Source organism: Homo sapiens, chromosome 11 (assembly GCF_000001405.40).
Source record: "Homo sapiens chromosome 11, GRCh38.p14 Primary Assembly".
NCBI classification, from domain to species: Eukaryota; Metazoa; Chordata; class Mammalia; order Primates; family Hominidae; genus Homo; species Homo sapiens.
In genome coordinates, this window is record NC_000011.10 from 110,523,060 (window position 1) to 110,811,417 (window position 288,358).

At 38.1% G+C, this 288,358-nt stretch overlaps 1 protein-coding gene, 2 long non-coding RNA genes and 1 pseudogene across 9 annotated transcripts, besides 5 other annotated features; 2 read left to right on the forward strand and 2 right to left on the reverse strand.

Annotated features, from left to right (window-relative positions):
- Window positions 41,531-42,382: an enhancer, noted in NCBI's record as "OCT4-NANOG-H3K4me1 hESC enhancer chr11:110435314-110436165 (GRCh37/hg19 assembly coordinates)". NCBI's record gives its function as "activates a minimal SCP1, AML or CMV promoter by ChIP-STARR-seq in naive H9 embryonic stem cells {active_cell/tissue: H9 hESC(naive)}" and the evidence as "EXISTENCE:reporter gene assay evidence [ECO:0000049][PMID:30033119]".
- Window positions 53,984-190,130, reverse strand: ARHGAP20 (Rho GTPase activating protein 20). 7 transcript variants are annotated; one of them, NM_001258416.2, is made up of 16 exons: window positions 189,920-190,130; window positions 167,913-167,980; window positions 167,488-167,570; window positions 107,569-107,733; window positions 101,103-101,252; window positions 92,494-92,535; window positions 91,502-91,586; window positions 88,250-88,327; window positions 85,925-85,991; window positions 83,502-83,690; window positions 68,918-69,096; window positions 67,589-67,750; window positions 63,157-63,266; window positions 60,489-60,678; window positions 59,262-59,376; window positions 53,984-58,166 (listed from the first exon to the last, which is right to left on the reverse strand). In NM_001258416.2, the coding sequence occupies exons 2-16, from the start codon at window positions 167,937-167,939 to the stop codon at window positions 56,311-56,313; spliced, it is 3,498 nt and encodes a 1,165-aa protein (NP_001245345.1). In that variant the 5' UTR covers window positions 167,940-167,980; window positions 189,920-190,130; the 3' UTR covers window positions 53,984-56,310. The 7 variants fall into 7 exon arrangements, with proteins under 7 accessions (NP_001245345.1, NP_065860.2, NP_001245347.1 ...); NM_020809.4 differs by lacking the exons at window positions 167,913-167,980; window positions 189,920-190,130 and adding exons at window positions 189,068-189,364; window positions 189,577-189,669; NM_001258418.2 differs by lacking the exon at window positions 167,913-167,980.
- On the forward strand, window positions 60,674-65,443 carry LOC124902753 (uncharacterized). The gene is made up of 2 exons (XR_007062888.1): window positions 60,674-61,486; window positions 65,079-65,443. It is a non-coding gene; the product is annotated as an uncharacterized LOC124902753 (long non-coding RNA).
- Window positions 137,170-138,922, forward strand: LOC124902754 (uncharacterized). The gene is made up of 3 exons (XR_007062889.1): window positions 137,170-137,273; window positions 137,482-137,646; window positions 138,864-138,922. It is a non-coding gene; the product is annotated as an uncharacterized LOC124902754 (long non-coding RNA).
- Window positions 187,597-188,242: an enhancer, noted in NCBI's record as "H3K4me1 hESC enhancer chr11:110581379-110582024 (GRCh37/hg19 assembly coordinates)". NCBI's record gives its function as "activates a minimal SCP1, AML or CMV promoter by ChIP-STARR-seq in naive H9 embryonic stem cells {active_cell/tissue: H9 hESC(naive)}" and the evidence as "EXISTENCE:reporter gene assay evidence [ECO:0000049][PMID:30033119]".
- Window positions 189,225-189,726: an enhancer, noted in NCBI's record as "H3K4me1 hESC enhancer chr11:110583007-110583508 (GRCh37/hg19 assembly coordinates)". NCBI's record gives its function as "activates a minimal SCP1, AML or CMV promoter by ChIP-STARR-seq in primed H9 embryonic stem cells {active_cell/tissue: H9 hESC(primed)}" and the evidence as "EXISTENCE:reporter gene assay evidence [ECO:0000049][PMID:30033119]".
- Window positions 189,250-189,309: a silencer, noted in NCBI's record as "silent region_3892". NCBI's record gives its function as "represses an Ori minimal core promoter by ATAC-STARR-seq in GM12878 lymphoblastoid cells {active_cell/tissue: GM12878}" and the evidence as "EXISTENCE:reporter gene assay evidence [ECO:0000049][PMID:35858748]".
- Window positions 189,330-189,489: a silencer, noted in NCBI's record as "silent region_3893". NCBI's record gives its function as "represses an Ori minimal core promoter by ATAC-STARR-seq in GM12878 lymphoblastoid cells {active_cell/tissue: GM12878}" and the evidence as "EXISTENCE:reporter gene assay evidence [ECO:0000049][PMID:35858748]".
- On the reverse strand, window positions 264,641-265,999 carry HNRNPA1P60 (heterogeneous nuclear ribonucleoprotein A1 pseudogene 60; annotated as a pseudogene).

Below are 288,358 nucleotides of genomic sequence, written 5' to 3' on the forward strand. Positions count from 1 at the left end.
GGCCAGGCTGGTCTTGAACTGCTGACCTCAGGTGATCCACCCACCTTGGCCTCCCAAAGTTCTGGGATTACAGGCGTGAGCCACCTGGCCTGGCTGACACTTTTCTTGGCGTTAACATGACTCCACATTTTTATTTTTCATACAGGACTCTGTTAGTTATTTAGTAAAGGAGACTCCGGACACCAGAAATAGCACCTCCCTCTGGAAGCTTTCCTTGATTTCCTCTCCTTTCTGTTCTCATAGACTCCATATCTGTCTCCATGTTGCACTGATCAGAGATAAGCACAAGGGCTTGATGATGGCTGAGTAATAGGTTAGTGGAGCCCTATAGCAAAGGGTCTCTTGGCCCCAGGAGTGATAGCATGAGACTACAGCATGACTATAGGTGCCTGAAAGGAGCTGTGGAAAGGGGTGGGTGATGGAGAAGCAGAGGATAATGGACGGGGTGAGAGCAGAGAGGGAGGAGCCACAGCCCACGATGGGGCCAGCCTGGGAAGAGAACTGGCTCTGGACATGCATGCTGGGAGGACCTGGAGCAGAGACACCTTGTAGAGAAGAGCAGATGACAGAGGGTACCTGGCAGATGGATGTCTTTGGTCCTGTAGGCTCGTGACTTTCAAATTTCTTTGAACCATAAATCATAATAAGGAAAACATTGTACTTCACAATCCAGCAAATAAATACACATCTACATGCTGTCTGAAAACAAGTTTCATAAAAAGTACTTAATTTTATTACATGTGAAGCACTGATACGTTCTATTCAATTCTAGTCTCTTTTATTGAAAAAATGCAGGTCAGACCATCTAAATTGATCTTACAACCCCTTAACAGATCAAGTTTGTGCATGTGTGTGTGTTTACCAACATTTTTTTGAAAAAATTAAATTCACAGAAAGATTAAAGAACAGTGAACATCCATATGCCCTTTATCTAGATTCATCACTTGCCACATTTGTACTATGTACATGAATATAATACACACATATATGGACATGTACATATGTGTGTACATGTGTACACACACACAACTGATTCCCATTATTCACGTATAGTTATACTCTAGAGAGTCATAGTGAACACTGAATTAGAGAATATGGAACCATTGTTCCTAAGGGAGATACAGGGCTAGATTGCTAAGAACCTCTGCTGGCATTTTCATTAAGCTTGTTTTGTGTGTGTTTCTGTTTGAAGACACTTTATGTATTATATATTGTTGATTCAGTAACACTGAGCATATGGCCGTTAGTGCTATGACTCATGTCTGAACGAAGCTTCTCTAACACGTGTTTTCTCCATGAGGTTCATCACAGCCCTCTTGCTCATGGGAACACTAGACAGCACTTCAGCCTTGTGCGTGGGGCAATCTTAAGTAGTGAAATCACCAACAAAAATAAAAATGCAAAAAATGTGCCACTAAATAGACCACAGAAAGGACACTTGTTTACAGTGTGAAACAAGAAGACAGAGTGTTGATCAACCTTCCTTGACCTCATCTGAGAATGTTTGTATCGGATGACTCAAAGTTTTCATCACTCTGTATGTCTGCAAGTAACCGTCAAAGCCCTATGAATATTGATTCAGGGGGCTATAATTCTGAAATACATTTTAGCAAGCAGGCAAATCTGCAAATATAGAATGTCAGTGATGAGTATCAGCTGTTTGTATGTGTGAACGTTGCAGACACTATGTCTCTTCCCCCTGAATGCATCTTTTAAGAATAAGGATATTCTCCAACATAACTACATGACCGTTACCCTGCCCAGGATAACTAACCTTCATTCAATAATATCATCTGTTATGCAGTTTATATTCAAACTTCTCCAATGTTCCCCAAGAATTCGAAGAGCTGTTTTTTGGGGGGGGCCTAAATTCAATCAAGGCTCACCCACACATTGCATGTAATTGTCTCTTTAGTCTCCTTTAATCTATACATCTCCTGCCTTTTAAGAAATTAACATTGATATGTTTGAAGAGTCCAAGCCAATGGTCTCTTAGAATGTCCCACATCCTAGATTTATCTGGTTGCTTCCTCATGATTAAATGTTGATGAAACCCTTTGGGCAGGATTACCCCAAAGCGGGTATTGGGTACTGCTTTTGCAGGCCAGGAGAAGGCTCCTATCACTTTGTCCCTCTATTGGTGAGGCTGTTTCATTCCTTCATTAAATTACTGCTGTAGATTGGGTGTGATGGCTCACTCACGCTTGTAATCCCAGCACTTTGGGAGGCCAAGGCAGGAGGATCCCTTGAGCCCAGGAATTCGAGACCAGCCTGGGCAACATAGGGAGACCCCATCTCCATACAAAATTTAAAACATTAGCCAGGCATGATGGCACATACTTGTAGTGCCAGCTAATCAGGAGGCTGAGGCAGGAGGGCTGCTTGAATCCAGGAATTTGAGGCTGCAGTGAGTCATGATTGTGCCCCTGCACTCCAACCTGGGTGACAGAGTGAGACTCTGTCTCAGGAACAAATAAATAAAAATGAAGTGCTGCTCTAGGTGAAGTAGGGTCAGCGCTGTAGAGGTGAGGGCCTGAAGAGTGGAGGAAGAACCAGGGATCATTGTTGTGAATGGGGAAGGAAGTCTTAGGGGCTGAATCCCGGCAGCGGCCTCTCTCCCAGGAGCAGAGGGCCTGCATCTGTCCTGGAGCCCTTCCCTTGTCAAGAGCATGAAGAAACACAGCGTCAATGTCTGGGGGCCTACTTTCAATTTCCAGTGAAATTAGGACAAAGTTCCTTTAGGCTTGATATCATTTCTTTTAAGCCTGAGGCTTGAAGTTGGAGCATTCTAAATGCGTAGGAAACTGTTATGAATAGCAACGAAAGGCAGAGTAACTAACACCTGACATAGCTATTTTCCTTGCCATTGCCTCTGCATGATTTAATATTTAATATGCTTGTGGTCAAACCAAGTCTGAACAGAGCAAGCCTGAAGCACTTCTAGCAACACAGCCAGGTGGCCAGGAGCCCAAAGTGATATAACTGCGGTTTACTCACAGGCTTTCAGAGTAACCTTTAGGGCTGGTTGAACTCTCAGACACCACTTAGCATTTCCTAACAATGATCTGTAATGCATTTGGGAAGCCTGTCTGAATCACCCAATTAGATCATGCTTTCTAATGGGCCTCAATGCAGAGATGCTGCCAACAGCTTTGGCAGAGGCACACAGAGCCCCCTTCTTTACAAGGCATCTTCCACTCTCTGTTTTTGATTTCACTCTCACAACATCACTGTGTTGTATCCCAGGTGGATGCTACTATTCCCACTTGCAGATGAGGAATCTGAGGCTCGCTGAAGTTAAGTGACTTGTGCAACGTCACAAAACCATTGAATGGTTGCTGTGAGCTTTCAACTCAGGAAAGGGCTTGACTTTCCCCTCAGGTGCCCTTTCCACTGTGGTGTTGGGAGTTAAGTAGAGGCAGACAGGTCATTACTGGATGGGAAATGCCCTGTGAGCCATTGCCAGCTATGTTTCTGTGTTGGCCTCCAGCAGTGCTTGTCTGATCAGAGACAGGGGTTATGTGGTTAGAACTGGGAAGAAGGCACCCACTAAAATTCTCTAGTGACTTGTTTTCACTTTTGTTTTAGGTTTAGGGGTATAAGTACAGGTTTATTATATAGGTAAATTGCATGTCACAGGGGTTTGGTATACAGATTATTTCATCACCCAGGTAATAAGCAGAGTACCGGATAGACAGTTGTTGAATCCTCACCCTCCTCCCACCTTGTACCTTCAAGTAGGCCCCGGTATCTATTGTTCCCTTCTTTGTGTTTACGTGTACTCAGTGTTTAGCTCCCACTTACAAGTGAGAACGTGGAGTATTTGGTTTTCTGTTTCTTTGTTAGTTTGCTGAGGATAATGGCCTCCAGCTCCATCCATGTTGCTACAAAGGATATGAGCTCATTTTTTAAAAATGGCTGTGTAGTATTCCGTGGTGTATATGTACCACATTTTCTTTATCCAGTCTACCATTGATGGGCATATAGGTTGACTCCATGTCTTTGCTCACTGTGAATAGTGCTGCGGTGAACATACATGTGCATGTGTCTTTATGGTAGAATGATTTATATTCCTTTGGGTATATACCCAATAATAGGATTGCTGAGTTGAATGGTAATTCTGTTTTGAGTTCTTTGAGAAATCTCCAAACTGCTTTCCATAATGGCTGAACTAATTTACATTTCCACCAGCAGTGTATGAGCATTCCCTTTTCTCTGCAACCTCGCTAGCATCTGTTATTTTCTGACTTTTTAGTAATGGCCACTCTGACTGGTGTGAAATGGTATCTCATTGTGGTTTTGATTTGCATTTCTCTGATGATTAGTAATGTGGGCATTTTTTCATATGCTTTTTGGCTGCATATTTGTCTTCTTTTGAAAACTCTGTTTATGTTCTTTGCCCACTCTTTAATGGGGTTGTTTTTTGCTTGTAAATTTAAGCTTATAGATTCTTGATATGAGACCTTTTTCAGATGCATACTTTGCAAATATTTTCTCCCATTCTGTAGGTTGTCTGTTTACTCTGTTGGTAGTTTCTTTTACTGTGCAGAAGATCTTTAGTTTAATTAGGTCCCATTTATCCATTTTTGTTTTTGTTGCGATTGCTTTTGGAGTCTTGGTCACAAAATCTTTTCTGTAGCCTATACCCAGAATGCTATTTCCTAGGGTATTTTCCACAGTTTTTATATTTATGTTTTACATTTAAGTCTTTGGTTCATCTTGAGTTGATTTTTGTATATGGTGTAAGGAAGGAATCCAGTTTCAATCTTCTGCATATAGCTAGCCAGTTATTCCAGCACCATTTATTGTATAGGGAGTCCTTTCTCCATTATTTGTTTTTGTTGATTTTGTCGAAGTTCAGATGGTTGTAGAGGTGTGGCTTTATTTTTGGGCTTTCTACTTTGTTCCATTGGTCTATGTGTTGGTTTTAGTACCAGTACCTTATTGTTTTGATTACTGCAGCCTTGTAGTATAGTTTGAAGTCTAGGTATAGAATCATATTGTCTACAAACAGAGATAGTTTGACTTTGTCTCTTTCTATTTGGATGGCTTTTATTTCTTTATCTTGCCTGATTGCTATGGCCACGACTTCCAGTACTATGTTGAATAGGAGTGGTGACAATGGGCATTCTTGTTTTGTTCTGGTTCTCAAGGGGAGTGCTTCCAGCTTTTGCCCATTCAGTGTGATGTTGGCTATGGGTTTGTCATAGATGGCTCTTATTATTTTGAGTTATGTTTCCTAAATGCCTAGTTTGTTGAGGGTTTTTAACATGAAGGGATATTAAATTTATTGAAAGCCTTTTCTGCTTCTGTTGAGATGATCATGTGGTTTCTGTTTTTATTTCTGTTTATGTGATAAATCACATTTGTTTATTCGTATATGTTGAACCAACTTGTGTCCCAGGAATTAAAGCCTACTTGATCATGGTAGATTAGCCTTTCTATGTGCTGCTGGATTCAGTTTGCTAGTATTATGTTGAGTATTTTTGCATGTATGTTCATCAGGGATATTAGCCTGAAGTTTTCTTTTTTCACTGTGTCTCTGCCAGGTTTTGGAACCAGAATGATGCTGGCCTCATAGAATGAGTTAGGAAGGAGTACCTCCTCCTCAGTTTGTTGGAATGGTTTCTGTAGGAATGGTAGCAGCTCTTCTTTATAAATCTGGTGGAATTGGGCTGTGAATCTGTCTGGTCCTGGGCTATTTCTGGTTGGTAGGCTTTTTATTACTGCTTCAGTTTTGGAACTCATTATTGGTCTGCTCATGGATGTGTTTGTAGTAGTCCCCAAGGGTTTTTTGTATTTCTGTTGGGTCAGTGGTAATGTCCCTTTTGTAATTTCTGATTGTGTTTATTCGGATCATCTCTTTCTCTTTTTTTCTTTGTTAGTCTAGCTAGTGGCCTATCAATCATATTTATTCTTTCAAATAATGAACTTTTGATTTTGTTGATCTTTTGTATATTTTTGCATCTCAATTTCATTCAGTTCATCTCTGATTTTGGTTATTTCTTTTCTTCTGCTAGCTTTGGGGTTGGTTTGCTCTTGTTTTTCTAGTTCTTCTAGGTGTGATGTTAGGTTGTTAATTTGAAATCTTTCTAACTTTTTGATGTGGGCATTTAGTGCTAGAATCTTCCCTCTTAATGTCTGGTGACTTCCCAGAAGGTCAGGAGGGCTCCCTCTACTGGAAGCATCAAAAGTGGCCCACAGCTTGGTGGTCAAGACCATAGAGTTAGAATTAGATTGAGATTGGAATCTCAGCTCTGCCTCTTACTGATGTGTGGCCTTGAGCAGGTTGTTTAACCTTGCTCATTGTAAGTCTTCTTACCTATAAAGTGTGGTTTTATAGTTTTTTATGAAGATTGAATTATTGTATGTAAGGTACTTAGATCAGTAGTAGACACTCTATAATTAATAACTGTTATTGTATAATGCACTTAGTAAACACTAAATAAAAAGCCATTGTCATGGCATTGAGATATTTTCATGAACAGTGGTTGCTACTTGCAGACGATGTCATTGAGAACTGAACATATTCTGTGACAGTGTCTCCCAGAGGCTAAAGAAACTTCCTAAGTACAGAAGCCTGTGATTTGCACCTATATAATGTGCTCCATGAGACAGTTTTCCATCATGTAATCAGTAGTGCATTGAATAAGTGCTGGACAAATGGAGGTAAGAGTTGTGTTTCTTGCCCTCAGGGAACTTATGATCTGGCTGGGGTTGGCCAGTGGGGGAAGGTGCAAAAACCCATGCATAGAAGATAAACACCAAATATGGTAACATCATCCATATGGAGAGGATTGGGTCCCTTTGGAGTACAGAGAATTAGGGGAGGCAAGAGCCAGGGTGGCCAGGCAAGTCCTGGCATAGGAAATGGACTTGAAAAGTAACATTAAGTCATTCCTACTCCCTCCTTGCTGAGCAGGAATGAGAAGGCTAACTCCCAATGACAGGTACCGACTTGGTATCAGTTCAGAGGACCTCCCAGGCCTCTCTGCCCTTTGGTGGGGGTGTTACCTTGTGTTCAATTGTAATTCTCTCAGAGGGTCCAGGCAGCTGGTATGGGTATTAGTCAGGGTCAGGCCATACATGGGTCTGGGAAGCTCTGTTCATCTACCTGTTTGTCCACTCAATTATCTATATTTGTCTATATGTCTGTCTGTCCACATCTGCTCATTTGCCTGTCCATCTTTTCATCTGTTGACCTGTGTATGTCTGTCCTTCCACTCATCTATCCATCTGTTAGTTCAATCATCCATCTATCTGCTGTCTATCTGTGTGTCCACCTGTCCTTTCCATGTTTCTATTGCTCATCTTATTCCACAAAAGATTTGCAGTGGATTACAGAAAACACAAGGAAACAAAACAAGCAGACACACACGCATGCACGTATGCACACATACACAGGATTAGAAAGGTCTATGAAGCTAAGAAGTTGCAAATGGGAACGGGGCTAAAACTCAGACTATGTAGAAATGACATAATTGGTTGCTGCTATAGTTGAGCCACAAATTTGTCTGCTATTTATTTTTACAGTTATCTTCCCTGAAGTAGACACAATCTACTATTTGTTTACAAGAAAAAATATTTTTTCTTGTTTTTAGCTCAAAAATAACTTTATCTCATGAGGCTTCCTTCAGTTTCTGGGGAGAGGCAGTTGTTGGTAGTTTTATATGGTGGCTTCTAAATCAGACCAGCCTGAGTTCATATACTGCATCCGTCATTCAACAACTGAGTAACCTTGGGCTCACTGAGTCTTTCTGTGTCATACTTTCCTAATCTATAAAAAAATGTGATAAGACAAGTATCATCTCAAAGGGCTACAGTGAGGATTAACTGTGATTGTATATACCCAGAACTTAGTAAGGTGTGGGACATGTAATTAATCTTTAATATATGACAGCACTTGTTATTATTGAACCTAATCATGTTTCGAAAGCAATCTCTTGAGTGTGGTTGAGCATTAGCATTCACTCAGCTTCTGCATGCAGAAATCATGCAGAAAGTCAAGGACAGAGCAGCTCTGCCCAGGATAGTGCCTGCTAGCCTTGGATGGGCAGGGTAGACACTCTCATTCTCCAATCTGTCCTGTCGATTAGCAATCTGCTTTTTCCCTGTCCCTCAAGGTCCAGTCATGGGGGAGTACTTAGCCAGACTGCCCTGACCTTGTGGCCCCAGCTGGGAAGCAGAGACTAGGCAAGCTGCTGCGACTCACCTAATCTTCCCAGCAGCCATCCCTTTGTGCTTAAAGATGATTAATTGCATGGGAGAGTAAGTGTGTATCCCTCTCCTTGGCTGCAGTTGCCTCTCTCCCTCAAGCTCTGCGTAGCCAGCAGCATTTCACTCTTAACCTTGCAGTCTTCCTGGGCCTGATTTGCATCCACAAAGTTTCTATGTCCTATTTAGGAGTTGAACCATCTCTCCTTAGAGATCAAGGGGTGTGGTGCAGGGGACAAGCAGGAGGTGGTGTGGCTTATTCTGTCTGAGAGCAAGAGCCAACAACTCAGTTGTGACTGTGTATATTTGTGTGCGAGGGAAGATAGGGTGAGAATGGAATAATTCCACTTTGTTTTTACTTTTAAGTATTGCACAAATGGTCTCTGGAGTCCGCTGTCAGCTGGTAGACTTTGATTTAAAAGCAATGAATTGTATCCTCCAGTTGTGAGTAAAATTACAAATATCTTCAAGATGCGCAGTGCTCTGAGAAAGGGAGCTCACTCATCCAGGCTCTGCGGATGCCTCCTGTCCAGAGAAGGACACAGCACCTCTCTCTCCAGAGGGGAAGTGGGAAATGCGGAGAAGACTGTGGGGAGCATGTCCCACAACACAGGGACTAGAGAAGAGTATGATTTAGGGACATAGCCTGGATCAGATATGGGGTAGGCAGGAATGGGAAGGCCAAGTGAAGCAACATGGGCCCCTTTCAGGCTCTGCAGGTAAAATCCTCTCAAATTCGTGTCTGGAGAGCAGCTGTGTAGTAGAATACCTGGTATCATCAGGTAGAATGGATGCTACTTGATGAAGGCTTCTTCACCTCAGCAGCAAATATATATATTTGATACAAAGCCTCACTCTGTTGCCCAGGCTGGAGTGCAGTGGTATGATTTTGGCTCACTGCAGCCTGGACCTTCCAGGCTCAAGCGATCCTCCCATCTCAGACTCCCAAGTAGCTGGGACTACAGGCACACCACCACACCTGGCTAATTTTTGTATTTTTTGTAGAGACAGGGTTTCACCATGTTGCCCAGGCTTGAGCTCCTGGGTTCAAGCCATCCACCCACCTTGGCCTCTCAAAGCACTAGGATTACAGACATAAGCCACTGCATCCAGCCAGCAAATATTTACCAAGTGCCCGCAATACAGAAATAGAAAGTCAAAGCTGGGTGTTATGGTTTGGATCTGTGTCCCCACAGAATCTCATGTCGAATCGTAATCCCCGTATTGGAGGCGGGGCCTGGTAGGAGGTGATTGTATCATTGGGGTGACCCTTCATAAAGAGTTTAGCACCATCCCGTTGGTGCTGTCCTCATGATAGTGAGTGAGTGATCATGAGATCCGGTTGTTTAAACGTGTGTGGCACCTCCCACTCTCGTTCTCTTTTCCTTGTTGCTCTGGCCATGTAAACTGCCTCACTCCCCCTTTGCCTTCTGCCATGATTGGAAACTTCCGTTATGCTTCCTGTACAGCCTACAGAATCATGAACCAATTAAACCTCTTTATAATTTGCCCAGTCTCAAGTATTTCTTCATAGCAGTGCAAGAACAGACTAATATGCGGGACATAGTGTCTCCCACCTGTAATCCCAGCACCTTGGGAGGCCAAGACAGGAAAATGGATTGAGGTCAGGAGTTTGAGACCAGGCTGGGCAAGATAGCAAGACTTCGTCTCTACAAAAAATAAAAAAAATGAGCCAGGTGTGGTGGCATGTGTCCGTAGTCCCAGCTGCTCCCAGCTGCTTGAAAGGCTGAGGCAGAAGGATTGCTTGAGCCCAGGAGTCTGAGGCTGCGGTGAGCTGTGATTGCACTACCGCACCCCAGCCTGGGCGACAAAACGAGACCCTGTCTCAAAAGAAATTAATAAAGTATGGTGCTCTTGGGATATGAAACCCGTGGATAGGGAGGACCAACTTTTTGTATATATGCAGGTTCCACAGGGCCAACTTCAAGACTTGAGTATGTGTGGATTTTGGTATCCAAGGGGATCCTGAAATGAATTCCCCAACTCTACTGAGGGACTGCTATATATTCAATAATTGTTTTTCAAAGAGGTCACATCTTCTTGGTATAGTTAAGCATATTGCAGAAGGAGTTTAAGCAAGATGTATACTTGGGGAAGGCAACCAAAGGGAAAGGTTGCTGAAAGGGAGATTTGGCCCCTTCTCAGCTAACCCTTTGGCCAGGGGCTCAGCTCCAAGACCCCCCGTCTGAACACCTGGGAATGAGAACACTGGGGCATGCCATTTTGAAAAGAAAAAACTACTAATTACCTGCATAGAATAGATATTAAGAAGAGATTTCTCTAGGGATTTCAAAAAAAATAATCCATTGATTTAATAACTAACCAATTTCCTTATGGAAACAACGACATTTCATCAAGCACATGTTTAATTTTGGACATTCAACAATTTTCTGGATAAAAGAGAAAGAAACGCACGTGGGAGCACACACACACACTCACTCGCTCTTAAATGGTCTGGACCATTGACCCTGCCAATCTCAGTGCTTACAGACCTGGTGAACATGAATGGGAAATTAGAATATAGGCTTTCTTCAATAGGTCTCAGTTTTTATGAACCGTACACAGAATGAGTATTTCGTTGCTTTGGTGTTGAACATTTTTTTTTTGGTTTTTGTTTTAAAATGACCAATCTACTTCATTTCATACTCACTGGAGAGATGAATCTGTTGTAATCGTGGAGGAAACCTTGGCTTTGTTGGACTTACTGAGAGATACTGTCTTCAACATGGTGCTCTCCTAAGGAAATTTCAAGAGTACTTTTAATCATTTGTGAGCATATAAGTTTAGTTTTAGATGCGTATAATATAAAACTCAAATTAGTGACTTAAGATGGATTTTGATATCTTTCCAACAAAAATGTCCAGAGAAAAAAATGGTCCGGGTTGGTGACTCTGTGGCTGTGAAAGATCCAGGTTCTGCCTGTCTTCTGCTTCTTCTATTTGCCAAGACCAGCTTGGTCAGGGAGACCCTAATCCAGCAGCGCTAGAGGAATTAAACACACACACAGAGAAATATAGAGTGTGGAGTAGGAAATCAGGGGTCTCACAGCCTTCAGAGCTGAGAGCCTCGAACAGAGATTTACCCATGCATTTCCTGACAGCAAGCCAGTGATAAGCATTGTTTCTATAGATTATAGATTAACTAAAACGATTCCTTATGGGAAATAAAGGGATGGGCCGAAATAAAGGGATGGGTTTGGCTAGTTATCTGCAGCAGGAACATATCGTTAAGGCACAGATCACTCATGCTGTTGTTTGTGGTTTAAGAATGTCTTTAAGCGGTTTTCCACCCTGGGTGAGCCAGGTGTTCCTTGCCTTCATTCAGGTAAACCCACAACCTTCCAGCGTGGGCGTCATGGCCATCATGAACATGTCACAGTGCTGCAGAGATTTTGTTTATGGCCAGTTTTGGGGCCAGTTTATGGCCAGATTCTGGGGGGCCTGTTCCCAACACTATTATTGGCACATGTTTTCCAACTCAAGGCCACCCATGACCCAAGATAATTACAGTAACATCTTAGAGTCACATTCTAGGCAGGAAGAAGGAGAAAGGGAGGAAAGAGCACAAAGGTGACCCTCCCAGTCAAGTAAACCCCTTTGAGATGCTTTCCCAGCAGCTCCAACGATGACTTCAGCCTATATAGCATTGGCCACACCTAGCTTCAAGGGAGACTGGGCATACTGTTACCCAGAAGAGTCCTGGGGTTCTATTAGCGTGTGAGTAGGGGAGAATGAGTGTTGGGGAGGAAATAGTCTCTGCTATGAGTTTTTTGCTTATGAACTGACTTTAAAATCCAATCTCCATGTAAGGTAGATCTCCAATGTAACTCAGAGCCCTCCAGGTCTTCTGGGGCTCTTTGTGACTTGCTCATTCCTAGAAGGCAGGAATGCTGACATGGGCTAACCCAGAGGGCACTAGGGCACCAACTGACATGGTGTGAGTTTGCTCTGCAATTTGGATGGAGAGTAGAAGGGCAGAAAGTAGGTTCTTCATCCTTACTTTATAGAGGAAGAAAGCAAGTATAGCAGTGACAGTTTCTCAGGGACAAGAAGGGCTAGAAACATGGTAGTACAGGATGCAGGAAGGAAGAGGCAGAGCTTTATTGGTGGTGGGGAGGCGGGGGTGGGGATGGAGGGTGGGGCCTTTAGCACTTTGTATCACCAATGCTGAGTCCTGGGAGCCTTCTGTAGAGGGTGTGTCAGAAAATGTTCGGGAGTGTATTAGGCCATTCTTGCCTGGCTATAATGAAATACCTGAGACTGGGTAATTTATAAAGAAGAGAGGTTTAGTTGGCCCATGGTTCCACTGGCTTTACAGAAAGCATGGTGCTGGCATCTGCTCAGCTTCTTGGGAGGCCTCAGGAAGCTAATAATCATGGTGGAGGATGAAGGTGGAGCAGGCATGTCACAGGCCAGAGCAGGAGCAAGAAGGGTGGGGAAGATGCACACGATTGTCAATGACCAGATGTCCCAGATCTTGTGTGAACTCAGAGCAAGAGCTCATTTATCACCAAGGGGATGGCCCAAGCCATTCATGAGAGATCTGCCCCCATGATCCAAGCACCTCCCACTAGGTTCCCCCTCCAACATTGAAGATTACATTTCAACATGAGATTTGGGTAGAGACAAATATCCAAACTATATCAAGGAGTGTACAAGCACCCACTTTTGGAGTAGGCACTCTGCCAGGGAGGGAAATGTTTTTCTGCCCATACACAAATATACTCCTTGTTATATTGACTGCTGGATTTGGCCAATTTTCTTTTATTCAGCATACCACTCTAGTCTGCCTTTGGTCTGATGTTCTCTTAGAGTTATTCTGAGAAAATACAGCCTGAGAAGATAAGCAGACAAGTAGACAAAGACAAATGTACAGGGATGTTCAATGCAGCATTGTTCAAAGATTAGATAAACCTTTAAGATTGGATTAACTTTTATTGTAGCCAATAAAAAATTGGATACGACCTAAATGTTCTAAATGTTCATCAATAGCATATCAGTTAAATTACGAAACAGTCATCTAAAGAATGCTGTGGGGTCTGTAAAACCGAAGCCAAGATTTATCAATTCACTGGTATAGAATGAGCTCCATGACATATCGCAGAGTGATAAAAGGGTCACAAATCATTCATTTATAGTAGTATCCCATTTATATAAAATGTTAAAAAATATAATCTATGCACATTTATGCACAGAACAATATCACAAAGGACGTGTTCCAAGATGTTTGACATGATGACATTTTATTTTTATTTTTTTGAGATGGAGTCTCACTCTGTTGCCCAGGCTAGAGTGCAGTGGCGCAATCTCAGATCACTGCAACCTCCACATCCTAGGTTCAAGAGATTCTCCTGCCTCAGCCTCCCAAGTAGCTGGGATTACAGGCATGTGCCACCACACCTGGCTAATTTTTTGTATTTTTAGTAGAGATGGGGTTTCACCACGTTGACCAGCCTGGTCTTGAACTCCTGACCTCAAGGGATCTGCCCACCTCGGCCTCCCAAAGTGTTGGGATTATAGGCGTGAGCCACCGCGCACAGCCAGACATGGTGACTTTTTAATCTCTTATTCTTTTTTATACTTCCCTGTGTTGATTGAGCATTCCAAGGATGTGCTATCTTTATAATCCAGAAGAAATTAGGAATTTAGAATTTAGGAAAAAATATACGTATGTAAAAAACTGGAAGAAAACCCTCAAATGGCCATACCTTTTGGTTGGAATTATAGATACATTTTTTTCTCCTTTCTTCTCTTTTTTACCCCCAGACTTTCTAGTGTGATTATGATGTTTATAATAGAAAAATGAATTAAAAATAGTACTAAGAGATAATACTAATTGTTTTCAAGGATGGTTATAGATGCTTTTGCATTCATAGTTGCATATCTACATAACAATTCAACCTCTCTTCCATCAGGGTGCCTAGTCAAGAAGGCAGGCACATAAACAACGGACCTTAAACTAAGGTGACAAGTGAGACATCAACAATAAGAACAAGGCCCCATGGGGCCACCAAGGAGGCACCAGGATCTCTGATCAAGCCAGTAGTGGGGTGGCAAATGACAATAAAACAATATTCATTTGTAGGAAAGGATTCACAAATCAAGGAGTTGAGACAGACCCCATAGGTCATCCAATTTCTTTCCTGTGAATGTAGCCATCTCCTCCCTTATATCCCATCAGAGGGAATTCGGTCTTTTCTTGAACAATTGCAGTGACCAGCAAGCTCAAAACCATGGACGTCTGCTATATCCATTGCTGAATGCTCCATTTGTTAGAAAGTCCCTGGTCATAGTGATCTCAACTCAGTCTCTTCGAAACTTGTACTCATTGTCCCTCTTTCTATTTTGTGGGTTAACAAGAGGCAGGTCTCTTAGAACATGACTGAATGCCCTTGGCAGTGGCTTTCAAACTGTCCTGTGAAAGCCAGGTTTCCTGGAGATGCCTCTTCTAAATGCTCTGTTTTGAACTGTGTATGTTCCTTTACAGAGCGAGGTGGGCACTGAGAACTTCAGCTCAGGTCGGGGCTGGCCAGCTCTGAACCTCACAGGAACAATAGTTCTCTTGCCTTGGACCTGCCTGTCTGTGTACAGTGGGGGCCCAGGCCCTGTCATTCTTGCTACCCCATCTCTCATTGTGGCTTCTGTTTCCTAGGTCCTCGAGGATTTTTCTCATTTCCCAGTCTGACTTTGTAGCCTTTTCCTACCTTTCTCTGCAGCGATAGTTTTGTATTTTCTGCTTAAGTTAGTCAAAATCAACTTCTGTTGTTTGCAACCAAAGAACCCTGTCTGGTACAGATGGCATTCACTTCTTTATCATAAATAGATATTACATTAATCACTCATGTTAAGATTCTGGTTAACCAAATCCATCCTTACCCCACTCCACCCCTGATTACTTTATACTGAGGCTGTCACTAAGCCAGATCTGTCTATCCTGTGCATGTGGAAGTGATCTTTTATTTTTACCCTTTAATCTGTCTCCATTACATTAAATGTTGTTAATTTGGTCAATTTCTGTTGGGGTTACTTTTAATCTGGATGCCTGGCTTTCATCTATCACACTCAACTAGGTTTTGTCTTATCAGCAGATGCCACAAAATAACATAATGCATCCATGGACCACTGTCTAGATTCTGACATATTTTCTTCTGAATTTGATAATGCCAAGTGATGGTGAGAATGTGGGATGCTGGTGGGGGTATAAACTCATACTACCACTTTGAAGACAGACTGCAGGAAATTAAAATAAAATTAAAAATGGAGATACCTTGTCGGGCGTGGTGGCTCATGCGTGTAATCATAGCACTTGGGAGGCTGAGGCGGGTGGATCACGAGGTCAAGAGATCAAGACCATCCTGGTCAACATGGTGAAACCCATCTCTACTAAAAATACAAAAATTAGCCAGGTGTGTTGGCATGCACCTATAGTCCCAGCTACTCAGGAGGCTGAGGCAGGATAATTGTTTGAACTCAGGAGGCGGAAGTTGCAGTGCGCTGAGATCACACCACTACACTCCAGCATGGGCGACAAAGCAAGACTCTGTCTCAAAAAAAAAAAAAAAAGAAAAAAAACCCACAACAACAAAAACCTATACCCTATAACAGAGAAATCTTATTTCTAGGTAAAATGGAAAATGTTCCCTTGTCCCCCTTGCAGGGTGTGCAATGGGGGTGTGGCTCGCTTCTTTGGTGCCCCACTGCTCAAACCTCCATGGGGAGCATGCAGACGGTCAGGCTGTGGTGCTCTGACCCCATAGCAGTGTCTAGGGGTGAATGTTTACCTGAAGCCCCAGTGGGCGTATGTTACAGGGTGCTCTTTCAGTTTAGCAGTCCGTAGGTAGCTTGTGTTACTCAGCTGAATTAGACCCCTGCCTTATCGCAAGGACGGAGGGCTTTCCGTGTCCTGGGGTTTTTGCCTTGGTGTACCGGAAGAATCAGATCACTCATGTGCTTGGAGAATGAATGCAAGGTTTTATTGAGTGGAAGTAGCTCTCAGAAGATGGGGGGGCCAGAAGGGAGATGGTTTTCCCCTGGAGTCAGGATGCCCAGCAGCCAGGATCTCCTCCGTCTGCCCCAGCCAAACTCTGCATTGTTCCAGGAGTCGATGGCCTGCCAGTGTGTTCTTCTGCCAGCATGCTCCTCTGGACATCCTCTTGACATCCAGCCGCTTGTGCGTGCTTGTTGTTCTTCCGCTGGTGTGTTCCTCTTGATGTCCAGCCACTTGTGTCTCTTCTCGCTAGGGTCTTAGGGTTTTTATAGGCACAGGATGGGGGTGTGGCAGGCCAGGGTGGTCTTGGGAAATGCAACATTTGGGTGTGAAAACAGGAGGGCCTGTCCTTACCTAGGTCCATGGGCACAGGCCCGAGGGTGGAGCCCTTGCCAGGAACTATGCTCTTCTCCTCCCAGCACTTCCCTGCCCCCCTCCCATATCATAGGTATACATGCTAAATAAGGTCTTCCACATGGCACATAGAGCTAAGTATTAGAATGCAGATTGTAATAACAAAGTATTGGAAATGATGTACTATATTCATAAAATGAAATATTGTTTTAAAAATAGATTAGATCAAATTTATTACCGGGGATAAATCTCAAATATATAATGTCAAATGAAAAAAAGGAAATAGCAAAAGAATATACCTGGTATAAAACCATTTGTGAATTAAAAAAAAGAAAAAAATACATATGTGATTTTGGATACCTCTATGCATGGTAAAAGTTTAATAACATATGGAAGGGATACATATCAACTTCAGACTAATGGTTATCTCATGGAGAAGAAGGGACAAGAAAGAGATGGTGTGAGAAGGACTGATTCTATAATGACTCTATAATGATTTATGTGGAAATCTTTTTAAACTAACCTTTCTATAGATTTTTATGGTTATTAAAGCACTCGGTGCTGCAGATGACAATCTGGGGTCATACTGATCTGGGTCCAATTCCGGCTTCAGCTGTACAACCACAGGTAAATTGTGTAAGCTCCATCAGCATCAGTTTTCTCCTCTGTTAAATGGGAACAATAATTAAGCCTATTTTACAGACTTGCCATGAGAGTGGAATTATATTAGACATCTGAACTGTTGAGCATGGTGCTTGGTTTGTAATAGCGCTAAATAAATGTGAAATATTGGTTTCTTTCCTCTTGCTGAGGCTAGTGAAGCATAAATGGAAGAGGGTAGGAGTGGGAAGTGGTAGGATGGGGAGGGCAGGGAGGAGGATGAATAAGAGTTGTATTCACAGCCGATGTGGGGAACAACACCATGGGAGAGAGGAACTCCATGAGTGAGAGACCGCACTTAAGGAGAAGGCAACGAGTGAAACAGCTGGAAGCATTAGGGAAAAACAACCCAATGCAGCAAGTAACCCAATCCAGTGGAATGAGCTGGGAATCATGGCAGACCAGAGACCAGGAGAAGAAAATATATTTACACTCGTGGAAGGAAATGCAAATGGAAAGACAAATCCCCAGACTGGAGCAAGCAGGCTGGCCCTGCATCCCTGCCTCTCCCTGGGGGCTTCGCAGTCCCCGAGTCTGCCTTTTGCAGGTTACTTCTTTCTTAACCCTTTTCAACTTTACTCAGATTCTGTCAGGAATCCAGATGGAATAGGCTGGGCTACACTTCTCTTGAAACAATCTTCGACCACCTTACCCTGTGCTTTCAGGAATGCTATGGTTTGAATGATGGTGTTGCCTCCAAAATTCAGGTGTAGAGGCTTAATGGCTAGTGTGATAGTATTAAGAGGCGGGTCCTTTAAGAGGCAATTAGGTCCTGAGGCTCCTCCCTCATGAGTGGGATTAGGGAGCTTATAAAAGGACTTGAGGGAGAGGATTTGCTGGCCTTTTCTTTGTGTCTTGCCCTTCCACGTGTGAGAATGAAGCAAGAAATGCTCACCAGATGCCAGCACCTTGATCTTGGACTTCTCAGCTTCCAGAATTTGTGAGGAAATACATTTCTGTTCTCTGTAAGTGGCTCAGTCTCAGGTATTTTGTCATAGTAGCACAAATGGCTTAAGACACAGGAAATGAATGAAGTGTGGTGACCTTATAAAATTTTGTGCTCTTAAAACCCTGAAAAGCTGGTGTGAGTGAGGACTTTCAGAGATAACTCATTGCTTCAGCTACAGAAGGGCAAAGGCTGGCCAAGTGACTCTCATTACCTTTTACCTTGAATCCTGCACCCCATTCTCCACTTTTCCACCTCCTCTCTTTCCCAGTCCAGTTTTATTTTTCTGAGATAGAGTTCAAGTTTATCATTCTTGTGCTCAAGAACATTCAATAGCTTCCCCATCGTCCTCAAAATTAAGGACTGGTTCTTCGGTTTAACCTTCAGGAACCTGCCATAATTTTACCCTAACCCATTTTTCTAACTTTTCCAACTTATTTTTCCTCTAGACTGATTCTTACATCACTACATTCCAGCACCCCCCCAACATTTACTGCTTTTCCATCTTTGCTCTTTTCATCATGTGTTCCCTCCATCCTCCCATTTCCATGTATCCAAATTTTTCTCATCCTTCATAGACTACTTCAAATGCCATTTGCTTTGTAAAGCATTTTTGGATCCACTTTCCTTCCTCCCCTAGCTGGACGTAAGTATTCAGTTCAATTTTACTTAAGAAACTATTGAGATTGGAGTCCAGATTGCCAACTAGATGCAACCAGGAAAAGCTTCTTCCACTGAGAGACAAGACCATCAAGCAGAGCAGCACACTCCAAGATCTTCAGGAGGAAGGCACTGAGAGCAGCAGATGGGGGACAGACAGAGGGAGGATGCAGGCCCTGGGCTGAAGTGGGGAGGTCAGTGGGGACTCTGCATGGGGTTGCTGAGCACCAGGACTCATTCCTGGCCACAGGAAGTTCCTGGAGAAGGAGTGAGTTAAATAGGTGTGGAGCGGCCCACTCTCACCATGGACCTCTGGAATCCTAGCTGCATGAGACCCCATGACCCCATGGGCATTTGAGCTGGTAGCGAGAGCTGCTTGGGGAGTTGGTGGGGACAGGTCTCTAGCCATGCAGAGCCCAGAGGGTTTGGTGCAGGAATGGCTGCAGTGGAGTATATTCAGGAACCCCCATCCTCCAAGGCTCACCATGCTCCTCTAGGTGCCTGTGACCTTTGTTGACTGTCAGACCTAAACAGAGCAGGGCTATGTTGCCTGTGGGATGGGCAACCCCCATGTCTGAGCACCCCCATGTCTGCTTGCCTCTCCTTGGGTTCCTGCTTGGCTGCGCCCACTTGCAGTACAGGCTTAGATGCCCAACTAGGGCATTTACCAGGAGCCACCACCATTTCTCCTTCATGAGCACACCCTGTGTAACCACTGGTGAGCTTCTGCAGATGGGCCAGCATTGGCATGCACTCACTTGCGGCCTCCTCCTGTTGGTTTGCAGGTGTGCATGGGTGGACCTTGCCACCCTGCTGCCACTGGTGCATATGCACAGACCTCACTGCCATGCCATCACTGGACAAGTGGACACATGTGGTCTCCACCACCCCACTGCCACCAGTACCCAAGTGTGCATGCTAACTCTGCTGTGCCACTGCACTGCCACCCCCATATACATGCAGGTAGATTCCATTACACTGCAATTACTGGTGCATGTGCATACATGGACACTGCTGCTCTGCTGCCACCCGTGCATGCAAACACTGCCATGCCACCACCCTGCTGTTGCTAGCACATGTGCATGAGCATGGACCCTGTTGCCACCACTCTGATGAGGCATTTTTTGCCAGCACCCCCAAGGAGAGTGTTGTGGCCAGTGGACTGGGAACACCTCAGCCCCTCCAGTGCAGCAGGTGCTTAACCTTGAGGGGCCAGAGAACAAAGAAGCTGTGGGCCTGGTCCCAGCCCTTCAGGGTTAGAGAACACAGGCCAGGAATGCTAAGCTGAGCCTTGGCTCCCTGAAATCATCCAGAAATGAAGCCAGTAGATTGAACCCAACTTATACCACAATCAAACCCTCAAGGGCATCAAGGATATAAAAGCAAAAGGCCCCATCCAAAAGACAGCAATTTCAAACATCAAAGGAACATCAGTTCACAGAGATGAGAAAGAACCTGTGCAAAAACTCTGGCAACTCAAAAGCTAGAGTGTCTTCTTACCTCCAAAAGACCACACTAGTTCCCCAGCAATAGCTCTTAACTAGGCTGCAATGGTTGAAATGACAGACATCGAATTCAGAATTTGGATGGCAACAAAGATCATCGAGATTCAGAAGAAAGTTGAAACCCAATCCAAAGAATCCAGCAAAATTTTACAAGAGCTGAAAGACAAAATAGCCATTTGAATTAAAAACCAAACTGATCCGGTATAGCTGAAAAACTCACTACAAGAATTTCATAATACAATCATAAGTATTAACAGCAGAATAGACAAAGCTGAGGAAAGAATCTCAGAGCTCGAAGAATGGTTCTTTAAGCCAACTCAGCAGACAAAAATAAAGAGAAAAGAGTGAAGGAAACCACTGAGAAATATGGGATTATGGAAAGAGAGACCAAACCTATGACTCATCGGCATCCCTGAAAAAGGAGGAGAGTGAGCGAGCAACTTGGAAAACATATTTGAGGATATTGTCCACAAAAATTTCCCCAGCCTTTCTAGAGAGATTGATGTTCAAATTTAGGAAATTTAGAGAACCCCTGCAAAATATACAAGATGACCATCCTCAAGACACACGGTAATTCAGATTCTCCAAAGTCAATGTGAAAGAAAAAAATATTACAGGCAGTTAGAAAGAAAGGGCAGGTCACCTACAATGGGAGCCCCATCAGGCTAACAGGGGAGCTTTCAGCAGAAACCCCATAAGCTAGAAAAGATTGGGGGGCCTATATTTAGCATTCTTAAAGAAATTTTGACCATGAATTTTATATCCAGCCAAACTAAGCTTCATAAGTGAAAGAGAAGTAAGATCCTTTTTAGACAAGCAAATGCTAAGGGAATTAGCATTATAACCAGCCTTATAAGAGGTCTTTAAGGGAGTCCTAAACATGGAAATGAGTGACTGTTACGGGCCACCACAAAAACACACACACTTAAGTAATAGACCATTGACACTATAAAGCAACTACACAATCAAGCCTAGATAACAACCATCTAACAATATGATGACAGGATCAAATCAGCATACATCAATATTAACCTTGAATGTAAATGGGCTAAATGCCCCACTTAAAAAGTGCTGAGTAGCAAGTCAGATAAAGAAGCAAGGCCTAACTCTATGCTGTCTTCAAGAGACCCATCTCACATGCAATGACACCCATAAGGCCAAAGTAAAGGGATGGAGAAAAATCTATCAAGCAAATGGAAAACAAACCAAAAAAAAAGATTTTATATTAAAATATAGCAGGGGTTGCTATTCTTATTTTCAACAAAACTGTCTTTAAACCAACAATGATCAAAAAGGACAAAGAAGGGCATTACATAATGATAAAGCATTCAATTTGACAAAAGGACTTAACTATCCTAAATATATATTCCCAACACTGGAACACCCAGATTTGTAAGACAAGTTCTTATAGACCTGCAAAGAGACTTAGATAACCACAAAATCATAGTGGGAGACTTCAACACCCCACTGACAGTATTAGGCAGATCAATGAGGCAGAAAACTAACAAAGATATTCAGGACCTAAACTCAAACTTGACCAAATGGACCTAACAGACATCTACATAACACTCCACCCAAAAGCACATGGCATACACTCTAAAATCAACTGCATGCTCAGCTATAAAGCAATTCTCAACAAATAAAAAAAAAAAAACAAACCTGAAATAATACCAACAATACTCCTGGACTACAGTACAATAAAAAAATCAGTACCAAGGAGATCTCTCAAAACTATACAATTATACGGAAATTAACCTGCTCCTGAAGGCCTTTTGGGTAAACAAAGAAATTAAGGCAGAAATCAAGAAATTCTTTGAAACTAATGAAAACAGAGATATAACATAGTAGAATCTCTGGGATGCAGCTAGAACAGTGTTAATAAGAAAGTTTACAGTGCTAACTGCCCACATCAAAAAGTTAGATCTCAACTTAAAAACCTAACATCACACCTAGAGGAACCAGAAAAACAAGAGAAAACCAACCCCAAAGCTCACAGAAGAAAAGAAATAACCAAAATCAGAGCTGAACTGAATGAAATTGAAGCACAAAAAATACTATACAACAGATTAACAAAACCAAAAGTTTGTTTTCTGAAACAATAAAATTGATACACTACAAGCTAGGGTAATAAAGAAAAACAGAGAAAAGATCCAAATATACACAATCAGAAATGACAATGGGGACATTATCATTGATCCAAAAGAAATATAAAAAACCCTCAGTGACTACTATGAACACCTCTATGCATAAAAACTAGAAAACCTAGAAGAAGTGGATAAAGTCCTGGAAACATATAACCTTCCAAGATTGGACCAGGAAGAAATTGAGACCCTTAACAGACCACAATAATGAATTCCAAAGTTGAAGCAGTAATAAAAAGCCTACCAACCAGAAAAAGCCTGAACCAGATGGATTCATGGCTGAATTCTACCAGATATATAAGGAAGAACTGGACCAATTTTACTGAAACTATTGCAACAAGTTGAGGAGGAGGGACTCCTCCCTAACTCATTCTGTGAGGCCAGCATCATTCAGGCAGAGACACAATGAAAAAAGAAAACTTCAGGCTAATAACCTTGATTAATATACATGCAAAAATACTCAACAAAATACTAACCAACTGAATCCAGAAGCACATCAAAAAGCTAATCCACCATAATCAAGTAGGCTTTAATCATTGGGATGCAAGTTTTGTTCAAGATATACAAATCAATAAATGTGATTCATCACATAAACAGGATTAAAAACAAAACCACATGATCTCAATAGAAGCAGGAAAGGCTTTCAGTAAAATTCAACATCCTCTCATTAAAAACCTCAACAAGCTATGCATTAAAGGAACATACGTAAAAATAATAATAGCTATCTGTGACAGACCCACAACCAGCATCATACTGCATGGGCAAAAGCTGGAATCATTCCCCTTCAGAACTGGAACAAGACAAGGATGCCCACTCTCACCACTCCTATATAACATAGTACTGGAAGTCCTTGCCATAGTAATCGGGCAAGAGAAAGGAATAAAAGCCATCCAAATAGGAAGAGCGGAAGTAAAACTATCTCTGATTGCCAATGATATGATTCCATACCTAGAAATTCCCATAGTCTCTGCCTAAAGGCTCCTAGATCTGATAAACAACTTCAGCAAAGTTTCGGGATAGAAAATCAATGTACAAAATTGGTAGCATTTCTATATACCAATATTGTCCAAGCTGAGAAACAAATCAAGAATGTAATCTCATTTACAATAGCCACAAAAAGAATAAAATACCTAGGAATACAGCTATCCAGGGAGGTGAAAGATCTCTACAGTGATAATTCTAAAACACTGCTGAAATAAATCAGAGATAACACAAACAAATGAAAAAGCGTCCCATTTGTTTACGACAAGAATTACAAAACACTGCTGAAAAAAACTGGAGATAATACAAACAAATGAAAAAACATCCCATGCTCATGGATAGGAAGAATCAATATTGTTAAAATGACCATACTGCCCAAAGCAATGTACAGTTTCAATGCTATTCCTATCAAGCTACCAATGATGTTTTTCACAGAATTAGAAAAAACTATTCTAAAATTTATACGGAATCAAAAAAGCCCAAATTGCAAAAGCAATCCTAATAAAAAAGAACAAAGCTGGAGGCATCACACTACCTGATTTTATTTTACAAAACTAACCAAAACATGATGGTACTGGTACAAAAAGTTACACAGGTCAATGGAAAAGAATAGAGCACCCAGATATAAAGCCACATGCTTACAAACATCTGATCTTTGTCAAAGTTGACAAAAACAAGCAACGGGGAAAGGACCTCCGATTCAATATATGGTGCTGGGATAACTGGCTAGCTATATGCAGAAGAATGAAACTGACCCCTTCCTTTCACCATATACAAATGAAAGGACCCCTTCCTTTCACCATATACAAAAATCAACTCAGGATGAATTAAAAATTTTAAAATAAAACCTCAACCTATAAAAACCCAAGAGGAAAACCTAGGAAATAGCATTTTGGACATAGGCCTTGGCAAAGATTTTATGATGAAGACTCCAAAGCAGTTGCAGCAATAACAAAAACTGACAAGTGGGACCTAATTAAAGAGTTTCCACACAGCAAAAAGCAAACAAACAAACAAGAAAAACCTATCAACACAGTAAACAGAAAACCTACAGAGTTGAAAATATTTGCAAATTATGTGTCCGACAAAGGTCTGGATGTTAGCATCCAGAATCTATAAGGAACTTAAATTTACAAGCAAAAAACAAACAACCTCATTAAAAAATGGGCAAAGGACCTGAATAGACACTTCTCAAAAGAGGACATACACATGGCTAACAAGCATAGGAAAAAAATGTCCATATCACTAATTATCCGAGAAATTCAAATCAAAACCACAATGAGATACCATCTCACACCAGTCAGAATGGCTATTATTAAAAAATCAGAAAATAACAGATGCTGGTGAGGTTGTGTAGAAAAGGTAATATTTATATACTGCTGGTAGGAATGCAAATTAGCTCATCCATTGTGGAGAGCAGTTTGGAGGTTCCTCAAATAACTTAAAATAGAGCTAGCATCCCACCTAGCAATCCCATTCCTGGGTATATACCCAAAGGAATAGAAATCATTCTACCACATAGACACATACTTGCATATGTTCATCACAGCACTATTCACAATAGCAAAGACATGGAATTAACCCAGATGCCCAACAACAATAGACTGGATAAAGAAAATGTGATACATATACACCATGGAATACTATGCAGTTATAAAAAAGAACAAAATCGTGTCCTTTGTAGCAACAAAGATGCTGCTGGAGGCCATTATCATCTGTGAATTTACATAGGAACAGAAATCCAAAAACCACATGTTCTCACTTAGAAGTAGGAACTAAAAATTGAGGACACATGGACAAGTAGAAGGAATAAGAGACGCCAGGGCCTACTTGAGGGTGAAGGGTAGGAGGAGGGTGAGGATAATAAGAACTGTCTATTGGGTACTGTGCTTATTACCTGGGTGATGAAATAATCTGTACACCAAAGCTGCGTGACATGCAATTTACTCATGTCACAAACTTGCACATGTATTCCCTGAACCTAAAATGAAGGTTGGAAAAAAAAAAAAAAGACACTACTATGTTTGCTGGGCATGAGAGGCAAAAAAGAATAACACATCGTCCGTCTCCTCTATCAGGAACACCTAGTCAGGAAGGCAGGCATATAAACAACGAACCCTAAGCCAAGGTGACAATAAGATATCATCAATGAGAACAAGGCCCTAGGGAGCCACCATGGAGTCACCAGCATCTCTTGCCCCCTAACTTTTCTCTGATTCTTCTCTTGCCCGTTTCCCCCACCATACAATTTCTTTTGTTATTATTATTATTATAATACTTTAAGTTCTAGGGTACATCTGCACAATGTGCAGGCTTGTTACATAGTATACATGTGCCATGCTGGCCTGCTGCACACATCAACCCATCATTTACATTAGGTATTTCTCCCAATGCTATCCCTCCCCCAACCCCCCACCCCACAACAGGCCCCTGTGTGTGATGTTCCTCACCCTGTGTCCAAGTGTTCTCATTGTTCAGTTCCCACCTATGAGCAAGAACATGCGGTGTTTGGTTTTCTGTCCTTGTGATAGGTTGCTCAGAATGATGGTTTCCAGCTTCATCCATGTCCCTGCAAAGGACATGAACTCATCCTTTTTTATGGCTGCATAGTATTCCGTGGTGTATATGTGCCACATTTTCTTAATCCAGCCTATCACTGATGGACATTTGGGTTAGTTCCAAGACTTTGCTATTGTGAATAGTGCCGCAATAAACATACATGTGCATGTGTCTTTATAGTAGCATGATTTATAATCCTTTGGGTATATACCCAGTAATGGGATCACTGGGTCAAATGGTATTTCTAGCTCTAGATCCTTGAGGAATCACCACACTGTCTTCCACAATGGTTCAACTAGTTTACACTCCCACCAACAGTGTAATAGCATTCCTGTTTCTCCACATCCTCTCCAGCACCTGTTGTTTCCTGACTTTTTAATGATCGCCATTCTAACTGGTGTGAGATGGTATCTTATTGTGGTTTTGATTTGCATTTCTTTTATGACCAGTGATGATGAGCATTATTTCATGTGTCTGTTGGCTGCATAAATGTCTTCTTTTGAGAAGTCTCTGTTCATATGCTTTGCCCACTTTTTGATGGGGTTGTTTGTTTTTTTCTTGTAAATTTGTTTAAGTTCTTTGTAGACTCTGGATATTAGCCCTTTGTCAGATGGGTACATTTGCAAAAATTTTCTCCCATTCTGTAGGTTGCCTGTTCACTCTGATGGTAGTTTCTTTTGCTGTGCAGAAGCTCTTTAGTTTAATTAGATCCCATTTGTCTATTTTGACTTCTGTTGCCATTGCTTTTTTTAAAAATTTTATTATTATTATACTTTAAGTTTTAGGGTACATGTGCACAATGTGCAGGTTTGTTACATATGTATACATGTGCCATGTTGGTGTGCTGCACCCATTAACTCGTCATTTACATTAGGCATATCTCCTAATGCTATCCCTCTCCCCTCCCCCCACCCCACAACAGTCCCCGGAGTGTGATGTTCCCCTTCCTGTGTCCATGTGTTCTGATTGTTCAATTCCCACCTATGAGTGAGAACATGCAGTGTTTGGTTTTTTGTCCTTGCAATAGTTTGCTGAGAATGATGGTTTCCAGTTTCATCCATGTCCCTACAAAGGACATGAACTCATCCTTTTTTATGGCTGCATAGTATTCCATGGTCTATATGTGCCACATTTTCTTAATCCAGTCTATCGTTGTTGGACATTTGGGTTGGTTCCAAGTCTTTGCTATTGTGAATAGTGCCACAATAAACATACATGTGCATGTGTCTTTATAGCAGCATGATTTATAATCCTTTCAGTATATATCCAGTAATGGGATGGCTGGGTCAAATGGTATTTCTAGTTCTAGATCCCTGAGGAATCACCACACTGACTTCCACAATGGTTGAACTAGTTTACAGTCCCACCAACAGTGTAAAAGTGTTCCTATTTCTCCACATCCTATCCAGCACCTGTTGTTTCCTGACTTTTTAATGATCGCCATTCTAACTGGTGTGAGATGGTATCTGATTGTGGTTTTGATTTGCATTTCTCTGATGGCCAGTGATGATGAGCATTTTTTCATGTGTTTTTTGGCTGCATAAATGTCTTCTTTTGAGAAGTGTCTGTTCATATCCTTCGCCCACTTTTTGATGGGGTTGTTTGTTTTTTTCTTGTAAATTTGTTTGAGTTCATTGTAGATTCTGGATATTAGCCCTTTGTCAGATGAGTAGGTTGTGAAAATTGTCTCCCATTTTGTAGGTTGCCTGTTCACTCTGATGGTAGTTTCTTTTGCTGTGCAGAAGCTCTTTAGTTTACTTAGATCCCATTTGTCAATTTTGTCTTTTGTTGCCATTGCTTTTGGTGTTTTAGACATGAAGTCCTTGCCCATGCCTATGTCCTGAATGGTAATGCCTAGGTTTTCTTCTAGGGTTTTTATGGTTTTAGGTCTAACATGTAAGTCTTTAATCCATCTTGAATTAATTTTTGTATAAGGTGTGAGGAAGGCATCCAGTTTCAGCTTTCTACATATGGCTAGACAGTTTTCCCAGCACCATTTATTAAATAGGGAATCCTTTCCCCATTGCTTGTTTTTGTCAGGTTTGTCAAAGGTCAGATGGTTGTAGATAGCGGCATTATTTCTGAGGGCTCTGTTCTGTTCCATTGATCTATATCTCTGTTTTGGTACCAGTACCATGCTATTTTGGTTATGGTAGCCTTGTAGTATAGTTTAAAGTCAGGTAGCGTGATGCCTCCAGCTTTGTTCTTTTGGCTTAGGATTGACTTGGTGATGTGGGCTCTCTTTTCGGTTCCATATGAACTTTAAAGTAGTCTTTTCCAATTCTGTGAAGAAAGTCATTGGTAGCTTGATGGGGATGGCATTGAATCTATAAATTACCTTGGGCAGTATGGCCATTTTCACAATATTGATTCTTCCTTCCCATGAGCATGGAATGTTCTTCCATTTGTTTGTATCCTCTTTTACTTCATTGAGCAGTGGTTTGTAGTTCTCCTTGAAGAGGTCCTTCACATCCCTTGTAAGTTGGATTCCTAGGTATTTTATTCTCTTTGAAGCAATTGTGAATGGTAGTTCACTCATGATTTGGCTCTCCGTTTGTCTGTTATTGGTGTATAAGAATGCTTGTGATTTTTGTACATTGATTTTGTATCCTGAGACTTTGCTGAAGTTGCTTATCAGCTTAAGTAGATTTTGGGCTGAGATGATGGGGTTTTCTAAATATACAATCATGTCATCTGCAAACGGACAATTTGACTTCCTCTTTTCCTAATTGAATTTCCTTTATTTCTTTCTCTTGACTGATTGCCGTAGCCAGAACTTCCAACACTATGTTGAATAGGAGTGGTAAGAGAGGGCATCCCTGTCTTGTGCCAGTTTTCAAAGGGAATGCTTCCAGTTTTTGCCCATTCAGTATGATATTGGCTGTGGGTTTGTCACAAATAGCTCTTATTATTTTGAGATATGTCCCATCAATACCTAATTTATTGAGAGTTTTTAGCATGAAGCGTTGTTGAATTTTGTCAAAGGCCTTTTCTGCATCTATTGAGATAATCATGTGGTTTTTGTCTTTGGTTCTGTTTATATGCTGGATTACATTTATTGATTTGCATATGTTGAACCAGCCTTGCATCCCAGGGATGAAGCCCACTTGATCATGGTGGATAAGCTTTTTGATGTGCTGCTGGATCGTTTTGCCAGTATTTTATTGAGGATTTTTGCATCAAGGTTCAACAAGGATATTGGTCTAAAATGCTCTTTTTTTGTTGTGTCTCTGCCAGGCTTTGGTATCAGGATGATGCTGGCCTCATAAAATGAGTTAGGGAGGATTCCCTCTTTTTCTATTGATTGGAATAGTTTCAGAAGGAATGGTACCAGTTCCTCCTTGTACCTCTGGTAGAATTCAGCTGTGAATCCATCTGGTCCTGGACTTTTTTTGGTTGGTAAGCTACTGATTATTGCCACAGTTTCAGATCCTGTTATTGGTCTATTCAGAGATCCAACTTCTTCCTGGTTTAGTCTTGGGAAGGTGTATGTGTCGAGGAATTTATCCATTTCTTCTAGATTTTCTAGTTTATTTGCGTAGAGGTGTTTGTAGTATTCTCTGATGGTAGTTTGTATTTCTGTGGGATCGGTGGTGATATCCCCTTTATCATTTTTTATTGCATCTGTTTGAGTCTTCTCTCTTTTCTTCTTTATTAGTCTTGCTAACAGTCTATCAATTTTGTTGATCTTTTCAAAAAACCAGCTCCTGGATTCACTAATTTTTTTGAAGGGTTTTTTGTGTCTCTATTTCCTTCAGTTCTGCTCTGATTTTAGTTATTTCTTGCCTTCTGCTAGCTTTTGAATGTGTTTGCTCTTCCTTTTCTAGTTCTTTTAATTGTGATGTTAGTGTGTCCATTTTGGATCTTTCCTGCTTTCTCTTGTGTGCTATAAATTTCCCTCTATACACTGCTTTGAATGTATCCCAGAGTTTCTGGTATGTTGTATCTTTTTTCTCATTGGTTTCAAAGAACATCTTTATTTCTGCCTTCATTTCGTTATGTACCCAGTAGTCATTCAGGAGCAGGTTGTTCAGTTTCCATGTAGTTGAGTGGTTTTGAGTGAGTTTCTTAATCCTGAGTTCTAGTTTGATTGCACTGTGGTCTGAGAGACAGTTTGTTATAATTTCTGTTCTTTTACATTTGCTGAGGAGTGCTTTACTTCTAACTGTGTGGTCAATTTTGGAACAGGTGTGGTGTGGTGCTGAAAAAAATGTATATTCTGTTGATTTGGGTTGGAGAGTTCTATAGATGTCTATTAGGTCCACTTGGTGCAGAGCTGAGTTCAATTCCTGGGTATCCTTGTTAACTTTCTGTCTCATTGATCTGTCTAATGTTGACAGTGGGGTGTTAAAGTCTCCCATTATTATTGTGTGGGAGTCTAAGTCTCTTTGTAGGTCACTCAGGACTTGCTTTATGAATCTGGGTGCTCCTTTATTGGGTGCATATATATTTAGGATAGTTAGCTCTTCTTGTTGAATTGATCCCTTTACTATTATGTAATGGCCTTCTTTGTCTCTTTTGATCTTTGTTGGTTTAAAGTCTGTTTTATCAGAGACTAGTATTGCAACCCCTGCCTTTTTTTGTTTTCCATTTGCTTGGTAGATCTTCCTCCATCCCTTTATTTTGAGCCTATGTGTGTCTCTGCATGTGAGATGGGTTTCCTGAATACAGCACACTGATGAGTCTTGACCCTTTATCCAATTTACCAGTCTGTGTCTTTTAATTGGAGCATTTAGCCCATTTACATTTAAAGTTAATATTGTTATGTGTGAATTTGGCCCTGTCATTATGTTGTTAGCTGGTTATTTTGCTCATTAGTTGATGTAGTTTCTTCCTGGCATCCATGGTCTTTACAGTTTGGCATGTTTTTGCAGTGGCTGGTACCGGTCAGTGGGTGCAGGACAGTGGGTGCAGCGCACCGGGCATGAGCTGAAGCAAGGTGAGGCATTGCCTCACTTGGGAAGCGCAAGGGGTCAGGGAGTTCCCTTTCCTAGTCAAAGAAAGGGGTGACAGAAGGCACCCGGAAAATCGGGTCACTCCCACCCTAATACTGCGCTTTTCCAATGGGCTTAAAAAATGGCACACCAGGAGATTATATCCTGCACCTGGCTCAGAGGGTCCTACGCCCACAGAGTCTCACTGACTTATAGCACAGCAGTCTGAGATCAAACTGCAAGGCAGCAGCGAGGCTGGGGGAGAGGTGCCTGCCATTGCCCAGGCTTGATTAGGTAAACAAAGCAGCCGGGAAGCTCGAACTGGGTGGAGCCCACCACAGCTCAAGGAGGCCTGCCTGCCTCTGTAGGCTCCACCTCTGGGGGCAGGGCACAGACAAACAAAAAGACAGCAGTAACCTCTGCAGACTTAAATGTCCCTGTCTGACAGCTTTGAAGAGAGTAGCGGTTCTTCCAGCATGCAGCTGGAGAACTGAGAATGGGCAGACTGCCTCCTCAAGTGGGTCCCTGACCCCCGAGCAGCCTAACTGGGCGGCACCCCCCAGTAGGGGCAGACTGACACCTCACAGGGCCGGGTACTCCTCTGAGACAAAACTTCCAGAGGAACGATCAGGCAGCAGCATTTGCGGATCACCAATATGCACTGTTCTACAGCCACCGCTGTTCTGCAGCCACTGCTGCTGATACCTAGGCAAACAGGGTCTGGAGTGGACCTCTACCAAACTCCAACAGACCTGCAGCTGAGGGTCCTGTCTGTTAGAAGGAAAACTAACAAACAGAAAGGACATCCACACCAAAAACCCATCTGTATGTCAACATCATCAAAGACCAAAAGTAGATAAAACCACAAAGATGGGGAAAAAACAGAGCAGAAAAACTGGAAACTCTAAAAAGAAGAGCACCTCTCCTCCTCCAAAGGAACGCAGCTTCTCACCGGCAATGGAACAAAGCTGGATGGAGAATGACTTTGACGAATTGAGAGAAGAAGGCTTCAGACGATCAAACGACTGCGAGCTACATGAGGAAATTCAAACCAATGGCAAAGAAGTTAAAAACTTTGAAAAAAAATTAGACAAATGGATACCTAGAATAACCTACGCAGAGAAGTCCTTAAAGGAGCTGATGGAGCTGAAAGCCAAGGCTCAAGAACTACGTGAAGAATGCAGAAGCCTCAGGAGCCGATGCGATCAACTGGAAGAAAGGGTATCAGTGATGGAAGATGAAATGAATGAAATGAAGTTAGAAGGGAAGTTTAGAGAAAAAAGAATAAAAAGAAACGAACAAAGCCTCCAAGAAATACGGGACTATGTGAAAAGACGAAATCTACGTCTGATTGGTGTACCTGAAAGTGACGGGGAGAATGGAACCAAGTTGGAAAACACTCTGCAGGATATTATCCAGGAGAACTTCCCCAATCTAGCAAGGCAGGCCAACATTCAGATTCAGGAAATATAGAGAATGCCACAAAGATACTCCTCGAGAAGAGCAACTCCAAGACACATAATTGTCAGATTCACCAAAGTTGAAATGAAGGAAAACATGTTAAGGGCAGCCAGAGAGAAAGGTCGGGTTACCCACAAAGGGAAGCCCATCAGACTAACAGTGGATCTCTTGGCAGAAACTCTACAAGCCAGAAGAGAGTGGGGGCCAACATTCAACATTCTTAAAGAAAAGAATTTTCAACCCAGAATTTCATATCCAGTCAAACTAAGCTTCATAAGTGAAGGAGAAATAAAATCCTTTACAGATAAGCAAATGCTGAGAGATTTTGTCGCCGCCAGGCCTGCCCTAAAAGAGCTCCTGAAGGAAGCACTAAACATGGAAAGGAATAGCCATTGCTTTTGATGTTTTAGTCATGAAGTCCTTGCCCATGCCTATGTACTGAATGGTATTGCCTAGGTTTTCTTCTAGGGTTTTTATGATTTTTAGGTCTAATATTTAAGTCTTTAATCCATCTTGAATTAATTTTTGTATAAGGTGTAAGGAAGGGATCCAGTTTCAGCTTTCTACGTATGACTTGCCAACTTTCCCAGCATCATTTATTAAATAGGGAATCCTTTCCCCATTGCTTGTTTTTGTCAGGTTTGTCAAAGACCAGATGGTTGTAGATGTGTGGTGTTATTTCTGAGGCCTCTGTTCTGTTCCATTGGTCTATATCTCTGTTTTGGTACCAGTACCATGCTGTTTTGTTTACTGTAGCCTTGTAGTATAGTTTGAAGTCAGGTAGCATGATGCCTCCAGGTTTGTTCTTTTGGCTTAGGATTAACTTGGCAATGTGGGCTCTTTTTTGGTTCCATATGAACTTTAAAGTAGTTTTTTTCCAATTCTGTGAAGAAAGTCATTGGTAGCTTGATGGGGATGGCATTGAATCTGTAAATTACCTTGGACAGTATGGCCATTTTTGCAATATTGATTCTTCCTATCCATGAGCATGGAATGTTCTTCTATTTGTTTGTGTCCTCTTTTATTTCGTTGAGCAGTGGTTTGTAGTTCTCCTTCAAGAGGTCCTTCACATCCCTTGTAAGTTGGATTCCTAGGTATTTTATTCTGTTTGTAGCAATTGTGAATGGGAGTTCACTCATGATTTGGCTCTCTATTTGTCTGTTATTGGTGTATAGGAATGCTTGTGATTTTCGCACATTGATTTGGTATCCTGAGACTTTGCTGAAGTTGCTTATCAGCCTAAGGAGATTTGGGGCTGAGATGATGGGGTTTTCTAAATATACAATCATGTCATCTGCAAACAGGGACAATTTGACTTCCTCTTTTCCTAATTGAATTTCCTTTATTTCTTTCTCTTGACTGATTGCCGTAGCCAGAACTTCCAACACTGTGTTGAATAGGAGTGGTGAGAGGGCATCCCTGTCTTGTGCCAGTTTTCAAAGGGAATGCTTCCAGTTTTTGCCCATTCAGTATGATATTGGCTGTGGGTTTGTCACAAATAGCTCTTATTATTTTGAGATATGTCCCATCAATACCTAATTTATTGAGAGTTTTTATCATGAAGTGTCATTGAATTTTGTCAAAGGCCTTTTTTGGATCTATCGAGATAATCATGTGGTTTTTGTCGATGGTTCTCTTTATGTGATGGATTGTGTTTATTGATTTGCATATGTTGAACCAGCATTACATCCCAGGGATGAAGCCCACTTGATCATGGTGGATAAGCTTTTTGATGTGCTGCTGGATTCGGTTTGCCAGTATTTTATTGAGGATTTTTGCATCGATGTTCATCAGGAATATTGGTCTAAAATGCTCTTTTTTTGTTGTGTCTCTGCCAGGCTTTGGTATCAGAATGATGCTGGCCTCATAAAATGAGTTAAGGAGGATTCCCTCTTTTTCTATTGATTGGAATAGTTTCAGAGGGAATGGTACCAGCTCCTCCTTGTACCTTTGGTAGAATTCGGCTGTGAATCCGTCTGGTCCTGGACTTTTTTTGGTTGGTAGGCTATTAATTGTTGCCTCAATTTCAGAGCCTGTTATTGGTCTATTCAGAGATTCAATTTCTTCCTTATTTACTCTTGGAAGGGTGTATGTGTCCAGGAATTTATCAATTTCTTCTAGATTTTCTAGTTTATTTGCATAGAGGTGTTTATAGTATTCTCTGATGGTAGTTTGTATTTCTGTGGGATCAGTGGGGATATCTCCTATAGCATTTTTTATTGCATCTATTTGATTCTTCTCTCTTTTCTTCTTTATTAGTCTTGCTAGCAGTCTATCAATTTTGTTGATATTTTCAAAAAACCAGCTCCTGGATTCATTGATTTTTTGAAGGGTTTTTTTGTGTCTCTATCTCCTTCAGTTCTGCTCTGATCTATTTCTTGCTTTCTGCTAGCTTTTGAATTTGTTTGCTCTTGCTTCTCTAGTTCTTTTAATTGTGATGTTAGGGTGTCGATTTTAGATCTTTCCTGCTTTCTCTTGTCCCCCTTCTTACAATTTCTTCTCTCTACACCTCTCAGAAGGTTGACTCTGACTGATAGTTTCCTCCCCTGCTTCAACCCCTCCAGAGTCTTTTTATTGTACATGGAATAAAATCTAAACCCACCATCCTGACTTACAAATGCCCCTTGAAACGGGCCTTGTCCACCTTTCTGACTTTCTGGACTCCATTATCTGCCTCTACCTCCCACATTGCTTCAGCACACTAACCTTTCTGATCCTTAAACAGCCCAAATGTTTCCCTTTTAAGACTTTGAACCAGTTTTCCCCTTTATCTATAATGCTCTTCCCTCCTTGCTCTTGCCATTTCATTATCTGTTTAAATATCTCTTGCTTGGTGAGCACTTCCCTGACCCATCCAGTCATAACCAGCTGTCCAACCGCACTCTTACAGCTCTTCGCTGGCATTTGTCCTATTTGGCTGTTGATCATCTGTCTCTCCCCCTAACATAAGATCCTTGAAGGCAGAGGTCTTGCTATGTGGTTCATAGTTGCAGCCCCACTGCTCTAAAGAAACAAGGCTTGGCACAGAATAGGAACTCAGTAAATGTTTGATGAATGATTGAATAATAGAAAGATCTCATAGAAGAGTTGAGAGAGGAGGTTTATTATTGCAGGGAACAGCATTTTGGGCAAAGGGAACAGCATAAATGAAAAGGAATGAGGAGAGTATTAATAATTAGATAGCTGCATGTACTTCCCAAATGTAACATTTGGCTCATTTCATTAAAATTGCTTGCTAAATTGGCTTTCACTAAAGACTGTCCGTTTCTGAGGGCAGGAGCCTCATCTATCTTGCTTACCACTGTATTTTCAATATCACGCTGAAGACCCATTGTGGGTTCGCAACCGTTATAATGAATAAATGAAGGGAATGAAAGGAAGAGCAGTGGGACACAAGGCTGGAAAGATACTGTGAAGCCTCATTGCTCAGGGTTGAATGTTGCACAAAGGAGGTTTTATTTTTGTCCTGTAAAAAATGGGGAGCCAGTGAAGGTTTTCTTCGTGTGTGTTTTGTTTTGGTTTGTTTTTGAGTTGGAGTCTTGCTTGGTCACCCAGGCTGGAGTACAGTGGCGCAGTCTCAGCTCACTCTGCTTCCCAAGTTCAAGCGATTCTCCTGCCTCAGCCCCCTGAGTAGCTGGGACTACAGGCACGTGCCACCACACCTGGCTAATTTTTCTACTTTTAGTAGAGATGGGGTTTCTACTAAATGCTGGCCAGGCTGGCCTTGAACTCCTGACCTCAGGTGATCTGTCCGCCTCGGCCTCCCAAAGTGCTGGGATTACAGACGTAAGCCACCACGCCCGGCTGTGTGTTTTAATTTAATAATTATGTATTTATTGTATAACTTTAAGTTTTTTTTGAGACAGTTTTTTGCTCTTGTTGCACAGGCTGGAGTGCAATGGTGTGATTTTGGCTCACCACAACCTCTGCCTCCTGGATTCAAGCGATTCTCCTGCCTCAGCCTCCCGAGTAGCTGGGATTACAGGCACGCACCACCATGTCCAGCTAATTTTGTATTTTTAGTAGAGATGGGGTTTCTCCATGTTGGTCAGGCTGCAGGAGGCTGAGAAGAAAGGTGTAATGAAGTCCCATACACCATTTACCCAGCCCCTTCCAATACAACCATAGCACAATATCAAAACCAAGAACTTGATGTTGGTACAATCCATAGAACTTATTTAGATTTCACCAGTTTTATGCATGAATCTGTGCGTGTGTCGCTTCATGCCATTTTATCACCAGCGTAGTCTTAAGTAACCACCATCACAATCAAGATATTAAACTTGACTGTTGAGTATCTTGGGAATGGTATTTGTTGAGTACCATTGCCACAAAGTTACCTTGTGTCACCCATTTGTAGTCACACTATGCCCCCATCCCTAATGCTTGGTAATTGGTAATATATCCTTCATCTAATTAAGTTATTTCATAATTGTTACATAAATAGAATTATGCAACATGTATCCTTTTAAGATTGGCTTTTTTCAGTCAGCTTAATTTCCTTGAGGTTCACCCAAATTGCAGTGTACATCAAGAGTCCACTCCTTTTCATTGTGCAGTGGTATTCCATGGTATGGATGTACCAGTTTGTTTAAGCATTCATCATTTAAAGGACATTTGGGTAGTTCCCAGAAGATCTTTGCTTAAGGGAATAATAGCATGCTGACTTTTTTCCTCTAAGGAGAGAATTCTAGAGACAGGGGAAGAAAGAATTTGATTAGAATAGTACTTAGTATAAAGAAGAGAAACAGAGACAAGTAGGAGGTCATTTCAATAGGACAAGAGGGAGATGAGGAGTGGAACTAAGGAAGTGGCAATGAGGATGGGGAAGAGCTCAGAGATTCAAGAGAGGTTTCTGAGGTAGAATTGACAGAAAGGAGTTGGCAGGAATTTGATGTAGAAGATAAGATAAAATAAATCAACAATCCCTTAAATTGTTCTGGCTTGGTTAACTGCAAGAGTGGTGATTCTATACACTATGATATGCTATTCAGGAAGACAGGGCATCGAAGGAGGAGAAAAATGAATCCAATTTTGAGCACCCAGAGTTTGAGATGCTTAGCAAGAGATCCAAGTGGTAGTGCCCAGAGGTTCAGGAGAACTACCCGGGCAGGAGAGGCAATGGAGGAGCTTCCAGAATACAAGTTATATTTGGATCTGTGGAATGGATGAGATTGTCTGAGGAGTGACAGAAAGTTGAGTAGAGAGAAAGCTGAGGACATAAGCTTGGGAAATCAACATGGAAGGCTATGAAGGCATCAAACACAATGACAGGGAAAACTGTTGTACTGGCCATCAGGTGATCATTGGGTGATCTTTGCACAACCAGTCTCAGTAGGCAGCATGATGGGGCAGGTGAGGTGATGAAGGAGAGATGAAGCAGTGGAGGCAAGTAGTGAGAGCTCTGAAGAATTTGGGAGCTGGGAGCTACCTGCAGGATCTCATCAAGATCCCCACATACCTGGTGCCCCCTGTGGCCATGGGGGCATACACCAATCCACCAGATGTAGCTTTTCTGCAAGTCCATATGTGATCCTGGGACCGGTCTAAGTTTAGCTCTTGACTAACACCTACTTGCCTTCTTGGGGATAGACTAGGAATGTTGCTTTGGGTCTGAGAAATGAACAGGTCTGTGAACTGAGGTCTTGATACTAAGTGAAGAGAGAAGAGATAAGCAGGGGCTGGCACAGCTGATAGAGTGAGGTCCCTGAGGAGTGGGAAGAGACTAGTGGAGAGATCTGTGTTGGGGGAAGAATCTTTGCTCAGAATCCGAAAGTAATTCCATCAGGATGGGAGAGATGATGACAGTTGTGATGTGCAGGAGAGAGGGGCTTTAGGCTACAACATTCTCAGTGAGGTAGGAGGTCATCGCAGTTGAAAGCAAGAAAGTAGGGGTTGTTCCATAGGTCAAAGAGAGTGATAGTAGCACCTGTCACCACCTGACATAATACTGGTGTGGCATTTGGCTGTTTTTTTCTCAGTAGGATATATCTCAGCACTTAGAATCATGCCTGACACGAAGTAGGGCTTGATAAATATTGAGTGGATGAAAAAATGAACACGGAGGAGCAAAATGACTGGTGAGCATCACAGAGGGCCCAGCTGCAGTGGAAATAATTCCTTCCTCTCCTGCTCTGGCCCTCACGTCTGTACTTGTCCCCTGCTGCCTTGTAGCTGAGTTATTTCTAGTCATGTCTTGTCCCCTGTCCTGCACTGAACACTCTTTGGGGCTAAGTCTGCAGCTGATCCATCCTGCTGTGTGCACAGGTGGTAGGTGTTCAGAAATTATTTGCTAAATGAATTGATATGTGACCCAAATGTTAAGCAGCTTCAGTTGTTGCAAATGCCCTTGTTTTGTTGCATTAAAATCTAGCTTCTTGTGACTTCTATATGTTAGTTGACATTTTGCCATTTGGAATAAATGAAGCCTGTTTCTTCTACCCTTAGCCAGCTTTTCAAGTGTTTGAATCATTGTGGCGTCTCCCACACTTTCCCAGGTAAAGGTGTGTGATTCTTGTGACTGCCCCTCCTATGACTGGTTTCCAAGCCCCCTGGCATTCTGGTCTCTCTGGGATAGGAACTCCCATAGACACCATCGGACTATGCCTCTGCAGGGACCCAGGCACTCTGGTCCAGCACATATAGAAATGGCTGGAGGCCCTGTTTTTTAATCATCCCTTTCCAGAGTTTTACAGTCAACCTATAAAACTGTGAGGTCCAGTGAATTCTAAAATTAGAAGCCAGTCTGTCATTGGAGCTGACTTCTATGCCAGCAATGAGGTACATCTCTGCCCAGCAGGACCTGTGACCCTGAGCCTGTTAAGCTGGTAGCACTTTGCAGAGAGTTGTACTTTATTCCTTTTTGGGAGGTGAAAGGCAAGTGCCTCTGCCATTCCCCCTCTGTATTTTAAAAGATGAACATAATAAATAAGGGGCCCCTACATCCCTGGGGTGGGGGGCAGACAGAAGCCTCCTTTTCAGCACTGCTGGGCAGAAACAGCTTTTGGTTGGAGTTGTTTTGCTGAAACTCTTCATTGTCTTTACCCCTTAGTACCAGGCTATGTGGGGAGTTCATTAGCTCATATTTCAGGTTTCAGTCAGAGGGGAAGAAACTGGCCTCCAAGGAGCAAGGCTATGACCCTTATAGATAACCCAGCAGGGTCTATTTTTAAATTTATTGAGAGATAATTAGCATCCAATAAAATACATAGCTCTTAAGGGCTCAGTGCGAAGAGTTTTGACAGTTGTAGACACCTGCTTAAACATTGCCTAAAGTAAGACACAGAACATTTCCATTACCCCCAAAGCTCTCTGGTGCCCCTTCCCAATCTAGTCCACCACCTTCCTAACTACTTTCTGCCTTCTATTATGATAGACTAGTAATTTCTGTCCTTGGGCTTCATGGAAATGGAATCGTACAGCATTCACTCTTTTGTGTCTTCTTTTGATCAACACAATGTTTTAGATTCTATCATGTTGTTGTATGTATCAGCAGTTTACTCCTTTTCAGTACCAAATAGTATTTCATTTCATGAACATACAATTTATTTATCTGTTTTCCTGTTAACAAATGTTTGGATTGTCTAAAGTTTTTGGCCATTGTGAATAGAAGCTATAATGAATCTCTGTGTGCAAGTCTTTGTGTGGACATATGGTTTTCACTCCCGTTAGGTAAGTATCTAGAGTAAATGCATGAACCTTAGAAGAAATTTTCAAACAGTTTTTCAAAGTGGCTATGCCATTTTACACTCTTCTGCCCCAGCCCACACCTGTCCCCAATAATGTATGTTCCAGTTGCCCTACATCTTTGGATGATGTCTTCTAAGTTTTATCCACTCTAGTGGGTATGGAGTGCTATCTTATTGTGGTTTTCATTTGCATATTCTTATAACTAATGATGTTAAGCATTTCTCAAGTATTTTATGGGTCATTTGTAAATCTCCTTTGGTGAAGTGTCTTTTCAGATCTTTGTCCAATTTATAACTTGGATTTTTTTTTTGTCTTTTCTTGATTTGTAAGATTTTTTTATGTATTCTGGATTTGTTAGATATGTGCTGTGTGTGTATGTAGCAGTGTGTGGCCTGTGGCCTATTTCATCTTCTTAATGGTATAATTTGATAAGGAGACGTGTTTAATTTTGTTTATATCAATTTATCAGTTTTTGTCTTTTATGGTTAGTGCTGGCTGATCTAATTTTCGTATGAGAGACTCTTCTTAGCTGTGAGAGACAGGAGTTCTGAGATACCAGAAAATTACCTGGAATAGTTGGGAGTGGAAGGGGCTGGTAGAACCTTCACCTTTTGAGGTCACAGCAGCCTTGCAGCTTGGTACTTGGAGAAGGCACAAGGTTAGTGAGTAATCAGGAGACCTAAACTCAAGGCCTGGCTCAGCCATTTACTACTTGAGTGACCAGTTTATTCATCTGTAAGATGGGGAGTTGTCGTTGAGCTTACCCAGCCCATATCACAATGGGCTTTGAAAAAACTGAAAGCCAAAAGGTGCTCAACAAGTGATCATGAGTATTATAATACTATAACCCCCATTATATTATAACCACCATTACATTATAACTACCATTATATTATAACCACCATTATATTGTAATATAATAACCACCACTCTTATTATCATCCACCCTACAGTGGTCCATTGTCTTGTTTGTGGTATCTAATTCCTGCTTCCCTGTTTCTTACTCCAGAACATTTCATGTTCAAAAGCATTTTTCTTGGGGAACAGGTGGGAAGGAAAGACTGCAAAACTTGAATCCATTTTTTGTCACTTGTTTGTATTTCCAGAAAAAACAACCTTGAGGTGTTTTAGTCCTATGGTGCGTGTGCTGGGCGCTGAGCTGTGCAGTGGGAGCCTCACATGAGAATCTGAGAGGTTCACAATGGATGGGGACACAGAATGAGCCCCCGAGCAGGCTGCCACGGGTGTCTAGCCTTGTGACCTCTCATGGCTGCTTTTGTGATTTTTGTTCCCCCTCTACATCCCCAATTTTTAACATACCTTTCACCAAAAAACTCATGTGATTGTAGGTAGTTTATTTTGTCAGGAGTCAGACCTTACTTTCCCACATGTTAACATGGATTCATGAATTACATACAACCAAAAGTAACTGCCATTAACCTGTGCAGTTTTATAATTGGCTTTTTAAAAATGTCGAAAATGTTATGGGTATCCTGCTCCTACCTCTGAGAAACCCGAGCAGTCTGAGACCTTGGAAGGACGGTCCCTGCTCACTGCAGTCCACGTCTTTGAGAAGAGCTACAAGAGGGCAATCTTTTTCTTTTTCCTTGCTTTAAAGTACAGTCCCTCTTAAGAGCAGAGGGGGCAGGCAGGGAGTCTCTTTATGATGCAGATTGCCGATTTGTGATGGGAATGATCTAAAGTTTTTGATAGGTGGAAAACATCCGCTCCCATGGTACCCAGCTGAGTTTAGGCCTAGAAGTGTTAAGCTGGACCATACAGGCTGCCCCTCCTCCAGCCAGACATGGGGGTTCAGCCTGATAGCCCAGGGCTCCTTGTTATTGCCCTACAGAGGAGTGTTCAAAACATAAAAGTGGTCTGAGAAAGGCAGCAATCTTGTTTTCTCATGTCTCCTTAGTTTATGGAGAAGCCAAAAAACTCCATAACAAATATTCAAATCCAGACCCTGTCTCCACCCTGAGATGGGTCCCCAGAGCCTGAGTGAGATGCGATATAATCTGGAGAGGGAGGAGATGAGGGCAGGATGAAGTGGCGTGGGAGGCGGGGTGGAAAGTGTAAGGTCCTTGCCTGGCTGTGGTATCAGCAGTGAGTCCAGCAAGCAAAGGGTGTTAAGGGAATGAACTTGATCCTTGAGGCCTCAAAGCAGGAGTGGTCTCTGTTCTCTGTGTATATCTGAGAGAGGAGTTGGGAGGTGAGGAGGCAGCAAAGATAAGAGGCCAGTGGCTGGGTGTCGTATTACAAAGCTGAGAGGAAGAAGCGAAGAAACGAAGAGCTCTCTCAAGAAAGATCAGAGAAAGCTGTGATTATGCAATATGCCCACTGCAGACAGACAGGCGGCACTGGCCCTTCATCTTTCTTAACCTCAGATTCCGAGAGAGCCTTTGTAGCCTGGTCAGTCACACACAGGCATGGGCTGGGCTGGGCTGGGGTGAACGTCAAAGCCCTGGCAGGTCTCACTCTGGATAAGAGGGTAAACCTGGGGAAAACCGAAGACATTTCCAGGTTAGGGAACTGATGCTCAGCCACAAGCCTGGTTATCAGTTTCCCACATTTAGCCCCCTTCAAGTTGCCCCCACCCTCCCAACCAAGTACCCCAGGCCTCTAAAGCTCCAGCACTGCAGATGGTAGCGTGTGCAGTGCCCCAACCTGCCACACACTTGGCAGGCCCCACCCAGACACGTGCCAACTTGAGCTTGGTAAAGAGTGAAACCGCAATCCATCCGGCAGTTGTTTTGTCTGCATGACACCAAACCAACCAGTTATTTACACTGGTGCCACACGGTAAGGAGAGCTATTTTGACTCAAACCAGCTCCTTGGACATTGTGGAGCCTGCGCTTGGTACCACATGGAAGGAAGGTAAAGACGTGTCAGAGACTTCCTCAGATTCAGGCTGAGTCAAACATCACTGCCCTGACTGAAACTGGGCACTGTTTTGGGTTGCCCCAATCTTAAGGCTCAAGCATTTTTGTTCACTGCCACAGCTCTGAGTATATGTATGGCCTCTGTGGGTGTCCCTGGGTGCCAGGAGTTACACAGAGCAGAAGGAACACCGCGCTGTGCTTGCAACTGAGAGGATTAGAAACCAAAGCAGCACAGACACAGATCCTCACCTAAGACAGCACTTGGCATTGGAGAAGGGTTGCAGGGAAGTGGGTCTCTGGGTCATAACCTGGACGTGGCTTATCCCCAGGGTGGGTTCTCAGTAAATGTCAAATCACCAGCTTCTTGCGTGGGCAAATGCCAGGAATAAATGTGGACCATGGAGAAGGCACGAGAAACATCCTGCCACTTCCTAACTGTGGAACCTTTGCTAGATGTGGCCTCTCCTGTGGTCATCTGAGGTTGGTCTGCTGATTTCTGAGGTCATGTCAAATGGCTCAGATTCTAGATAATAGACTTAATCTTTTGACAAAACCTGGAGGCAATGGAAGGGAAAGAGCTCCACAAAATACCTAAGATGTCTGATTAATTTTCCCTCACCCATGCACACCCATAGAGGGCTTTAGACTTTTGGACAGTTTTCCCATTCATCACGTTGCCTTTGAATGCTCTTGCCCTAGATATCCACAGAGCCAGCTGCCTGTCTCAGCGAGGCTTCTCTGGATACCTGCCCCCACATTTTACCAGCTCCATCTGCTCCTGCCACTTCCATCTCCCTTCCTGGTTTTATTTCTCTACTTAGCACTTACTATAATTTGATATACAAAATATTTTCTCATTTGTCACATTCATTGTCTGCTTTCCCCACTAGAGTGCAAACTCCATGAAGGTGGGGAGGTTTCCTTGTGCACTGCTTGTTCACTGCTGTACCCGGTGAGGACAGCACCTGGCACATAGCGAGTTATTAATACATACTTATCAAATGACTAAATCATTGTTTTATGTTCTTTGAGTAGATATGTTACAGATGAGGAAATTGAGGCAGAATGTATCTACGCTTATTTCCAATGACTAGGTTTGGGATAGGCTGAGAGCTGTGCTTTCTGCTGGGAAAGTGCTCTTTTCTCTTCTGAGCAACCATGTCCCTGAGAGGTGGGTCCAGTCATGGTGTCACCAGACACATACTTTGCCCTCAGATGTCAGCCTGGCTGGAGCACCATCTGGTGACCAGTGAGGAGAGCTGGGGGTCGTCAGTGGGCTGCTGAGGTGAGCGATTATGGGGAAGAACAGTTTCTAAGTGAACACAAAGGGTTGGACCAATAGTCTGGGCAAGTACCAGGGGAGCACTCAGCTTGCCAGGTCTGTGCCCAAAAGTGGAAGAGAGGCACTGAGCCAAAAGAGATGGTTAGCCTTCAGGATTGGGACTAAGAGTGGGGAGGGCTGTGGGTGGAAGCAGAAGGGCCACAGGAGGAAGGGGAATCCTCACACACTTTTTAGGCTTGGAAAGACACAACCACTTCAAGTCAGATGGGTCAGGCCTCACCTCTAGGAACCCTGATCTATTCAAGCTCTTAGTTCAGCCTCCTGAGTAGCTGGGACTATAGGTGCTTGCCACCATGCCTGGCTAATTTTTGTATTTTTTGTAGAGATGAGGTTTCGCCATGTTTGTTGCCCAGGAAGTCTCGAACTCCTAGCCTCAGGCAACCCACCTGCCTCAGCCTCCCAAAGTACTGGGATTACAGGCATCAGCCACTGCACCTGGCCGATGGTGATTACTTTCTTTCAACACTTGAAATATTTCACTCTCTTTTGCTTGCATGATTTCTGATGAGAAGTCTATTGTAATTCTTACCTTTGCTCCTCTAGGTATTTTTTTTCTTCTTTCAATATTTTCTTTTTGACTTTGATTTTCTGTGGTTTAAATATGATATGCCTAGGTGTAGATTTTTTGGTGTTTATCCTGAGCTTCCTTGCTCTGTGGTTTGGTGTGTGTCATTAATCATGAGACGTTTTCAATAATTTTTGTTTCAAATGCTTTTTTTGTTTTTCTTCTCCTTCTGGCATTTGCCTTATATATATGTTATACCTTTTGTAATTTTCCCACAGTTTTTGGATATTCTATTTTATATTTTTCACTGCTTTTTCTCTTTGCCTTTCAGTTTTGGAAGTTTGTACTGACATTTCTTCAAGCTCACGGTTCTTTCCTCAATCGTATCGAATCTATTGATGAGCTCATCAAAGGCATTCTTCATTTTTGTTACATCGTTACATTGATTTCTAGAATTTTTTTATTCTTAGAGTTTCCATACCTCTGCTTATGGTATTCATCTGTTCTTGCATGTTGTCTAATCTTTTGATTAGTACCAATAGTATATTAATTATAGCTGTTTAAATTCCTGGTGTAATAATTCCAACATCTTTGCCGTATCAAAGTCTATGGATGTGTTTCACATATGTTCCACTGACATGTTTTTCTCTCTCTCCATCAATACTGTAATCTCCTGATTGCTCTAATTATATAGTAAGCCTTAATTTTGAGAAATGTGGTCTTTTCACCTTATTCTTCTTTGCCAAGGTGATGTTAGCTATTCTAAGGCCTGTGCCTTTCCAATAAATTTTAGAAGAAACTTATCTACAGCTACAAAAATCCTTTCTGGGAGTTTTGGTTGGAATTGAATTAAACCTATATATCAATTTGGGAAGAGTTGACATATTTACTGCGTTGAGTCTTCCAATCCATGATTATTGCATATCTCCCCATTTATTTAGGTCCTCTGATTATTTTCACCAGCATTTCATCAATATTTTGTAATTTTCAGCATTCATATCTTATATATGTTTTCTTAGATTTATGCCTAAGTATTTCATTTTCTTTAATTATAAGTGGTATTGTCTTTAATTTTACTTTCAGCATGTTATTAGCATATGTAAGTATAAAATGATTTTTGTGTGTTGACCTTGTATTCTGTGACCCTGCTGAATTAAATTATTAGTCCTAGGAGGTACTTTTAAAAAAATTCCTTGGGATTTTCTATGACAGTCATGTCAATCATGACACTTGCAGATAGCTTTATTTCTTCTTTTCCAATCTGTATGCCTTTGTTTTCCTGCCTTAGTTCAGTGGCTATACCTTCCAGTAGTATGTTCAGCAAGAGTGGTGATAGCAGACATCCTTGGTTTGTTCCTAATCTTAGGAGAAAGCATTTAGTCTTTCACCATTTCAGTATGAGATTAGCTGTAGACTTTTTGTAGATTTTAAAAAAAATCAAACAGGCTGGGTGTGGTGGCTCATGCCTGTAATCCCAGCACTTTGGGAGGCTGAGATGGGTGGATTACCTGAGGTCAGGGGTTCAAGACCAGCCTGGCCAACATGGTGAAACCCCGTCTCTACTAAAAATACAAAAAATTAGCTGGGCATGGGTGGCAGGTGCCTGTAACCCCAGGTACTTGGGAGGCTGAGGCAGGAGAATCGCTTGAACCCAGGAGTCGGAGGTTGCAGTAAGCCGAGATCATGCCATTGGACTCCAGCCTGAGTGACAAGAACGAAACTCCATCTCAGAAAAACAAACAAACAAACAAACAAAACCAAAACACAAACAGGAAACAGGTATTTTCCTTCTAACTTGCTGAGTTGTTATTTTTTTAAATCATTAATGGGTATTGGATTTTCAAATGTCTTTCTGTGTCAATTTATATGATACTATGATTTTCCATCTTTAGCCTGTTGATATATGGTTGGTATACTGATTTTCAAATATTGAACCACTTGCATATCTGAAAAAAAAATCCTACTTGGTCATTGTAAATAATTCCTTTTATTCATTGCTAGATTGTTTGCTAATTAAAAATCGGCATCTAAATTCATGAGAGACATTGGTAATTCCTTCTTTTCTTCCTTTTCTTTTCTTCCTTTCCTCTTTTTATTTATTTTCATACGGTCTTTTTTGGAATTTGTATCAGGATAATACTTGACTTCATAAAATGAGTTGGAAGTGTTTCCTACTTTTCTATTTTCTGAAAGAGACTGTATAAAATTGGTTACAATTTTTCTTTAAAGGTTAGAATTCTCCAGTGAAACCATCTGGGCCTGGGAGATTTTTTTCTTTGGGAGCTTTACGTTGTGAATTTATTTAATGATTATGTGACTATTCAGATTATGTTTCATCTTGGTGGTGTATTGGTAAGTTGTGGTTTGTCAAGTTTATAAGTGTGAAAATTATTTGTAGTATTCTCTTATTCTTTTAATGGCTGCAGAATCCGTAATGATATCTCATGTTTTATTCCTGATATTGGTGATTTGTTTTCTCTTTCATTAGTCTTCCTAGAGATTTAGCACTTTTATTGATTTTTAAAAATAAGCCATCTTTTTAATTTTCTCTATTTTTCTATATTCAATTTTATTGATTTCTGCTTTGATCTTTATTATTTTCTCCCTTCTGCTTGTTTTGGATTAATTTTGCTCTTCTTTATCTAGTTTTTTAAGGTGGGGTCTTAGCTTATTGATTGGAGATCTTTCCTCTGTTTTAATGTAAGCATTTAGTGTTATAAATTTTCCTTTAGGCACTGCTTTACCAGTATCCCATATGTAGTAAATCCTCATTTAATGTCATCAATATGTTCTTGGAAACTGTGACTTTAAGCAAAAGGACAACAAAATGAAACCAATTTTACCTAAGGTTAATTGATATAAACAAGAGTTAAGATTCTTTGGTGTTTCTGGTCACAAACCCTGTCAAACTTCTAAATAAAGACCCAAATTATTCTAATATTGAATCTTGGAATAAATGCTAACTCTATATATTTAAAATAGATTAACAAACACAAGTAAGATACTTACTCAGTTGTTCCAATTCAAGGTCTCGGGTGGCAGGTGCCTGTCCTGGCAACTCAGCGTGCAAGGCAGGAACCATCCCTGACAGGATGCCATCCCAACGCAGGGCACACTCACACACCCACACTCATCCTGGGACAATGTAGACATGCCAGTGGACCTAACGGGCACATCTTTGGGATGTGGGAGGAAATCAGAGTACCAGAAAAAACCCAGGAACACGTAAGGACAATGTGCAAACTCCACACAGACAGTGGCCCTAGCTGGAAATCTATTTATTTATTTTTCTTCAGTGTTACAATGAAACAACATTGAATGAAATGACGTTATTCAAGGACTTGCTGTATTTTGAAATGTTGTATTTCCACTTAGTTTTGTGATTAAGAAAGTTTTCTTTTGAAACTTCCTCTTTGACTCACGGATATTTAGAAGTGTGCTGGTTTTCAAGTGTTTGGAGATTCTCCTGTTATCTTTCTGTTATTTACTTCTAGTTTAATTCCACTGTGGTCTCAAAACATAGTCCGTATGATTTCAATTATTTTAAAATGTTGATGTTTGTTTTATAGCCCAGAGTACAGCCTCTTGGTATCTGTTCCTTGAGCAATTGAAAAGAATGTCTACTCTGCTGTTGCATGGATTATTCTTTAAAGGCTGATTAGATATGATTGATGGTGTTGATGAAAATTCTTCTATATCCTTGCTGGTTTTCTGTCTAGTTGTTTTATTGAATTGTTGAGAGAGGAGTGTGGAAGTCTCCAACTATAATTGTGGATTTGTCTATTTCTCCTTTCAGTTACGTCAGTTTTTGCTCTAATGTTTTGAAGCTCTGCTGTTTGTGCATACACGTTTAGGATTGCTATGTCTTCATGGTGGATTGTCATGAAATGTTCCTTTCTGTCTCTGGTAATTTTCTTTGTTTTATAGGTCTATCTTTCCAGTTTTAATATAGCCACTCCTGCTTTCTTTTGATGAATATTTGCATGATACATCTTTTTCACCATTTTACTTTGAACCTACCTATGTTGTTGAATTTGAAGTTAATTTTTGTACATAAGAAATATTAGGTCATTAAAAAAAACTGTTCCTCCTCCACCCCATACACACTTAAACACTCTGTCAATCTCTGTCTTTTGATCAGTATATGTAGATCATTTACATTTAAGGCAATTCTTGATACCTTAGAGCTTAAGTATGCCATTTTATTATTTTCTATTTGCTTCCTCTGGCTTTATTATTCTGCTTTTTTTTGCCTTCCTGTGGGTTTTAAAGAATTTTTTTGGAATTTCATCTTGATTTATTTATTGCTTTAGAGATATACGCACTCCAAATATATAGTTTTTGTAGTAGTTGCTCTGGATATTACAATATACACCTGTAGCATATCACATTCTTCTGGTACCAACATTTTACCACTTTGAATGAAGTATGGGAACTTCATTTCCATTTAGGTCCTTTTATCTTTTCCACTTTTCAATATCATTGTTTTGAGTATCAAATGGTGTTATAATTTTTGTTTCAAGTATCAAATATGACTTATAAAACTCATGAGGATTGTCATACATACTCTTTTTTCCTGATGCTCCGAATTTTCCATCATTTACTTTGTTTAAAAAACTTTCTTTAGCAAATCTTTACAGGTATATCTGCTAGTGACACATTCCTGACATGTTCTTTCATCTGAGTATGTCCTTATTCTTTCTTCATTCATTGAGGTTAGTTTCACTGGATATGGGATTCTGGGTTGACAGTTCTTTTTCTTTCTGCACTTGTAAAATGTTGTGCCACTTCCTTCTGGCCTCCATGGTTTCAAATGATAAATCCTGTCATTTGAATTGTGTTTTCCTATAGGTAAGTTGTTGGTTCTGTTTTCAAGATTTTGTCTTTAGTTTCCAGACATTCAATTATGATGCCTTTGCATTTATCCTGCTTGGGTTTGAGTTTCTTAAATGTGTAGGTTTATGTCTTTTACCACATTTGTTCAGTTTTCAGCCATTATTTCCCTGAATACCGCTTCAGCCTTACGCTCTCTCCTTCTGGAACTCTGATACAAATGTTGGCTCTTTTGTTAGTGTTCCACGGGTCCCTGATACTCTATTATTATTTTTTCCAGTCTGTTCTGTTGTTCAGATTGTGATCAAATTCTATCAATCTGTCCTCAAGTTTACTGATTCTATCCTCTGTCATCTCCACTCTGCTATTGAGCCCATACACTGAGATTTCTGCTATTGTATTTTTCAGTTTAACAATTTCCATTTGGTTCTTTTGTATAATTTCTATTTATTTGCTCAGATTATATATATTTTTTCATTTAAGATAATTTGGTTTCTGACACATTTTAGAGTGGCTGTTTTAAAAATCATCTTAATGTTGACATTGTCTTTTCTCATTGAAATTGTGATTTTCCTGGTTCTTGGTGAGACAGGTGATTTTTAATTGTATCCTGGACATTTTGTCTATTATATAAGAGACTCTGGGTCCTACATAAATCTTTTTATTTTAGCAGTCACCTGTTTAGTTTCAGCATCCAGATCTGGCCTGTGTTTGGGATGGGGGCGCCCAATGACAACTTAATTTTCAGAGCTTTTGTGGTGTGTTATTTTGATGTTTCCAGTCAAGGAGGCCTCTTTGTTCCTCATGCGTGAGACAGCCCTGGCTGGGTATTTTTTGTGGTGGAATCCTTCCCATACCGTCTGGCTGTTTCAGTGTCTTTGGACAGGGGAAGGGAATCTTACAGCAGCTGTGGCGAATTAGCTTCCCAGGATGAGCTGCCTGTTGTGGCTGGGTCCCTCTTGCTGTTGTTGCCTGACCAACTATCTTTCAGGGGTGAGGGGAGTCTCAGGCCTAGCAGGAAAGGTCATTTATTACTAGTGGAGCTCTTATCAGTCCATCTTGCCGATGGTTCCTGCTTCACCCAGTGGTGTCAGAGGGCTTCTCATTGATCAGGGAAAGGGGCATTTCTGAGCTGCCCTGTGTTGCTAGTTGGGAAAGGTCAGGCCTTGGGTCACCTTCTTCTACTGGTGAGGAGATGTAAGATGCTCTGCCACTGTGTTGTTCCCCCACTCCTAGAGTTCTAAGCCAATTTCACTGCCTCTTATCCCCTTTCAAGATTCTCTTTTGGCTGTCTGTGGTATATTTACAGGATTTATAGTTGTACTTAGCAGAGAGGAGCATGGAGACACAAGTCTGCCATTTTGTGTAAAACAAATTCTCAGTCCAATTATTTTTATATTTATCATAGCTTTCTGATTTCTGATATGATTTTCATAAATTTGAGATACCCAGCCTAGACACAAGAATTTAGGAAAGTCTGGATGGTCCTCACATACATAATTTGTGCCTGCTTTATTATGAAAGAAGTATTGTCTTACCTATTTTAAGAGGAAAAGGTTAAAAAAAAAAAAAGAATCTGTGCTCAGAATGAGGTGCCAGCTGAATGTACCCAGGACACAAGATCTATTGTGAGCATTAAATGAAATACTACATGTAATACATTCGTCACCAGTGCATGCATGCAGCTAAGTACCCAATAAATGTTACTGTTCCCACTCTTCTACACAGCCCAATTTTTCCCTTCTCTGTTTAAAGTCCTTGAGGACAGAAATAATTTGTCTTTTTCACCTTGTATCACTAGGGTCTGGAACAGTATCTGGCAATAACAGTTTAGCTGCCTGAATAACATTTTATCACTTTTAACATTTTCATTTCCCCAAGCCATGCTCTTTCCTTCTTTTCAGTTTTTTTTTTTTTCTTAAACTCCCTGTGATTCAGTTTCTTGTACGAATTATAATGCTTACTTAAGGCTTTCCCCTCACTTGCTGTGCCATCAAGCAGGAAGCGTCTTGTGTTCATGTATTTTGATGATTCTCTGCTACTTAATCATCCCCTTCTTGGGAAAAGATACATATTTCCTTTCCTCCTGAAAATTTTAGGCAGTAACAATCACAGCCCCTGTGATCTGGCAGAGGAGGCGCATTTCTTTGTAGCACTCATTTTATTTGCTTAGAGTAATGGAACTACCTCACAAGTTTTTAGCTGATTTATTCACTTCATGGCAGATAAAGCGGCTGCAAGGAGAAGTCCTAAATTTAATTCCAAGTTACTGTAATCTAATATCAAGTCTAGACTACAACAACTAGCATTTAAATCTTAATGTCTCCAAAGCCTATATATTACCATGTAAAATTCAACTCCAGAAAACATATATTTTGCTTTAACAAATGTTAAAATATATTTTGATCTAAAAATGTGTATGTGTTCTGGTGCTGCACTATGTGAACACACATTAAAGAACAATGCTTGGCCGGGCGCGGTGGCTCACGCCTGTAATCCCAGCACTTTGGGAGGCCATGGCGGGTGGATCACCTGAGGTCGGGTGTTCAAGACCAGCCTGACCAACATGGAGAAACCTCGTCTCTACTAAAAATACAAAATTGGCTGGGCGTGGTGGCGCATGCCTGTAATCCTAGCTACTCAGGAAGCTGAGGCAGAAGAATCACTTGAACCCGAGAGGCGGAGGTTGCCATGAGCCAATATTGTGCCATTGCACTCCAGCCTGGACAACGAGGGTGAGACTCTGTCTCAATAAAAAAAGGAGCAATGGTCATCTAATAAATACCATCATCTGTGTGTACTTCATTGGGATTTCAAAACAAAACTTTCCAAATTACAACCCAGAGCCCTCTGTCAATTAATTCTACCATAACATCTGACACTATGGAGTGCAGAGCTAGAGTTCATGGTATTTAAAAACAAACCTGAATGCAACATGAAGGTGGCTCAGGAACGGGGTAAAATGCTAGCTCAGGGTAAGTCAGCACAGAATTCAAGAATACTTAGAAACTTACCTTATGAGAAATCCTCGCAGCCAGAATAGATGTTGAAGAAAGTAAACATTTTATCCAACTTTATTATTCAGGGAATAAAAATTATTTACTAACTTTTTTTGTAATGAATTTTTCTTTGCATTGGAATAGGCAGTTTGTAAAGATGTTCTCTGTGTCGTTAAAACATGAGCTGGCACTTTAGGAGGCCGAGGCGGTATCTCCTGAGCTCAGGAGTTCGAGACCACCGAGGGCAACGTGGTGAAACCCTGCCTCTACTAAAAACAAACAAAAAAATTAACCAGGTATGGTGGCATGCACCTGTAGTCTCAGCTACTTGGGAGGCTGACGCAGGAGAATTGCTTAAGCCCCAGAGGCGAAGGTTGCAGTGAGCCGAGATTACGCCACTGCACTCCAGCTTGGGCTACAGAGTGAGACTCCGTCTCAAAACAAAAACAAAAATGAAAACAAAACAAACAAAACATGACCTGGAAGGAAAATACAAATTAAACACTTGCCACCAAAATTTGGATGAAGATACATAATATTCTTAGAATTATTTTTTCAGCAGAAACAATATGGCATTGGTTCAAAGATATACATTAGATTCCTTCGAAGCAATGTCATGTCATGAAAAGTAGAAAAGCACAAAGGAGATAATCTCTTAAATTCAGTGCTTTTAGATGAAGACTCTTTTTAAAAAGTGAAATTATCATTGTGTTTCTGTAATATTTAGAGAGAAATCCTGTCTGGACTAAAGTAGAATATGTTTTTGAATCCCTTTGAAATAGTGATTAACTTTACACAGAGGGAACCTCAGCCAACTTTCAGATGGCAAAGCTGTAGTAGTCATGACAATCTCGTCATATTAAATACATTTATATGACCTGAAAAGCACTGATGTCTTGGTATGTGTCTGGGGTCATCTGGGTATTCTGGTTAGAATGGTCCAAACTTAGATAAGAAAATCTCACACAATCGAAGTGATCTTATGGTTCTTTGACATAAGAATACTGACTATATCTCATTCCAGGAGCACAGTGAAAACACAATGCTAAGAAAATGAAGACTTTGTATCTAAAACATGACTTGTTTGTTTGGTAAATAACATTAGAAAAAAAGTATTTTAAAAAACCACTTTTCCTAAAAAGACAGACTGACCACAGGTTCTGACTAAAAGCTCAAGGTTCAAATTCAACATTAATTATACTCTATGAAATTTCCAATGTTAGATTATACTCTATGAAATTTCCAATGTTAGGCAGAGATTGGGATCATTAACTAGAACAATTCTACAAAGGGCAATATTGCTCTGGTGGGATGGTTAATTCTGCAGAATGGCATTTTATTTAACAGACAGCATGGACTTCATACATATCCATTATCAGTGCCTTGAAAACCAAACAACTTTAAAAGTTAGCAGCAGTTTCTGCAAGTACAAAAATACACATTTATTACATAACATATGGTAGTAAAATTTGTCAAGATATATTATACAAACTCAAAGCATTTTAGATAAAGCATCAGTCTAATATATTATAGATTGATGGAGTATAATAAAATGACATATAGTCTGTCTTCAAATCATACAATATAATACTTTACAGCAATATTAACAAACTATTCACATTAAGAATTACAGGAGTATCTAAGGGAACACAGATAGTAGGAATGGTTATTAAAAAACCTCAGCAACTATTTTCTTCTATGCTTCAAATTGGGTGAATGATTTTTTACCTGCTAACATGAAAAAAAAAAAAAAGGCAATTTCTTCCAGAAAGACACTCCAAGCCGTTAAGAGCTTCATTCACATCTTGCAGTTCTGACTGACAGTAGTATGCCCTAAGGGAAAGGGGAGTCCCTGCTGACTTTATATATTATACCAAAAAAGATGCATATGGACACTTAGAAGTCTTAATATGTAGGACTGGTTAGTTATAAAGTGAAATCGACTTCACATCTGTGACTCAGATGGCCAGTGTCACGAAGTAGCTCTTTGGATACAGAGTTCTAAAAGATCATTGTAATGGTTAGCGCAAACAGGGCCATGTCCCCAAGAGGTAGGTAGCACCTATAGCTAATACTGAAATAACTTCTTCTATCTTAGAGAAAATATTTTTTCCCCTATAACTGAAAATGCAACCTTTAGAACAAAAAAGAAAGAACATTTGATATGACCATTTTCTGGTGATTAATAAGACAAATAATTTGGAATAAGCTAGCTTGTGAGAGAAAGGTCCATCTGATGGTGAACTAAAGAGTTTAAATAAATGGGCTCAGAGCAACTTCTTATAGGTTAGTAGTTAATGTGAAAGAAGATGCACATCCATTTTTAGTGCCATCCCTGCATACTAGTTGGCAAGGCCTGATAATCTATTCCTAGGTGACGAGATGTACTGCTGCAACCTTTAAGTCAAGAAAGCAGAGAAAGAAAGGTCCATGGATATAAAATAAACCAATGGGGTATAAGCCATGAAACATTTGGGGCAAAAATATGGAACAACGTCTGGAAGCAAAACCCAAAGCAAATGGCTGTCTGAGAAGGCCTGGCAGCCACTTTGTTGGGTATTCTATTGTGGGACTCCTTATAACCGGCCAACCTCAATATTGCTCTCTCAATTGCCAAACTACAAAAATCAGAAAAGGGATGATTTATAAGTATGTTTTTCTGGCTGACTGTAATCTAAGAGGCAGGACTGTGCAGAAACATTTCAGCAAAGTGATGCCATGGTTTGATCACATTTTAACAGCATTTGTGTAATTGAGAAAGGACAGTTGTTGTGGTCTTTTCCTCCATATTGAGAGTGAACGCTGTCAGGAGGTCACCTTCTAAATAGAAGAAGTTGCATTTCTGAAGAATGTTCCTAGGCAGAGATACCTTTGAAAGGGTACTGAAATGGGCAGCCATTTTCTTCTTTCTCCTCACAACTCTGTTTCCTGAAGCCTTGCAAAGCACTTCAACATGAATGAAAAAACAAACCGACAAATACAACCAACAAAACTGATATCATGGTACCCATGGCTTTTGAGTCACTCTGTTTTTCTCCACTCTAGCTGTAGCAATGGGCTGGTTCTTGGAATGATTCTGTAAGGACACGTGATTAGTAAGATCCCACAAAAATGGCCACTGGCTTAGATTTAGGGAAAGATTTTATATGATGTTCTTCATTACTGGACACACTTAATGCTTTGATTAGTGGCATTTTTCTTGCCTACTTATTAAAAACATTCCATGGAATGTAGATGGTTTCTCTGTACCCTTCCCCTCTCTCCTCAGGCCCCTATTCCTCATTCCTGATATCTTGGTCTTCTCAGGACATCAATCTCACAGACTGTTCCCATAAGTGCTTCCTCTGCAGAAGATGCTTTCTCTAGCCCTCTGTTAGTATCTCTAAAACCACATGACAGGACCAATCCCAACCTTTAATAAGAAAAAGCCTCCCAAACACTTAGGTGACAAAATTTTTAGCATAAAGTATTTGTCAAGTAGTCTCAATAAAGAGAATTATTTCGTTGTCCTAAGTATTAGCAATGATAATCCTTATGCTACCTCTCCCAGGTATCTTATACAAAGGGGTCATAATAATTATTGTCTATTATTATTAACCCAGTTCCTGTTCTTGTGGACATCAGATTCTTACTATGCTTAAATGTCTTTGGTTAAATACCTGTCCTCAATGTCGCAGACCACTGTAGGCCCTGAGTCTGGGCTGGTCGCATCCTCTAGAGTCCAAGAGCTGGCTGAGGCTCTTTCCCAAGGCAGAGAACCAGAAGAGCTCTGACTACCAGGCTCTATTTCCTCATGTGACTTCATGCACAGCTTAAGTCTGCTCTCCACCAGGCTGAATGGAGAGCTACAGTGTCTCTCTGAGTCCTGGAAGGGAGAAGAACTACACCTTTGGGCTGACTGCACAGGGGACAGTCCTTCAGCTGCCCTTAAGGGCAAGTCTTTTTGTTCCTCTTGCAGTGAGTTGGCTTCTGGAACACCAGAAGCATGTGGGGGTGGCTCTAAGGGTCCTTTTGGAGAAGCTATTTTCTCTTCCTCTGGTCTGGCTGCCTTTGCTTTCTTTTTGAGGGACCAGTTTTTCAAACTGGCCACACCATTTCTCAACCATGTGCTGGGATGAAGAGTTACAGAATGCATTTGTGAATGCCACTCCATGGTGTCCTTCTTTGTATAGGCTGGGCGGCTGCAAGCCTGCCCTGATGAGGGACCGGGCATTCCGGAAACATGGCTGGCATTGCTAAAGTCAGGAGAAAGGTCTTCCCGTTTTCTCTGAGCCTGAAAAGTGCAATCTATTGGAGAGGAAGTCTCAGTGGGTGTAAACACAGAGTGTTCAGAAATCTGAGAAAAAGCACTGTCTTGGGAGCTTACTGATGAGCCGGATGGGGAAGTGCCTGGGGAGGATAAGCTGGAATAGCTGGTCCTTGGGCAAAGGTTTAATCTTGGGGGTAAAACCTTCTCAGTGTTTTGGTTTGTGGCACTACTCTTGCCCACCTCAATCCCCATGACTAAACTCTGATTAATGAGCTTCTGCCCCTCCATTTGCAAAGACTTATGCCGTTTGAGATAATCCTCCTCTCCATGCAAGAGACCAGCTTCACAGCTGGTTTTATGTTGTTTCTTTGAATAAATTCCCCTGAGATAGGTCAGCTTGCGGTTCTGGTCTTCTATGTTGGGCTCTGAGCAGCGCCGATGTGTCCTTGGACCCTTGAGGGCATCTGCTGTGTGTGGTGGGGAGTATCCAGATGTATTCACATCAAAGGGCTGGTTCTTGGAATGATCCTGTGAGGACATAGGACTATAAGATGCCACAGAAATGGCCACTGGCTTAGACTTAGGGAAAAGTTTCACGTGATTTCCTTCACTACCAGACAAGCTTTTCTTCTTAGTGTTTTGAGTAGTGGCATTTTTCTTGCTGACATCAGTGCCTGTGACTAAACTCTGTTTAAAACATGTCTTTCCTTCCTCCTGGAGGGGTTGATTCTGCTTCAGATAGTCTTCATCTTTTTGAGAAAGAATTGCATCACAGCTGGACTTGCGTAGCTTTTTCTGATAAAACTCCCTGAGGTAGGAAAGCTTTGAATCCAGATAGTCGATGCTGGGCTCTGAGCAACGCCGGTGTCGCCTCAGGCTTTTTGCAGCATTTGCTGCAGCTGTGGACAGGTAGCTGGGTGTGCACATGGCAGATGGGGCCCTGGCATGATCCCGCAGTGGGATCTTTGTGTACACTAAAATGTTCACCGGCTTGGATTCAAGAGGCCGTTTCATTTGAACATCTTCATCTTTAGAATGGGCCAAGTCAAAGTCGCTTAGGGTTAAAAGGCCTTCCACCTCGGGCTGGTCAAGATCATAGTCACTGAGGGTTAAGACAGAGTCCATGCTTCTGCTCCCCTGGCCAAGTTTCTTTACCAAGTCACTGCATGGTGCATCAACATCCTCATTTAGCTCATTTTCCAAGCTGTCATAGGAGGAGTCATTCAGTTGAAAGCAAGAAATATCTGTCAAAAAAATTAAACCATGATTAACATATTTACTTACCACAAATATACTCATGCTTCCTTAAGAACAAATTCTCTTTTCATGTGAAGTGTTCAAATTCCTACTCTCAAGAAAGAGAGAATCTTTCACAATCTCAATTGTTAGTGAAGAATAAAAATAAAATTGCTGGGGTATAGGAGATTTATCTCAGTTCCTGACGAATGGGCTTTCCTTAAGTAAGATTTTCTTAAAGCAATGAACATGTCATATGACCAAGAAATGGTAAAAAATATGAAGGAATTATTGCCTTCATGGTATAAGTATATCCAGATTCTGAGTAAGACTCTGCCTTCTAACAGATTGCTAGTGGTTATACATACTTAACACTAGTCTTGGGGAAACCATTTACTAACTCTAACAATGTCTCTTTTACAAAGTTCCTTAATATCCATTACCTTATTTAATCTTTACAACAACCATAAAAGTTAGACATTATTTTCATCCACATTTTAGAGATAAAGACAATGATGTTCAGTGGCATAGAATAATTGGCCAAAGATAACATATCTAGTAATTGATGGCACAAGGATTCATATTCTGAAGGCAGCTGTATGTCTTCGAATTCAGTGTTCCCCCACCTCAAATGATGCTAGTTGTTTCAAACTGTTTCATAGCACACTAGAATTCTGACGTGTCTGAGGGACCAGTACAAGGAAGGAGAGGACAAAAAAAAAAAAAAAAAACATTCATGCCTCTACTACCTCTGGGCTTTCTACACCAGTTTCAACCATAGCAGTTCTATTATATATATTAGGGTTATTCATAAAGTTAAAAAGCCCATCAAAAAACATCATACCACAGCATGCTGCCACTAACTTATTGAAGGCTGGAACCTAATCTCTATATAGTTCTTAATCCCACTACACTGTTAACATATGCTGACCTATTGGCAGGCCATCTAAGGAAGGATCAAAAAGCCCTGGGCCCCATTGACCTGGATCAGAGGCTCCTTTCACTTCAGCTGCTGTGGGCTCCAGGAAAACCCCTATCCCAGCACGTTTACAAACAACCATGTGTCTGTTTCTCACAAAAACCAATCCAATTATTCACAATACCTGAGGCATTCTCTCTAGTGTCACATCTCACTGAAACCTCTCTGAAGAGGGAAGTGATTTCTTCTCCAAATATCCTAAGGCAATTCTCAATCAGAAATTGTATAAGCAGGGAAACCTGTAAGAAAAAGGACAAACGAAGTATTACTTTTCATATTACATGTTTATAAATCACATTTCATATATAAATCCTGATTTTTAACAAAAACCACATCTACCCAGAGAAAAATTCATATCGGCTTTAAAAGTACATTAAACAGTTTCCCTAAAAAACTATGATACTTTTAAAAGTAGTTTGGGCATAGAAATGTAATCAGTGGACTAAAGTTATTATTTGTAGCCTTGGCTTAATGTTTTATACCAATGGCTCTGTCTGTAAAATTGGGTAAAGAAATATATTTTGTTATTAAAATTTATAAAGCATCATTAGACAAAGACTTATAAAAACTATTTCTTGTGTAAAGGGCAGGCTGTCATAAGCTTGGGAAGAGGGCTCATCTGCGAGTGCACTGTGAAGGAGAAAGACAGCTAGAAAGAAAACTTGTGTTCCTGACTAGTCTCTACCCAGTCATTTGGCTGACAGGTCTATCCATGTACTGCCACCTTCTGATAGGCTCCCTAACAAGAGGTGCTTGCAGGGAAAGGTAAGAGTTTACTAGGGAGCTTTGTGACTCCATTGAGAGGTACTGGAACCTTTCTGAAGTTCCCTTGCCCCAGTAGCTGAGGCCAAGGGGCAGGAGAAATGTTAAGAGCAAAGGGAACTGATATCCCCACACCCCTTATTAACTGTCAGGGACTACAGGAGTGTGATTTCAAGTAACTACTGTATTATCACCGACTCCATTTTATTTTTAGATGAGGACACTGTGGGTCAATGTAATTTTGCCCAAGACTGTACATCTGGCAAGGGGTGGAGCTGAGAATGGAAGCTTAGCTGTCCTAGTTCCAAAGTCCTTTTTTTCTTTTCATTTAAAAAATCTTATCAGCTGCTTTATCACTTTATGGTTTTAATCATGGTGTTTAGCCTCCTTAAAGGGAAAAGAGAAGTAACCCATCTGCTATCATTTTCTACTTAACAATTCACTTTCCTATAGTCTACCAGTAAAGTCAAATTTATAAGGATACGGTATATTTAAGTTATTTAAGAAATCATCTTTTAGAATACCCCAAATTTCAGTTTCAAAACGGGGACTCAGTCTCCCAGGGCATAAAAATGAAAAACTTCATTACCTTTTTTGTAAATTCGTTTTCTAGTTCTGGGCTGGAGGAAGCAGGAGGCCAAAGAATACTTGGAGCGACACACACAGCTAAATTAAATGCAGTCATCTGATTGGATGAGGAATGTTGCTCAATGTTGTGTAACACCCCAAAAAGATACCTTAGGAGAACAACATTGGCTCTCGGAAGCTGGTCTAATAGCCTAAAGACAGAAAAATTACTCTTTAAGCAAGACATTTCATTCAAAAACTTGTAAAGACAAGCAACTCTCACTTTGAATGGGGAAGAGGGAAATCAAGAACACAGTTCAGATATGCAAGAGTTTCAGTTAACATGGTACCATACAAAGTGAGGACTGCCTGTACAGAAAGAAAAAATAGGCATTGGGAATTTATTTTTTGTTTTTGTATATTGTCTTCACATCTCAAAGAAAATGTAAAAGAATGCAGAAAAATATTTCATTAAAAAAAATGCTGCCTGAAATATTTCCCTGAAACTAGCATAATGCAAACTTAGGCCAATCCTGTAACATTTCAGAATATTTTCAACCAAAAACAACAAAAAGCTTTCTGATAAAATTAAACAGCAATTTATAAAATGCTCATTTAAGTAGCAACACAGAAATGCTGTCTCTTGGTAAGAACCCAAACCTTAGCTATCAAGACGTCCAGGTCCATTTTGAGAGCTTATGTTCTGCTCCACCAACTTCCAAGGTCAATTTTGTCCTAAATCTGTTTCATTGTATCACTTTCACATATCAGTTGCTTATAGTAGATTTTCTGCTGTTCTCATGTTGTAATTGATAAGGGATTTGTAAATGATCAGTCAGCAAAAATGACTACTATTATCCCAAAAAGTACAAATATACTGATATTCATGACTGTTTTTTTTTTTTTCAATAGAAACCTGCAACCTAGGGAAAAGATGATAGTCTGACTGCTGCTTGCACAAATAGCAGGGAGGCCTTTCTTTAGTACAATGGACTGACAATGAGCATAGTTTTTGTAAGGGTAAGTTATGAAGGACTTTGAAATAGAACAAAAGATTACTGGGTGTATTCAATGGAAAATAAGGCATCTAGCATAAGCTTTTGGGTTTTCTGCTTCTATGGGGCCCTAAGATTTTTCACAATAAGAGCTATTTTACAACTCTGTGTAAGTTATAACTAACTGATAGCAGTGCATCTAATACTTGTCTAAAGATGTGAAAATTCTGGTGGAGAGAACTGATTGATCTGCATCCCTGCCCTGATAGAAGAGGTCAGTTTTGTTTGTATTTATTTGCAAATTCACTTTAGCATTTCTGATTCATATATATATATGTGAATATATAAATGAATATATATGTGAATGTAAAAATGAATATATGTGAATATATATATGAATATATATGTGAATATATGTGTATATGAATATATGAATATATGTGAATATATGAATATATATGTGAAAATATATATGAATATATGAATATGTATGTGAACATATATGTGAATATATGTGAATATATATGAATATATGAATATATGTGAACATATATGAATACATGAATATATGTGAATATATGAATATATGTGAATATATATGAATATATGTGAATGTATATATGAATATATACATATGATTTCAACTTTGAAATTTCCTTTGAACTGGTTGTAACATCTTACTAATCTTACTAGTTCCCTCATAAACGATTTAAACAAAATATTTCACGTGTTTATATTTGCATGAGAGTCATAATTTTACCTTTTTCCAAAAAAATCCTTTAACAGCTTATAGGATATATAGCAACACAGTTTAGAATTTGATGCTCACTATCTGAATGGTTTACGCCAAACTATAATGGAAGTGGAGGTGGTATTTTGTTAAACGGCCTTGGTTTCTGGTGTCTTCAGCAGCTGTACTATGTTCTACTGGTGAAAGTTGTAGATAATTCATATATGAAAGTTGCTTAAGAAAAAACAACTGTACTAAACAAGCAAATGCAAGTAAATAATATTGAGATTCTTGAGTATTCACAGAACTAGAAATACTGCTTTTTGTTAAGGGACATTTCTTTCTTACTCTCTTATAATGCAGGAAAAGTCCAGGAATGGGGTAGTGAGTTCTACCAGCAATTTCCCTTTGCATGAGTAGAGACAGTACATCCTTTGTGATCAGACGTCCTTTGCAACTCTGCTTTTCCTTTCCACTTTTCAAGGACTTAACTGTGTCTTTGCTGTGCTTCCACAACACTCTCCAAATCTCTCTTCTAGCACTGATTGTACTGCATTGTAATTCTTGATTTTTCTATCTACCTTACCAGACTGAGTTCCATGAGAAGACAGAATAAGTCATTTTCTCTGTATGACTTCAGTTGGTGAATGCAATATATGATGAGTTGTCTGGTTAAATATTTACAAAAATTAAGATCATAAACTGAAGATTGGGTGTATAGTATTAGCTAGTGGACTAATGGATTTCAGCTCCTATCAGATTCAGGTATATGGAAGGTGTACAATCTTCAAGTATTACAATGTTCAACTATAAGATTAAGAAGGAAAACAATGACAAACTAGCATACATCTATTTTTAAACTGGTCCACATGGATATGACTTTGATAGCTGTCATTATTTTAATAAATAATCTTATAAAATATTTTTAAAGTATTTTTGAGACATGACCAAATTAGAATAATTACCTTTGAACAGTATTTATTTTCTCTTCATCATTTCCTTGATCCATTACAGAGACCCAGTGATCATAGAGATCTGATGAAAAAATACTTCCTGGAATATTTCGCAGAAAATCCTTAAATAGATGGAAAAACAAATATTTCAAATAATTATCCTCATGCCAAATATGTATTAGAGAAAGTAGAAGACATTTTGTTGAAAAGTTCCCTTACGTACTCTCTTCTGTGAACTACACAGAGCTCTGCGCCAACTCTCCATTGACTTGGGGACACAGAAACATGTACTTTGATTTTCTTATAGCAAAGATCATTGGGATAACTGGAGTCTTCATTACGGTGGGAAAATAAAGGACAACTCATTTGGCTGAAACTTACTGTTTGCATATATTTTAGTGAACTAGTATGACATGACAAGGTCTGGCAGTAAACCATCCTAAATTCCTTTTCCCCTGTCCCTTAGACAGCTAGTTCAAGGAAATGTACCAAGGTATCTATGAGGTTCATTGTCTGGTAGTCATTCATTGAATCATTCTACATGCATTTATTCATATGTGCCAAGCACTATTTAAGTTGCTAGGGATAGAGAAGTGACTAAAACAAAGTCTCTGTTATCTTGGAACTTTATATTCCAGTGTTATTAGTGCAAAATTGCATCAAGAGGTACTTAAGGTTTCTCCCTGTATTCCCTGTAGAAAGGCTCTCATATATTTGGAGAGAGAGAGCATTTCAGGTGATGGCTGGGTTCTAGAAATTTAGGCAGCACACTCATGCCTGATGTATGCTAAATAACATGTCCACAGGATATTATCCTTTTCTAGGAGACCCTATTCTACTGAGACCACTGGCAGGGCTGAGTGTGGTAAGGCTGAACTATGACACAAACAGGATATGACCAAGTATGTTTGTTGTTTAGCTTTTGTTGTTTGGCTTTTGTTTACAAAAAGCTTAAAAATAACAAAATTTGGTTCTTGTCCTGGTCCTACAGAGTTGATTCTAGGCCAACTGTCTCTCTTGCTTTTGGTATGGCATTACCAAGGTCAAGCTTGCAGTCTGATCTCCACCTTAGTAAACTTTAGGCAGAGTAAACTCAATATCGTGTTTAAGTACCATACACATGGTTGGCTACCCTCTTGCAATTTCATGCTTGCAACATGAGGACAGGTGAAAGTCTGCAATTGGGCAATTTTACCTCTTGCTAAACCAAATAAATAATTTTATCTATGTGCCTTATTGAAGGCAACACACAACTTGCTACTTAGATATCATGTTTATAACAGTAATATAGAAGCTGTGATAACTTATTGTTACAATCAGCTGATTATGTGGGCATCTTCCCCACTTGCTTATGAGCTCCTCCAGGGTAGGGACAGACCCTTCTTTGTACATGTCAATGCCAAGCACAGTCCTAGCCATAGTAGAGGACATTAGTGAACTGCTGCTAAATTGCATATGGCCAAATATTAATGGGAGCCAAGAGAAGGCCAATCAACTGTAACTGAGATTTTAAGATAATTTGAAAAGCCTCTTTGTAGTCATGTCACTTTATTACTATCCTTTTTTTTTTAGAATGTTTAACAAGAAGGAAGAATGACTAATTCAAAGTCTTCTTCTGTTCTATTATATCTTCTAGCAGAAATGTACCTGCATGCTTGTGATTCAGGTATATCATTACAAAAGTTACCTCTTTTTGGGTAAAGTGATTGAATTTTCATAATTCCAAACTAATTTTAGCTGCTGTACCCACTTTAGAAGTTAGATTTAGAAGAAGCAAAATCTGTTATTTCAAAATGTGGTAGGGACAATAGCTCTCTTTTTAAATCTCAGTGGAAAACATACTTATGATCTGTCTTGAAGAAAAACATCATTAACATCTTAAACCTACACTTGAAAGATAATAACTCGTAACATCTCAATGAACTCTCCCACAGCTGGAATAACAAGTTACGAAATACCACCATCATCACAGCTGAGAAGGATGTGAGAGCCGATTCTGCACTGCAATCACCAGCTCACAGCACTTAGTTGAATGTCTCCTCTCCTCCAAAACCAGAGCCAAGGCCATCAGCAGAACCCTCAAAGTCATCTGAGATGAGATACTGCAGGATTAAATATGAACTTTTCCTCAACGGTTTGATGGATCAAAGTTATAGTGTCTTCAGCAATTTTTATCCAATTATAGTTTGAAGAGTTAAGCTATAACTTAAACTTATATTTAAGCAAAACCAGCATAAGTGAAAAAAAGTACCACTTCAAAACAGATTCAAAAACAAGAAATAAAACAAAAGCTTAAGAACTTTTGCTAAAAATTATCTCCCTTTCTGCAACCACTTGGAAGAAAAGGGGGTAAAACATACGATAAAATGTTAATTACTTGGAACACATTTAACCAGACTTTTCAATCATTTGGATCATTTTTTGCCTTTTGGTTATTTTTGGACAAATATTTCTGCAATTTGAAACATAATTTAACTCTTCTAGAACCATGCTTCTTTGCAATAGCATCAATAGTTTAGCACAAAATTTTAAGAAGTGTAATGCTATGAAGAATAGCATAGTAAGAAATTTTTTTTTCTGCAAACATTCTTGGTTGTTAAAGAAAATTGTTTTAAAACACAAGCTTGGGAGGCCGAGGCGGGCGGATCACGAGGTCAGGAGATCGAGACCATCCTGGCTAACACAGTGAAACCCCGTCTCTACTAAAAATACAAAAAAATTTGCCAGGCGTGGTGTCGGGCAACTGTAGTCCCAGCTACTCAGGAGGCTGAGGCAGGAGAATGGCGTGAACCCAGGAGGTGGAGCTTGCAGTGAGCCGAGATCGTGCCACTGCACTCCAGCCTGGGCAACAGAGTGAGACCCCGACTGAAAAAAACAAAAAACAAAAAAACACAAGCTTTACCTTTGTAAACTAAGAGATATATATAAAAAAGGAAAATTTATCATGCATAAAAAACCTTGGCATATATATCTGGCTACATATTTTTACATATGCATATTTGTATTTTACATATACATATTTTTATTGTGTTCCAGGATTGAAGAGTAATCATAAACCCTGTGCAAAACAGATGAGGTGACCTTAGCTTCAACCCTCCAGTTCTCTTGCATGATATCTAATTGCAAAAATTTATAGCAGGGTTTAAGAGCAGATATGGCTTATTTATCCAGAAACATCTGATTGTATATAAAGTCATGAAGTAACATTCTGTAAGCACCTGGGCACTCAGCTGGAGTAGGGGTATGCAAGAATCTTCTTCACCATATTTTCCTTAACTTGGTTTTCACGTTTCAGCCTGAGATACAGGCTGGGGCCTTGTCTCGACCCCTAGCTCTGGTGCATTCCAATCCTTTGGGAGGTGAGAGCCTGACACAGGTCTGCAGAAGATACTGCTAAGGTCAAAAGCTCTGCTTAAAGCTCATTTTGACTGTAGGTGTTTCCAAAAATGTAGAGCATTTCCAAGAATGTGGGGGCAGAAAACATTTTAGAACTCTCTATCTCTGTAACCATGGATGTGACTTAAGTAACAATGGGTAAAGTGTAAGAACCACAAAGAATGCCAAGTGTGGTAAAAGTAAAGGAAAACTTAGATGCTGAAGTCATTCTTACTCCACTTTTAAAGTAAAAGGCATTAGGCTGGGTGCGGTGGCTCACGCCTATTATCCCAGCTCTCTGGGAGGCTGACGCAGGTGGATCACCTGAGGTCAGGAATTAGAGACCAGCTGGGCCAACATGGTGAAACCCCATCTCTACTAAAAATACAAAAATTAGCTGGACCTGGTAGTGCAGGCTTGTAATCCCAGCTACTCAGGAGGCTGAGGCAGGAGAATCACTTGAACCCAGGAGGTGGAGGTTGCAGTGAGCCGCAATCATGCCATTGCACTCCAGCCTGGCCGACAGAGTGAGACCCCGCCTCAAAAAAAAAAAAAAAAAAGGGAAGGCATGATGATTATGAAAATAAATGGAATTTTCAGTGATCTCAGCAATTTTTTATTTCAATTGTGAGCCAAATGTTTATTATGGCAAACTTCTTTAACTGTTTTCAAATGTCTAATGTTTATATTTGAAAACTGCCTTCATTAAGAAGGTAGTAAGAGAGTGAGGAAATCATAAGCAGGATGTCTGTTTTGGTATACGTGTGTTTTTTGATTTTTTAAACTTACAATTTTTATTTTTTACATGGAGTGGCAGAAGTAAAGATGAGATTAGTGTAGGATAAAAATTTAAAAAGCATATCTGATATGTCATATCATCAGTGGTAGCTTTTAAAGTCCAATGTTGACTTTGTGAAATGTTTTTATAACACTTTTTAGTGTTAAAAATTATGTTAATAAATCTATTATGGGTCTTTGCAAATAGAAATAATGTTCATAATGAAAAAGTAAAACACCCTCTTTCTCTAGAGCTACACCATGGGGTGGATAAAGGGATGACTCTTCTTACCTTTAAGACAGATGCTATCACAAAAATAGATTCACAGTCTAGGTGTACTTCGACTCCAGAATTCAATTTCTCTTTTAGTTCTCTGCAGGATTTCACATTGGCTGATTGCCTGAAGATACCTTTGGTGAGAGGTCCTTTTTGATTAAGAAAGAAAAGCATATCCTATGGGGAAGCAAAGGAAAATAAACAAAATGACACTTCCACACACACAAGGGAATGTACACTTGCCCTCTTTGGATGCCAGAGGCTAGGGTGCGCTAGGGTAAAAGCACTGAAGGATTGGAGCTAAATAAATGGCCGGAAAAATTAAAGTCACCTTTTTGGAGAGTGGAAGGGTGGTTACCAGGGGCTGGGGGTGGTGGTGAGCAGGTTGGGGAGATGTTGGTCAAAGGATACAAAATTTCAGTTAGGAGGAATAAGGTCACATGATCTATTATATAACATTATGATTATAGTTAATAATGCATTATATTCCTAAAAATTGCTCAGAGAGTGAATTTTAAGTGTTCTCTAATTTTCCTTTCTATCACTACGTCCTGCTTACAGTGTAAGAAGAGAATGGGTTTTGAAGACAAGCAATCCATGGGATCCAAAACCTAGTTATGCCACTTGGTTACTGTGTAACATTGAGTGCAGTACTGAGGCTTTAAAACAATTTGTAAACGGATGAGATGATGACATGATAACAACTATCCCCTAAATTTGTTGTGAAGAATAAATAAAGTGGCTAGACAAGTGTCTTGCATTTATAGATGCATAATATAGTATAAAATGCCATATATGTAGTATAGTGCTTGAAGGATACTAGAGACTCAATACTGCTTAGCAGTGATTATTTAAAATATCAACTGGAGATAATATAAACCCAGTGGCTTTCATCTGACCCACTCTATATACAAAAGATAAATAAATGCCAGGGAATGTATCTTTATGCGTGAGCACTTGAAATATAAATAAAACGGATTTAAAAACCTAAGTGTAGGATCGAGTAGTTTCTGTTGCTACAATGATCAAAGAAGACTTTGAGAACAATGTGACGTTCAAGAAAGGATTTGTGAGGAATAATGTGAATTCTGTCTGCAGGGCAAATTCTGCTTTATCTGAGAAAGCTTACGTGGCTCTTTCCTAGGTTATTTCTTCCCATTATGTCTTCCTTCTGATTTCACAGTAGCTAAATCAGATTTTGTTATTTGGAGGAATAATAGTGAAGATTCTTAGCCAAAGACAGTGGTGTCTATAATTTTTCCATTTGGGGACAGATTTACCTCGCAGAGCTCTCCTTTCCCAAACACCCTTTCCCATCAGTTTACAGACCAAAATGAGCCTTACCAAGACAGGTTTGGGCAGATTGTCATTCTCACAAATATTTGGCAGAGAAATTCCAAAGAGCTGTCCTGGCATAGGTGATGTTGGCGATGAGGGCAAGTTGTCCAGGTGAGTGCTAGAACCTCGCCAGAAGGCCCAGTTTATGATAGATCTTCTCCTTTTAAATGTCTTATGACCTGAATCTAAGGAAGAAGTGAGCTTATTAGAAAAATGAGTTTCATTCACTTAATCTTATTTCTATAACTTCCATTTTATGGTATGTTTGTTGCTATGGCTCAAAGAGAAAAAGATGCTAATAGATGGCTTTTGTCATTGACAATTCAACCTATAAAATTTCATTTCGTCTTTCATCTTATAAATGAAAGATGAATCAATGAAGGAAGAATCAAATGTTTGGGTTCTTCTCCCATCCAGTTTTTGGACATCACTGGTCTGTTTACTTGAATTTTGGCACTACATTTTCAAAGGTGAAAGACTCCCTTATTGAACTGTAACACCTAAAAGCAAAAAGCGTTTCATACAAACCCATTTATTTTCCCATTTTAAAGATGAGACTAAGCATACAAAAAGTTTAAATAAGACTATAGTTAAATACTGAGAAAAAAGAAAGTGTGAAGAGGGAAAGATAAAGGTGGAAGGGGAAGTAGGAGTAAGAGAAGGACAAGATGAAAGCGAAAAGGAGGAAGAAAAAGGAAGAAGGAAGAGAAGGGAAGAGGGGAGGAGAAGAAAGAGGAGAGGAGTTTTCTCTGTTAAGATGTTCGTTAGAAATAAAGAATCCTTTAGTATCTGACATACTACTCTCCTCTTGAGAACACAGACAGGAAGCTAATGTCCTAAAGTTTTTTCCTTTCTTTGCAACTGTAGACTTTTATGTTTCTTTTCAGTTCTTGACTTTAAAGTATGTTTAAGGAAGCATGGATGGACACAAACATGAAGTTTATAATCTACTAGGGATGAAGAACTGGTCAGGGTGAGGAGAAAAGCAAGTATGTTAATAAATATAATGTCATGAGGTAGGAACAAAGTACTAAAAGCATTCAGAGGAAAGTAAATCACATCTGGTCAATAAGATGGAGGGGGTGATCTTGGGGGTGTTTGCATTTGACTTGGATTTTGAATGAACAAGATTTTAACAGATAGAGCATCTGGCATAGTGCCTTCCATCTAGTGAGTACTCACTAAATTGTTATTAAACAATAATTGAAATTGAGGAGGGATTTAAGTAGAAAAAGACAACATGAAAAAGAACAGGCAGAAGAAAGGTCAACAGTAAGGTATGGTTTTATACCATAGTGCCGAAATGTTTTTGGTGTCATTTGTGTCTAATTTTAACATGAAGTTTAACAGGTTTGCTTATGATTTAATACATAAAAATCTCTTTAAGGTTACACTTTTAAAAGTGGCTGACCTCTCTGTCCCCTCTTCCCAACAGATACACACAAGTAACAACTATAAACTCTGGAAAACCAACCAAAATAAACCTAGCTGAAGGCACTAAAGAGTGAGCAAAAGAAGGTAGATATAGAGGTCAAAGTGTGACACTTGGATGAAGGGAATGGCATAGCACTGGGTGAGTTTTCTAATCTTACAGCTTTTAGGCTGAGGGCAGGCCCCCGGGTAATGGGGGTGACTAAAAGTTGAGAAGAAACCTACTCTTACTGGCTTGAAGAACTAGAGAAGGGAGACAGAGGTACCCACAGCTGGAAAGTGAGGGGGGATCCCAGAAAGAAGAAAGCCTGATAGTGGGAGCCCTAAATACTATGTATAAATTCTGCCCACATCTCTGGCTAACCCCTGAAGCTTGCATTCACAGGGGCAGATTCAAAAGAGCTTGCAATTAAGGTTGACAGAACTGAGATTTGAGGAGCCATAATGCCTAGGCAGTACCCACTCATGGCTTGACTCCATTTTCTCCAGTGAGAGTGCACGATAATTGGTAATTAGACTGGCTGTGTGGCATTGTTCCTTATGACACCAAACTAAAACAGAGATGTTCCCAACATTCCCTGATAATGAAATACTGAAGGATTGATCTTTTAAAGGACACAGTCAGCAGTCTTGTCATTTCAGTGGAATTAGACATGTTAATTCCAAAGAAGTCTTCTATATTGTTGGCTACCTTAGCATTTTATTTCCTTAGAATAAACTACTTAACTAAATATTTAAAAAGCCAAGTTGTGGGAGGATAAATAAGTAAGCAACGTTTTACCAAATGGCCTTAAGATCATCATCTACACATCACTTCCTTGAAATACAGCAAATGCATCATCAATGTACACACACAGGTATGTAAAGCTCTTTGGCTCTAGAGTCAGGAGCCTCTCTGCACTCCCAGTTCAGAAACTTATTTGGACCAAGTTACTTAACCTCTTTTCTTTCCTCAACCTTAAAATGTAAAGGATATGAATTAGCCCTCAAAGGCTTATTGAAAGGATTGTATAGGATAATCTATAAAAGTAGTACTTTGTCACAGTGATCTTGATGAATGCTGTCAAGATACCAATCTCCTCCCCACAAAGAGGACAACCTCTCTGCACCTACTCTCCATGTGGTTTCACAGCCTTCAGCAGGTATCCATATATGAAGGAATACCAATACTCCACTTAAGTAAAGCAGTTTCTTCCTGCTCTGACATTCTCAAACTCCATTATTTAAAAAAACAAAACAAAAACGGAAAAGGACCAACCAAAAAAAGTTCAGGACCAGATGGATTCACAGCCGAATTCTACCAGAGGTACAAGGAGGAACTGGTACCATTCCTTCTGAAACTATTCCAATCAATAGAAAAAGAGGGAATCCTCCCTAACTCATTTTATGAGGCCAGCATCATCCTGATACCAAAGCCTGGCAGAGACACAACAAAAAAAAAAAGAGCATTTTAGACCAACATCCTTGATAAACATTGATGCAAAAATCCTCAATAAAATACTGGCAAACCGAATCCAGCAGCACATCAAAAAGCTTATCCACCATGATCCAGTGGGCTTCATCCCTGGGATGCAAGGCTGGTTCAACATACGCAAATCAATAAATGTAATCCAGCATATAAACAGAACCAAAGACAAAAACCACATGATTATCTCAATAGATGCAGAAAAGGCCTTTGACAAAATTCAACAACCCTTCATGCTAAAAACTCTCAATAAATTAGGTATTGATGGGACGTATCTCAAAATAATAAGAGCTATCTATGACAAACCCACAGCCAATATCATACTGAATGGGCAAAAACTGGAAGCATTCACTTTGAAAACTGGCACAAGACAGGGATGCCCTCTCTCACCACTCCTATTCAACATAGTTTGGAAGTTCTGGCCAGGGCAATCAGGCAGGAGAAGGAAATAAAGGGCATTCAATTAGGAAAAGAGGAAGTCAAATTGTCCCTGTTTGCAGATGACACGATTGTATATCTAGAAAACCCCATGGTCTCAGCCCCAAATCTCCTTAAGCTGATAAGCAACTTCAGCAAAGTCTCAGGATACAAAATCAATGTACAAAAATAACAAGCATTCTTATACACCAATAACAGACAAACGGAGAGCCAAATCATGAGTGAACTCCCATTCACAATTGCTTCAAAGAGAATAAAATACCTAGGAATCCAACTTACAAGGGATGTGAAGGACCTCTTCCAGGAGAACTACAAACCACTGCCCAATGAAATAAAAGAGGATACAAACAAATGGAAGAACATTCCATGCTCATGGGTAAGAAGAATCAATATCGTGAAAATGGCCATACTGCCCAAGGTAATTTATAGATTCAATGCCATTCCCATCAAGCTACCAATGACTTTCTTCACAGAATTGGAAAAAACTACTTTAAAGTTCATATGGAACCAAAAAAGAGCCCACATTGCCAAGTCAATCCTAAGCCAAAAGAACAAAGCTGGAGGCATCACGCTACCTGACTTCAAACTATACTACAAGGCTACAGTAACCAAAACAGCATGGTACTGGTACCAAAACAGAGATATAGATCAATGGAACAGAACAGAGCACTTAGAAATAATGCCACATGTCTACAACTATCTGATCTTTGACAAACCTGACAAAAACAAGCAATGGGGAAAGGATTCCCTATTTAATAAATGGTGCTGGGAAAACTGGCTAGCCATATGTAGAAAGCTGAAACTGGATGCCTTCCTCACACCTTATACAAAAATTAATTCAAGATGGATTAAAGACTTACATGTTAGACCTAAAACCATAAAAACCCTAGAAGAAAACCTAGGCAATACCATTCAGGACATAGGCATGGGCAAGGACTTCATGTCTAAAACACCAAAAGCAATGGCAACAAGGGCCAAAATTGACAAATGGGATCTAATTAAACTAAAGAGCTTCTGCACAGCAAAAGAAACTACCATCAGAGTGAACAGGCAACCTACAAAATGGGAGAACATTTTTGCAACCTACTCATCTGACAAAGGGCTAATATCCAGAATCTACAGTGAACTCAAACGAATTTACAAGAAATAAACAACCCCATCAAAAAGTGGGCAAAGGATATGAACAGACACTTCTCAAAAGAAGACATTTATGCAGCCAAAAAACACATGAAAAAATGCTCATCATCACTGCCCATCAGAGAAATGCAAATCAAAACCACAATGAGATACCATCTCACACCAGTTAGAATGGTGATCATTGAAAAGTCAGGAAACAACAGGTGCTGGATAGGATGTGGAGAAACAGGAACACTTTTACACTGTTGGTGGGACTGTAAACTAGTTCAACCATTGTGGAAGTCAGTATGGCGATTCCTCAGGGATCTAGAACTAGAAATACCATTTGACTCAGTAATCCCGTTACTGGGTATATACCCAAAGGATTATAAATCATGCTGCTATAAAGACACATGCACATGTATGTTTATTGCGGCACTATTCACAATAGCAAAGACTTGGAACCAACCCAAATGTCCAACAGTGATAGACTGGATTAAGAAAATGTGGCACATATAGACCATGGAATACTATGCAGCCATAAAAAAGGATGAGTTCATGTCCTTTGTAGGGACATGGATGAAACTGGAAACCATCATTCTCAGCAAACTATCGCCAGGACAAAAATCAAACACCGCATGTTCTCACTCATAGGTGGGAATTGAACAATGAGAACACATGGACACAGGAAGGGGAACGTCACACACCGGGGACCGTTGTGGGGTGGGGGGAGGGGGAGGGAAAGCACTGGGAAATATACCTAATGCTAAATGACGAGTTGATGGGTGCAGCACACCAACATGGCACGTGTATACATATGTAACAAGCCTGCACGTTGTGCACATGTACCCTAAAGTATAATAATAATAAAATTAAAAAAAAAAAAACTGAAAAGGAAACTAAACCTTTTCTGAAGTCCAGGAAGGGGTTCCTGTACGTCTAGCAAGGTCAATCTATGCAAATATGTGTTTAATATATATGTGAATATGTATTTAATATATATGTGAATATGTATGTTGAGTACTTGTGCTCAGTCTTGGTTTGCTCACATTTACTTGATTTTTATTTATTATTATTATTTTTTTAGAGATGAGGTCTCACTATGTTTGCCCAGGCTAGTCCCTGCCTCGGCCTCCCAAAGTGCTGGGATTACAGGCGTGAGCCACTGTACACAGCCCTGATTTTATTATTTCTAAAACAATCAAAATAAAAACTTATTTGATTTTTTAGCTTTCACACATTTAAGAACAATGCTCTGTCAAAAGTTATATACTCAGCTACCCTATGAGTGTTGACAGAGGATAAAGTAGAAATTGAGTCCTTTACTTTATCATAAATACTCTCAGCTGTAGCCATGCCTTTTATTATATATACACACGGCATTCAACCTGAGCATTCAGGATTCCTCTGGGACTGAGATAAAAAAATTTCATTAAAGTTTACTTTCTTACAGAGCTTTTAATGCACACATCTTACTTTCTAAATGTCACAAAGGCTAATGAAAAAACATGCTATTGCTATAAGAAATGAGGGATGTAAATGTAAAGCAAACTAAATTCAAGTAAATCTAGTTTTCCTAAATGTCCCTGGCAAGATTCAAGTTAGTGTGTTTATGTGCTTAAATTAGATAATTGAATGTTAAAAATTACAGTTCTTAAAACGTTGTGTTTATATAATAATAACCATAACAACAAAAAATGTTAGAAATTCTACTCCGGCCATGTAACTCCCCAAATTAAGAATATCCCCACCTTTTTTTTTTTTTCCCCTAGAGTAAAAAACACAGAGGTGAATACAGGGTAAACAGAAAAAAAGATGTATCCCATATTTTACCAGCCACCATAAAATTTCAATTCCAGTTCAGTCCTAGGTCTGAAGCAGGTGTGGAAAGTGAACCTACTTTGGGCATAGAGCTGGGAGTTCAGGACAGACTGGAACTCCAAGAACTACTTCAGACTACACTCAGAAAGATTCCATTTAATTCCAGAACTCTTCCATTCCACTCAAGTTTTTCCATACTAGGGTTGAGTAAGCCATTCAATCTTTCATTTAATTTCTACTCTGTTCTATACACTAGACTAAGCCCTGGGATGAGTTCCTAGGTCTTAAGAAGGTCATTGTCTAAAGAGACAAGTAGATTATATAAACAGATAATCATAATGTGATTTTTTAATGTGTTACACTAGAGATGTGTATGAAGTGCTAACTGCCTGAAGGAACAAAGATTTCCTAGAAGTAGTGATGGCAGCAGCAGGCTGTCTGGAGTGGCTGCTGCCATCACACTGGCTGTAGTGGGGAGGCATGGCCAGGGCTGCAGGATTCATGAAGCTGGCAGGGGCTGGGGACAAGCAGGAGCCCTGCCCCTTCTGAGTTGGGGTGGGAGGTCCCTTGGGTGCCACTGCAGACACCCAAGCCATGGCTGTGGACCCTGGAATCCCTGGGCTCTCAGGACCTGGGAGCAGGTGGGAGCCCTGCCCTCCCGGGTGGAGGTGCAGCCATCTGAGTTGTGGTTGCAGGCCTGAGCTTCCTGCTCCACAGAGCAGGTAGGAGCCTTGCCCTCCCAGGAGCTGCACCTGTCCAAGTCATGGCTATAGACCAGACCTCCCTGTGCTCTTGTGTGGGGACAGGTAGGAGCCCTGCCCTCCCAGGTGTAGCTCCAGTCACCCAAGTCATGGCTGCAGACCCAGGCCTCTTGCTCCATGGAACATGCAGAGCCCCATTCCCCAACACAGCTGTAGCCAACCAAACTGCAACTGTAGACATAGACATTTCTGTACTCTTGGGGGTCCTTAAGGCCACCCCTGCCCTCACAGGCTCAGAAGTGCCTGCTACCATTGCCTGGCTTCTCCCTGCTGTCGGCACCTGCTCTGATCATGGTGCAAAGTTGGGTGAGTCCAAGTGCTGTTGCAGCCCAACCAGGTTGTGCAAACACTTGGGGCAGTGCTGACATGCCAGCCCCCTGGTGCCTTGGACTGCTCTGGACTTTGGGTGCCAACAAGCATAGGAGGGAAGCCGATCGGGGGCTGAGGCAGCTCGGTGCTGGCCTGCAGGTGCCCCTTTGCACCTATAGCCTGGGCGCCATGAACAGCAGCAGGAGGCAGAAAGGTTCCTGGGCAGAAGGGGGTGAGTCCCTGGTGAGGCCTACTTTTAGGCCAGGGAGGGCCTGAAAGCTGGGGGCCAGGCTGCCAGTCCTGTGGACTGGAGTGGGAACTTGTGGTGCTTTTTCTGGGTCTGCCCATGGCTGCCCATGGACAAATAAGCCAGCTCTTCCTCCCCTCTGAAGTCCATAAAACCCCTAGGCTCAGCCAGAGCTGAGCAGATGTCCTGACAACCAGCTGCAGAGAGGACTACCCACTACAGGGCCTCCTTTCTGCTGACAGCTGCAGATGTGAGGATGACCAGCCTGCAGAGAGGAGCTACCCACTCCAGGGCCTCCTCTCTCAGAGCTGCACAGATGATGAAACAACCAACTACAGGGAGGAGCTATCCTCTCTGCTAGGAGTTGGACATCTGATGGGATGACCTGCCTGCAGAGAGGAGCTACCCTCTTTGCTAGGAGCTGAACACTTGATGGGGCACCCTGGCTGCAGAAAGGAGCTGCCCCCTGTGGGTCTCCTCTGAGCTGTTATATTGCTCAATAAAGCTCCTCTTCATCTTGCTAACCCTTCACTTGTCTGTGTACCTCATTCTTCCTGGTCACAGGATGAGAACTTCAGATCCGCTGAATGGTGAGGCTGAAAGAGTGGTAACACAAACAGGGCTGAAACATGCCCCTTGTTCACCACACTGTGGGTGAAGAGAAGGAGATAAGAGCTGCAGCCCTTTGGGAAGCCCAGAGCTGGGAGCTCCCTGAGCAGGGCTGTGACTCCCACTTTGGATCCCTGCAGTTCCTGGCATCTCCAAGCTTCTGGGCACCACTGTGTTCCCTAGTGCCAGCCATAGAAGCTGCTGGTGGTGTGCCTGGTCTGGCTGCAGCCTCACAGACAGCCAGCACCCATGCAGGCACGTGCAGCTGTCCGCTACGCTGCAGCAGCTGGTATGTCTGACTGTGTGCAGTGTCCAGGCCCCATGCTCACTCACACACCCCTCGCCACTCCACACCTGACTTGCCTCTGGCAGGCATGGGATCCAGGCCAGTAGTAAGAGCCAAGTGCAGCCTGCAAGGCCTAGTGGGTGGAATGAACCCAGTGGCCTGAGCAAATCTTGGGCAAATACATCACTGTCCACAGAGATTTCTGGCCAGAAAAGTGACAACCCCAAGGTGTTGTAACAGTAACATATAACAGTAACAGTAACCTGTAACAGTAACATGTGAGTTGGGCCTTGAGGTCAGAACTTTGAATGTCTATATCTTGAACCTCCACAATTAACACTAGAGCTTTCCCACTGGGGATCAACCATTCCAAAGATGAGTTACAGATCTAAGTCTCAGAGGGGGCCTTCTGAAAGATGTATTGCTGTTATGTTTTCAGTGTAAGGCTATTTACTAGGAGGCCTTCTCTACACTGAGGCAAAAATTTGGAAAAAAGATTGGCAATGACTATCTCACCAATGGTTATGCTGGTTAACAGGGATATTTTCTGAAAGCTAATTAGAGAAAGCTTTATATTTAGTTTAAAAATAAAATATTGTTCTCAGACAATATTCTAACAGAAATCATTAGATTTTAACCCTTTGTTTCCAGGGGAGAAAACAAGACATGATTTTCCACATAAGAGACCATGCAAAATACCCATTTCCTAGGACTAAGCAATTTAAGAATTTATGAATTCTGTGCATTTTAAATATACAGGCCACAAACAAGTGTGAAAGATTCTGACTATAACAACTAGCACTTGGTAAATAAGGCAAAATTCTATGTTTATACTATGTGCCAAAAAAGAAGTATTAGCTCATTTTTCCCCATTAAAAGTCAGGTTAATAGCTGGTACATATGTGAACAAGGGAGCATGAAGATACTCTTGCTTAAATTAGAACATGACAAAGATGTAACAGGCAAAGGAATGAAGACAAGTCAAATAAGATGGCTCTGTTACTTGTGTGAGCTCTGTTATAAAGTCTGGTAGAATATAGAGTCTTTAGCTGGCATGTTTTTAATTATGCATATTTTAATCATTCAATCAGAGGGCACAAACTATGCTCCCTGGACTAAATCTGGCTTGCCACCTCCCTTTGGATAACTTGTGAGCTAAGAATGGCTTTTATATTTTTAAAAAGTTGAAAAAAATTCAAAAGAATAATATGTAATAACACATAAAAATTATATGGCATTTAAACTTTAGGCCAGGCATGGTGGTTCATGCCTGTAATCCCAGCACTTTGGGAGGCCGAGGCGGGTGGATCGCCTGAGGTCAGGAGTTCAAGACCAGTCTGGCCAACATGGTGAAACCCCATCTCTACTAAAAATACAAAAAATACTAATTTTTGTATTTGGTGGCAGGCGCCTGTAATCCCAGCTATTCGGGAGGCTGATATAGGAGAATCGCTTGAACCTGGGTTGCAGTGAGCAGAGATCGTGCCATTGTACTCCAGCCTGGGCGATAAGAATGAGACTTTTTCTCAAAAAAAAAAAAAAAAATTTTACTGTCTAGAATAGTTTTACTGGAACATGACCATACTCATTCACGTAATGTCTATGGCTGCTTTCACTTCACACTCAATAGCAGAGTTAAGTAGCTGTGACAGAGATGGTATGTGGTGCGCTCATTACTTTGCACTGCTGCTCAGGGCACTACAAATTGCAGTGACCCTGTTACATCTTGACTGTTTCAAGTGCCACATCTATCAGGATACCACAACATCTTTTTTTTTTATTACTTATTATGTAAAAACAATAAACGAAAAGTGGACTTCTTCTAATGTTAAATTTTTAAGGCAAAGTGAAATGCAGATAACTTTGTTATGGAACTAATGGCAAAGTATTATGTTTACTGTGCAATGAAGTAACAGCTGTGGTTACAGAATATAATATGCGTCAATGGTTAACAGACCAATGGTTAATCACAATGCTCCCAACTCATAAGAAAGCAATGGATCAGAAAAATAATATTTAAAATGAAATATATCATTACTGCAGAATTCCCTCACAAAAATAAAAATGAGGCTACAATAAAAGTTAAGTTTCTGAGTGGCTCATTTGTTAGCCAACCAAGGAAAGCCATTTAACCATTTACCAATGGTGAACTGATTAAATCTGTGTGCTTGCAGTAGATTAAGAAAGGGGTCCAGAGAAACTAGATTTAAAATTATCAGCCTTTTAGTGAGAATAGATAATTGAATAGTTGAGGGCATTAGGAGTAATATCAATAGTAAACTAAAAAACAAGGCAAGTGACTTTCCTTGGTTCTTGATGAGGTGAAAAATGTTACCAATACCACTAAGTTGTTTAGTCAAGAAGTCAATGCTGAGTTTGAAGTGACTGAAGAATTAACCTTGAATAGTCTGCATAGAATAACTATGGGTAAGAATATTTTCAAAGCATTTGAGAAAACAATAATTCAGTACAACCTGAAGTGGAATCTGCTGTGTTATATTTCATGGTAGTGAAAATGTGTGGAGCAGAAAAAGGTGTAATTTGAGAAATTTAGAAAGCTTGTGAAAATTTGAAGTGTTTAATACCTAAGATTATTCATTGTATTGTTTTGATCAGTGGTACTACCTGAAAAATATGGAAATCTATCAAGTGTTACTGGATCAGTACTGTCAACAGTGAACTTCATTTACTCTCATGGACTTAACTATTGTCAGTTCTGTGAATTTTTGTTAAAAATAGAGGCTAAAGGTTAGCCTGCATTATGCTATCACACAGCATTTCAATGGCTCAGCACTGCTAGAGTTTCACAGTGATACTTTGAACTCAGGGCCCAGATTGAACTTGTTATGAATGAAAAGAACAGCCTTTAACCTCTATTAATGGACACTAAATGGCTTTGAAAGTTAGTTTTTGCTGTAGATATGATGATGTTTCATAATAAATCCAACCTAAAATTACGAGGCAAAACAGTGCTTACATACAAAGTTTATACTGTAGTAATTTTCAAAACAATGAATGTTTAATTACAAGTAATATCAAGCTGCTTTATATACTTCTTGTGCCGTTAAAAGTTAAAACAAGAAGCAAGATCTTGATTCACATACAAATGTACAGCAGATATGTTTTTTGAGTTCAAACTACAGTTCGAGTAGTGTTTTACCAACCTCGATGCAAGAGCAAAGGCGATTTCCATATCTCAAAATCCATTTCACTATGCAACTGAAGAGCTTCCACCTAACCTTCAATTGAAAGTGATTATCTGCAATGAAATGATATGCTAAAAGGCAAATATCAAGAGAAGAATCTAACAAAATTCTACAAATGCCATATCAAAGAGACATATGCTCAACTGAAATTAGATGCTTGTAGGATGATATCAGTATTTGGCAGTACATATGTGAGAAAATATGTTTTCAAAGATGAAATTAAAAATTTTATTATAGATCAGAATGTTTGTACTCAAATTTTGATGGCTAGATCACTAACTTTAAATTCCAACTAAGTGAAATGTTATCCCTCCAAGAGAATTCACTTCTCACTCATTAGATTTGTATTACATAAAATTGTACTCAATTGTTGTTATATTTTGAATTCTATCAATAAAATTGGGTGGAAATTTGTTTTTTCTCCTGTTATGTAACACTTACATAATATCCTTGATTTGCAATACTGATCTGCAAAATTTTACTATCTGGCCCCTTACAGGAAAAGTTTGCTGACCCCTGATCTAAATCACTGGTTTCTAAAGCAGTTGTTCATCAAATTCTTTTGTATTTAAAAAGAAACAACATTAGTGGTTCACCTGTAATTTTTTACACAGGCATTCTGATGCTCTCAGCTGGCCCTTGGCATCACTGGTCTATAGTTATTCCATCCCTAATCCCACTTACCATGAATCATTTACAGCTGGAATCATCTAGCCTCACTTCCAACAGAGAGAAACTAAGCAGAGGATGCCTACAATTTAGTTGAGCAAGTCATTAGCAAAACTGGTTAAAACCCTTAGGATTCCTGATTTCTGATTATTATAAAATAAAATTGACAAGGGACCCAGAAAAATAGTTTTGAAAAACACAGGTGCAAAGGTAGAAGAGTAGAAGATTATTATTCTCCTCAGCCTAGTTATAAAGATACCCTTTATAAAAATCCCTGCCTTCATGGAGCTCACATTTTAGTGGATGGAAAGACCATGATATCTCAGTGTTCCCCTTTCAAAATTACCCAAGGGGAACGAAAAATTTTAGAGTCCAAAACCTCAATTTACTATCATAGAGAGATGTCTGTTAACAAATTCAAGGTAAATTTGTGTATCTGATGTTGGTAAGATGAGGGAGTCCCTGATGACTGATCTACTGATTTACCAATGACTTTGGTAAAGTATAAAGTTTGAGGCTAGGTCATCAACAGAAAGTGACAGGCTGGCTGTGCATGTGGGTGGAAATTTATATAAGACAGTTGACTCAAGTAGTTGAAGAATGCTGCACAGAAACAAAGTTAAGACTACTCTCACCCAGTATGAAGTGCCCATTAAGGTTGGTCATTAATGATACCAAGTAGTCTTGATGCTATATGATTTCTTCCAACAGTGCACAGAGTTAATCTAGAGATGAGATTTTAGGAGATGTATAGGAATGTAGAAAAGAAGGTCAAAGAAACAGAAGTTTTCTGCTAGACAGGGATGATCACGATAACCATGGAATTCAAGTTGCATAAGGAGGAAAGTAAAGATGGACACGGGGACTAACAGATGGAGAAAGTGGTAGAGTTTAGTAGGTTTGAAAGAAGCAGAAGGAATCTGGGCTTCCAGAGATGAAAAATAGAATGAACAAAGGCTGGCTGAAGAAAACAGATGGTGGTTACAACTCTTTTTGTCCAATAAAATGTCAAAATCTTGAATCAAAGGGGCGAACAGGAAAATAAGTTTCACAATGCTGTTACAATTTCTTGATGCAGTTGTTTCAGAAACTATATGTTTTAGTATGAAATATAAATTAGAAATTAACTTTAAATGCATTAGAGAAGGTTCTGTTTAAAACAATCTTGGAGTGTATTAACACTTAAGGCAAAAAAAACTCTTTACAATGAATGCTGATTTAATTCGTTTTCTCTAAGTTTAGATAGCTACATACAAATGTTTCTTAAAGTACAGTTGTTCTGCAATGAAGATAAAAACAGTATGAGCTAATTTTTCATTAATGCTATGTCAGTTGAATCACACACAGATGAAGAATTTCAGACTTTCCCCTGGCACTCAGATGATGCCAATAATCTGTCAAGTGGCAGGAAGGTAGCCTCAGTGATCTCTCAAGGTCTACGCCATCCCTTTAAACTTATTACACCTGGGGTCCTAATTTGGTTCTTTGCAAAACGCAAATCCATGGGTCTCCCAGTTGGTTCACATTGACAAAGGTAGCTATAGAAATTCACAATCAATTTTCTACTATCTCACTCATACTTTTTGATATCAATTTTCTTCTGTTGCTTATACAATCTTCCTTTCAGACAGAGCTTAAAGCTCAAACTTGGGTTAGGGCAAATTACAGTTCTCTTATATTGAAGATCACTTTTATCATTCCAGAGTCTTTATTGTGGGGTGGGTAAGAGACTGCTATGTTCACAGGGAATTCATATTAGATTAGTAGACTAAGGAGAGACTTCTGTAGAAATCATCTTAGTCTTCACATACTTATCAGAACTAGAATCCAGGTAGGGCATCACAATCTTCTGACACCCATCATTGACAGCCTCCTTTTTATAATGCAACCATTTAGGGAGAACACACAGTTGGAGTGTATTACAGTACAAAGAAGGCATTGAAGCACCTGCAGCACTGCTTAGTGCCTTTGACTCTGCAGTAGGAATAAGGTTAAAGGGGAAAGAATGGTGAAGAAAGAAGGAACAGACTGTATTGCTACTAGCTGCTGATTCCTAGTCAATCATGCCTATTGCTGATTTATAAAACCATCTTCTTCTAAAAGTCCATCTTTCCTTTTCAAAATACTTAGCAAATTCCAAGAAAAAATACCTCATCTGGCGGGAGGTTTGAGTCTTTGCCTTTGTACTAAATTTATGTTCAAGAACGAAAACTTTTGCTAGAAGCAACTCACCACTCAGTTGCTGGGCTGCAGCCAGGCGGCTGGGCTTCAGGATGAACTGGCACTGCATCTCTCGGGGGAGCTGTTCCATAAGGAAGGGCTCCTGGAGGTTGAAAGGGGTGGTAGAGTCCTTTGATCCCGGTGTCAGGAGTGCAGAGTCTCGAAGATGGCTCATTTTAATTCCATATGGATATTCATGCCCTACACAGAGACAAATCTAAATGTAGACTTCAGGCTGACTGGTACTGTTAGCATGTGTACTGCAAAATAGGAATGTACTGCAATTTACTCCTGGGACTTTTGGCATAAAGAATCCCTTTGTTTGACAGAATGATCATTTACACTCTTACAGTTGGAGACCAGTATGCAGGTGGTCCTACCAAAGTAGTTTTAAGGAGAGGAGGGAGAAAAAGAAGAAAAAAATCTTTAAAGATTATCTTGTTTGGAATGAATGCACAGATCAGTTTGCGAGTTCCATAATGCTGACTTTTCCAACACGTGCATCTAAGGATAACTAAAGGTATTCTATTGTCTCCTTTGACATTAACTAGATATATAAATTTTCAGCAAATACATGTCCTTGCTCAGTCTCAAATCTATGATTTAAAATATTTTTTCTACCTACCACAGAAGTATAAGGATCTATATATGTCAAGTATCACTATTATTAATATTATTTAACACAAGATGTTTGCCTAAAAACATTTCATTAATTTTTATTAGTTACACAGTTAGTTACTCAACTGGTTTGATTTATGCTTCCCTCTCACTGCTGCCCTCTGAGATTGATGTTCAGAGGCAATAATCAGAAGGAAGACTGCAGGGGATCAGAAACACAGAAACAGATGCAAAAACGAATATACAGACTATAAAAACTAAACCCTGGACATCTGACTACAACATGATTTTAACTCTTTAGTATTCTAAGTAATTACGTCCTTTTAGTGTAATCCTCAAATACCACTGATGTAGATTTTTTTTAAGTACAGAGAGCAAGTTCCCTTCTATTCCTGACTTATCACTAAATGTAACTCAGTGAACTCTTACTCTTCCTTTTCAGCTGGTCTAGGCATACAATGTCAATGTTTCATTAATATCAAGTACTACAGCAGCTTCCAGAGATTAAGACAGAAAAAGGCTTCTATGACAATAATAAAACAAAATCAATTTATCAAAACAGCCGGCAGCTAATCTACAATTGAGGTTTGCAGAACACATTAAAATAATGATTAAGCATTGCTGCTAAATCATGGGACAATAATGTCCTATGTCTCATTGTTTTTCAGTAAGAGCTAGTCAGGAAGCTTGGGGCTGTCATAAGCCTAAAAGTTACCATCTACATAGTTTTCATTAATATATTTTATTAAAACAATTATTTCAAGTGTTTGATTTTTAATAACTTTATTGCTCATTGACTATTACAAAAATGACAACATTAAAAACCTGAAACACAGTCAATTTTGTCTTTAGCTCTGTGCATGATCACTTTCTGTATTCTAAATCTGAGCATATACATTTGTAGAAAAGTTTGGTTTTAGATTACTAAGGTCACTTGAAACACTGAATTACACAGTTGTGACCTCATAGACAAATGAAAGAATTACATGAAATAATGCATACAATATGCTCTGCACGATGTCTGGCAGGTAGTAAGCATTTAAAATTGTTAACAGAAATTGTCATCATCATAATTATCATCGTCATCATCTCAAGATCTGGTAAAGATACTGTCCTTTATTTTAATTGTTCTATTTCTGTTAACCACACTGAATGAAATTACTAATCAAGAAATATTTTTTAGCTAATGACTTAAATAAGGTAAAATGGAACATATTTATCAATAATTCCTCATGACAAATGCTGGAAAATCTGACTAGAGAAATAGCAAAATAATTTAATTACTGAAGTAGCAGATAATAAAGACTTTTAGGAGTCTAAATGGGTTAATCTGATTTTCTTCATGATTCTTAGGAAGGTTCTGGGTACATAGCAGGTATTACATACTCACTGATGAATTAAGATGCATGGTTGTATTTTAGGTGGTCTTCCATAGAGGCACATAGTAGGTAAGGGAACAGGAAATTAAAAAACTGAATATGAAAAATAAATGTATGGAGAAAAATAAATACCAACACATATTTCTTTCTTAGAAAAAAATTTAAAAAGGTTTGGCAGGATAACTCTTGTTTGTCAAATGAAAAAGCAGAGCGAAAAGTTTATATTTCTCTTCCCAACTATACCATTAGCTGCTTGAATGAGGAGATATTATTTGTCTAGCACATAGTAAATCTTTGATAGATCTTTATTAAATGAACACCATGAAATTTCATATTTAATAGTATTTAAGCTTAGGACCATATGACCAATTCTCGGAGACACTTAGAATTATAATTAAAACACAATCAATGCTATCTTAGACTTTTGCAAAAACTTACCAATGAGTGGGTATGGAGCCTCTTCTTTGCCAGAATTGACCCACAACTGGTAATCTCTCTCAGAGCCCTTAGAGATAAAAGAGTTAAATGTCACAATAAATCTTTCACATTTGATACTTGAATGAGGACACATTTTTTTTTTTTGGTTATGTGTCCTCCCTCCTGCCCCCTACCCAGTGATAGTTAGAGATCCATGAACTGCAGTGGAATCAGGCCTTCACTATATAGGTAGCCTACAGAGTGTAAAATCATAGCTGGGCCCCTTTATAAAGGAAAAACAATCTTCCTGGCTCTTAAAGGCTAATCTCTTCTTTAGAGTCCTGACTTCTGCTATGTCCCTCCACTTCTCAGAGAATATTGGGCTTAACCTCCAACATGCCCCTGCAAAGACAACCTTATTATCCAGAAAACCACAAACACTGCTATGTCTATGATTAAAAAGTAATATCTCAAAGGCTGATTATTAGCTTAGCTGCTTCTGAGCAGGAGAATGACCAAGAAGCTTTGAGGAGATAAGTAATTGGCACAACCTCTACTGGCTTTAGTTTAGGCAAGTTCAGTCCTGGGGAAAGAAAGGACAAGAATTCTGTTCTAGAGAATAGGCCCAGTCATAGAAAACAATAAAATTGTTCACTAGCAGAATTATAATCCAGCAACATTATAAATCCCACTTGAAAGAAATACTAAATTATACAGATTTTGCTGAATCCTCTAGGAGGGATGATAAAACAGAAATGTTTTAAATGAAGCTAGAACAGGTAAGCCTGTTGGCAATATTTCATATCCTTGCCTTTAACTTCTAATAAAAAATCATGGCCCTGCCCTTACAATACCATAAAAACCATTCCACCCCCCATACTCAGTTTATCTGTTACTTCCTCCCTGCCCCATCCCTCCTAGTCAAAAAATGTGTTGTAAATAGGAAGGCCAATCTAATAAAAATCCTTTCTTTTTATATAGTGTCTGAAAACACTGTAATAATAATCCCTTAAAACTGGTATAACCAAATAGTCTCAATTCCTAGTTAAATTAACAGTTTTTTTTGGTCTGAGGAGATTAATAATTTTATCCAAAGGAAAAGCATAGATAAAAGAATGAATCATGTCAGTAATTCCTCTACATACCTCTAAAACTCTCTACTTTCTTCCAAAATATACTCATATAGCTTAGAAATTAATGGAGGTGACTACTTTACCCAGTGCATATATTTTAAATGTAATCAAATTTATATTACAAAATTTAACGAATTATTAGATTATCCCAAATTCTGGTTGTCGTGAGTTCTAAAGGGCTTACTATAGTACTGTGTATAAGCAAATCTAAACACAATAATACTATGGCATGTCTTAAATATGTGTCATGAATTGCTCTGGAAACAGTGCTCCTTGAATGATGTAACGTGACACATATTTAAGACATGCCATAGTATTCTACAATATTATTAATTGTATTTAGCTTTGCTTATATACAGTGTACTTTCATATTTACAGAGAATCTCACTCAAGGAATAGTGTTTTTAAGTGCTTCCTTTAGTTATCATCCTTTTGAAAGTCATTCCCTTTAATGAAAGTACTCATTGTGTGGTGTTTATACAACTGGTAGCAAGGTGATGAGGACAGTCTTCCAGTTCTCTTTCCTCTACCTCATCCTCAAATGTTCTAATCTTCTCCACTCCTAAAATTCTCAAAAATTCACCTCTATCGCAGAAAACAGAAAGGTACAAAGCTAAAAGTAAAACATGGAAGAATGTGGTGTGCACACTAAAGCTCTCGAAATCCATGATCTAATTCAAAGCTTGTCTTTTTATTTACCAATTTATCAGAGGTATTAGCCATATCATCCTTAGGACTTGTAGCCAGCTAATATGGTTTTATGAAAAATTCTATTACAGAGCAAATTCTTCAGAATTCATCATCCTAAGACTGATTGAGTCTTGGGATAATAACAGGATAATTATATAGGGGAAAAGTCAAATTGTGACCAGTAGCAAGGGGAGAAGGAGGATGAAACTTTATTAAGAAATTTATACCAAAAAAATTTTTGTATATATATACAGCATATATAATAAAATACATATTGTCACTTTAAAATTATAGTCCAATCTTATAATTTTCAGTTCACACAGATTTTAAAATAGGAGAACAGCAGCACCCATATATTAATCATATTAAAGCTTTACTGTTCTCATTTTCTATATTTTGGGGAATAAAATATGACTTTGGTATCTCTAATAATCAGCTGTCTTATGATGGAAGGAAAATACTTACATAAATTTAAATAATCAAAGTTTATTTTTAATTAAGAATGTCTAGCAGAATAACTTACAGTTATCCCTAGCATTGGTAATGACATGTTGATAACTTCATTCGCTGTATCTGAATTCATTACTGTTATAGTTTTAGACTGTAGAAAAAAAATAAGAAATATAGCTATAAAATAATGAATTTTAAAACAGGTTAACAAATAATCATTGTCAAATGATTATCGAAAGGCAAATATTGATTTCAAATGTGGACAAAGTCAAGCATAAGATTTAGGTAGAACACAAACCTTTGATTATAATTTGCTTTCATTCCCTTATAAATTATGCCCTCTAATAAAACATTTCTCTTAAAGGATGCATGGCTTAAAGAATATAAAAGCTTAAGCAAATAAGAAAGACTAAATATATTTCAGAGAGAGTACATGGACCCAGCTTCCAATTAAAAAAATAGATCAGTGAGGTTGGTCCTCTGTCTTATTTCCATAATTGTATTTCCATAAGGCAATGGGTAATAAAAAAAGGCAAGAGCTGAATCTCTTTCTATTTCTTCCTTAGTAGTGTTTTCACAATACGTTTTATTTCTTTGCGTGGTATAAAGTCAGGTTAGGTAAAATCAGGATAATAACTGGTTACAAAAGACATTTAAAGCTTAGAATTTTAAAAAGTCACTATTGGGAACTTTCCATGTGTCACACACTGTGGCCACTAAGATTTTAATTGTTGAAATCTTTGGAGGACATAAAACCAATGAGTCTAGAAAAAAGAAATGAAAATTTTAGAAAGCTCAATTCTATTATCAACTCTGCCAATGAATACAATATCTGTAATAGCTCTGTGCTAAACTATATTGAATACTTTTACTTAAAAATAGACAATTTGCAGCAAACAGTAAAAGAGTTAACAAGCTCATGCCTGTAATCCTAGCACTTTGGGAGGCCGAGGTGGGCGGGTCATGAGGTCAGGAGATCGAGACCATCCTGGCTGACATGGTGAAACCCCGTCTCTACTAAAAAAAAAAAATACAAAAAAAATTTAGCTGGGCGTAGTGGTGGGGGCCTGTAGTCCCAGCTACTCGGGAGGCTGAGGCAGGAGAATGGCTTGAACCCGGGAGGCGGAGCTTGCAGTGAGCCGAGATCGCGCCACTGCACTCCAGCCTGGGCGACAGAGCGAGACTCCATCTCAAAAAAAAAACAAAAAACAAACAAACAAACAAAAAGAGTTAACAAGATTCTGAGATATCTATAGAGATCGCTGAATTCCAAAATACATTATTTAAATATAAAACAATGCTACATTGTAAAAAAAACTTGCTACATACATAGGTTTTACACATGAGAATTATAAGATTAAATCAGCAATTAGGGCTGTGTCCCTGACAGAGAAGGATTAAATAGCACAAAAAAGTAGCATAAATACAAAAATGATATAAAAATAAAGGCAAATGAAATCTGATAATTCATTATTTATCCTTCCATTAACAGAATTTCTTCTCTATGAGTGAATTATTTGATATGACAAATTGCCTCTAAAAATTGTTTAATTGAATTTTAATTTAAAAAAGCATTTAAAATGCACAATTTCAAACTGTGTTCCTGGTAGCCCCAAGGATTGTGCAAAATTGTCTCAGAGTGAAACAGGGAGTCTTTGGAGCACTCAACCCAGTGTCTGTCTTCTACCAGAGTGTCATAGGTATGAGACATACTGGGCTTTAAATTGAGAGATAATTTTTAAAAAGGCTTCTGATTTTAAAAAAGTCTAAAATTTTTTCCATTTAATTTAAAGAAACTCTCCCATGAAGTCTTATAACGTGAAGAATCTATCCTCCCAATAACCTGGTTTCTAAGATAATAGTTTTTCTTAATACTAGGCACATATGTTCAAAACATAATTATAGAAAGTATATTTTTTCCTACATGCCTTTCCAGTATACAAAACAAATGAATTTCAGCAGATAGAACTCTTTGGCTAGTAAACAAATAACAGACAAAACTGAAAATGTGGCAATTTTGTTCCATATTAGCATAATTTACTGACAAGGTGTGTATAACTAGACGGCAAAGACAAAGAATGCTTCCCACACATGCACTCCTATTTGGGGGAATCACTCTGGAGGCAGGGCTCCCTGAATGAGAGTCTTGTTATGAAAGCTACTTTAGACAGCAAAGGACAGAGTACGTCACATCATCCTTGACTTAACCAGGGTACTAGTGATAGAAACAGAGCACCCAACCTGACCATATATCTTATCTTCTCTTCCAAAATGACAGTGGGACATCAGTCCTTTCTCAAGTACACACTTTCCATATACCGAAAAGAAAGTGTCAAAAAAAATTTAAGGGATTTTCCAGGAAATCCTGAATGTAACCAACTGCCACAACTGAATCAAAGCAGACAGAAAAAAACAGTGTTTTTGTTTTGTTTTGTTTTACATTGCTACAGGAGATCTCTGTAGTCTCATACTATAAAAATTTGAGTATTTCCCTCAAGCAGTGACATCTGGCATTCAGGAGTTGGTCAGAACATTTGCATAACTTTTGCTTTTGCCCAAAACATAACTATTTTGCACTACATATTTTTCCACACACAAATAAAACTATTCTGTGTGATCTAGAGCTGCTGTGAAGTATGACAGTTAATAGTATAAAATATTCATAAGTTTTCATATTTTTCATAATTGATAACATTTATCTCTTGTACTATGATTTCAGCCATCAAATTATACATAATAGCTGGGGTTAAAGACTTAATATTTATTTGACCAATATGATAAACACTGTGAAGTAGTAAAATGCTGATCCCTTAAAAATGTCACCTCTCCTAGATCATCCTCCTATTAACCTAAGGGATTCAATCCCTAAAAACTTAAAGAATGAAGAACTTTTCAAAACCACTTTCTGCTTAAGAGTGACAAGTTGGGAAAAAAATTGCTTAATAATAATAGGAAATACTCCTTGTGGAAACAGCTTTACTACAAGCCTCTGCAGCTGCTATTGAAAGGATTCAGAGAAATATTCATGCCAGAGGGAGGACAGAGACATGTCACAAGCAATGTTCTTTCCAAGCGTAAAAGTTTAATACCGTAGTTCATATGAATTTCTCTTGCTTCACTTTCTCTAGGGTTTATTTTTCATATATATGAAGACATACATATAACCAGGAAAATGCATTTTCCCCCTGTGGTATTTCTAAATGCCTACCTTCCATAGCACATACACAGTTAGCCTGCCTGCCTGCCTGCTCTCTCTCTTCTTATCCGTAGTGTTCTGTCTTATGCAGGGACTTGGAATTTAATTTTCTGGCTTAGAAACACTTACGTAGGCACAATTCCCAATGTCCTTGGCGAAGATTTTGAGGGGAATGCTCTTCGGGTAGTCCTTTTCTTTCTCTAGATTGATGTATCTAATCAAATGCAACAGCAACCCAAAACAACACTGAGTCAGATGGAATTCGCTAATGGCTTATTTTAAAAATCAATTTATTTTGCTAATATTTCCAATATACTTATATGCTATTTTTAAAAAAGATAGATGAGAAGACTCAGCAAAGTCAGATTACATTATGGGTTGGAAGAGAATAAACAAAATTTCAGGACATTAGGCATGGGCACAAAAAAATAGGACAGGCATGTCAAGTGAGGTTTGAGAAGCACAATCAGGTTAGGGCACCTCTGGGTAATGTCTGTCTTCTTTGGACAGGTCCAACACCTTACTGATAAGTATAGGAACATATATAATAAATATTTTACAAGGCCAAACCAAAGCAATGACCTTGTACTTCTCATTTAACTCCCCAGTAGGGTGTAAATCTTGGTTATCCTATAGCGTGGAGAGGGAGAGAGGACAGGAGGGAGGGAAGGACTGTAAGTCTAACAGATGAGCCTAAGTCAATCATTTTAGTCTGCATGCTCAATGGTAGGGATAATAACTACCATTATTTTTGAGGTGCTTAGCAGAAAACCCTGCATTTATGGAAACTTAATACATACTTTGAGGAAACTGTTAGCTCCAATTGGTAGGCTGGAGACAATGGAAAGAGAGAGGAGATTATTGACTAACTTCTGTCTAAAATGATTTAACTAGACCTCAATGTTCTCCTTCCTAGAAAGTTAAGAAATACATATAATGAGAGAACATTATTTGTAGCAAGTAAGTAGCTAGTGTACGATATAAACGGCAGCTTATTTAGAGGTCAAATGAACAATTTCTACTAAGGAGAAGGGGAATAATTTGGGGCACATCTCTGCAGAAAAGGTCTTAATTCATTTATTAAAGGTTAAAGATTAAAAATATGAATACTGAAAAAATACCTCTGAAGGAGAGAGAGCCATTTGTCCTTTTGTTCTGGAGAACTGCAATCAAAGAAAATGGGAGAGAAAAATTAAACCACATAAAATACAAATGCTAACAGATTTAGGATTGTCAATCCAGATGAAAATATCAACAACCTGTTGTTACTAATACAGTTGCACACATAAGCTGCAACCTTGGCATAATTGTGTTCTGGAGAACTCTGCAGTGGAAATATCCCTTTGGAAAAACTACAGTCAAATGTAGTTTTATTAAATCCTTTTGGATGGATCTAAGACAAACCCTCTTTTCTACTTTACTGCTTTTTTACAAGTGGTATTATATCAGTGTGAGAGAGTTCCTATAGTGGAAAGAGTACTTGATTTGGAATCTAACACTTGATTTCAAAATTATATGCAAGCTAGACAATCATGGGCAAGTCATTTAACCTCTAAGCCTCAGTTTCTACATCTATGAAACTGGGTTAGTATTTTCGTAGCTCACACGGCCATACAAATAGAAAGTATGCTTAATATTGAGAACACAGAGATTAAGAGAAATTTGGCATGTGAATGGAAATCTCTTTGCCCAGAAACCAGTTTGTTGTTAGGAAAAGAAACATTAAAAAAAAAATACATACAGCAAGATTATGATTTAGTAAATTAGTTCATTGAAAACTTATTCTTAAAAACTATAACCTTCTAAGATCAATCCATTTGCAACTAAATTAGTATTAATTTTTATGCTGATTTCACTATTACGTTTAATTCTTCAGATTAAAAATAATTTAAAGTTTATTCCTATGTGGTCTTGTCACTAACAAGCTTTTAAAATCATATTTCTCTCTCATATTTTTAAAGACAGGGGTCTTGCTCTGTTGCCTGGGCTGGAGTATAGAGGCATGATCATGGCTCACTGTAGGCTTGAACTCCTGGGGCCCAAGTGATCACGCTGGCTCAGCCTTTTGAGTAGTTAGGGCTACAGATGCGTGCCACAAGGCCTGGCTAATTTTCTAATCTTTTTAGAGATGTTGGAAATCCTAGTTATTTTATTATTTCCAAAAATACATTTATTCACTAACTTTATTGTTTAGCAATTTTCTCCATAAGCAATCTCCCAGGATTTGTCATCAGAAAGTGTACCACATTTTTTTCTTTTTTTTTTTTTTTACCATTGAGCATACATTTTCCATCTTTCACAATTCCTTACTATCTTTTGATGTATTCTCTTTTCTAAAATAGATTTTCTAGGTTCACTTATGTCAAATCTTGGATTTATTTAGCAAAAATCTGTTGAGAAACAGATAAGAGCTTTGCTTCAGACCTGCTAACTTTTTTCAAAGGAGTTAAAGAAAATTGCCCCTTTAAGACTCTTAGTATTTTTTTAACTTTTAACTGAAATAAAAGACATATAGAGAAAACTGCACAAAGCTTACATGTACAGCTTGAATAATTTTAACAAACTGAACACAGTCACATAAACCAGCACCCAGATCAGGAAATAGAAAATCACCTTGGAAGGTCCCTTATGTTCTTTTCCAGGCAGTAGTTTCCACTATCCTGACTTCCAACAGCACAGAATAGTTTTGCATGTTTGAGTACTTTATATAAATGTAACCATAAAGTATATACTATTTTGTGTCTGGCTTCTTTCAACATTATGTTTAAAAGATTTAATTATATTACTACATGTAGTTTTAGATAATTCATTCTCTTTTATTTTCTTTTTCTTTCTTTTTTTTTTTGAGATGGAGTTTCACTTTTTTTTTTGCCCAGGATGAAGTGCAATGGCGCAATCTTGGCTCACCGCAACCTCCGCCTCCTGGGTTCAAGCAATTCTCCTGCCTCAGCCTCCCAAGTAGCTGGGATTACAGGCATGTGCCACCACGCCTGGCTAATTTTGTAGTTTTTAGTAGAGACAGGATTTCTCCATGTTGGCCAGGCTGGTCTCAAACTCCCAACCTCAGGTGATCCACCCGCCTCCGCCTCCCAAAGTGCTGGGATTACAAGTGTGAGCCACTGTGCCTGGCCAATTCATTCTCATTGCTGTGTTCCCTTGTTTGAATAAACAGCATATATTACTTCAAAATATAAATTATGAAGTGTGTCAGGTTAATGTATGGAGATTGATTTGTGTAATCTTCTTGTATATTTCCCTTTCCCCCCTGCTCTATACCTGAATCCAGGACTCCCTTTCTTTAGTAATTCTTAATCTCAGGCATTTTTACAGGACTAAAAATAGAAGTACTTCAAAGTCAATGACTATCTCTGCGTTTTATAAATACTTAAACCCATTAAAAAGACAGTAAGATCCAGGACAGGAGAAAGCAGTGTATCTTGGAAAATAAAATAAAAAGGGCATGGCAGATTAGAAGATTCTCTCAAATTATGGAGGAGATAGAGGCCTGTCATCACTGAGAGTGAGCCGGGAACCATATGTCACTCAGTTAAGGTGCCCTAAGGAAACAGAAAGAACCCAGAGGAAATGGTTTTAAGGAGTCATTAGGGAGGCTGGGTCCTAGGCACCAAAGTTTTTATATCGGCAAAGATACCTTCCACCCACCCCCTGCCCCCCTTTATGGCAAAGCAGCAGAACATCTCTGGATATACAGGGACAACTCTGGGCATAGAAAAAAATGTCAACAGTGACCACAATAGACTAAAGTCAGAAGCCCTTTATCTGTTTTGGAGGCATCTTAGAAGTCTCCTGTATTCTAGTTCTACCTTACAAAAACAGCAGTTCCAGTAAAGAAGAAAATCTGATTTCCTACCAGCTTGGCAAAATGGGGGTTTAAGATGAGTTTTAATTTGATCTATAAATAAACACGCATACCTGAGTTTGTAGTCTAAGATTCACAGTAGGTACTTAAGTTAAAATATTATTTTCTGATTCTTATAGACCATTGTCAGATTCAAGGACTTCCTGTGTCTTTTGACTGATTTTCCCATTCTTTCATACCGTTATTTGTGAAATCAAGGTGCAGCACCTATTTTTCTGGTGAATCAGAGTATATGTAGTGATAGAGTATATGTAGTGATAGTGTATATGTAGTGATAGAGTATATGCAGTGATAGAGTATATGCAGTGATAGAGTATATGCAGTGATAGCGTATATGCAGTGATAGCATATATGCAGTGATAGAGTATATGCAGTGATAGAGTATATGCAGTGATAGAGTATATGCAGTGAGAGTGTATGCAGTGATAGAGTATATGCAGTGATAGCATATATGTAGTGATAGAGTGTATGCAGTGATAGAGTGTATGCAGTGATAGAGTGTATGCAGTGATAGAGTATATGCAGTGATAGCATATATGTAGAGTGTATGCAGTGATAGAGTATATGCAGTGATAGAGTATATGCAGTGGTAGAGTATATGCAGTGATAGAGTATATGCAGTGATAGAGTATATGCAGTGAGAGTGTATGCAGTGATAGAGTATATGCAGTGATAGCATATATGTAGTGATAGAGTGTATGCAGTGATAGAGTGTATGCAGTGATAGAGTGTATGCAGTGATAGAGTATATGCAGTGATAGCATATATGTAGAGTGTATGCAGTGATAGAGTATATGCAGTGATAGAGTATATGCAGTGGTAGAGTATATGCAGTGATAGAGTATATGCAGTGATAGAGTATATGCAGTGAGAGTGTATGCAGTGATAGAGTATATGCAGTGATAGCATATATGTAGTGATAGAGTGTATGCAGTGATAGAGTGTATGCAGTGATAGAGTGTATGCAGTGATAGAGTATATGCAGTGATAGCATATATGTAGAGTGTATGCAGTGATAGGGTATATGCAGTGATAGAGTATATGTAGTGATAGCATATATGTAGAGTATATGCAGTGATAGAGTATATGCAGTGATAGAGTATATGCAGTGGTAGAGTATATGCAGTGATAGAGTATATGTAGTGATAGTGTATATGTAGTGATAGAGTATATGCAGTGATAGAGTATATGTAGTGATAGGGTATATGCAGTGATAGGGTATATGCAGTGATAGAGTATATGCAGTGATAGAGTATATGTAGTGATAGCGTATATGTAGTGATAGAGTGTATGCAGTGATAGAGTGTATGCAGTGATAGAGTATATGCAGTGATAGAGTATATGTAGTGATAGAGTATATGCAGTGATAGAGTATATGTAGTGATAGAGTATATACAGTGATAGAGTATATGTAGTGATAGAGTATATGTAGTGATAGAGTATATGTAGTGATAGTGTATATGTAGTGATAGTGCATATGTAGTGATAGAGTATATGCAGTGATAGAGTATATGCAGTGATAGAGTATATGTAGTGATAGAGATGAAACTCCTTTTGGGCTTTTTTGAGATGTGACTACCCTGTTTTCCAAAGTAAAGCATGAAAAGCTCACATGGATTGCCTGCTCTTCCCTCAATTTGACTCAATTGGGAGGTTTTCAAAGATTCTGGCAATTGTCAGTCTTAGATTTCAATGCTATTAGTTTTTACTTTTTATTTTTATTTTTTTGAGACCGAGTCTTGCTCAGGCTAGAGCTATTGCCCAGGTTGGAGTGTAGTAGTGCAATCACAGCTCACTGCAGTCTTGAATTCCTGGATTCAAGCAATGCTCCTGCCACATCCTCCCAAGTAGCTAAGACTACAGATGGGTACCACCATGCTCAGCTAATTTAAACATTTTTTTAGAGATGGGGTCTATGTTGCCCAGGTCTATGGCCTCAAGCAATCCTCCACCTCAGCCTCCCAAGTAGCTGGGACTACAGGTGTATGCCACCATGCCTGCATAATATTTTGACTTTTTTGTAGAGATAGAATCTTGCTATATTGACCAGTTTGGCCTCAAACTCCCCCCCTCAAGTGATCCTCTCACCTCAGCCTTTCAAGCAGCTGGGATTACAGGCACCAGTCACTGTGTCTGGCTACATTTACAAAAAATAGTTATTATAGTAACTGGATAGTAGAGACTGCTTCTTTAACCTGCTACCTGATGGAATTTTAAATGGATGATGACCTAGATTTCCCTAACATTTCCAATGATTTCCACTCCTTCCTAAAGATCTGAGCTTCCCTCTTGTCTTTCACTTCAGTGTGAAAAACTTGTGTTAACATTTTTTTCGGTAGGACAGTTCTGCTAGTAATAAATTATTATAGTTTTTTAAAAAAATCTTCATTCTACCTTCATTTTAAAATAATATTTTTGCTGAATACTGTATTCTAGGTTAAACGGTTTTCAACACTTTAAAAAATGTATTCCATTGTCAGCTGGGCGCGGTGGCTCATGTCCGTAATCCCAGCACTTTGGGAGGCTGAGGCAGGCAGATCACCTGAGGTCAGGAGTTTGAGACCAGTCTGGCCAACATGGGGAAACCCAGTTTCTACTAAAAATACAAAAAAATTAGCTGGGCGCGGTGGTGTGCACCTGTAATCCCAGCTACTCAGGAGGCTGAGGCAGGAGAATCACTTGAAGCCGGGAGGCAGAGGTTGCAGTGAGCCGAGATCATGCTATTGCACTACGGCTTGGGCAACAAGAGTAAAACTCCATCTCAAAAAAAAAAAAAAAAAAAAAAAGCTCCACTGTCTTCTAACCTCCATAGTTTCTAATGAAAGGGCCATAATAATTCAAATTGTCATTTTCCTATTTGTACTACATTGTTTTTATCTGACTGCTTTCAAGATCTTTCTCTTATTTTTGATTTATGGTTGTTTATAACATGACTAGGTATAGTTTTCTTAATAGTCACACTGTCTAGGGTTCAGTGAGCTGTATATTTATGCCTTTTACCAAATTTAGGTAGTTTTTAACCACTATTTTTTCAGCCCCATTTCCTCGCTCCTCTTTCTGTAATTCCAGTGACATGTATATTATACTTTTTGATATATTCCCACAAGTCCGTGATACATTTTTCCTTTAAAAAATCTTTGCTTTTTTTTTCCTGTTCCTCAGATTACACAATTTGTATTGATAAATCTTCAAGTTCACCAAATCCTCTTTCATTTCCATTCTGCAAAGAAGGCCACTCAGAAAATATTTTATTTAAAATATTTTAGTTTTCAGTTCTAGAATTTTCATTTGGCCCTTTTTAGTATTTTTTATTTCTCTGCTGATATTTCCTATCTTTTTATTAATTTAAATTGAATTTTCCTTTTACCTGCCATGCTTACTTATGAAAGCTGTTTTAAAGTTCTTTTCTGGTAATTCAACATATGAATCATCTCAAGATTGGTCTCTATTGATTATCTTTTTCCTTGTTCTTCACATGTCAAGATATTTTAGATTGTATTCTGGACATTACAAATGTTTTGTTTTGGAGACTGTATTCTGTTATATTTGTGGAACAGTGTTGATATTTTTGTTTTAGCATAAAACTAACTTGATTAGATGAAGCTACAAACTCTATTTCATCTGTGATGAGTTGCGGCTCAGTTCGATTCTTTCAGTCTTAGCTTCAAGATGCTTTGAGTCTGTCTCATGCATGTGGGGTTTGGTGATCAGCCAGAGATTTGGGCAGTGTTTATACATAGAATTTGGAGCTTCTCTTCTCTGCTACTTTCCTTTTTGAGATTCTCCCCCTCATCCCACAATAGCTGTGGATGACATAGCTTCTGTCCTCTGGTTCTTCAGCTCAGAAAGATTGTTTTTGCCAGTTTTAGTTGTCCTACACCATGATGTAACTGTACCCTGCTCTCAGGCTAAGGCCTTAAAAACAGGAAACTCACCCAGTACTTGTGCCTACTTCCAAGTTTAAATTCCTCTCCAAAAGACCTCACTCTGCCATATCAGAGGCAGAATTCCTCAACACTTCACTTTTTTAAAAAAATAAATTCAGAAATTTTAGATTTCCGTAAAAGTTACAAAGATAATATAGAGATTCCCTACATAGTTCTCATGCTGTTTAAGTTCAGAGGACTCTAAATGTTATTCTTTTACATTATCATGGTCCATTTGTCAAAACTAAGAAACCAATATTAGTACATTACTATCAAACTCTTGACTTATTTCAGATTTCACCATTTTTTCCATTAATGTCCTTTTTCTGTTCTAGAAGCTAATCTAGAATACCACATTATAATTATTATATCTCTTTAGTAACTGATCTATGACCATTTCTCAGTCTTTCTCTGATTTTGTTTTTCTGACCTGGAAGATTTTAAGGGGTGCTGGTCAGGTATCCTGCATAATATAGCTCACTGTGTGTTTGTTGAATGATTTCCTCATGATTAGACTGGAGTTAAAGGTTTTTGGGAGGAAGATCACAAGGTTAATTGTTCTTCTTATCACAATACATCAAGGAGTACATGTTATCTACATGACATCACTGGTGATATTAACCTTGATCATTTGGTTAAAGAACCATAGTTTAAATAATATAATATAGGTAAAACTTCTTTCCACATTTTCCCCTCTTCTTAAAAAAAGAAGTTTCATGAAAATTCCTTGATTAAAAATGTCATGTAGTCATACCCTCACTTAAAATTACTTCCTTTCACCTGTAACTCCAAGGAGATAAAGCAATAGGAAATGAAAATATCTAGAGAAATCTGTCATGGAAAAGAAGATATGCTGAGAATGAAACAAACACATTTTTTTTTTCCAAATCAGTTCTTAAAATCTTGTGGTAGGCCAAATAGTGCATAATAGCATTTAATGACATGCCTATCTTTTAATAAAAGATTAACATCATGGAAAATTTAAGTTGTCTGGCTTTATGATGATGTCCTAGGAGTTTTGTGGTGGCAAGAAGAGAAGCAGAATAAAAAGCATCATGTGCATGTGATGGACACTAACTTTAAGTGTAAAACAAATACTGGAGAGGTTGGAACACAGTTATTCAAAATCACAGGTGTGATTGTGATTGTTCACTCTGAACTGGACAGTGCCAATAAAGCATAATCATTAGAAGAGGACAAATATTCTGTATTCATACATTCTCCAACCCCATCCTAGCATAGGAGCATGTCTTGGGAAACTCTGACTCCTTAAAATCATACATTTGCTTTTTATTGTCACATCTCTATAGACACCAACTCAAAACCTGCTATACAATTTGGGCAACCAGTATTTCATGAAATTAGTTTTATTTGTATAATAAAACACTATTTATTTAAAAATTCAGGAGTATAAACCATTAATTGAAACTTAATTGGACTATACAATTTGCTTCAATGAAAGTCTTTTTCAGTGGTTTGAAAAGACTGATAAGACTTGAAAGCTCAATACGTAAAACAAATACCTACATATTAAGGAAGGGGATGTTGAAGAGGGGGTCCTAAAGATGGGACTACTCTATTCCCCTTCCATATTCCTGGAAGTTCCTGTTGTTGCTGTTGTTGTTGTTGTTTTCACAAAAATAACTTGTCAAACCAAGGTACATAATCCCAAGAGTTCCCAATATTTACCATTAATTTTCACATATTTTAATCAAAAGCCCATTGGGAGAAATACATGGCATACAAGTATTTTGGTTGGGTGTATGTGTCAACAGATGAGTTATTGATTTAATATGGAATCAGAATAAAATATTTCCCTCTTAAAAATTAGAGGAACAACATTTGATTAATTTTTAAAATTTCAATCCTAGAAATTATCATAGTAGCTAACCCAGGTAAATAGAGGACAAGCTGTGGTTCTTACCTGAAAGTGGCCACAAAGTTCACTGTGGGCCAGCCCAAAACAAAGGATTTCATGGCATTGGTGTTGCCTTCTCCCACTTCATCCACACAGCTTGCTGTCCACATATCAGTTAATTTAATTTTATTTTTTATCTTAAAGTTATTGTTATATCTAGAAAGATAAAAACCAAACAGAACCTTTTGTTATTTTGTTTCTTAAATTTTATGGGAGCTTCTCTGGAAGGCATCATCCTCAGCAAACTAACACAGGTACAGAAAACCAAATACTGCATGTTCTCACTCATAAGAGTGAGAGCTGAACATTGAGAACACATGGACACAGAGAGGGGAATAACACATACCAGGGCCTAATGAGGGGTGGGGGATAAGGGGAGGGAACTTAGAGGACGGGTCAATAGGAACAGCAAACCACCATGGCACACGTAACCCTATGCAACAAACCTGCACATTCTGCACATGTATCCTGTTTTTTTTTTTAGAAGAAAAATAATTTATGGGAGTTTCTGTACTTGTGATAAAAGGACCATTTTCACTAATCATGGGCAAAGTGTCTTATTCATTGTTTTTATCTTCAGTGCCTAGAAGAGTAAACTAAAAAAGGGTTGGCTACCTTAGCCCAAGAAGATCTTTGAAACATTGGTGAAACAGTTAGTCCTCATGCCTGCATTTATGGCAAGAAATAGGCATAAACTGGCCACCTTATTTTTCTATATGTCGAGCATTGCATTTAGATCAAAAACCTAACTTCAAATGTACTGCTGTTACAAAATATTAATTCATTTATTATTTATAACTTGCCAATTTCCAAAACAATTTGAGTGGCTGAAAACAGAAAATACACAGGATTTATTTTTTTTTTATTTTTATTTTTATTTTTTTTTTTTTTTTGAGACGGAGTCTCGCTCTGTCGCCCAGGCCGGACTGCGGACTGCAGTGGCGCAATCTCGGCTCACTGCAAGCTCCGCTTCCCGGGTTCACGCCATTCTCCTGCCTCAGCCTCCCGAGTAGCTGGGACTACAGGCGCCCGCCACCGCGCCCGGCTAATTTTTTGTATTTTTAGTAGAGACGGGGTTTCACCTTGTTAGCCAGGATGGTCTCGATCTCTTGACCTCATGATCCACCCGCCTCGGCCTCCCAAAGTGCTGGGATTACAGGCGTGAGCCACCGTGCCCAGCCAGGATTTATTAAAATGTTTATAAAATTTTCATTTTAAGAGAGATGCACTAAAAAAACCCTGTAGTTAATTAGAAGAATTTATAATATATTTTCAATGAAGTGGCTACAAGATTTTCTAGCCTTTAGAAGCATAGGTTATTTTAAATTTCATTTCTTAGATTTTGTTCAACCATTTCCCCTTATATTCTGGTTAAAAGTAAAAATGTGCAGTCCCCCAAAAAGAACCTAAACCAAACTTAAAAAAAAAAGTAGGGTTGACACAATTAACATTCATCTCTGGGGACCTTGAAGGTGGTCTATTTTAATTCAAGTGAAATTGCTTTTAGACAATTTCTACCTAATCCCTGTAGACTCCTGATATGGAAACCACCATATCTCTTGACCTAATTGTCAGGTTTAACACTAGCAGGGACCTGAGACTTAAACAGAAGGCACAGAGAAGGATAAAGAGAATGCTCAGGAAAACATGGGTACTTCTTGGCATTCAGACCCATTTGTGTAAATACTAAAAGTTAAAATGAAATTAAAGGTACCTTATATGGAAGTATCCCTAAAAATTCCTCTGATTCATGGAATATTTAAAGCTAAAATTTTTCAGTGGAATTCATAAGATGAAAAAGGATTTTGCAGGAACTGAAGGAGAATCTAGATTCAAAGCCTCATTTATGATTCCCACAGAATTTAAGTGTAATAGAAAGTGCCTTGTGGCATAATGGCTTCTTTCTATATTTCAATATTTTCCACCCTATTGTTATGAATCTTTAGATTTTTAAAATAAAACAGACCCAATTACAGACCAAATTTTATTTATTGATGCCAACTGTTAAAACTACACATTTTTGGAAAAAATAGGTATCCTCCCATATTTGTTTTCACATATTTTGTATTTTCTGATGCAAGTCTCTATCTCAGTAGATGCTGCAGATATCATGTGGGAACATCCACATCCGTTGACCTGGAAAAAAAGTCATCCCAAAGATCCTTTCCCTAGATCAATAAGGTGCTACATTATCCACCCCGATTTCCAAAACAAGCAACTGTCTAAAAGTATAAACAATGACTTCCATTCTCCTATAATAAAAATAATGGCCAATATTTATTGAGAACTTACCATATACCATTGTTGTAAATACTTTACACACATTATTTAGTTTGATCCTCAGGAATTTTACAGGTAAGGAAATGGAGTCGTAGAGAGGTTAACCTGCTAAAAGTCACACAGCTTAAGTAGCAGAGCTAGAATTTAAACTTGGACAGTGTTGACTCCTGAGCTTATTTATGCTCTTAACCACTAGGCATCTATAAAAAGTCTTGGATATCACTATTCCTATAAAGCACCTGAAACCCGGGTGAAGTTATATTTTCCATGAAGTTCTCTTCAGCTTTTCAATCTTTGGCTTTTTTTTTTTAATCTCTCCAGAGCTACAAGGCTTTCTGATGTGGCTATTATGGAGGCTGAGGAAGAAATCTCATGAACACTTATGAACATAAAGCTAGATGGACTAGTTTGAAAATATTTAAAAGAAGTATTCCAATAAAGCTTTATATTAAAATGGGCATTCTTGGGGTCATAGAATGCTTCTTCAGATTTTTCCACTTTCAATTTCCATAGTATTAGACTATAGAAATTTAAAAATGCTAATTTAATGTGAACCGGCTCCAATAGCATGACGACTATCTCCAATAGTATTATGACAACAGGAATTAAAAAGTGTGAATCCAATATAAACAGACTGAACAAAACCCCCTAAAAATATATATATTTTTTTGAGACAGAGTTTCGCTCTTGTCACCCAGGCTGGAGTGCATTGGCATGATCTTGGCTCACTGCAACCACCACCCCTCAGGTTCAAGTGATTCTCGTGCCTCAGCCTCCTGAGTAGCTGGGATTATAGGTGCCTGCCACTACGCCCGGCTAATTTTTTTGTATTTTTTAGTAGAGATGGGGGTTTTGCCATGTTGGCCAGGCTGGTCTCGAACTCCTGACCTCAGGTGATCTGTCTGCCTCGGCCTCCCAAAGTGCTGGGATTACAGGTGTGAGCCACTGCGCCTGGCCAAATTCTTTATTTTGACAACGTAGTCCCTTATTACAAATTTATTAAGCTGACAGATGTACTTTGATTTCCTATCCTCCTATCTTCATACTGGAAAAAATTCCAGTGAATTGATGAAATACACAGGATTCCAGGGAGATTTCTCCCCATTCTAAGATAGGGATGTCTTATTAAACATGTTTTGGGGTAGAGTTCATTATATATTCCACAAATATCTGATGGTAATTCTATTAATAAATTTATTTCATCTTCTTCACCTAAACAGAACTCATTACTATTTACTATTTGCTTATTCTCATAAAATATGATAATAGTGATGGCTTACGAGGGTGTGAGGTAAATACAGTCATTTCTCCTTTCTGTAAATTCCATATGGGTGCTCAATGGCTATTATCAGAGAGAATATTAACTTCTTTCTAAATAATGTTTGTAAAACAGATCCTGGTTTTTAAAAAAGAAAACTCATGATTTTATTGGAAAAGTAACTTATTTATCTTGCAAATGCATATCAAAAGTGGTCCCCAAGTACCCATCTGGCTTTAATACTTTACTAATTTAGTATGGAAAAGAATTACCATAAACTCAAAACAATTTTCAGCAAACATTGTCGGCATCCAGTACAAAACAGATCAAATATAATAATTTAGTCAAAAGAAGGAAGTATTTAATACCCGTTTTACTGTTGTACTTACTAAAATTCACTAAACAAATATGTAGCAGTTGATTGATTATTTATCCCTCTCAAGTTTATTTCTCTAGGCCCAACCTAAGGACTGAAAGCAGTATCTAAAAGAAGCCTGAAGATGAGCTGATGTAATATGGAACCTAAGGTCCCCTCCTTGTCTCCTATGGCTCAGTAAGAGACTTAAGTGCTAATTTCAGATTATTTCAACAAATTAATTGATCCAGGGTAACACTCAATCCTTCATCCAAGGGTAAGAAATGACTCAGAAGACATAGGTTTGGAATTACAGGGACTATTTGCTTTTGATTGTTATTTCATAAAAATTAAGTTCTTTCATATTAAGAAGGATCTGTGAATATAACTAACTAACTGCTATGAGAATGATCATGTAATCAATTTCCTAAAAAATGGTGGTCAAAATTTTTGCAAAGTGGCAGGATTTAATAATAATAATAATCATCATCATCATCTCAAATATCTATGTTCTATCTCAGGGGTTTTGGATTTATGTCAAAAAATAACTTAGATCATTCGCACTTTTAAATATTCCCAATGGGTATAAGAAGTACTTAAAATAATCTTTCATAATTTGAACCTCTTAAATAACAGCATTTAAATCAATTGATAGAATTTTTTTCACTTCACGAAAACATTAAAGTGGACATTAAAGTTATCTCAAAAGCAGTGTATGGGAAAAAGTGGTATAACCTTATGTGAGAAAGGGACAATCAAAATAAAAAGTCAGCTACAGAAGCAGACAATGGGTACACATTTTGCCAATATATCTAAAAACAGCAATATTCTAGTGGAAAAGAAACTGTCTTTATATAAAATATTTTTAGCAAAACATAGATTCCATAAAAACAACTTACATGCTAACAGTATACAGCACAGTAAATAACCTCAGGTAAAAAAACAAAGGTCCTCTATTCTAGTTATCATTGTAACTGCTAAGGGGAAAAATATCCAAAAAAGGTGAAGGAAAATACATTCTTCCCTAAGAGCTGAATGCATGCTACAAGTAAATAGTCTTTAAGATCTTAAAGTTTAGAAAATTGGTTATTATAAAAAATTTTTGTTGTCTATTTATCTACCTCCAGGCTGAGGTATACATCTAATGAGTACTGTGTGCTAAAAAATATAGAAAGAAGCAGCCGTTGGAAGTAAGGCCTAGATTCAAACCCCAGCCCTGCCATTTCTTAGTATATAACAAACCTTCCTGAGCCTCAGTGTTCAATATCTGAAACAACTCTTATCTTGGGGGATTGTTAGGATAATTAAACGAAATCTTTGTGATTCTCCTATTATAATATCTAGCATAAAGAACTCATCCAATAATTTTTAATTAAGGGAATAACTGTTTTTTGAAAATAATGACTTTTTCCTCTATTAATAGTTTCCCAACTTAGAGCTTCAAGTGGACCTAGTGCAAAGATGTGGCTGGAGAAACTTATTCGTTCTCTTTATTCCTATAATACCATATCCTCTCCAAAACTATATCTGTAGGCATTCCTTCATTCTGAAACGGTTCTTATCTTTATGCTTGTCTTTAATTTAAAAAAATGTATAAAAACAGTTCACTAAGCATTCTACACCGTTTCTTATAAATGTGTATTTAGTTGGAGCCTTTTACTCATACACGTGGAGAGGAACTCAAGCCTCTGGCCACAAGCCACTGAGTAACTAAGGCTAACAGCATCCACTTGAGTGAGCTTGGAAGTAGATTCTCCAGCTCCAGGTGAGCTTTGAGATAACTTTAACCCAAGCCAGCAAGCTTGAGGGCTCTCGTGAAGGCTTGTAAGCCAGAAGCATCCAGTGAAACACTCTCAGACTCCTGACTCAGAGAAACTGCATGAGATATTTATAATTTTAAACTGTAATGTTTTTGGGTAATTTGTTAAATGGCAATAGATAATCAATATAGCCTACACAGGTCCTTATAACCTAACCCTTGTCTACTTCTCTAATCTTAATTCATCTTACTCTCCTTGGCTTGTTATGCTCCAGTTACACAGGCCTTCTTTTAATTCCTCCAAGTGCTAAGCTTTCCCCAACTACCTTTGCACCTGCTGTTCCCTCTCCCTGGAATGCTCATCCTCCAATATCTGAATGGCTGATTGCTTTTCATCCTTCACTGAATTTTTCCCCTGACTACACCTACCTAACATATATGCCATCTTTTACTTCACCCAGCACCCTATTTTCTTCATAGTACTAATCACAATTTGTCATTCTCCCTCACCCCATGCATAAGACTGTAAGCTCCCACATTAGAATATAAGCTCCCAAAGAGCAGGGACCGTACCCATCACATTCTTCATTGAATTTCCTACATTTATTCAGGACATGGCACAGAACAGGACCTAAATAAACACTTGTTGAAAAAATGAACAATCGATTTTTTTTTGCAATGAAGGGCATAAAATCACTTTAGATATTACCTATAGTAACAAAGGCAAGACATTCTTACAGTAAGCATTGAGTAGAAAGGGTATCTTTGTTAGTAAAAGTGCAATTTTATAATGATAATCAGGAGTATATAGTATACATACTTGATTTTGGCCACAACAAACAGATCATTGAATAGGAAAAGATGCCGCTCCTGCCTCTGGAGGCCTCTTTTGAGTTCTGCCCGGCCATCAATCAGCAGAGTCCTATTGGAGCACACTAATGATGACAGAAATGTGCATGTGTCAACACTAGCAGAAGGACTGTCCCTGTAACAGATCAAATGCCACAGATCAGTCAAACGATCATCTTATAGTTGGTCAAGAACTACAAAATTCTGTAATTTTTTTTAATACAATGGTATAGCATCCTAACTGGTCATGAGTCTATTCACCACACAGTAGTCTTTAATATTTCATTATGAAAATTTTGAAACAAAGAAAAGTTGAAATAGTTTTATAATAAACACATGTATATGTATCTCAATATAGATTCTACCATTAGTATTTTACTATACTTGCTTTACCAAATACCTATCCAACCATCCATTGAATAATTCATTTTATTTTTGGCATTTCAGGGTAAACTACATACAGGCAGTACACATCCCCCTGAATGCTTCAGCATACATATCATTAACTAGAGTTCAATTATTTATTTTGAATTTTTCTCTTGATATCAAATTTACATACAACAAAATGTAGAAATCTTAGGTGTATATCCACTGACTTTTGACAAATGTACTTATCTGTGTAATCTAAGCCTCTAACAAGATTTAGAAAGTGATCATCACTCCAAATAATTCCCTCTTGCCCCTTCTCAGCTATTATATAAATTAACCAAATATAGTCTCTATGGATTGGCTCCTGAGTTGTTTATTTCTCCACTGCAGGCTGAGACCTGTCAGTTCAAAACCTCACTAGTATCAAACTTAAATTTTTATATATCGAAGTATTTTAAAAATAGCCCAATCAGATTTTTAGCCAGTAACAGCCTGCCTGCTTTGCATACTCCATCAAACTACACCCAGCACCTGCTGGCCACTGAAAAGAGAGTGTCTGTGGTTATGAGACCCCCAAGTTGCTCATGCCCTTTAGAGCTCTCTGACCTAGCCATTCCTCACTACTGAGGAATGGACATCTACTCTCCAGAAATATCTGCTCTGATTCTTTTCTCCCCTGCCCTCCTTCCCTTCTGGATGGTGGCTCCTTGCCATAAGCCTCTGGACAGTCTCATACTGTGAGGGATTTACTCTCTCATGCAATCCTGTACAGTATGTTAAATCTTTGATCAGATCCCAAATACCTCAAACTCCTTATACCAGTCAATCCTGACTTGATCACCCCAGAGGTAACCACTATTCTGATTTTTCTTTTTCCCAAGAAAGACTGCCTGTTCTAGAATTTTATACAAATTGAACCACAGTATCTGTTCTTTTGTGTAAGATATTACTTCCTCATCATATTTTTGGAATTCATTCATGTTATTACATTTATCAGTAATTCATTCCTTTATCTTACTTAGGTATTCAATGTATAAATATGCCAGAGTTTATTCTTCTATTGTTGTATACTTGGGCTGTTTCCAGTTTTTAGCTATCATGAATAAAATGGCTATTAAACATTGGTACTAGTCTTTTTGTATCTATGTTTTCATTTCTCTTGGGTAAATACCTCAGAGTGGAATTGTTAGGTCACAGAGTAGGTATAAGTTTAATTTTAGAAAAACTACCAGTTAGTTTTCCATAACGATGGTACCATTTTACATTCCCAGCAACACTGTAAAAGAGTTCCAGTTGCTCCACGACCTTGCTAACATTTGGTGTTATCAATCTTTTGAATTTTGGCCAGTTTAGTGGATGTACAGTAGCCTTTAATTAGGATTTTTTTTTCTTATTTTGAGAAGGAGTCTTGCTCTGTCACCCAGGCCGAAGTGCAGTGGCATGATCTTGGGTCACTGAAACCTCTGCCTCCTGGGTTCAAGCAATTCTCCTGCCTCAGCCTCCTGAGTAGCTGGGATTACAGGCATGCACCACCACGCCCAACTAATTTTTGTATTTTTAGTAGAGATGGGGTTTTGCCATGTTGGCCATGCTGGTCTCGAACTCATGACCTCAGATGATCTGCCTGCCTTGGCCTCCCAAAGTGCAAGGATTACAGGTTGAGCCACCATGCCCAGCCTTTAATTAGGATTTTAATTTGCATTTCTCTGCTAATTTCTTTCACGTTCTTACTGGCCATTTGCATTATCTTCATTGGTGAACTGTCTTCAAATCTTTTGCTCATTTAAAACAGTTTGGGTTATGTGTTATTATACGCATATTGAGTTGTAGGAACTTTTTCATGTATCCTAGATTCCAGTCCTTTGGCAGGTTATGTGTTTTGGAAAATATTTTCTCCTAGTCTGTTGCTTGCCTGTAAACTTTCTTAACCATGTTTCTGACAAAAAGTTTTAAATTTTGACGAAGTTTATCAAATTTTTTCATATGGTGTTTACTTTCTGTGACCTTTCTAGGAAACTTCCACCTATCCCCTACTCATCAAGATATTCTCCAATGCATTCTATTAAAATATGTATGATTTTTAGTTTTTACATTTAAGTCTATGATCCATCCCAAATTAATTTTGCTTAATAAGGTAGAGGGCCAGGTTCATTTTTTTTCTATATGAATACTTCATTATCCTAGCACCATTTACACCAAAGACTTGGTGCTTACTTATATGTAAAGTAAGTTAGTTGGACTAGGACTATAAGATCTTTAAATTCCCTTCCTCAATGGATTGCTTTGGTACCTTCTTAAAATCACGACTATAAAGCATAGGTCTATTTCCAGGCTCTCTATTCTGTTGCACGGATTTATTGATTCTTATGCTATAACCACACTGTCTTACTGTTCTATGTTTATAGTAAATCATAAAGTTACGTAGTGTTAAGTCCATCAACTTTTTCTTTCTTGAGACTGTTTTAGATAATCTAGGTCTTTTGCATTTCTATGTGTTTTTTGACTCACCATTTTTTCACTTTATGATGGTGTGAAACTGATAGGCATTCAGTAGAAACTGTACTTCAGATTTTGAATTTTACTCTTTTCCTGTGCTAGCTTAGGTGTATTAAATGCATTTTCTACTCATGATATTCTCAACATATGATAGATTTATTCTGACATAACCCGTTGTAAGTCGAGGAGCATCTGCACATTTTAGAGATTAACAAAGTTGAAGAACAAAGGAGGGAAAGCCTATTGTGGCTGGGGAAGAAGAGATGACCTCAGTTTCAAATGTACTGAGTCTGAAATTATCAGTGGGCTAGGTGGTATGGCAAGATCAGGTAGGCATGCAGCACTTGGAAGAGATGTCAGAAGCAGAGATGTCATTCAAAGACAGGTGCATAAATAACTCTTTGTAATGGCTAGAACTGCCAAGGGAAGGAGCACAAAATAAGAAAAAAGGCAGAAACATATCCCTGAGAAAAGATGTAAGTTGAAGAGATGAAGGGAAGAGAACCTATGAACAAAGATGGAGACTGGTGAATGAAGTAGCAGAAAAAGAAAAAGTAGTGGTGGTCAGGAGTGCTGAAACTGACAGAAGGGATAACAAGCTGAGGTCTCAAAAGGTGTCTTGGGGTAAAAAGTCATCAGTTGGTCATTAAGACCTTTGAGAAAACAGTTCCAGGAGAATGGCGTAGGCAGAACTCAAATGTCTGGAATTTGAGGAGTAAAAGGATGAGAAGTGAGGAACTAAAGGCAAAACTCTTGTTGTTTTTTTAGCAGCTGAACACTAGAAGGTGACTTTAAGGATTCTAAAGTGGGTACAGCTGGTGAGGAAGGACAGGTAAGCGAGAAACAATCAGCCCTGAAGGTAGGTATTACTATCCCTCATTTTACAGATTTGAAGCTATTTAGGGTAGCCAAAATATACTGCTACTAAGGTGATTTACAAGTATGGTTTCATGTACTTTAAAAAATTCTATGTAGTCTTTCAAATGGACAAACACTGCATTGACTCAGCTTCCTCCTCCAGCCATGGTGATTGAGTTCAGTGGTTTAGGATTTAATGACTTGGGTGGAGTGCTAATCCAAGCCTTTTTGCTAAGTAATGTGATATGGCAAGTTATCTGGTTGGCTTAGTTTCCTATATGTAAAGTAAGTTAGTTGGACTAGGACTAGAAGATCTTTAAATATCATTTATAATTTATATATGGGACTAACTAAACATGTATCCAAAAGGTGGAATTAAGATTACTGATGAGAGGGAAATGGATAATGGATATGATTGGCTATGTCTGTGAGAACACTCCAATCCTAAAATATAGTTTATAAATGTGTAGTTAAGCATATTTGAGAGTCACTTCAGGGAAACAATCCAGAGCTGAACTAAATTAAAAGCCATGCAAAAGTCATAATAATGACAATGAGAACAGTTTTTTTTTTAAATTAGTCTAATTAAATGAGGAGCTCAAAGAACAAGTATTTCTCGGGGTCTCCATCAACGCATATGGTGTAAGAGGCCATGACTTGTCACCTCAATTATCAGGTCCACCTGGCAGCTATAAAAAATCAGAATTATGGCTTATCTATGTTTCTTGGGTTTGAATAGCATGGGTCACAGTGTCTGATCTCCCCTGGGTATACTAAAAGTATGAGGACCATACCCTATCCTAATAGCTCTGAATTAATCCCCAGTGGTCAGCCATCCCTTTCTCTATTACATTCTCATTGTGTGGACTCCTGATCAGCATCATCATCATCAACAGGGAACATGTTTTAAAAATGCAAATTCTCGGGCCTTCCTCAGGTTTATTGAATCAGAAACTCTGGAGGGTTGGCTCAGCATCCTGCAGTTTAACAAGCCAGTCAGGTGATTCTAATGCACATTGAAGTTTGATTCTAACGCACATTAGATCAACTCTCTTCATTAGTCTACAACGCATTCTAGCTCTAACATTGTAAAATTCTACAATAGTGTATTCCAAGTAAGTATAAGTAGTTTATAGTTCTACTTCAGCTAAGTTGAACTTTTGAGAGTTATTCCATCATTTCCTGTGATTTCTCAGCTATAGCTACCCCTTTCAAGAAGCGAAGTCTATTATGCTCACTAATTGCTAATTAACCACATACTATGTATAACTTAAATACATATAGGTGAATGATAAGGCAAGTATATAAATCAAAGTCCTGTGAAAGAAAAGGGAAAAGGAGTTTCTATGCTTGATATTATAGGTTGGAATTAAGCAGAGAACAAAGAAAAGGCCTACATTCACCATCACAGAAAAAAAAAAATCCTTTCTCAAGTTCTTCTGGGGGAGTTGAAGAAGGTATAATAGAATCTTTTAGTATGTAGTGATTTTCAAATGTATAGAAAACAAAAATAAAGCTTTCACTTGTTGAAACCGAGCAAGGACAAGGCTACTAAGCAATGAATGGGGGAAAGAATGGCTAAAATAATATTTTGCTGAGCTTTAATTTTTTAATTACATAACAGGAAAACTTTGCAAGAGGAAAAATCATCTTTTGCATTTTGGTTTAGGTATCCAACAAATAACTGCTTCTTGATTATAAGAAGAAGCCATCAGATTGCAGTATGGCTTAATCTAGGGACCTTCAAACTATTACTCAAAGGGTCTGATGATAGTTTAAGTTTTGTGGGCCATGCCATTTCTGTCAAAACTATTCAACTCTGCCCTTGTATTGCAAAGTCAATCATATACATAAATGAACAGGTGTGGCTGTGTTCTAAGAAAACTTTACAAAAATGGGCAACCTGTCTGGGTCATGGTTTGAGGATCCCTGGTTTAAACAATACTTCCAAAACATTTAAATGTTTATAAATAAAGGCTAATCTGAAGTAACTGGAAAATTATTATTATTATTTTGCTTGGGGTTGGCCTAGGCCAAAGATTAATTAGGCTATTTTTAAAAATAGTTTACATTTTAAAGCAATTCCAAAGGATTTTCACACACAATAACTCATTTTCCTCCTCGTGATATTACTTTCAAATAAGTGGACTGGTGCTGGTGTCCGGGAGAATTCACAATAAAATTAAATGATTTTCTTTTTCTGTGTGCATCTATCAGGCTGTCATTTTAAAAACCTATATGTAAGTGTGGTGAGAGATGCCTGAAGACTTTAGTAAAAAATTCATTCCATACACTAAAATAAAAGTAAACATCTCAGCACTCACATAATTTAAACGGAAAAAATTTTCATGGAAGGAAACAAAAACACAACTTTTGTGTTTTTTAATACAATATTAAAGTCTCCCATTTAAAAATGTGTTTCTCAATTTTATGACTCTGAAGTGTTTATTTTTATTCTGAGTGAAGTGTAGATGTGTTTATTTTACTCTTTTAGAGTATGGAAATGGGGAAAGGGTAAGACTATAACCTTCTATTTAGCCTTTTAATATAGCCTGATTAGGACTTACAAGTTATAATTAACAGAACTCTAAAATAATCTAACAAATCCAAGCAGAGTCTAGGAATTCACCTGTTGCTTGCTTTTTATGTATTAACATTCCATTTTCAAATGGGTTTGTGAAACCATTTCTGAAAAGCAAAAACAAGTTTTAGAAACGTAAAAACTAGAAAACAGCTTTCACAAAACCTGGCCACAGTAATATATCAGTATTTACAACTAAAGTTCATTCTAAAAATGAGTCCACTTTCAGGTACAGTTTTAGAGACAGTGTTGCTTAATCATAAATTACAAAGAAAATAAAATTCAGAATACTTGGAATTGTCTATGTTTATTAGTAATCAATTAGAGATTACGATAACAAGTACTAGATAGGATCTGGATAACCTTAAAGCCTGGTAAAATAATTAGCACATGGTCACTGACCGATAACTGTTAAATAACTACATAAAATTTACCTTCCAAAAATTTACCCATTTCTCAAAGCCCATTCCAAATATTAGTTCTACCATGAAAACTTTTTATCAACTGGATCTCTGCTTGGCATCTCTTATATGACATCTAGCACCTATGTTCTGCTTTATATATCGTAAATATTCTCATTCAACATTTATTGTGCATACAATTACCATATAATAAATTATTTGTAATAGTGATAAGGGCTGTCTTTGCTGGGTACCAGCCATGTGCCAGGCATAGGAACTAGATTGGGTCCTTGGCCTCCAAGAGTTATCAATCTGATAGGCAAGTCAGACAAGTAACATGATGATAAACAAGTGATGTAAGTACAATAAAAGAAATACAGAGTGCAGGAGCACAAAAAAGCAAAAACAGGAGACCCTATCTGAGACTGCATTGGCTAGGAAAATTCCTTGGAGGAACCAAAGTCTAAAGGATGAACAGAGAGACCAATGAAGGCTGAAGGGCACTTTAAGAAGGAACAGCATGTCAAATATGCACCTTGTGCTTCAGTAACTGGAAAATTCAGAAAGGCAGGAGTTATAAAGGCTTGAGAAAGATTAGCAGCAGATGAGAAAGGGGTACAGTCATTGGTGTTTCTCCTATCACGTAAGGGGCTTAGATTTTATTTGGAAGCACTACAGAATTTTGAGCAGGACATTGCATTTTGTAATACAGGTTGAGCATCCCTAATCTGAAAATCCAAAATACAAAATGCTCCAGAATCCTAAAATTTTTGAGCACCACTATGACACCATAAGTACAAATTCCATACTTGGCCTCAAGTATACAAATTTTGTTTCATGAACAAAATTATAAAAATTGCATTCAGGCTATGTATATAAAGTGTATATGAAATATAAATAAATTGTGTATTTATGCTTCGGTCCCATCACCAAGATATCTCATTATCTATAAGCAAATATTCAAAAATTAAAAAAACTGAAATTCAAAAATAAAAAAATGAAATTCAAAATACTTCTGGTCCCTAGCATTTTGTAACAGGGATACTCAACCTGTACACTGAAGAATACACAGGAAGGCAACTCAGAGTGAGTGAGACCATTAGGAAGTTACGGCAGTAGTCTTAGGTAAGAGATGTTGCACACCCAAGTTGGCAGTGAGAAAGGGATAGGAAAGACAACAGAAAACATAAAAGAGATTGTTAAAATTAATACATTGATTTACTGGGGGTGGGGTGGGGTGAGCTGGAGATGAAATTGACCAAGAAAAAGAAAATGTGGCACATATACACCATGGAATACTATGCAGCCATAAAAAATGATGAGTTCATGTCCTTTGTAGGGACATGGAGGAAGCTGGAAACCATCATTCTCATCAGACTATCGCAAGGACAAAAAACCAAACACCGCATGTTCTCACTCATAGGTGGGAACTGAACAATGAGAACACATGGATGCAGGAAGGGGAACATCACACACTGGGGACTGTTGCGGGGTGGGAGGAGTGGGGAGGGATAGCATTAGGAGATATACCTAATGTTAAATGACAAGTTAATGGGTGCAGCACACCAACATGGCACATGAATACATATGTAACTAACCTGCACGTTGTGCACATGTACCCTAAAACTTAGGGTATAATAATAATAAAAAAAGAAAAAGAATATAACCTTACTGTCCAGGTTTTATTTCCTTATTTTTAATTTTTCATCCAACAAATAACTGAGCATCTATATGTACTGTCTAGACACTGTGCTATATTAACATATGGAGTAAATAAGTCTGATTTTTTCTCTACTCTTGTGGAACTAGTTTAGCTGCTTGGCTCAGTTTCTAGTAGAGGTTGGAAACCGCAGCACACACTCATATTTTATTCGATACCCCCCCCCCACAAGAGTTTTAAAAAACATTTGATTTTGAATGTCCAGTTAGCCACATTCCCTCTCTGTTACTTCTTTACTCTGTCTACTGAACCTCCGAGTTCTCTGAAAGCATTAAGTCTATGGTTCTTGAGCTAGTGTGCTTTTTTTTTTTTAAACAAAAACAAAGAACTAGTATAAAAAACACATGTAAAATATCCCATTGTTACCATTTAAAAATGCATAATTCAGTGGCATTTAGTACACTGACAGTGTTGTAAAACCATTATCACTACTTAGTTCCTGAATATTTTCATTACCCCTAAAGAAAAACCATATAGGTTTTTCTATAAGCAGTCTATAAGCTTTTCTATAAGCAGTCATTCCCCATTCCCCCTAGTCCCTGGCAACTACTACCATCTTTCTGTCTCTATGGAGTTGCCTATTTCGGGTATTTCACATCATGTAATATCTATCCTTTCATGTATGGTTTCTTTCCATTAGCATAAGGTATTCAAGATCTGTTCATGTTGTAGCATGTATTAGCACTTCATTCCCTTTTGCTGCTGAATAATATTCTGGTGAACGGCTATAGCACATTTGTTTATCCATTCATTAACTGATGGACATTTGGGTTGTTTCCACCTTTTAGCTATTGTGAATAGTGCTAAGAATTCATGTACATACTGTTTTTGAATATCTGTTTCCAATTCTTTTGAGTACATACCCAGGAGTGGAATTGCTAGATCATATGGTAATTCTATGTTTAACTTATTGAGGAACTGCCAAACTGTTTCCCACCATGGTTACACCAGTTTACATTCCCACCAGCAATGCATAAGGATCCTAGTGTTACTTTAGACTTCTCCCCTTTTGCTTCCCACATAAAGTCATTTCTTATGTTTTGAGAATATTCTAATTAAAAATAAAATTTTTTAACTCTGGATCCTCATAACCTATAGTTTATAATGAACTCCTAACTGGATTCTCTAATTTTTACCTCTCTCTTTTCTCCAATCTATACTACTCACCTCTCTCAAATTAATCTTCCGGATGCATAGTACCAATGATCATAGCATAGACACTGTCTAAAGGGTAAGCCCAGATCATTAGCTTATCAAGTTCTAGCATCTGTTTTACCCTACCTGGTTCTGACATGTAGGTTAGAACTTTCTATATTGCCTGTGTAACTCTGCAGAGTGTTAGGGAATAAATCAGTCCAGATATCATTTGGAACAAAAAGACTACTGAAATGAAGCTACAAAAACCACTCTCAACATCAAAACTCTATCTTATTCAGCAATGCAATCCTATTATTTATTTATGACTATATTGAACATCTAGAATTAAAAGTATATTATATGGGAATCTAATCTATGGCAATTATCTGTCTTAATGAGATCAAACATGAGAAAGTACTATTACATTCTATCACCTTGATAAAATCACATTGAAATTACCAAAGAAAATAACATGTAGTGATTATAACAATGTGATTGTATGTAATATGTACTGTAACTTCAATGATTAAATAATAAATCAGGGGGAGGGGGGAGGGACAGCATTAAGAGATATACCTAATGTATATGACGAGTTAATGGGTGCAGCGCACCAACATGGCACATGTATACATATGTAACAAACCTGCACGTTGTGCACATGTACCCTAGAACTTAAAGTATAATGAAAAAAATAAATAATAAATCATGTAGCTCATAGTCTGAATTATGACTTGTATTATGAGAACACAGCCTAGTGATAATAGTAATACCAGCATCAAAATGAATGAAGACAGGATAAGGGCTTGGTAAGATAGGTGGACAAATCGTTAGATAAACAGAGTGAGCAAGGGCTTAAAAGCAAGAAATATATAAAGGAGCACTTTTAAATTATCAAGATGCTGATGGGAGCATATGCGATACAATGAGATCAATACATCAACAATGATACTAATATTTAAAGACCAAGGAAAACATAAACGTTAAGTAAGTAAAGACAGAATAGAAAGATGAGAGACAGAATAGAAGGAGAGAGTGAAGGTCAGAGAAGGACACTAATACACAGAGTCACACTAATAGAGTGAGATCCATACACAAAGTTATTATTTCCAAAGAAGAGAGTAACTACATAATTTCCTCATAACCTTGACACAGAAGTTGTTTAACAACATCTATTAGGAATTCACTTAGTACAAGGCACTTGATAAAACATTATCAAGAAGGAAAGGAACAAGATTTTATGAGCATTGTCTCTAAAGACTTTAAAAGGAAACAATATATGAATTATATATAGTGATGCAAGACAACTAATCAGGAAAAATGAGAGTATTTGAACTTCAAAGAGCCTCGTGAAAATGGCATCCCTTTAAGAATAGTTCTGCTTCATTTTGTTTTCTTCCCCCCCAACCCTCAGAGGCTGTAGTGAGCTATTACCATGCCACCACACTTCAATCTGGGCAATGGAGCAAGACCCTATCTCAAAACAAAAAGCAAAACAAAATGAAACAAAAACAACACAAAACCTTCATTATGAAAGAATGAGAAGAATCAATAGAAACAGATCCCAACTAAGGGAGAAACCTCCAAACCAATTTAGTCATCTTTGTGTGTGGCCTGCTGACTTAAAACTACTACCTCTCTTCATTATCCACTAAGTAAAATTCGTTTGGCTACTCATTTTGAATTCAAGTTACTCAGAGAAATTTATATGTGTAATGATTACACTGTATGTGGTTCTGTTAGTTTGTTTATGGATTCAACAATGAACAAGGTCATCAATATGCTTACTGGGAACTCCAACAGTTTGAGTTTTCTTGAGATAATAATTACATAATGGTACACTTAAAGGAACGAAATAATTAAACCTGATTAAAAATAATTCTATGTATAATTTCTGGATCTTCTAAAGTTAAAAAACTAACTGATTTTGCATCCTGAAACTTTACTGAAATTGACCAGTTCTAAGAGCCTTTTGGCGAGTCTTTAGGGTTTTCTAGGTAGAGAATCATATCGTCGGTGAAGAGAGATAGTTTGACGTCTTTTTATATTTGGATGCCTTTTATTTCTTTCTCTTGCCTGATTGCTCTGGCTAGCACATCCAGTACTATGTGGAATAAAAGTGGTGAGAGTGGGCATTCTTGTCTTGTTCCGGTTCTCAAAGAGAATGGATCCAGCTTTTGTGCATTCAGTATGATGTTGGCTGTGGGTTTGTCATAGACAGCTCTTATTATTTGAGATATATTCCTTTGATACCGAGCTTGTTGAGGATTCTTATCAGGAAGGGATGTTGGGTTTTGTTGAAAGCTTTTCCTGTGTTTATTGAGATAGTCACATGGTTTCTGTTTTTAATTGTTTATGTGGTGAATCATGTTTATTGATTTGTGTATGCTGAACCAACCTTGCATCCCAGGAATAAAGTCTACTTGGTTGTGGTGAATTAACTTTTTGATTTGCTGTTGGATTTGGTTTGGTAGTATTTTGTCGAGGATTTTTGTGTCTATGTTCCTCAAGGATATTGGCCTGTAGTTTTCTTTATTCATTGTTGCTTTGCCAAATTTTGATATCAAGATAATGCTGGCTTTGTAGAATGACTTAGGGAGTCCCTCCTCCTCGACTTTTTAGAATAGTTTCAGTAGAACTGGTACAAACTCTTCTTTGTATGTCTGGTAGAATTCGGCTGTGAATCCATCTGGTCCAGGGCTTTTTTTGGTTGGTAGGTTTTTTATTACTGCTTCAATTTCAGAACTCATTGGTCTGCTCAGCGTTTCAGTTTCTTCCTGGTTCAATCTTGAGAGGCTGTGCATTTCCAGGAATTTGTCCATCTCTTCTAGATTTTTTAATTTGTGTGGATAGAGCTGTTCATAATAGTCTCAGGATCTTTTGGATTTCTGTGAGATTGGTTGTAACATCACCTTTGTCATTTCTGACTGTACTTATTTAGATCTTCTTTTTCTTTGTTATTATACCTAGCAGTCTCTCAATCTTGTTTATTCTTTCAAAAAATCAACTTCTGGTTTTACTGGTCTTTTGTATAGATTTTTATGTCTCGATTTCATCCATTTCTGCTCTGACTTTATTTATTTTCTTCTGTTAGCTTTGGGATTGCTTTGTTCTTGTTATTCTAGTTCCTCTAGATGTGACGTTAGATTGTTAATTTGAGCTCTTCCTTCTTGATGTGGGTGTTTAGTACGACAATCTTTCCTCTTAACACTGCTTCAGCTGCATCCCAAAGACTCTGGTATGCTGTGCCTCTGTTTTCATTAATTTCAAATACTTTTTTTTGATTTCTGCCTTAATTTCGTTGTTTAACCAAAAGTCCTTCAGGAGCAACTTGTTTAATTTCAATGTAATTATGTGGTTTTGAGAAATCTTCTTGATACTGATTTCTATTTTTATTGCATTGTGGTCTAAGAGTATGCTTTGTATGATTTTTTTTTAGTTGATTGAGATTTGCTTTATGGTGAACATGTGGTCAATCTTAGATAATGTTCCATGTGCAGATGAGAAGAATCTTCTGTGGTTGTTGGGTAGAGTATTCTGTGGGTGTCTATTAGGTCTAATGGGTCAAGTGTCAAGTTTAAATTCGGAATTTGTTAGTTTTGTGCCTCAATGATCTAACACTGTCAGTGGGGCCCTGAAGTCTCCCATTATTATTGTATGGCTGTCTAAGTCTTTTCATAGGTCTAAAATAACTTGTTTTATGAATCTGGGTGCTCTAATTTTGGGTGTGTGTAGACTTAAAATAGTTAAGTTTTCATAGTGAATTGAACCCTTTATCATTATAGCATTTCTATACAACAATGAGCAAGCTGAGAGATAAGTCAAGAATGCCATTCATTTACAACAGCCACAAACAGAACACAATACCTAAGAATACAGTTAACCAAGGAGGTGAGAGAACTCTACAAGGAGAACTACACTTTTGAAAGACATCTAAGATGACGTAAATAAATGGAAAAACATTCCATGCTCATGAATTGGAAGAGTTAATATCATTAAAATGGCCATGCTGCCCAAAGCAATCTGCAGATTCAATGCAATTCCTATCAAACTGCCAATGTCATTTTTCACAAAATTAGAAAGAAACTATTCCAAAATTCAAACAAAACAAAAAAAGACACGAAATAGTCAAAGCAATCCTAAGTAATAAGAACAAAGCTGGAGGCATCACATTACCTGACTTCAAACCATACTACAAGATCGCAATAACCAAAACAGCATGGTACTGGTACTAAAACAGACACAGAGACCAATGGAACAGAATAGAGAGCTCAGAAATAAAGCTGCATACCTACAACCATCTGATCTTTGACACAGGCAATAAAAAAACAGGGGAAAGACTCCCTATTCAATAAATGGTGCTGGGACAGCTGGCTATCCATATGTAGAATAAAACTGGATCCGTATCTATCTCCCTATAAAAAAATTAACTCAGGATGGATGAAATACTCAAATGTAGGACTATAAAAATCCTAGAAGAAAACCTAGGAAATACCATTCTCAATATTGGCCTTGACAAGAAATTTATGTTTAAGACCTCAAAAGTAATTACAACAAAAACAAAAACTGTCAAGTGGGACCTAATTAACTAAAGAGCTTCTGCATGGCAAGAGAAACAATCAAAGGAGTAAACAGACAATCTACAGGGTGAAGGGAAATATTCACAAACTATGCATCTGACAAAGGTTTACTATCCAGAATCTATAAGAAACAAACAAATCAACAAACAAAATCAAATAACCCCATTAAAAATTTTGTGAGCAAAGGACATGAACAGACACTTCTCTCTCTCTCTCTCTCTTTTATTTTTTTGAGACACAGTCTCACTCTATCACCCAGACTGGAGTGCAGTGGTGCAATCATGGCTCACTGCAACCTCTGCCTCCTGGGTTCAAGTGATTCTCATGCCTTAGCCTCCCGGGTAGCTGGGATTACAGGCATGAGCCACCACACCCCGCTAATTTTTGTATTTTTAGTAGAGACGGGGTTTCACCATGTTGGCCAGGCTGATCTTCAACTCCTGCATCAAGTCATCTGCCCGCCTCAGCCTCCCAACAGTGCTGGGATTACAGACATAAACCACTGCGCCCAGCCAAACAGACACTTCTCAAAAGAAGACATACAAGTGGCCCACAGACATATTTTTTAAAATGCTCATCATCACTACTTGTCAGAGACATGCAAATCAAAACCACAGTGAGATACTATCTGACAGCACCAGGCAGAATGGCTTTTGTTAAAAAGTCAAAAAGCAACAGATACTGGTGAGGCTACAGAGAAAAGGGAACACTTATACACTGTTGGTGGAAATGTCAACTAATTCAGCTACTGTGGAGAGCAGTTTAGAGATTTCTCAAGAACTAAGAGTTGAACTATCATTCAACTCAGCAATCACATTACTGGGCATATACCCAAAGGAAAAGAAATCATTCTACTGAAAAGACACATATGTACCTGTATGTTCATTGCAGCACTACTCACAATAGCAAAGACAAAATCAGCCCAGGTGCTCATCAATGGTGGATTGGATAAAGAAAATGTGGTACATATTCACTATGGAATACTATGCAGCCATAAAAAATGAAATTATGTCCTTTGCAGCAATATGGATGCAGCCGGAGGCCATTATCCTAAGTGAACTAACACAGAAACTGAAAACCAAATACTCCACATTCTTACTTACAAGTGGGAGCTAAACACTGTGTACACATGGACATAATTATGGTAACAATGGACACTGGGGACTATTAGAAGGGGGAGAGAGGTAGGGGGCCAAGGGCTGAGAAACTACCTATTGGGTACTATGCTCACTACCTGGGTGATGGATTCATTCATACTCCAAACCTTGGCATCATGCCATATACCTTTTTAACAAATCTGCACATGTACCTCCTGATTTAAAATAAAAGTTGAAAAAAATCACCTAATAACTCCTATTTAGGAAATTTATAAATATTGTATTATACATACAAATTACAAAGTCCTCAAGGCAGTATACTCTAGGCAGTGACTTATCTACTACCTTCTGCTCACTTATGCCAAAATGTCAATATTCAGGTTGATACACAAATGAGCTGATTCAATTAATTGATTCATAACTAAAAGAAAACAGCTGGCTTTGAAAGGAAACTTTTAACTACTATCCTGCCAAATATTAATACCTACATAATATATTTCAGGATAAGGAGGAACCACATAATGAATAATTGCTTTAAGACATCTTCTTAAAGCAAACCATAGCAACGATTTGACTGAAGTATCTTAAAGAAAAAACTCATTAGAGGCTTTGAAATAAATTTTGAGCACATTCCTGTTTTGAAAAATTTATTTCAAACCTTCTCAGAAATAAAAAAAACATTTTTTAGTGAATGCTAAATAAAAAGTTGAATATAAAGGAATATTTTAATCCAGTGTATGGTTTTTCTATATTAAGATGGTTATCTATTTGACAAAGGGTGAACTTTTATTTTTTAAATCCCAAATTATATTCCATATTTACAAATAATTTATTCAGTCACTTACATATTAATGATTGCCTACAGTACATGAAGCACTATCTCCAGTACACTGGCTGGGGATATGGCAGCCAGTGAAGTAGCCAGGGCCATGCAAAAAATTTCACCTTCTGAGTGAGATAGGAAGAGGGTATGGTTTAAACAGGGAAGAAACATAATTTATATGGTGAATAGACTGGAAGAAGGCAAGAGTGGAAGCACATAACAGATACTTGTTCAAGAAAATTTTCAAAAAAAATAATAGTAATAAGTTGGCTAAAATTTCTTAAATAAAAATTTACTGGAGGCTTTTTGCAATGCAGTAACTTGAGAGAGAGAGAATGGAGCTTTGTAAAAGAATGGTAGCTGTGGGGGTTTTAGTAAGAAGCAGTTTTATTCTGGAAATATTTCATAGGTGGTACTTAACAGGATTTAATTATAGATTGATTTTGTGTGTGTGTGTGTGTGCATGCGCGCACATGCATGCAACTGGGTTAAGGATGGAGATAAGAAATTTGGTTTGAAACACCTCTTAGATATCGAAATGGGGATTTAAAATCTATGAAAGAGATCAGGTCAAGTAAGGAGTTAGTATAGGTGGAGAACAGGTTCAAGTACTGAGCCCTGGGGACACCAACCTTTTGAATTTGGTAAAAGGAGAAACTAGCTGAGGGAAAGAGCTGTCAGTAAACAGAACTAAGAAACCAAGGGAAGATAGGACAGACAAGGGTTTCCAACACTTCAGAAAGGTCTAGAAAGAGGATTTGATCATTGAACTGAGCATTATGAAGGTCTCCAGTGACCAAGAGAAGAACAATTCTGGTAGGCATCCATGAAGAAATGATTCCAATGTGGTTTTATGTTAACAACATATTTTCATAACTTTTTTTATGCAAAGGCACTAACTTGTTTCAAAGCCTACTCAATTTTTGGAAAAAAATTTGTTAAAAAGATAAAAAATAGAAATGGAAACACACAAAAGTAGTTTTGAAATCAAAGGAAGGAATGGTTTTTGGCCTTTAATTTGATAGAGCTATTTGCAAAGCTCTTAACAGTATTCTCTCACTATAACAGATAAATAAAGTTAATAGAACATAAAATCTATTCATAACTAGAATAGGCATTCTCTCATATGTTACAGAAAATTCTCCCCTACAGTGCCAGGAAAGGATCTCCCGTCTGAGAATGCAAAGCATGCTTTTTAAAACACTAGCAGTTTTCTGTAAATTGGTGTTGAAGTTAAGAATCCATTGATATGTTATAAAGAAAGGAAGTCAGAACACTTTGATAGTCTATTTCAGTTTTCAAAAAGAATGTTTTAAAACTACCTTATGTATTAAAGCATTGAATAACTACCAAAAAGCCTAGGACATTTTTTGTTTCAACCTTTGGGACCGCACGATCTTCCTTTTTACCAAACCCAAACTCGGTCAGTGATATATATAATATATATATATATGTAAATATATATATATATATGTAAATATATATATATATGTAAATATATATATGTATATATATATATATGTAAATATATATATGTAAATATATATATGTAAATATATATATGCATATAGACAAAGTCCTCAAAGACATATGTGTATATGTCTATATGCATATGTGTATATGTGTGTGTGTGTATACATATATATATGTGGATATATATGTGTGAATCTGAATCCTTGATAACTGAGGATTAAACAGTTGTTAGAGACACCAGTAATTATGATTAGGGACAGAAGAATAGACTCATAAGTTCCACACCATAACATGAATTTTTTTTTTTTTTTTTTGAGACAGAGTCTCACTCTGTTGCCCAGGCTGAAGTGCAGTGGCTCAATCTTGGCCCACTGCAACCTCCACCTCCTGAGTTCAAGTGATTCTCCTGCCTCAGCCTCCCGAGTAACTGGGATTACAGGTGTGCACCACCATGCCCAGCTATTTTGTATTTTTAGTAGAGACGAGGTTTCACCATATTGACCAGGTTGGTCTTGAACTCCTGACCTCGAGAGATCCACCTGCCTAGGCCTCCCAAAGTGCTGGGATTATAGGCATGAGCCACCGCACCCAGCCCATGAAATGTTTTTAAGTCAGTAAGTCCCTTATGTTAGCCTGAAATAAAATATTCTCATGTCTTTTTTGATAAAAGTACCCCAAAATTCAGGTAACTGAGGTTTCCAAGTAACTTGATTATTTACTTTACTGTATTAAAATTTATTCTAGGTAGAATAAAAGGAATAACATATTAAGAAGACACTAAAGTTTTAGATAGGGCTGCCTTAACATCAAGTGTTTCATGCAAGCCTGTGCTGGGGAATCTAATTTTGACATGTATGTTTTGAAGCATTAAAATCTAACATTTTAATTTAAATACTTTCTCTTTGCAAACAAAAATAAAGACAAGTCTTAAAATAAAAGCTTTAGATGACTTTTAAACAGTAAAGAGAAACAATTTTTATACTTACTATTGTTTGTTTTCCAATTATTAAACCTTTTTTTTTTTTTTTTTTTTTTTGGAGGGGGTCTTGCTATGTTTCCCAGGCTGGTCTCAAACTCCTGGCCTTAAGTGATCTTCCTGTCTCAGGCTCCCAAAGTGCCAGGATTACAGATGTAAGCCACCACACCCAACCAACATCTTTCATTTCATTTCACTATCCCCAAAACAAGAAACAAAACAAAAAACAGAAATCCTCTAAATCGATCAGGCACAAGTTGACTGCCATCAATATGTATTGAAAACAAAGTATTTAGATGTAAAAATGAGACAAGCTTAAAGTTGGTATCATAGAAAAGAAGTATATTAATAGAGTTCAAATATTAAGAGTTTAGGAGTCAGAATGTGTCCTTCCAACGAGGCGGTGAGCTGGGAAGAAGTGGGGTGGGCAGGAAGGAAGACATCAGAAAAAACTTTACAGAGGAATCAGTGTTTCATTTGAATCTTTCAGAGAGTTACATTTTAGACAAAAGAAAAAAACTGTAGAATAAAAAGATGTGTGATATGCTAAAAGTTCACAAAGCTACTTATTGCAAAGCCAGACCTGGAAAAACGGTTTCCTGAAGCTCAAAACAAGTAGATTTTGGATTAGGCATAAAATTTTGGACAGAAGCAGCAGTTTTGACAGTACTTTTTAAAATCTAGTTTTACTAGATCTCTATTTTTCCAGTTCTCTCATTGAATGAAATAGGTCATAATGAAAAAAATGTGCTAAAAGGTCACTGAGGACAATAAAAACTCCATAGCTTATGTTTAAATTACCTACATTTCTTGATCTTTCTCCTCTCTGAGCACATAAACTACATGAAATCTTTAAAAAAATCTCTGTGTCCCTGGTATATGAGCAGTATCTGACTCATAATGGGTGTTATAATTATTTGTCGACTAATAATAGCCTACAATGTGCTACTTAGCACTTAATTATACATCTTTTGTGTTTTCTACTTATTTTATATCTATATGCCATGTTTCCCCAGCTGGATGGTAAGCTCCTAGGGGGCACTTTAATTATAGTATGTATCGAGGTAGGATGCAAATCTTATTTCTGAACCCCTGTTCCTAGAACTGTGCCTAGTACAGAGGATTCAAATGTTGCAGAATTAATAGCTAAACAAAACAGCATCCTTAGTTTCTTCTATAACTACAAAAGTAGAGAAATCCTAAAGCCACTTTGATCTGCATCTGTGGTGCTACAAATAATTTTTAATTAGAGTAGAGTGGGGATGGGAAAGGGAGGTTTTTCTTTCTTTTGGCTGGTAATCACCACAGTTCCAGTAACCCAATGGAATACAGGATAAAGAAAGTAACTAACTCTCTTGAGTGGAGGCAGACTTATCTGCTTATCTGCTCCCATTCTCTACCTTTATGTCTGTAGTCTCACCTCTACATCCACACCACTCTATTGCTGGAATTATTTTCCACTAGTGCTTCTAAATAAAAATTAAAAAAGGAAGAGGGGAGAATTCAGGAAAGATGAGTACTTCATGCAATTTAGTTCATAGCAGCAGGGATTTTTTTCAAGTGATCAAAGCATTCTAAAAAGTGAGAAAAAGTTAAAAGCTGTTAGAAATAACTTTAGCCAACTGTCTCTCTTGCCCATGCTAACAGACTCTAATTCAGACTTACCCCTCTCAAAGACCTGGGTTGTGTACACATGTGCTAAGATGCCCAATGTAGTTCTGGAATTCTAAGCCCTGATGCGAGGACAAATCTTTCAATTTTGCTACTTACAAACTACAAAGCTTGGCCACATGGCACTTATTCTAAAATTGATCACATAATTGGAAGTAAAACGCTCCTCAGCAAATGCAAAAGAACTGAAATCATAACAGTCTCTCAGACCACAGCACAATCAAATTAGAACTCAAGATTAAGAAACTCACTCAAAACCACACAACTACATGGAAATTGAACAACCTGCTCCTGAATGACTCCTGGGTAAATAATGAAATTGAGGCAGAATCAAGAAGTTATTTGAAACTAATGAGAACAAAGAGACAATGTATCAGAATTTCTGGGATGCAGCTAAAGCAGTGATAAAAGGGAAATTTATAGCACTAAATGCCCACATCAAAAAGCTAGACAGATATCCTAACATCACAACTAAAAGAACTAGAGAACCAAGAGCAAATAAACCCCAAAGCTAGCAAAAACAAGAAATAACTAAGATCAGAGTGGAACTGAAGAAGGTAGAGACATGAAAAACCCTTCAGAACAACAACAAATCCAGGAGCTGTTTTTTTTTAAATTTAATGAAATATTAATAGACTGCTAGCTAGACTAACATGGAAGAAGAGACAGAAGAATTGAATAGATGCAATAAAAAATGATAAATGGGATATCACCACTGACCCCACAGAAATATAAACAACTATCAAAGAATATGATAAACACCTCTAAGCAAATAAACTAGAAAATCTAGAAGAAATGAGTAAGTTCCTGGACACATACACCCACCCAAGACTGAACTAGGAAGAAGTTGAATCCCTGAATAGACCAATAATGAGTTCTGTAATTGAGGCAGTAATAAACAGCCTACCAACCAAAAAAAAAAAAAATAAAACCCCAGGACTAGACAGATTTATAGCTGAATTCTACCAGAGGTACAAAGAGAAGCTGCTACCATTTCTTCTCGACCTATTCCAAACAACTGAGAAGGAGGGACTCCTCGCTAACTCATTTTATGAGACTGGCATCATCCTGATACCAAAACCTGGCAGAGATACAACAAAAAAAGAAAACTTCAGGTCAATATACCTGATGAACATCGATGCAAGAATCTTCAATAAAATGCTGGCAAATTGAATCCAGCAGCACATCAAAAAGCTTATCCACCACAATCATGTTGGCTTCATCCCTGGGATGCAAGGCTGATTCAACATATGCAAATTGATAAATGTAATTCATCACATAAACAGAACTAGAGACAAAAACGACATGATTATCTCAATATATGTAGAAAAGGGCCTCACTAAAAATACCTAGTTTATTGTTAAAAACTCTCAAAAAATTAGGTATTGAAGAAACATACCTCAAAATAGTAAGAGCCATTCATGACAAACCCACAGCCAGTATCATACTGAATGGGCAAAAGCTGGAAGCATTCCTTTGGAAAACCAGCACATGACAATGATATGCTCTCTCTCCAGTCCTATTCAACATAGTATCGGAAGTTCTGGCCAGGGTGATCAGGCAAGATAAAGAAATAAAGGGTATTCAGATAGGAAGAAAGGAAGTAAAATTGTCTGTTTACAGACAACTTGATCCTGTATCTGAAAACCTCCTTCGTCTCAGCCCTAAAGCTTCTTAGGCTGATAAGCAACTTCAGCAAAGTCTTCAGGATATAAAATAAATATGCAAAAATCACAAGCATTCCTATAAACCAACAACAGACAAGCAGAGAGCCAAATCATGAATGAACTTCCATTCACAATCGCTACAAAGAGAATAAAATACCTAAGAATTCAGCTAACAAGGGAAATGAAGTACCTCTTCAAGAAGAACTACAATCCACTGCTCAAGGAAATCAGAGAGAACACAAACAAATGGAAAAACATTCCATGCTCATGGATAGGAAGAATCAACATCATGAAAATGGCCATATTGCTTCAAACTATACTAAAAGACTATAGTAACCAAAACAGTATGGTACTGGCACAAAAACAGATACATAGATCAATGCGACAGAACAGAAAATTCAGAAATAAGACTACACATCTATAATCATCTGATCTTTGACAAACCTGACAAAAACAACAATGGGAAAAGGATTACCTGTTTGATAAATGGTGCTGGGAGAACTGGCTAGCCATATACGCAGAGAATTGAAACTGGACCCTTTCCTTACATCTTATACAAAAATTAACTCAAGATAGATTAAAGACTTAAAATGTAAAACCCCAAACTATAAAAATCCTAGAAGAAAATCTAGGCAATACCACTCAAGACATAGGCATGGGCAAAGATTTCATGACGAAAATGTCAAAAGCAATTGCAACAAAAGCGAAAATTGATAAGTGGGGTCTAATTAAACTAAAGAGCTTCTGCACAGCCAAAGAAACCATAATCAGAGTGAACAGACAATCTACAGAACGGGAGAAAATTTTTGCAACCTATCCATCTGACAAAGGTCTAATATCCAGAATCTACAAGGAACTTAAAACAAATTTACAAGAAAATAAAACAACCCCATTAAAAAGTGGGCAAAGGACATAAACAGACACTTCTCAAAAGAAGACATTTATGTGGCTAACAAACTTATGAAAAAAAGCTCAAAATCCCTGATCATTAGAAAAATGCAAATCAAAACCACAATGAGATACCATCTCATGCCAGTCAGAACAGTGATTATTAAAAAGTCAAGAAACAATACATGCTGGTGAGGTTGCAGAGAAATCGGAATGCTTTTACACTGTTGGTGGGAATGTAAATTAGTTCAACCATTGCGGAAGACAGTGTGGCAATTCCTCAAACACCTAGAACCAGAAATACCATCTGATCCAGCAATCCCATTACTGGGTATATACCCAAAGGAATATAAATCATTCTATTATAAAGATACATGCACACATACTTTTATTGCAGCACAATAACAAAGACATGGAATCAACTCAAATGCCTATCCATGATAGACTGGGTAAAGAAAATGTGGTACATATACACCATGGAATACCAGGCAGCCATAAGAAGGAACAAGATAATGTCCTTTGCATGGACATGGATGGAGCTGGGTGCAAACTAACACAGGAACAGAAAACCAAACACTCCATGTTCTCACTTATAAGTGAGAGCTGAACAATAAGAACACATGGACACAGGGAAGGGAACAACATACACTGGGGCCTGTCAGGGTGGTGGAGAGGGGGAGCATCAGGAAAAATAGCTGATGCATGCTGGGCTTAATACCCAGGTGTTGGGTTGATAGGTGCAGCAAATCACCATGGCACACATTTACCTATGTAACAAACCTGTACATCCTGCACATGTACTCTGGAACTTAAAATAAAAAAATACAAACCCTGGCATATACTCAAAAATATTTGCTGAACTGAAGTCCAAACTGAACTGAAGGAAATCAAGAAACATTAAAGTAGTCACCCATTGAACACCAGTTATGGGGAGCCATCATATTAAAATCATCATATTAAAAGTCGTCATTCTCAAAAACATTTTCCTTATGTTCAAATTATCAAGAGATTAATCACAATGATCACAAATTAGTGCTAAATAACAAATGTCTTAATTTCTATTTTACTTAAAGTCTTTAAAATTTTAGTAATAATGAAATACTTATAAGTAACTGCTGATGCACATTAAAGTGTGAAAACCACGTATTAAAAGCCAGACAAAATAAAATTGATAGCTTAACTAAAACCAAACCACATTTTAAGTCATTTTTCACATAGCTAAAATGACAACATTCCCTTAACAAACCAGAAAGCATGTATTGCATCTGTGTTGGTAGAACGAGCAAACACACATGTGGTCTGATTTATTTCCAGACTGTGAGAAGTTTATTGCAATGCTATAAGGTCCTTCCTCTGAACATTCAGCGTAAGTGCTAAAGCAAAATTCTCCAGCATAAAGGCCTACCTGGAAAGAGAGGTTACAGGGAAAGTGCTCAACCAATTCTATCATTCCCAATACAATTATATTGTAAATAAATTCCACGTGTTTCTTAATCTAGGGGTTGGGAGAAGATTTGACAATAAATCTTTAAGCAGAATACAATTAGATTCCAGTAGGAGTTTCATTCTCATTCTTTACAAAAAGCTTCTCCACTGACCCCAACTCTGGATGTCTACATGGTGAGTTAGTATTCCATAAAAACAGATTCAAATTAACTACATTTGAGCTACTCTAGACTATATTCTTCTTTATTTAGCACCAGGAAGCTAAGTAGTCAGCTTTCTGAAAGAGAAGAAAACATAAAGGGGATTGGGAGAAAGCCTTCTCCTGGAACCACAACTTAATGTGCCCAAAACATCAGCAGAACAAATCAGAGTCCCTTCTTTCATGAAGCTAACAATCTAATGAGACACATGAAATAATCAGGGAACAGAAAATTTTAAACTATGTGGTACCAACTCTAAGTATAGTAGGAAGAGTCACTGTCTTAGAAAGAATTCTCAAGTTTAGTGAGAATGAGATTTAAATCTACCTTATCAATTAATTACTAGCAGTAAAATCTGGAGAGAGGAAGCATGAGAGACCTATATGTGAATTACAGCTAGGATTAATGTGTTTTGCGTTGGAACATTAACGTAAGCTCCGCAATGCCAAGGGTTTTTGTCTGTCTTGTTTACTGCTGTGTCCCCTGAAGTGCTTGGCCACAGGAAATACTCAGTAAGTATTTACTAAATAAATTATGATTATGAATATCTATCTTGTTATGGTCTTGTAAAGCGCCTTGTAGACAGTCATGGGTTTCCTCTGAAGGTGGCAGATACTGTCAGGGTTAGTGATCAAGGAAGAGGCAGGTCTTTGAAGTGGGTGAGAGTATCTATCTCTGATCTCTCACTCTTTAATCTGGGAGCTCCTTGGGGTTGGCACAGAGATGACCAAAAAAGAGGGAAAAGAACAAGTCCTATTTTATAAATGATATTTCCTAAGGCTATGTGATTGTCTCTATTTCCCTTAGGGCCAGGCATTTCTCTGAGTATCTTCCATGGGATGTTAATAGGTGTCTAAGATCAGGGAGGCCTTTCCTGACTAACCTAGTCACTCTCTAATTGTCCTAGTTTATTTTCTCATACGAGACATGAGAACAACTTTACCTTCTACTACCTTAATTTGTTTGTGTGTTTTGCTATCCACGTCCCTCCACTAGAACGTAAATTCTATAAAAGCAGGGGCCTTAGTGTGTTGTCTGGGATGCTAGAGAGTTTTTCTCACTGTTGATGCTCTCTCTACTTTCAACTTTCAGCAGTCCCTAAACACTAGGACTATGTGGAGGGGGTGGGAGGAGTCTCTTGTAGCTACTGCTCCTCCTCAAGCAGTACACTCCTACTGCTTGTTACTCAGCATTAGGCTTTTGGTGGGAGCACGTGGGATTCTTAGTCCTTCTTAGGCTAAGCCTGTGTACCTGAGCCTCTGAGGTAGGGTCTTCTCATTTTCCTGCCCCTCCTCAATCCTGTGGCTACCAAATTCTACTTTGAATTGGTGGAAGCTCTTGGGCAAAAGAGTTTCCAGCTTCTCCTTTAGTGGTAGCAGACCTCCGCTTTGTATTGGTGCAGAATCGAGAGACCAAGAGGCTTTTCTGCCTCTCCCATATATGGCCTTTATTTCTACTTCTTCCCCAGTGGGTATTTGCCTGAGTCCTCTTAGTAAGGGAGAGAGTTCCCTCTCCAAGAGGCAGATGGGTTTTGCTTCTACCTCTCCCCAGGAAGTAACAGAAGTTCACCTAGGCCCTGGGGATGAGAGGGTTTGCTGCTCCTCCATTGTGAGTATTAAAAAAGTTCTGAGAAAAAGCCAGTGCTTCAGGTGTCTTGCCAAGTCAACAAATCAACTTTTGCATGCTCAGCCACTGAGGTGGGCTCTCTTCCATCTCCTGAACTACCTCCAAACTTTTTTTGGGAGAAAATCAGTGGAGGCCCATGGAAAAGAACCCGCACGTGAATGTCAACTCTGTGTTCTGGGGATCCCAGTTACTAAACTGATACTTTAGCCCATACTTGGTGCCTTTAAGAAATGCATTCAACTTTTAATTGATTTCTTTTTACCCATTTTGTTGACAGCTACCTCTTCCTCCCATGCTCTTCCAAAGGTAAAACAGTTTATGTATCTTATCTCTTTTTAGAGGGGCTTGCTACTCTGAAATTCAGTTCAATTGGTTGTTTTACAAACTCAGTTCACTAATGGATTCAAGAGAGGTTATAATTTTTAAGATTATATAGCCTTTATTCATTGCTAAAATAGAAATGATGGTCTCTTGAGGATTTATTTTATTAAGGAAAGCAGCAGTTTTTAGCCATTTAATATTTTTTTCTCAATCCTTGGTCCTTTAAAATATGAGTTAAGTTTTTGTTGTTAAGTCCATTCCAGTTCTAAATTTCTGATTCTGAGACCACAGAAAGGAAATATAAAGCTGGAGTTATCAGGACAAGAGAATAAGAAACTAAACCTGGCTATGAGGTAGTCACTGGCCACTGAGAGGCAGAAACCTAAAGAAATGATTATGTTAAAATGTGTGGTGAAGGAGATATAGTTTACATTAAAAAAAACATAATGGGAATTTAGTGTGGGGAGTGGGAGAAGCTTGAAGAGGAAAAATAGGATGATCTGGCCAAGAAAAGTATCACAAGGCATAAGCTGAACTGACCCTTGAAGTAATTATCTAAGTAGACAAACAGAAGGGGAGTATATTCAAGGTAAAGGGAGGCAAACAGACCTTAGAAATGTCTAGGGCTGGCTGTGCACAGTGGCTTATGCCTGTAAATCCTAGCACTTTGGGAGGATGAGGTGGGCAGATCACCTTAGGCCAGGAGTTCGAGACCAGCCTGGCCAACATGGCAAAACCCCATCTCTACGAAAAATACAAAAATTAGCCCGGTGTGGTGGCACATGCTTGTACTCCCAGCTACACGGGAGGCTAAGGCAGGAGAATTGCTTGAACCCAGGAAGCGGAGGTTGCAGTGAGCCAAGATCGTGCCACTGCACTCCAGCCTGGGTGACAGAGTGAGACTCCGACAAAAAAAAAAAGAAAGAAAAAGAGAGAGAGGAAGGAAGGAAGGAAGGAAGGAAGGAAGGAAGGAAGGAAGGAAGGAAGAAAATGTCTAGGGCTGAAGTATGGGGAGGAAGTTCCAGAAGATGAGAATTAAGAGCAAAAATTTAAGAGTCAGACAGACCTGAGTTTGAAACTTGACCTACCACTTAAAGACTATGTGACTTTGGATAGTTGAGTAAGCCTTTTAAACTGCATTTTATCAGTCTGTCAAATAGAAGTATTCATGCCTACTCCTCAGGGTTGTTGTGAGGATTAAATGAGATAATCTAAGTAAGGCACTTAGCTAAACACATCTGGAACACATCTGTGCTGAATACATAATGGCTGTTACTACTGATAGTAATGGTTCTCCATCACAGAGTAGTAGTAGCACTACACATCCTCTGCAGCCCTATTCATTTGGGACTTTTCTAGAAACCTGAAGGAGCCAGAGGGTCACATGCTTTAGGAAAACATTTGTCTCCCTGTGGCTCGAGAATAATTCTCTTCTTCCTTAAGGTACTACAGTTCCTATCTCCTCATTGGCACAAAAACTAGAATATATATTTAAAAGTAGCTACGAAGAAAGACCTTCCTACTAGAAAACAGTAAGTAATAATTTATGCCTGACAAGTAGGAAAAACTACTAATTTCATCTGTTTCTCTGCCTCTATGTGAGAAGGAAAGCAGACAAAAAAGGGATAGGCTAAAACATCATTCTTATTTACAAGGTAGAGTTTAGCCCAGGTTTACATAATGCAAATACAGTGAAACACAGACAATATATTGTTAGGCAAGGACTTCATTTCTGCACCGAGAACTGAGGTTTAATCCATTCCTCCAGCATCCAAGTACTCAGGTTGTTGTTATTTATTGTTTTGTTTTCATGTCTTCGGTTACCAGAGCCTGCAGTAGCTCTCCAGACACTTAGGAATCCTAAAAAGGCTTGGAAATTGCCCTTCAAGTGTTGCTAAGGAGTTAACTATATCGCCTGAAACTCATTCCCTGGGCTATCCCCTCCTCACTCTGCTTAATCACTTCTAAGTAATTTAACCTAGAAAATACCCTAGGTTCCAAGTCTTTGCTATTGTGAATAATGCCGCAATAAACATACGTGTGCATGTGTCTTTATAGCAGCATGATTTATAGTCCTTTGGGTATATACCCAGTAATGGGATGGCTGGGTCAAATGGTATTTCCAGTTCTAGATCCCTGAGGAATCACCACACTGACTTCCACAATGGTTGAACTAGTTTACAGTCCCACCAACAGTGTAAAAGTGTTCCTATTTCTCCACATCCTCTCCAGCACCTGTTGTTTCCTGACTTTTTAATGATTGCCATTCTAACTGGTGTGAGATGGTATCTCATTGTGGTTTTGATTTGCATTTCTCTGATGGCCAGTGATGATGAGCATTTTTTCATGTGTTTTTTGGCTGCATAAATGTCTTCTTTTGAGAAGTGTCTGTTCATATCCTTCGCCCACTTTTTGATGGGGTTGTTTGTTTTTTTCTTGTAAATTTGTTTGAGTTCATTGTAGATTCTGGATATTAGCCCTTTGTCAGATGAGTAGGTTGCAAAAATGTTCTCCCATTCTGTAGGTTGCCTGTTCACTCTGATGGTAGTTTCTTTTGCTGTGCAGAAGCTCTTTAGTTTAATTAGATCCCATTTGTCAATTTTGGCTTTTGTTGCCATTGCTTTTGGTGTTTTAGACATGAAGTCCTTGCCCATGCCTATGTCCTGAATGGTAATGTCCAACAATGATAGACTGGATTAAGAAAATGTGGCACATATACACCATGGAATACTACGCAGCCATAAAAAATGATGAGTTCATGTCCTTTGTAGGGACATGGATGAAATTGGAAATCATCATTCTCAGTAAACTATCGCAAGAACAAAAAACCAAACACCGCATATTCTCACTCATCGGTGGGAACTGAACAATGAGATCACATGGACACAGGAAGGGGAATATCACACTCTGAGGACTGTTGTGGGGTGGGGGGAGTGGGGAGGGATAGCACTGGGAGATATACCTAATGCTAGATGACGAGTTAGTGGGTGCAGCGCACCAGCATGGCACGTGTATACATATGTAACTAACCTGCACAATGTGCACATGTACCCTAAAACTTAAAGTATAATAAAAAACAAAAAAAAAAAAAAAAAGAAAATACCCTAGGTCAGTGGTTGTCAAATTTTTAAGCCTATATCAGAACTACATATAGGGCTTGTTAAAACATAGAATGCAAGGTTCTACTCTTGGAATTTTTGACTCATTATGGGGCAGGGCCCTAAAATCGGCGTTTCTAACTTGTTCCAGGTGATGCTGATGCTACTGGGGCTAGGACCACACTTTGAGGATCACTACCCTAGGAAGCTTTTGTTTTCACAGAGTGGTGTACCTTCCAGGTACCTAAAGGGTGAGTCAAGAGACCAGTCACTGGCCTACAGAAAGAACTGTGTGAACCAGATACAAGTACATAAATAATAACATGGTAAGCCATGTGCTGAAAAAAGATGATTTGTTCTTCCAACAGTTTTCAAAAGGGGTTGAATCTGCAGGTTTAACTTGGGGGTAGGTGGAAAGTGCTGGCAGGTCAACCTTTTTATTCATATTATTTTCTCTAGATCCTGGGAGCACAGAGCCAATTTTTCCAAGCCCATCGACAGATCTACCCTGCCTCCTATACCAAGACAGGGTATTCCCAGAAGTACAATCCCTAAGGACAAATATCCTGACCTCTCCGCAAAGTCATTCCTCTCAGAACTAAAAGAGGTTACTCACATTCTCAGGTGAATATTTTCAATGCCTTAGGAAACAAGCATGTGCTGTTGCTATTCTTTTGAATGTCCTGTGTATGATTATGTTGGTCTTTTTTTTTCATCCACTCTCTTATTTTTAAGGCCAAATACGAGAAAAAAATTGGGGCTAGAATAAGGACAATGAAAAACTTGGGCCCTGTCTCTAGTTCCAACACTACTTGCTCTGTAACCTTAGGCATCCAATCTCTCTCACTTTTACACTCGTCATTCATAAAATAAAATGCCCAGTGAAAACTGACTGCAGAGTTCTATGCCACAGATTCTGATGCTCAGTTCAGAAGTTTACATAATTCCAAAACAAATACATCAGAAGACCATTGTCAAACCAGTAGTTTCACTTAAAAGTTATTCCATCTGTTCAGTGTTTGCTGGGGGTTAAAAAATAAAAAGCTATTACTGATTCCATCTTCTTTTCCTGTCTTTATCCTATTTTCATTTTAATAAAAAGCAGATAATTATTAAGTCCAAGAGGAATTAGTCTATTTCAGTATCCAGGTGCACAAACATAACCATCAACTCATTTTTATATAATAAATGAAGAACTTATGTGTTTATCTGAAACATAGAGGGGAAAAAACACAGTGGGGGAAAAACAGCAGGAGGACAAGAAATTCATTCTCATAATTTAGTTGAAAAGGGCCTTTAAAACCAATGAATTAAGTTTGCAAGTTCAGTGATAGTTTACTTCTTACTGTAATTCTGACATAAAAATATTATCTGGGTACAAATGCCCAGTTTAAGAAAAATTCAGTAACCCTCTCATCATTAACACAACCAAATTATACTTAAAAAACTGATATAGTAAAAAAATTCAACATTTGTTTTTATATAAAGAACATTTTTTTCTCTATACTGCACTGATGAATTCTTATTTTTATATCATGAATTTCCTGTTTTCATAGCAAAATAAACATAATTCACATTTATTTAGCATAACATATACTTTAAAATGTTTTACTTCACACGAATAGATATTTAAATTAAAAGTACTCTGATATAACATATTAAGACACTGTTAGTGAGGCTGTGGTAAAAACAGATATTCTTCTACGTCACTAGCAAGAATGGGAATGGTACAACCCTTATGAGGGAAAAGTGGTAATATTTAACAAGATAGTATATAGCAATCCACTTCTGCAATGTAGAAAAAATACAAAAGATATAAGCACAAAGTTTTTTCACTGCAGGATCATTTATAACCAGAGATTGGAAACAACATAATAATTCATCAGTAAGGAACTGGCCGAATAAACCATGGCATACGTAAGCAATGAATTTACAGGAAACTGTAGAAAGGGAAGAAAAGTATCTCTATGTACTGGTAAGGAGTAATCCTACAGCTATATCATTATGTGAAAAAATAGGGTGGAAAAGTATATACTATATTTTTGTTTACGTAAGAAATATATATATATAAAATTCATAGTTGCTTATATCAAAAAGGTTAAAATTTTAAAGTTACCAATGAAAGGAGAAAAAACAGTATTGAGGAGACAGAAATAGAAGCTGAAATTTATCTGAATACATCTTGTTTTAATAGATTCAACTTGAACTATGTAAATGTCTACATAATTATAAAATCAAATAAAAACTTTGTAAAACTATAAAAAATAAAATTAAAACAAATTAACCAAAATTTGTGTCCAGTTGGTAGCATAATCACACATAGAAAAACTATTCCACGTGACTTTAAAAAACACTAATATGGCTATACATTATTATTAGGATATACCGTAAAGATAGTTGCCAAAACAAATCTTAAACAATTTCCAGGAATCATATTGGTAGTGGTAGTGTTGATACTGTTTTTCTGAAACTATTAATAGTCTGTATACATTATAAGATAATGTGAGTAATTATGTGATATTTTAATTCCTACATTCCCAGTGTCATTGAGAGTGGTATTTTCAGCATAAAAGAAACGAAACATGAATGTTAACATTAGACTAGGTTTAATTTAAACAAACATCTGTAGTCCTGAATCTGAATTGGAAATCAATATAAACTCAGTCATGACATACTTTTTCTCTAAAGATAATTTGCCTTATGATGTGCACTGAAAAGACTTGGAAATGATGAACAACCTAGTAGAAATGAATGACCCTCATCCCCAAATGTAGTCTTGGAGAAATACCTGATTTCAGGTCTGAAGTAGGAAATATACAAGATGAACCAAGAACATCTTGTCATATTAAAAATACTCTTTTAAGCAATCCTGTATACCAAAGAAGAAATCAAAAAGAAAATTAGAAAAGTGTTGTAAACTTAATGAAAAGAAAAACATACTACATCTCAGAATTTGTGGAATACCAATAAAGTAGTACTTAGGGAGAAATTTATGGTATTCAATGCCTAAATTAGAAAAGACCTTAAAACAATTACCTCAGTTCACACCTTAAGAAACTTAAAAACAAAAGCAAATTAAGTGCAAAATATGAAAAGTAATAATATCAGAGTGGAAATCAATGAAATAGAAAACAGAAAAGTAATAAAGAAAATAAATGAACTATAAGCTGGTTCTTTAAGAGTACTCATAAAATTGTAAAAACTTTGCTAGACTGTTCAGGAATATGAGAAAATACACTAATATTACACTATATATTATATAATACTAATATATACAATATACTATATAAGACATTAATACTATAATTACTAATATCAGGAATTCCAAAGGTAACATTGCTACAGATGCTACACAGGTTAAAAGGATAAGGGAATATTATGAAAAACTATATGGCTATAAATTAGATAACTTAACTGAAATGGAAAAAATATCCTTGAACTACATAATCAACACAGCTTACTCAAAAAGAAACAACCTGAATAGTATTATTAAGGAAATTGAATATTTAGTTAAAGCCTTCCCACAAAACAAACAAAGGAACAAAAACTCCACGCCCAAACAGCTTAACAGTTGAATTCTACCAAATACTAATGAAAGAAATAAAACTAATTCTATACAAACTCTTCCAGAAAATTTAAGGGGAGAGAATAGCTCCCAATCCAATCAAAAGGCCAGCATTATTACCCTGTTATCAGAGCCAAAGACATTATACCAAAAGAAAAGTGCAGAACCAACACCTCTCATGAATACAGAGGTAAAAATTCTAAAAATACCCATCAGCAAACTGAATACAACAATATATGAAAAGGATATTACATCATGACCAAGTGAAGTTTATCCCAAGAATGCAGTCATTTTAACATTAAAAATTAATCAATATAATTCACATAGTACAAATTTAAAAAGAAAAATCATATGATCATCTCAATAGGTAGTGATGGTGAAAAGCATTTGACAAAATGTAATACTCATTCATGATAAAAAGTCAGTAATCCAGATATAGAAGTGAACTTCCTCTTTCCTCCTAATATTAGGAATAAAACAAAGAGGTCCACTAGAACCACTTCTCTTCAACATTTAACTGCAGATTTTGGCCAGATAAATCAGGCAAGGAAAGGAAATAAAGGGCATCTAGATTGTAAGGAAGAAGTAAAACTGTGCTTGTTCACAGATGACATGGTAGTCTATGTGGAAAGTTCAATGGAACCTACAAAAACAATCCATTGAAGCTAACAAGTGAGTTTAGGAAGGTTGCAGGATATAAGACATATATATATATACACATACACAAACACACACATATATATCAATATCAATTGTATTTCTACATATAGACAACACACATTCAAAAAAATGAAAGAAGGGGCCAGGCGCAATGGCTCACGCCTCTAATCCCAGCACTTTGGGAGGCTAAGGCAGGCGGATCATGAGGTCAGGAGATGGAGACCATCCTGGCTAACACGGTGAAACCCCATCTCTACCAAAAATACAAAAAATTAGCCAGGCGTTGTGGCGGGTGCCTGTAGTCCCAGCTACTTGGGAGGCTGAGGCAGGAGAATGGCGTGAACCCGGGAGGCGGAGCTTCCAGTGAGCGGAGACTGTGCCACTGCACTCCAGCCTGGGCGACAGAGTGAGACTCCGTCTCAAAAAAAAAAAAAAAAAAGAAAAAAGAAAGAAAGATATTGTTTACACTAGCAATAAAATATGAAATACTTAGGGTAAATATGAAAAAAGATATAAAGCACCAGTACACCGCAAACTACAAAACACTGTTGAGAGTTATTAAAGAAGACCTAAATAATGGAGAAATATATCTTGTTCCTATGTTGAGTCAATATTGTTAAGATATCAATTCTGCCTCAACGATCTATAGATTCAGTGCAATTCCAATCAAAATCCCAGTAGGTAGTCTGCAGAAATCAAACAGAGTATGTTTTCCAATTAAAATAGAAGTAAATTAAGAACTAATAACAGAAAGACACTAGGGAAGTGCCCATAAAACAATAACCCATAGGTATAAAAAAGAAATCATGGGGATATTAAAAAACATTTTGAATGGGATGTAAACAAAAACACATATGTAAAAATGAATTCACATATCCAATTTTATGAAATGCAGCTAAAACAGTGTTTTAAAAAGTTGAGACTTTTTAGACATATTAGAAAACACAAAAGGTCTAAAATCAATAATCTGAGTTTTCATTGTAAGAAACTAGAAAAAGGAGAATAAAATCCAAAATACATGCAAAGAAGGAAATAATGAAGAATGAAGGTCATTAAAATAGAGATTCCTGTTCCTGATTATGCTAGAATAATTTAATCTAACAACAAAATAAGAAAAAATATATAAAACAAAAATTTTCAGACATTGGACAACAGAAACACAGAACAATGATTCCTAAGAAAAGAGAAAAAAATGAGGTGAGGTCTAAGATTGTCCCAGATAGCAGCCTAGACAGAGATTCTATTGCACAGGGCAGGGAATAAGAAGCTAAACAGAGCCCAGCTTGAGGAGACAGAGTTGAGAAATCAAGGAGGCCAACTTAGATAGAATTCACAAAACAGAGTGCCTTGAGAAAAGAGCTGTCCAGAGAAAGAGCTCAGAGATCTGCAAAGTATTCCTCACAAGTTTTATCTGAGAACTGATCAGTGCATGTATGCGAGGAAATTACCTGAGGCTGGGAAAATAGCCACTAGGAAAAAGCAGGTAGGACAATACTCTAAAACTCATAGGGCTGGGAAGAATTCATGTACCCAAAAGCCAAAGTAGAGAAACCTAATGAATATAAGGCAAAGATGACGTGATTGTTGCTAAGGCAGAAAATTCTAATGAATCTCGAGAAATGCTACCAGATAAGTGAATTTAATATGGTCACTGGATACAAGATACATATACACACACACACACACACGTATATATGCGTGTCCGTAGACACACATATATACACACACATATATATACATATACACACACTATGATTCATTCCACATACTACCATTGAACAACTGGAATTTGAAATCTAAGAACTGTGCCATTTACAACAGCATCAAACAATATAAAACACCTAAGAATTTGACAAAAATGTGCAAGACATTGAGAACGATACAATACTGAGAGAAATAAAAACTCATTGAAATAAATGAAGAGATACCATGTTCATGGATAGAAAGACTCAATATTGCTAAAATGTTGATTTTACCCACACTGATATAAATGAAATGCAATCACTATTGAAATCAGCAGCATTATTATTGTAGAAATTGTCAAGCTGATTCACAAAATATATGAAAGCTTATAGGACCTAAAATAGCCAAATTTGAAAAATGAAAACAAAGCTAAAGGACTTGCAGAACATGTTTTAAAACATATTTTAAAGTTACTATAATCAGAAAAGGGTCATATTGGCATGAAGAACAGCACAGAATCCAAAGTAGACTAACACTTACATACCCAATTGATTGTAAACATACCTTGTTTTATTGTGCTTTACTTTATTGTACTTTGCAGATATTACATTTTTTACAAATTGAAACTTTGTGGCAATCCTGCATCAAGCAAGTCTATCAGCACCATTTTTTTCCAACAGCATATGATCACTTCACATTCCCATCACATTTTAATAATCTCACATATTTCAAACATTTTCATTATTATTACTATTTTATCTGTTGTGATCTGTGATCAGTAATCTTTGATGTTACTATTGTAATTGTTTTGGGGCACTGTGAATTAACACATGAGTGATAAGAACGTGATATAGCCTTATTGCTGATACGGGGAAAGTTTTAGGGATCAGGACAGATCAAACCAGCCACAACATTCCCTTAAGCCAAAGCCTAATCCAGAGCAAGGCTCTAAATCTCTTCAATTCTATGAAGGCTGAGATCAGTGAGTAACCTGCAGAAGAAAAGTCTGAAGCTAGCAGAGGTTGGTTCATGAGATTTAAGGAAAGAAGCTAACTCCATAACATAAAAGTACAAGGTGAAGCACTACATGCTGATGTGGAAGCTGTAGCAAGTTATCTAGAAAATCTAGCTAAGATAATTGATGAAAATGGCTACACTAAACAACCAAATTTTAATGTAGATGAAACAGCCTTATATTGGAAGAGAATGCCATTTAGGACTTGCATAGCTAGGGAGAAGTCAATGTCTAGCTTCAAAAGACAAGCTGACTCCTTTGTTAGGGGCTAATGCAGCTGGTGACTTTAAGTTGAAGCCAATGCTTATTTACCATTCTGAAATTACTTTCTGCTAAATCTACTCTGCTTGTGCTCTATCATTGGAGCAACAAAGTGTGGGTGACAGCATATCTGTTTACAACATGTTTTATTAAATATTTTAAGTCCATTGTTAAGACATATTGCTCAGAAAAATAGATTCCTTTCAAAACATTACTGCTCACCGATAATGCACCTAGTCACCCAAGAACTCTGATGGAAATGTACAAGGAGATGAAGGTTGTTTTCATGCTGGCTAACAAAATATCCACTCTGGCAGTGCATGGATCAAGAAATAATTTTGACTTTCAAGTCTTATAGCTGCCATAGACAGTGATTCCTCTGATGGATCTGGGCAAAGTAAACTGAAAGCTTTCTGAAAAGGATTCACCATTCTAGATAGCATTAAGAACATTTGTGATTCATTTGAGGAGGTCAAAATATCAATATTAATAGGAGTTTGGAAGAAGTTGATTCCAACCCTCATGGATGACTTTGAGGAGTTCAAGACTCCAGTGGGGGAAGTCACTGCAAATGTGGTAGAAACAGCAAGATAATTAGAAGTGGAGCCAGAAGATGTGACTGAATTGCTACAATCTCACAATAAAGTTGCTTCTTAAGGATGGGTAGAGAAAGTGGTTTCTTGACGTGGAATCTACTCCTTGTAAAGATGCTGAAATGACAACAAAGGACTTAGACTTAATTGATAAAGCAGTAGCAGAATTCCATAAACTTAACTGATAAATCAGTAGCAGAATTTGAGAGGACTGACTTCAATTTTGAAAGAAGTTCTGTGGGAAAAATGCTATCAAACAGTATTGCATGCTACAGAAAAATCTTCCGTGAAAGAAAGTCAATGTCTCAAATTTCATTGTTGTCTTATTTCAAGAAATTGCCACAGCCAACCAACCTTCGGCAACCACCATCCTTATTAGTCAGCAGCCAACAACACTGAGACAAGACCCTCCACAAACAAAAAGTTTGTATGATTGGTTGCATTTTTAAAAAGCAATAACATATTTTAAAATAAAGGTATACAAATTGTTTTTTAAAGTTATAATGCTGGACTGGGTGTGGTGGCTCACACCTGTAATCCCAGCACTTTGGGGGCTGAGCTGGGCAGGTTCCTTGAGCCAAGGAGGTTGCAACTAGGCTGGGCAACATGGCAAAACTGTTACTACAAAAAATAAGAAAAAATTAGCTTGGCATGGTGGCACACACTTGGAGTCCCAGCTACTCAGGAGGCTGAGGTGGGAGGATCACTTGAGTCCTAGAGGTGGAGGATGCAGTGAACCAAGATCGCACCACTGCACTCCAGCCTGGGCAACAGACCAAGACCCTGTCTCCAAAAAAATAAAAAGAAAAAAGAAAAGAAAGAAAATATATAATGCCATTGGCACACTTAATAGACTACAATATAATTTATACATAACTTTTATATGCACTGGGAAACCAACAAATTCATGCAACTCACTTTAATATTTGCCTTTTTTGGCAGTCTGTAATTGAACTTGCAATATCTCTGAGGTATGCCTGAATTTGACAAAGGTACAAAGGCAATTAAAAGGGAAAGGATAATTTGCTCAAAAATGATGCTGGAACAACTGAATAGCCATGCACAATAAAAATGAACACTGACCCTTATTTCATAAAATATATAAAAATTAACTCAAAATGGATCATAGTTTTAAATGTAAAATCTGAAACTATAAAACTTCTAAAAGAAAACATAGAAGGAAATTTTGACTTTGGATATAGAAAAAAATTAAATAGAACACAGAATGAACAAACTCAAAGAAAAAATGATAAATTGGACTTCATTAAAATTTAAAACTTGGCTCTTTGAAAAACATTGTTATGAGAGAAAGGCAAGTTATATACTAGGGTAAAATATTCACATGCCATATGCCCAGCAAGGCATTTATATATAGAACTGTGCTGCCAGTAGAATTTTCTGAAATTATGGAAATATTTTATATCTGCACTAATAGAAAGCCACTACTCATATTTGGCTAAATGAGCTCTTGAAATGTGTTTAGAGTGACTTGGGAACTGAATTTATATATTCAATTTTAGTTAACTTGAATTTAAATTGCCAGTGGTTAGTGCCTACCATACTGGATAGCACAGATTTGGAACATATGAAAAACACTTAAAACTCAACAGTAAGAAAAAAAAAACCCAACACAAAATGAGGAGATGTGAACTGGCTCTTTTTTTAAAGATTATCTAGGGATATCAACTAAGCTCATGAAAAGATGCTCAACATCATTAGTTATCAGGGGAACACAAATTAAAACCACAAAGAAATATAAGAATGCACACATAGAATACTTAAAATTAGAAGTTCTGACCAGAGCAAGTGTTGACGAAGATGTGGAGCAACTGTAACATTCACACACTGCTAGTGGAATATAAAATGATACAACCACATTAGAAAATAATTTGGCAGTTCGTAATATATACAACTACCTTACAACCCAGCCATTCCACTTCTTGGTACTTATTGAGAGGTTTGAAAGCATATGAAGTAAGAGTACACACAAATACTTGTACATGACTGTACAAAGCAACTTTATTTTTAATCATAAAATTTAAAAAACCCTACTGTCTACTAACACATAAAAGAAATAAAGAGGTTTTGGTATACCTACACAGTGCAATAGTACCCAGTAATAAAAAGTAGCATGGTATTTATATAAAATTCTCAGAAATGCAAACTAACCTATCAAGTAGCTCACTGATTGCCTGAGGATAGGTTGGCAGTATCAAGGAAGGATGGATTGCAAAGGCGCACAAGGAAACCTTTGGAGGTTATGAAAATGTTCATTATCTTGATCATAATGTTGGTATATAACATATAAAAATTCATCAAAATCACACACTTTATGTGTGCTTTATTGTACATAATTATACTTCAATAAATCTCTCAAAAATAAATCAATGAAATATAAAGTCAACACAATATAGAAAAGCTACAAAACTAGAAGCTGGTTCTTTGAAGAGATAAAATTCATATGCCTTTAACTAGACAGATCTAGGGGGAAAAAAGAGAATTTGGAAATTACCAACATCAAGAATGAAAGAAGGAACATTATAGCTCCTACACACATTAAAAACATAATTAAAATATTATGCATAACTCTGCATCAATTCACAACTAGGATGAAACAGACACATTCCTTGAAAGACACAAATTACCCGAACTGACTCAAGAAGAAACTGAATACTCACTAGTTCCATATCTATTAAATAAACATCATAATTAAAAATCTTCCCACAAACAAAACTCAACCCTAGATAACTTCAATGATAAATTCTACCCAACATTTTAGGAAGAAATAATGACATTCCTTCATACAATCTTTCAGAAAAAGGAAGTGACAGTTCCCAACCCATTTTATACCAAAACCAGACAAGATAATACAGGAAAACTACAGATCTCTATCTCTCATGAACATAGACTGAAAAATACTCCATAAGCCCACAACCCCTTTCTAACCACAAGAAAATATCAGACAAATCCCAATTGGAGAACATTCCAATTAACTGACCGGTCTTACCCCAAATTGTCAAGGAACAAGGAAGGTCTAAGAAAAACTCACAGTTTAGAAAAACTAAGAAAACATGATGACTAAATCTAACGTGGTATTCTAGATAGGATCCTGGTATAGAAAAAGTACTCTAGGTAAAAGCTAAGGAAATCTGAATATAGTATGACCTCTAGTCGATAATGTAATATTGGTTTATTAGTTATAACAAGTATACTGTAACATTGTAAGATGCTAAAAATATAGTACACTGGTTGAGAAATCTGCAAAAACTCTGTAATATTCTTGCAACTTTTCTGTAAATCTGAAATTATTCCAAAATAGAAATTTATTAAAAAAAATCAGTGGAATCAACCACATTAAGACTAAAACAAAGAAAAAAAAACCCAACAACATGATCATCTCAAAGTTGCAGAAAAAAGCATCTGATGAAATTTAACACACATTCGTGATTTAAAAAAAACACCTCACATACTGGAATTAAAGGATACTTCCTCCACTTTATAAAGAACACCTACCAAAAAATCCTAAAGCAAACATCATACTTAATGGTGAAAGACTGAATATTTCCCTACTTAAGATCAGCAATAAAGACAATACGTCTGCTCTTACCACTTTCGACAATACAGTAGAAGTTTTAGTACACTGAGGCAAGCGAAGGAAATAAAAATCAAACAAATTAGAGTGGAAGAAGTAAAACCATTTTTATTCACAAAGGGAATGAATGTGTATGTAGAATATCCTGAAAAATCTACATTAAAGCTAATAGAACTTTTTTAGATTAAAGAATAGGTCAATAACAAAAAAATCAACTGTATTTCTATATATTAGCAATGGACAAATGAATATGAAATAAAAAAGTCATAATATCGACAAAAACATGAAGATTTATTAGAAAGCTAAGTAATCAAGATATTATAATATCAGTAAGGAGAGACATGTAGACTGATGGAAAAGAATTGCATCTAGAAGTAGATGTATACATATATAGCCAATTGATTTTCTACAAAGGTTCCAGAGTGAAAACGTATGTACTTTTTGGGAAAGTACATTGGGAAAAGAAATTGTATTTCAATCAATTTCTTTGATTGCAAAGAAATTGCAGTTGATACTGCAACAACTGGATATCCATAGGAAAAATAATAATCCTCTACCCTTATTTTATACCATAGACAAAATTAATCAAACTTGATCCCAGACTTAGTAGAAAAGAACACAGGATAACATCTTTGAGACTTTCAAGTATTCAAATGTTTCTAAGATAGGACACAAAATCAATAAGCTTTACAGCTTTATAGAAAAAAATTAATTAGACTTTATCATAATTAAAAACTTCTGCATCTCTAAAAGTACTGTTAAGAAAATGAAAAGACAGATTTAGGGGAAACATCTGATTATATATATTTGACAAAGGACCTATATCCAAAATACATAAAAACTCTTTCAACTCTACAAGTTTACACATTAAAAAATGGGCAAAAGGTTGAAACAGATCACTTCACAAAGAAAAACATACAAATGGGCAGTAATTTTATAAAATGATGCACAATATTATTTGTCTTCAAGAAAATGCAAATTAAAACCACAAAGGGATGGCACCATACACCCACCAGATGGCTAATTTTTTTTTTCTTTTCTTTCGAGATGGAGTCTTGTTCTTGGCTCACTGCAACCTCCGCCCCTCATGTTCAAACGATTCTCCCACCTCAGCCTCCCGAGTAGCTGGGACTACAAGCATGCACCACCACACTTGGCTAATTTTTTCATATTTTTAGTAGAGACAAGGTTTCACCATGTTAGCCAGACTTGGCTGAAATGTTTTAAGGTGTCAAGCCAAAATGTTGGTCTTGGCTAAAATGTCTTAAGCTATTATTACTAAGTTTTGGTGAGGATGTGAAACAACTGGAATTCTCATACATCGTTGATAGGTATGTTAAATGGTACGACTACTTTAGAAAATAGTTCTGGTGATTTCTTTTAAAGTTAAACAAACATTACATGACCTAGTAATTCAACTCTTAAGATATTTACCCAACAGAGTGAAGACATACATCCACATAAAGATCTCACAAATGTTGATAGCAGCTTTCTTCATAGCAGCCCCAAATATCTCAAATATCTCTCAACAGAATAAACTAATTGTTGCATATCCATAAAATGGAATACTAGTTGGCAATATCAAAACAGAACAAACTTCTGATACATACAACATAGATGAATCTCAAAAAAATCCTGCTGAGCCAAAAGGGACTAACACAAAAGAAATATATAAGACAAAAAGAGGGATATTTCCATTTGATAAAAGGTATAACACACCAAAAGATCCTAAACTTTATGGACCTAACAATATATGTTCAAAACACAGAAAGCAAGAAACTAATAAGAAGAAATTTACAAGTCCACAACATAAGTGGGAAACATTTCACAGCCCTTTTAGCAAATGACAGAGCAAGAGGACAAAATATTAGGAAGGATATTGATGATTTACATAATCAATAACATACTTTTAAAACATATAATAGAGTACTCATAAAAACTTAGCTACATTGTCAAGTCATAAAAAAATTTTAAAATCAGATACGATACAACCATATTCTCTGATACAAGCCATAAACTTAGGTATCTACATTAAAAATTATGGCCATAAAAGAAAACAAAACCAAATAAAACAACATTTTAACTGACTGCTTTATACTAGGAAATATCTAAAGATAAGTAAATAAAAGAATTACACTAAGCAGTGTAATTTATAGAAAGAATTGTTGGCCTCCAGAGTTAGAGATAAAAGTCAGTGATTGGTAAGTGGCAGAATCATTTCTGAACCATTGTGTCACTTTCATTTAAAGTGATGATCTCTGATCTGTCCACATGGAGCCAGAACAGACAGAACCTTATGGCCACCATGATATTATAATAGTAACAGTTAAGTTTCTTAAACCTAGTCCTTGGTACAGTCTTTATCTTATCAGATAGAAAACTCTCAAAACAGGCAGTCTAATATGATGGCTAAGGTAACAAATTTTAGAGTCAGAGAGAAGTAAATTTAAATTTCAACTCCATTACTTAATAGTTGTGAGAACGAAGGCTATTTTTTTTTTTTTTTGAGACAGCATTTCGCTCTGTTGCCCAGGCTTGAGTGCAGTGGCATGATCTCAGCTCACTGCAACTTCTGCCTCCCAGGTTCAAGCAATTCTCTTGCCTCAGCCTTCCGAGCAGCTGAGATTACAGGTGTGTGTCACCACACCCAGCTAACTTGTATTTTAGCAGTGATGGGGTTTCACCATGTTGGCCAGGATGTTCTCGATCTCTTGACCTCATGATCCACCTGCCTCAGCCTCCCAAAGTGCTGGGATTACAGGCGTGAGCCACCACACCCAGCCAGCTATTTTAAATCTCTAAGATTAAATATCTTTATTTGTAAAATGAAAAAGCCATTCAACAATGTATACACAATGTACTTAGTTTAGAACCTGGCACCTGGTAAGCACTCCGTTTAAATTAAAGCAATTATTAATACAGGTTGAGCATCCCTGATCTGAAAATCCACAATCTGAAATGCTCCAAAATTGGAAACAATTTGAGCGCCTACACGATGGCATAAGTGGAAAATCCCATACTTGATCTCATGTGACAAGTCACAGCCAAAATGCAGTCAAAACTTTTCTTTATGTGCAAAATTATTTAAAATATTATATAAAATTACCCTCAGGCTACATTTATAAGGCATATATAAAACATAAATGAATTTTGTACTTAGAAATCCCCAAGATTTCTCATTATATATATATATGCAAATATTCCAAAATCCAAAATAAAAATCTGACATCTGAAACACTTCTGGTCCCAAGCATTTTGGACAAGGGATACTCAACCCTTATTATCAATACTAATATGTTGTTCTACACCTCAAAACTCACCATGTTCAAAACTTGTTCACCTTCTTGATTAGCCAATCAGTTAATGATTGATGTCATCACCATCTACCCAGTCTTCAAAAACTAGAAACTTCATTCTTAGCTCCTCTCACTTCCTTTTCTTAACTGTGATAATGAATTACATATATCATCTCATCTTATTTTATTATACTTTAAGTTCTGGGGTACATGTACAGAACGTGCAGTTTTGTTACACAGGTATACACGTGCTATGGTGGTTTGCTGCACCCATCAACCCATCACCTTTACATTCAAATCTTACTCTCACTTCTAAGTATCTCTATTTTTCCTCTTCACTGCTTCAGTTCAGATTTTTATTATCATTTGCTTCAGTGATGTTCAACTGTCTTCTAAATGGTCTACCTGCCTTGTCTGTCTTCCAATCAGTTATTTGATAGAGCCAGTTTTCAAAAACACAAATTGTATCACTAACTTTGATTTTCTCAGAACATTTCCCTACTATATAGAAATCTAAGGCCCTCAGACTGACAGAGACCACTTCTAATCTGGTCCTTATTTACTGTATTGGCCTCATTTCCTTTCTCAAAGTTTGCCATGCCTTTCTACACACTTTGAGCTCTAACTTAAATTCTCATTGCTAGAACATTATATCATCCGTTGTCTCTGCTAGAGCAGTGGTTCCCAACCTTTTTGGCACCGAGGACCAGTTTTGTGGGAGACATTTTTTCCATGGATGGTGGGGAGTTGTGGAGGAGGAGGAAGGATGGCTTCAGGATGAAACTATTCCACCTCAGATTATCAGGCACAGGCTTTAGATTCCCATAAGGTGCACACAACCTAGCTCCTCCACATGCACAGTTCACAGTAGGGATTGTGCTCCTAGGAGAATCTAGGTGGTAGGTAATACTTGCTTGCCTGCCACTCACCTCCTGCTGTGCTGCCAGGTTCCTAACAGGCCACGGACCAATACCAGTCTGTGGCCCGGGGACTGGGGATCCCTGTGCTAGAGGACTCCTACTTATCCCTCAAAACCCAGCATAGATAGCAGTACCTCTATGAAGCTTTCCCTCATGCCCTAAGGCAGCTGCTTTGTTCTCCTGTTTCTACCTTAATTATAACACTTATAGTCTATTCAAGAAATTTACTTCTGACAAATTTTTTTTCCTCCACCAGGTTATGAGCTCCTTGAAGGCAAGCACAGAAAAGCAGATCTAATTTGACAGAGTGCCTGCCTCATGGTGAGCAGTCTTTGAATGAATCACAACATTTTTGTAAGGAAAAGCTGAGACGTTGAAAATAAAAATATATGGTATTACAACTCCCGCACATTTATTTCACAACTCTCTACTTCATGTTAGAAGTTTAAACAAATCCATATAATTGTATACACTTTCAGCATTTTTCCATATGAGAAACACATAAATACAGCAAGTGGAGAATATTTCAACCATATACAGCATCACATTGATCATGTTTGTCATCAGTTTTAAAATACATAAACTTTGAAGCTGAATGACAGAAAAAGGTATTGTTTTAGTCTGTTCTCATGTTGCTAATAAAGACATACCTGAGACTAGGTAATTTATAAAGGAAAGAGGTTTAATTGCCTCACAGTTCCTCAGGGCTAGGGAGGCCTCAGGAAACTTACAGTCATGGCAGAAGGGGAAGCAAACATGTCCTTCTTTACATGGCAGCAGCAAGGAGAAGTACTGAGCAAAAAAGGGAAAAGTCCCTTATGAAACCATCAGATCTCATGAGAACTCATTCACTATCATGATGGTAACCACCCCCATGATTAAATTACCTCTCACCAGTTCCCTCCCATGACATGTGGGGATTATGGGAACTACAATTTAAGATGAGATGTGGGTGGGGAAACAGCCAAACCACATCAGGTATAAAGGTTGATATCTCTGAATATAAACCAAAATTTTTTTTGTACCTCCTTGCATTTTCCAAATTTTCCAAAATGTACATACATTAATTTTATGATAAAAATGTATGCAAAAATGAAAAGTAGGTATTCTATAAAACCAAAATTATAGAGACTTAAATCTCCTCAAATAAGTTTTTTTTTTAAAAAATTGACAAAACATACAGATTTATGGTGTATAACATGATATTTTGATATATGTATACAATGTGGAATGGTTAAATCAAGCTAATTAACATTATTTTATAGACTCTACATCATGGGAACCTGACAAAGGATCACAGTTGGATTCAATGTATAGAAATTATTCTTTTCCAAAAACAAAGTTAGACTTGATGAAAAAACATACCAACCCAAAGGCATATAAATACAAAATACAGAATGAAGTGGACAATTGAGTTTGGTTGGTCTTCATTATCATGATGTTTCAGGTTCAAGTGCTTTGGGGCCTTACAAACTTCAAATTAAATGCTTTAATCCTATACTTTGCTTTGCATGTACATATATAATACTAAGAACAGAATTTGACAATAAAGAACTCCTAAAACTTGTTAATAAAAACTCAAACAACCCAATTAAAAATGCCTTAAGTTTTAAATAGAAATTCCTCCCAAAAGACATACAAATGACAAGCACATGAAAGAATGAGCAACATCATTAGAGAAACACAAATCAAAACCATGATAAGGCCACAGACATTGTGACCCATTCCTGTAATCTCACCACTGTGAGAGGCCAAGGTGGGCAAATGGCTTCAGCCCAGGAGTTTGAGACCAGCCTTGGCAAGACAGCGAAACCCAGTCTCTACAAAAATTAGCCAGGTGTGGTGGTATGCACCTGTGGTCCTAGCTACTCAGGAGGGTGAGGTGGGAAGATTGCTTGAGCCCAGGATTTTGAGGCTGAAGTAAGCCATGATCATACCTCTGCACTCCAGCCTGAGTGACAGAGCAAGACTCTGTCTCAGGAAAAACAAACAAATAAACAAACCCCACAATAAGCTACTTCTTCATACCCACTAAGATGGCTATAATAAAAAAGATAGAAAATAACAAGCACTGGTAAGGATGTGGAGAAATTAGAATGCTCATATATTGCTGGTGGGAATTTAGAATGGTGCCACTGCCTTGGAGAATAGTTTGATGGTTCCTCAAAAGATTAGTGTTACCGTAAGACCCAACAATTCCACTCCTAGTATATACCCAAGAGGAATGAAACATATGTGCAAACAAAAACTTATACATGAATGTTCACGGCATTATTCATAAATAGCCAAAATGTGGAAACAACCTAAATGTCCATCAATTAATGAATGAATAAACAAAATGTGGTATACCTATCTATAAAACAGAAAGTAATAAAGTACTGATACATGCTACAACATGGATGAACCTTGAAAACATCATGCTAACTGAAAGAAGCTAGCCACCAAGACCAAACAGCACACGATTTCAGTTATTTGAAATGTCCAGAAGAGTCAAAGTTATAAACATAGACAACAGTTGAGTGGTTGCTTAGAGCTGGGGATGTGGAAGTGCAGCAGGAGAGAATAGGAGTGACAGCTAATGGCTATGCATTTCTTTTTTGGGGATGAAAATGAAGATTTTGGTGATGGCTTCACATCCCTGTGGATATAGTAAAAACCACTGAAGTGTACACTTTTAACTGGTGAATTATACCATAAGAACTGTATCTCCATAAAGATGTTGTTTTGTTTTGTTTTAAAAAAGATGTTGTCTGGCCCCTTTTTCAACAAATTACATGATCTGGGGAATTGGCCTTTTCATTTATAAACTGGAATAGCATCTGTTTCCATCTTTCCACCTCTAGCTGTAAGAATACATAAAACATATTAATACATGAGAGAAACATTCTAGAAAGCTAGTTTCATAACTTGAAGATTACTCTATTGATTTATTGCTGCAATAACAAATTACCCCCAAACATAGCATCTTAAAACAACAAACATTTATTTATTTATTCATTTATTTATCTTTTCTGAGACAGGGTCTCATTCTGTTGTCCAGGCTGGAGTGCAGTGGCACAATCACGGCTCACTGCGCCTCAACCTCCTGAGCTCAAGCAATCCTCCCACCTCAGCCTCCTGAGTAGCTGGGACTACAAGGTCCACACCACCATGCCCAGATAATTTTCACATTTTTTTTTGTAGAAACAGGGTTTTACCACGTTGCCCAGGCTGGTCTTGAACTCCTGAGCTCATGCAATTCCACCCGCCTTGGCCTCCCAAAGTGGCTAGATTACAGGCATGAGCCACTGTACCCGGCCAAACAAATATTTATTACCCTACACAATTTATAAGGATCAGAAACCTGGAAGTGTCTTAGTTGGGTGGGTCTTAGGTCTCTTGAGGTTGCAGTAAGATTTCAACCAGGGCTGGCTGCAATCTCTGAAGTCTTGACTGGAGTGGGAGGGTCTGCTTCCAAGAGCCTTCATGTGGCTATTAGAGCCTTCAGTTTCTCATCTTGTGGGTTCCTCCATAGGGCTGCTCATGACATGGCTTCCTCCAGATCAAGTGGTCAGAGAAAGAAAGTATGACAGCAATCAAGAAGGAAACTCCACCTTTTGTAACCTAATCTCGGAAGTGGCACATCACTACTTTTACCAAATCCTACTGGTTACACAGAGCAACTCTGATACAGTGTAGCAGGGATTAGACAAGGGTATGAATACTAGGAGGCGGGAATCACTGGATGCCATTGTGGAGGCTAGTTACCAAAACGACATGATAACAAGTAGACCAGATTCTACATAAGCAAATGTTTGACCTTTGCACTGAAAGAGGATACTACTTACTCCTCAACAGTGTGACAGACACACTCAGAGATGTTTTATGAGTTGCAATAAAAGGGTGTTCAAGAACATTCATACTGATTTTCATTCTTCCTGTAACTGAAGTATGCTTAGAATAATGAAACACAAAACTGTAGAGCTGGGGTGAAAAAAGTATGAGAAGAATTTAGTCAACTTTATTCTCCCCTCCCCTATCACCAACAGATGAGGGGAAAAAGTCCCAGTCATGGAAAGAATGGGTGACTCCACCAGGGTCACATAGTGCTAGAGCAGGAGACTAGAATCCATTCTCTGTGTTTTCTCATCATACTCAGAACTATGTATCAGAAAACCAAAGGCAGTGACTCATAATCCAGATGACATGGTGTACATGTAAGCATTAATTCAATATACATTAAACAGCTGGTCACTCCAGAATGGACATTTCTTTCTGTGGCTTTTCAACACTGGATGTGTACACTTTCTCAGGTAGCAGTAGACTCTTACCCTCTTTCCATCCAACTAAGAGTTGACCCATAGTCAAGTTGAGGCAAGACCTAAACCTGGAACACTCGGCAAATTAGACATTATGTGACAGGAGACCCTAAAGATTTATATATTTTTAATAATTTTATTTAATGAAACATTATATAACAGTTACAATATGCCAAATACATTATAAAATTAACTCATTTAATCCCCTATGAAGTCATCCCCATTTTACAGATGGATAAAGTGAGGCCTGAAGAGGTTAAGTAACTTGCCAAAGTTCTCACATCTGGTAAGAAGAAGGGCCAGGGTTCAAACCCAAAAAAGAATGGCTACAGAGTCCATACTTTCTTAACCACAATAATATGAAGCTTCTCAATAATAGTAATAATTGTTCTTCTGCTTCCCTAATATGTCTTTTTTTCAAGGTTCTGAAGGAAGGTCAATCATGTAATGCCAAAACTCTGAGAAATCCTAGCTTTCAAGTTGTATAGGGGAAGAGAGTATCTAGTTCAATATAGTAAGGATGTCGTAGGACAGACTGCTATCCCTATGAACAGGGGTGAGGAAGGGCAAATAAACATGCACTAATGAGGTAGTGCTTTCCTGGTGCCAAAATGAAAGATACAATTGAATCATAACTGCAATTAGCAAATTAACCTAAAGTTGGAATTAAGAAATTAAATGGATGTGCTGTTCTGTAGCTACAAAAATAAATTAATTTGACCCCATCAAAGCCCACTAGAATGTGGAGAGACTAAATTTAATCTCCTAAAGATTTCCTCCCAGAATCATACCACAAGAAAATTAGCACACTGCACCACAAACAGATGTATTTGATCATTTTTTAAATAGTATGAAAAGTAGTTTGAAAAGAATAAAGCAATATATGGGCCTGGAAACCTTTTGTCTAACAAAGTAATGAGTTTCATTTTGGTAAAAAATTTGCCAACTTTGCCACCTTATAAAGCAATTGCTGTCTCTTTTCCTTATATCTGAATTTTACAACTTTGAAAAATGTTCCTTGCAAGGAAAAAAAAGTGGGGTTTTGCAGGCTACTGGCAATCTTCAAGTATTAAATTTCTACTTTGGTGTTCGCATCATATACCTTGGATCATTCACAGATCTCTCAAATAAAAACCTCACAACGTATTGTCCAAAACTGTAGGAATGGACCTTATGTAGAGCCAATTGGCATGTTATGCAAGACAGCACATGGAACAGTGTTTGACATAGAATTTTTCTAAAATAACATGTCAGTATAGTTTATTGTAATTTTGAAAAGGTCTTAAAGATTTTTAAAAATTCCTCTAAAGTTCAAAATTTTATTTAAGTCTTATACCAAGAAACCATACCTAGGTATAGAAAGTTTATAAAATTCCAAAAAGTCTGGTAACTTCTCTTTTAAATTAATTTTTCCTTTAAGTGATATCAATTGTTATTACAACTACCTTAGAGTCTCAGCATGAGAGTGGCCTTTATGAGGTCGTTGAGTTCATTCCCATTACTATATCTGAAAGGTCCACACTAAACTGTCACAGGTAAAGGCAGTTTTTCATTCTGTTATGAAAGAAGATTTTACTACAATCCTCAGTAAACCACTGCAGAGTATAAATGTACTTCCTTCATTCGAAAGTATGATAAGCTATTATCCACTTTAGGCTAATACTGAAGTTATGATGCTAACATGACAGAGGAAAAAGGAAGTGGAATAATGAGGAATTCGTAGAACACAATGGGGGATAGTCAGAGTAGGACAATGTGAGCATGGTGGTGTGTGGTCATGCACAACAGGAGTGAATGAACCCAAAGTGGAAGCCAGTTAGCAAATGGCTGCTTTCCTAATTACAAACGCCTTCTGACTGGGCTCCCTCACTCTATTATCTGTACCCTAAACCAGCCAATTCTATATGTACCTAATCTTGACTCACAGCTTTGGCACATATAAAACTCCTAGAGCCTCTTCATCTTAAGTGACTGAGCAAAGCAGGTCAATCCTCCATGGTTCAAACCGTCATTTCCCAGAGTCATTCTAGGCATACTGAGAACCTCTACATAGGGAGAACTCAAAAGTTGTCAGGGTCTACCAAGAATAAATCCAAAATATCCTGAGTTAATCCTGCTTTAGGTCAGACCTAGAAATATAATTGTCTTGCTAAAATAAATTTAACATTAGACTCTAGCAGGCTTCCAAATTCTCCATCTTTCATCTTTTTAATTTCCCATCTGCTATGGTCTTCAAAGAGTCTCTCTATGAGAATGTGTACTTCCTTCTGCTGTTACTACTGCTACTACTACTAACAATAATAAATAGCTTACATACATATGTAGCACTGATTATGTACTAGAGACTACTTTAAGAACTTTAGATATATAAGACTCATTTAGTTCTCCTTAAAATCCTATGAGGTAGGTATTATTATTATCATCTCTGGTTGAAAAACTTACCCAAGATCACACATAGCTAGTAAGGGGAAGTACCAGGATTTAGACCTGGCAATTTGGTTTCAGAGTCTATGCACTAAGGTACTGTATCATATTCCTTTAAGACCAGACACCTGGGTTCTGGTCCTGTCTCTGACATTAATCAACTATGTGACCTAGAGGAAGTTTTTGACTCAATTTCTGCTACTTAATGAGCCAGGATCAATGATCCACTTTTAGTTATACAATGCTGTGATGATAAAGCAGGTGCTTTTTATTAACAAGCTTGACATTAATAGATGAGCCAGAAGGCTTGAGTCTTAAAAATTATATATCTATACATTATATAATGGAAGGGAAGAAGGGAAATAATAATAACTAAGTTAATATTCTAAGCATTTTTACTTATTTCCTCATTTTGTGTTCTATGATGTAAGCATTATGACCCATATTTTACAGAGGAAAACATTGAGACTCAGAGATAAAGTAATTTATCCAAGGTCACACAGATAATCAGGATGGAGTGCCAACATTTAAATGCAACCAAAGACCAAGTACTTTCTCTTATACCACAATTCTTCCCTGGTGTTGTCTGTCCCTCCTCTCAGCAGAGATTTAAAAGTACCTAGCACAAAGTCTTGCAAACAGCCCAAACGCAATAAATTAACTTGGAGGTGGAGATGGAGATAGACAAATGAATATCAACTTAAAAGTGGTAACAGGTTGTTACCCAAAACAAAAGTGGATACATTTTTGTGCAATTTCCACAAGGTAGGCTGTTCACCATATCAAAATAATACATTTTTGAAGGGAAAGTTTGTATGACTTGAATTCATTCCTAAATAAACAATGAAGAAATACCATAACAATGCCAATATATATGAGATTTCTAAACCATATACATGAGCACTTGTGGCATTTTGCTGCATGAAATTACTTCCTAACAATAACAAAGAAACATTTTGTTAAAAAAAATCTCCATTTTCCCTATCAAGACTTTCACAAATGCCAATGAAAAAGCAAAGTGTCTTATACATTAAGGGAAGTCAGGAAAGTCAGAAACTACTGTGCTAACTTATTAAATTCCTCTTTTGGTTTGCAAATGGAGACATTAATTTATTCACTAATTCATCCAACAAATAATAACTGAACAGCAAGTATGTACAAGGTATTATTTTATTAATAAATGTGTGCTAGGACATTAGAGGAAACATGCATATAAGGAGATTCCAATGAAGTGTGATTGAGTGCTATGATTAAAAGATATATAGGGTGGTTATCACACTATGCCCCATAAATATGTACAATTATTATGTGCCAATTTTTTTAAAAAGGTACTATTATGACTCCTATTTCACAGATGAGGAAACTGAGGCTTGGAGTAACCAGTTGTTATAGTCTGAATGAGAGCGATCATCTTTATAGATTTTTAACTATACAATTCTCACCCAAGTTCAAATGCTGCAACTTAATTACCAGTGTGATAATATTAAGAGGTGAGGCTTTTGGAGGTGATTTAGTCATGAGGGCAGAGCCCTTATGAAGAGAATTAGCTCCCTTATAAAAGAAGTACAAGGGAGCTGTTTGCCCCTTCCGTCATGTGAGGACACAGTAAGAGATGCCATGTTAGAAGTGGAAAGCAGCCTTCACCACGCATGAAACCTGCCAGTGCCTTAATCTTGGACTTGCCAACCTTCAGAACTATGAACAATAAATGTCTAATACTTATATATAAAAAGATATATAGTGTGTTATAGGAACATGGATGTTATTTATGAAGAGTTAGAGGAGTTTTTGAAGGAAGTGACATTTGAGAGAAGGCTAGAGAGTATGATGTGTTTAGAAAACAGCAAACATTAGAATTCAGAGTATATATACAGAAGTCTTGTTTTTGCTAACAGATTGATTTTATTAAATTAGTGAACCTTTAAAGTAACAGTATTCAGAAACTATTCAAAATTCTTTCTTAAAAAAGGGAAAATAACAGCTGGGTATATTAAAACAATGTTCATATTGATTATCTAGACATATTATTGGTACATACTAACATACTTTAATTTCTTAGCATCTGAGTAGTATTTTTCTGAAAAATGTAAATTTGTTCAACTCCTATGAAAAATAGTATGGCAAATTTTCAAAGAACTTAAAATAGAAATACAATTCAACCCAGCAATCCCATTACTGGATATCTAAACAAAGGAAAAAAACTAGTTTTATCAAAAAGACTGCACTCTTATGTTTACTGAAGCACTATTTACAATAGCAAAATCATGGAATCAACCTAAGTGTCTATCAACAGTGGATTAGATAAAGAAAATGTGCTACATATATACCATGGAATACTACGCAGACATAAGAAAGGATGAAGGATAAAATCATGTCCTTTGTAGCAACATGTATGCAGCTGGAGGCCATTATTCTAAGTAAATTAACACAGAAAAAGAAAACCCAATACTGTATGTTCTCACATATAAGTGGGAGGAAACAATGGGACAGAAACATGAAAACAAAAGACACTAGGGACTCCAAAAGAAGAGAGGGAAGTGGGGGGCAAGTCTTGAAAAACTACTACTGGGTACCACATTCACTGTTTGTGTGATGGGTTCAATAGAAGCTCAAACCCTAGCACCATGCAATGTAACACATACGCACATGTACCCCCCTGAATCTAAAATTTAAAAAATGAAGTTGAGGCTTTTATCACCGAAAAATTATATGAAACAATAAAATTAAGATCATATTGGAAAATACACAGTCTTCTGGGAAATCTTTTTGATTTGTTGTATTCAACAAATAATTATATGACCATAAAATTAGAAGTTTAACAAATAACATATTTCAACACTTTCATTTTATTTTTAAGAAAACTAAACCCTTTAACATATGTGCTCAGAGTCTTAACACAAGGATGATTACCACACAATGTTAGATCATCTTTAAACACAGAAGTGAACACTACTGTGTCAAAGAGAAAAAGTAGTTGACTGCAGCTATGTAACCACTCACCTTAGAAAACCTGTAACCTTCTCAGCATGAAAGATGTCTGTCACATTTCCTAATATAATAATTACTTAGAGAAACCACCTCCAGCAGCTCTGAATGGTGCCACATTAAAAAAAATGTTAAAATCTATGAACTGCCTCTCCTTATGTACTCTAAGCATTCACCAAAGAACACTGGAGATAAAACTACCTTTAACACATAAATACAGTTAACTCATCAGTTAATTTAAATATTTCTTCCTCTTTAAATCCAGCTCTTGTTCATTAAATTATTTTTAAAAAGGATTCTTTGAAATCTCCTGCAGATTTAGATACAAGCTTTGTCATCTACAAGTCATTAATTACTAAGTAACAACTATGGGACAATAGTAAAAGTAGTAAGGTTCTACAGCAATGCCAAAATCAAATATAGATGTAATTCAAAAAATATAAAATGTCAATAAATAAAACACTATTTCTTTGCTGTCTGCCCAAACACTGCCCACAAATCTTTTGCAGTCTAGTTCTCATGTTACATTTCAAGAGATAGAAACGATTTTGGGGGAAGGCTACGAGAATTTTGCTGTATAAAGTACCACTTGAACTAGCTGTGTTATCATCTTGGACTTCAGAAATTTCTCATATTTCTGGAGTATAATGGATAGAAAAGCAAAATTCTATTTGCAAAAATTTGCATTATTTGTAACAACTTTGGAAAAAGTTAGAAGTACATCACTGAATATTACTATTTAGTTTTATACTATAAAATTTATTTAAGTTTTAACTATAGGATTTATTTAAAACAGCAAGCTCATTAATAATTCAAAAAATCTGATTTATGTAACTTTTCAGGAACATACATTATAAAAAAGTGGACAAAATTCAAAGACTTTCTTGAATGTTTATTATAATAAGATTTGATCTCCAAGTTTTAAAAAAAACTGCAAGAGACTTGAAAAGAACTAATACATCTATATTTAAATGAGAATTTAAACATGAGGGAAAACAAAAATCTGAATCACTTCTGAACAGGCAAGAATTTAAAAGGAAATACAAATGATTAATAGTAGTTACCCCTGGGGATGGAGTAGAGAATTTACTTTTTGTTTTATACATGTCCATATTGTTTTCTTTTATAACAAATATGTATTACTTTTGTCAATTGTAAATACTTCCTTAAAACTCTTATCTTGTATTCCTTTTTTATAAGCAAATCAACATAAAAGCATTCTTTTATATCATGCAACAGTGGTCCTCCACCAAGCATTCATTAGAATCCTATAGATAACAGTATTATATTCTATACTTAAAAATCTATAAAGATGATAGCTCTCATGTTAAGTGTTCCTACAATTTTAAAAAAGAGTGCACAGAATTAACTATGGATTTGAAAAATATGCTGATATCTGTATCCCACTCCAGAATACCGAATTAGAAAGGCTTAGGAATCACTAAACTAGAGGACCCTTTCAGGTTCTTTCCAATCCTGAAATTGTATTGCTTACAAATATTTTGCATACCTTCAGAGTACAAGCACCAAGAGCTACACAAAGTAAAAGCATAATCTCATCTTTATAAGATTATGAGAGAGGTGAAGGTCCTGTTCCCTAGCATTATGCACCCTAATTACTGATCTAGAGAAACTTGCAGGAAATTAACTGAAGATTAAAACATATATATATATATATATATAGACACACACACACACACACACATATATATAGACACACACACACACACACATATATTTTAAGACAGGGTCTGAGTGCAGTGGCACAATCATAGCTCACTGCAGCTTCCAACTCCTGGGCTTAAGTGATCCTCCCACCTCAGCCTTCCAAATAGCTGGGACACACATCATCATGCCCGGCTAATTTTTTTTTTATAGAGACAGGGTCTTGCTATGTTGCTCAGGCTCAAGTGCTCCTCCCACCCTGGCATACCAAAGGGTTTGGATTACAAGGATGTGCCACTATGTCCAGCCAAACAAACTTTTTTCCTTACAGTTATTTTGAAACAAAACTCATCATATTTTGCTACTACTAAGAATCTGGGAGAACTGGCTCTAATGTAAGCACCAATTCTTGAAGAAGTGATAGGGAGGCAGTGTGGGGAAGGGCATTGTTGTATATTATTATATTGGTTCTCAACTTAAAACAATGAGAAGTGGCATTTTTCAGTGAGTCAGGTAAGTGTTAGCATTTTCCCTAGCATGGCACTTCATCTGTATCAGTAGTTCTTGATTCTATTAAACCCAATGACCCTTTGTTATATAAAAGTCTATATATATGTTTAAATTCCTCTTTTTATATCCTGAAATGAAATTCACAGGTATTTTTAAAAAGTTGAAAATAATAAAACACTCTAACGGTAACATAAAGAAAAAAATGAAAATAGTTCTTAATAAAGTATGTATTTCAATAAGTACATGCTCAGACATGATTATACTAAAGACAATTAAGTAGTCAGATGCTTACAACTAGTTACAATTAATATATTCAAATTTAAGAGAAGTCAGATAAGAAATTTCATGTAACAAGCACAGAAAAATGAAGCCCAGTAATTTTTAGAAATGGTTCCAAACAATACAAAGTACAATTATCTCTTGACGTACAAGGTAGCTACATTTCTGAAAAATTTAGTATTCATTGAAATGTATAAAAATACTTTGTGCTTATATATAAAATAGGTTACAGGCATAGATAATTATATAAAGATATTTTCCCCCTTCGTGCATATGTTATATAGGGGACTTTCAAAAGCTATGCAGGAACCCACCATTCTTCTCTACGCAGGATATTCTGTGCTTTCCATGATGCCTAGTATCCCTGGCTGCTGCCACTAAATCACTGACCAAACATAAATGTTCCCCAAAATTCCAAAGTGTTCCCTAGAGGTTAGTAACACCCCCTCCTCCCCCCGCCCCCAATGTGAACCACTGGTCTGCATGAACTTTCAGTACCTGCATGTATACTTATTGCAGATTCTCACCCTGGAGTAGATTGGGGGAAGATGACTGCTGGTTCCTGATCTAAGGCTAAAGCTTCTATAAGGACTACTTTTAAGTGAAAAACCTTAGTACACTTCATACTCACAAGCTTCCAGTAAAAAATTTTACCCAAAACTGTGTATTTGTTAAAAACTTAGTTAAAAAATAAACAATAAATTTATTTTTACATCTATAGTAGAGAATTAAAGACATCTATACTGATTAATTCTGTTTCCTCTATCCACCTCCCCTAAAAAAAAATACTGTCCCTTGAGGTTTCTAGATAACCAGTGTTAAACTGTGAAGATACAACCATTCTCTTTTATTCACACTAAAGGATACACTGATGCAAACAATGCAAAAGTCATTTACGTATGACACTGAAATATATTACCGTATTTTTATTTGGCAGAACGGCTTCCTAATTAAATTTTGATTAGGCATCTATTAAAAGGAGTTTACATTTCTTGATCAACCCAATGACTAAAGTGTATGTCTTCTGGGGGTAGGTGAGAAAAACTACTGAGTCTGAGAACTTGCTATGTGCTCGGAAGAAAGTGACGTGAGTGTTTTTGTACATGTCACTTGTTGGGATTTGGATATATAACTTATTTTTAATACTGAAAAACTTCCATACTTTCATATAGTTTTTTTTTTTTTTTTGGAGATGGAGTCTCGCTCTGTGGCCCAGGCTGGAGTGCAGTGGCACGATCTCGGCTCACTGCAAGCTCCGCCTCCCCGGTTCACGCCATTCTCCTGCCTCAGCCTCTAGAGTAGCTGGGACTACAGGCCCTCGCCACCACGCCCGGTTAATATTTTGGATTTTTTTAAGTAGAGATGGGGTTTCAACATGTTAGCCAGGATGGTCTCGATCTCCTAACCTCGTGACCCGCCCGCCTTGGACTCCCAATCATATAGATTTTATGTTAAATTAGCACAATTTGAAGATATGTCATAGATATATCCTTGCTTTAAATAAAGTTGGTGAAGCCTTCACTTTACCTAAAAGGATTCACAACTTAAAGAAAAATCATTGTAACATTCCTTTGAACATAAAAACTCTTACGAGTTAAAATGCCATTTAAAAATTAATGAATTAATGAATATTTGAATTTGAAAAAATTAGTGAATAAATTAATGAATATTTGAATTTCAAAAAAATTAACGAATAAATTAATGAATAAAATAATAATGACTATTCAATTTCAACACATTATGAAAGACTCTTAAAATGTCTATTGAAATGTTACAGTAGGTAGCTAGTCAGGTGTGAGCAGGGCAGGAAAAGGCTCCCCGCAACACACACCAGGAGTATTGGGTGACCATCAGTTGATGGTCGGTGGTTGTTAACCATTTCGCTAAAGTATTAATTGGTCACAGCTGGCACCGGGGAAAGGCGGTCTCATAATAGACAGAAAACACCTGAATCTGATCAGCAGCTTCCCAGTGAGATCCCAGAAGTATGCCAACATACAAAATCCCCCACATCAAGAGGTCAAGCTGCGTACTTGTCTTCTCAAGTCGCCTGCTTGGCCCTCTTTCAAGTTGTACTTTCCTTCCTTTCCTTCCTGTTCTAAATCTTTTTAATAAGCTTTCGCTCCTGCTCTGCAAAAAAAAAAAAAATGTCTATTTCAATGTCCATTGAAATAGCAATTAGCCTCCATTGGTGAAATGACTCTGTTAACAGGTATTTAGCTGATTTTTCCACTTTGAATTTCACTAATTTAACTAATAATGCCTAAAATCAATCAATATTCCATTTTAAAAAATAATCATAATATGGTTATCTTCCTTCACATCTAAAGTTGGTAAGAAAAACTGCCTTATCCATGCACAGCCATCACTTTGTGTTGATTTAAAAATATGCAAAGTTTTGTGCAAAACAAAACATTCATTTTTCAGTATTTTGATTTCTATTTTATAAGTAAACTTTGTTAAAATGTGGAACTTGCAAGTTTATATACTTTTGAGGGTGAAATTCACTTTTGAATCAGTTTTAAAGCAACTGAGCATATATACCAGCTAGGCACTATTAACCTCAGAACAAAAGTTGTATTTTCTACTCTTAAACAGAATTCTGGTGCTGATAACAAACAACCTCTACACATTAAAGAATATGTGATCTGAAAAACTCTTCATCTAATATAAACTTCCAAGCACATACTGAATGTGTAATACAAAGCTTTGCACTTACCTGGTAGTAGGCCGTTTTTGTAGGGCTTTATCCAGGATAAGAGATGGAGCGCTCCTCCTCCTTTCTGCTAGTGTTTTCATTTTCTGTTGATGAAACAAACCAAAATGAAGACCACATGGCTTGTAAGGCAAGACAATGTTGATTTTTTTTTAAATCCAATTTAACAAGTTTTGCATTGCCTATCTTTGTCTGTCAAGGAGCCTACAGTTTCATTATGGAGATAAAACTGTAACATCTAAAATAGGATAGTTAAAAAAAAAACAGGACAGTAAGTGTCAAAAAGTGGTAAAAGCAATAAGTATTTTTTGTGGTCAGAGAATAAAGAGGTTAAATGTTTACCAGAATATTTGGGAGAAACACCATCATAACCATTATTACTGGTTATCATGTGTCTGGCTCTATGCTAAAGGCTGGACATGGATTACCTTATTTATTATAATCCAAAATGTCATCCGGGTAGATACTACTATCTTTATTTCACAGGCAAATTTGGCTTCAAGAAAAGACAAGTAAAGGAGAGGAAAAAACAGTTAAAGCAAAAGCACAGAGACTAGATTTTTGCATAAATATTAACACACTTGGGAATCCCTTCTTCCAAATAGACTTTTTTAAAACTGTAACTTCAAACAATAAAAAAATCTTTTTTTCTAGGTGGTATATAAATATAAGACGGTGGTAATCTGTTCCAGTGACCTAAAGTTGCAGTAAATGAAGTTTATTCGACTTGAATTATTCAGATAATTACTCTCTAAATTTAGTCTTATATATTTAACACATCTAGATACAGCCACTAGAAGCAGATGAGTAAAATTAACCATATATAGTCACAAACAGCCATGAGCGAAGTTCAGGCTGTATTATCAAAGCCGTTCTTCTCACCCTATATCTCTATACCCTTTCATCCCATATCCCTCTCACCCTGTATCCTCGCCAAAGGTGTTACCCACTACCTCTAGGCCAGTCATGCTTGGGAACTGGATGTTGCTCCAATGGGAACCATATAAAACTAGGCAGCTCAGTGTCGGTATCCTATTATGTGATTCATAAAGGAATTGCTTGTAGTTTTTAAAGTAAAACAATGATCTTAGCATAGGAATAAAGAAAGAATCATCCAGTGAGAAGAGGATGCTAGACTTCTTTGGCACAATTCTTATCCCACAAATTCTCCATGCTCCTAGGGATCTCTCCCAAATTATTGTCACCACTGCTCTGGCCTCGGTGTTGCTATTCCACTTGTTAATCTTTTGGCTCACATGTGGAAGCTATAGGCACAAATCTCCTTAGCACAGCTGAGACAACAGCTGGAATAATTATGTAAAACATTAATAAATGACAGGAAACACATGGGTTAAAAATAGATAACATCAAACATCTCAATTGGGAGTTATTAACCACAAATCAATTTCAGGCCAGGTTACTTATATAAAAATTTTTTGCATGATGTATATGTGATGTCTTCCTTCTAGAGAAACAGCCCGGAGTTATCATCGGATTCCCAGAAAAGTCGAATCCTTTCCAACACTGGTGATTTCAATAACCTAGTTTATATATTATAGCGTGCAAGCCCCATCTCACTGTTTCCATTACTCACACCTCTTAGGAACATAATCCTCAGGAATCTAATATCCTTAGGCTAGTGTGACTGCAGAGGTTACAAGGAGAAAGGAAAACTGGGAGATAAGCATTTGTATTGCAAGGTACAGCAGCACTTCCTCATGTGAAGAGTCTCAATACTGAAAGATTGGATTGATTTTACTAAGAAAAGTGGCAGTTTGTTCATATCCATCAAGCTATGTTCCAGATTTTTTGCAGGGTTCTGTTTCACCTTCAGGCCTGGAATTAATTCCTACTCTCTATCCTGATTCTCTTTACAGGACCAATTTACTACTTTGAAGTGTGAAATGTACCCACTCTTGTAAGCTTTACCTTTGTCCCTCACACCCTCTGTCTGCTTTGACCTTGAGGATCTGCCATTCAGCAGCTTTACATCTGCTTTCTCTAACCTTCTGAAATCACTGTCAGCAGATCCAAGATTCTAAACTAGATCTTCATTAGTACATAGTTTCTAATTCTGAGCTCCTTGGCTTTCAGGTTTACGAAGAATTTGGAAAAGATTCAAAAGACAGTGTAAAATGACTTAAAATGTGAAGAAAAAGAGCCTATGAAACAGGATAAAATGATCTGAGATTCTTCATTTAGAAACAGTAATAATCTCAAAATTAATGCAGAACTATAATGTGGAGGAAAGTTAGCATCTTCCAAGGAAGATGAGGCAAAAAGAAATGAGGAGAAACATGGAATGAAAATCCAGGTTGACCTTGGGTAGTGGTTTGTTGAGAAATCTATAAAAGTTGTGAACTAAATTTTGCATGCAACTTCAGGGGTTCAGAACCCCCATGAAATGGATTCCTTAGGGATTTATGAACCGCAAGTTAAGAAACTTTCTGATGTAAGAAAATCCTCCCAAGAATGATAGCTGTTAAACATGAGAATGGATAATCAAAGAAGGGTGACAAATTTTGTTCTGAAAAGGTGCTTTTGAAATGGGTGTTTTTCATGGAAATCTACTGTAGAAGATCATTTGTATAATAGTGAATAGAATGTATTTTCTGAGTTTTAAAATTGTCAGATGTATAATGGGTCAAATGCTGAGTGTAGCCACTTCATCCAGCTTGATTTATATTGAAGAGAATGCAATCAAACTACCAGCAGGTAGTTTGTTTTTATTTCAGGTTCCATTGTTCGTACTCAGACTTACTCTATCATTAATGAGATGTGCAACCCAAGGCAATTCAGCCACTTCTCTGGGCCTCCATTTCCTTACTCACAAAATGAGACAGTTTGGACTACATAGTCACTTAGGTCCCTTTATTTCTGATAGTCCCACATTAAGTGTCCACCAAAGATTCACCGTGGATATGCAAGAAAATAAACATTACATGAACCATACATTTAGGATTCACAGGATTCATTCTAAATAAGTAACAAAAGGTCTTACAAGCAGCCAATATAACCAGGGGCTTAATAGATTTAGATATTAATTCATTCAAAATACACTTATCTCTTTCTTTTGCTTAAAAGTGTAACCAAACAAAGGGCCACTAATAACTTCAAAACAAATTCACTGATCTCTTAAAGAATCTGTTCTCAGGCAATGAAAACTTAGATTTTCTTGTTTACAACTATGTGAAATACATCAAAATAGAATGAAACTATTGATTCTTTTACAGGTGTATAATAGTACAAACTTATCAGGACAGGCTTACGTTATGCTTATCTTAGCACAAACAAATTTCACAGTTGTTCTGTGACAGGGATAACTATAATTATTTGCTTCACAGAAAACAAGGTAAACTTCAAACAGTATATAGTATATATTTTCTGTTGTACTTGATGTTTATAACTAGATGACTTCATAAATAGTGGATACCACTCTGAAATAGAATATTTTTAAAAGGTAATGTTTTAAAGAAACGATAAACTATACATTTAGGCAAAAATACTCAATTAATTAATTGCATTAATCTTTTGGGAATGAGTTTGATATCGTATCACTTACCTAGTGTTAAGTAGCCCCAAAAACTAAATAAGAATTTTATGTGAGCTAAGAAACAAACAAATATGAAGTAGTACCTATCTATCTCTCTGTCCCCCAAATGGGAAAAAATGAGGAGGAGAATGGAAGAAGTTCTAACATGGAATAAAGAGTGATTAAATGTCAAAAACTGTTGTCTATTTACAAATGGCCTTTTATTAGGAAAGTATAACATGAATACTAGAGAGAAATTATTAGGTTGGTGTACAAGTAATTGCTGTTTTTGCCATTACTTCCAATGGATCTTTGACCCTCTGCTGTCTCCTCTGCAGTTATATTCAGTATTGTAGGTCAAAAAACCTATTAAGCCTAACCATAAATGAATAAAGGTCATAACTGAATATGAGAACCAAATGCCAGTAATTTGTTTTTTATCTTTTACATTTAAATAATAACACAAAACTGCAGCAACACTACCAACTAATCTGCAAGGTGCTTTCTACCTTCAAGTCATTTTAAATACATGGATTAATTACATATTCAACTCTGTGTGTTCCTTCATATATGATGCCTCAGTAGTAGCATTTCACATTATACTTATGTTTCTGACCCCTTCTAGAGAGCAGGGGCTATATCTTCTTCCCAAATTTTCTCCCTTCCTTCAACAATTTTTTACTGAACTCTCCTCTGTAGCAAGCATATTTTTGCATTCCCAAATCCCGGTATAATGCCTGGCACAAACTATACACTCTATAAATGAGGGTTTTATGTGAATTAAAAAACCCACTAATTCACCACATAAATACCACCATCCCCAAATGCACACATATGAAAACAAACAAACCTTTAAGGGGCTCTGCTGGAATGGTATCATTAAGAAAAATGTAAGCATTTGCTATGGAACTAGACATAGACAGCAAGAGTATACCTGTGCACTGCAAACTACACCTTTTGAACATAGTGTTGACACTTATCACTTTGAGCTACATAGTAAACATCTGCCTGACAATAAAGTTAATCATTTGTCAACAAATAAATGGTGCTGAGATAATGGGATATCCACATACAAAAGAATAAAGTTGGACCCTTACCTCAGACCATATATAAAAATTAACTTAAAGACCTAAAAGTACCAGCTAAAAATTATAAAAATCTTAGAAGGAAACACAGGCATAATTTTGTCATCTTGGATGAGGCAGTGGCTTCTTATTAATAGATATGACACCAAAAGTACAAGCAACAGAAGAAAAAATCTAGACACTGTCAAGATTTAACATTTCCATGCTTCAAAAGACACCATTAAGAAAGTGAAAAGACAACACACAGAATGGGAAAGCTTTTATTGCAAATCATATATCTGACAAGTGACTTGTATCTATTATAAAGAAATATTAAAACTCAATAATAAAGGCAAATTGCCAAATTAAAAGTGGGCAAAGGATATGAATACAGTCTTCCAAAGAAGATATACGAATTGCCAATAAGGATATGAGAAAATGCTCAACATAATTAGCCATCAGGGAAATGCAAATCAAAATTACCACAAGATACCACATCACACACATTAGGACGACTATAATAAAAAAAGATAATTACAAGTGTTGGTGAGGATTGGAGACTGGACTCTTACACACTGCTGGTGGGAATGAAAACTGGTAAGATGGAAAACAGTTTGGCAGTTCTTCAAATGATTAAACATAGAGTTACCATACGATCCTGCAATTCTACTCCTAGGTACATATCCAAGAGAAATAAAAACATATGTCCTCAAAAAGACTTGCATATGACTGCTTATAACAGCATTATTCATAACAGTAAAAACGTGGCAACATCACCAATGCCAATCAACTGATGAATGGGTAAACAAAATGTGGTATATCTATACAACAAAATATTGCTTGGCAACAAAAAGAAATGAAGTATTGATACATGCTACAACATGAGTGAACCTTGAAAACATTAAACTAATTGAAAGAAACCATTACAAAAACCATATATTATATGATTTCATTTATATAAAGTGCCCAGAACAAGCAAATCTATAGAGACTTAAAGGTTTGTGCTTGCCTAGAGTTTGGGGAGACAGCAGAATTGGGAGATGATAGCTAAGGGGGTTCAGTGTTTCTTTCTGAGGTAATGAAAATATTCTAAAATTGACTGTGGTGATGAATGTACAATTCTATGACTACACTAAAAGCCGCTGAACATAACTTTAGGTGGGTGAATTGTATGGTATGCAAATTGATTTGGTTAATACCAAAGAAACCTAACTACCAAATTACTAAACCACTGGGCTCCAGCCCAGCAAACTGGTCCTTAGCCATAAGTTATAATTTTCTTCTTATCACAATCATCTGAAATATGTGAAAAAGGAAAATTTTTTTATCCCATTTTTTTTGGTACAAAAAGTTTCAGTGGCTGTCCATTTGAGTTCTTCAGAGATCTGAGGAATTTGCCCACCTGCTTACTGTTTTAATTAACATTTTTAAAAAATTCTAGATTCATGTGCATGTGCATGTGCATGTGCATGTTTGCTACATCGGTATATTGTGTACTGGTGAGGATTGGGCTTCTAGCATATTCATTACCCAAATAGTGAACATTGTATCTGATAGGTAGTTTTTCAACTCTTGCCACCTTACCACCCACCTCCCTTTTGGAGTCTCCAGTGTTTATTATTTCCATCTTTATGTCCATTTGTATCCATTGTTAGATCCCACTTATTAGTGAGAATATGTGGTATTTAATTTTCTGTTCTGAGTTAGTTCATTTAGGATAATGGCCTCTAGGCTCCACCCATGTTGCTGCAAAGAAAATTATTTCATTCTTTTTTATGGCTGCATAGTATTCCATGGTGTATTTATACCACATTTTATTTATTCAGTTAACTGTTGATGGACACTTGGATTGGCTCCATGACTTTGCTATTGTGAGTAGTGCTATGATGAACATAGAAATGCAGGTGTCTTTTTCTGTTTAGATGTCTTTATAACATAATGATTTCTTTTCCTTTGTGTAGATACCCAGTAGTGGGATTGCAGGATTGAATGGTATTTATATTTTTAGTTGTTTGATAAATCTCCATATTGTTTACCATAGATATTGAACTAATTTACATTCCCATCAATATTGTATGTTTCCTTTTCTCCACATCCATGCCAACAACTTTTTTTTTGACTTTTTATTAATAGCCATTCTGATGGGTGTAAGACAATATCTCATTGTAGTTTTAATTAGCATTTCTCTGATTAGTGATTTTTGAGCATTTTTTCATGTGCTTTTTGCCACTTGCTTTTCTTTTTAGAAATATCTGTTCATGTCCTTTGCCCATTTTTTAATGGAGCTGTTTTTTTCTTGTCGAGTTCTTTCAGTTCCTTGTAAGTTCTGGATACTAGTCCTTTGTCAGAGGCACAATTTGTGAATATTTTCTCCCATTCTGTAGGTTGTCTGTTTACTCTTATTATTTCTTTTGCTTTGCAGACGCTGTTTAGTTTAATTAAATCCCATTTGTCTATTTTTATGTTGCATTTGCATTTGTCTAGTTTCATTCTTCTGCATGTGGCTAGCCAATTTTCCCAGCACAATTTATTGAATAGGATGTCCTTTCCCCATTGTTTATTTTTGTTGGCTTTGTTGAAGATCAGTTGGTTGTAGGTATATGGCTTATTTCTGGGTTCTCTATTCTGCTCCATTGATCTGTATGTCTATTTTTATACCAGGACCATGCTGTTTTAGTTGCCACAGCCTTGTAGTATAATTTGAAGTCAGGCAATATGATGACTCTGGATATGTTCTGTTTGCTTAGGATGGCTTTGGCTATTTGGGCTCTTTTTTTGGTTCCATATGAACTTTAGGATTTTTTTCCTAATTGTGTGAAAAATGAAATTGGTAATTTGATAGAGACTGCACTGACTCTGTAGATTGCCTTGAATAGTATGGGCATTTTAATGATACTGATTTTTCCAGTCTATGAGCATGGGATGTTTTTCCATTTGTGTCATCTACGATTTCTTTCATCAGCCTATTTTGTTAAGGGTTTTTATCACGAAGGATGTTGGATTTTACTGAATGCCTTTTCTGCATCTATTAAGATGACTGTATGGTTTTTGTTTTTAGTTCTGTGTATGTGGTAAAACACACTTATTGATTTGTGGATGTTGAACCATCATTGCATCCCTGGGATAAAACACACTTGATCATGATAAACTATCTTCTTCATGTGCTATTGGATTCGGTTTGCTAGTATTTTGTGGAGGATTTCTGCATCTACGTTCATCAGAGATATTAGCCTATAGTTTTTGTTTTCCATTGTGTCCTTCTCTGATTTTGGTATCAGGGAGATACTGGTTTCATAGAACGAGTTAGGAAATAATCCCTCCTCATTGGTTTTTTAGAAGTTTCGGTAAGATTGAATACCAGTTCTTTGTATGTTTGATAAAATTCAACTGTGAATCTGTCTGGTCCTGGGCTTTTGTTGTTCTTGGAAGATTTTTACTACTGATTCAATTTCATTACTCATTATTGGTCTGTTCAGGACTTCTATTTCTTGCTGGCTCAATCATGCAGGGTTTTATATTTCCAGGAATTTATCCATCTCCTCTAGATTTTCTAGTTTATACGCATAGAGGTGTTCACAGTAGTCTGTGATGATCTTTTGTATCTCTATGTTATCAATTGTAATATCACCTTTATCATTTCCGGTTGTACTTATTTGAATTTTCTCTTTCTTGTTGGTTAATTTAGCCAGCAGTCTGTCATTTTTGTGTAACCTTTCAAATAACCAACTTTTTGTTTCACTGATCCTTTATATCTTTTTTTGTCTCAATTTCATTTACTTCTGCTTTAATCCTTGTTATTTCTTTTTTTGTGCTAGCTTTGGGTTCCAATTGGTCTTATTTTTCTAGTTCCTTGAGGTGTGACATCAGGTTGTAAATTTAAGATCTTTCTATCTTTTTGGTGTAGACATTTAAAGTTATAAACTTTCCTCTTAGTTCTACTTTTGCTGTATCCCTGAGGTTTTGATATGTTGCCTATTTTCATTTGTTTTGAAAATTTTTTTGATTTCTTAATTTCACTGTTTACCCAAAGGTCACTCAGGAGCAAGGTGTTTAGTTTCCATGTAGTGTGTGTTTATGAGAGTTCCTCTTGGTCTTGATTTCTAATTTTACTCCACTGTGGTCCGAGAAGATACTTGATATGATTTTGATTTTTTGGAATTTATTGGGACTTCTTTAATGGCCAAGCATATGGTCGATAATGGAGAATGCTCCATGCAGAGTGACAAGAATGTATATTCTGTGGTCGGCTAGAATGTTCTGTAAATGTTTGTTAGGTCCATTTGGTCTACAGTTCAGTTTAAGTCCAGAGTTTCTTTGTTGATTTTCTGCCTTGATGATCTGTCCAGTGATATCAGTGGGGTGTCGAAGTCCCCCACTATTACTGTATTACTATCAATGTTTTCTTAGGTGTAGTAGTATTTGTTTTATGAATCTGGGTGTTCTGGTGTTAGGTGCATATATATTTAAGATAGTTATATCTTCTTGTATTGAACATTTAATTATTATATAATGCTCATTTGTCTTTTCTATTGTTGGTTTAAAGCCTGTTTTATCTGATATGAGGATGGCTACTCCTGCTCACTTTTGTTTTCCATTTACATGACATATCTTTTCTTACCCACTTACTTCCTGTCTATTGTGATTTGCCACCATTCCTCCCCTATTCCTCCAGTGTCCTCCTTAGGGTTTTCACATAGTAAATTCTCAATAGTTGTGTATTAAGTGAATGAATTAACATATCCAATATCTGAGATTTTAAGGTAGTAATACAAGTGTGCCTATGTAGAAAAATGAAGTTGTAAATAGGTAACTGAAGAAAAAAACTTTTGTTGTTTTATTTTCAATAACAATGCAGAAAACACTTTTTAAATAAAAACCTGTATGTAGGCTCTCACTGGAATTTTAACTTCATGACAGCCAAGAGATATAGTACTATTTTTGGAACCTCTAAATCACTCTGAATCTGCTCATTATTAGTTCTCACAGAGATTAAAGAAAAACAAAGCATATCAAAAGGAAGGAACTGGATGAAAGATTAAAGTTGGAGGTGAACTGCAATTTTTCATGCTTTGTTTTGTTCCAGTCACTTTATGAGGAAAAAAAATCAAGCATTTCAGTTGAATTATGGATGCTGAAGTCACTTTCAAGCATTTAAAATAAGCATAGTATTAAAATAAGGGCACTGGGAAAGCTTTTATAGAACTCTAAATTTTCAAGGCTAGAAAAAATAAGTAATCAAATTAACAAATTAGCTTATTCAAACTTGACTATTAATTCTTTTGTGGCTAGTCTGTGCAATTTCGTGAGCATTAAAGTATTTCTTGTCTTCCCTACATGCCTGTAGCATTTACTTGTGGAGACGTATCCAAGCCACTGAACAATTATACTTCAAAGACACTGGCTCTGTAAGGGAAAAAGATAATTACTTTTTTTTTTCTTTCTTTTTTATTTTATTTATTATTATTATACTTTAAGTTTTAGGGTACATGTGCACAATGTGCAGGTTAGTTACATATGTATACATGTGCCATGCTGGTATGCTGCACCCACTAACTTGTCATCTAGCATTAGGTATATCTTCCAGTGCTATCCCTCCCCCCTCCCCCCACCCCACAACAGTCCCCAGAGTGTGATGTTCCCCTTCCTGTGTCCATGTGTTCTCATTGTTCAATTCCCACCTAAGAGTGAGAATATGCGGTGTTTGGTTTTTTGTTCTTGCAACAGTTTACTGAGAATGATGATTTCCAATTTCATCCATGTCCCTACAAAGGACATGAACTCATCATTTTTTATGGCTGCATAGTATTCCATGGTGTATATGTGCCACATTTTCTTAATCCAGTCTATCATTGTTGGACATTTGGGTTGGTTCCAAGTCTTTGCTATTGTGAATAATGCCACAATAAACATATGTGTGCATGTGTCTTTATAGCAGCATGATTTATAGTCCTTTGGGTACATACCCAGTAATGGGATGGCTGGGTCAAATGGTATTTCTAGTTCTAGATCCCTGAGGAATCGCCACACTGACTTCCACAATGGTTGAACTAGTTTACAGTCCAACAGTGTAAAAGTGTTCCTATTTCTCCACATCCTATCCAGCACCTGTTGTTTCCTGACTTTTTAATGATTGCCATTCTAACTGGTGTGAGATGGTATCTCATTGTGGTTTTGATTTGCATTTCTCTGATGGCCAGTGATGGTGAGCATTTTTTCATGTGTTTTTTGGCTGCATAAATGTCTTCTTTTGAGAAGTGTCTGTTCATGTCCTTTGCCCACTTTCTGATGGGGTTGTTTTTTTCTTGTAAATTTGTTTGAGTTCATTGTAGATTCTGGATATTAGCCCTTTGTCAGATGAGTAGGTTGCGAAAATTTTCTCCCATTTTGTAGGTTGCCTGTTCACTCTGATGGTAGTTTCTTTTGCTGTGCAGAAGCTCTTTAGTTTAATTAAATCCCATTTGTCAATTTTGGCTTTTGTTGCCATTGCTTTTGGTGTTTTAGACATGAAGTCCTTGCCCATGCCTATGTCCTGAATGGTAATGCCCAGGTTTTCTTCTAGGGTTTTTATGGTTTTAGGTCTAACGTTTAAGTCTTTAATCCATCTTGAATTGATTTTTGTATAAGGTGTAAGGAAGAGATCCAGTTTCAGCTTTCTACATATGGCTAGCCAGTTTTCCCAGCACCATTTATTAAATAGGGAATCCTTTCCCCATTGCTTGTTTTTCTCAGGTTTGTCAAAGATCAGATAGTTGTAGATATGCGGCGTTATTTCTGAGTGCTCTGTTCTGTTCCATTGATCTATATCTCTGTTTGGGTACCAGTACCATGCTGTTTTGGTAACTGTAGCCTTGTAGTATAGTTTGAAGTCAGGTAATGTGATGCCTCCAGCTTTGTTCTTTTGGCTTAGGATTGACTTGGCGATGCGGGCTCTTTTTTGGTTCCATATGAACTTTAAAAGACCAATATCCTTGATGAACACTGATGCAAAAATCCTCAATAAAATACTGGCAAACCGAATCCAGCAGCACATCAAAAAGCTTATCCACCATGATCAAGTGGGCTTCATCCCTGGGATGCAAGGCTGGTTCAATATACGCAAATCAATAAATTTAATCCAGCATATAAACAGAACCAAAGACAAAAACCACATGATTATCTCAATAGATGTAGAAAAGGCCTTTGACAAAATTCAACAACCCTTCATGCTAAAAACTCTCAATAAATTAGGAATTGATGGGATGTATCTCAAAATAATAAGAGCTATCTATGACAAACCCACAGCCAATATCATACTGAATGGGCAAAAATTGGAAGCATTCACTTTGAAAACTGGCACAAGACAGGGATGCCCTCTCTCACCATTCCTATTCAACATAGTGTTGGAAGTTCTGGCCAGGGCAATTAGGCAGGAGAAGGAAATAAAGGGTATTCAATTAGGAAAAGAGGAAGTCAAATTGTCCCTGTTTGCAGATGACATGATTGTATATCTAGAAAACTCCATTGTCTCAGCCCAAAATCTCCTTAAGCTGATAAGCAACTTCAGCAGTCTCAGGATACAAAATCAATGTGTGAAAATCACAAGCATTCCTATATACCAATAACAGACAAATAGAGAGCCAAATCATGAGTGAACTCCCATTCACAATTGCTTCAAAGAGAATAAAATACCTAGGAATCCAACTTATGAGGAATGTGAAGGACCTCTTCAAGGAGAACTATAAACCACTGCTCAACGAAATAAAAGAGGACACAAACAAATGGAAGAACATTCCATGCTCATGGGTAGGAAGAATCAATATCATGAAAATGGCCATACTGCCCAAGGTAATTATAGATTCAATGCCATCCCCATCAAGCTACCAATGACTTTCTTCACAGAATAGGAGAATTACTTTTAACCTTGCACCTTGCTTCTGGGTCATGCTATCACAGCAAGGTTTTGACTACTAGGTAAGCTGAAGCTTCCTGCTATTGTCAGTTTGGTCTGTGATAAATATGATCTTCTATTTACCCATAAATCATCCCAACCAGGACCACTTTAAACATTTAGCTAAAATAAATGTAATTACAGTACAGACTACTGTAAATGAATATATGTTCCTTTCTGAAGAAAGAATTGATTTTACTTTCCAGCTCTTTCCTCTTTCCGAAGGACTACTACCATGTTGAAATACAACAATAAACATAATAATCTATGTAATGCAGAAGAATGGGCACTAGGCTAGGAGACATTGGACCTTAATTCTGGACCCTAGTTCTACCACTTAATTTCTCAGATTTTCTCTAAAATGGACACAATACCTGCCCTACTCACTATATATATATATTCATTCATATATATGGATTCATTCATATATATTCATTCATATATATGGATTCATTCATATATATTCATTCATATATATGGATGAAAGTCCTCTGAAATGAAAAGCACTGTGATAATGTAACAGACAGTAAACTTTAAAGTGGTTAAGTGCTGTATATAAATAAATATAAGGATATTAGAATTTCCCTTATACATTATTCTTTGTTTCCTTGCCTCCATCCCCACACATGCAGGATTCTGGAGCATCACTATGGGTCTTCACGTTGGCTAGATTTTTCTTCTTTGGCAAAGCTACAAGTTTCAACCTTTGGTCATGATAATCTTTAAGCAGCACCCTGGAGTAGGTAGAGTCAATCACCAATGTTCTCTGCCTAATAGTTTCTTACAGGGCAGGGCTCCACTACATTTTTCACATAATGTTCCATACAAAATGATATTTGTACAACCATAACACTCTATGTCAAACAAAGGGGCACCTGGCTCCCCAGTATCCATCCACTCGCCTGAAGGCCAAGAGGCTAATTGTCAGACACAACCGCAACAGTTGGGAAGCTTTGCCTTACGGTAGCCCCTCATTGTCTTCAACACAGAGGGGAAAAGTACTGTGATCAAATTCTAAAACCATAATGGTAAAAATCAGACAGCCATATCAAATGAGAATAAAAAGCAGATCCACGTCTATCTAGATTCAGACATAGTGTTACCTGGTGATGGCTATTGTTAAAGCTGAGGTTCAAAAGAGTGAATGTAGGGATAGGAGAGGAAATAAAAACATTCTCCTAGGTGTAAATTAGGACTCAGGTAAATAAGGAAAGCAAAAGGCCACAGAGCAGCTGCGTTTTCCAGATCTTTGATATGTGAGCTGATGTGGGGCACACATACATTCCATTTTCAGAGTCCACACACAAGTGACCAGACATCCAAAAACAAGTTTTACATTTCAGTTGTGTCATGTGACAGGTGTCTGTCAAAATTAGGTCAAGGCTGCTCTCAGCACACCACTGACCTACAGTGCTGATGAGGTTATTTCTGCTGTCAGTTAGATGTTTCTACCATAAACTTGTCCTAGATAAAGAAAATAAGACTGAAATAAAATATAATATAAACTGGGCTATATTGCCTACAAGCCTCATTATTGATGGTTGACCGAAGGCAATCATCTCTGCTACCTTTCCAGCCTCACATTGTGGCAGAGTCTCCCGTAAGTAAATAAAAGCTAAAGATCAACTCTATCCGAGTTTGTTTCAGAAAACTGTTGTAGTTGCCACTACCAAATTGAGCATTCTCTCTGCAGGCTTTCTGAACACATCAGGACCTCTAGAATCCCTGTGATCCTAAACACTTGAAGTACCAACAGAACAGGCGAGCAACTTTCCCTTCACTTAAAGTTTACTTTAAAGGTTTATACCAAATGCTCTGAAGACATGAGGGGTATGAGTAATAAAACTCCATTGAATCATAAAAATATATATTTCCTCAAAGCACTCTGCATATTATGAGTATACAAGTGTTATGTACACACATATAACTTTGATATTATATACCTATTTTTGTGACACTTTATAATGTATTTTAGTGGCAATTTAAGTTGAAATCTAGTATATTTTCAGCTACAGACACCTTCTAGGAAGGCAAGTTTTACAATTACATATTTTTGTTAAGTTGTATGTAGTCCCATAAAGCATAACATGCCTTTACTTTGAAAAGAATAGCCACCAAGTCCTGGATGGAAAGGTAAGAACTGTGAAAGAATTCAGTCTTCTAAGTTATTGATTGGAGAGGATTTCATTTCTGTAGGTACCATCAGTTTTCTCAGCTCTCCCCCATCCACTGAACATGTTCCACCTTTTGTCCTGCCGCCCTTTCGCCAAATCATAACCTGGGAGAATGCTGAAGGCATAGAGGGTGATAAATTGCTTCATGACAATCTTCACCTTAGAACTAAAAGCAACAACTGCACTAACTATTTAGGTATCTATGACTTGTGAACTTTCAGTCTATGAATTCCAACTGCCTATTTTAACTTAGGGGACTTAATCTTCAAAATTAATAATTACTTTTTACACATGTATAAGAAGATTATCCTTAACTTTTATTTTATAAAACTATAATTTATTGTAGTCTATGAACTTTAGAGTCACAAAAATTAATTTTTCTTCTGCCATGGTAAAATGCACTATGTAATCACATTTTAAGTGAGCATAACTATGGACACAAAGTTTTTTCCTCCAGACTCAGTGGAGCAGTGATATAAAAGTTAACTGAGTTGAGAGAGTTTCAACTGGGTTTCCACATGATTTTCCAGTGGAATCATCTGAGGCTTAGGATTCAGTGCACCCACACATAACTCTGAAATATACTCTTCTGAGTTTGTCTGGAGAATACGCCAAGCTTTCCAATAGCAAGCAAGGCTGAGGTATCAGCATAGAGATTAGGCCTGGCTAAGGGCTCTTGAAGTACATCTGCCTTATACAAAACATCTGAAAATGTCAGACACCAAGGCATAAAAATCACCAAAGTAATTAGACCAGTGATTGTGTCATTGATTGTCACTATAAGTCAATGTTTACCTAATATTTACCTAATGGTAGCAGTGAACATAACATTCAATGGTAGACAGAGAGGGTAGAAATGCCACTCTCCAAAGAATGTATACTCTTTTTTTCAATTGAGAAAAGGCCCTCAACTGTACTTTTCTCAGCTGGTTATATATAATTTAAACCTACTCTCCCCTGTATCTTATGTTACAAACAATAACAAATGCAGTGATAGTCTCGTTGAAAAGAGAAATGGAGTTGGAAGAACTGGATTCAAATTCCAGTTTTGCCACTTACTACACTGAAGCCTTGATATGGTTCGGTTCCTTCTTTAGGAAAAAATTAACACCTACCTCATATAATTGATGTGTTTTGAATATAGTTCAGCATTCACTTAAAGAGGTTTTTAAATTTTCTTTATTCTTCTATAAGTTATAGCCAACCCTTGTATTTTTATTCAAGTTCCTCCTCATGATATTTGATATTTATGGCTTCCAATGATGACTGCTTTAAAGGATGGTATGCATTCACATGCATGTACATGTTCTGATGTTACATTTTTTAAACTCAAACTCCTTTTGTTGCTTTACACCTACTCTCACATGGCAAGATATACTAATAACTCCTGCACTTTTGCAAAGTGTTTCCATTTACCTTTCATGACCCATAAAAACCAACCTTGTGAGAGGTGCAGGATAGGGGTCATTACCCCATTTTGCATACAAAGAAACAAAGCCCAATCAGAAGTTCAGAGGTCACATGAGGGATAACAGAGGCCATTCCTGATTAATCTAATTTTATTTTTATAATTCTAGGACCCTCCCTGCCAACACAATCTCACGTATCTGATTTCATGCAATTCATTTTGTGAGTAACACCAGATAAGAATTGAGTAGGATACTAGTTTAACTATGGGCATAATATTTTTCTCAGTATTGAAGAGTAAAACTAAAGCTTACTCACTAAGATGTTTAATTCAAGCCCCAGTATAAGACACACACATGGTCCAAGTTAGCCCTTGGGGGTGTTCTACCATGAGGTGTTATAAACAGATTTGGACCCAGAGAATTAGAAAGGAAAGGCAGAATGAAGTTTACAACAGCAGCTGCTACATTTAAAAATGTTAGAGCTATTTTAAAATTATTTTCCCTTGCCTGGCTTTCTGGGCCTATAAGTCTCTTTTCCCCCATTCCAACACTCATCCTATTTAAAGATTTTTCAATTAGCATATGAAACCAAAAGGTCAGAATATTTGAGTCTGATACAAATCATTCCTAACTAAAATGATTCTAATATGTGCTTCCACTTCATTAAAACTATTCCGTGAAAATGTGGATATCCTCAAGGATGTATTATTCCAGAATAACTTAAAGTATTATCTATGCTTTATCTATATGCTATTACATTTTAGAATTCAATTTTTAGGAATTACTGTACAAATTTATTGTATATTCTTTGGAAGTGCCTCAGTGATGGAAAAATCTTTGTCTTCTGAGAGTGGATTTGATTTTTGGAAACAATGAAATCCTCTGACTAGTGAGTAAAAGTGAGTGATCTAGCTAGGCAATTCTGCTTGAGATTAAAATAATAAATGTGGCTATAAAATAAAGAGACTGACTTCATTTACAGCATCTACATGCTAGCTCCTCAAACATACCTACCTCAGGACCTTTGAACTTAATGCTCCCACTTCTTTTTATAGCATGGTCTTTTTAAGCCATAAGAGAGTTAAGGGACACTTAAAAAAGGCCTTCCCTGAACACCCTAATGCAGAATGATCTAACTCAACAACCACATTTGTCTAATTCGGGGTTATGTTTGTTCCTTTAATAACAGTTATCACCATTTATTCATTTTTTTGTTTTTTTTTTTGTCTCTTCCTCTGACCCATGCTGTCCAATACAGTAGCCACTAGACACATGTGGCTCTTTAGATTTAAATTCAAGTTGATTATAATTAAGAAGCTTACAGAAAAAAAAAATGACAAATTGTATTTCACCAAAAATAAGAACTTCCGTTCTTTTGAAAGATACTCTTAAGAAAGTAAAAAGACAAGTCACAGACTGGGAGAAAACACAATTAAAATTGGGCAAAATATTTAGACACTTCACCAAAGATAACATATGGATGAAAAATAAGCACGTGAAAAGATGCTCAACATCACTAATCATTGAGGAAATGCAAATCAAAACCATTAGATACCACTTTACATCCATTAAGATGACTGTAATCAAAAAGGCAGATAATAATAAGTACTGGTGAAAATTTGGAGTAGGTGGACTCATATGCACTGCCAGGGGGAATATAAAACCACTTCGGAAAAAACAATGGACAGATTCTTAAAAAGTTCAATATATACCTAAAATATGACCCAGCTATTCCACACCTAAGTATTTACTCCCCCAAAATGAAGTCCATGCAAAGACTTATACATGAATGTTCACAGCAGTTTTGTGATAGCCTAAAACTGGAGATAATCCAAATGCCCATCAACAGATGAATGGATAAATAAATTGTAGTCTAGTCACATGATGGAATGCTGCTCAGCAATGAAATGAACTATCGATACACGCAAAACCATGGATAAACCTCAAAGTAATTGTATTGAATGAAACAAGCCAGACAAAAAAAGAATATAAAGTATGATTACATTTACAAAAAATCTTTGGAAGTGTGAATTAACCTACAGTGAGAGAAAACAGATTAGTGGTTGCCTGGGAATGGGGAGGGAATTAAGGAATTAGAAAGGGACATGAGGAAACTTTGGGGGATGACGAATATATTCCTTAGCTAAACTGTGGAGATGTTTTCACAAGCGTATATATATGTCAAAACTATTAAATTTATATACTTTAAATATGTGCAGTTTATTCTATATCAATTATACTTCAATGAAGCTGTTAAAAAATGTTTAGTTTCTCAGTCATGCCAGCCACATTTCAAGAGCTCAATAGCTACATGTAGCTAGTGGCTACTGAATGGACACTGTAGATAAAGGCGTTCCATCATTACACAATGTACCACTCAGTGGCACTACTCTCCCCTAATTAGGAGAGAGGAAACTACACCACAGAGACTCACCACTTGTTTCTCTAAACGAAGTTTTATTACAACACAGCTATGCCCATTCATTTCTTCATTGTCTATGGCTGCTTTAGCACTATAATGGCAGAACTGAGTAGCCTGTAACAAAGGGCCTACAAACCTTAAATATTTAGTATCTGGTCCTTTAAATAAAGGTTTGCTGACCCTGCTCTGAGCCATAAATTCTGAGGACGGGGCCATATCTGTCCTGTTCACTGCTGTACATAACCCAACTAATATTTACGGAAAATCTAATATATAGCAGACACTATTCTAGGTGCTGGAGAGGCAGCCCTAAGCAATACAGATAAGGTCCCTATTATCATAGTTTTCAATCTGGTGACAGATGTGGGTAACAGATAACAAGCAAGTAAATAAGAAAATATCAGGCCAGGATGAATGCTAAGATGACAATAAAGCAGAAGGTATAGAGAATGACTGAGGAGCACTTCCACTTAGGTAGTCAATGGCAGGCCTCTGCTAGAACCTACGATCTGACAATAATATGAAAGTCAGGACTGCAAAGACCTGGGGCTGAAGCACAGAGAAACACCATCAAGGCCTCAAAATAAGAATGAATTTGATGACTTGAAATATGAAGAGGAAGAAGGCCCATGTGGTTGGAGAATACACAAACAAGGGGGGGATGCATAGATGAGGTGGCAGAAGTAGACAGGGCCAAGAAAAAGGGGTCTGAATTTTATTATAAATGGATGAAAAGCCACTGCAGGATTTTAAGCAGGTAAGCAACATGATTAATTTACATTTTAAAAGATTATTCTGGTGCAAAGTGGTGACTGGATCAAAGAAGGGCAAGAAAGGTGTTAGGCAAGTTAAGACATTTCTGCAAAGGTACAAGTGAGAGATGGCGGCTTGGCTTGGACTACACTGGCAACAGTGGAGATGAAGTGGAGAAATTCAAGACACGTTCGGATTGACAATAGCTTCCCTGATGGATTGGTTGGTGCAGAGAGAGGAAATGAGTTGAAAACGAATCCTAGATTTTTGGCTTGAACAACTGGGACACAAAGGTATGAATTACAGATATAGGGATGTTGCAAACAGTAAGTGCTAACATTTATTAAATGTCTATTATATGTCATTATTCACTGAATTTCACATTTAATCTTCCCAACGATGTTGGAAAGGTAGGTACTGGTTTGTTAATGTGTGAACCTGTTAAGTTTCATAACAAACGACAGCATCTTAAGGACGGTGGCTATGATAAGTAAAAAGAATGTGGGAAAAGAGCGAAGCAACCCTTCATTTATTGGACAAGTATTACTTGATAAATGATAATAAAGCTCCTCTTTAATGCTTCCTCCCTTTGGCAGTGTTATACCCTTAGTAAAAAAAAAAGAAAAAAAGAAAAAACTGTTCAGAAAAATAAATCTTTGATTTTCTTCCAATTCCTTACGTTTACAAAAATAAAATGCTTTAAGTTTTAAAATTTATGTCAGTAAATGTAGGGCTAGCCTGATAAATTCACGTTTTATTTGGGAAGACTTGACTACACACACACACACTCCCTCCATCTCCGAAGGGGAAAAGCGACAAGGACAAACCGCAGCCTCAATACATCAAAGGCTGAGCTGGCACTACAGCCCATACATCATCAAGTTCACGGACACCCCTAGATGGCTCCGTGACACGGTCAAGGTCCTTGGGAACTCCCACACATTTCTATACTCGGCACACCGATCACCTCTCTTCAACTGACCTCTAGCCAACCTAAGATCCTGGTGGGAAGATTTATGAAAGGCAGTAAAATCAAGACAAGCAGGGAACCTGCGTAACCCCTTTAAGTCTCTAATGAAACAAATGCAATCCCTTAAGATATTTCTTAAGGAAAAGCTAGAAGATGCCTCTAATCGCAACTTGTTTCCAGAAAAGCTGGAAGGGCACCACTAAGACAAGGCAAAAAAAAAAAAAAAGGCAAAATATCGGAAAGTCTTATGCTGGAAGCGGGGGTGGGGAGGCGGGGGACAGGCAGACAGGGCTAGAAACACCCAAATCAATTCCTCAGGGAGCGAAACGGCAGAGGCCGGCAGCCCGCGGCCCACGTGCACTTGCTCAGGGAACCGTTCCAGCGAAACCTGACCCGGATCGGAATCCTCCCGCAGCACAGCGGCCGTGTTTATCGGAATGGAACGCTACAAGTTGTCACCTGCATCCCTCTCCCAGCTTTGACAGGGAACACGCGCTGCCCCCACGCCCACACCGACACCCGGATCCCTATCCAGCCCGGCCAGAGTCCCAGGGGCCAGGGACCAGTGCAGGGAGAAGGTCCCCCACCTCAGCCCTCAGGACCCCCAACCACAGCCCACCCGCCCCCACCCTGCTCGGTTCTAGGCCCAGCCGAACCTACATGTCCCCGTAGTGTCGAGCGTTATCATCCACAGTCGCCCCTCAAACTGTGACCCCCACCTGGGAGACCCGGAATCATCCAGGACCCTGGTGTGGGGGGCAGTACTCCCCATATCTGCCCCCCGAAAACTGCTATGGAGCAGCCGCGCCTCGGCGGGCAGGTGAGGGGGCCGAGCCCACCAGCGCCGCAGCCCCGCTGCCTACCTTCTTCAGCGCCGGCTGCCGCTCCCGGGCAGACATCGCCGGCCCTGACTTTGGGGCTGACACCGCCAAAGGGCAGTCAGTGCTCGCCCAGGCCACTTCGGGAGGCCCAGGGGCACGGCGAGGGGTCGGGGAAAGGCGATCGCCCACTACAGCCCGCGCGCCTAGACTGAGGGAGGAGCCGGGCTGCAGAACCGGCGGCGGATGGAGACGGGAGGGAGGCTGCGAGGTCGCTCGAGGAGAGACTAAGGCTCTAGAAACGGAGAAGCGGGCGCTCTGCGGGAGGCGGCGGCGCTGCCGCTGGCCGTCAAGGGCGGGAAGTGTTCTGGGACTCTCATTAGGGGCCGCGAGCCTCGAGCGTCAAATTCCCGCGGCGTCCGCCTAGCGCGCTGCTGTGGCGGGCGCGGAGGGCGCGCGCCGGCAGTGGGGGCTGCGGCGGCGGAGGGCACGGGCCCCCGCTCAGCGTCCTCACCTTCTTGGTGCAGCTGCCTCCCGCGAGCCGAGACACTCCTGTCAGGGAAGAGGAGCGCCCCGGCTGTCCCCCTAGAGTCTCCTGCTGGGGGGACATCGCTTCCATGAAGAAAATCTTCAAACAAATCCCAGCCCAGGAGGAGGCTACACGATCATGTCCGCGGGCTGCCGGCCGGAGGGGCGAGGACGCGCGGGCGGAGGCGCGGCTGCCGTGCTCAGGCAGGGAGCCGAGCTCCGGGTGCTCGCCGCGCGCCTCCCGTCGGGGCCATGTACCTCCGCCTGCGCTCGACACCGCGGGCTGGAGGCGAGTGCAGCGGCGACAGCCCGTCAGCGCCGCGGCCCGCCCCGCCTCGGGCCCGCCCCCTCCGCTCCGGGCGCCCTGCGCCGGGGCCCGCCCCCGCAGCCCTCCTCAGCCCTCCTCCAGCCTGGGCCCTCCTAGCCTCGTCCCAGCCTGCGGCGCGCCTGGCGGGCGTCTCTCTATATATGTTAGCACACCGGCCACCGGCTGACCTTTTCGGTCTGTGACTCCGCGTGGGTGCAGCCCGCAGGAGCTCATCGGCCTGTGTCACGCACGGGGGCCTCTAGTGCACGGACACGCGCCTCTCCCGCCACCTGCCCACTCCCACCAGACCCCATCCCTTCCCGCGCCGTGCCCGCGGCGGAAGGCGCCCCTGCAGCGCGTGCATCCGCGGAGCGGTGGCGACCTCAGCCTGAGCAGAGGAGTTGCAGTGATTCCTGCCTCGCTTTCAGCGGACTGCGGAGGGAATCCCCCACCCCACCCCACTGGGGATAGGGTGGCACGTCGCAGAGTGTCGCAGCTGTACAAATTTGGAAGCCCACAGCATCGCCTGACCTCTTGTGCAATCCCGAACGCTAGCCTGTTCGGGTAACCCTGAGTGGGCTTCTGCAGCCGGTCATGTCAGCGGCCCCTGCACATTTGCACCCGCGGTTTCCGCTGTCTGCAGGCTGCAGAGACGGGGGCATTCCAAACGTGAAAGAGCAATGAAGGAAAATGCAGACAGAGCGAGGACGCCGAAATTTGGCTAAGCTATTGAGAAGGCTACAATATGTGGAAGTGTTTATCAGATATCTGCGCCGAGAGCATAACTTCCTGTCAGCCCAAATAGAGGCAAAAATATTTTAAAGGCCAAAGAATAATCAGAGGGAGAGGATTTGGAGCTGACCCGCGTTGAGCTGAGTGTTGCTGCACTTTGCGGGGCTGGTTGACTGGTACGGATGATTCGGTAGATGGCATTCTTCCCTTGGAGTCAGGACTAGAGAAGCAGTGGCGGATTAGTGAGGAAGGACACCACGCTATGATATTAGGTTGTGGAAGGGGTTTGGTTTGCTTTTGTGGTAAGAAGAAAAAAATCGAGGTTCCTGCCAGGTTAGGCTGTTATTAGGACAGGTTGTAGAAGAATAGGGCTCTGGCCGGCTCTGTTCCAAGGAAGGGATGCTGTCCAACACACACTCGCGCGCGCACACATCACCACCATGCCCAGGAATGGTTTATTGTGGAAATAATAGGGGGAAAATGTTCCAGCCCGTTTTAAGCCTTGTCCACCTCACACTGTTTAAAGTAGGCTTACATAGGCTTTATAAATCACACACACGTATAAATCACACACACGTATAAATCACATGTATGATTTGTAAATCATCTATTATTGTGTTTATGTATGTGTGCATATACACACACAGTTTTTCATGGCTACTCTCTTTTTGCAGCTGAGACCCATGTGCAGCGACAGGACTTTGCCCCCACCATAGAGTTTGTCATGAATTCTACACGCAGAGGGCTTTGCAGTTCCTTTCATTCCTTGCTGAAATCATCCACTTACAACTCGTTAGCCTCTTTTGGTTCCTATCATAAATGCACGCTCCCAATTTTCCTTACTCTGTTTTATTTCGATAACACTTATCTCCTTCTAATATATCATGTAATTTACTTAGTATGTTTAGTGTTTATTATCTATATCTCAGAGAAATGCAAGCTTCCAGAGGGCAGGAATCTTTTGTGGGCTTTTGTTGTTGTTGTTGTTATTGTTGTTCTTTGTCGTATACCAAGTGCTTGAAGCAGTGTCTGGTGCAATAAATGTTCGTTTGCTAAGGGAATTAATGAGGCATACAAGGGTTATGAGATAGATCTTAGAAGGGCCAGACTGGTAGAGTTGGTTGTTTCACTCAGAGTGTCCCATGTTTCTGTTTGTGATCTTCTTTTTTGCACAGGTTTGATCTGTGATCAATACTACATGTTCCAAATCAAAGTAGTATTTTACTGCAGATTTGGAAAACTCACTCTTACTTCTTAATTTTTAAGTGCTTTTACTTCAAAACCCATTAGTTTTGGTTTGCATAGAAAACTGTCCCATACCTAAAGAAAACTGACTTTGCTCAGATTAATGCTATCACCAGAATCGTGTTTTAAGAACACAAATTTGATCACATCACTCCCCTGATTAAACCCTTCTTTGGCTCCTTGTGTTTACAGAATAAATTTCAAATGCCATAGTATGATATGCAAGACTGCCTATAAACAGACATCCTTGCCTCCACTTATTTCTCTTGTCATTTATTGCTCCTCTTCAACTCTCACCCTATTCCCTGTCACATTGAATTCGCCAAGAAGTCACCTTCCAAGAACTCGCCTTGCCTTCTCACATCTTTGTGACTTTGAACCTGCTGTTTGCATTGCGTGGGAAGTTTTCCTTCTATATTTCCAACCCCTATTACTTTACACTTAAATATCTAATACTTGGTGCATAGTAAATGCCCAGTAAATATTTGTTGAGGAAATAAATCTCCCAGATTTGAATCAATAATTACCTTAGAAAAATCTTCCTGACTTTATTTCTCCTTATCTAGCTACCTCCACACACCAACCATACACATGGGGCATCCACTGTAGGTAACATTTATTGATTGCTTACTTAATGCCAGTGAGTACCTGTGGGTAACAGGTAACATTTATTGAGTGCTTACTTAATGCCAGACACTGTTCTAAGCATTTTACACACATTAATTTAGTTATATCTTTATAATCTATGAGGTAGCTTCTTTTACTACCCCATTTTATAGATGAGAAAACCAAGCCACAAGGATATTAAGTAATATGCTCAAACAGCTAGTAAGTAGTCTTGCTGAGCTTAGAACATGGGAAGTCTGCTTCAGAACCTGTGTTCTTAGCCACGTGGCCAACTGCCTCTCCTGTGTGTATTTCTTTGTCTTTATAACACATATTACATTATACCATTACCATCTGTTTTACTTGCCTTGAAATAGAAGATCGTATTTTGTCTTTTCTTCTTTATGCCAGGCACACAAGTATGCTCTCAATGAATTTTTTTTCAATGTCTTACCTTTGAAAGAATGGATGCAATATTAGAAACAACCATCTTCATCTCCATTATTATGCTGTACAGTTTAAGGAAGATACTCTGATGGGAAAGAAACAATTCTGGACTATTCATTAGACTGTGAAACTATTTTCCATGCACTAGGAATGTTATGTTGTAGAAAAGGGTGGTGCCAGAAAACAAAAATGATAAGACAGTTAAGGGAGTGTGATGACCTATGTCTGACAAAAGCAGAAAGTATCCAGAATATTTCGAAACAAATCTTAAAGCAAACTACTAGGAATAGCAACACTTAACAGCTGGGAAATGCCAATAGCAGACCTTTAGCAGAAACTAAGAATGAAACCAAAAGGTTTTGCCAACCATTAGATTAAATAACAGTGAAGAAATTTAACTATAAAAGGAAATGTTTGGGCCAGGTACAGTGACTCATGCCTATAATCTCAGCACTTTAGGAGGTTGAGGAGGGAGAATTGTGTGAGGCCAGAAGTTCAAGACCCTGTCTCTACAAAAAGGAAAAAAAAAATAGTGGGGTGTGGTGGCACATGCCTGTAGTCCCAGCTACTCAGGAGGCTGAGGCAGGAGGATCGCTTGAGCCAAGGAGTTTAAGGTTACAGTGAACTATGATTGTGCCACTGCACTTGAGCCTGAGTGACATAGTGAGACCCTGTTTGTTAATTAAAAAATAAAAAAGATGTTCATGAAACTCATTCATTCAATGATATTTATGTGCAGGATACCGTGCCAGGTGCTTGGGGTACAGTCAAGATGAATCCCCAGAAATAGTCCTTGCAAACCCCAAGATGCACACAAGAATCATTCACTGCTATCTAAATACCCTACATGAGTGATTGCAAACTGATGGCCATCTGGGCGAATTCTGGCTTGTTTTTCAACATATGCACTTTCTTTTCAAACTTATTACTAACCTTAAAAATCAAAATATTTCAAATAGAATTCTGGGTTCTCTTGAAAAAAAAAATCAAGAAATTAACAACATTTAAACTCAACTTCTCCAAGGAGCCAGTCAGCTAAAACTGACTCATAGCTGTGTTATTTCATTAAATGCTCAAAACAACCCTAAGGAAAATGCACTCTCATAGTCATCACTGTCCCTAGTTCTGGGAAACTACAAACAAATAAGGCAATGGAAGGTGAAAAAGTGGCAAGAGACATAGAGAAGAGGCCAGGGAATGAGAAACACAAAGTGGGTGCTTTTTTAAAAAAAGTAAGCCAAAGTAATAGAGTTTTTCAGGAACAGAAACGGTCGACAATATCTTCCGCTGCAAGAGAGTAAGCTGGTAAAGACTAAAGTATAACGAGAAGAGAGAAAGTTGAGACTACTCTTTCAAGAAGCTTGGCCCAGAATGAATATGAGAAAGGGCAGGAGCTATCAGAGGAAGATGGGATCTATTTTATTACTAAATTAGAGGGCAGATCTGTTAAGAGTGAGGCAAGATGTTAGTCTTCACTTGGAAAACAAAGCCAGAAGGAAGTGTGTTTCTAGAAGAAGAAAGTGATCAGTAACGTCAAGAAAGATGACTGAAAAATATCTACTGAATTTATCAACCAGCAGGTCATTGATGAGTTTATCTGGAAAGGCTTGAGTGAAATGAATGGACCAGGGATTTAGAAGAGAGGAAGAAGTGAAGACAGTGAATGTGCACAACTCTCTTGGGAAGTATGATTGGGACAGGGAGGAGAGAGAGCTGAAGAGGATAGGAGTTTGGAGGGAAGCCATATGGGTGTAACTGTAGACATGAGTATATTTAAATAGTGATGGGAAGACATTAGGGGTGACCCAGAAGCTGAAGACACTGGGACCAATGGGATGGGAATGGGACCTCTAGGGCAAAGATAGAGGAGTTAGCCTAGATCAGAGCAAGAGCAGTGCTTTCATTATCATAATAGGAAAGCAGGAAAGAATGAGTGCTAAGATAGAAAGCTCTTCTGATGTGTTCTATTTTCTCTGTAAAATAGGCACTGAATACAGTTTGAGGCTAGGAACTCAAAACATGTGTGTTCCGTTTGTGAATCAGTGAATTCTGCTGGTATTGGGCAGCAGGGCGAATTTAAGGGTTGGAGGAGAGTTGAATGTTCTAAACAGACACTGAAGAATGAGAATAAGCAAGGATAAGTTTGTATTGAGGGCTCAGCTGAAGTATGAAGCCATGAATTTATAATGGACTGCCTACACAGCCTATGGTTTCTCTTCAAGGATTCATTCAAGGAGAAGGTATGCCAGCTGAGTGTGATGAAGAAGAATAATGCAAGAGAGTTGAGAATGGTGGTGAGAGAGCAGTTGATGGGGAAGACCATGGCCTGGGTTCTTCCTCACTCCTTAAAAATCACTAACATGTCTTTCTTCTGGTTTCCTTCTCAAATAATTTTGTGGTCTTATTTCTTTTTTCTTCCAGCCCTGAAACACTCAGGGATTCACCCTCACTCTTCCTGGTGCCCTTGGAAGCCTCTGTGATTTTGCCCTCATTCCTTGCATGTAATACCAACTGAGTCCTTTTTAATTACTTCCCTGACTACCTCCCAAACCTCCCTACTGATCACCCAAACTGACTCACTTATATGCTGATATGATTTGGGTGTGTCCCCACCCAAATCTCATCTTGAATTGTAGCTCCCATAATCCCCACCTGTTGTGGGAAGGACCCAGTGGGAAGTAGTTTAATCATAGGGGCAGGTTTTTCCCATGCTGTTCTCATGATAGTGAATAAGTCTCATGAGATCCGATGGTTTCCTAAAGGGCAGTTTCCCTACACACGCTCTCTTGCCTGCCACCATGTAAGACATGCCTTTGTTGCTCCTTTGCCTTCTACCATGATTGTGAGGCCTCCTCAACCATGTGGAACTGTGATTCCATCAAACCTGTTTTTCTTTATAAATTATCCAGTCTTGAATATGTCTTTATTAGCAGTGTGAAAACAGACTAATACGTATGCCTCGTAAACACGTCAAACTCCAATAGGTCTAAGGCTGAATTAATATTAACTCCTTATCTCCTTCCCTGACCCTTACCAGTTCTCTGTAACTTCCACCATCATCTTCCTCAGTAGCTGAAGCTTAAAACCTTGTGAAAATGACAGATTTTGCTTTATCTTCAAACCTATTCAACAGCCTCTCACCCCACTGCAGCCCAGTCACTCTCATTTGACCACACAATTGACCACCAAGTTCTCTTTACTCTTATTTTGTAAACCTGAGATCTTTCCCTTCATTTTTATTTGCAGCCATACCCACAGAAAATTTCTGTACTCGATTTTTTTTCCTAAAGAGTTTTCTTCCCCCTTTGTGTATTCCTTGGGGGAATAAAAAATGGTGCACTTTGGTGATTCATAAAAAGATAAACACAGAATTACCTTATAACCCAGAAGTTCCACTCAAGTGCTAGGTATATACCTCAAAGAGTAAAAAACAAAGTCTCAAACAGATACTTGTATGCCAGCATTCATTGCATCATTATTCACAATAGCCGAAATGTGGAGACAACTCAACTGTTCATCACCAGATGAATGGATAAATGAAACGTGGTATATACATACGATGGAATATATTCAGCTTTAAATAGGAATGGAGCTTTGATACATGCTACAATATCAATGACCCTTGAAAACATGCTAAGTAAAATAAGCCAGATACAAAGGACAAATATTGTGTGATTCCATTCATATGAAATATAGATATTTCATATTCTAGAGAATAGGCAAATTTATAGAGATAGGAAGTAGGTAAGAGTTTACTAGGAGCTGGGGGAGAGAGGGGTAAGTTATTGCTTAATGATTACAGAGATTCTGTTTGGGGTGAGAAAAGAGTTTTGGAAATGGATGGTGGTGATGGCTGCACAACATTGTGAATAATTAATGCCAATAAACTGTACATTTAAAAATGGTTAAATGACAATAATAACAAAAAGTCTCCTTGCTTATACCCTTGCCTTCCTCTAAGCAATAACACATATTCCATCTTCCTCAAACACCAGTCTGAGCACGTCTGTGTGCTCCTGGAAACCTTCAGTGGCTCTCCATTACTCTCAGTACTCAATCCACACTCACAAAGGTCCTATCACATCTTCCTGCCTGCATCTCAGACATGAATTCTTGCCTATCTCTGACCTGCACTCAAGCTTCTTCCTCGACCCTCAATTCTGCAGAGTACGAAGACAGCTGTGTAGAGCCTAGATGCTTCTCTAACCAGTCTAAGTGACACACAGAAAGCCTCGTGACTTTTTGTCATTTGAGGGCACCAATGGCTCAGCTCTCGGGTATGACTATGAGCCTTGATATAAGAGAGCTTTTGACCTTAAGTAATTCTCAGGACCAAATGTGGAGCTCTCTTTCTCTTTCTTTTATTGGAATATCAAAAGGGGCTATTTCCTCAAAACACATAATCCCATTTATAAGAGAGGAAGTTTATAGGCTGGAGTTAGGGAACAGAGAGGAGGAAGAAAGGAGAAAAGGGAGTATAAGAGAGAGGGTGTTTGGAGTGAGGGCTGGAAAAAGAGCTTGGGGTCACACTGTGAAGGACCTTGGATTCCATGGTGAAAATCTGGACATTATTTTCCAGGGAAAGTGGTAGACAGCAGACTGGCATTTGATGAGTGCCTGCCATGTGTTAGGTATACCTTACATACTTCATTGTTACCAAAAAGGTAGGTATTATTATACTCATTTGAAATATGAAGATGAGGTTCAGAGAAGCTAAGTGACTTTCTGAAGTCACGCAATCAATAAGTGGCAGAGCCAAGATTTGAATTCAGATCTGATTGGGTTCAAAACGTATATGCTTACAATATCAACAGTGTTACAGTATTAATAATAGCTGCCATTCATTGGTATTTAACTTTGAAGGATAGGGAGATATAAATTTGGCAGTTAAACACTGTTCTAAGTACTTTATACACTACCATCATCTTCAAAAACAACTCTAATGGCTTGTATTTTTAAGCCCAGTATACAAATGAAGAGCCATGTACTTAGAGATATTAAGCCACTTGTCAAAGATCATATAGCTACTGAGCAAAAGAGCCAGATTCAGACCCAGGACACCAAAGCCCATGTTCTTAACTACTAAGACTTGATGGTACAGTCTTCTTTTTGTTCCTTATAACTGGAGAGCATCATAAATTGTGTTGCACTCATTTTCATGTGACATAAAACTAAATACGACCCCAAACCCTCCTCCTTAGTCCACGAACAGCTTGCTTGCTGGTCAGAGGCTTAGCCTCATCATTTTAAAAATGTATTTTACAAAGTAACTTGATATTTTAACAAGAAACAGCAACAAGGAGGAGGAATGTCTGTTTTCCATCAAAGTTCAGATTGCTCTGTGAACCAGACCAAATTAATTAACTATTCATCATTTATTGTCTACTGCATGCCTCATGCTCTTGCCCATTCTTTAATGTGACACTTCTCTCTCTCACACAAATCACTTTGGGTTTCTTTTCTTTTTCCTTTTGGTTTTTCCTAGGCATTTCGATTGCCTGGATGTTTGTTAGTTCTGTCTATGTTTATGTTGTAATCCTCTCCAGAGATTTGTGGAAATAGCCCTTGTAACCATACTCCTAATTCACTGCCATATTTGCTGCAAGGTTGATTATTGTCTGTGCTGATATGGTAGAGTTAGGGAGCTTGGTCCCATGAGTAAATTTAGTGAGTTGTGCAAGATTGTTCAGCTTAATAAGTGGTAGAGCAGCATTCCAATCCAGTTCTGACTCTCAAAAATATAAGACTTCAATCCTTTTCCTTAAATCCTACTTAAGTTACAAGTAAAAATAAACTGTTGCATATTTTCAATAGAAAATAACAAAAAATGATATTGATAATTTTAAAAAGCACTATTTTAAAATGCTTACATCAAATAAAAGAGAGATAAGAAATTAGATACAGGCATTCTGAAAGATTTTTTACTTTAAAGCATATTTCGCCAAGTGTGCTATAGGGAACAGGAATCCCTTACGATGCTTTACAAAATAGGGTTCCAGAGTCAAACAGATTTTGCAAATACTGCCCATGTGACAATTATAATGTATATTATAAAATGTGTATATTAAAATCATTTATATATTCTGCAAAGAAACACTCCTAAATTCCTTCTTAATTTTTTCTTCTATGTAATTAATGTACTAATATAGTCCTAACTGTATTAGTATGTTGTTACCAAAAAGGTAGGTATTATTATATTCATTTGAAATATGAAGATGAGGTTCAGAGAAGCTAAGGGACTTTCTAAAGTAACGCAATCAATAAGTGGCAGGGCCAAAATGTCTATATCTATATCTATGCTATCTCTCTCTATATATATCTTGGTATCTATATATCTATATATCTATATATATATGTGTATATCTTGGTATATATATACTATATATAGTTAGTACTAATATAGTTAACGTGATAATATAGTCCCATCAGCAATACTGCTAGTTACACAATGAATTTTCTCTTTTTTAAAAACTGTTATTTTAAATTTAAAGGTACATGTGCAGGTTTGTTACACAGGTAAACTTGTGTCATGAGGGTTTGTTGTATAGATCATTTCATCACCCAAGTATTAAGCCTAGTACCTATTAGTTGTTTTTTTCAATCTTCTCCCTCTTCCCACCCTCCACCCTCCAAAAGGCCCCAGGGTGTGTTGCTGCCCTCCATGTGTCCGTGTGTTCTCATCATTTAGCTCCCACTTTTAAGTAAGAGCACTTGGTATTTGGTTTTCTGTTCCTGTGTTAGTTTGCCAAGGATAATCACATCCAGCTCTGTATGTCTCCGCAAAGAATATGATCTCATTTCTTTTTATGACTGCATACTATTCCATGGTGTATATGTGTTAATACCACATTGTCTTTTTTCAGTCTATCATTGATGGGGATTTAGGTTGCTTCTATGTCTTTGCTATTATGAATAGTGCTGCAATGAGCATACATGTGCATGTGTCTTTACAATAGAATGATTTCTATTCCTGTTTGTATGTACCTAGTAATGGGATTGCTGGGTCAAATGGTATTTCTTTCTTTAGGTTTTTGAGGAATCACCACACTGTCTTCCACAATGGTGGAACTAATTTGCACTTCTACCAACAGTGTATAAGCATTGCTTTTTCTCCACAACCTCGTCAGCATCTGTTACATTTTGACTTTTTAATAATAGCCATTCTAACTGGTGTGAGATGGTCTCATTGTGGTTTTGATTTGCATTTCTCTAAAGATCAGTGATGTTGAGCTTTTACTCATATGATTGTTGGTCACACATATGTCTTCTTTTGAGAAGTGTCTGTTGATGTCTTTTGCCCACTTTTTAATGTTTTTTTTCTTGTAAATTTGTTTAAGTTCCTTATAGATGCTGGATATTAGATCTTTGTCAGATGCCTAGTTTGTTTGCAGAAATTTTCTCCCATTCTGTAGGTTTTCTGATTATTCTATTGATAGTTTCTTTTGCTGTGTAGAAGTTCTTTAATTTAATTATATTCCATTTGTCAATTTTTGCTTTTGTTGCAATTGCTTTTGGCATCTTCATTATGAAATCTTTGCCTGTACCTATGTCTTGAATGGTATTGCCTAGGTTGTCTTCCAGGGTTTTTATAGTTTTGGGTTTTATATTTAAGTCTGTAATTCATCTTGAGTTAATTTTTGTATATGGTGTAAGGAAGGGTCCAATTTTACTCTTCTGCATAGGGCCAGCCCATTCTCCCAGCACCATTTATTGAATAGGGAATCCTTTCCGCATTGCTTGTTTTTTTCAGGATTGTCGAAGATTGGATAGTTGTAGGTGTGCAGTCTTATTTTCAGTTTCTTCATTTTGTCTCATTTGTCTAAGTATCTGTTCTTGTACCACTACCATGCTATTTTGGTTATTGTAGCCCTCTAGTATGGTTTGAGGTTGAGTAATGTGATGGCTACAGCTTTGTTCTTTTTGCTTAGGATTGCCTTGGCTATTTGGGCTCTGTTTTCATTCCATATGAATTTTAACATAGTTTTTTTTTCTAGTTCTACACAATGAATTTTAATGGAATGGGGATGGGAGAATGGGGTATGCTCTCATTTAATCAATTTCTCTCCATTGGTTTCTTTATTTTGGCACCAAATATACTTAAGTCTTTACAACTTTTTTAATATTTTTTTTTCAAACGACTTTACTTTTTAGTGTAGTTTTAGCTTTACAGCAAAACTGAGAGGGAAATACAGAGATTTTTCCTCTACCTCCCCTCCCTTACACATACATAGCCTCCCTCATTATCAGCATCCGTCACCAGAGTGGTATATTTGTTACAACTGATGAACACACCTTGACAAATCATAATCATTCAAAGTCCATAGTTCACCTTAGGATTCACTCTTTGTGTGGTACATTGATTTCCTATTTTCTTAATGATTTCCTGTTTTCAATTTCATTGATTTCTGCACTAGTTCTTATTCTTTCTTTTCTTCTGCTTGCTTTAGATTTAATTTCCTGTTCTTTTTCTAGTTTCCTAACGCAGAAACTTAGATTTTCAATCTTTCTTTTTTTCTATTATAGATACCCCAATGCTGTAAATTTCCCTCTAAGCACTAATTTTGCTGCATCTCACAAATTTTGATAAATTGCATTTTCATTTTTATTTAGTTCAAAATACTTTAAATTTTTTTGAGGTTTCTTTTTTGACCATGGTGTTATTTATTATAAATGTGTTATTTAATCATGTTTGGTATTTCATAGTTATCTTTCTGTTCTGTTTAATTCCATTGTGATCTGAGAACAGACATTGTATAATTTCCATTTGTGTAGATTTGTTAAGGTGTATTTAATGGCCCAGAGTGTGGTTTATCTTGGTGAATGTTCCATGTGAGCTTGAGAAGAATGTGTATTCTGCTGTGTTTGGTTGATGGAGTTTATAGAAGTCCATTCTATCCAGTTGATTGATATGCCCTTACTGATTTTCTGCCTTATGGATCTATCCATTTCTGAGAGGAGTGTGTTGAAGTCTCCAACTATGATAGCAGATTCATCTGGTTCTCCTTTCAGTTCTGTCATATTTTTTGCCTCACATGGTTTGACGCTCTGTCGTTAGACATATACATGTTAAGGATTGTTCTGTCTTCTTGGAGAATTGACTGACACCTTTATTATTATGCAATACTCTTTTTTATCTCTAATGTTCCTTGCTTTAAAGTCTTACTTGTCTGAAATTAATGTAACTACTCCTGCTTTCTTTCAATTAATGTTAGCATGGTATGTTTTTCTCCATCTATTTACTTTTAATTAGTATGTGTCTTTATATTTAAAGTGGGCTTATTATAGACAACATAAAGTGGAGTATTTTTTAAAAAATAACCGTGACGATCTCTGTCCTTTTTTTCTTTTTTCATCATACTTTAAGTTCTGGGGTACATGTGCAGAATATGCAGGTTTGTTACATAGTTATACACGTGCCACAGTCTTTTGCTGCACCCATCAACCCGTCATCTACATTAGGTATTCCTCCTAATGCTATCCCTCCCCTAGCCCCCAACCCCCGACAGGCCCTGGTGTGTGATATTCCCCTCCCTGTGTCCATGTGCTCTCATTGTTCAACTCCCACTTATCAGTGAGAACATACGGTGTTTGGTTTTCTGTTCTTGTGTTAGTTTGCTGAGAATGATGGTTTCCAGCTTCATCCATGTCCCTGCAAAGGACATGAACTCATTTATGTCTGCATAGTATTCCGTGGTATATATGTGCCACATTTCCTTTATCCAGTCTATCACTGATGGACATGTGGGTTGGTTCCAAGTCTTTGCTATTGTGAACAGTGCTACAATAAACATATATGTGCATATGTCTTTGTAGTAGAATGATTTATAATCCTTTGGGTATATACCCAGTAATGGGATTACTGGGTCAAATGGTATTTCTGGTTCTAGATCCTTGAGGAATCGCCACACTGTCTCCCACAATGACTGAACTAATTTACACTCCCACCAACAGTGTAAAAGCATTCCTTGGCCAGGTGCAGTTGCTCACACCTGTAATCCCAGCACTTTGGGAGGCTGAGGCAGGTGGATCATGAGGTGAAGAGATGGAGACCATCCTGGCCAACATGGTGAAACCCTGTCTCTACTAAAGATACAAAAAATTAGCCAGGCGTGGTGGCGGGCGCCTGTAGTCCAAGCTACTCAGGAGGCTGAGGCAGGAGAATCACTTGAACCAGGGAAGTGGAGGTTGCAGTGAGCCAAGATTGCGCCACTGCACTCCAGCCTGGTGACAGACTGAGACTCCAGTTATTTCCTGACTTTTTAATGATCGCCATTCTAACTGGTGTGAGATGGTATCTCATTGTGGCTTTGATTTGCATTTCTCTAATAACCAGTGATGATGAGCTTTTTTTCATGTTTGTTGGGCACATAAATGTCTTCTTTTGAGAAATGTCTGTTCATATCCTTCACCCACTTTTGATGGGGTTGTTTTTTTCTTGTAAATTTGTTTAAGTTCTTTGTAGATTCTGGATATTAGCCCTTTGTCAGATGGATAGATTACAAAGATTTTCTCCCATTCTGTAGGTTGCCTGTTCACTCTGATGATAGTTTTTTTTTTGCTGTGCAGAAGTTCTTTAGTTTAATTAGATCCCATTTGTCAATTTTGGCTTCCATTGCCATTGCTTTTGGTGTTTTAGTCATGAAGTCTTTGCCCATGCCTATGTCCTGAATGGTACTGCCTAGGTTTTCTTCTGGGGTTTTTATGGCTTGGGATTTTACATTTAAGTCTTTAATCCATTTTGAGTTAAATTTTGAATAAGGTGTAAGAAAGGGGTCCAGTTTCTGTCTTCTGCATATGGCTAGTCAGTTTTCCCAACATCATTTATTAAATAGAGAATTGTTTCCCCACTGCTTGTTTTTGTCAGGTTTGTCAAAGATCAGATGGTTGTAGATGAGTGGTGTTACTTCTGAGGCCTCTGTTCTGTTCCATTGGTCTATATATCTGTTTTGGTACCAGTACCATGCTGTTTTGATTACTGTAGCCTTGTAGTATAGTTTGAAGACAGGTAGAGTGATGCCTCCAGCTTTGTTCTTTTTGCTTAGGGACAATCTCTGTGTTTTAATTGGTATGTTTAGACCACTGATGTTTGAAACGATTATTGATATAGTTGAATTAATATCTACCATACTTGTTACTGTTTTCTATTTGTTGCCCTTGTTCATTTTTTCTATTTATATCTTCCACTCTTTTGTAATTTTGACTGAGCATTTTGCATGACTCAATTTTCTCTTCTTTCTTAGTATATATATTTATATATATACTAAGCTATATTTCTTTTTTTAAACTTTTTAAAACAGTCATCCTAGAGCTTTACAACATATATATTTACAAGTAATCCAATTTCACTTTCAAACAACACTGTATTGCTTTATGGTTAGCACCAGTACTTTATAATTAAAAAATAATTATAATTCTTCCCTCCTGTCAATTATATCATTGCTGTCATTTATTTTTCTTATATATGCATATATATGATATATATATACATAAGTGTGTCTAATAGTACTATTATTTTGAATAAGCTGTTATTTGTTAGATCAATTAAGCCCAAGAATATAAAGTTTTTATTTTACCTTCCCTTATTCCTTCTTTGATGCTCTTCCTTTCTTTACCTAAATCCAAGTTTCTGGCCTAAATTATTTTCCTTCACTCTAAAGAACTCTTTTAACATTTCCCATAAGGCAAATTGCAGGAAATTCCTACTGGCAAGAAATTCCTTCAGTTTTATTTATCTGAGAATGTACTTATTTCGCTTTCATAGTTCAAGAATAATTTTACAAGGTACAGAATTCTAAGTTGGCATTTTTTTTTCTTTCAGCACTTTACATATTTTACTCCATTCTCTCCTTGCTTACATTGTTTCTGAGGAAAAGTTGGATGCCATTTTTATAATCATTGGCTCTCTGTAGGTAAGTTGTTTATTTTCTCTGGCTTCTTTCAGCATTTTTTCCTTACTTTTTTTAAATTTAATTTTTTTTGCATTTATCCTGTTTGGTGTTCTCTGACCTTCCTGGATCTGTGGTTTGATCTCTGACACTAATTTGGGGAGATTCTCAGTCATTATTTCTAAAAACATTTCTGCTGTTCCTATCTCTTTTTCTTTTCCTTCTGATATTACCGTTACATGTATGTTACACCTTTTGGAGTAGTCCCATAGTCCTTGGGTATTCTATGCTGTTTTTTCAGTCTTTATCTTTGTTTTTCACCTTTGAAAGTTTCCACTGATATATCCTCAAGCTGAGATTCTTTCCTTAGCTATGTCCAGTCTACCAATAAGCCCATCAAAGGAATTCTTCACTTTATTAGAGTGTTTTTGATCTTTAAATTTTTTGTGTGGGTTCTTTCTTAGGATTTTCATCTCTTTGCTTACATTGCCCAACTGTTCTTGCATGCTGTCTACTTTATCCATTAGAGTTCTTAGTATATTAATTATATTTGCTTTAAATTCCTTCTTCTAATCATTCCAATATCTCTGCCATGTCTGGTTCTGATGCTTCTCCTATCTCTTCAAATTCTGCTCTTTGCTTCTTAGTGTATCTTTTAAGTTTTGTTGATAGTCAGACATCATGTACTGGATAAAAGGAACTGTTATAAATAGGTCTTTACAATATAATGGAAAGGGGTGATGTAATGAAAGAGGGGAAGCATCAGTACTATGACTAGATTTCAGTCGTTTGGTGATCTTATACCTCTGGACTGTGAACTTCACAAATGCTTCTCAGTTTCCTTTTTCTCCCTTAGGTGGGGCAGAATGGCTAGAATAGGTTGGAGTTGAGCATTTACCTTCTTCCAGGTGGAATGCTAGAGGTGACTCAAGTTGGGTATTTCCTTCCCCGCGAATCCTTAAGGCCCTGTTAATACTCCAGCAGGTTAGACTCTGGTTAACTAATTTTCCTGAGGGCAGAACTTGTTAAGAAGAACAGAGTGTTCTGCCATATTTTAAATCCTTCTTTTGCCAGAAGCATGAGGGGATTTTTTTTTCTGATGTTTACTATGAGGACATGGTCAAGAGCCTGGAGGTAGAACTCATGAAAATGTGGAGGCCTCTCCAAGACTTGGACCCCTGGAGATTTAAGTCTCATCCTTGTCTGCACTGGGATTCCAGCAATTTGTTAACTACAGTTCAGGTTTTCCTAACCCAGTAATTGTTCCTATGGCAGTTTCCACTTGTGAGACTGACTCAGCTCCAATTAAACTGTGACTCCCCATGTTTGCCTCTCTGTCTGTCCAACCTTGCAGCAAGCAGTTTCCTCTGTGTCCTTTCCCCTCTCTGGATCCAAGAAGAGTTGTTGATTTTTTCCCCCTCTGTTCAGCTTTTTAATTGTTGTTAGAGTGGGGTGGCTATTTCCAAGCTCCTTCCATGTGGAACCAGAAACCAGAAATCCAGGTTTTCATTATTCTAAAATAAAACTTTTTTTGCAGCATTCTTCCCTCTTGAGTTATCACTTACTAACTTCCCTCCACTTTCTTTTTCCGTTCGTTGCCAACTTTTTGAGAAAGGAATTCATATTCATTGCCTCTACTTTTTCATTGCCTTCCCTTCTTGCTAACATGAATCCCTTCTATGATTTCCCAATGATCAAACGCAATAACTTTCACAATCAAGTTAAGGATGACTCTTAGTAGCATATGACTTGCCATTCTTCTCTTGGCAGCTATGAAACTATATGTCTCTTTTACTCATTCATTCATTAATTCACTCACTTCACAAGTATATATAGGCTATCCAGGTTGTGTTAGCCACCATCTTAGGCATTGAAGGTATAAAATGAACAATTTAGATGTGCTTTCTATCCTTCTAAAGCCTGAATTTAGTTGTGCTCCTATTTCTCTGACTTCTTTTTGATGTCTTCACTGGATCCTCTTTTCCTGCCAATATGTTTAATGTAGGCATCTCCTAAAGTCCTGTCATTTCTCTTTTCCTACCACATATGTGGGCAAAGACATGTGCACACAAACTGCACACATGCACACACACATATACATTCAAGATGTTGAGGAACAGAAACATGACTTCAGATCCCATAAACGTTTGTTGAAAATGTGAATTTATGATTTTCCTAATACTGGATATAACTATAGCACTTGTATTACTCTTATTCTTACTCAAAATGAGGACTGTTCTATGATCTACGAATGAAACAGAGAGGGTTTGTTTTGTTTCCTGTGATAAATAGGTATGTGTTGAGTGAGTGAAAGGCAGAAGTGGATTTCAGAGGACTGTATCATTTATATGAAAAATAACTGAAGCAATTAGCAAATAATTATTGAGAACAGTTCAGTTTCCTGTTAAGAAGTGCTTAAAAGTGTAGCAAATTATAATTTTATCATAGAATTTTTCTTCCAAAGCATATCACAAAATAAGCAAAAAGAATTTGTTTGTTTGTTTGTTTGTTTTTAATCTCCTATAGCCACCAAAGAAGGAAAGGAGCATACCCTAAGCTTGAAGTTCTCAAGCATTCAAACCACTATGGGAGCTTTTAAGAATAATATTTGGGCCTGGCGCGGTGGCTCACACCTGCAATCCCAGCAGTTTGGGAGGCCTAGGTGGGTGGATCACCTGAAGTCAGGAGTTCGAGACCAGCCTGGCCAATATGGCGAAACCCCATCTATATTAAAAATACAAAAATTAGCCAGTCTTGGTGGTGGGTGCCTGTAACTCCAGGTACTCGAGAGTCTGAGGCAGGAGGATTGCTTGAACCCAGGAGGCGGAGGTTGCAGTGAGCCGAGATCATGCCACTGTACTCCAGCCTGGGTGATGGAGTAAGACTCCGTCTCAAAAAAATAAATAAATAAATAATAATAATATTTGGGTTTTTTCCATCAGAGATTCTGATTTAATTTGTCTGGGGTACAACCTGAACATCAAAATCTTTAAGCTTCAGGAATTTTTAAAGCTGCAAAGGTTCATCCAAAGTTAAAATCCATTGACCTAAGCCAAAATTTCAAAACCTGGTTACTTAGAGGGGAAACAATTCTGTAGAGTAGTAAAGAACAGTAATAGGGCTGCATTCTTCATCTCACTTCAAATCCTAGAGAATGAACTTCTGAAATGGCTAAATATAATTCTGCCCAATATTGCCTAATCTACAAAAAAAAAACCCAACAAAATGAGTAAGCATTTTCATTTATTTTTTCCTTATGATCAATAATTAGCATGAACTGCAGCTGGAGAGAAATAGGTGATAAAAAAATGAATGGTAAAGCTGCTTCTCTTATGGGAAGGAGGACTCTAGGCTATACATCAGTTCAAAGAGTGATCCAAAACTTGAAGGTCTTCTCCCACTAGAATAGTATACCATCCTTCACCCCAACCAGAAGCAGAGAATCCCAGTATAGAACATATAATAAAATCTCAGAAGAGATAGAAAAAAATGAGCAAGATGAAACAAAATGGCATGGCAACTATACAAAAATATAATAGCACAACGTGAAATCATGCATTGCATGCAAAAGAAAGAGACCAACCTAAATGCAAATATAACCTAATGGAACAGGAAGTAATTCTTTATAAAGGCTGCCTTCTATAGAACAAGTTAAGTAATGAAACAAGTGTTCAAAGATGAGATGACATATGAAATGAAGAGAGGTTTCATACATGAGAAGATAAAATGAGAACCAAAAGCAATCAAATAAATTAAACACAAAAATTTAATCTGAGGATTAAAAAAGTCATCCTGTGTTCTTGGTAAATTTCATACTTAGCATCAAGACTTATCTTTATTAAACTGTTACACTTCAAGGTTTCATGACGGCAGGGAGTTTTTTTTTTTTTTTTTTTTTTTTTTTTTTTATGCTGCGGTATCACCAATGCCTAAAACTGTGTCTGGCAAATTGTAGGTACTTAGTGAATATTCGTTGCATGCATAAAAGGATGAGGAACTTCAGATTTCTCTGCAGCCAGAAGAAAACAGATTAATGGAAGTTTTGAGAGTAAAAGTGATTCCAGAATTATACCCATCCAAAATAGTATTCTGAAATAAAGGCAGCAAACAGATATTATCAAATGTAATACAATATGGGGAACACAGCATTATTGAAAAAAGATCTTGAAATATAAATCTAGCCAGCTAAGAGATGAATCAAATAATTCATGAATGTAGAAACCATAGTAAAAAGACTTGTGGGTAAGCATTGAATCAACTTAAGTATAAAACCAATATAAAATATGTCAGGTATTATGGTAACAGGAGAAGACGCAAAAATAGTAAAATATTAACAATGTAAAGATAAAAAAGAACTAAAAACTTTTTGAGAGATCAGAGGAGTAGAGAGGGAAAGAAGACTTAGTCTTCTTTAAAGCATAGCATCAATGGATATTGAATAAAATGGATAATTGTAGGTTTTAAAAAATATGACAGATTTTATTAATATTTCATACTCTTTTTTTAACCCTCATTTCCCACATTAAACCTTAAAGAGCTCTTTTGGAAAATAATATCTTTTGAGGAGAAATATTTTATTTGAATATGACATTCCTTCAATTTACTTGTTTTCTTTTAAAAAATTCCAAGAAAATAGAATTTTTTTTTTTTTTTTTTTTTTTGAGATGGAGTCACCGAGGCTGGAATGCAGTGGTGCGATCTCGGCTCACTGCAACCTCTGCCTCCTGGGTTCAAGCAATTCTCCTGCCTCAGCCTCCCAAGTAGCTGGGACAACAGGCTCCCACCACCACACCCAGCTAATTTTTGTATTTTTAGTAGAGACGTAGTCTTGCCATAATGGCCAGGCTGGTCTCGAACTCCTGACCTTGTGATCCGCCTGCCTCGGCCTCTCAAAATGCTGGGATTACAGGTGTGAGGCACCACGCCTGGCCCATTTAATTTTTAAGTAATTTCTCCATCCATTCATCCATCCATTCATCAATACATACATGTTTTAGTCTGTCTCTCTGTAGTTGTATAGAAAATATCCTGAATTATCTTCTCCTAATATTAACAATAGTAATTTCTGGGTAGTGGAGTTTAAAGTGATTTTAAAACTTTTAGTCTTCTGGATTGCTTGATATCTTATACTTACTTAGCATGTATCATCTTTTTAAAAGAATAGAGTTATTTTTCTTTAGAGTGAAGAAAGAAAAATAAAAGTTAATCTGCTAAGATGTTAACAGTAATTAATGCTGGGTATGGAAATCTCTTATTTTCATTTTCTTATTGTACTTAACTTTTTTTGTTTCTAAAAAGTGTTAGTGAAAGATTTTTTAAAAAGTCTTTACAAACTTGTTTAGTAAACAAAAGCAGTTACAAATGGGCATATTATGTAAGTTTCACTCTTCAGAATGAAATTTAAAATGAATTTTTCTCTAGGTTCCTTAATTTTAATAGTGGAGAGTTTGATAGTTAAATTGATGTTTAGTAAGAATAATCACAAGATCGCATTTGGGAACTGAAGGGAAAGGGAAAAAGGCAATGGTCATTTCACGAATGCCTACTGTGTCCTCAGCAATGGACTAAGTCCTTTATTATCTCATGTAGTCTTCACAAAAAACCCAGGAGATGGGCACTATTATTATTCCTGCTTTTAGAAATGAGGAATCTGAGGTTTTGAGACAGTAAATCACTTGCCAGGATTGTGTGAGGCAGGATTCTAACCCAAATTGTATAACTTCAAAGCCCATTGCATTCATTCTCTCATTTAATTCTCATAATCTTTGGAGAATTTTCCCCCTTTAGATCAGGAAACTGAAATGTTAAAAGGTAAAATAATTTCCCCAAATCACATGACAGAGCCACCACTTATGGGCTTTCCAGGGAGAGAGAGTGTGTGCGTGTGTGGTGTATGTGTGTACAATCACATATATGCTACTGCAGAAACCGTATTTTATTTAAAAATTATTACTTTGATTTGATTTCTATCCATTTTTCTCTCCTCTTCACCCTTGCTTGGGAAATATGCTACGCAGAGAAATCATGATTCCTAAGACTTTCCTTAACAACCCTAGTAAACCTAGTAAACATGCCGAAGGCAATTTTCTTTCAAGATCAGAGCTCGCTTTGTGATTACAGAGCTTGTGGTTCTAGATGCGCTCCAGAAGTGAAAGAAACTAGAGAAGGGCAGAGAGTGTGAGGTTCTCACAGCATAACTAAACGCTACTTCTCTACTTAGTTCTTCAGCCTGGAAATATTTTTTGTCCTGAGGAAAACAAACAAACAAAAAAATCTTAATAAACTGTTTTTTTCTACCTGTTCAGATACTTCATTACTCTTTCTTTCTTTTCTTTCTTTTTTTAAGGCATATTCATACATACACAATTTTAAGATTTAGAATAAAAAGTTTCTACTGAAAGATGGACAGATCAGGAAATGTTTTACAGTATAATTCTGTGAAGCAGTAGCCAAGTGCTGTGTTTGTGAATTAGAAAATAGAAAGTAACCTTGACAAGGCAATTGCTTGGAGATAGGTTCTGTGAAAATAAAAAAAGTTTGATACGTGTACAGAATATACTACAGTCAAATTACTTCAGCAATGAGCAAATAAATGAATATAGCTTTTATTTTCATGAATGAAACGGACATAGTGGTTAGTAATGTATACTCTGATTTATCCTACGTGTGATAAACCCACATTCTGAGGGAATGGGCAGTGGAAAGAAACTCCTACCATGATTTGAATTTGTTCTTTAGTTTCTTGGAGAGAATGACATGCCTTCCAAGAATCATAAATCGGAAAAAATAAATCAGAGATGCTTCTCTGAAATTTTAAAACTAAAAAAACTTAAAACAAATTATTCTGCAAGCAAAATAGTAAATTTAGATTATCCAGTAACGGATCCAGCATTTAATTAATCCCAAACTGCAGATTATCTAAAAAGCAATTTATATTTGGTTTAGAAATGTGTTAATTTTTTGTAATACCAGTAGAGTTTCTTTGCTAATTGTCCTATATTTAGATTAATGTTAAAATGGATCTGATTTCCTACAATAGTGAATGTTGACTGCCTGATTCAGGGAGGCAACTGATCTAGGATTATAGCTTTGCAAATAGATTCTTCTCTGGGTAGCAATTAACCTTGAATCTGTTCACTTCATTACTTTCATACCTAGAAGTAGGTTGGGCTAACAACAGCATTTTATGAAATGATCATTTGAAGAGACATTTTATAGTTGATTTAAAGTATGAATTATAAAAATGGCTTTATTCCAAAACAATCAAGAAAAATACCTGCTGGGGAGGAACAAGTAGCTAGTCCATAAAAATATTCTTAATCTCCACAAGCATATTTATATGATTTTTTTCAGTCACTGTACATTTTAGGCATTTTCATGTACAATATTGCTATCCAATAACTCTTGACTACCTAGCATTTTATTTATGCTAGAAACTTATTTAGCCTCAACAATACAAATTCAAAATCACCTAAATTTATGAATTTGCTCCTGGCACTTTCCTTCTGAGAACCATTAATCCAAATCAGGGAACCTCTGTTCTTAGAGATCTTAAGTTTGCTTCCTGGCTCCATACCCTACGTCTTAACTATGTAAACATGGGCAAATTACTTAACTGCTCTGTACTTCAATTTAGACATATTTAATACCTCAAGGGTTTGTTGACTTGGTATATATGAGATGAATGTAGGTACAAGCATGTTGTGTAATGCAAAGCACTACACAAATGGTATTATTATGATCTTCTGTTTAACGTAGATGTTAATGTCCTGGAACCTTAGTTCTAGGTTAGGGGCCACAAGTTAATTCTGGAGTTCCTTGACTCTCTAAGCCTTGGGACAGGCACAGGATCTCCTGAGAGGAGAAGCAGAGGAGGGGAGGAGGAGAAGAAGGGGAGAAGGGATTCTTTCGTCTTTCCCAAGCCATATAAAAAGACCTTACAAAACCAGAGTATGCAAATATGAGTGAAACAACATGAATTCACATCCCTGTAAATTAAATTTGCCAGGACATTTCTTTCCTATGTGGGCTTTCTTTCCTATTATTAAGGCACTGTAGGCTGTTTCTACGGCTCCAGTGATAAAACATGGCAATGTTAAATTACTGAATGGCACCATAACTCAAAGAACAGAGCAGGAAGTGAAGACTGATGAGAAAAGAAAATACTTATGTTTACACATGGAAATGCTTTAGTAATGAGTGAAAAAAATGGAAAGAAATACAATATACATGATTGTTTAATGGGGTTTTTAGCAAATTAAATTTGCAGACATGTGCTTAAGCATGTGGCATTGCTTAAGGGCTTGCTTCATCAGGTTAGGTGATCAGACAGAGCCTTTGTTTGCACACTGTGTGTTGCAGGGAAGGGAGAGAAATACACATTCATTTTCTGAGGATCATATGATTGCTGAATTAAAGTACCAATATATTTTCTTTTAAGTCCTTTGGTTAGAAAGAAATGTTAGGCATCATCCACACTGAATCCAAGGACAAGGTGAGAAAATAATGCTCTGTAGAAAGGAGTCATCAAATGAAGACATATGCAATGTATCACAGACTGTGTTGCTATAGGCACACTGTTGCTCTGTAGGAGGATGTTAAGAGGAGTCAAGATAAAATTACAGCTGATACAGCATTTTTATGTTATCTTGACAAGAGCAACAGCAGGATTTAGCTTAACCAAATATTAACACTCTTTCCAAATGCTAATGAAATACAAGTACAGAAATTGGAGGATTCTGAATTTAAGTATTTTATTGGCAGACATTTCACATGCATATCTTGTTTTGTGCTAGAACACAGAAATAGACACAGAATGTATTCACATTCCATGAATGGTCATAGTCAACTTGCTTCCCTTTAAGCCTCCAGATTTATGTTGGGAAAGAAAGAAAGGGAGAGGGAGAGAGAAGAAAAGGGAGAGAGGGAAGGAGAGAAAGGGAAAGAAGGAAGGAAGGAAGAAAAGAAGGAAGGGAAGGAAGGAGGGAGAGAGAGGGAGGGAGAGAGGGAAGGAAGAAGGAAGGAAGAAAAAAAAGCAAGAAAGAAGAAAATCATGTGCAAACAAGCATTCGTATACCAAACGTGTAAGTACTATTTGAAGGACTGATCTAAGATTGGGAGGTGGAGAAAGATTAGGTCTTTAAACACATTGCTAAGAAATACCCTATGGTGGAGAAGTAACACACAGAAGCACTTTCAGTCCTTTCTGCAGTACATTGCATAATTGTAACTATTGTGGCTGCCTTTTCGTAAGGAAATAAACCTAATACAGATGAATATAGTATTAATAGCCTAATGGCCTAAAAAAGCATATGAGAGAGGGGCTCAGCATATTTAAATTTCAAAAATACACTTTTCCCAAACTGCAGATCGGTTGAGGAAAGTAATGCATAATACGATAGGCTGATTTGATCAAATTGTCTTACGGAGTATTTTTCACATAGTCTGATACGTTTTGCATGCCTCTGATAGTTCTGTGCTTTTAAAGTCTATTCGCTTCTCTGCAAAATAAAAATATTATACTTTGACTTTAGAGAAATAGTTTTATGTATCTGTCCATTGCAACTATGGTCTGGTATATTAAAAATATCCTATCTATTTTACAGATCTCTCAACATGGTAGATTATACAATTATGTTTCAGCCCATTTAATTACTTTCAGGAAAAAAATATCATAAAGATTGGTCATCTCACAGAGCATTCCTGATATCGGACCTCAAATCTGGAAGTGGGAAAAATGAAGAGAAGAGAATAATAGTGTTATATTATCCTTCCTTTTGGAGTTTAGTAAGCTCATCCTTACCTATAGGCCTTGTGTGAGAAAAATGTATGCACAAGGATGGCTGAGGAGTGGTTGCTACTCACTCAATTTACATGTTTTCTATGGAATATATTAAAGTAACTACATTTCCTTCGGGGGTACACCATCACCTCAAATACAACAGGTCTAAGTGAACACCTTCTCTTCCCTATTATGCTATTTGCCCTTCTTTTCTCTCGGTTGTACAGCCATTCTATCAATAACCGAAGGTCTAAATTTGACTCCTACCTTTCTCTTGATTTCCACATTGACTCAGAATGGAATACTGCTTCTTCTCCTTTTGAAATCCCTCTCAAATATACATCTCCTTCCCCACTGCATACACACTTTCTCAGCCAGGCCTATAACATCTCTTGCTTTGGTTCTTAACAATTTCTAGCTGGTCTTCACACCTCCATTCTTTTCATATTTCGGCCACACAACAAACTACATAAAGTAATATTACAGTTGCAGGTTCAGATTCCCAGGAAATAAACTCTGAGATGCTGAGATATACGTGCAAGAGGTTTATCAAGTGAATGTTCACAGGCACAAATCTGAGGGAGCAAAGGAAGCAGGATAGGACAGATAGAAATGCAGAAGTGGGATGCAGTTTGCAACAGAGGCCTCAGCTGACCCCACAGGGAACTCTGAAGGGCTGGGACTTCAGAGATATCCACAATTGAGGCAAGAGGGCTGAGCTCTTGTAATCCCACATAGACCAGTTATTAGATGTGGGCTTTCCTGCAAAAAGGGAGAATAACTTTGGGCAAAGTAGTACCCTTCCACAGAGGGCAAGGTCTGGGGGAGACACAGCTGTAAGTAATTAGCAGCAAATACTCCTGGCTATGGTATCATATGTGCCTTGGTCCTGAAAAAGAGCCTGGATGGTATACCAGAGAATTCACTAGAATTTACCTTTGGAATGTACAGATCCTCTTGTTTCACATAGGACATCTGAGACAATCTCCAGGACTGCAGTTGGTCTCTTTTCCTGGAAATTTATAAGAGGAAGATTAGTAGGATGCAATACAACCTCTGCATCTACAGCTGTTGTGAAAGTCACACCTCATATCCCTCTACTACCCAATCTAGATTCCTTTCACCCTCACCCCAGCCTCTCAACAGGTCTATGTGGCTTAACTGCTGGGCTCAATCAGTCACTCATACCTGAGGGGTATGAGTGACTTGGTCACCACACCCTCCTTAGGCTATGGATGCAGTACTTGTCCATTTACTATCAAAATTGAGCGGAGGAGTATCGCCCCAGTGGCCCACCTGTGGCCCTAAATAGAGCTTATCTTGGCCTGGAGAATGGCACTTCATCCTTGTAGTACATCACCTCTGTATACCCTCAGGTAGTGGCACTGGCTGAGGCCCTGTGGGTGGGAAAGGTAAACCCTACCTGGAATATGTGTCAATTCCAGTCAAGAAGAATTGCTGTCCTTTCCAGCATTGAGAGAATCCACTGAAATAAACCTGTGAAGTAGCTGGTTGCTAAGTGCTGCATTAGGACTCAGTATTGGTCTTTGTTGCTGGTGTGTGGGACCTTTGGCTGTGGCAGTAGCTGAACCAGCAATTGGGCCCATGCATTAGCTTCTCTTTTTATAAACCAACTGGACTTGCACTTGTTTGCCCAGTGGCCAGAGGTTGGCTGACATCAAACGCCAGGTTATTCTGTCTACTTAGTTGTTAAATGCCTCTTCTGTGGATGGATGCCCTCTTGTGGACCTTAACATGGGATACAAATATCTTCACTCATCATGTTCTCTCCCATACATCTACCCACATGCCTCTTCTGCAGACTTGTATACAATCATCCAATCTATTTCCTCCAGACCTCTGATCAACTAGCCAAGTCAATTGTCACTGCCTTTGAGTTTGTAACCTTGGTCCACTTCTCTTTTCATACAAAGTGACTGGTACACTGCTCAAAGATTCCCCTGCATCAGCTTACTTATCTCCTTGAATTGGCCCTACATGGGTTCAATTCAAAATGTACTATTTAAGTCTTAAGATAGATTGATGCTGGAAGAATACAACCTTGTGACATGGTGGGTCTGATAGAATGAAAAACTGTTCTACCCTCATTGTCATTTGATGTTTCAAGATCAGATACTCTCAAGGGCTCAGCAGCACATTTGGAGCTGTTTATTGAGCACTATATAATTTTGTGCTATAGATGGTATGGCTTTGTGCAAGAACCCTCAGATCTACTTATGATTCTCCTATTGGTGCTTGCTAGAAACTCCACACAGTGTCTTTTCCCACCAGAGATACCATAGGGTCTGCTGGGTCATATGGCCCAAGTGGCAAGGCTGTTTACACACAGTTTGGACCTGCTATAGAACATATCCTTCATCTGGGCCACACTGAAAGCTGGTATCCTTACAGGTTATGCAGTAAATCATCAGAGTACCATTACCAAATGGGGCATAGGCTACCTCCAGGATTCAAAAAACCAGGTTTTGTGGTTGTTTTTTCATAATAGGAATCCAAGAGGAATAATTTGTGTTTTACTTTGACAGACTTGTCCTAAGCTCCTCAATGGTCCCTTAAACATTTCATTGATCTGGTACATCTTTGAATCTTTATAGGATTTATCTCCCATCCTATACAGTGCATGTTTCTTACCAAGGCCTCCAATGTACTTCCACTTATTGATCATCTTGTTAATTAATTATGACCATTTAACTACTGTGATATTCTGCAGAATGTCCAGATGGTCCAGGTCCATTTGGACTGTATTAAGACAGAGAACAAGAGAGTGAACATGCCCTGGGGTAAGACTGTAGTAACTTCATACTGGTGTCTTTCCCATATGATTGCAAATTGATTCTTATATTCCTTTCAGATAGGGTTAAAAAATGTGTTAATCAGGTCAGTAGCCTTATACCATACTAAGACGGTGCTAATTAGTTTTAGCCACATCTGGCACAGCAGCTGCATTTGGACCTACTACTTTGTTGATTTTGCTTTAGTCTACTTTGATCCTGCAGGACCGCTCTGGTTTTTGTAGGGCCCAGACTGGTAAATGAGGATATGATGTGGGTCACTATCTCTATATCCTTTAGGTCTTTAAGCATGACATTCTTCTCTTTTGTTCCTCCCAGGATGCAATTTTATTTTTGGTTTACTATCTTTCTTGGGTTATAAGGGAGGAGTTTCAGAGGTTTCCACTTAGCCTTCTTAGTATGATATTTCTTGCTCCACAAACCAAGGAACCAATATGGAGGAAATAACCAGGTGGGTCCATAGAGCCAGTGGATCCACTGTGAGCCAAACCTGAGCCAGAATTCTTTCTATTAGTCGGCCTCCATAAGCCCCATTCTAAAAAACTAAATTAAGGAAGAATAACCAGGCCTTTAGCCTTCTGACTATTCATTCATGATTTCTTTTGATGTTAAATATTTAACAATATTCTTGTTGACAGTCTATCTTGCCCCTGGGAGTGCCATGTTCTATTAGTCTAGTGATTCTCAACTTGTGATTTCTAAACTAGCAACATTAGTATCACCAGAGAACTTATTTGTTATTCATTATAGCAGGTCCCAACTCAGAACTACTAAATCAGGAAGGCGGTGGGTGAATCTAGCAAGTTGTGTTTTTAAAAACCCTCCAGGTAATTCTGATGCATGCTGAAGTTTGAGAACAATGGCATTAACTAATGCTTTAGCTCTCTTCAGGTCCAGACCTTCCTGGCTGCTACCCTCACCTTGCTGCTTAATACTGTGATTGCACTAATTTTGCTTCAGACACTTAAGCACAACCACCTGGCTCTAGAATCTCAGGATCACCATTGTTATCAGGGAGCCAGGTTCTGTAATAGCATCTCTTGTAGTCAGCTCAGGCCTGCAGGGGGTTGCCACCAATAGGTAGTGATAATTGCTCTCCTTCTCATCCACTTAGCTCATTGGTTATTGCTTTGGTAAATGGAGTGTTCTTCAGATCCTCCCATGGAACACAGCCGTATAGTAGGTGATATGATTTGGCTCTGTGTTCCTACCCAAATCTCATCTTGTAGCTCCCATAATTCCCAAGTATTGTGGGAGGGACCCCGTGGGAGGTGACTGAATCATGGGGGCAGGTCTTTCCCTTGCTGCTCTCATGATAGTGAATGGGTCTCACAAGATCTGATCGTTTTAAAAATGGCAGTTTCTCTACACAAGCTCTCTCTCTTGCTGCTGCCATGTAAGAAGTCCCTTTCACCTCTGTCATAATTGTGAAGCCTCCTCAGCCACATGGAACTCTGAGTCCAATAAACTTCTTTCTTTTATAAATTGCCCAGTCTCAGGTATGTCTTTATCAGCAGCTTGAAAACAGACAAATACAGTAGGTTTTCTGGCCTTTGATGTGGTATATATACCCTAGTCTGCCCATTTTTCTGAGCCTTTTGATTCCATCTTCTTCTGTCTACCACAGCAGTTGGCATTTTACTTCACTTGCTATGAGCCATTGCTTTCTCCAAGCTTCCAAGTACTACCCTATCAGTGTGCTGGCATTATCTCCCAATCTTCCCCAATTAGGGCCCTGAGCTTGGTATATCAGACTTGCTAAGGTTGAAGGTGGAGAATTCAACATCCTTTGAAGCTCTGCTACTCTGATTCTTAAGTTTGTTTCTGCTCTCTAGCCACAGGAGAGGAGAAGAGAGGAGATACCACAAGGATATCTTCTGGTTTTTGTGATTAGCCTTTAATTGATGATTCATTACAGTAAGTGTCTTCCATCCAATTCCACACAGTGCTTATAATTACTACTTCCCCTGTATTTTCCAATGCTTTACAAGTTGCACCCACCAGTGCAGTCCCTTCCATTAGTATTTCACCCCAATTCACCACTGAAAGTTTAAATAATTGCACCACTGCTGCATGCCTGGGGCCATCCATATCCCACCACAAGTGAACAAATGTTTTCATTTCTTTGGTTAAATACCTAGGGATGAAATTGTTGTAATGTCTTGTAAGTATGTATCTAGCTTTATAAGAAAACTGCCAAACTATTATTCAAGTTGGTTGTCCATATCTACATTCAGCGATGAGGATTCTCATTGCTCTATATCCTCACCAACACTTGTTATTATTTTAAAAACAGCTATTTTAGAGGATGTGTAGTAATATCATGTTGGGTTTCATTTGAATTTTTTTTTATGATTAATGATGTTTACTATCTTTTCATGTGCTGATAGTCATTTATATTTGTCAGGATTCTCCAGAAAAAAAACAGGACCAATAGAAAACAGAATATTTACTTATTTATTATGAAGAATTGACTCATGCAATTATGGAGAGTGACAAGTCCCAAGATCTGTAGGACTCACAGGCTGGGGACCCAAGAGAGCCAATGGTGTAGTTCCAGCCTGAAAACCAACAGGCTCAAGATCCTGGCTCGACAGGAAGAGCCAATATTTCAATTAGAGTTCAAAGGCAGGAAATAGCTAATGTCTCAGTTCTATGTGAGACGGACAGGAGGAATTCTTTCTTACTTGGATAGGACCAACGCTTTTGTTCTATTCAGACCTTCAATTGATTGGATGAAATGTGGTTTAGAGGAAACTTGCAAAACTAAACATGTTAAGCACCTGAACATTTCTAATGTTTTAAAATAATCTACAGGACAAAACTCTTGCCTGTAGAATCAGATTTGGTAGGCTTAGAAGACGGCTGTTTGTTATCAGTGGTGGTGCAGTTCTGTTCCCTGTGCTTTCCCCAAAACAGTCACACAACCTGTACTGCAGGGAAGACTAGGAAGGATTCTAGGACTGCATTTTGCCTACAAAAAACTAAATTATAACATTTGTCTTGACAACAGTGTTGAAGACAGTTCTAATACATAATAAGAGTTATTTAGCAAGTGTCTGAAGACTTTATAGTCAAATGAAATATTTATCCTGAAAATAATCCTATTGTGCCTCCCTAAGAAATTCAACTTTCTACTCTCCCAGACAACTATTTCACATCGTCTCTTCCCACCATCCTCCATATACTGATTAACCTTTTAGCGGAAGTTTCCATTATATGGCTATTTGACATCAGCCAATTTCAGGATTTGAACTGTCACTTCCCATATGTAAACTAAAATGTCATGAAAACTGGTTTTTGACATCTCTATGTTAACAAGAAGACAAGAGGATTCTCAAGCCAATTTTTAAGAAGATAATGCATCTTTCTTGTTTGGAGTGATTGAAAAGGAAATACTGGAAAAGCAAAAGATGGCTTAATGAAGTTTTGGGAAAAGATGTCAGTCTGTTTGTAGTAGCAGTGTTTTCATTATTTGGCTTTGATTGTTTCTGCTTTATTTTTGGAAAACAAAATCAACCTAACAGCATGGCCTCTTGTAATGTTATCTTAGGGCCTCATATACTTCCATCCCTAGCGCCTCCTTCTGAAAGACAATCTCTTGGTGACAAGGGGCTTGAATTTAACGTCATGAGTAAGTTCTCAAAAATCTGTCACTGGCCTAACATCTAGGCTTACCATTAGTGGAAGTCAGTGATATGAGTTTGGGGAGTCTTTTCTGTTTGCTAAATTCTAAAATGTGCCTATATGCATGATCAGATGCTGTATGTAGGGAACACAGTTTCTCTATCCCACAGCCAGAATAAAGGTTGAAATGAACTTTAATGTTCATTGATTTCTGGGTTTTGGTCTCACTGACAACTAAATTTTTTTAAATGTTGGAATGCTAGAGGGTGGAGAACAGAAAAAGTTGCTAATTTTTAATTTTGCCAATTAATAACATTCAACAAAACTGAACAAAGAATCCCCACTCTCTAAACATTCATAGTTCTCTTTTCACTTTTTAAAAAGGATAATTTAACACAGAAGGACATAATAACATAGTCTTAGAATAGTTTCCCAAGAAAGAATGCTTGAAAAACTTACCCCCTACCCTGTCTACAACAGTCTCACACACTTGGGAACCATGGATCTAATCCAACCATGCAGCTAATGTTCTACAAGATTCCATCCCAATGGTCAGAGTTTATTTGTAAAAGCTTTTAAAAACAGAGAACATGCTATTTTTATAAATACTCCTGACGATTATATTAGATCTTTTAGAGGACATATAACATTGTTCTTCATGATTATGTGACAAGCACTGCTAGATTCTTTGGCTATAAAGATTCAAGATAGTTCCTGCCTTCAAAGAGTTCACAATCTAGTGACACAAAGACATATGTAATTATAATGCATGTGGTAAGAAGAAGTATAGAATTCAACACACTTAGAGTGCACTAGGGATTGGGGTGAGGGAGTCTGGATCAGTAGGGCTTTCTGGAAGTAACCCTTTAGCCAGGCTAAGTGTGGGCAGGTGGAGGGAGCACAGACATAAAGAATAGCATGGGCAAATAATCATCACTATTTGTGGTGCTTACTATGGGCCAGGCACTTTACATACATGATCTCAACTGATCTTTAGAACAGTCCCAAGAAGTAAATATTAATGCCTATAAATTACTGAAGCTCAGAGAGCTTAAGTAACCATCCCCCAAAGCCACTTGGCTAGTAAGGGGGAAGAGTCTGAGTTGCAGACAAGCCAATCTGACTTGCCCAAAGCCCTTGCATTTAGTAGCGATGCTATATTGTTAAAGCACAGTGTGTTAAGGTTTTAAGGACAGTATGAAAATCCCTAAGACTATTAAGCTAAATTCACCTTTCTGTATTGGGCAGTTGGTCATCAGTATGAAAAAGCAGGACTCTGCATTAATTGCCATTAAAAATGTTTTGCTAGTAGAGGTCTGCATAACTGATATGGAAGCAGATAGTCCAGTATTTTCATTTTCACTCTTTCTGTAGAGCGAAAATGAAATCTCAAAATGACATATTTTCCTTGTCTTCAACATTTGATGTAGGTTTTTTTTCCTTTACATTTTTTATTGTGGGAAAAGACACACAACGTAAAATGTACCATCTTAGCCATTTTTAAGTGCACCATTTGTGGTATTAAGCACATTCATAATATTGTGCCACCATCAGCATCATCCATCTCTATAATTCTTTTCATCTTGCAAAACTGAAACTCTGTACTCATTAAATTAAATAGTAACTTCCCATTTCCCTCTCTTCTCAGCCCCTGGCAGCCAACTAGTATAGTTTTAAAATTTAAAAAAAATCTCTAAAAACCAACAAAAACTAGCATAAAGGTGACATAGTCAGATTATAATGAAAAAATGTTCATTTTTAACTTTGCCCTGTGGACATCTGGATAGTTTGTTATATTTGGATTTAGAGACTGGATTCTAATTGTTTTATTTTATATATTTGCTTTCTCTTCCAGATTCAAGTCACCTACAAGTTGGTGGTGGTCCCAGGCAGTGGTGGTGGGGTATGTGTGTGTGTGTGTGTGTGTGTGTGTGTGTTTGATCATGTGGTCATCTATACATTGGTAAATAGAGTTGAAGAAATGCCCCAGGGAACAGCTCATTCCCTATGCTGAGGTCCTTTGCCAAGAGAATCACACAAGCCTCAGGTTCTCAAAAAAGCCAATGCTCAAGCCAGCTTTCAGAGGAATGTCTCAAGGATGCTGGCCTCCCTGCAGGCTTCCCAGGCTCTAATAAAGCGAGCTTCATTATCAGCCTTCTTGAGGGCAGAGTGACCCCTTATAGCCTCTTTGTGTCCCTGGAGGCACCTTGCACAATGCCTGGCCTATGCTAGATGTTCAGATGCGTACTTATTAAATCAAAATGAATTAAACACAGAGTAGGACTATAACTGTTACTGCTTTGGAAAAGCATGGTCACTCTCTCAGACTTTTTTTGTGATTATTTTATTGTGATAATGACAAAAACTCTTTAACACAAGAGGATTTGTGTACCACTTCTTTTTTTTAAAATTTTACTTTAAGTTCTGGGATACATTTGCTGAAAGCGCAGGTTTGTTACATAGGTATACACGTGTCGTGGTGGTTTGCTGCGCCTATCAACCCGTCATCTAGGTTTTAAGCACCCCATGCATTAGGTATTTGTCCTAATGCTCTCCATCCCCTATCCCCCACCCCCCGACAGGCCCTGGTGTGTGATGTTCCCCTGCCTGTGTACATGTGTTCTCATTGCTCAACCCCCACTTAAGAGTGAGAACATGCAGTGTTTGGTTTTCTGTTCCTGCTGAGGATTTGGTTTCCAAATAGTTTGCTGAGGATGATGGTTTCCAGCTTTATCCATGTCCCTGCAAAGGACAAGAACTCATTCTTCTTTATGGCTGCATAGTATTCCATGGTGTATATGTGCCACATTTTCTTTATCCAGTCTATCATTGATGAGCATTTGGATTGGTTCCAAGTCTTTGCTATTGTAAATAGTGCTGCAATAAACATACATGTGCATGTGTCTTTATAGTAGAATGATTTGTAATCCTTTGCATATATATCCAGTAATGGGATTGCTGGGTCAAATGGTATTTCTGGTTCTAGATCCTTGAGGAATTGCCACACTGTCTTCCACAATGGTTGAACTAATTTACACTCCCACTAACAGTGTAAAAGTGTTTCTATTTCTCCACATCCTCACCAGCATCTGTTGTTTCCAGACTTTTTAATGATTGCCATTCTAACTAGCGTGAGATGGTATCACACTGTGGTTTAAAAACGCCAAGAAGAGAACACGTGAAATTGTATTTCTCTCTAGCCATATGTAGTCTTAGATGAGGAAGAGTAACAAGGTGAAAGTTAATGGTGATAGAGTTTAAATAGGTAGGTAGAGGAGATGAAAAAATAAAAGGAACCAGTAAGGTTAGAAAAGTTGCTATGAGAGCTTATCCTCTAACTGTTCTTATCCACATCATGATAAATATGTTGAAGGTGCAGGGCTAAGAGCTGAGCTCTGAAGCTAGCCCCTAGAGACCTCCCTCCAAAATGAGGATCTATTAATCAGCCTCTTCTGAATATGACTATTTAACTGGTTTACTGTGGGCCTCCTTAATCTTATCCCCAAGGTTACAAGAGATCTCATAAAATCAGCAGTTGTCATCCAGATTCACCATGGTTGTTGACACTGTTGACCACAATTTTCTTTTTAAAAATGTAATAGACATATTAGGAACCTTTACCCAATAATTAGAGACCATGTGGTCAATTCTTGTGATTCGTGATAGTTATGTTCTATAAAGTCCCCATGAATGCCGACATGGCAAATGTTGAATTATTGGTCCTGGGGGAAATATAAGGTTAAGTTCCTACAAACCTCTGACCATAATATTTTTATCACTCAATTCATATATCACTTTGTTTTATGTGTATTTCCATTTAAAGGCACCTTATTTAATATATATTATTGATTCATTAACATTGAGCAAGGCCAGTAGCACTATACCTTATGCCTGGAGGAAGCTTATCTAACACGTATTTTCTGTGTAAGGTACATCATGTAGCCTTCTTGCAATTAAGGACACTAGACAGCACTTTATCATTGTTCTTGGAAGCCATTATAAATAACAAAATCTCCAAGAAAAAGCACAATAATGCATGCAAAAATCGTGACACTGACTAGGTTGTGAAAAGGACATTTGTTTATAGTATAAGAGCTAAAACAAGAAGGCAGGATGTCACCTTGTTTGACCTCAGCTGGGAACGTGAGCATTGAACAACTCGATTTTTTACTGCTCTGTGCATGTCCTCAAATGACTGTGAATGCACCATGAGTATTGACTTTGGGATCACAAATTGTAGTAAGTGAATTCACAAATATGGAATCTGAATAGTGATCAACTATGTTCTTAAGCACATGAAGCATTTACAAATATCGAGTACATTCTAGGTAAAATAAAAAACAAAACAAAACAAAGCAAAACAAAAACCAAAAAACTCAGCTATCAAAGGACTAGTATTACACAGATTACATTGTGTGTCTACAGCCTAATTAAAGTAAAAACTGACCTTCTGTCACCTAAAAAAAAAACCCATTAGAACTAAATAATAATAGTAGTAATATAATTCAAAATGTGTGGGATATAATTAAAGCAGTAGATAAACAGAATTTTAAAAATATATATTTTAATATTTTTTGTAGGTTCAGGAGTACATGTGCAGGTTTGTTACATAGGTAAACTCATGATTTGAGGGTTTGTTGTACAGATTACTTCATAACCCAGGTACTAAGCATAGTACCCAATATTTTTTTTCCCTGAACCTCTCCCTCCTTCCATCCTACTCCCTCAAGTAGGCCCGGTGTCTGTTGTTCCCCTCTTTCTGTCTATATGTTCTCATTATTTAGCTCCCACTTGTAAGCGAGAACATGTGGTATTTGATTTTCTGTTCCTGCATTAGTTTGCTAAGGATAATAGCCTGTCGTTCCATCCATGTTCCTGCAAAGGACACAATCTTATTCTTTATTTATGACTGCATAGTATTCCATGGTGTATATGTACTACATTTTTTTCTATATTTCATTAGTTTTTGGGGGGAACAGATGGTTTTTGATTACATGGATAAGTTATTTTTTTTTTCTTTGAGACAGAGTTTCACTTTTGTTGCCTAGGCTGGAGTGCAATGGCACAGTCTTGGCTCATTGCAACCTCTGCCTCCCAGGTTCAAGCGATTCTCCTGCCTCAGCCTCCCAAGTAGCTGGGATTACAGGCGCCTGCCACCATGCCCAGCTAATTTTTTTTTTTTTTTTGTATTTTTAGTAGAGACAGGGTTTCACCATGTTGACCAGGCTGGTCTTGAACTCCTGACCTCAAGTGATCTGCCTGCCTTGGCCTCCCAAAGTGCTGTGATTACAGGTGTGAGCCACTGCACCCGGCCAGATAAGTTCTTTAGTGGTAATTTATGAGATTTTGGTGCACCCGTCACCTGAGCAGTGTACACTGTACTCCATGCGTGGTCTTGTATCCCTCACCATTCTATCTTCCCCAACGAGTCCCCAGAGTCCCTTATATCATTCTTATGCCTTTGTGTCCTCATAGCTTAGCTCCCACTTATGAGATCATATGATATTTGGTTTTCCTTTCCTGAGTTACTTCACTTAGAATATTGGTTTCCAACTACATCCAGGTTGCTGCAAATGCCATTATTTCATTCCTTTTTATGGCTGAGTAGTATTCTATGGTGTATATATACCACATTTTCCTTATCCACTTGTTGGTTGATGGACGTTTAGGCTGGTTCCATATTTTTGCAATTGTGAATTGTGCTGCTATAAACATGCATGTGCAGTGTCTTCTTCATATGACTTCTTTTCCTCTGGGTAGATACCCAGTAGTGGGATTGCTGGAAAAAATGATAGCTCTACTTTTAGTTCTTTAAAGAATCTCCATACTGCTTTCCACCATGATTGTACTAGTTTATATTCCCACCAGCAGTGTAAAAGTGTTCCCTTTTTACTACATCCATGCCAACATCTATTATTTTCTGATTTTTAAATTATGGCCATTCTTGCAGGAGTAAGGTGGTATGTCATTGTAGTTTTAATTCATATTCAATTAGTGATGTTGAGGATTTTTTCATATGTGTCTTGCCCATTTGTATATCTTCTTTTGAGAACTGTCTATTTATGTCCTTTGCCCAGTTTTTGATGGGATTATTTGGTTTTCTCTTGCTGATTTGTTTGAGTTCCTTGTAGATTCTGGATATTAGTCCTTTGTTGGATGGATAGTTTGTGAATATTTTTCTCCCATTCTGTGGGTTGTCTGTTTACTGATTATTTCTTTTGCTGTGCATAATCATTTTAGTTTAATTAAATCCCATCTATTTATCTTTGTTTTTGTTGCGTTTGCTTTTGGGTTCTTTGTCATGAACTCTTTGCCTATGTCAACATCTAGAAGGGTTTTACCAATGTTATCTTCTATAATTTTTACGGTTTCAGGTCTTAGATTTAACTCTTTGATGCATCTTAAGTTGATTTTTGTATAAGGTGAGAGATGAGGATCCAGTTTCATTCTTCTACATGTGCCTGCTAATTATCCCAGCACTATTTGTTGAATAGGGTGTCCATTCTCCACTTTATGTTTCTGCTTGCTTTGTCAAAGATCAGTTGGCTGTAAGTATTTGGCTTTATTTCTGGCTTCTCTATTCTGTTCCATTGTTCTACATGCCTATTTTTTTTTTTTTTCTAGTATAATGCTGTTTTGGTAACTATAACCTTGTAGTATAGTTTGAAGTCAGATAATGTGATGCTCCAGATTTCTTCTTTTTGCTTAGTCATGCTTTGGATATGTGGACTCTTTTTTGGTTCAATATGAATTTTAGGATTGTTTTTTCTAGTTCTGTGAAGAATGATAATGGTACTTTACTGGGAATTGTAGTGAATCTGTACATTGCTTTTGGGAGTATGGTCATTTTCACAATATTGATTCCACCCATCCATGAGTATGGGATGTGTTTCCACTTGCTTGTGTTGTTGATGATTTCTTTCAGCCATGTTTCGTAGTTTTCCTTGTAGAGATCTTTCACTTCTTTGGTTAGGTATATTCCTAAGTAATCTATTTTATTTTTTACAGCTGTTATAAAAGAGATTGAATTGTTGATTTGTTTCTCAGTTTGGTCGTTGTTGGTGTATAGCAGTGCTACCTATTTGTGTATATTAATGTCGTATCCTGGAACTTTAATGAATTCATTTATTAGATCTAGGAGCTCTTTGGATGAGTCTTTAGGTTTTCTAGGTATATGATTATATCATCAGCGAACAACGACAGTTTGACTTCCTCTTTACCAATTTTGATGTCCCTTATTTTTTTCTCTTGTCTGATTGCTCTCGCTAGGACTTCCAATACTATGTTGACTAGAAGTGGTAAAAGTGGGCATTCTAGTCTTGTTTCAGTTCTCAGGAGGAATGCTTTCAACTTTTCCCCAGTCAGTATAATGTTTGTTTGTCATAGCTGGCTTTTATTACCTTGAGGTAGGTCCCTTCTATGCCAATTTTGCTGAGGGTTTTAATCATAAAGGGATGCTGGATTTTGTCAAATCCTTAATTTCTGCATCTATTGAGATAATCATGTGATTTTTGTTTTTAATTTTGTTTATGTGATATATGACATTTATTGACTTGCATGTATTAAGCCATCCCTACATCCCTGGAATAAAGCCCACTTCATCATGGCATATGATCTTTTTGACATGCTGTTGGATTCAGTTAGCTAGTATTTTGAAGAGAATTTTTGCATGTACATTCATGAGGGATATTGTTCTTTAATGTTCTTTTTTTGTTACATCCTTTTCTGGTATTGGAATTAGGGTGATACTGGCTTCATAGAATAATTTAAGGAGATTCCCTCTTTCTCTATTTTTTGGAATAGTTTCAATAGGACTGGGACCAATTCTTCTTTGAATGTCTGATAGAATTCAGCTGTGAATCCATCTGGTCCCGGGCTTTTTTTCTTGTTGGCGATTTTGTTATTACCATTTCAGTCTTGCTGCTTGTTATTGGTCTTTTCAGAGTTTCTAGTTCTTCCTGATGTAATCTGGGAGGGTTGTATATTTCCAGGAATTTATTCATCTCCTCTAGGTTGTCTAGTTTGTGTGTGTAAAGGTGTTCATTGTAACCTTGAATTATCTTTTGTTTTTCTGTGGTATTGGTCATGATATCTCCTGCTTCATTTCTAACTGAGATTATTTGAATTTTCTCTTCTTTTCTTGGTTAATCTCACTAATGATCTATCAATTTTGTTTATCTTTTCAAAGAACCAGCTTTTTCTTTCATTTATCTTTTACATATTTTTCATTTCAATTTCATTTAGTTTTGCTCTGATCTTTGTTATTTCTTTTCTTTTGCTGGGTTTGGGTTTGGTTTGTTCTTGTTTCTTTAGTTCCTTGAGGTGTGACCTTAGATTTTCTATTTGCACTCTTTCAGATGTTCTACTGTAGGCATTTAATACTATGAACTTTCCTCTTAGCACCGCTTTTTCTATATCCCAGAGGCTTTGATAAGTTGTGTCACTATTATTGTTCAGCTCAAAGAATTTTAAAATTTCCATCTTGTTTTCATTGTCGATCCAAAGATTACTCAAGAGCAGGTTAATTTCCATGTATTTGTATAGTTTTGAGGGTTCCTTTTGGAGTTAATTTCCAGTTTTATTCCACTGTGGTCTGAAAGGATACTTGATATGATTTCAATTTTCTTTAATTTATTGATACTTGGTTTGTGACCTATCATATGGTCTACCTTGGAGAATGTTCCATATGCTGAAGAAAAGAATGTATATTCTGTAGTTGTTGTGTAGAATGTTCTGCAAATATCTGTTAAGTCCATTTGTTGTAGGATATAGTTTAGGACCATTGTTTCTTTGTTAACTTTCTGTCTTGATGACCTGTCTAGTAGTGTCAGTGGAGTATGGAAGTCCCCTACTATTATTGTGTTACCATTTATCTCATTTCTTAGGTCTAGTAGTATTTGTTTTATAAATTTGGGAGCTCCAGTGTTAGGTTCTTATGTATTTAGGATTGTGATATTTTCCTGTTGGACTAATCCTTTTATTATTATATAATATCCATCTTTGTCTTTGTTGTTATTGTTGCTTTAAAGTCTGTTTTGTCTGATATAAGCATAGCTACTCCTGCTCACTTTTGGTGTCCATTTGCATGGAATATCTTTTTCCTTCCCTTTACCACCCTAAGTTTATGTGAGTCCTTATGTGTTAGGTGAGTCTCTTGAAGACAGCAGATTCTTGGTTGGTAGATTTTTTTTTTTTATCCATTCTGCCATTCTGTATCTTTTAAGTGGAGCATTTAGGTCATTTACATTCAATGTTGCTATTGAGATGTGAGGTACTGCTCAACAGCAATGTTGTTGCCTTAATACCTTGTTGTTGTTTTTTTTCTGTTGTGTTATTATTTTATAGACCCTGTGAGATTATGCTTAAAGGAGGTTCTATTTTGGTGTATTTCAAGGTTGTGTTTCAAGATTTAGAACCCCTTTTAGCATTTCTTGTAGTGCTGACATGGTAGTGGCAAATTCTCTCAGCATTTGTTGGAAAAAGACTTTATCTCTCCTTCATTTATGAAGCTTAGTTTTGCTGGATACAAAATTCTTGGCTGACAGTTATTTTGTCTCAGGAGGCTAAAGAAGGGACCCAGTCCCTTCTGGCTTGTAAGGTTTCTGCTGAGAAGTCTGCTGTTAATTTGATAGGTTTTCCTTTATTGGTTATCTGATGCTTTTGCTTCACAGCTCTTAAGATTCTTTCCTTTTTCTTGAGTATAGATAACCTGATGACTATGTGCCTAGGCAATGATCTTTTTGCAATCAATTTCCCTGATGTTCTTTGAGCTTCTTGTATAGATCTCTAGCAAGGCTGGGGAGGTTTTTTCTCAATTATTTCCTCAAATAAGTATTACAAACGTTTAGATTTTTTTCCTCAGGAATACCAGTTATTATTAGGTTTGGCCATTTAACATAATTCCAAATTTCTTGGAGGCTTTGTTCAGTTATTTTTTTTTTTCTTTGTCTTTGTCTGATTGGGTAAATGTGAAAGCCTTGTCTTTTGCTCTGAAGTCTTTTCTTCTACCTTTTCTAGTCTATCATTGAAACTTTGCACTGCACTTTGTATTTTTTAAGTGTGTTTTCCATTTCCATAAGTTGATAGTTTTTTCTGTGTGATATCTATTTCTCTAGAGAATTTTTCATTCATATCCTGTATTTTTAAAATTTTAATTGACTTTTACCTTTCTGTGGTATCTCCTTGATGTACCACATTTTCTTTATTCAATCTATGTTGAAATGGGCTTTTAGGTTGATTCCATGTCTTTGCTACTGTGAATAGTGCTGCAATAAATGTATGTATGCATGTGTCTTTTTGGTAGTACAATTTATATTCCTTTGGGTATATACCCAGTAGTAGGATTGCTGGGTGCAATGGTAGTTCTGGTTTTAGTCCTTTGAGGAATTGCCACACTGCCTTCCACAATGGTTGAACTAATTTACACTCCCACCAACAGTGTATAAGTGTTCTCTTCTCTCTGCAACCTCAGCAGCATCTGTTATTTTTTGACTTTTTAGCAATAGCCATTCTGACTGGTGTGAGATGTTATCTCATTGTGGTTTTGATTTGCATTTCTCTAATAATTAGTAATATTGAGCATTTTTTTCACATGCTTGTTGGCCACATGTATGTCTTCTTTTGAAAACTATCTGTTCAGGTATTTTGTCCACTTTTTAATTTTTTTTTTTTTTTGCTTGTATGTTTAAGTTCCTTGTAGATTCTGGATATTAGCCCTTTGCCACATGTACAGTTTGCAAATATTTTCTCCCATTCTGTAGGTTGCCTATTTACTCTGTTGATAGCTAGAGAATTTTTTATAGCTTTAAATGCTTTCATTTCAAAAGAAAAAAAAAGTGAGTCTGGGCAAGATGGCTCACACCTGTAATCCCAGCACTTTGGGAGGCTGAGGCAGGTGCATCACTTGAGGCCAGGAGTTTGAGACCAGCCTGGGAAACATGGCGAAACCCTGTTTCTACTAAAAATACAAAAAATTAGCCAGGAATTGTGGCGTATGCCTGTAATCCCAGCTATTTGGGTGGCTTAGGCATGAAAATCACTTGAACCTAGGAGACGGAGGTAGCAGTGAGCCAAGATTGTGCCACTACACTCCAGTCTCGGTGACAGAGCAAGACTCTATCTCAAAAAAAAAAAAAGGTGAAATTTAATAAGGTAAGGGTAAAACTTGTTAGAAAAGAAACAAAACTGATCTAAGGAGATTAAAAGTAATGAGATAACAGACTAAAACCCTAGAAAAGCAAAAAATAAATATACTATAATTTAAATTAATATAGCCAAAAATTCATTAACACATCTCAAATGAAACTGATCATGAAAAAAAAGGCAGAACAAAAAAATCTTAGGTATAAAAAGGGGTCAAAATCCAACATAGTAGAGTTAGTGAGACAATAATAAATTTTACATTTTGCCCACAAACTTTAAAACATATAGAAAATCAACATGTTATTCAAAGAGAAATAAAAAATCAAAGTAGCCCTATAACTTGAAAAAAAATTGCTCAGTAATCAACAATCATCCTGGAATGAAAACACCTTACTAAATGACTTTGTAATTTCTACAAACTATAAAGAACAGACTATTTCAGTCCTATACAAAGTCTTCAAGGTGACAGAAAAAAGGAGAAAACATTCCAACTCATTTTATAGTATTAAATAACCTTGATATCAAATTTGGACATAGTAAAATAAAAGTAAATCAAAGTCCAATCCACTTATGAACAGAGATATTAAAGTATTAAACAAAATATTGGTAAATTGAATCCAGAAAGAATATATAATAATGTAATAGATCATGTTGAAAATGTTTTATCTCAGGAATTTGTGGTCAGAGTTATGTTAGAAAATCTAATAATGAATTTATTGCATTAATAGAAAGTAAAAATAAAAATGACAATATTCTCAATAGATTTAGAAATATCATTTGATTAAAAGTTCTTTGGTAAATTAGGAACAGAAGAGGAAATCTACTTCAAGCTGCAGCAAATAGTTTATGTAATGGTAAAATGTTAGAAACATTCTTTGTTGAATCAGATATAACACAATGTTCTGAAGGTCCCCAAAATGAAATGAGCAAAAATTGTGCATGGGACTTCTCCAAGGGCTATTGTTATGGTAAGTGTGGTTTAAAGACAGCAACAACAGATGAAGTCCTGAACTGGTAAATCAAACCTACCCATTATCTTCTGTGGAAGGTCATTTTTTCCTTCTTCAGTTCTCCAGATTGTATCTGAATATTTTGAGTAAATAAGGGTTGAAGATGTTATTCTAGGATGGTTGGCTTAGGAGTTAAGTGACTCTAACTCTGAGCTGCCGGCAGTAGCCAAGCCTGGGTGGTTTCATATTCTATAGGAGTGATGGATCTGGAGCTAATCTCCGTGTTCATAAAATTCTTGACATCCAGATGCCAGCAGTTCACAGAAATATTTATCCACAGTGCTTATGAGGGGAAGCTCCTCATCAGAGACCTCCCTAAATCTCTCTAAGGCTGTAGCAGAGTAACGAAGATTTCTCAGTGTCTGAAGGGAATTGACTCTGGTTCTATGTGATCCCTAGTTTCCTTGGTCTTGTTAAACAGTGAACAGCTGTAGAACCTGGCTGAGCTCCCTGGGGAGGTTTTTATGGGCTGTGCTTGGGATGATTCCCTTTAAACCACTGGGAATATTAAGCTGTGCCTTTGGGGCCTGAATAGTGATAAATGGCATGTGGGACGTGGGTAGCCTTCTGGGGAACAACCCATTCTTTCCTTCTTGACTGTCCATCTCTTAGGCATCACAGTGTTCTCTAACTTTTCCTCTTATCTTAAAATAAGTTAGCAATCTAGATTGTCATATGTAAACTTCCAGCTTAAAATGGTGCCAACTAATTAAAACTGCTTTAAGAAACACTGTGTTGGCCAAACAACAATTGCTTGGTATGTATGATTTGTATGTATGATTTGTGAGCCAACATTTGTAACCCCTGTACTAGGTTAAGATTGGCTGGGAAGGGCCATATTTGTCCTGTTCACTGTTATATCCCTAGCACTTAGCACAGTGTCTAACATGGAGTAGGAGTTCTGTAATTGATGAATAATAGAAAAATCAGCCCAGAAACATTGTCAAAGAGGAAATGAGAGGAGTTTAACTGGGCTTTTGTAAGCTATCACCAGTTTCTCTTCTGGGTGTTCACAAACCATTCCTTTTACAATCTAGAATGATGCCAAGTGACATAATCCACTTTTTTTCTCTTTAGAAAATTAGAATGCTATTTACCTTTACCTATTCTAGGCTTCCAAGACTCCTCAAAATATTTTTAGAGGCCACTGGTATACCTAGAATAATTTTATTTGCAAGATTTCTGAATTCCTTCATTTTAATCCAGTTAGAAACTGGAACATATTGGGAACAGGCAGATTTCTTACAATCTCCATACCTATCTAACCAATTTTATTCTAACCTTTTCAACATGGAGACCACTCTCCTTGAAAAGGCAGAAGTAAAACAGAAATTGAGCTGCGTTTTCTCTTTGTTATCCATTAACATTACACCATCATTTCTAAGTTAGTGACTGAAATTATTATTATTATTGTTAATAACCCATAACCTAATAAATTCCAAAGAATGATCGCATACTTGGCCTGGAATAGTTATTGCAATTTAGCGAAGGAATATCCTGGATAAAACTTGAACCAAAACCAAATAGGACAGATGGTTTTATTCACTTATTCAACAACTACTTATTGATCATCTGTTATATGTCCAGAAGTATGCTAGGTGCTACGGACAAAGAGTTATGTTTCTGACCTGGAGGAGCTCACAACTTAGTGGACGGGGAGGGGTGGGATGAGGAGTTGGAGAAGTGAGATAATCATCAGACAGTTTAGTACTAGGAAAGAAAGTGGTGATTGTTAGGAGTCAGAATGAGCCATTAAAAATGATTTATTTTTATTCTTTGGTAGGGTTTTGGCTTAATAGATCAAGGAGCACTGTAGAGGGAATATGTCTGGATTTTAGCAAAACACTATAGTCTCTTATTACCTAACTTATAAGATAAATATTCAGTAAAATATTATGACAAGCAAAACTTAAAACATGGACTGAATCATAGTACAGTGAGGTAAAACTTATTTTAGTACAATGTGTTGAGTATCAAAAGGTTGATTAATACTTAGGTACTAACATGAAGGGATGTCTTTCATGGTACCATGGGGCTCTGTCCTTGACTGTCCTCTTCATAAACATAGTGAAGAAATGGATGACATGCTCATCAAATTTACATGACACAAAAATCTGGGAGGGAAAATGAGGGTTATGGATGATATTTAAGACTTAAAGAAGTGCTAACAAGTTGGAATGACATGCTTAAAGCAGATGAAATGTAATACAGAAAAAGACACATTTAAAAAATTCGATTGCATAGTACAAGATAGAGAAGAGGTGAGTAAGCAATAATTCACATGACAAATCCAGAAATTTTTCTTGACGATGAGCTCAATTTTAGCCAATAGTTTGATAAGCCTACCAGAAAGTTAATGCATTCTTATGCTATGCTAGTTAAAGTATAATATGAAAATATGCTTATGCATATGGCTAATTTAGCAAATACCAAACTATGTTAAAATTATTTGTTTAGCATGTCTTGCACTAGATTGTGAAATTCTTAAATAAAGAGACTGTGAGTTGTTTATTTTCATATTCCCAAGATTTAGCTCACTTCTTGGAATGTTCAAGGAATAATTGTCAAATGACTAACACATAATTATTATGTGTAGAGGCTGCTCTAAGAACTTTAATGTAATTAGCTTAATTACACCTATTGAGGAAAGTAATAGTATTATTTCCATTTTACAGTTGAGAAAACCAAGTCCTCCATATGTGGCTTATGAATTAGAGGGTGCAGGAAGGCAAAATATACAAAAACTTTCTGAATATCAATATGGAAAATAGTTTTAGATTTCTTCCTTCAAGGTTTTCAAAAGACACAAGCAACTTGTCCAATGTCACATACCTATAAGTGACAGAGCTGAGAGCTGAACCCCCTGAAGTCAAACTTTTAAGCTTATGTTCTTACACACTTTGCTCTACTACAGTGTTTACATAATGATATGCTGTTGGACTGAATGCCTCAGAGCATAGTAAGGTTCAAGGGTTAATGGAGATACTTTTCTTTCCTTTCTCTTTTCTTCCCTCTCTCCCTCCTTTTCCTTCCTTCTTTATCCTTTTATAAAAAAGTATTCAAATCAGCTTATAAAAATAAATGCAACCTTTTTTTTTAAACAGAGAAATTCTGGCTAAGGGAAAATAGGGGTAGGTAAATAAGATGGAGCCATGGTAAGGTTAGTACACAAAACACATACAGTGAGGTCCTATCTCTGTAACATTCTTCGTGACTTCTCAACTCCATGTTTGTAGAGCTCCTTTTTCTCACCTTCTATTGCATTTCTTGTCTACATGATGCATTTGGCACTCCGTCATACATTTCTAATACTTTTATGGGTGTAGCTTTCATTTTCTCAATAAGATTATATGCTTCTTGAGGCAGGAAACTTGTCATATCATCTTCCATATGCTTTTGGACCTTAATATAATACTAGATTTACAGTAGACTCTCTCTAAACATCTGTTGAATTGAAAGGACTTTTAATTATCGAGAGTTAATCAGCATCTATTTCTGAACTTTTCTCAAATCCTTGTTTCTTTCCTTTCTCTTTCTGTTTTCCTGGAACCCCAGGCAGAATTAATGATTCTGAGTGTTCTTGCAAAAACACAAACAAAAACAAAACAAAAAAAACTGTATATTTTAACTATAAAACTTTGAACTACTAGTTATATTTCTGTTTCCTCCTATAGATTGTGAATTATTTGGCAACATAACTTATTTATGCTCATATTTCACTCTGAGGTAAATTACTAGTAGATACTAGGATTCAATATGTTTGGAAAGAAGGGGAAGAAAAAGAGGAGAGACAGAGGATTGTTTTTTTCCCTTTTTGCCATTCTATTGCTGATTATCAGCAATGCCAGAGAGACGGTAGAAGAAAAAATTCAGGTAACAAAATTTTGCATCTTGAAAGAGTCTTAATGAGGGGGAAATAGTTAAAATTATTTGCTATCATGAGATTTTAGAGTTTGTATGTTTTACTTTTCTATACCCCTTTTTATAAATAGCATAGTAATTAAGAGTATGGAGCTCAACCAACTGGGTTCAAATGCTGGCTATACTACTGCATAGGTATATGACTTTGGGCAAGGAATTTATTTCTCTGTGCCCCAGCCTCATCATCTATAAAATGGAGTTAACAAAAGTATCTATACTTCATAGGGCTAACAGTGTGAATCAACTAAAGATACATAAGTCAGGAATAATTTGGAATGGTGCCTACTACATAAAAAGTGCTATAGAAGTGTTTGCTGTTATCATGACTCCCCTGTTTTTGAGAGATTGAATTTCTCATCTTGGACTGCAAAGTCTGGAATACCAGCTACTACTAAAGGATCAACTGCTCTTTTTGAGAACTGGAAACACTCCAAGATTTACTTTCAGCCAGGCACTCTGTACTTCCTGGAGCGATGCTGGCCGCAAAAGCAATGCTCATAGAAGATAATGAAGTACCACATGACTGCAAAGTCAAGAATGCCTAACCCCTAGAAACACCCAAAGAAACTTGGTTTAGATTTACCCTATGTTTGAAAGCCTAATAGGTATGAGGCAGGCAAGCATCCAACTAAGGAGTGGCTCAGGCTATGGAGAAGAAACCCTGGGGATGCGAGGATGGCCCCACAGAGCCCCCTGACTCAGCTGTGACATTCCTGACAGCTGGACAGAGGAACTGGCTCCAAGACCTGAATCCAAGTTTACAAATTCCTTATGTTAAAAGTGATGAAACAGAGGCAAATGATGCCATGCTAGATTTTTATTCTTGTAACAACTTAACTTGGTGTAGTTTATTGAAGTTTATAAAAGCTCTTTCCAATACGTTATCTCATTGATTTACTTGTGAAAGATAAAAGACAGGTACCTTTATTAAAAATTCATAACATAAGCATAAATATCAAAAGTATCATACACATTTACATATTACCCTCAAAATCATTATCAGTCTGTCTTTCTCCTCTTATTCAATGGGGTACTGTTTTTCTTAGAGATATGGAAATATTACTTCTTGGGTCTAGAAGTAGAAAAATAGATTAAGGAAAATGGAATTATTGAAAAGTTTATCTCAGCTAGATGAGAAGAACAGTATTGGTTCCAGAAACAGAGCTCAAATGTTTAGATTTGGCTATACAGCCTCAGCCTGTGCAGAAAGTGATGGTAGACACATGCCTCCAATCTGATGGTTTGCAGCTTCAATCTCACCCCAAACTCTGATTGGAATCTACTCCAGATCCCATCTTGCCCAAGCTTCCCAAGATACTCACAATTCCAGATACTGTCTACTGCCCATTCCAGATACTCACAATAAGAAGAGGTAATTGAGGAGCAAATAGCCAGCAAATTCAATTCCAATCAATCCAATTCAGCTTTATTGAATTAAATTCAGTTAAACATACCAATATTGACCTCCTTATGGCTATATGAATGTACTAATAAGCTTGGTTTGGTATTGAGCATACAAAAATATTAATATATTATTCCTGCCTTTAAAGAGCTCATAATTTAATGAATTAGACTTACATAAAGCTAATAAAAGCCAGGTTGTAGGGTATCTTATAAGAGACACAAATAAAATGGGCAATGGTAACACAGAAGAAAGAACAGTTTTTGCTGATGGGGCAAGTTAAGTGCCCTGATATACAACATTTCGTATAATCCCATAAAGTCATCAAGGTAAAAACTGATTATCCCTGTTTCAGCCATGGGGCAACTGAACCTGAGACAAGTTGCTCAAAGTTATGCAGGAAGCGAGGGAACTTAAACTTGAACTCAGGTCTTCTGAAGTTGAAGCTTGTGATTTGCTCACCAAAGTTTCACTGACGATCCCAGTTCCTGATGATGGATTTGTTAACTTCCACTATAGGGTTCCTAAGACTATACATACCATGGAAAGGCAAGTGACTTATGCTTAGATGGCCATGGGACTACCTTGATGCTACTTCTGGGGGGAACTGAATTAACTAAAGATATATAATTTAGGAATAATTTGGAATGGTGCCTGGTGTACATAAAAGTGCTATAGAAGTGGTTGCTATTATTGTGACCCCCATTTTTGAAAGATCAAATTTCTCAATCTTCATTTCTCAGTGAAGTGTTGTAGCTGGATGACAAGTAAGGCCATGCTAGGGAAATGGGAGTCTCTGCTTGGAGTCCACTCAATAAAGAAGAGATGCAAAATCCCAGAAATCAGTCCCAGGAATGGGCTCTTCTCCCTGATCTCATGTAGTGCTTCTGTATCTGCAACAGATACTGATAGTGCACACCTGTACCACTGCCACCAAAGCAACAAGCCTGTGGGGTGTGGGTGTGTGTGTATGTGTGTTTTCAGGCAGAACAAGTAATGCTATGGACTTGTTCTAGAACCATTTTTCTGTAGACTGTTCATGGCACTCACCTTAGGAAGTTAATACTTCTAAGTGATGCCTAGGCAAACTGCCAGTTGTTTTTGCTTATCATTAATATGTGCTTCTGATTTGGTTACCATGGTTACAGGAAACTTCAGCGATGGCTTTCATTCAAATCAGCCATCCTGTCTTTCATCCATGGTGAATGTTGTACTCTGACCCAGCATTCCAGTCTGGTCCCATCCAAGCAAGGAGCCACATCCCTATGTGTTGTTATAGTTTTCAAGGGTAGTAAATTGTGTAAGGGAGCCCTATATTTTTTTAAAATTATGGCGTACTTTTATAATTAAGTGAAATGCTACCTCTTAAAAATAAAGCAGGATATTTATTCCTAATGGGAGCCTCAAACCCACTTCTGGGAGGGGCCATTAACCTCCAGTGGTGAGGACTTTACCCCCAAGGGGAAAATTAATTTTCTTTGCATTTTTCCTCCAAAGCAATCAGAATTCATCAGAACTACTCTCCTTCATCACTACATAGTGGGGGATACTAAATATTATGATTGGTCTCAACTTTGTTTATTATTACCAAAGGCAGAATCACCACCAACCCATGAAATTACTTCCCATTTTAGCAGGATGACCTTTAGAACTGCCAGCCCTCAAAAAAGTGCCTGGGGAATCCTTAGCTCATTCTTCTGATGTGATGCCTAGCTGCCTCTGCCTGTGATACATGAGGCATTCACAGAAGGCACCAGCTAAGATGCTGCAAGCTTGAAAACAGGCATGTGCTTCCTGGGTCTATAATCAGCTCCCCATGGGCTTTCCTTCACCATGGCTTCTCCCCTTCAGCACGTGCTACTCGTGGAGGTTGTTGGTAGGGCCTTTAAATATACTTTTCCAACTCAAAGCTGCCCTTGCCATACATTTTTCAGTTTCATCTGCATACAAGTATTGGGCAGGGTAGGTGAGGGATCCACTTACAATGATTGGTCTTGGGCCCCACCACCAGGTTTTGATCACAATAAGAAAATGCTCTTTCTCATTATATATCTTATTTTGGTACATCACTCTTTGCAGTGGCTTCATTTTGTGCTATCTGGAGGGGACCACGGATAATTATTTTACTTTGAATTTTTAAAATAGGAACCCCTTATTCGGCTCCCCTAAAACTCAGGCAGCAGGCAGCTCTGGCAGTCCCCCAGAGCAAATAATGACTTGGTATTTCAATATTCATTCTGAGCATTGTCTATTCCCCTGGGAGGTCAGGCACATGGCCCTCTAGAAATCAAATAGCAATAAAATCCAGTTTGAGCTGGTCAAAGTTAAGACATTTCGGGGAATGTGGGATTGTTTTTTCTACAGGCATAAATCTGACCACACCACTGTCTGTAGCTTCTTCTCAAGGACAACAAGTAAAGTTGCTATATTCAGGAATGAATCTGACTTGGGCAAAAGGGCTCAAATTAACTAGTTCCTTGCTTGCCAACCAAATATTTCCCAGAGCCAAAGTCACAGTGAGGATGTCTAATGAGGAAAGAAGAGGTAACAATTCTTATTTGCCTGCAGCCTGATTTCAGCTGGGAAAAGTTTAATTTAGTGCTTGTGTGGGCGGGCATGTGCAAATTTGCAGAATAACTTGCATTAACTGTTTATTTACTTGTCCTTTGGAATTTGGCATGCAGCCTGGCAGCCAGTCACTGGCCAACACAGCAAAAGTGGGGAGTAAGGAAAGTTTATTTTAGACAACCCTGCTGCCTCTTTCTGCTCCTTTCCACATCTGTGGCATTCCCTCCCCCAGGTGTCCTGAGCTATTATGTTCTCTCTCTCTCTCTCTCTCTCTTGCTGTCTTGCTCTCTATCTCTCAGATTTGCTCTGGAAAATATGAATAAGTCATTTGTTCTAAGTTATGAGACATCATCCCAAGGGAACAATAACATCTTTTTTATTCAGCAGTATTAGAAAATGAGGTATTCTACAAAAATAAAATTTCTAGATCAATAAAAATGATAATTTTAAGTGCCAATTAAAAAATTAATTGGCTTGGATAGACACATTTAAAAATGCATTATTTGTATTACTGTCTTCCTTCACAGAGTGCTAAAAATTATAATGAACCAATTATGTAGCATTTGGCACATTACAAAGTGCTTTCATATACATTTTCTCATTGATTTTTCACAAATTTAAAAGGAAATGTATTAATTCGTTTTCACGCTGCTGATAAAGACACACCTGAGACTGGGTAATTTATAAAGAAATAAAGAGGTTTAATGGACGTTCCACGTGGCTGGGGAGACCTCACAATCACGGCAGAAAGCAAAAGGTATGTCTTACATGGTGGCAGACAAGAGAGAATGAGAACCAAGTGAAAGGAGAAACCCCTTATAAAATCATCAGCTCTCGTGAGACTTATCCACTATCATGAGAATAGTATGGGAGGAACCACCCGCATGATTCAGTTATCTCCTACAACATGTGGGAATTATGGGAGCTACAATTCAAGATGAGATTTGGGTGGGGACACAGCCAAATCATATCAGGAAGATACTGGGTTCATGTTTGTGGTGTGGGAATTATTGTCTCAAGTATGAGTTGCTATGCTGTAATTCATGCTGTGCTGTAATACAATGATGTCATATGTGTCTATTCAGGGTGTACAATATTTGCCCCTTTCTCAGGTCCCAATTTGCTTGTTATGCTTTCTGGTCCTTGTGGCTGCTACCTCTGTAGGATCAACTCCTATTTCTCATTGCAGGAGATCTTATATCCAGCAGCTTAGACCATCCAGTTTGGTTTCATATATATATGCCTCCTTCAATTAACTGCTTCTAACTTCATGCAGGCTGGGAAATCAGATGAATTAGTTTATTATAATAGTGTCTTCAAATAAGACCAAAGAAGCTATCCATTTATTTCAGATTGGCCCTCACACTGACTTAATTTCCAAAATACAAAGGTTTAATATTTTCCTGTCTGACCACATTTTCTCAGGCCATGACCCTGTTTCGACCTCGTGTCGGTGATGCTCATGATGCCACAATTATGATTCTCAAATTTCTTTACTTCTGAGAAAACTCAACTATTAGCTTTCTCTGATTCTGTTCCCAGCCTGCTGAATGTTCCTCAGGAAGATCAGAAAACCATGTTGAATAGTACATTATAACTTAAAGATTTGCGAAAGCAGTGTATTATTTATAGAAAATATAGAAGGTGAATTTTGACATGGTCCCTTTCCCAATAAAGGAAATAAATCACCAAGTCACCTATAATCCCCATACTCCAACCCAAGCTCTGTTGGGAGGTTTGGCCTATTTCCCTTCAGTTCTGTTTCTATGTGCATACATGCACATGCATGTGTGTGTCTGTGTGTGCATTTAGATAATACTTTCAATTTTTTCTTCTTGTTTTTTACTTTTTTATGTCATTGGCATGTTCCCTTGTCATTGTATGTTTTTTATACCTATTATATTTAATGATTACATTATAATTTGTCAAGTAGTTGTATCACACATATTTTTATGATAATTATGTCTCTATTATCATATATGTAGCTTTTTTATTTTTTATGGTTTGTGATATTATAAATAACTGCAGAAAACTTTTATATTTAGGACATTTTCTCTAATTAGGATTGTTTCCTAAACTCCTTAACGTTGAAATTACTGGATCAAATGGCAAGAACATTTTAAAAACTTTAAGTCTTTAGAATCTTAAGCCTTTTCTTCTTCACTTACATTTTTATCTTTTCCTATTAAATATGCTACTAATTGAACATTATCTTGTGTCTACATTATGTCAAGCACTAGGGATGACAAGGGGAATAACACATGGTCCCAATCCACAAGAGATCCTCAGTTTGCTGTTATCCTGTGATCAGTGCCACAATGAGATAGCATTTACTTGGAGTAGCAGTGACACAGAGGAGAGTCTATCTAGCTTTTGACAGAGGAGACCAGATGTGTGCATTAAATTTTGAAGAATAAGCAGGAATTCATCAGGCAAAGGCACAGATCCTGGAGAATCATGCTGTGTTCTGAAAATTACAAGTACTTCATTATCACTGGAACATAGTGGGGTACAAATAAAATAAGAACATCTGCTACAATTTATTGCAAGTTGTGCAGCAAGTATTTGCTAAATATTTTATTGACATCATCTCCATCAATCTTTACAACAACCTTGTGAGGTAGGTATTACTAGTCTCGTTTTAGAAAGGAAGATTACTTAGTCATTCAATAAGGATAAGTAGTAGAACTTGTATTTGAACACAGGTGCACATGACTGTATAGCTTGTGCACCTAATCATCATGTTGCACTACCACTTGGATACAAATAGAGTTATGGGAGCTGAGGCTGGTAAGTAAAGAAGGACTAGCTCATATAGGTCCTTCTAATTCGTGCTAAGGAGTATGGGCTTTTTGTTCCCCTAATGCAGAAGATTGGTTATTTCCTCTTTTGTTCTCTTGTCAGACTTGTATAGATTTCTATTGCAACACTCATTATACATATTGCTAGTGTTATGTCTCTTCCATTGAACTGAGATCCTCAAGTGAAGGGCTTGTCTCTTTTTTACATTTGTCTTCTCTGTAATTAGCTTAGGGCCCAGCAAAGAGCAGGCATGGAATCAATATGAATGAATGAAGAAATTGTGGATGTGTTTTCTTTTTTTTATTATACTTTAAGTTCTGGGAAACATGTGCAGAACATGCAGTTTTGTTACATAGACATACATGTGCCATGGTGATTTGCTGCACTCGTCAACCCTTCATCTACGTTAGGTATTTCTCCTAACGCTATCCCTCCCCTTACCCCTCATCCGCCTACAGGCCCTGGTGTATGATGTTCCTCTCCCTGTGTCCATGTGTTCTTATTGTTCAACTCCCACTTAGGAGTGAGAACATGCAGTGTTTGGTTTCCTGTTCTTGTGTTAGTTTGCTGAGAATGATGGTTTCCAGCTTCATCCATGTCCCTGCAAAGGACATGAACTCATCCCTTTTTACGGCTGCATGGTATTCCATGGTGTATATGTGCCACATTTCCTTTGTCTAGTCTATCATTGATGGCATGTGGGTTGGTTCCAAGTCTTTGCTATTGTGAATAGTGCCACAATAAACACACGTGTGCATGTGTCTTCATAGTAGAATGATGAAATTGTGCATTTTTAAGCCAGAACATTGATGTGCTGGAGCAGGCTCTTTCTGGCTTATAATTGTCAATCATTATTTTTTCAGAAATTATCTGAGCTTGTTGTTAAACACAGCCATATTAAAAATTAAATTATATAAGCTTAAAATGAAATATATTATTAAAATCAAAGGTAACACACACTGTCAAGACTCATAACAATTATTTTACATAATGTGTGCTCTCGAGGGTATTTCACCTATTGCCTTTGTATGGTGGAAATATTCTACAATAGTGAACATCTCTTTTCACCTCTTTACTCACATTGGTAACTTGAAATTGTTCATAGTGCCAACCATCTCTTCTTTTAAAACTCCTCCTTAGGTTTTGTGATATTCATTGCACTAATTTCCCGGTTTCTCTGACCATTCCTTTTTCCTTTACGAGTTCCTCTCTAACCTGTCTTTTAAAGGTTATTTCTTTAGTCCTCTTAAATCTTCTTGCTTTTCATCAGTTTTATCTACTTCCAAGGCATCAACTTCTGTCTCTATACAAATGACTTTTATGTTCTTATATCCAACCTCAGCTTTTCTTTTTAGCTGCAAATGCGTATCTCATTTCCAACTATCTGCTGGATATCTTGAACTAGGTATTCTAAAATATGTCTCAGACTTCACCTATCATATAACTGAGAACAGCCCCCCATCCCTTGCTGCCATTCTGACTTCCATAATTATGTTGATGACAACTCCTTTATTTAACTTAATTATCTGGGCTTGAATTCTTAACATAATTTTTGTTTCCTTCGTATCCTTTCCTCTTGACGTTTTTCTTAATCTTTATCTGAGAGTCTTTTCCTTATGTTTTCCTTCCTACTTAATGTGGTACAGTTGAGATAGCTTGACTACATTTTGTCTTCTACTATAGTTACTTATGCATTTGTCTTACACTTCTTACATCAAAAAGTTTTTTAAAAGGCAAGAACCAATATTTAGAACATGCTACCTTACATTGCAAGAGCGACTTCTGGATGTGATTAAATTAAAGACTTTGAGATGGGAAGATTATCCTGGATTATTGGAGCAGGCCCAACATAATCACAAGAGTCCTGATAAGAGGGAATCAGGGGGTATGAGTCTGAGAAGTGAGGACAGAAGATGAACTCCAGCATTACTTAGGGGACAGGGGCCACAAAATGCAGATGATTCCTGCAAGCTGGAAGAGGTAGAGAAATGAATCCTCCCCTAGATACTTTGGAAGAAGCACAACTCTGCTGTCATTTAGATTTTAGCACACTGAGACTGATTTTGAACATCCGACCTCTTGAACTGTAAAATAATAAAGATAATAAAGTTGTGTTGTTTTAGTCCACTAAATTTGTAGTAATTTTTTACAGTAGTCATAGAAAACAGATTCGAGGGATCTTGCTGGAAAGTACATTGTAATATTAGATGATGTCAAAGGCATCAGTTCTTAATGGTGGAATTCGAAGTACCTGTAAATCTTTAATAAGATTTTGACTAATGTGATCATGTATATTAATTATCTATTGCTGTGTAACAAAGTACCCCTAAAACTGGTGACTTAAAACAACAATAGGCATTTATTATTTCTCAAAATTTATGTGGGTCCTAAACTCAGAGATGGTTGGCTGGTTGATTCTGGCTCATGATCTCTAAGGTTGCAGTCAAGATGTTAACCAGATTTTCAATCCTCTGAAGGCTGAGTGGGACTGGAATATTCACTGTCAATGCTGAGATTGATGCTAGTTGTCAGTATGAGGCCTTTGTTTCTCTCCACATAGGCTTTTTCATAATAGGACTTTTTGAGCACCCTTAAAACAAGGCGGCATGGACTTCCTCCAGGTCATGAAATCCAAGAGACAGAAATCAGCAGAAGCCTTCCTTTTTATAACCTAGCCTCAGAACTCACAATGCAACAGCATCACGTCCATTATATTATATTTATTAGAAATGATTCACCAAGTCTGCCCCACATTCAAGGGGAGGAGGATTAGACTCTCCCTTTTGTTAAAGAATTTGGGGACATGTTTTAAAATCACAACATGCCTTAGAAACATAATAGCTAGAGCAATTACCCATTAACACACATATGGCATCTTGAATTTCACAATAGTATATAAAATAACGTATATGAGATAGTATATATTTTTATATACACCATCTCAATTGAGCTTTATAAAAGTTTGGCAAAACAGGTTATTATTATTACTACCCCCATTTTATAGAGAAGGAAAGTGGAGTTTAGAGACCTAAAGAAATTAACCAAATCTAGTTTTTGTGACTCCAAAACTCATGCTCAGTTTCATCTTCTACTTTCACTTTTTGTTTCACAGTTGCTTCTTTTCCCCAAAGCACAGATATCCTTGGTGAGACATAGATGTTGTTGTTACTGTAATTCATATGGTAATCTGCCTCTACTTAATGTCCAGTGACTCTACTGAGAATAAAGAAGAAATGTGCTGATAAGCAACTTCAGCAAGTCTCAGGATACAAAACCAATGTGCAAAAATCACCAGCATTCCTATACACCAATAACAGGCAAGCAGAGAGCCAAATCATCAATGAACTCCCATTCACAATTGCTACAGAGAGAATAAAATACCTAGGAATACAGCTAACAAGGGACGGAAGGCACTCTTCAAGGAGAACTACAAACCACTGCTCAAGGAAATCAGAGAGGACACAAACAAATGGAAAAACATTCCATACTCAGAGAGAGGAAGAATCAACATTGTGAAAATGGCCATACTGCCCAAAGTAATCTATAGATTCAATGCTATTCCCATTAAACCACCGTGGGCATTCTTCTCAGAATTAGGAAAAACCACTTTAAAATTCATATGGAATCAGTAAAGAGCCTGTATAGCCAAGACAATCCTAAGCAAAAAGAACAAATCTGGAGGCATCATGCTACCTGACTTCAAACTATGCTACAAGGCTACAGTAACCAATGTAGCATGGTACTGGTACAAAAACAGACACATAGACCAATGGAAAAGAATAGAGAACTCAGAAGTAAGATTGCACACCTACAACCAGCTGATCTTAACAAACTTGACAAAAAACAATGGGGAAAGGATTCCCTATTTAATAAATGATGCTGGAAGAACTGGCTAGCCATATATGCAGAAAATTGAAACTGGACCCCTTCCTTACACCACATAAAAAATTAACTCAAGATGGATTAAAGACTTAAATGTAAAACCCAAAACTATAAAAATCCTAGAAGAAAATCTAAGCAATATCATTCAGGACATAGGCATGGGCAAAGATTTCATGACAAAAACGCCAAAAGCAATTGTAACAAAAGTGAAAGTTGACAAATGAGATGTAGCTCAACTAAAGAGCTTCTGCACAGCAAAAGAAGCTATCCTCAGAGCAAAGAGACAACCTACAGAGTGGGAGAAAATTTTTTCGATCTATCCATCTGACAAAGGTCTAATACCCAAAATCTATAAGGAACTTAAATTTACAAGAAAAAAACAAACCCATTAAAAAGTGGGCAAAGGAAATGAACCACTTCTCAAAAGAAGACATTCATGCGACCAACAAACATATGAAATAAAGCTCAACATCACTGATCATTAGGGAAATGCAAATCAAAACCACAATGAGATACCATCTCACGCCAGTCAGAATTGTAATTATTAAAAAATCAGAGGATGGGCGCAGTGGCTCATGCCTGCAATCCCAGCCCTTTGGGAGGCTGAGGTGGGTGGATCACCTGAGGTCAGGAGTTCGAGACCAGCCTGGCCAACATGGAGAAACCCCATCTTTACTAAAAATACAAAATTAGCCGGGCATAGTGGTGCATGCCTGTAATCCCAGCTACTCAGGAGGCTAAGGCAGGAGAATTGCTTGAACTTGGGAGGCAGAGATTGCGGTGAGCTGAGAGTGCACCATTGAACTCCAGCCTGGGCAACAAGAGCAAATCTCTGCCTCAAAAAAAAAAAAAAAAAGTCAAGAAACAACAGATGCTGGTGAAGTTGCAGAGAAAAAGGAATGCTTTTAAACTGTTGGTGGGAGTGCAAATTCATTCAATCATTGTGGAAGACAGCATGGCAATTCCTCAAGATCTAGCAGCAGAAATACCAGTTTACCCAGTAATCCCATTACTGGGTATATAACCAAAGGAATATAAATCATTCTATTATAAAGATACATGCACACATATGTTCATCGCAGCACTATCCACAATAGCAAAGTCATGAATCAACCTAAATGGCCATCAATGATAGACTGGATATAGAAAATGTGGTACATGTACACCATGGAATACTATGCAGCCATAAAAAGGAATGAGATCATGTCCTTTCCAGGGACATAGATGGAGCTGGAAGCCATTATTGGCAAACTAACACAGGAACAGAAAACTAAACACCACATGTTCTCACTTATAAGTGGGAGCTGAACAATGAGGACACATTGTGGGGGAAACAACACACACTGGGGCCTGTCGGGGGCGGGCAGGGGGTGGGAGAGCATCAGGAAGAATAGCTAATGGATGCTGCTGGGCTTGATACCTAGGTGATGAGTTGATCTGTGCAGCAAACCACCATGGCACACATTTACCTATAAAGCAAACCTGCACATCCTGCACATGCACCCTGGAACTTAAAATAAAAGTTTAAAAAAAAGAGATGTGGGGCCGGGCATGGTGGCTCATGCCTATGATCCCAACACTTTGGGAGGCTGAGGTGGGCAGATCACGAGATCAGGAGATCGAGACCATCCTGCCCAACATGATGAAACCCCGTCTCTACTAAAAATACAAAAATTAGCTGGGTGTGGTGGTGGGCACCTGTAGTCCCAGCTACTCAGGAAGCTGAGGCAGGAGAATCACTTGAACCTGGGAGGCGGAGGTTGCAGTGAGCCGAGATTGCGCCACTGCACTCCAGACTGGCAACAGAGCGAGACTCTGTCTCAAAATAAATAAATAAATAATTAAAAAATAAGAGAGATGTAATGCTTATTGCTCATCTGATATGTCCCAGACATGGTGCTGGTCACACACTGGTGACTTCCTTCAGGTTGAGACTTATTCATCTCTCTCTTCTCCTTCTCCCCACTCAAATACTAAAGAGTGGACTTTCAAAGGGCTTGATTTTTGCACTTCTTTTCTCCAGCTATGCTAACTCTTGGATGATGTCATCTAGTCATGGCTTTAAATGCCATCCATACCATGATGTCTCCTAAATTTATATGATCAGCTCTGGTGTCTCTCCAGTGCTCCACACTCACTTACCTAGGTACCTACCAGACATCTCTACTTGGCATTTTCAGCCCAGCCTTTACAAAACTGTACTTTTGACTTCCTTTCCCCTTAAACCTCTTCCTTCCCATTCATTGTGAATGAGGCTTATATTCATCCAGTTACTCAGAGCAACAAACTTGGAGTTTTTTTGACTTGTCTCCTTCTCTCATACCTACTTCATCAGAAAATTACATTAATTTTATCTTCAAAACATCCCCCAATCCAACCGCTTCTCAGCATCTCTGTCACTAACCCCCCAGCCTTAGTTATCAACCTCGTGCGTAACCTGTTCTAACTCTTTCTGCTTATATTCTTGTCTGCCCTCCTCTCAGGTCCATTCTGCATGCAATAGTCAGGGTGATCCCTTGAAAATATAAACCATATCTTGTCACCCCTTGCTCAAAATCCTCTAGTGGCTTCCCACAACACTCAGAACAAAGTCTGAACCTTTTTTCAATGTCTCCAAGGCCCCACCCAGTCTAGTCCTCGCACACCTCTCTGACCTCATCCCCGCCACACTCACCCTTGCTTGCTCTGCTTCAACCACAGGGGCAGACTTGCCTTTCTGTGAACACGCCAAGCATGCTGTCACTGCAAGGATTCATATGTCCTGTCCCCTCTGCTGAGATGCTCTTCCACCAGATGGCCACCTGGCCTGCTCCTTTACTTCATTCCAGTTCCTTAATGTCTCAAACAGTCCTTCCCTGGCCACCCTCCTTCCAGCAGGCCTACTCTTCACCCTCCCTCACTTTCTGTCCCCTTATCCCACTCTATTTTTCTTTAGAGCACTTATTAATGCCTGGCATTATACATAGTTGTTGAGTTAGGTGTGGGTTTTTTTTTTTTTTGCCTGTATTCTTTAGTAGAACATAAGCAAGAGCTTTATTTTATTTGTTGAGCTAATAGTAGATACTTAGTAAACATTATGTGAATGAATTCATGTTTTTACCCTCCTACCAGTACCTAATTCCAAGTCTAGAACATAAGAACTGCTCGATAATGTTTTATTGGATAATCTCAATTATCATAACTAACTTGAGATGTTAATATTCTTCTTATTTGACATAAATATTACATAATTTGCCTAAGGGCACCCAGTTGAACAGAAATTTTATTCCTGACCTGACCTCTTCAACTTCAGAGCCTCCATTATTGCCTCTTCCTCCCAGGATTTCCACTTCCCCATTCTGTGTCTGAGGTGTTGGAAGGGCTCAAATGACAACAAAGGCTCCTCTGCATTGTGTTCATAAAAGAAAGCTAAGGAGAGCTCAGGTAGATGGGATCTGGGTCTCTAGGAACCCAGAGAAACACAGTTGGCAAATTCCAAGTGCCATATCTTCTCATAGGTGCAGGCAATAGCATTCTTGCCATTTTACTCCTCAAAGAGCTGTCTCAAAATGCATACTGTGAGTTTTTTTCTGGGCAATCAACAAAATTCCCCCAAATAGCAGTCTCAGGCCAAGTCCTGAAGGCTTCAGAGCTCACATCCTATTTCAGTTCTCTTCAGATCTTGGGAGTGGGGATGGTGGATAAATGGGGTAGATCTTTAATGACATTCTGCATGCTGTGCAGGCCAATTTCAACATTCCAAAGAAGCCGTGAGTGGGAGTGACTGTGGTTCTTCATACTTATAGGAAACATTAGTGAACCAAATAAATTACTTTTCCAAATGTCTTCATATAAGTAAGCCTCTGAAATAAGGCTATTTGGTACAGGTATCATTTTCTTTGTAACTACTGCTTCCAAGGCTGCCCAATCTAAAGGGTTCTCTTCAGTGGGTACACGTCTTGGATCCCTAACTAGGTTGGTGACCCTTTGAAAGCAGGGACCACAGTATACCTTTCTCTGCTGTCCTGTTTTATTTGCTATGATCAGCATATAAGCTCATCTCTGAGGAGGTGTCTGAAATAATCCAGGCCAAGGTAAAGCCTATATTAGGAAGCTTCCTACCCCACTCTCCCATATCCCATCTCAATCAGGTTTTATAGTCTAGAACAAATTGTGCTGCATTGACCGATTGACTCATATGCCTGGAGGGAGCTCTGGTTACTTGCCCATCAGCCACAGCATTCCCTGAAGGCTTCTTACACAGGTCACATCAGAGAAACTAGGTGTATGGCCAGCAGTCCAGTTTCCCACAGAGACCGAAGCCCCTTCCTGAAATCTAGTTCTGACAATCTGCAGAGTTCATAGCCAGCCTCCTATTCTGGGCTGGGCCCTATTCTCCACCTCAGCCAGCTTCTGAGTGCAATTCTGTATTGACCAGAGCTAATTTGCCCATACCCAGTTAAGTGTAATATCACCTCTACTTGGACTCCCCTGCCACTAGCTCCACCCACTGGTTTGGTTCTGAAGCATCTCATAGTTTTGGATACTGGATTTAGACAGCAAACTCTGGAACTCAGGAACCTGTTGCCCCAGTACTAATTCCAGTTTCTCACTTTTGTTGCTGACCTATGTTACTGAGTTCTTTGCAAGACTTAAAGCTGTTACCAGAGTTATGACAGCAATAAAGCAGGTACTCAACAATACTAGCTAGAATAAAAAATAAGCATTTCTCTGTTGTGAATCTTCATGTAACAAGAAATGTTGGTAACAGAGGTTGATGTTTCAAGCTTCACTTTGTGGAGGAGAAACTAAAGCTTCTCTTATAGGAGAAAGGAAGATGCTGGTAGATTCAGGAGCTGCACTGTGTTTCCAGGTATCCTGCTGGCACCATTTTCAAACCCTTCAATGCCTCTGACTCAAGGCCCTTAAATTTGACCTATCAAGGTACTTTAGATCTCCTTAGCCCTTTAAAGTATTATGGAACAATAAAAACTGGACTACTCCATTCTGTGTCACTTAGCATCGTTAGTAAATCTGCCTTTTATACCCTTTCCAAAGGTGTTAAACGATGACCATTGTCTCAGTTTAAAAGGACAGCTTGAAAAGTTCACTTTCTATATGGAGATGGTACTCCTGACCCTAACAGGAGAACATGCACTTACAGTCACTTTTCCAGGAGTGGGGAGCAGCCTGCTCTCCACTCTATGCATTCTCTCACTCAGCAGTGTGAGAACAGTCAGAAAAGCACAGGATCTGTTTGGTTTGAGATCCAATGTTCTCACTTATTGACACTTTAACTTTTTTTGTTTGTTTGAGACAGTCTCGCTCAGTCACCTAGGCTGGAGTGCAGTGGCATGATCTCAGCTCACTGCAACCTCTGCCTCCCTGGTTCAAACGAGTCTCACACCTTAGCCACTGGAACAGCTGGGATTACAGGCCTGCACTACCACACCTGGCTAATTTTTGTATTTTTTGGAGTGATGGGTTTTGCCATGTTGGCCAGGCTGGTCCTGAGCTCAAGTGATCTGCTCACCTTGGCCTCCCAAACTCCTGGGATTACAGGTGTGAACCACCACGCCCGGTCGACCCTTTAACTTTTGACAAGACATTTAACCTCTTCCAGTCTCAATTTTCTCTGAGGGCTGTTTGTGAAGATTAAATACTATAGTATATATTAAAAAACTTCAACAGTTATAAATTTATTTACCACATTTTTGGATATTTTAAAGATAACAATAGCCAAGATCAATAAGATAGTTAGATGTGGTAATGAGATGGAATTTTCCTTTTGTGCAAAGCTAGCTGGCTCATCTGGGCATTAAAACCATAAGGAAGTTTTCTTTGTAAGGAAGAAAACTATCTCAGTTTTTTTTTTTTTTTTTTTTTGTGGAAGTAGTTCCTAAGACGTACTGTATCTGAGAGGTGACCCCATGAAACTCCAGCAGGAGAAAGAGGAAGTGATACAGGAAAGGGAAGGCATCCAAGAAGGGGTGTGTTATGACACCATCTACCAAAGTGGGTGACGGAAGATTTTTCCCATGGGAAAACCCTAGGAAAGAGCATGAAACACATGCCTTGGAACTATCCTACTGGAGGCTGAGGGAGCTGGGTGTAATTTGTGCACTCACTCCCATTACTCATTGTTGAAATGAGTACTCACTGCTGGAGGTGATGGTGTTAATTCCTGATACTTCCAGCCTGTGCCCTGTGTGTGTGTGAGTGTGTGTAAAGAGGGTGGCTAGAATTCAGCCTTCTAGAAAAACCCTTAGGTACAGAACTCGTAACTGGAGGTTGTGTGCGGCACACTGGGCAGGATACCTACAGAATCTGCTATGAAATTTATCTGTGGTACAATAGTAAAGACATGGAGTCAATCGAAATGTCCATCAATGATAGACTGGATAAAGAAAATTTGGTACACATACACCATGTAATACTATCCAGCCATAAAAAGGAATGAGATCATGTCCTTTGCAGGGACATGGATGAAGCTGGAAGCCATTATCCTCAGCAAACTAATGCAGGAACAGAAAACCAAACATTGCTCATTCTCACTTATAAATGGGAGCTGAACAATGAGAACACATGGAAATGGGGAGGGAACAACATACACTGGGGCCTGTCAGGGGAGGGTGAGGAGTGGGGAGAGCATCAGGATAAATAGCTAATGCATGCCAGGCTTAATACCTAGGTGATGGGTTGATAGGTGCAGCAAACCACTATTGCACACGTTTACCTATGTAACAAACCTGCACATCCTGCACATGTATGCTGGAACTTAAAATAAAATGATCTGTGGTATTTGAACTCTATGCCAGGTACAAAATTAAGTATTTCCCTCTAGTTAATGATGATGAACCCATGGCTCAGAGAGCTCATATCTAGTTCTGTACTGAGTTGTAATCCCCTTGAGATCAGGGATTGGCTGGTACCTCTTACGTTCCCAGTGCTAGACACTGGGCCCCACACCTTACTGATGCTCCTTAAATGTTTGAGCTTGATAATTATGATGATAATTTACACAATGCCAACTGTTAATGAATGAATTGGGAATCATACTTTTATATCTATGATTTAATTATACTTGACTTTCATAATAACTTTATGAGTTATTATGAGCAAGAATTGTTATTATAAGCTGAATTCTACAGGTGAGAAGCCTGGCAATAAGTCATGATATATTTAAAAGGCCGAAAATAAAGAGCTAAATCTTTTTATCTGGAAAATATAACTTACAGAAAAGTTACAGTAATGATAAAAGCTAATAGGTGGTCATTCAGAAAACGTAGTCAACAATGCCTGGAAATTAGAAGCAAAATTCCTTTTTGTTTAATAAAGAACATTTAATATAAACTTTAAAAATGGTTATATGTGTTTTAATTGTTCTTAAACTGTTTTTGTAAAACTGTTGCCACATTTCCAGCATTTTTATGGAAACTTGAGGGGAAAAAATTACTCTGTGAACTTTTCCTTTTCTTATTAAGGCAAATAAACAAATAAAGATGAAACTCTGTGCATGCATCTGAGACCCAGATAAGGGTTCCTTTGTCGCTCTCACTAATATAGAAAAATCTATTTAAGTTTTCTTACTTCCCCTTTCCTTTCAAACCTGATCCAGTTAGTCTTGGCTCCCACCCCCTCCTTCCCCAGTTATAAAACCAAACAGAAAGTTTGTACTGAAGGAACAAGTCCCTGCAGTGACTCAGAGGAAACAAGCATTTATAAACCATGTTTCCCTAATGCCTCAGTACAAACATGGCTGTGGCCCAATTCCAGATTGGACAAGGCAACACTCACTCGTGTGGCCCCAGCAAAACTGAGTGTCAGAGGGGGCTAACCAGATACAAGACCTGAGCTGCAAATGGCCATGAGGCAACACTACACCTTGGAGATCTTTCATCACCAAGAATCAAAGCAACAATGGCTGAAACAAAGTCAGGCAAAGAAATGTTGGACTTTGCTGGAATGGAACTTTCTCTTTGAATTTTCTATATAGGTTGGCCTGGCTGCAGCTTCCATACTAGCTAATCCCTTCTTAGTGGTGTCTGCGAGTTGTTTTCTTTGTATAGTATCTTTGCCCTAGGTTCTATGTAGACCATATCTGCCTGGAATACAAAGGGTTACAAGGACAGTTTGGTTTTGGCTCTGGAGTCAGTCACATCTAGTTTTGAATCTCAGTCCACCACTTCATATTTTCACTTGACAAATGTTTACTAAGGACCGATTTTGTGCCAGGCCTGGTTCTAAGTGCTGAGAATGAGGAAGTGAGCAAGATAGTCAGGGTCCCTGCTCTCCTGCTGTTACATGCTAATTGGAAGAGCTATGAGAAACAAAAACAAAACCAGAGAGATTGTCTGGCAGTGATGGTAATAATGCTATGGAAATAAAATTAGAGAGTTAGGTTGGGTGAGCAGGGAAGGCCTTCACAAAATGGTGAGGAGGAGCCTTCTGTGAAGAGATTACATTTAAGCTGGGAGCTTAATCACATGAAAGAGCCAGTCAGGATAAGAACACTCCTGGCACACACAAAATCCTGGAAGAGGAATAATCTTGGCCTATCTGAGGAACAAAAAGAAAGCGCATGTGGTGAGTGAAGGGAGAGTAGTATGAGAAAAGGCTGGACAATGTGGTAGATGAGAGATGGCCCCTCACTCTTAAAGATGCCTCCCATAGACATGTGGGTCTATTTCCCCTCCTCTTGAATCTGGCCTGGCATCTGACTGTTGTGACCACTACAGCATGGCAGAAGTGATGTGGTGCCTGTCCTGAGCCTAGTCTTTAAGATGACTGGCAGCTTTTATCTTTGTCCTCTGTGGCCCTAAACTGACATGTAAGAAGGCTGAAAACCTGCTGCAGGGCCACACGGACAGGCCCTGAGAACACGTGAAGAAAGGGCCTCAGCTGAGCCCAGCCTTTCAGCTGCCCCTGCCAAGGTGCCAGACAAGTGAGTGATATGGTCTTGGACCAGCTTAGCCACAAACTTAATACCACCACGTGACTCCAGTAAAGGCCACATGAGACAGAAGAACCATCTAGCTGAGCCTTGCCTGAAGTCCTAACACAGACAAAAATCATGTGATCATGTGATACAATTCAATGGTTATTGTTTTAAGCCACTAAATTTTGAGGGTAGTTTGTTTCTTAGCAAATGATTTCCAGAAGAGAGAGAGAGAGAGACAGAGAGAAAGAGACTGTAGCAATACTACTTTGACCTTGATCCAGGATAAAGAGTTTGGCCTGAGATGGATGAGAAATCATGGGAGGGCTTAAGCAGAAGGTGTAGAGCTTATAAAAGGTATATTGTGAAAATTATATTATATATAAATAATGATAGTTTGCCTGTTTCCATTTCAATAAGAATTGTATATTGTTGCTTTTTATTTTTCTTGTTTTACCCCATTATCTAGGGTTTCTGGTTAAATGTTTAATGGAAGTGGTATTATCAGGAATTTTTGTTTTAATCTTCATCAAAAATGGAAGCTTTAAACTTAATTCTAATACTAAATGTTAATCTTATTCTAGACTGGATATTGGATATTGGACTGGTAATTACACTACTAAATTTGATATTTAAACTAAATCTTTTGTTGACACTCTTTTTTGTTGTTGTTAAGTCTTTGGAAGTTTCCTTTTATTACTGATGTGCCAAATTCTTTTTTAATCACAAATAGATTTTGGAATTCATTAAACTTTTTTCAGCCAAAAGAAAGCTCCATGGTATTTTAAAACTTAATTTGAGTGCTATTTGCTCCTGGCTTTCTAGTTCTTTGACCTTGCACAAGTAAACTGAACTATCTGCGTCTTAGTTTCTCAAACTGCAAAACAGGAATAATAACAGTATTTACATCATAGAGGTGTTTGGGGATTAAACAATATAAAATCATTAACATAGTATGTAGCACCTGGTTAAGGGCTCAATAAATGGTAGCTGTACACAATATGCTACGTGCCAGCATAGTGTGCTATTTTTATGGCTCAGTTTCCACCTGAAGTTCTATATATAGCTGGAGGAGACTCCAGCTATATTCAAATTCCTCTCAACTAGTTCAGGAAATCGTTAGAGGAATCATGCACATACTCACATAGAGGGCCTTTGCCATCTCAGTTGCATATCCACTAGAATTGGCCAGCCCAACTGCCATTTGGTATCCTCCAGGGCCTCTTCTTCTCTGATAATGGTTCCATGGATTCTCCAAAATGGCAAGCCCTATTAGCCTACTGAACAGTGGCTGCTTTGTCCCTTCCAGTGGGGGACATGCCAGGCTGCTGCCTCTCAGACTGTCAGTTGAGCTGCAGCCACCATCAAGCTCAAGTGGGGCAAACATCCTCACTTTCTCCCCTTTGGAAAGAAACTGCCAAGAGAGTGATTACTTGACCTTCCAGATCCCTGTAGAACTTTCTGTGTTACTATTTTATTGTATTATATTATAATTTATTTCAGTGACACCTGTTATAAGGTGATACAGTCCACTTGTACTCTGTGAGCAAACCTGTTCACTGGCCCTCTACTTGGCCTCTGCTCTCTACTTGGCCTCTGCTCTCTACTTGGCCTCTGATGCCCTTCCCTTCACCCAACTTCTATCCTGGTTTGTTCCTTAGATGAGTTTTTTCAAAGTTGTGTTGAAAAAACTTTAGTTCACTTCTTCAGACATGCCCCATAAAAGAAAAGTGCTCTTGATTAAATCCCTTTTTCTTTTTACATCTCCATTTCATAGACTCATAGTGCATATCAGCATAGAAAGACCCCAAAATATGTTCTAGCAAGAAGCACTCTTTCACTTGGCTTAATCCAGTATTTCATAAGCCTATTTAAACACAGAATGATTTTGATCTCTCTGATGAAGAATCCATATTCAATAAATGTTGTTTGAGGAATGCTGCATTTCATGCCTTCCCTACTTCCAGGGATAATAAGCTTTTAAAATTTAGTTGTTACCTTACTTCTTTCAGTTACAATAAATATCAAAGTAGTGCAGATTTTTTTTTTTTTGATCTTCTAGGGGTTAGTCCTATTACATAATGAAAATAGACTGCCTGCATTAGAGTCCTGAATCCATTACTTACTTGCTACGTAACTGGGCAAGTTACTTTATTTGCACCTCAGCTTCCTTGTATGTAGAATGAAGATAATTGATAGTATTTTTTTCAATAGGGCTATAGTGATGATTAAAAGATATCATGTATAGAAAGCGAGTTCCATATATTCTGCTCATAGAAGTTAGTTGCTATTATTGTAACTATTATATGATTATTATTACAATTATTATTCAAAATGAAAGAGCCAACGGTTAAGGCCTATAAATCTTTCTTTTATATACAATTTTTCTTGAGACAAAATTGATCAATACTAGATTTGTCCAGCTTGATTTAAACGTCATCCTGTTTTTGTTTTAAATCAGCATGGCTCAACAAAATCTGATTTTAGAATTTATGTGATATTGTACTTATGTATCACTGAAATCAGAAGTTATGTATCACTGATATGAGAAGAGTGTTAACTAAATGTCTTGCCTCTTTCATTCCTATCTATGTAATACGTTATGACAATTACATTTGCTATCTTACTAGTGTTAATGCCAAAATAGAAAAACCCAATGTTGATAGTACTATTTAAAATATAGTTATATGCATTTAGTATACTCCAGCCGCTACACATCAAATATCCCTGAAAAAAAAAGTATTGGAGAACTGTAAGCCTCATGTTAGCCAATTGTTTATTCTAAGCACTTAGAATCCTCTAGTTATTAGTTCATATTATGTTCAAGAGAGCTGTGTGTGTTGAGTAGGAATGAGCATTAATCTCATTTTCTAAATGAAGCCTTCAATGCATATGGAAATTTTATTTTTATATTTCTGATGATGGAAGAGGAAAGACACAGGCTAGTTATCAGGGTGGAGGAAACCATGATTAGGACCTTTCCAGGATTAGCTGTTACTATTAAGGGTCTTTTGTTTGGGAACTCAGAGAATAGGAGTGGCAACTCTTTAATCCCAGTCACCAGACAGTGTGTACAAAACAGGATCTTCTACTTTATAAAGGAAACATAAGGCCAGTGAAATAGGGAAGATCAGGGTTGAATTGAATAGGGATACAGTTTATCACAAACTAAAATTTAGTGATAGAAGAGACATATGTCCCATAAGTTCCCTAAATCTTGCTCTGTATGTCAGTCTTCCTTAAGTTATGTATATATTACAAATAGGAGAAAAGCAGGTTAGATCCTCTATTCAGTGTCTTCTGCCTTTCCTTGCAGGCAGCTGCCCAAATAGGAGGGATTCTGTATATAAGAAAATATTCTAAAAGCTATCCTTGAAAACTTAAACTTATTCTAATGGCAAATGTACATCATACCATACAATCATTTAATAATCTGTTTTACTGTTTTTATAAAACTCTTGATTTACAAGCAATAAGCTTTTGGGCAAGGGTTCTTTTGGCTAATGTAATGATGGAAGTGATTTTATGATGCACACAGCACAAGGGCTCCTTACAGAATTGTTATTGTTAATATTATTATTTTTGGCTGAATTTCTTGGCTACATTCTCTTTATCCTTGAACAGAATATGATTTTCTTACGATTGGGAAGGGCAGGAGTCCTGAGAAGATTATTTAACCTCCAGTAGGCAGGGCTGTACCTATCTTGTTCACCACTGAATCTCCAGGGCTGGATATATGCCTGGAACCAGAGAGTCTCAGAAAATATTTGTTGAATAAACGGATGAAGGAATGAGTAGATAAAATGTTTTCTCCTTGAATTATCCAAATAAGCTACTTAGAATTCAAATTACTGAATAATTTTTCAGTCCTCCACTTTGCTTGGACACTGAAAATTGCTTTTTGAAAAGTCAAAAATTAATTTGGAGCCCTTTTCAAGAGCAACTTTTTCTAGAATCCAATGTATAATATAAATATAAAAGATGTCTTATTTCCTATCTATTGCTATCTTCTTAAGTTGCCAAAGGCAAGAAGACAAGTATCTCTCAAATGCAATGCAGACAAACTGCCTACTGCTATTTAATGAAAAGGAAACAAAATTGATCTTACATTGTACTTTTATATAAATAAAAATATTATTTAAACCCTCAAGCCAGAAAACTTCCCTAGAGTAATATTGAATGATTCCTTGGTATTTCTTTCTTTACAAAAATATCAATATCAACTCTCTATAATATATGAATTTTATCTTCTTTTTCCCAAAGTCAAACCAGAAAATAATTGTTAGTATATATAATATACATAGCTCTTTATTGCTGGAGTTCTTCTCAAAAACTTGTACTCTGAGATTTACCTCAAAGGCAATAAAAATAAAGTTATAAAAATATTTTATTTGGCAATATATTTTTTCCTGCTGTTTCACAGAACCAAAGAGTGAGAAAAAGACTCACTGGAAATGCATTTGTTAATAATTTACACATAGAGTATCATGGAATATTTTTCCTACAAATAGCTTTATATTAGAGATGAATCTTCCTATAGCTTCTAATTCAAACCATGTATTCTGGATTTAATATTAGGAGTCACTCTTAACTATCTCACATGAAGGACAGGGAATAGATCAAAGATGTCTCTGATAATAATGGAATATAGTTATAAAAAGAAGAACCAAAATCAAAAGAAAGATTGCCATAGCCTTCAAAATGTATAAAATTGACATTGGGCTTGTTGCTTTGGATAGGTATAAACTCAGGTTAAAAAGTTTTTTATGAAAAAGAAAGAATCTATAAAATCTCAAGCAAAGCTACATTTCCCAGCTTTATTTGTTTTACCATTATTGACATCCAAAACACAAGTCACACATCAGCTTTGGAGATTAAGTCTCACTCTGTCCTTCTTGGTGTGTGTGTGAGTGTGTGTATGTGTTCTTCCCAAATTAAAGTAATAATTCTATTGCTTTGCAAAATACAAAACATAGGGATTATGGGAAAATGGCCAAGTTTATGGGAAAATGTGCTGGCTTATATATACCATTAGTCTCATTAATTTAAAGCACTTTTCTGTGCTGCTATTTTTCTATTCCCTATCCTTTCATTCAGAAAGCACATATGGAGGCTTCCATAAAAGTATGTCAGCAGCTCCTTTACTGAACCCTCTCTATGGACCCAGCACTGCCTTAGGCTTTATGAGACATGATTCTGGCACTCAAAGATCTCATATTCTAACTGGGATTAGTGGATGATATGGTTTGGAGCTATGTCCCTGCAAAATCTCATGTTGAAATATAATCCCCAGTTTTGGAGGTGGGATCTGGTGGGAGGTGTTTGGATCATGGTGGCCGATCCCTCATGAATGGCACAGTGCCATCTCCTTGGTGATAAGTGAGTTTATGACAGTTTGGGTTGTTTGAAAGTGTGTGGCACCTCCCTCCTTGCTCTCTTGCTTCTGCTCTGGCCATGTGATATGCCTGCTCCCGCTTTGCCTTCTGTCATGAGTAAAAGCTCACTTAGCCCTCCCCAGAAGCCAAGCAGATGCCAGTGCTATGCTTGTACAACTTGCAGAACCATTAACCAATTAAATCTCTTTTCTTTATAAATTACCCAGTCTCTGGTATTCCTTTACAGCAATACAAGAATGGCCTAATACAGAAAATCAGTACTTAGGAGTGGGACATTGCTATAAAGATACTTGGAAATGTAGAAGCAGCTTTGGAACTGGGCAATGGGCAGAAGTTGGAGGAGTCTGGAGGACTCAGAAGAAGGCAGGAAGATGAGGGAGAGTTTGAAACTTCTTAGAGACTGCTTAAATAGTTGTAACCATAATGCTGATAGTGATATGGACAAGTGAAGTCCAGGCTGCTGAGGTCTCAGACAGAAATGAGGAACTGATTGGAAACTGGAGAAAGGTTACCCTTGTTATTCTGTAGCAAAGGACTTGGTGGTTATATTGTGTCCATGCCCTAGGGCTCTGTGGAAGTTTGACATTAAGAGTGACAACCTAGGGTATCTCGTGGAGGAATGCAGTGAAGCATTCAAGATATGGCCTGGCTACTTCTAACATCCTATAGTCAGAGGCAGGAGCAAAGAAATAACTTAAAATTGGAATTTATATTTAAAGGGGAAGCAGAGCTTAAACGTTTGGAAAATTTGCAGCCTGGCCATGTGGTAGAAAAAGAAAGCCCATTTTTCAGGGGAAGAATCTAAGTGGGCTGGGGAACAACCGCTTGCTAGAGATATTTGTATGGGTAAGAAAGAGCCAGGTGCTGATAGCCAAGATAATGGGAAAAAGGCCTGAAAGGAATTTCAGAGGTCTCTGAGGCAGCTCCTCCCATCACAGGCTCAGAGGCCTAGGAGGGCTGAATGGTTTCATGGGCCAGACCCAGGGCCCCATTGTCCTGTGTAGTCTTGGGAAACTGCTCCCACATCCTCGCTGTTCCAGCTCCAGCCATGGCTCAAAGGGTCACAGATACAGCTCAGGCTGCTGCTTCAGAGGGTGCAAGCCATAAGCCTTGGAGAGTTCCATGTGGTGTTAAGCCTGTGGGCATGCAGAGTACAACAGTGAAGGAGGCTTGGCAGTCTCTCTATAGACTTCAGAGGATGTATGAGAAAGCCTGGGTGCTAGGCAGAAGACTGTGGCAGGGGCAATCCCTCACAGAGAACCTCTACTAGGGCAGTAGTATTGAGGGGGAAATGTGGGGTTGGAGGCCCCATGGAGACCCCACTGGGGCACTGCCTACTGGAGCTGTGAGAAGGGGACCACTGACCTCCCAACCCCAGGATAGTAGATCTACTGGCAGCTTTACATCTTGAGCCTAGAAAAGCTGTAGGCACTCAACTCCAACTAGGAAGTGCAGCCTTGGGGCTGAACCCTGGAAAGCCACAGGAGTGGAGCTGGCCAAGGCCTTGGGAACCCATCCTTGCTATATTATGTCTTGCATGTGGGACATGAAGTCAAAGGAGATTATTTTGGAGCTTAAAGATTTAATGACTTGAAGATTTAATGGAGCTTAAAGATTTAATGGGTTTCAGACTTGCGTGGAGCCTGTAGCCCCTTTGTTTTGGCCAATTTCTCTCTTTTGGAATGGGACTGTATACCCCATGTCTGTACCCACACTGTGTCTTGGAGGTAAATATATATTTTTTAATTTTATAGGCTCATAGGTGTAAGGTACTTGCCTTGTTTCAGACTTTGGACTCTGGACTTTTTAATGAAGCTGAAACAAATTGTGGCTCTTGGGGAACTATTGGCAGGAGATTATTATATTTTGCAATGTGAGAAGAACATGGGATTTGGGGGGCCAGGGGCAGAATGATATGGTTTGGATCTGTGTCTCCACCAAATCTCATGTTGAAATATAATCCCCAGTGTTGGAGGTGGGGCATGGTGGGAGGTTTTTGGATCATGGGGGCAGATCTCTCATGAATGGCTTAATTGCATCTCTTTGATGATGAGTGGGTTCATGCAAGATTGGATTGTTTAAAAGTGTGTGTCACCTTCCTCCCCCTCTTGCTCCTGCTCTGGCCATGTGACATGCCTACTCCCACTTCATCTTCTATCATGAATAAAAGCTCCCTTAGGCCTCTCCAGAAGCTGATCAGATGCCAGCACCATGGTTGTACTGCCTGCAGAACTGTGAGCCAAATCAATCTCTTTTCTTTATAAATTATCTAATTTCAGATATTCCTTTATAGTCAGGCAAGAATGACCTAACACACTGGACGTGCAAGGGAGACACCGGTAAACAAAGTGATACTGTCAAAAACCAAGTGCTCACATAAAAAAACAAATAAGGATCCAGAGGAGATGGAAGGTGTGCTTCCATTTCTAAGCCCTTGTTCATGCTTTTTCTTCCACTTTGAAAGCCACCCTCTTCCTTTAGAAATCCTGCCCATCCTTAAAAACTGGCCCAATGCCATTTTCTTTAAGATGCCTTTCCTTATCACTCTAGTCAGATTGATCTCTCCCAGCCCTGTAGTCTTATCTTTTTTTCTGTACTAATTCTACGGACGTTATTACATATGGGTTCTTATTATAAATATTTACATATATTAGGAAAAAATATCTCCTTTGGTTCCCAAATGGCCAAAACCAGATTTTTTGTATCTTGGGATGTTCCACAGTATCAAAAACAGTGTCATTCATTTATTGAGTAGGTGATCAATATGCTCATTGAATGGATGATTATGTAATGAATGATTGAGTCACAGGATTTTGTATAAAAGCTACAAGGATATTTGTATTATTTATTACAGTTTACTAAGACCTTCCCCATATATTATATTTCTTAATTCTGTAAGGTAGTAATTATCATTGTCACCTTACATATCAGTTAACCAAGGATCAGAGAGGTTGAGAAACTTGTTTAACCTCAGAAAGCAAGTAAATGGCAGATCTGACATTTAAACCTAGGTCCTTTGGCTCCAGAAAAAAGTCCAGTACTCTTCCCATTTCCTCATTCTACTTTTTTTTTTTTTAAGACATTTATTCTGTTCAGCATCATGATCGGACTATTACATTTAGCAATCAACAACATGGTGCAGAAAAAAAAACATTAAAACCCTTTGTTGGAATGCCTTACACTTTTCACATAACAGAAACTAAAATAACCTGTTATACAATTAGTCACAAATACAGTCCTTGAGGTTTTTTGCCCATACACATGAATGTTTGTCTAAAACGTGTCTTCTTTGTAGCAGCTAAGCCCTGCCACCACCCTGCTTGACTGAGTTCACAAATTTGTTATAACCTATAGCTTCCCTGTCACTTATCTGGCTCTCCTCTCCTGCTAAGTTTTGTTTCCTAATTGAAATCTTCTGCCACTGCCATAGCTACTGCTGCTACTGGAACCCCCATAGCCACCTTGGTTTTGTGGTTTGGCAAAGTATTGGCCTCCACCACCATAGAGGCAAGATCTTTTGCCTCCAAAGTTTCCTCCCTTCATGGGTCCAAAATTTGAAGACTGATTGTTGCAATTGCCAAAATCATTGTAGCTGCTACCACCTCCAAAATTCTTTCCATCATTACCAAATCCATTATAGCCGTCTGCACTGCCACCATGGCTGCCACCAAAGCCACCACAACCACTGAAGTTTCCTCCATGACCAAAGTTGTCATTCCCACTGAAACCACCTCCACGACCACCACCAAAGTTTCCAGAACCACTTCGACTTCTTTGGCTGGACGGAGCACTAGCCATCTTTTGCTTTGACAGGGCTTTCCTAACTTCACAGTTGTGGCCATTCACAATATGGTATTTCTGAATGACAATCTTATCCGTGGAGTCATGGTTGTCAAAAGTTACAAAGGCAAAGTCCCTTTTCTTGCCACTGCCTTGGTCAGTCATGATTTCAATCACTTCAGTTTTTCCATACTGTTCATAATAATCTCTTAGGGGATGTTCTTCAGTGTCTTCTTTAATGCCACCAACAAATATCTTTTTCACTGTTAAGTAGGCACCTGGTCTTTGAGAATCTTCTCTTGAGACAGCTGTCTTTGGTTCCACAACTCTTCCACCCATCTTGTGTGGCCTTGCATTCATGGCTGCATCCACCTCCTCCACAGTGACATAGGGGACAAACCCAAAGCCCCTGGAGCGATTGGTGTTTGGATCTCTCATTACCACACATTCAGTGAGCGTTCCCCATTGCTCAGAATGGCTCCTCAGGCTCTCATCTGATGTTTCAAACCTCAACCCTCCAATGAAGAGCTTCCTTAGCTGTTTGGGCTCTTTAGGAGACTCTGACTTAGACATGATGGCAGGGAGAAGAGAGACTTTATCAATGCTTCCTCAGCAGCATCCACGGACAGAAAGGAGTAAGCTGACAAATGTATCTCCTCATTCTACTTCTTATAGTTATTCACTATAGGGTTTATTTAAATGAATTTAAAAGCCTTTAGTAACTGGAGATTATAAGGAGTGTGAGGAAAGACTATTGAGGCTCTGAGTATTCTTAAAAGGCTAATACACCAACTCATTTGTATATGTTTTAATGAATCCGATGCCATTTTAAGAACCAGTATCACCGATGTTTCACTGGATGTCTCAGATTGAGGATCTCTTCAAATGATACAGCTCTTTATCTCTCTTCAGAAAGCAGCTGTTGGGTTCTTCATCTTGTTGCAGGAATTTTTTTTTTTTTTTTTGCAAATATCAAACCTGCATTCATAAGTTAAAGTGTTGTGATATTTAATACATCAGTTGATGTTTTTAATAAATAAGGCTCTCTGCAGCTTTTCTGTTATGAATCACAGTCTTCAACATTCATCCGAACGATGGATATTCGGCATGCCTTAAGTTCAAGTTTTTTGTTCTCTTATAGCCAAGTGGCTACAAAATAATAGTATCAATCTACTTCAAAGGCAGTCTGATAGAGTGTAAAAGGGCTTCACTTGGGTTCAGAAGATGTGAGTCAAGACATGAGTCAACTGTCCTTTCTTCCATTGAAAGGAGCTGTGTGATGCCAGGCAAATCCTTAATGGACGTGGGTCTTCTTTTCTCCATCTATGGAATGAAGGAATTGAAAAGTCTGATCTTTAAACTCCTTCCAGCTCTAATGTTCTAGGATTCATTTGGTCTTTTGTTGAACAAGAAAGCCCTATGCTTCCAAATGGTTATAGGAGCATTAATTTTAGACGATTAAAGACATCTCTCCTACTCGCAGGTCATGTGAGATTAAATAAATCGCTTAAGCTCTTCCTTGGTTTACTCATCTGAAAGGCAGGTATAATAATAACTACTATACAAGATTTTCAAAAGATGTTATAAGAAAGGCCTTTGTAAACTTCAGTATACCGTACACATATTCTTGGCTGCCTGCTGCTCAAATATAAAATGCAACTTTGTAATATAAAAAATCTGAAATGATAAGAAAACATAATTCTAAGTATTCTTCTCGTATCCGTTTTTAATTATTTATTGTCATATAATATTTGATAAATACACGATAATATATATAACATATATGGAAGTTTTGCAGCATAATAATAAAATGAAAACTCATGACCCTACCACCCATCCTAGGTACTAAACCATTCTCAACATCAATGAAACAGCCCTGTATGTTTTTCTCTGATCCAACCCTCTACTTTCCTACTAGAGTTTGCATTTTTAACCATCTAAAATATGTTTACCACATATGTATGTATTCCTGAAGAGTATGTTATTTAGTTTTGCTTGTTTTTTTTTCCTTTGGTTAAAAAATGACATGATAGTGTATGTAGTCTTCTGAGACTTTCTGTTTTTCCCCACTTAAGGTTATATTTTTATCATTAAGCTGTATTGTATCTTGTACACCTAGATCATACATTTTTGCTGTTGCATAATATTCCATTCTGTAACTCTGCCACATAGTATTTATCCATTTTCATGAAAGTGAACAGTTAGGTTGTTTGCAGTGCTTTTACTGTTGAAACCATAAAACTAAAGCAGCCATGAGCAAGGTGTACTCTCCTGGTGCACATGAATAATTGTTCCCGCTTCCATCTATGCTTAATTTTTCTCCTTAATATTTCTTACTATTTAGCATTATGGGCGCATGCACCCACACACATACATAACATATCTCAAGGTTTTGTATATAAGTATATACAGGCATACACGCACATGCACACACACTAGTCAAAAATCAAAAATCCACAGGTGCTCAAGTACCTGATATAAAATTGCATTTGCACAAAAAATTAGCTGGGCACGGTGGCGGGCACCTGTAGTCCCAGCTACTCGGGAGGCTGAGGCAAGAGAATGGCATGAACCCGGGAGGCGGATCTTGCAGGGATCAGAGATTGCGCCACTGCACTCCAGCCTGGGCGACAGAGCAAGACTGTCTCAAAAAAAAAAAAAAAAATTGTATTTGCATATAACATATGTACATCCTCCTGTGTACTTTAAATCATCTCTAGATTACTTTTAATACCTAATACAATGTAATGCGATGTAAATATATATATTCACACACGCACAAATAATTAGCTGGATTCACAGTTGGAATATAATATTTTTGTCTATTTTTTCCCTGCTGTATTCTCAGTACCTAGAAAAGGTACTCAGAAAGGGCTCAGAAAATATTGAATGGATGAATTAACGAATAGGGTTTTGTTGCTTGATTGTTAAATAAATAAATTATCATGTTAGGACTTACTGTTGATGCAGAAATCATCATGGAATATTGAAAAGACACTGAATAAGTGTCTTCTCTCTACATTCAGTTATTCAGTGTGCTTAGGTTATAGTCCCAGATCTGCCACCAACTAGCTGTGAAACTTTGGGCAAGTTACTCAATCTTTCTGATTCTGATTATGAATATTTATATGAAGTTAATAGTAATTTCTGTGTATTGTGATGATTGGCATGTGATATTTATACAAATGCTTTATGAACCATGAACTGATACATAAGTACATGCTGGTTGTCATTATTCCTATGGTAAATGTTCCTCACATTTACTGAGATTTAAAAAATAAGCATGAAGTTACTTGGTTTCACGTCAAGAATTTTTGAGGTTGGGCAAGCAGACTAAGAGAAAAATAAGAGACTGGAGAGAGTGAAAAAGCCCAGCTCTGGGGGCCTAATCTGGTACACTTTGTTTTGGATGTGCAGTACCAAGCTTTTGCTGCAAAATCAAGCTATTTTTAACCTCAAGTAAGCATAAAGAATCTTTTTTAAAGTAGGGCAACCAAGATAGTGTGTTACCCTTTCCAATAAGCCTGCCTAAATGAAATATTCATCTTTTATGTCAAAATAAGAAGTGATATATATAGTTGAGCACTAAGAAGGGATAGAGTCTTCTGAGGGTGAATCCTTCAAAAGTCCTGCATATAAAATAACTATAGCAGAAATATCCATTAATATTGAATTAAATTTCTACATTGTAGATAAATGAGATTTTCTCTTTTTTTCTTTTATCTCAGACTCTCATGAACGGGCAAAGGCAGAGGTGGTGATGTCTGAGAGAAGTTTTTTACCTCCCTGTTTCCAGAGTAGTGCAATGGAAAAAACACCCCTGGATTTGTGCTGCTCAAAATTAATAGCTTTGGCCTCCACTTTATCATCTGTAAAATGGATTAATAAGAGAATATTGTCCCACTCCTAGTGGTGTAAGAATTAAGTATAATAATGTGGGTGAAAGCCCTGTGTAAACTGTACAGCGGGATGCAGATGCTGATGTTATGAGATCAGGATCAAGAGACCGAAGCTCAAAGCAAATGTGTGTATTTGTATTCTGAGAACCAGACCCTGGGGAAAAGCATGAAGTGAGCCTTTTACCACTGACTTCTTCCTGTCGCCCGTGCCTTTTTTTGTTGTTGTTTGTTTGTTTTTTTGTTTTGTTTTGTTTCCGAGACAGAATCTTGGTCTGTCGCCCAGCCCAGAGTGCATGGCGCGATCTCGGCTCACTGCAACCACCACCTCCCAGGTTTAAGCAATTCTGCCTCAGCCTCAGAGTAGCTGGGATTACCGACGCACGCCGCTACGTCCAGCTAATTTTTGTGGGGTTTTTTGTTTGTTTGTTTGTTTTAGTAGAGACGGGGATTTCACCATGTTAGCCAGGCTGGTCTCAAGCTCCTGACCTCGTGATCCGCCCACCTTGGCCTCCCAAAGTGCTGGGATTACAGGCGTGAGCCACCGCGCCCAGCCGCCCGTGCCTTTTATGAGGTCTTCCTTCTTTCTCCCTCATCTCATCTTTCTCATGTGTTCCTGGCACTTCCGTTTAGCCACTTACTGAAGGTCTTCTTCAGCACAGACTTGGCAGTTTTGTTTCCCTGGAACCGAAGTCCCCCCTGCCCTACGCATCTATCCTGTGTTCCCTTTCCCCCACAGTTTTGGCCCTGGCCTCTCCTTCCTAAAGCAATATCAAGGACAGCAGAGGGGGAGCCCAAAGCGTTATTTGGCTTCATGTTCACTCAGAGCCGCAAGTACTGAGTTTTGATACAATCTCTGGTTGAGTTTTGCATGGTCACAGAGATCCACTGATAAGACTGAGGAAGAAAAGGTCCACCTTTTCTTTAAAAAGCTAAACTAAAGCTTTAACTTTTTTACAAGTTGCACACAGGTGTTTTGACATTTTTACATATGCCAGGAACCATTTGGAAAAAGCACAGGCCTCTCTCACTCTTTGACAAGGTCTGGGTGATAGAGTTACTATGAGATCATTGTTAATAGATGCTCATGGAGTAGTGTCTATGGTTTTAATTCCGTGTTTCATAGTCACAGTGAGAATTTCAATAGATCAGTTAGGAGAAGAAACAGTGGATTCCTTAAGAAAAAAAGAGGTGTTTAAAAACTTTTTTTAAAAAATGAAGTATGAATAGCCATGTATGGATTGGAGCTGGAACGGAAAGCCAGCTCTAGGGGCCTTCTGCCTTCTTGACTCTCTCTTTTGGCCCCATATAGTTTCTCTCTTACTGTCTCAGCTTCTCTCCACATTCTTTTCCATTCGCTTCTCCGTATTTCCTGAGCCAAATTCCAGAGGAACTTAGCTTGGCTAGCTTAGCTCATTCTACTGCCATTGTTGGGTGAGACCCTTTGAATAAAGCCACCCACTGGTTTCCGGTCCACCTACTCTTGATTCAACCAGCAACCAGTGCTTTGTGGTGAACAACCTGGCCCTGCCTCCGTGGGAAGAGCTGAGAGTCTGCAGGTTTCCAGTAGAACAGAAATATGAGTAACAGATCCAGGACACCAAAGTGTCAGGTCCCATTGAGCATGAAGGAGAGAAATTGCTTTGAGCAGATCAATGTCTCAGCTTGAAAGGCCCCCGCAAGACACAACTGCACAGCCCCATTTCCTCCCACCTCTACCATGAAAGATTGTTCCTGCAGATTAGACATAAGTCTGTCTCTCAAATATGTATTCCATTTCCCAAAGACTCCAAAAAGTGGGCAAATCATTCTGGTCTTGGGGCTGAAGTGGGAAGGCTCTTTTTTCTTTTTCTTTTCTTTTTTTTTTTTTTTGAGACAGGGTGTCTCTCTGTTGCCCAGGCTGGAGTACAGTGGTGCTATCTTGGCTCACTGCAGCCTCTATCCCCTGGGCTCTAGTGATCCTCCCACCTCAGGCTCCCAAGTAGCTGGGACTACAGGTGCACCACCACAGCTGGCTAATTGTTAAAATCTTTTTTGGTAGAGGTGGGGTTTCTCCATGTTGCCCAGGCTGGTCTTGAACTCTTGAGCTCAAGCGATCTGCCCGCCCTACCCTCCCAAAGTGCTGGGGTAACAGGCCTAAGTTACTGTGCCCGGCCGGAAGGCTCTTTCATAAAAATAAAGCAGCTCAAAGGAATTCACTTAAGATTGTTAGAATTTGGATCCAATATTGAATTTTTTTTCCATCTCAAATCCTAGATCCTATTCTTCCGCTTGCCAGTTGTGGAACATTGAAAAAGTTATTTAAGTCTCAGTGGTTTCATCTGTGTAATGGCCGTAATGCTAGTATCCACTTCTACATTTTTGTGAGGATAAAATGAGAGAGCACATGGAAATGCCAAGCTTAGTTCCTGGCACATAGCAAGTATTCAATAGATTTCACCTGTTTTTATTGCTTCTGCTTGATTGCCTCATTTATTATCTCTCCAAATATGTCATTTAATCAACATTTTTTGAAGGCTTACTCTGAGAGATATTTCACTGAAGCACTTAAGGCACCCCAAAATTACTTAAAATACCCAAAATGAAAGTGATTTAAAAATTTTAACAACCATCTTAACAACCATTAGCATTTACACTAATGTTTTCAGCAAAGTCTTTCTCTACAAATGCAGAATCTTATTATATAATATGAGTAAATTCTGGTATGCTCTAAGCTACAAACTAAATAATCTTTTTAAGTTTATAATTGTGAATCTATGTAACTGAGATGGAATTTTATTCAAAAAGTAATTTTTAAATAATGATAAAAGTTCATAGCATTGAAATAGATTGAGAAATTGTGCTGAAAGAGACAATGTCAAACTTTAGAAAGCACACACAGCTTAAAAGTTATGAATCTGTGTAATTTTTGCATGACATTTCTTCTCAAAATAAATATAACACTTTTTTTCTCTTGAATGAAAAATTCTGTGCTAACTCATATCCTCCCAAACATTTCTTGCCCACAATAACTTATCAGTGTGTGTACAGGATGGAGGAAAAAAATGCTAAGGAAGTAGTTTTCAGTTTCAAGTTTCCAAAGGGTTATTATAAACAACCATCAGTGTGTTTGAACAATGGGGCTTTTTAGTTAATTTAATTTTTTGCTTACCTTTGGATTGGCCTAAATACTTTTTCATTTTAATCCATGCTAAAATGCACTGGAGTATGGTTAACATAAATGAATCTTAGATAGTTTGGGGCGCTGGGTCATGAGCAAGAATGCTAATTCTCACATAGGCATTCAAAAAACTTTTGTTGACTGAATGTGCTAAACTGTACATGTACATGGTCCATGGGCAGAGGATGTGTTAACTGAAGGACATCTCTAGAACAAGGCTTTCAAACATATTTTAGAGAAACCCACATTAAAAAAAATTTTTTTCTATCACAACCCATTACCAATAAATATACGTGTGTGTGTGTATTCACATAAAGAGTTGAGACAAAAATTTTGCAAAAATATAACTACCAGCTACAAAGTATTCTGATAATTATCTTTTTAAAATTGTCTTTCATTTTTCAAAAGGGATGCTATTTGTGACTTACTGAATTGGTTTTATGATCTACCAGTGGATTATGACCTGTAGTTTGAAAAACATTTTTAAAAGCATATTTCTTACATTAGCATGCGTTGTTATTTTGCATAATTTACCTAAGCATTGAACCCTGAGAAAAAAGCTTTTGTGGTTATTTTCTTTTGTAGATTTTTCCAACTTTGGAAAATTGGAACTAAATTTCTTGGTTAATACTGATTTTTAAATTTAGATTAACTTAAATTAGCTTTTGGTTACTGTACTTCAAAAACAATCTATTCCAAAGACCTGAATTTAAAGAAATTGCTTAAATTTGTTTTACCAAAGTATCCAAACATGAAATAATAGGTTTACACCTATCTGAAACATGAAATAATTCAATGATTAATGAAAGCCTTTAAAAAATAGGAAATTATTAATTAGGGATTACAGTAAAAATAATGACCTTAAAGTGTCTGACATGCCGGGCGTGGTGGCTCACTCCTGTAATCCCAGCACTTTGGAAGGCTGAGGTGTGAGGATCCCTTGAGCCCAGAAATTCGAGACCAGCCATGAGCAACATGTTAAGACCCTGTCTCTACAAAAAAGTACAAAAATTAGCTGGGCGTGGTGGCGCACACCTTGGAGGCTGAGGTGGGAGGATCACTGGATCCCAGGATGCAGAGATTGCAGTGAGCCAAGATCATGCCGCTGCACCTGGGTGACAGAGCAAGACCCAGTTTCAGAAAGAAAAGAAAAGACAAGAAGATTAAAAACTAATCTGAGCCAGGTGAGTGGTGTGCACTCGTAGTCTCAGCTATTCAGAAGGCTGAAGTAGGAAGATCGCTTGGGTCCACGAGTTCAAGACCAACCTGGGCAATGTATCGAGACACTACCTTAAAACAAAACAAAACAAAGCAAAACAGCAATCAAAAAAACCCAATATGAGAAAAAAGTACCTCATCAAGCTACTGAATAACTTGAGCACACTCTAGCATCTGTTCTGTTGCTTATTTGTTTTTGCTTTTACTGGCATCAGGAATTATTTCTATAGTTCCTCTGGTATGTTCCCCTGACATGGGATATGCCAGGCACATGTTCTTAAAAACAATTTCTTAACATAAAGAAATTTCGCATTTCAAATCCTTAAGAGTTGGAGAACTTAAAATCTCATACTGGAATGAAAATTGCTTCTTCTGCTTTCAAAGGCCTTTTGATTAAGGGCTTACTTACTACCCTGTCTCTACTAAAAATACAAAAAGTTAGCTGGGCATGGTGGTGCACGCAGGTGGTCCCAGCTACTCGGGAGGCTGAGACAGGAGAATCGCTTGAACCCAGAGGCCAATATAGTGGGGGTGGGGGACAGAGATGGCTCTTAAAGGCAATGATTTGGCCAGTTGTCAGGTTCAGGAGAGTTCTATTAAGGAGACAAGCTCCCAGGTGTTTATTGGGTGCCTATGGAGTTTTAGCCAGTCTTCTGCTTCTAAAACTATTAAATATTAAGCTACCTTGGGATGCATTGCAGAACCTCATTTTATTTTTCCCCTGTGGCTTCCATGTGGCCCTTTATATGGCCTAAGTGGGGCAGTTATGAACCACATCCCCTCTCACCAGGCACAGTGTGTTCCTGGTGCCGGAGAGGTGGTGGGGCAGGTCTGAAGTCTCATGGGAAGCAAATACTCAGTCCACATTGATTCCCAGGCCTGACTCAAAAGGGCTGTGTGATTTGAGGAATTACCCTCATTGTGCTTCCCCATTCTCAGAGAGTAAAACCACAGGGCAGTTCTGGCTGACGGGTTTGCACCTATCTGGTGTCTGCTCCACTGTTTCTGTCATGTTGAGTCACAGGGCATTCATTAGTGACTGCCTTGTGCAGTGCAATGATGTAGTGAGGAGTCCGTAGCCCTGGGCCTGAGTGGGTTGATCCTGGTGGGAATTTCAGTTGTGGAGCACTGGCTCTGTGAGGCTGGACACATTACTTTAGTCTTCCAAGCACCTTAAGTTTCTTCATCTAGAAAATGGAAACAATAGTATCTACCAAGTAAGCTTGTTGAGAAGATTAAATAAAAACTAACAAGTGGCTGGGTGCAGTGGCTCACGCCTGTAATCCCAGCACTTTGGGAGACTGAGGTGGGCGGATCACTTGAAGTCAGGAGTTCGAGACCAGCCTGGCCAACATGGTGAAACCCTGTTCTATTAAAAATACAAAAAATCAGCTGGGCGTGGTGGTGCACGCCGGTGGTCCCAGCTACTTGGGAGGCTGAGACAGGAGAAACGCTTGAACCCGGAGGTGAAGGTCGCAGCGAACCGAGATCGTGCCACTGCACTCTAGCCTGGGTGTCAGAGACTGTGTTTCAAGAACAACAACAACAGCAACGACAACAAAAGCTAACACGTATCAAAGGCTTGTGTGCCAAGTACTGTTCTAAGCACTTTTTAGCTTTACATGTGTTAACTCCATGAATATTTACAGCAACTCTATGAGGTAGTTGCTGTCATCATTTCCATCTTACAGAGGAGGAAACCAAGGTTGATTTGCATAAGATCACACAAGTAGGAGGTGGCAGAGCAAGGATTAGAATCCAGGCAGCCTGACGCCAGAACCTATGCTCTTAATGCAAAATATTCATGTAGGAATTTAGGAACATAAAACTGTTTTAAAATGGTTCTACTGCATCCAAAATTCATTCAATGAATATTCCACAAATGTTCCTCAGTGCCAACTGGGTGAGAAGCCCTGTGCCAGGTGCTGTGGGGAAGCAAAATTAAGTAAGACATCGTTGTTACATATAACAGAGAAGAAAGATTCAGTGGCACCCCTACAAGGGGAAGTAGTACAGGGTGATTGCTGCAGGAATTTGGGAGTGGGGGTTGGGCAGAGATTGGGAGTTCTGGTGTTGCCTCTGATTGGCTGAGGGTGGATAAAACGAGGGGAGAGGTCAAAGATATTGCTGAGACGTCAAGAAGGGTGGAAATCTGTCTGAAAACCAAAAGGATGAGAACTCAAAAAAAATGGTGATCCCATGAACAGCATGGAGGGATCCAGAGGCACTGGAGTGGCCAGGAGAGGAAATGCCAAGGTCACCTGAGGACCTCGTAGGACTCTGTGAGGTCCAGTGGGGTGGCAGGTGGTCCTGGTCATGCTCAGCTTCTCTGTATACCCCGAATTACATCATATAGACAGTGCTGTTATTGAGCTGAACATGCAATACGTGCTTGTTCGTCATTAATTCATTCCACAAGTGTTTAATCAGCATCTATTTTGTGTCATGTGCTCTTAGGGTCTGAAGCTTTCTCATCTCAGAGTTCACATTTACTGTGAATTTGGAGAGGGAAGCCTTTTAATCTATTAGTCTTCTAGGTTTTATCTTTTTCTTTCTTTTTTTTTTTTTTTTTTTGAGACGGAGTCTCGCTCTGTCACCAGGCTGGAGTGCAATGGTGCGATCTCTTGACCTCATGATCCGCCCGCCTTGGCCTCCCAAAATGCTGGGATTATAAGCCTGAGCCACCACGCCCAGCCAGTTTTATCTTTTTCTTTCTCAGTTTTATACACTGACTATCGTTACTGCTAACTCCTCACATTAAGGGTGCCCAGGGCAAGAGCGTAAGTGGAAGTCTAGTTACAAGGCACGTTTTAATTTTTAATTTATAAATCAGGATCACAAACAAGTAAAAAATGTTCTACCCTCTTACTTTGATAAAAATACCCACTAAGGACTTGGAAGGCCAGGTTGGAGTTTGTGATTGTCAGTTGGCTTGGAGAAGCGCACCAAGACGTGGCAGTTCGGAGGGACAGTACTGGCCGGTGGCCGCTTCCTGCTACACAGTAAGGGACCTTGGGAGCTTGTGTGGGACCATCTCTGCCTGTGAGTTTGAGCTTTGTTCACTCCCCATACCCCTCTACTACTTCTTTGCCATCCTCTGGAACTAGAGCAGTCTGCCCTTGACCCAAGAGAGAGGCTGCAATTAGCCTTAGAAGTAGGATTGCCAGGCGTGGTGGCTCATGCCTGTAATCCCAGCACTTTGTGAGGCTGAGGCGGGAGGATCGCTTAAGGTCAGGAGCTTGAGACCAGCCTGGCCAACATGGTGAAATCTCGTCTCTACTAAAATACAAAAATTAGCCAGGCATCATGGCGGGTGCCTTTAATCCCAGCTACATTGGAGGCTGAGGCAGGAGAATCGCTTGAAACCTGGAGGCAGAAGTTGCAGTGAGCCGAGATCCCAGAAATGGGGACACAGGCTCTGGGTGGACATGTCCTTTTTGTCTAGTAGGGAGAAATGGATGAAGGAGGCCAGAGGGTGGCCTTTAACTTGTGGAGCTGAGGTTAGGGCCCCACTTCCCTTGTGTTCAGTAGTAGCACCAACCAAATGGAATCTTGTCACTTGTACCCTTGCATTTCTCAGGTCAATAATGACAACATGTATTTTCCTACAAGTTGCATGGTCACTAGCCTACCTCTTGAAACCTGTCCTAAAGTTTTCAAATACTCATTTTTGTAGACTTTGCCAAAAAAAAAAAAAAAAAAAAGCAAAAGCAAAAGCAAAAAGGTAGTCATGACTCCAGTCTTATTGAAGGCAATTGCAAAAAAGAAAAAACAAGTTTCAGGTTTTTAACAGTCAAACCAAAACCAAAGAAGATGGGCTTCATTTTGCTGCAAATTCTGTAGACATTGCTTTTACACATAAATTCAGGGAAACCCCTGATTTGCATTATTACATTTTTCAGTTTTCTGTAATTTATTTCCCTTTTGATTTCTCCTAATCATTAATTTCCTATATTTGTAATTTGTCTTCAGTTATTAGAGCTGATTTGTAGCATCCCATCATTTGCTGTGGATCTCCATCTGAAAATCAGAAAACAGTTTTTTTTTTTTTTAAATGTGACTAATGAGGGCTTTGCCAATTCAAACGATGCACTGCATCCATTATGCTGGGCATTGCTCTTACCCCTAGAAATATTTGAATAAATAAGACCTGATTATTATCCTCAAATTGCTCAGTCTGGTGGTTGAGACACATAAACATATCAATTATAATAAAGCACAATAAGTGCTACTAGAGGGGGCTATGTGAGGAGAGAGGACTGCAAAGTTGATCTACCTGGGGGAGTCCGCGAAGATTTTAACAGGGAGTTGGCATTTCAGCTGGGGCTTAACAAGGAGCAGGAGTGTGCCAGACAAGTGAGAAGACCATTATTGTTCATTTTCCTTGTGAATTATTTATTTTTGCTACTTAATTATGACTCATGAGATATCTGGGCATTATATTCCGTTGCCCATAAATCCAGATTTTCTATGTTTTCTCATTTTCAGCCCAGCATTTCACATTTGGGAGATAGTTTCTTAGGTAACTCTCAGTGTTAACATCTATAAAATGGACCTAACAGTGCCTACGTATAGACTTGTTTTGAGGATTTAAGGCAACAATGTGTCTAAAGGCCATGCACTGTGCCTGTGGCTGAGCCAGAATGTGCTTGGACACATGTCATGGAACTTCAACTCTTGTGGTTTAACCAAGTTGGAATTTGTTTTCCTGGGATGTCAGGAAGTCCTGAGGAACATATAGGACTGGTGCCTTGGCTCTCAGATAGGGCCAGGGTCTTGAGCTCCTGCTAACTTTCTGCTCTTGGCCTTTTCACACTTGTTGAGTCATGGTCACGAGATGGCCACTCCGCCTCCAGCCTCCTGTCCAGTGCAGGACGAATAAAGAGGAAGGAAGAAGGTAGTGCCTTTGTCAGGAAAAGCAAAAATTTACCAGGAAATCTCTATCAGACTTCTGCTTATGTGTCAGAGGCCAGAGATTTTTGACATGGCATCCCCTGATTGTAAGGGAATCTGAGAAGGCAAACATCTTTACTGGGCATTTTGGCATCCTAAGCGATACTGGGGTTCTAAATTTAAAAGGAGAATGGCTATTGTGTAGGCAACCAGCAGTCTCTGCTACAGCCTGACACACAATTAACACTCAATAGTTGGCTATGGGTTTGGAGTTGAGGTTACGTTGCTCCAGATCTCTCAGGGGATTCAAGATGACATCTGGTCTACAGGCATGTATCTTATTCTATTACTATGAATATATTCTCAGTAAACTATATTACATTCATTTGTTAATATGAATAAGTATCTATACATGCATATTATAAACTATATTCTTCTGGGTTTATATAAAATATTATTTTATTTTACATGAAACCTTTCTTCCAAAGCCTTTCGGGCCATTTTAGGAGACTCAGTGTATTTTATAAATTTCAACCTCCTTTAAGGAGCATCATCCTTATGTTCTATAATTGTCATAGGGTTGTTATGATCATACCCCCTCAAATGCTTTCACAGAAAATTATTTTTCTTCTTATGCCTAATGCCAGAAACTGACATAGATATCTGAGCCAATGGTCAGTGTCAACTCCAGAAATAAATGTTGTGAATTTTCAACATGCTGTGTAATCCAACCTTTCTGAAATGACTGATGCTGTTTTAAAAGAAAGAAGTAATCACAGTGTATGCTGTGCTTTATGACTTGTCATCATTGTGGATCAGAGGAGAGATACTGGCCAGATCTTGGACTTGGCTGAGTCAAATAGGATCTGAGTACCGAGTTGCTGTCCTCTGTGTGAAGTGGCTCACACACCTTCAGCTGGAGGACCACAGTACGTAGGGATGCTGGTTGTAAGATTTCATATCCTTACTTTGCAGTCCTCTGGCATTTACTGTGTGCTATAGAGCATAAAAAGATGGAGGACATATGATTGCCATGAAGGTGGTAGAAGGTGGTTAAAGACATAGCCTTTGGTTCGGTCCTAGTTTACTCTGCTTTGCCTCTTTCCTCTTTAAGCGTCAGTTTCTTCATGTGTGGAGTGATGGTAATTAATACCTACCCCTGTAGAGTTGTTTTAAGGATTAAGAAGAGATGATACATAGAAAGCAGTTAGCACAGAGTCAGTATTTAGGAACTTCTCAATAAGGGAAGCTATTACATGTTATTACTATCAGATCAATGAACTTATTCATTGGTGTGAAAAGGCACCTACATAAAAATAATGGAAGGTTAAAGTAAAAACAAGGAAGATATAGCAGAAAACATCTATACAAAAATTACATCATCATGTTGTTGATTTTATGTAAATGTCTTGGTTTGAATCTAATTGCTACATCTACAGTGACCTAAGTATCTAGTAGGTAAAATGAAAATTGTTTGAAAAATCAAGTTCTCACAATTATGTAGATAAGTTCTATGAAATTATCTAGATATTGATACGTTAATATAATAGCAAATCACGACATGATATACCACCCAGCTCTACTTCTTACCTGTACTCAGCTCCCATTCTAACTGCTGTGCCTCATGGGAGGGAGTATATGCTGTTTTGATTGATAGTATGGGCTTTCTAGTGAGGAAGACCTCATTGAAACACTGGCAATTGCTGAACTTTTCTGCATCCTTTGTATAATTAAAAACAGAATTATCTACCTCAGTGTTGTAAGAATGTTTTGTTTTGTTTTTTTTTTTAATTATACTTTAAGTTTTAGGGTACATGTGCACATTGTGCAGGTTAGTTACATATGTATACATGTGCCATGCTGGTGCGCTACACCCACTAACTCGTCATCTAGCATTAGGTATATCTTCCAATGCTATCCCTCCCCCCTCCCCCCCCACCACAGTCCCCAGAGTGTGATATTCCCCTTCCTGTGTCCATGTGATCTCATTGTTCAATTCCCACCTATGAGTGAGAATATGCGGTAAGAATGTTTTAAGAAAATGCCTCTTAAGTCCTTAACAAAGTGTCTACCATATATAAAGCAGTTCATAAGTGGTTGTTATTTTTATTATTGGAAATTTATGCTGCATTCCAATGAATGACATTCTAGTCTTTCACTTAGCTTATTAATAATGTACTCAAGCATCTTGAAAGTATTTCTATGAACAAGATGCAGTTTATATACAATACAGATGTTTACAAATCAAGCATTGGTTAGATCAGCATTTCTCAAAATGTGGCGCAGAGCTCCCTGGGGGTCCCAGGAACTCATGTACAGGCATCTCTGAGACACTTTCAGGGGATCTGGAAGATCAACTTTTTCTTAATAGTATTACAACATCATTTGTCTTTTTTATTCTCATTCTTTCATAAGTAGACAGTGGAGATTTCCAGAAGCTACATGATATGTGATATCATAGTAGATTTAATGCAGAAGGGGATATTCAGCTACCTTCTTTTATTTATTTATTTATTTATTTATTTATTTATTTGAGACGAGTCTTGCTCTGTCACCAGACTGGAGTGCAGTGGCGCAATCTCGGCTCACAGCAACCTCCGCCTCCTGGGTTCAAGCAATTCTCCTGCCTCATCCTCCCAAGTAGCTGGGACTACAGGCACACGTCACCATGCTCAGCTAATTTTTGTATTTTTAGTAGAGATGGTGTTTTACCATATTGGCCAGGATGGTCTCAATCTCCTGACCTCGTGATCTGCCCACCTCAGCCTCCCAAAGTGCTGGGGTTACAGGACTGAGCCACCGCACGCGGCCCAGCTGCCTTCTTTTAAGCCAGGTTTTACAACACTCCAAAAATATAAAACAATGCCTCTCTACACTAAAATTTTTTATTTTAGAAAATATAATTATTTTTCATAAACAATTATTTACTTTACATATAATTGGTTTATTATTCTTTTGAAATAAATGGATAAAATATTTTATAATTTCTCAGTTTTAATTTGTAACATGGTAAATGTTGACAGATACAACTCACATAAACAAAAACTCTTTAGAATATCCAATAATTTTTAAGAGTGTATAGGAGTCTTGAGATCAAAATATATAAAAACCGCTGGATTTGATCATATGGAATATTATGTAGTCATTAAAAAGTCACAGAAATATATTTGTTGATATGGAAAACTATTCATAATATATTAAGTGAAAATAGCAGCTTACAAAATGATGTGAGATATTACCCTATTCTTGCTTAAGATGTATATACATATAAATGAAAAGATGATTTTAAGTATTTTATGTTTGTTTTGTCTGCATTTTCTGTCTTTTCTCATAATGAAGATTTCTTTAACAATAAGAAAAAGACAGAAATAGATAAAACTTGATTTTGAAAAATAATTCAATTCACAAAGGATCCATTAGTTGCTGTAAGCAAACACTTATGACTCTGAAGATGTATATTTCTTCCTCTATCTGACTCCAATAAAACAAATTATTTGAAAACAATACAGTACAAATTCTAATCAAATTTTGCTGCATATTTTTGGGATAATTTGAAATAATTAAAAAAAAATTCATTCAAAAGAACGTTGAAATTTGACCAAATATTTTAAAAGCAACTGAACCAAATGTTAAGATTCTGGAAAGGCATAGTGTTGTGAAACTAGAACAAGTTAATCATGGCTTAGTCTCATGTCCTGTTCTGAGATTAATTTATTTATTTTTCCTCTTCTTAATACTATACAATGGTGACTTGTATCATTCTCCAGTCGTATCATGTGTATTTGTTTTATCAGCAGCAGATTATATGGTCTTCCAGAGCAGGAACCAGGTCTTAAAATTATTTTGCCACAATCATAGTACCCAGCAGAGTTCAATGTATAGCAGGCACTGAATGAACACTTGATAAAAAATTTAAGTGTTTCATCTTTCTTGCAGTCTTTTTTTCCATTAACTCATTCTCATTCCATATAAAAGCCTTTAAATGTCTTCATTATTGTATCATAATTTAAGTCTAGAGGGATCTAAAGAGTTCTTAACAAAATAGCCCTGCAGTTTTAAAAAAAAATCATCTTCTATGATCAGATACAGATATTTATTACTTAAAAACAAAATAAAACTAACATGATCCTCTCACTGATTTAGTAGCTAATGATTTCACACTCTATGGTGCTAATTGCCTTATTTATGTCTATTTTTCCATTTGAAATACAAGCACTAAAGCAAATATATGAGCAAATTGAGGCTATCCTGAAGAACAAGCAGTCTTCTCTAACAGCTATCATGCTCTGATAATTTCTAAAAGAGAAGGGAGTGAGGCAGAAAACAGCTGTAGGTTTCAAGTTCAAAGGACTACTAGCCAGTCATGGGGCTGCAGCAGTGCCTCCCACAAGTGAACCTGTGCTCTCAGGGCAGTGGTAGTGGGGATGGCAGGTGGGTTCAATTTTCAGGTTGTAGCAACATAATTTGGTGATGGCTGGATATGAGGGAAAAGGAGGAGCTGAGAATGAAGCCAGAGGTCTAGCTTGGATGACAGGAGATTGGAAATGCCATCAACAGTGTCCATAAGGCATGGCGAGGAAGTGCCTAGAATGGACTTAGATAAGGACACATTGAGTGTAAGTTCAGTTGGGGACTCCTGTGCTATGTGAGTAGCTAACTTCTGAGAATTTCCTCTCCATTAATGGTTATTGTCCTCCTGCGGGCTTTTCTACACGATGTTCCCTGAGAGTAGAAACATCTCTAATCCCTGTTCCCTTGATTTTATTTGTGCATCTTGAGGGTCCACCTTCTGCATCTGCCAGGACCTCTCAGAAAGGTGCCAAATTACCTCAAGTTTCTTCCTGTGGACATTTCTTTGGATGTCATGTTAGAATATCTGTTTGTCCAATTTAGCAGGCAATCTGTGTGTCTTCTGTTTCCACCTACATTCAAAAGTCTTAGATTGTGCTTAGATTATGAGTGCCTTAAAGGCAAGGCAATTGTTTCTACACTATGACTGAAAGTCTTGAAAAAGCAAATGGCACAATATTCCCAATCGGAGAAACAGTGCATTGATCTTCAGAACCTGAAGTGTGGGAATAAACTGTATTTTGTAATGGGCAGAACCCCACAGTGAGGCTCAGAATAACCCAATTTATTACCGTTGCTCTGCCCGTAATTCGCTGTGTGAATCGCTTAATCTCTCCAGGCCACAGTTCACTCAACTATAAAATTAAGGAAAAAGATGCTCATATAACAAGCATAGTTAACACATATTGATTATTTACTGCATAGCAAGCACCATGTTAAACGTGTACATTGTCTCCCTTATCAGCAATCCACTGTGGTGAATGAGTACTGTTTCTACTCCCACTTTAGAGATGAGAAAACTGAGCTTAGAGAGTTTAAGCAATGTGCCCAGGTTCACAAAGCTAGTAAATACTGCATCTGAATTCAAATTTGGATCTGTCACTCTCCCAAGCTTTTGCCCTTATTCACTAAACCACTGCTTCTCCAGGTCCCAACTACTTCTTTCTGAAATTTTCATATCAGAAATAAACAAGTTGGCAAGCATGGAAAACAGAATCATAGTGATTTTCCTGCCTTGCCAAAATCAAACAACAATGTTGGAAAATCAGAACATCTTTACAAACTTGAACAGGGCCAATACTTGATTTCAGTTGATCCTGCAACATGTTGAGAGCCTAGCCTTGTATCATGGAAACATGATGGGCACCACCTGGATTCCTGTTGGCACTGAGAGGAGGCCAGGAATCACAAGGGTGTTGATCAGGCTTTATGTGGTGGTGAGCCACCAAGGTCCCTGCCTCTAGTTAGAGCTCACGATTTATACAGAAGTACTGTGTGCATGATGTAGGCATCACAGCACTGTTGCAATGCTTGGGTGTCTGTGCTGGTGACAGAGCTGTTGCTCTGGGAACATTCCTAAAGGGAGTTTAAGATATTGCTTGTAGTTGTTGAAAGGTGTTTAATGATTATTATTATAGAATAGTCTAATTTCTGTGTCAAAGTAGCAAATTTAGAAAACGACACCTCCTCCCAAATTAATTCAAGTCCCTGAGCACCTTCTGGGGACCAGGCAGAGGCTAGTTGTTGGGGGCATGAAGCTGAACAAGACATCAAATACCTGCAGAAGCCTACACAGAGGACGCAGACATATAACAAAAATATGACGTGATGAGTACTCTGCCGAGGGAAGCACAGAGCACTGGGAGCACAGAATATGCGGAATCTAAAAATGAGTTCAAGGAGGAGATATGTCTATGGACGAAGCTCCCTAAATAGAGGTCCTGTATTTGCTTTCCAGATACTCATCACAGAATTAGATAGTAATCCAGCACAGAGATTTTCATGCTCCTCTCTAAAAGAGAGGCTGGAGGACAGATGCAGCTGGAAACTGAAGAACGTGCTATGAAACCAGGGAGATCCTTTAGAGTCTCATGAGGAACTGTTAAAGGCTTTCTATGAAGGGCCAAATGTTTTCAGAAATTAGGTCACAAACATCTGCAAGGAGATTTTTAACACAGCAAGACCAACAGCAATGGATTGCACCATTGCATTAGTTAGAGGAGGCTACTGTTGTGACAGAATAACAAGTCCATGGTAGTTCCAGGTAGATCTGGAGGACTCTGCAAATTAGTTGGGGACCCAGATTAATGGAGGTTCTGCCATCTTTGGTACGTGGCTCTCGAGGTGGCCCTGGGCATGGACGTCTGGCCAATTTAAGGAGAAAGAACATGGAAGATCTTATATAAGAGGATTTTATGGGCTAGGCTGACCAGGAAGTGCCGCAAATCACCCCTGTTCACCTTCAGTCTTTGGGCCACTGCTAAGTGGCCAAAGGTGGTTGGGAAAGATAATCAGCTGTGAGCCCAAGAGGAAGAGGAAATGGTTTGGTGAATGGCTCACAGTTTCTGCTGCAACCATGGATGGGGATTGCAGGACTAAACCAGAGAGGCCTTTTAGAAACTACTGGAAAGAGGAAAAAAGTAGAGAGAAGAGAAAAACATGATGACCTCTACTGATACAGTTTAAGTTCTTTATTTCTCCCGGGAATAAGGCGGAATCACAAAGCAGTGTACACCTCCAGATTTTGCAAGTGAATTTTGCAGACTGAAGTCTGCAGGAAATCTATGTGTCTTTATGCAATACATACCTTCAATGTAAGCTATGGATATTATATGGTATATTCTAATCATTGTACTTCTAATCATTGTACTTATAACATCATGTTCAAATGTCATAATTGTAATTTCCAGGGGTGTTGGATTAGTTCACCAAAATTTGCATAGATAAAGATGCTACATTGCATTTTTTGAAGCAAACATTTTATTCAGAACACTTTTAGATTTATAGAAAAATTGAGATGATAGTGCAGAGTTCCATATATTCACACTCAGTTGCCCCTATTTTTCAAGTCTTACTTTAGTATGGTGCATTTGTTATAATTAATGAAAGAATGCTAATACATTATCATTAAAGTCATTATTTTGCTTTCCTTAGTTTTACTTAATCTCCTTTTATTGCTCCAAAATTCCATCCAGGATACCATATTACGTTTAGTCACCATGTCTCCTTAGGCATCTCTGGGCTGTGATGGTTTCTCAGGCTTTCCTTGTTTTTGATGACCTTGACAGTTTGAGCAGTGGTGGTCAGATATTTTGTAGAATGTCCCTCAGTTGGGATTTGTCTCTATTTTTTTCATGATTAGATCGGGATATTGTGTTTTGGGGAGGCAAATCTCAGATGTAAAGTGCTATTCTCATGACATCATATCTAAGGTACATACTATCCATATGACTTATTGTTGATGTTAATCTTAGTCGCCTGGCTCAGGTAGTGTTTGTCAGGTTTCTCTACCGCAAAATTATCTTCCTTTTTTTCCGTTAAGGATTTTTTTTTAATTTTACTTTTCTATAGATTTTTGGGTTGCAGGTGGTGCTTGGTTACACCTTACCATATTGTACCCTTTGGAAGGAAGTCACTGGGCACAGTCCACACTTAAGCAGTGGGAAATTATGCTCCACCTCTTTGAGGGCAGAGTATCTACATAAATTATTTAGAACGTATTCTTGCATGGGAAATTTACATTGCATTTTAAAAAGCAGCAAAAATGCAGAAAGACTAAATTAATGCTGTTGAATAGCAAAACTGTTGAGTACATGGACATGTCTTACATTCATTTATATCTTCTACTGCACTCATCACTTCGTAATAATAGTAGTTAACACAACTCAACCTATTGAGTTGTTGTCAAACAAATTCAGTCTTCTCAACAAAACTATTGAATTGCTACTATGATTACAGGAATTTTGCAGATGAAGAAACTGAAGCTTAGGGAGGTTAGAGTTATGAGCAGTTACCATAAATCAAATAACGTTACTTTCTTGCTTAAAAATTTAGTGGTTTGTGGTTTCAATTATAATAAATTCAACCTCCTTATCTTGGCCTTCAGACCCTGTATAATACAGCCTAACTTATTTCTCTTGCTTCTCTCCTACCTATCTTCCCTTCCTTCACTATGCTTCAGTCTCAGGGGCCTTCCTTCTGTTCAAACCTCAACAAAATCTTGCTTTAGAGCCTCTGGATTTTCTGCTTTCTTGGTCCCAGATCTTCGAATATCTAGATCCTTCTTATCAATGTTACTTTTCTGCTTAAGAATTTAGTGATTTCTGATTGAGGAGTGGTGGTTATTTTGTAGATCTATCAGATTGCAGGCCAAATCTCATCTTTTAAAAGGGGCCTTTCCTGACATTCCATTTTAAATTAGTTCTCTTCTTCCCAGAATCATTCTCTATCCCTTCCCCTGTGTCATTTTCTGCATAGCAGTTGTGACTCTGGGACGATTTCAGTAATGCATCTTTATTTCCCTCTAGGTTATGAACTCATGAGAATAAAGTTCGTGCCTATTTTGCTCACTGCTGTGTTCCCAGAGCCTAGAACAGTACCTGGCATATAGAAGGCACTTGGTAAATGTTGCTGCAGGAACGAAGAAAAGAGTAACCTGACCCAAGGAACAAGATAAGTAGGCAGCAGAGCTGGTATTCAAACTCATATCCTTCTGATAGCAGAACAAACTTGTAACATTTGCTGTAAACTCAAATAGGCACTCGGTAAGCATGCTGATTTGATCCAGCAACAATATACTCAGAGACTGAAGACAAGGACCTGATGGTTCTTAACTCCCATTAGTAACCTCAGGTCAGGATGCCCTACTTGCCAGCCCTGTCATTTGAGGCAAGCTACACAATCTGCCAAGTCAAGTTTCTCTGTCTATAAAACGGGATAAAAATACTGCTTACCTCACACAGTTTTTGTGAGAATAAGATAAACATATGAAAAGTGTACTGAAAACTAAAAAACATGATATAAAGTTTATTTATTAGTTTTTATCAAAAAGAAAAATACACATTTTTTTTCCTGGGTCTTTCCCATGGGGTATTGTTTTGATTTCTGGTCTCACTCTGACACCCACGCCAAAGTGCAGTGGTGTGATCTCAGCTCACTGCAGCCTCAACCTCCATGTGGTGGGGAAGATGTGGTGGTGAGAAGAGGACCAGGTTGGGAAGGAGACACTGAGCTCTGTTTGGACTGGCTTGGACAATGTCATGACTCTGTATGCTGAGATGTCTTACATTCATTTATATCTTCTACTACACTCATCACTTCATAATAATAGTAGTTTACATAACTCAGTGTATTGAGTTGTTGTCAAACAAATTCAATCTTCTCAACAAAACTATGCTACTATGCAAAACTATAGCTACTATGATTACAAGAATTTTGCAAATGAAGGCAAATGAGGCCTACAAATACATGTTTTGTCAGTACATTCACTTTAGCAAAC

Excerpts from the sequence above, each read along its gene's own strand:
- ARHGAP20 (NM_020809.4), bottom strand. The coding sequence starts at position 189,172 with ATGGAAGCGATGTCCCCCCAGCAGGAGACTCTAGGGGGACAGCCGGGG. Across the intron at positions 67,751-68,917 it reads ATCTGCCCAAACCTGTCTTG|GATATGCTTTTCTTTCTTAA; the intron begins GTAAGGCTCATT and ends GCTTCCCCATAG. Across the intron at positions 63,267-67,588 it reads TGATAGCATCTGTCTTAAAG|GATTTTCTGCGAAATATTCC; the intron begins GTAAGAAGAGTC and ends CATCTATTTAAG.